The sequence below is a fragment of the Lissotriton vulgaris genome, chromosome 3_1 (assembly GCF_964263255.1).
Source record: "Lissotriton vulgaris chromosome 3_1, aLisVul1.2, whole genome shotgun sequence".
Taxonomy (NCBI): Eukaryota; Metazoa; Chordata; class Amphibia; order Caudata; family Salamandridae; genus Lissotriton; species Lissotriton vulgaris.
Window position 1 is genome coordinate 798,028,844 of NC_141689.1, and position 288,358 is coordinate 798,317,201.

A 288,358-nucleotide genomic window follows, 5' to 3' on the forward strand; every position below is an offset into this window, starting at 1 on the left:
GGAGCGATCCGGCCTATGCCTTGGAGAGGCATCTGATGGACCCAGACACGTTACATACCATACTCTACTCAGCGCCTCGGCGACGAAACCTCCCAATGGTCACACAGACGGTATATCGTATTTGGCGTGACGCCCTTCGCCGTATGGGGTGGTGGAACAAACTCACAAGGGAGACTCCTCTTTGGCGAAATGGGCTCTTGCCCTCATTGGCATCCCTCCCGGGGTTTAGGGATTGGGATGCAATTGGAATATCGGCCCTGGGGCACGTCGTCAGAGGCACTGCCCTGAAGTCATTCCAGGAACTGCGTGAAGAATATAATATGCCCCAGACCCAGTTTTTTAGATATCTGCAACTTAAGCACGCCATCACACCCACCCTGAGAGGCTTGGACTCCTTGCCTGAGTTCAGCCCCCTGGAGGCCAAGGTATTCATGGGAGAGCTAGACAGTAAAAAAATATCCACTATATATCAGACACTGGTGACGCATTGCTCGACCTCCCTCGATAGCTTACGTGATAAATGGGAAAGGGATGTTGGTCCTCTGGAGGAGGAAGACTGGAGGGAAGCACTGGAGGCCCCGAGAGGAGCAGCCATAGCGGTACGATTGCGGTTCATTCAGTTTAAGTACCTCCACAGGGCTTACTACACGAGGGAAAGATTGTGGAAGGCGGGCCTGATAGGATCCCCGGATTGCTTGAGATGTGGCAATGAAGTAGGCACCTTCCTTCATACTGTATGGGCGTGTGCTGGATTGCAGAGGTTTTGGTCTGGTGTGTGGGACTGCCTGTCTGAGGTTCTAGGTTGGGAGCTCCCCCGCTCGTCCCCACTGGGTCTTCTTCATGTTATGGAACAGATAGGGGGAAACATTTATAAAAGGCATCTGCTATTACTGGGTCTTATTGTGGCCAAGAGAGACATTGCCCGTGCCTGGAAGGACCCTAGGGCCCCTCTGGTAGGAGTGTGGAAAAGGGGGCTGGACTTCTACATGGGCCTGGAACGCCCGATCTTCGCAGCTAGGGGCTGTCCCAGGAAACATTATAAAATCTGGAAGCGATGGGCGGATTATCGTGGACTGTGGCTGGAGCCGCCGCCGCCTGATCGGCCTGTGGAGGAACTCTTGGAGGCTGGGCCCGGGCCATAGGGTGCACACACTAAACGCTTCTTCTTGCCATTGTACATGAATGTTGTTTCGACGCTGTGCCAGGGGAGGGGGGTTGGGTTCTGGGCTGGGGTCGTGGGAAGGCGGAGGACGGGGGGAGTTGGTTGCATTTCTTTATGTTGAACTGTTGACCGTATTGCTTTCCTGTGATTGCCATTATGATGCTCACAGCTCCTCCGATATCCGGGGTGCTGTGCTTGTTATGCAATTTGTCAACACCAAAATAAAAATCTGTTCTGAAAAAAAAAAATGGAACTAAAGAAGCTGACATACGCTTTACGCAGCCCTTGGCCTTGAATATGATTGTATTTTCTGTATTCGACAACGTCATTCAGATTTACCACGTTTGGCAGATTTTGTTTGACTCCCTTCAAAATGTTGTACAATGGACATTGTTCAGATTCAGGATTTCCCAAGCCACCATATATACGGTATGAAATACTTTTTAGGTGTTTTTCCAAGCGACTCTTTACCTTGCGAAATAGGGTCCAAAAGATCCCACGTACTCGACTTTAACACAAATCCACACTACATGGAAAGAACTCACTGAGCAACCCTGTTTTTAGATAAAGACATGGTTACAGTGTTTGACGGCACAGCATTGTTCCCCGAGCATAGCATCTATACAAAACAAAACCTGTATTCAATTCCGTAAAAAAAAGCTGCTGTGAGGGTGGAGTATAACAAAATACAAGTACAGGATTCACTCACCGTCACATGTGGGGAGCATTGAATATATTTCATTAGTAAAATGTCCAAGCGTATGATGTTTAGAAATGTTTTAAATATATATTCTAACGACCTAGTTAGTTATGACCATATTGTTATGAAATATGTAAAAGAAAACTCTAGGTTTAATCAATCATTGGTCAAACAGAATATGCATTTTGTCAAAAGTGTAAGGTCATGTAACTTCTCTTATGTGTAATGATGGATGTCAAAAATAAAAAAAAACTTGAATACAGACTCCTCATCTTTATTCTGACACAAGAGTGCCATTTAAACTTTCTAATAGATGACAGAAACCTGATGAAAACGGAAAAAGTTTATTTTTCATAGTACATGCGACACATTGATAAACTTTACTAAAGAAATAAAAGAAGAAAAACATCAAAATGTTAGCTGTGGCAAAACTATACAAACGCCCACATATGCAATGATTCAAAAGTCAGATGAAACATTAAAGAGGTAAGTACGTGTTTGTTTTAGAAAGTGCCTTCTTAGGTTCCAGAGGCAGAGCTGCTGTGCTGCATGAGGGGGATAGCTGAGGAAAGAACAGGGATGTTGGCATCTTAGGGCAGGGGTTAAAAACAACAGGTGTTGGAGTACTTTAAGGCTGTAAGTCAGATCTTTCAAACCTTCAAGCAGCCGCCAGTGTTCAGTATTACCGGCAAATGTCGAAAAAATGTTGAGTTCAGTAGAGGCTTGCAGAAACTGTTCCCAACTCTAGGCGCTTTCTGGAGCAATAATGTTGGGGGGGGGGGGGGGTGTAAGACCTTTGACCAGGTCGTACATGTAGTAGCCAACAAGTGGCTGACCTTTGAAGAGGAATTCACCTTTCTCATTCCATGAGACCAGGTCTTTAAAAGCTGACATTTTACTTAGCAACATTTTAATTAGCATCATTGCGAGGGCTCTCTGTAACTTTGACATATTTAAGTTCTTCAACAATGATGTCTGGGGATGGTGGTGGTTCTTGAGGTGTTGAAGGGGGGGATTGCGGCTGTTCAAAGAAAGGGGCATATAGAGTCAGAATGGTTCTTTCATCAGTCCCCTTCCTATAAAATGTTTAATAGTTATGAAGAGCACTGGAAGTAAAGACCTGTTTTGACTTAAGGCTGAAATCAATACAGTTCAAAATGTCTTTAATCTCGGCATCCAGGGGATGCATCCCATTTTTCTAGATATCCCATATGTCGCCCATAGATGTCCCCGACTGTTCCAGCTGTTGTCGTGGTACTAAGTATATCTTTTGGGCATACTCCATCAGTTCCCACTTAGGAGGCTGGTAATTAGCAGTGAAGCTATGCCCCACAAAGAACCTATAAAACCTCCCAAATGCTTTACCAGTTTAATTTTAGAAATGAGGAAAGCCTGTTTATTTCTGAGCTTTTGATAAGGTGGCATTTCATCTTCAAAACAGTGAATTGGCGATCTGATATAGGGACATTACCTTTTAGGATATTTAGGGTGATTTCTAAAATTGCAGCCACAAAATCATCCAAAGCCGCACACAGGATGGCATTTCTTTGTTGGGGGCTAGCTGTGACTAGCATTTTTAGGAGGACTATCTTACAGTGTTGCCACGACAACATGGGGAATAGCTTGTATTATAAGATCTAGAGTGTAAATGATACGGGAGTCTCTTTAATAATTCTTGTTATAGGCTTTGGGCTAGGTTTTAAGTGTGTAAGCACTGGGGAGATTGAGTGAGAAAATACCAGCACTTAGTCTGTAGTCTTCTAAAGTATTGGGTTTTAAGTCTACAAGTAAGTAGCCAAGGGGGTCCTTAGGAGTGTCGTTGAAAGGTTTTAAGAAAAGCTGTATTTTTCCAGGGCACATCTGTTTAGCTATAACATATATCTGTTATTTGTCATAGGGACTTTTAAATAAAACCAGGTATGAGGCATTGAGAGCTATAGGACAACTGCTCTTACCCTTGCAGACAAACAAAGGTCTGCACATGTAACAACACATGCTTAGATTGTGAAGGTGTGAATATTGAGTAAAAGCTTGGTATACCGCCTATACTCCTATAGATTTGATGTACGGGAACCTTAGGGATAGTACTGTATAAAGATCTTGCCAGCAAGAATAAAGCCAAACAAACTTGCTAGGCATTTGGGATAAACCACTAGGAGAATGTTCTAATAGTTTCTTTATAAAATAGCTTTCACCACAATTTGAGAGGCCTGCTAAATAGCAGGAGAACGGGTGTTGCAAGCTGGTGTCCATAGTTGGGGTGGCGAGACTCTAATGCACCTTCATTAACCATATCGTAGGGTTTTGTAGTCTTCAGTAACAACTCTTTATTCAACTACTACGCACAAGGTTCATTGCAATGGACTGGACTATGCTAGGTTGTTTTGCAATTACTGTTTTTAATGACCGTTTTATCATTTTCACAGTCGCTCGAGATAGAGTATTCCTTCACCAGATCCTTTAGAATGTCAACATTAATTCTGACTGTGTTGATAACATTAAAAGTGATGCAGTTGGCTTTTATAAATACTGAATTGTTGGAAGTTCAGTAAGAATGGGTCTTGGGACTGACTGCAGTAACTCAACTATGTCCTCCTCATGTTCTAGCTTGCTGGTAAAATCGCCTAAATAATCATTGAGCTGAGGATCTTCATCACTTACTTTGCTCACAAAAATAACAGAGGCAGGACTGTGATACAGACACTGATCCTGAAGTTTATCCATCACATTGTAAAGCTCTAAACAAGCATGAGCGGTTGTGAAACAGTCTATGAAGATTTTATTATATTGTTACACGTTGTGGGGAACTCTTTTGGGTATTTCCAAAACAGCACTGCAGTTTTATCATCGATAAACTCGGAACTGGGCACCTCTTAACACGGCTCAAAATGATATTTAAACAGTTCATCAGGATCTGTGTTGATGGTTGAGTGTGACAAGTTTGTACTCTGTGCGAATTCTCCCCATAAGGAATTAAGGAATAAGGAATTGAGGCTGAAATTAGCTAACTGCTGTCTGGCAGGAATGACTTTGATGAATTCGGGTCTCAAGCATATACCCTCAGGAGTGTAGTAATTATTTATGATTTGCTTTGAGGCCTTGTTTATACAGCATTCTGGAAACCCCAAAGCCTCTTGCTTATCTCTGAGAAATATGTTAATATACTCAGAAAAGATTTGGGTCGTAGTCCTCTCAAAGTGCCAAATGTTGTGTTTTTTTCCCAAGTCTGTAACCTTTCTCCAGGGCAGCCTACACCTCAATGCTACACTAAGTCTCAGTGATCATCCTTTGCTCATCAGTGTGTCTGCACTCACTCACAAGTCTCTTTACCTTCAGCGCATATTCGAGATAGGGGAAACATTAGATTACCATCAATTCTTTACAGTGGTACGGGAAAATAAAGCCTCCGGGGTGGATAGACTCGACATTTAACGAAATATTAATCAGTGGCTTTTAAGTCCCTATATATGATGTCATGGGACCCTCAGTGGTATAATTTCATCTTGTTCTCAAACTGATACAGACTCGTGAAATCGTAGCAATGTATTTTCTCATCCTCTCCCATGGTCCTGTACCATTGTATAGCGTTTTTGCGACCCCCAAATAAAGTGTTGCATCTCTCCAACGGTTTAGGTTACTCATTGCTCTTAATGGAGGAGCAAAGTTCCGCATCTGAGGTTAACATACCTAGCCACTCGTGCTCTCAAAGGGATATCAGAACAAAACCACAGGTTTCAACATATTACACCTCTAACAGTGTATGCCTGTGCACGTGTTCAAATTGGGACGCCAACAGCTTATTAAAGTCCTAGGATTTGTAGCTGTGGAGACAACTGCAGTAAAAGCAACTGTTATATTTAAAGCCATTGGCATGCCATTATTTAAATCGTACCCATCTAAGAAACAGAGGCCCACACAGTATTTACCACCCTGCAAGGTGTGTTGGATGAAGATGTTTTCCTTGTCAGAGACCTTCATGAGTCATTGAATTGAGGGGATTAAAGAGGTCGGGTGGTTTTAGAGCTCTGCTTGCAGGGAGTAAAACCATGTGCTTTTAGATAGACATACACATGGAAGCCAGCGAGACGTGTTGAAAAGGTTTGATATATTATAAGGCGTTTGTCATCTTGGGCGTCAGAACCTTTTCTTGTTTTGTCATCTCTATAGCAACGTCCCCGCAGAGATTCCAAGCTTTTCTCAAGATGATTTTATCTGCCAGACAGTAAGCTTTCAACCTGGTTTGAAAATTAAACGTCTTTTTTGCGGTTTTCACCATACCATTTTAGACAACTCTCTTTCGCCTCAGACATCATATAGTCAACCCCATTGCTGTTGGGTGAATGCATGGACCCTTATAATTCTGATTTACCCACATGTTAAAAAAAGTGGGGGAAATAACCTTTACAACGTGGAAAACTAAAGATTTTTGGCAATTGTTAGAAACGGGATCTCTGGCTGGCCAAGGCTTGCGCCAACGTCAGTCAGAGACCACTACTTCCACGTCAGGGCAAGGGAGTCACACACCAAGATAACCCCAGCTCACCCTCTAGGTAACGTGGCGTGAGCAGCAATGCTAAACTTGGAGGCTATGTAGGTTAAGTGTTTGCGCGCTGCACCCAGCAACAACACCCAAGGCCCACCACAAAGGAAACTCCACACAAGGTTATATAAAAATAGCCTTTGTATTATATCAAAACACATTAGATAAGAACACCCATTTTACAATGTGCCAACAGGCACGGGCAGAATTTACAGGGGGGATATTTACAAGACAGGGCCACCTGGACCACTGTCAGAAATCATCACTTTTTAGGAATAGTAATTGGCACATAGAATACTTTTAGAACCAAATAGAACATGTAGCACAAATTAGCACACAACCAGTAATTACTGGTAAAGCATAAGAACCTCCTACGCAACCCTAACCACCTTAGGAAAATATTGCGCAGGGAACCAAGACCTCACTAGCAACACCTGTACTAGGAGAAAAGCAACCACCTAAGAATCACCAACATCTAGGGGTATAAGCATAGGAACATTACACATGATGCATTAACATTCAGCGGTGTAGGGAAAGAAAACAAATGATGTATCAAAACACATTCAGAGGTGTATGCCAAGAAAACACATGATGCAGAACCTACATTCAGCGGTGTATGCAAGGAAAAACACATGATGCTTCAAAACACATTCAGAGGTGCAAGCACAAGCAATTGCGCAAAACTCACATGAGCCACAACCTGTGGCAGTCCCTAGGCCAACTGGCCTTTCTAGGGCTAGGACGCCCTGTGTCCCAAAGTCAGGGGCCTAAACGTGGCAGTTGCCCACAAAGTGCTGGGCAACTGGTGATAAGGATGGGGCCAACGCTGGAGCCTCGCAGGCTCTCAAAACAAATACAATGCCCCCTGAGAGTCTCTCAGGACTCTAACCAAATATGGCGCTCTGAGCCTCTCGGGGCTCTGGGAAGGCTGGGTGGGAACCTGCCAGGGGAAAAAATACTCAAAAATAAGCGAGGTGGCACTCGCTTAGGCGGACAATGCCGGGTGGGCACCGGCCTCTGCAGACAAAGCGCTCCCAGCGCTAGAGGGGTGACCACAGCGCTCCCAGGCGCTAGGCAAGTGAATACAGCGCTCCCAGCGCTATAAATCAGGAAAGGGTCCAGGGAAAGCGCTCCCCAGCACTAGTTGACCCAAAAGTCCAGCAAAAGGTCCTCAGGGTAGGCAGGGGGGCAAGGCTGGGCCCAGAGCCAGCACACTGGGTCTCCAGGCAGGGAGACACTCCAAGTGGCGGTCCTCTGGCCCAGCGACAGCAGCAGCAGCCCCCTCAGGATCCTGGAAGAGAACAGTTTCAGTGGGGACACAGCCCCATTTTTATACACCAAATCCTTTGTTCTGGCACAGGGTGGGGGCAGACCCAGTCGCAGCTGGTCCTTGAGTACCCTTGATGGCCCAACCACCCCTTTCTTTCACTGGCAGGGCTAGGGTCATCAGTCACACCACAGGGGGGCGGAGCCAGCATTGTGTGGGGAAAACCCAGCCCATCCAGGACACAGGTACACTCCTCCCACACATCACTCATGCTAATCTCACACTCACCACCGGGCAGACCCACCCAGCCTTCCTGGAGCCTGGCATGCCAGCCAGCTCCAGCCAATCACGCTCCAGCAGCCTCACTGCACACATATCTCAATGTCCAGAAGTAGCACTTCCCTTCTAGACACATACATGCCGCATAAACCATCTCGCAGCATTCACTCTCACGAGTTTACACATACTAAGTTCGAGCCTGCACTCCCCACGCATCAGGAACTACCAGGGACACACACATTCCCTATGCATTCCTATGGGAGGGCAGGCCAGCCATACTACATGCACACACTTTACTCTGGGACCCAGGGAAAAAAGTGCGCCAAGCCAGAAATCATGAACGCCAGGTCGCCATCAAAAGCAAAAAGTTCAGGGGTGAACCAGCCATAAAGGCCCGGGTCCAACAGCAATGTAGTAAATTTCATGGGCAGAAAGTTCATGTATCTATGAACTTTATATTTAAAGTACCAGCCAGGCTTTTGGAGATTAATAGCAAAAGGAAATAGGACAGACAGGGACAGGCAGGGACACTAAGGATCTTTTTCTCAATGCCAATACCTGGGTTTTACTCGTCTGTATGCAGTAGCTGAAATTAAGCAGTCCTACACTATTGATGACTTGGCTCTTAATCTAAAGACTACTAATTTACACTTTAGTTTGAAGGAAAAAATCATGGCAATTGAAGCAGTTAAACCAGGGAAGGCTCCCAGCCCTAATAAAATCTTAGGAGACTTGTTAAAAGACAACATTAGTGTCTTGGGACCATATATAAACTGCTTATGCAATGCAATAGCCTCGGGCAAATCAATACCCGATTCACGGAAAGGGGCAGAAATCATAACGATTTTTTAAAAGGGCAACCGCTACGACCCCGTAAACTATCGTCCAACTAGTTTAATAGATATTTTACAAAAGATTTTTGCTAGGCATATTTTAAATACATTAAATGATTGGATAAAGGAGAATAATGTGCTTTCAAAATTCCAGGCAGGATTCAGAATTAAAACCAGCACAATCAATCAGGTCTTTATATTTATATGCCTATGTTGGAAATATATAAACTTAAGAAAGGGCCACATGTACATTGCCTTTGTAGACCTAAAAGCCGCATTCGACTCAATACTTTGAAATTTACTCTGGTATTCGTTAAAATGTCAAGGGGTGCCCGGCGCATTGCTCATGCAAATAATGAGATTGCATGAGGATAATTTCGCAAAAGTAAGAGGGGGCCCACGGGGTAAACTCATCAAGTAAATCCCTGTGAGAAGCGGCGTACGCCAGGGGTGTGTATGGGCGACCACTTTATTTTCTCTATATGGAAACGATATCCCAAAGTTTGCATGGATGCCCAAATGATGCTCCTGAGTTGGGGGGAGATTTAGTGCCAGCATTATTATTTCCTGATGACACTATATTAATATCACAAACCCCCAAAGGACTACAATGCCTAATGGACTCTTTTTTATACATATTGTACTATGAGGCCTTGAAATAAACTCCAGCAAAACTCAGTATATGACGATAAACCCACATAGATCTTTTAAAAAGAACTTAGTATTAAAGAATCAAAAATTAGAGTATGTTCAGAGTTTTAATTACTTGGGTATAACCCTAGACACAAAACTGTCTTGGAAGCCACAACTAGAAAAAAATAAGATAATTCTGCTTCAAAACTCATTGCTGATAACTAAAAAACACGGGAGTAGTGTCTCAAAAGCGGTTTCTCCCGCTTTGAAGGTATTTAAACATAAAGCACAATCAACATCTCTCTATGGGGCCGGAATCTTGGGGCCCCACTGCAAAAATAACTTTGAACTGGGGGAAAATAAATTCTTTAGAAAACTATTAAACTTCCCAATACAAACACCCCTAATTCCGATTATTATGGATCTGAATGTCAAACGCACTGATAATCATGCTCTACTAAGACCCCTCTTATTCTGGGTAAGACTTTGGACAACCACAGAATTAAAACATTATAGGGAAGGCCTAGAGGAGATTTTGAGGAATGATCAGAGCAGGTACATTCTATGGCTTAAGCATGTTTCTTCTTGGTTTATGAAGGGGAACATCCATTACAACGCTGATTTTAGACCGCAGTGCCATTACAACACGGGATTTACAACGCAAGTTGTTACCACGACTTGCGCTGGAGGGCGCTCTAGACTAAGGAATAGTAGATTTACTATTCCAACACCTTCCCTACTGTACGTAGGCTGGTGTTGGAATAGTAAATGTTACTATTCCTAAGTCCAGCACCCTACAGTGCAAGTCGTGGTAACGACTTGCATTGTAAAACTTGCGTTGTGATGTACCGCGATCTAAAAGAATGCGTTGTAACATCATGCAACCGTTTATGAAGCTGGGTCTACCTCATTTTTGGGAAGACCCGAACCAGCTGGTAGCACCTTCAAGGAAACTGCTAAAACCAACTTTTTGGGCTTATACCCAAAATAGCGTGTTACATAGCTCCGCTATAGGGACATTAACAACTAGGTTCATTCTTTTTAAAGATTTTGCTAATTTTTTGCCTATCATGGACGAGGTGAGCCCACAACTAACTAAATCTCTATATATGAAGTTTACATATGGTGTCCTACAAACAAACGCCAATAAAACTAGATGGAGTAGTAATGACGGAAGGGAAAAAAATTAATTGTGTGTATTATGTCAAAGTGAGACTAAAGAAAATGATTTGCATGTACTATTTTTCTGCCCACTGTATGATAAACCTAGGAAGAAATGGATTATAACCATCTGTAAAAATATGAATACTAACGGTGGGCGGCCAGCTACGCTCCGTCTGCGGAGTGTGCGGAGTGCCGCCTACTCCGCATTTTGCGGAGCTGGCGGAGCCAGGCGGCACTACGCACGCTCCGCAGACGGAGCGTAGCTGGCCGCCACCCGCCTCCCTCCCGCCCTCCCTAAATACTTTGAAATAAAGGAATGAAATAATTTAAAAAGCACTTACCTTGCCGCCGCTGCCCGCCGCGTCCCCGGGGCTCACTATCTTCCGTCTTCCGTCCGCTTTACTAATGCGCATGCGCGGGCGGCCGCGCATGTGCATTTTCATGAGAAAATGCGCATGCACGGCCGCCCGCGCATGCGCATTAGTATAGAAGACGGAAGACGGAAGATAGCGAGCCCCGGGGACGCGGCGGGTAGCGGCGGCAAGGTAAGTGCTTTTTAAATTATTTGATTCTTTTATTTCAAAGTATTTAGGGAGGGCGGGAGGGAGGCGGGTGGCGGGGCTGGCGGCCAGTGGTGTTTGCGGAGTGGGGCTACGCGGAGTGCGGAGGTGGGCGTAGTTTCTCGCCCACTTCGCGTAGCTCCGCGAAGCCCCACTCCGCGAACTCCGCCCAGGGTTAATGAATACCAGGTTCAGCAAAGAGGCAGAAAGAATTCTGAAAACAGACACATCGCAACCAATTGTCTTTAGCGTAAGCAGATATTTATTCAATGTAAGCCTTATAAGAGATAAAGTTGGGCTAAAGCTTTGATAGCTGATACTATGGTCATCAAAGATTCAACCCCAACCAAATTTGCACACACACTTTTTGACCCTCCACACAGCACTTTCTGATTTTGCACATAGCGTTCTGAGGCTCATACATGTACACTATGATTAAATGTGGAACACGGGAACTGCGATTTTAAACCTGTATTGATGAAATTTGTAGTATCCTGAAGTCATATAGGGATCCCATGAGGAAGTATAAATAACGGAAAAAGGGCCGTTGGATTGGACACAAATTATTTTATAATTATTTGATTACCTATATTTTATGTATTTATTGGATAGTATATGGTTTTAATAGCAATAGCGGGGGTATGTTGCTTCATTGTCATTCTTTCCTAAAATGTCCGTACCATGATGTGTAGCAATTGTAATTGCCAATAACTGTATTTGAATAATTGAAAAGTGATTTTACATGTATCTTTTATTATTCTAATTGAATCGAAATAAATAATTTTTGATTTGATTTGATTTGAACAGCCATTAGTAGCATCAGTTTGGAGCCCTTGGTGATGAGTTCTACAAGCACCTTTTCATGAATCATATTTTGCAAAATAAAGAACGAGTCATATTCTTTTGAGTTATGAGCCATCAGGGTATACTCTTTGAATTTTGCCTGCATGAATGTGGTAAGGAATTTGTTTACACAAGAAGGGCCTTCAAACTCCCTGTTTTAATCAAAGATTAGGTAGTGCATGAAAATATAGTTAGGCTGGTGCACTCTGGTCTCTTAGGTACACTCTATATCGAAAACTATGTAGTCTTCTGTTTTGGTCTGGGGCTAGAATTTAGTCTTGTAACATATGGGTTCTATTTCCAGAGAAAAAGACGTCTTACACCAGGGGCATTTCATACTTTTGCAGTCATGATTGGCAGCTGTGTAGCACCTGCATCCCCCACTATCTGCTTTAGGAATGCACTAAATAACCCCCCTGCGTATGCTCAAGCAACGGAATAGATTAGATCTAGGACATTTTACCAGCTGATCATCGAATATGATGCACCAATCCCTTCGACCCATTTTACAATGTATTTCACACTGATGAGATGTCTGAATGTTATAGATGTGATAGCAATAGGTGCACACATATTTGGCTCCTACAAAACCCTTCAGGTTCAAGATACTGTAAAAGTGTTTTTCATAATGGAGAATGTAAACAGTCTTGCTTTTCACAGGCTCCAAAGATGTTATGTTATGTTATGTTATGTTATTTATTCTTTTGTATAGCGCAACGGTTACTCAAAAAGAGTGTCCCGGCGCTTTAGGTAAGGAGAACAGATTTCAGAATAACACAACACAGTTAAAAGAGGTTAAAAGGCAAACAGAACAAAAAAGAGGAACTACTAGCAAACCTATTGGGAAAACAGCCAGGTTTTGAGACCTCTTCTAAAATCAAGGAGCGTAGTCGCCCCCCGCAATGGGAGCGGTAATGAATTCCACATCTGTGGGGCCAACAGACTGAAAGAGCGGCCCCCGAGGCGAGCCCTCTTCACACGCGGAACAGCCGCCAAAAGTAGAGATTCCGACCTCAGCGAGCGAGCCGGGTGGTAAAAGGTCAGTCTCTTTTGGAGATGTTTTGCTCCCACAGCATGGAGCGCCTTGTAGGCCAAAGTCAGAGCCTTAAAGGCGATCCGTTTGCGGATGGGTAGCCAGTGTAGCGTCACCAACAACCCAGAGACGCTGGTGCGTCTACTTAGACCAAAGATGGCCCTGGCCGCTGCGTTCTGTGCAACTTGAAGCCTCTGCAGCAGGTACTCTGGCAGGCCCAGGTAAAGAATGTTGGCATAATCCAACCTGGAGCCTATCAGAGCCTGCACAGTCAGCCTCCTGTGCTCCTCGGACAAGAGGGGCAGAAACCTCCGCAACATTTTTAAAAGGCCGAAGCAGGTGCCGGTCACCCCCAGGATCTGGGCTTTCATCGTCAGCCCCTTGTCCATCTTAACCCCCAAGTTTTTAGCCATGGGAGAAGAGCCGGACGGAGGGAACATGTCGATGGGCCACCAGGCCTGCCAGCTAGGCTCCGTATCGCACCCGAAGAAGAGTACCTCAGATTTGTCAGAATTGCACTTGAGGCTGTTCAGTTGGAACCATGAGAACACAGCCCCAAGGCAATTCTGGATACTCTCCCCGTCAAAGTCAGCCCCTCTCTCGCAAGAGAAGAGGAGCTGGGTGTCGTCGGCATACGACACAATCCGGGCACCAAATGACTCCGCCACCGCCGCCAAAGGGGTCATAAAGATGTTAAAAAGGGTCGGGCTCAGTATAGAGCCCTGAGGGACCCCGACTCCCAAAGGCGGCATTACAGCGGTGTCAGATGATGTCCAGATCGTTTGCCGGCGGCCGGCTAAAAAAGATGAAAACCATCTGAGCACCGTCCCCCGCAGACCAATCTCAAAGATATGAAGCACTTTCATGATCGGCTGTAGTAAAGTTCTTTATCCATGCTGGCAAAATAGTTCTAAAAAATGCCTAATTCCCCAAAGTCTACCAGTCTGTCAAAAGGTGTTTTAAGTGCAGTATGGACTTCAGGCACTCTCGACAGGACGACCGTGTAGTGCTGCGATCCCTTAGTAACCCAGCGATACTAGCTGGCAGACACATGTTGGTCGCGCTGGTGTAAAAGTTGAGCAACCACTGTTGTTTTTTTTCAATGACTTTGCTGTAAAAGATACTGTTTAAAAGTCTGGCAACACCCCCCCTCATGACCCCGAACACTGGGGGTGACTATTCTGAAGGCCCCAAATGCTGCAATGTCTGCTTTACTCTATAAAAGTTTAGAGAGGTTTTCAAACAATTCCACAGCGGCAAACACATTGAGCAGCAAGCCTCTAGTGAAGAAAGGACTGTCAATACACTGCCCGTGGAAGAGAAGCTGAAAGAAATTATTCGGACCCACGTCACGTAACAAGCGCTCCATGAGCATTTGTAAGGCCTGGTGCACTGCTAAAAACCCATGATGAGATTGATCAGATAAGTGTATGTGCAGTGGCATAGCAAGCACTTTGGCCGGCCGTGGCGTTCCCCGTGTTTGCTGCCCCGCTGCGCCGCATAAAAGAGCGGGAGATTGTGCTGGTGGAATCTTTTTCTATTTGCCGCCCCTCGGCGGCCCATTGAAGAGTGGGAGGGGGGACCAATGACGCCCGAGATCGGCAGATAAGAATGGGGGAGGCTACCATCCCCAAAACTTGTGTCGCCCTGGGTGGACCGCCCCCCTTAGATACGCCACTGTTTATGCTTTCTAAGTTAACAAACCTAACTTCTTTGTAGTTCTCTACAGTGTTAACATTTTGCCGGAACCTTCTGATGCTCTCTAAAAATACCATCTCTGAATCCTCAGCTTGGGAGTTTGTGGTGGATGTGGAGATCTCAGGTGATTCAATTTGAAGAGGCTGAATGATTCTGAGGCAGCGTATTTTTAAACCTCCATGTAGCAAACATTCTGGCTTTCTTTAATTTACTGAATAAAAGCCTCCACTGCTTGGTGCTATTAGTCAACTTTTGTTTCTTGCCGGCCCACCCGTTTTGAGACTGACCCCCCAGAGTTGGTTTGTACGGTCTCAGGAGTATTTTGCTGAAGACTTCCCCGGTTCCCAGGATACTACCTTCACTTTGAGACCATCCTGGAGCACCTGCGGTCCTCGCTTAAATTTATGTTTGGGGATCTAATGAGTGCCATTTTAGGATGCACTGTCAATGAAACATGTAGGTACTGTCTAACTTTTTTTGGGCTAAGAGGACTCAGAAGAACCATCGTGCTTTAGTAATGATGTCTTGTACCTTCTTTTTATATTTGGAACTTAGGACTGGGTTATTAAAAAAGCTGGAATCCCCATGCTTTAGGGAACGCCACAGACTGGGTGAAGATGAAATATCCTCTATGTCTGCAACAGCAGATTTGCAAGATTGTAGCACCTCACTTCTGCTCCTTTATACCCTCTGGATTATCACCCTCTGTACATCCCTTGAAGAATGGTTCTTGGCTTCTGTCTTCGTTTATAGATTGGATTTTAGTTTTCTGCCAACCTAATGCATGTCTTTCAAATATGACCCTAGCTAAAAACCCAGCTCCCGGGTCCTCAGACGACTCCAGTGTCTTCCGGCTCCACACTCTCCATTTCTTAGGCGTACCCGCCTCGACACCTGCATACTCCTCGTGGACTTCAACGTTACTCCAGCACCCGGGCCCTCTACTGTCCTTCGCTACCCGGCGCTACACCCGGCCGTTCCTCCAGACACTGGAGTCAAAACCTTTATACTTTTGTTGCCCTGAAGAGTCACAGGACTATTCCTGTTCCTGACGAAACACGTGTCAACTGGTTGTTTGGCCCAACACAGTTGTTGTTTCGCGATAGAAAACATTTCAAACTTGTGTCAACCGCTGCATTTGTATAAAAATTGAAATTTACAGCAATCTTGCGAGATCCCCACCATGTGTGCCCTGGACTGTGCTCACATGGCATTGCCTGTAGCACGATTGAAAACCTGAGCCTCACGCAGCATTGCAAGTGTAGTTCTGGTAATGTTTGTGAATGGTAAAAAACGAAAAAAGTACATTCAGACAGAGATGTAAGTTTCTGAATGTAGTTTTCATTTTTATGTTTCTTGCCCAGAATGTTGATGTTGTTGAAAAGTGCTTGGTGTTGAATTAGATCCCCGAAGTGGGCTTTGATGCTCCACCATATAGATCTGTGCTAGAGAAATGCAATTAATAAATAAATAATATAAGTCAGTCAAATTAATAGGCCTTTGTTGCAAATGGAGGATCAAACAGTTAAAACAAACACTTATTTAATAAACGTCCCATGCTGGCCCTCCTATCATATCACGATTAATTTAGATCTATGATTTGGCAGCCCTTTCAGCCCACTTGTTCGAGGAGAGGATGGAAAAATACATTCCGATATTTATATTCTGTTTCGCTCAATAAGTCTTGGTGCAGGTGAATACTATATGCTCATTGTTCTGTTAGTTGCCTTGAATTATCAATGCAAGAAGGTATTTAATAAAGGTAGGTGAACGTGAGAAGAACAGGCATTAGCAAAGCCAATAGGCCTCACATTTTGGTTGTCAATGCATAATTGCTTGCCAGTGCTTTTTGCCGACACTGCGCAGCATCAGCATAAAAAAAACATGATGACGAGGCACCCATGCTCGCATAAATGCAATAATGCTGCGGCAGCACAGTCTGCTGCACACTTACGCGTGGGTAGAGCATACCCCAGCTATCACTTTGTTTTTGTGTTCCAAGACGGCAGATGCCAATTTTGGAGCAGTAAATAAAATAAATATTAAAATGTGAAGTATGTTTTGAAATCCAAAATGTTGTTGATGAAGCACTTTTGTTAAAAAAGAATGTGAGCACTGATACGGAAGTGGTGGCTGAGCAAGAGAGGAGCTGGTGAGTGGAGAAGTGAACACAGGGGGGAGTGAGGAAAGGGAGCGGGAGAGCGACAGAGGAGCTTCAGGTAGGGAGGGAGGAGAACAAATATGAAGCTTAAAAAGGAAAGGCAAGGAGGGGTGCGGGAAATAATGGACACACTGGGGAGTGGTAGGAGGGACAAACGCCGAGGATGCGGGGACATTATTTGAGAGAAAAGCAGCATATGTGCGCGAGAACAAGATAACACCCTTTTGAAGGGCTGAAAGAAAAAGAAAAAAGCCGTTCCCTTAATGCAAGCAGTGAAGGACTCAAGTCATCCACTCAGAAGACAGTAGGAAAGGAATGCACCAAAGATGGACAAACAAAAATAGGTAGGAAATGTAGGAAAGCCATTGAATAAGAAACAGGGACACGAGAGAGACAGGAAAGCCATGCAATTGAGAGCAAGCAGCTGACCCAAAGCCCGCAATATGCATATATTCGAATGTCTTAGTGACAATAGTTTTTCAAAACATTCAGCTAAAGGTTGCAGTGGGTGTGGCCTAAAACGAAATGTTATTTGGCTTTGAAACTAGGTCACTCATACACATCCGGGACACAGTCATTAAATGCTGAATGTCCTCTTTTTATAGCACTGCCACTGTTGGCAAACGGAAAAGTACTGTCAATTGTGGCCGCTTGGATGCCATTGTATTTGAGATAATTAAATACAGCTCTGCAGGTAACCACGGAATATATCCCGCCTAGTCTAATTTCATGGGTTATACGAGGTGAAAAAAGAATGTTGTATAATGAATGGAGACGGAAGTGGCTGATCTAACATGTTTTTGACCCCGTGGCCCATGAAACACACAAAAAGTCATGTACTCTGTACAGAACACCAGGCTTCAATTTCCTGGGGAGGGGGCGCTGTTTTAAGTAATCCTGTCAACAGAGTTCTATAAGGTGGGAATATATGTTTAGCATTGTTTCACACGCGTGTAACAATACAATCTACATCTTAACTATACCTCCTAAGAGCATGCTGCCGGGAGAGTTGTTTTTCAGACGTTCACGAAAACAATCCAAAGAATGCCTCGTTTAGGCGTGTACTCCATTTACTCGAGGTGTGACAGGTACAGCTCGGTACTGCCTTGTTGCAACACATCGCGTGCAAACATGTATCGAAGTTTGCATACTTGCAATATATTTCAAAACATTTTTGTGATGGAACATTAGCCATTCATGCAGTAATGCCTAATGCTCCACCTAATGAATAACTAAGCATGCAGTTAGTCTGCAGTGCAAACTCTTCCAACGTGAAAAGGTTTCCCCTTACCAACCTCTTTACCAATCGTGCAGTAAAAGGTACTGACTGGCAGCTTCAGTGCTTCTTGTAAGGCTTAGCTGTCTTCCTTCAAGCATACTTCAAACCACCAGAGACCTTTTCTCCCGCAAACCTCTAGTTGAAACATATCCCAAAATACTATTACAGCTGCCCAGCCTTGGTTAAAAGGACAGCCTTACGGGTAGAAGGCATTGGAGCCAGGTGGCATTTGGCAATGCTAGACTACTAGTGGGAAAACTGGTTTATTACGCCTTTTTACCAATGTCATTGTGGCTATCGCTAGTATCCCTAAGGAGTCTGCTTACCACAAGAGAACTCTTCCTTGGTTGACAGGGGATTTAGTGTGAGGGGCCCTGGGACCCTGTGAGGTCAGAGCAGGTTCCGGAAGGCCATTCAGTGTGCGGCAATGAAACACACACATTTGAGGCGAGGATTCATGCCAGTAAAGGGCAGGGATGGTCCACAAAGCACTGCTCTGCTCAGGGCTCACATATACCCCGATGGTGGCTGAAAACCTTACTACCAAGTATAGACCTTGTACAGAATGGACTTAATGTACGGTGTTCAAGTCGTCCTGAGCGATATGTACTTGACTTGTAGCGTTGTATTATGAATTGTCCACAAGGAAAGCCCTATCACCCCTCTGGTAATGTTTGACTATTTTGCAGATCACATAGGGGATGCAGAATTGCAAATGCTGTGCTAGATCTGCGTTTTGATCTGTTTTTGTCTCCTTTTTAGATGAACACATTATAAGGGATAAAGTACCCCCTGTCATACATTATAAGGATTTTGCAAGGCAACAAGGAATCTCATAACCATATAGGGGAACCAGGCCGAAAATGAGTTCCTTTCCAAGGGTATGGAAGTCTAAGGTGACTTTCAATATCCTTATAGTGTACACCAGGGGTTACTTAAACCATACATGTTCACACCATCACCTTTTGTAAAAACCACTTAAAACCTTGGTGTGTAGCTCTTTCATATGAAAGAGCAAGCATGTTTGCAAACATGAAGAATAAAAATAAAACCTATAGTGCAAAATTAAGTGCATCAAAAACCTGGTAGATATTTGTTGCAAACAGAAATTAGAAACAGTTCAATATAAGTTTTTAAAAAGAAAAAAAGCTGCAGTAGCTAAGATTGTGTAGAAACATGCAGAAAGGTTCTAGCTTTCTCAATCAATGGTGTGCAAAAATAAACATATTCTCTCTGCTTGTAATTGTAAGCCATTAAAATAGAGCCAAATCAGAAAGGCAACCTTGTTTTTCATGTCTTTAAACAGCTGCTAATTATGTTCCCTGGCTTGCCCTACCTTTCACCTCGGCTGTTGACTCCGGAAGCAGGTACTGTGACGTCAGAACGAGACAGTAATAACTTATAATCGGCAGGTGGGGGCGTCACAAGTCACCGATTATAACTAAATTAGAGACTGACGTTCATACAGCGATCACAGATTCCCATGTATTATAAAACAGTTTTACTGAGTACCTTTATGTTCTTGTTTGTCACTGGTAAGGACATGAAAAGGTTTGTGACCTGTGGGCTGCTAGGCTTATGAAATTGCACAAGAAAATTTGTAACATTCAAAAGGATATGACTTTTTCCAATCTGGAAATTTTACCTGCAAAATCTGCACTTTTATGGTACTAAAATAAGCATGCTATCATAGTCTGCTGCAGAATATGACGTTTCACAGACCTCAGTTTTATTCCTAGCTAAACATCCATATGTTCCCCCTAAAAGTATATTTGTTATAAATAATATAGTTTTTTGCTGTGATTAAAACTAATCATATAGAAGTGCCAACATTTTACTTCACAGACAGTCCACTACTTCCACTTCACCTCTGGCATAGCCAAAGTTGACACAACAGGGAAAGCAGCTGTAAGGCAATCTGGAAAGCAACCTCCCTTCCGCAGTTCAGTATCGTACCAGCATCTGGCAAAACAGACATGTTCTTGTAATGGACAATATTTTTCTGAAAACAGAGTAGAGCTTGATTTTTAACAAAATGGGGATGTTGTTATTGTTTTGCATTGTATTGTATTATACTGTAGCATTTATATAGCACTTACTACCACTATGTGGAGTAATAAAGTGCTTACCCACAGGACTAGCAAGGGCCACAATGTAGGGTGTGTGGTTGGAACGGTGTTGTTTTTGTTGTGAGCTTATATGGGAAGTGTTTTCCTGCTCTGCATGATGACCATCAGGTTGTGGTTATTGTGCTATGGGATGCAGTGCCTAGGGGTGTGATAGGAAAGGTATGTGAGAAATAGACATGCAAATTACAGTTCCAATACAAACTAGCCAGCTTATTCTGTGAAGGCAGCGGGATGCGTTGTGCTCATACAACAAACGAGCATTTACAATGCAACGGTCGCGCCTTTGCAAAAGTTAAAACTATTGGCATTGTAAATGACATACTTTTTATTTATGTGTTGGTTTTGAAAACAGATAAATAAATGGCATTGTCATTTACAATGCCAATAGCTTAATCATTCTCAATTGTGAGATCTATTTCATTTGCAATGCAATAGGTCTCGTATTTACGCGAGTTTGAGCTATTGACATTGCAAATAATAATGCGTTTTATTTCTGTTTCAAAAACCAAAACATAAATAAAAGGTCTCACACACTGCTGTCACTCACACTGATGTTGCTCTCACACTGCTGTCTCTCTCACACTGATGGCTCTCTCACACTGCTGTCTCTCACACACTGCTGTCTCTCACACACCATGCTCTCCATAGAACACACACATTGCTGTCTCTCACACTGCTGTCTCTCTCACACACACTGCTGTCTCTCTCACACACACTGCTGTTTCTCACACACTAATGTCTTTCTTACACACAATGCTGTCTCACAGTGCTGTCTCTCATACACACTGCTGTCTCTCACACTGCAGGTGTGGGTTGTGGGTTTCCAGCGAGTACAAATTATTTTACTGCACATCCCCTTTTCCCACCCAGAAAAAAAGGTGTACTCCTGTCAAAATATCCAACCTTTTCCAATGTGGAAGGAGAACACCGTGGAGCTATCAAATACCATTAAACATGCAGTTGTACATATTAACAGATTCACAGTGCGTTCCAACCCTGAAAATATTGCTTTCCAACCTCTGTACGTAGATTTCTGGAAAGATGGTGAAACTAGCTAACATCTAACCCAGAGATCTTCAAACTTTTTGATGCTGAGACCCACTTGTCAATCTTTTTTAGGAGTAAGGACCCTCTCCTGATAAAAGTTTCTAGAACCTGGTACTCCTCATCATCGACAACCGTAAACGCCATCAATTCCCACACAAAATAATGTTTACAGTGGGGAAATATTATTAAACCGTGTTTGGCAAACCAAAGGTCAGGGAGCATGGGTGCGTGGTCAAAGGTGTCGCTAAAAACAAAGGGCCTCATTTATAAGGAGTTGGGGTCTGGCGGCGCTGCAAGTCCACTTGCTGTGGTGCCCTATGTCAATATGAAAAGGCAGGAATGCACCATATTTATAAAATATGGTGAATTCCTGTCCTTTCCCCTTGTGTTGGTGCACAAATTGCTGTCTAGCACCAATATAGGCAGTATTGTTTTTGTGCAGGAAGGGCACCATCCTTCACAAAAATAACCCCAAAAGAAGTTTCCCCTTTCTATGTGAGGTGCAGAAGGCAGCACACATGGAAAGAGGAAAACACGAGGAGAAATGTTTTCACTGGGGAGACGTACGTTTTTGGCGCTGCCCCAGGTTTAAGTGATTTTAATAATATGGGGCAGCATCAAAATCCATGGGTGTTGCGTGGGAACACCAATGCAGCGCACATGGGACACCTCCTTGACGCAGAGTTAGGCAAGACAGCAACTTGCCCTGCTTATTCTTATTCCATAACTATGAGGCCATGCAAAGCCATGCAGGGTGACTTTGCGCATAGGTATGGTTAAGACGCTCACGCCCCCAGAGCATAAAAAAAAACTTGTGCTCTAGTGGCGCAAGCCTCTCATAAATAAGCCCCAAAATATTCTGTATGCTTTTTTAGGTCTTTCACCATCAGGTACCTACATAAACAATACTGGGCAGTGTAAATTAAAAATAAATGTAAACATGTGTTGTTCAGTGGGAAAAGCACTGCAGTACATTATAAAAACTCTATTAGTTAAAGCACTGCATAGATCTGTGTGTAACCAGAGAGACACATAATTAAATCTTGGTTGGTGCAAAGGAGACTAGTGTATTTTTAGTGCGACGTGATCACAGCCTGTGACAGAAAGCACTGTGAGTATATAAGTTGTTATTTTATACTTGCATTGCATTACACACAGTAAAATATAGACTGATACAAAATGTATAAATAGTTTTAAATAAAATGGTTCTTCCAAAATTTTGATTTTAGGATTCCCAGGACTTATAAAATGCAATTTCTTTTTTAAATAACTGTCCGTTCAACACCTCCTAAGGGGTACCAAGGGCAGTGTAAGTACAGTTATGATTAAAAGCAAACACTTCACAGCCCAGTTGTTTACTCCTTGCACTACCACTTAAAAAACAACTCTTTGTCATCACAAATGTAAATGTAAATGTAGAGTATTTATATAGCGCACTTCTACCCGGAGGCCTCGTAGCGCTATATTCATACCGCTGTGGAACCCATCCTGGCTTTCTTGTGAAATGTCCACTCCTGGGCACCCCCAAGGTGAAGCCAGGCATCCACAGCGCTCCTGGGGCCGTTGTGGAGATTAAGCAAGCTATTGCCCAGAGTGGGACCCATGATTAGACTAGGCACCGAGGCGAGAATTATCAGGTCCGAGGAAATTGAGTCCAAGAACAAAGGTTCAAATGATTCACCGGTCTCAAGCACCCTTTACAGTTCCAGATTATAATGGGGCATCCGGGCCGGCTTTAGCACTGGTGTCGCCCTGTGCGACAATGTTAGTTGGCGCCCCCCCTCAAAGACCACCTCTGCCATGGATTCCCTCACTACCATTATTTGACAACTCCCCCAAGTCTCCATAACCATTGTCTCTTAGATTTTAGCTTTATAGCGCCACTCATACCTGTTTAAAGTGTCAGAACACTTTACATCACACATACAGTGAATGGAGACAGCCATATTTGTGTAAATCAGTGTACAGGAAATGGTACATAAGACAGAGGACAGCAAGGTGTAGGAGTCACATGTCATCCATACAGGTATGTAGTATAGTGTAAGGGTCTTTGTTCTGGAAAAGGATACATTCAGAATTTAAAATGTAACACCATTGTTTAATATTAAGAATTGATTTCTTCCCAAATGTTTTTGCAATATCAAAATAAGAAAAGACTAGGCAAAACAAAACGTAGCTTTAATAGTTTCCTTGCAGTTTGCATGTGGCACTTTGATGACAGTAAATAGCTTACTGCTCTGTATTAGGATTTTAGTTAATAAACTGGAAGCAACAAAAGAATCTCTCTCACAAAAACGATAACCTATTGACCTATTTAAAGTATATGCACGTTGTGATCTGAATGCAACACTTTGGTGCAGTAGGCTTATTACAATGAGTCAAAACTTCTACTACCAGACAAAGCTCTCTGCAGGAAGAACATTAATCACTTTGACATTTTTATTGATGCTTCGAAATTGCTGGGACAAGGAAGGTGATCTCGGGTGCTTTTTAAACAATTAACATGGCGCCTCCATCCCAAGTCAGCGCCTGGTGCAGTTGCACCGATTGCACCGACCTAGAGCCGGCCCTGTGGGGCATATTTGCATTTCTTTCAGGTGGCCAGGCACACTGACACAAAAGCCTTTCACGGAACAGGAGATTCAGCATTCTTAGCAGAAGCATTTCAAACGATCGAAATTAGCTGCCCCAGGACCGCTCCCCGTTTCCAAAACCAAAGAAAATGTTATGGAAATTAGGCAAAGTGAGGTGGGGAAATGCGCGACCCCAGTCCCAGGGCTCCCCAGCCCCCCTGGGGGTCGTGACCCACAGTTTGAAGACGTCTGATCTAACCCCTGATACAATGATCCCTAGTGTAATCCAAGAGGTATTATCAGAGCTCCGATACAAATATGAACGCCGCCGTAATTGTCACCTCGGTAGATTGTATGAAAGGTATAAGTGGATTTCTTTTATAAGAACACAGAGTTCTGAAGCATTGTGACCCTTTAACTAGCAGATATTTTATAAAATTCCACACCATTGGTTTGGGTACGGTTTGCTTGCCATGCAGTGTTGATGGAGGTTTTACCGGGCTCGATCGGCTAGCGGGGGCTGTTTGTGGAGAGTTGGGAGGGATGTAGAGGTTTCAGCAAGCAGGTTTGGGGCTCCAATTTGGATGAGTGAGGGAAGTGGGGAGGGTTGCATGGCTCTGGAGCAGGGGCAGGCGCCTGGAAGGGGGAATTGTGTCCCGGCGGCAGGAGTTTCAATGGCAGTATAGGAAGGCTGGCGGGGGGGCGTTCGGGAGCACGTAGGGTGGGGGTGGATGGTGGAACTATTAAGGCAGTAAATAAAGAGGTACATGCAAACAGATCTATCAAGTCTGAGGCCCGGGCTCTTTAAGTTATTTCACGGACTCGAGTTAAAAATTACGTTTTACTTCACTCTGTCATCATTCATAGCGCTAGATAGACCTGAAGGTTTCGGAGCGCTCTACAAGACAGGAGTGTTTGAAACTCTCCAGTCAGACCTCGAACAGCCGTGAGCTTTTACAGTGCCTCCTCAAATGAAATAAACACGTCTCCTACATATAAATCACTCAGTTCCCAGTATATTATTGCAATCCACTCTGCTGTCTTTGCCAGTTTTTTCAGGTTTTGTAAGCCTGTGCAGTTTCATATTCCCAAGTGAGGCATAAAGGGGAGTCCCTACACTACATGCATAGCGTCAGACGGCAAACAAGGCAGCGGGTGGGGGCAGGCGGCTTCCTTGCATTAATGCACTGAGTGTTTACCAAGAACCGAGAACAACACGTCAGACGGCAAACAAGGCAGCGGCTGGAGCGGGTGGCGTCCACGCATTAATGCAGTGAATGTTCAACAAGAAAGGAGAACAACACGTCAGACAGCAAACAAGGCAGCAGTGGGGGGCGGGCGGTGTCCTCACATTAATGCAGTGAGTGTTTAACAAGAACGGAGAACAACACAAGTATTTACGTCGCAGACGCCATGACGTACACTTTTCTCTATTTAATTCCTGCTGGCGTAAAAGGTTTTTTATCTTCTTTATGGGGCCATCCGTTTCGCTCCATAAAGTAGATAAGAAACCTTTTACGCCACCAGTAAGTCAAGGAAGCCAGTCTGAAAAGGACGGGGCTTAAAGAGAAAGAAGTACGCCACTGGGACCTCTTCTCCAATGGCTGGCCACTGTTTAGCATGAACGGTGACCCTAGCCAATGGAAAAGAGGGGCGGGGCTTAACCTCACCAGTGAAAATACCGCTATCTCATTATATCTCGCCAGCTCGACTGCGCATGTCTGCACAGCCATCGCAGGCCGAGACCTAAAAAGGGGTAATCAGAGAAGGCCCAGTTGTCCATATGATGACATGTGCCAGACTACGATGCTATTTAAGGAGTGAAACACTACCAAAAGGTCAAGAATGGGATTTGGTGACATAAGCAGTAGCCATACATCATTAGATATTAGTTTTTATTTATTTATTTCACAATGTATTTACTTATTTATTTATTTTTGAAAGGCGGGATGCTGCTTACTGCTGAATAAAAACGCCTCATGAAAGAGTTGGAAGGACAATCAAAGCTTGCAACCTTAGAAGAAAATACAAAAACTTTAAAAGGCCCAAATTCCACTTACTCCTTGTAAGACCTGGCATCCTTGACGTGGTTTCCTCCTTACTCGATGATGACGCAGCACCTGCAGTTCACTGGATCTCATGGTTACGTGAGGACCCGCTTTGCGGGGCTCGAGGATGACGCATCAGGCTCTCGATGTCAGCACTTGCTTCAGTCTATTTTTAAGGATTCATGATAGTCTGCTAACACCATGTTGACTCCCCCCATCTGCCCGATAGTAGGAGCAATAAACTCCTTAGATTTTATGCCACTGTCTCCTAAGAAGTTGTGTAGGATTATTTGCGGGTTGGATACGTGAGTAGAAGTGATCCGAAATCCAATCAAAGAATGGTCTGTCCAAGGTAGAGGGCAAGGGTGCAACGCAGATATAGGGGGAGAGTTAGTGAAGATCAAATCCAGTGTCTGGCCCGCAGTGTGTGTGGGGCTTATGCTAATCTGATTGAGGCCTAGCGAAGCAAATTGAGTGAGGATTTGTATTGCTGCCCACTTTTTGGGGTCCTCACTGTGTATAGTGAAGTTGCCCAGTAAAATAAAAAAATGTTTTGATGAATGGATATAAGTGGCAATCAGTTCCAACAGTTTAAGACTAAAGTATCATGTGGGTCCAGGGGGAGGATATACAAGGTCTCCTTTCCAGCAGTCCTGGGGAGAGAATTGTACCCTAAAGACACATATATCTATCGAATCCTCAGAAAGGGTTTCAATTAGAGAGACTTTCAAGGCGTCTTTTAAAACAATGGCAATTCCTGCCTCCATTCTACCTTCCCTGTCGGTTCTGAGTAGGCGACAATTCTCAGGAAGTGCCAAAGCGATGGAAGGCGTAGAGGTCAGTTTAAGTCACGTTTCTGTAAAGAGTCCTAGATCAGGTGATTTAGAAGTCAGCAAGTCCCAGACTTCAATTTCATGCTTGGGCAGTGATCTACTTATGCGTAATAAGCTCTTCCAAGCCTGTGAGAGTTTAGGGGAAGGGTTATTAGTAGAGTGGATAGGAACTTTATTATCCGGGGTAGGGGACTCCCTGGGGAGGTCTGGAGGGTGTTCTTCCTCCTGGTTCAGCGTACGGCTTTGAAATTGACAGTGCATACAAGTAAATGGACCGATGGGGTTAAAAGGGAAACTTTGCTTGCTACATAATTTATTTGGGATTAAAGCCTTGCTTTGGTTTCCTATATTTGTAAGTTCTTCCGCCGAGTACATGAATTTAGATACACATCTATATTCTAAGAAAAAAGGGGCTGGGGTACTGGCTTCTGGTGACGGTCGGGTGTGGACAGGTGCAGACGGGCTTGCCTCTGGCGTGCCTTCGGTGCACCAGCGGTGTGACGTCAGTGGTGAAATATGCCTGAAGTAGAAGACTGGGAGTGAAGCTAGACAACTGACTTCCGTAGCGCTCAGCCGGAAATAGGAAATGTGAAGGTTGCTCACTCTCTCCACACAAACGGGAGACTCGGCGTTGGAACGGAGATCGGGTGAGCCCTTGAAGTAGTCCCACAAAAGTGCAGAGTGCAAGCTAACTTTTAAAGTAAATATTTAAAACAATAAAACATTAGTCGCATAAGGGGAAGGTAAAATGAGTGGGAGCGAGTGAGGGTGCTGCTACTTACCTGGGGTGCAGCCGCTTCTTACTGGCTGTAAGAAGGGGTGAACACACAACAAAAGCCTCTCTGTCTATGGTTGGAAGAATAAGCCCCCCCCCCCCCGAAATATTTCAGTCCCCCCACCCCCCGAAATTTGGCTCTAGTTGCCCGTCTGCCTGTAGCCCATAGCTGGAAGCAGGGAATGCGGGCCCACAAAAGTGCAGAGTGCAAGCTAAAAATCGTATTAAGGGAGGTTAAAAACAGTGGGACTGGAGCGAGTGAGGTTGCTGCTACTTGCCGGTGACACAATTGCAGGCAATGTAGCCTCTGCTGGCCTTGTGCCTAGGAAATGGAACCCACATGCTATGTACCATCCAAAACACACATGCAACTCAGCACACACATGCAAGCATCACATGTTGTTCCAGAACAGACACACAAGTATCATGTATCAAGCCATGCAGTCCAAGGGTGAGTGAAGCACACAGCTACAGAATTTTATATGAGTGGGGCAGTAGGCCCACAGCTGTGACACAGGTAAAAAGCCCTGTTTATATTACTCATTCTACTGAGCACAGAAAGTGGTATGCTGTTACTTGCTCGTGTCATTAAACTCAAGGTAACCACAGTAGCCCCCTAGCTTCAAGCTTAGTGCACCCTGCCGTGTCTAAACTGACTGCATTACCATGAGCCAGACCTAGGTAATGTTGCACACGCATACTCCATGTTCTCTTATGAGCACACAAATCAGTACCAGGGATCCAGATTCCATTGCAGCCGGGGCACTCAGGGTAGGTGTGCACATCTGTCACCATGCAGGGGACTTTTCTGTACCAACAGACACCAAATATGTATATACAAAAAACGAATTTCCTTTTTTTATTTTTTTATTTACTAGTCTAGAGGTAGCTAGGAGCACTCACAAAGGGCAATGAAAGCGAGCTCAATGTGTACGGGCAAATAGATGGTATGATAAAATATAGGCTGTCTGAAAATGCACGTTTGAACAGCCTGTGACACATTTTGGTTTTATGTATGTTTTAAGGAAATTCTGCAAAACCATTGGGTGACCGTTTCCTCAAACTATCTATGTAGGGGTGTACCTGCAAAACAGTGGAACTATTTTTAGTGTTCCTTCTTTGAGGAAATCAAATCCCTTCCATGGTTTAATTCAGAGGAACGTTATTCAAAGATTACAAGCTACAACTGCATGATATTTTCACAGTGGGTAAGTGGATGAGTCATGATTAGATGCAATAATAAGGCAGGCTAGAAACCTAACCACTAAAGTTTGATTTCATCATCGCTATTAGCATCAGAGAGGCTATGGCTCACTTTAAGAAAGATACTAACAAATATCCCAGCTAACATATCATCGCTCCTGAAATGACACCTGCTTATGTATTCCTGGCTGTGCTTATGCGACTTTGAGACATACATTATTTAGGATGATTCCAACTGATATGAATATCAGAGCTCAGAATACATCACTGACCAGGAAGCCCGTGGTATCTCTGCTATTGCTGAATATTTAGCTTAGGAATCTATTGCATTATTTAGCAACAAGCTCTGAGAGAGGCAGTCAAAGGTGGAAGAAGGTTGGTAAGACATTGGACTGTTTCTTAACTGCCTACCTTGGGAGATGGGGAGGAGTCAGAAATTTAGCTTTCACCAACCCCTGGGGCATATGTACAAGGAGTTAACTCCACCGTAGTGTCAAGTTACGGTGGCTTTTTTGAATCGCCGTATGCACAAGTTGCCACGAACCGCACTTAGCTGCAGTTTTCCGCCACTTCTGCTAGCGGGACTTAATGAAACTTAGGACGCAAGGTGGGCGTTTCCGTGCATAAACTGCAGCTAACCCCACTTCATGATATTTACAAGGAATTCCTTGTATGGTGCAAAACCAAAACACCTGCCTCTAACTCCAGTTATAAGCAGTTTTTTTTCTATGACCAGAAAATAGCTGGTCTTAAAAATGGTGCAAACACTTGGGGCCTCATTTTAGAAGGGTCTGGAGCCTGACAGCGCTACAAGGAATGTTGCTGCACTGCCCTATGACAAAACTACAGGGCAGGAATGCGCACCATCGATAAGATAGTGCACATTCCTGGTCCTCATTCATGAAAAGTGTTACATTCCTGTGACAAAACAGCGTTGCAACACTTTTCACTATTCCCTTCTTGTGACATCATGGATGCGCTGTATCTGCTGTACATCGCTCCATGTCGCAATTAATGACAGATACATTTGGAATCCTAACGTATCTGTCAGCGTTAAAGTCACGCATTGCTGCAGTTGTGTCACAAGCATGATGCAACTCCAGCAATGCATGGGGCCAGCCTATCCCTGTGGCACTGTGTCACCCTTACGCCTGCCATGAGGCATGCATAAGGTGCAGACGCAGTGGTGTCCTATAATTGTTGAAGTGAAATCTGATGGATTTCACTACGCCACTCCTATGAGGCTTTGTTGCGTGGGAACACCCACCCTGCATTCATCAGCCCTGATGCCGGTATAAAGTGGCACAGGGCTTCTCAAGGTCACGCATATGCTTAGATGCGTCACTTTGCAAATACTGTGCAACGTGGTGCAAGAATCACACTGCAAGTGCTTTAAGAAAATGACACACCCGCTGGGTGAAACTGTCAGAAGGGGCTCATGAATAATCTCCCCTGTCTTTTTCCCCTATGTTGGCGCACAATGGCTGCCTTGTGCCAACGTAGGCACCCTTGCGCCATGGTGCATGAGGGACTGTATTGCAGAGTTGATTGATGTTATGGCTCCATCTCTTCTCGAGATGTCTACAGATGGGCCTGGACTAGGTTGCCTGCTGCGGTGTTGGCGTCTGTAAGTGTTGGCGAAGTGGTGGAGCTTTGGGAGTTTGGCTCTGGATCTGGAAGTGGAGGTGTTCCATGGTCACCGTCAGGTCATTAGAGTGCGTGGTCAGTCAAAGTGTGCTTTTGTAGACAATGGCAGTGCCTTCTCCTGGGCATTCCGGCTGGTTCGCATTGGTGAATTTGTAGCCGTCCTACATGGTGATGGCAATGTCCGGTACCGAGCAGAGGTTAGTCCAGGTTTCAGTGAAGAAGGCGATGTCTGAGGAGGTGGCCTAGAGGGGGTCCCAGATTTCTGCTGCATGTTTGTGGAGGGACCGCACGTTGAGGAGGATGCAGTTGAGCTGGTTGTCTGCACTGTTGGTCGGCTGAGGTGCAGGAGGCACTGGTGTGCGGGTGTGGCAGAAGGTCTGTTCGCAGTTTCAACAAGCGCAGGGTGCAAGAGAATTCTACAGTGTTGCAGGGGGTGTGGCAGCCAAGGTTGATGGCGAGGAGGTGATGGTGTCGTAGTGGTGGAGTGTCTGAGAGGAAGGGTCCTTAGTGCTGGGTGTGGTCAAGGGGCAGGCGTACGCAGAGGGGCTTGCCTTTGGCGCACCAGTGGTACACCTGCTGCACATGGCAACACAGCGGCTGCCATTAAGTAGTGCTGCAGGGGACTGGACAGCTGGGAGGTGGAAAACATGGGAAAGGACACTTGAGGGGGCGGTTAAGCAGGGGATGAGGGGTTGTAAATATATTTTTAAATAATTCTTACCCTGAGGCCAGAACCCGCATCTTCTGTGCTCCTGCTCTCCCGTGTCTGTCCAGGAACAGGAAGCAGACAGTCAGGCTCCCTCCCCTAATCCAATCACAATGCGGCAATGCGACGTTGTGATTGTTCTTGAGCACCGTGACAAGGCGTTCAGCCAGGGACAGGAGGGGTGGGCATGTATCCATGCAGGCTGTAATGCAACCTGCATTGCAAACAGGGAAGTGTGCATGATTGCTTGGGCGCGGCCTGAGAGGGCTGACCAAACAGTCATTGTGCACTTTAGTGGGCATACCACTCCGCCCCTGCCCGGCTCCGTGAGTAGAGCAGCCCCACCCACCATGCTGCCCGCAAAGGAAACATAGCATGAGTAAATCAGAAAGTTATCATTATGTTATGTTTCCTCTTCTTGCACTGCTTGAAAGCAGTGGGGCAACACTCTTCCGCCATGTCACACCCAGGCCTCCTCTATGCATCCCACCTTCTCCTCACCTGGTCATTGACACTGTGATGCAATCTGCTGCACTTTCTTCAAATCTGTGACTCAGCCAGCAGGAGCCTCAGCCAGTATGGATTTCACATGCCTGAGTGCAGCAGTTGCCTCCAAGTCTGCTGGGAAACCTCCCGGTTCAGGTTATGCAACAGGGCCCCATTACGTGAGAAGTTGCAGCACTCCCACCACACAAGTTCCGCACAGATCAGGGGCCTCACACTCCAGAGCATCTGCCCAGCGCAACATCCTCTGGCCTGTGATGCTCCCTGGTGTAGTGGTGGTGTGCGGTATGCGAGGCAGACCTCCCTATGCTGGTGTGCAGGAGCGCCTCTACAATTTGCAGCTCCTAGAGGCATCAGGCGGTCTTCTCACACAGGTCAGTAATGTGTCTCCATACGAACTGGCAGACTTCACCACCAGGTAAGGGCGATCACCGATGCCTCAATGTCTACCACCACAGCCCAGCAACTCCACAGCACCTCCGCATCCCACTCCAGGTACCAGACGTAGTCCCAGCGAGGCCTCTGGGCTCTGGGGACTGTCAGCGCTTTTAAGGTTTTGGATACCATGGTGTTGCAAGGAGTGCACAATGATAAGTGATGCATCACTGATTTTATTCAGCAATGGGTCTCTTTTAGTGATTGTAGCCGTGAATTTCCTCTTCCCCTGGGACTCTGGCTGGTCTCCCTGGCTGTTGGGGGGGCTTGGGGGAGTTGTCGGTCTATGCTGCACTTGGCTGTTGATGCTCCATTCTGCATTCCATTGGTTTTGTTACCTATTTTTCAATGGAGGTGGACTTATAGGCTATTTTTGCGTTAGTTAGCTTCAGTTCTTGAACATATACCCCCAGTTTTTACTTCTCTAATATAAGAACAGCAAACAAATGGTTTTTGAAAGAAGAATTTGCAGGCAATGATGTCAAATTACTGAGATACAGTTGCGAGTCTGTAGTTAAGACTGACACCACTTCCTCAGAAATGCAATATTTGTATCCTTAATAACTGCCTACCCTTGACCAATCTTCTCCAAACTTACAAATTGCAGGAGGATATCTTATACTCTGCCAAATGTTGTGCAGATTGGTGTAATGTGGGTGTCTATATTAGACATTTTTGTGCAAATGTAACTCTGAAACCACTAAACGGATGGTTACTAGACATTTATGACAAGTCGACCTGTCGACTTGTGATGGCTTTTCTTCATTTAATAAACCTTTTTCATGTGTTTTTTCGAGATATAAGTCAAGATGTGAGTGTCCAGTAGACATATCAAAGTATGAATATTTTTCAAACAGTTTACAAACATCTGATAAGGAATGTGCAAACACGAGGACCCCAGTGTGAACGCACAACACTCTGCATGCAAACTGGCCCCTCACAAACATTGAGAGGAAAACACAAGAAAACCACTTAGTGAGGAGCAGATAGTGCATGATATAAAAGTGGGCTGAGAAGCCCACACATATACAGAAGTCTCTCTCAGGTTTGACTGACAAGCCAGAGTGAAATAAAAATTAAAAGGCCTTTTTTCAGGACCAGGAAGTTAATCGCGCTCTGCCCCTTTCTTGCCCTAGGATGTGGGGAGTTCATGAATTCACTCCCTGGCCTTGCACAAGGTATGGGGGAGGGATGACATGGCCCCTTCCTTGCCCAAAGCTGCCCTGGCATGTGTCTCTCTCCCATTGCTTTGGCAAGTGATGAAGTATAGAGGGTCATGTCGTTCAATACCCTCACCTTGCTCAAGCGTTAAGGGGGAGAATTTGCCCTCAATACTGTCTACGTGTGGGGGAGGGCACATTACTTCAACCTCCTTCACCTTGCACAATAATGAGGGGCAGGATCCCCTGACACTGCGTATGTGTTCGAGAAGGGGACTACAGCTTGAACTCCTACTTATCTTGCCCAAATGATAACCGTGCCTGGTCCTCTTTTCCGTACCCGACGGCAAGGAGCGGGTCTAAAAAAACAGACGTTTCAGGGAACAGCAGTTGACCTGCTCTTCAGATAAGTATAGTGCTGCTGATGGGGAAGGGCTGGTTCAGATTTCACCCACTCCTGTGTCTGATTTCTGACTGTGAAAAGAATGCAGGAGTGGGTGACATCTGGCCAACTCCTCTATACCCCACAGCACTGTGCAGGCTACAGAAGAGCGGTTCAACTGTGGCCTGATTTACCTCTCGTTAGCTAGTGGTGAATATGAATACAGGCAGTTGACACACATTGTACCGGAGAAAGAGGAAGGGCGAATTTCTCCCTTTTGTTTTGAAAAGGCAAGAGGGACACTAAAGTATCTCTACCCTGCCTGAGCTTGGATCCTTATTGTGACACACGAGGTTATAAGCAATGTAAAAACTTGTCTGCAGGGAATGAGGCTTAATGACTATATGTAATATTAGAAGTGATTCCTCAGGGTAATATGCCAATAATGAAACCTTCCTCTCAGTTTTAGGATAAATGGACCCATTCAGGAAGAACTGTGATTGCTCCTTAGAGTTAATAAGCATCAACTGGGCTAGTCTGTAAGAAAATGTAATAGCTTAAAACAATAATGAGCATGGGTGACTCCAGGGCGTAATATACAGTTATAACCACTTGAAATAATAAACAACAGTGGGCGTAGACAACATTCATAGAGAGCAATGCACGATAATGTCTTGTGGCAGTAATAAGCTTCAATAAGCATCAGCATTGGCCACTAGGCAGTAATGAAAACCAATGCTTTTATGATGTAGAAAGACTTAATAGATATAGCCAGTAAGAAGAGTCATTGGTCCAAGTCATTAAAGAGCTTTAATGGTTCTGTGCATTAATGAACATTCACGGTGCCAAGCAGTAATGAGGCTCAAAGGCAGCAACTTTAAGGAGCTGAAATGCGCCAGCATTAATGGGCTTAGTCCCTTTTCCCACATTGCTTTAAGGTAAGGGATGGCTGGTTGGTATTCAGGCAAAATATATAATTTAAACTATTGAGATGCAAAAATTTTAAGTTTGAAATATTGTGATGCAAAAATATTGCACGCAAGAATATTGACAAGCATGTTGATTTTAAGGTAAGTAATATTGATGTTAAAAATATCTGAGTTGTTAATATCAATGTCAAAAATATCTATGTTTTTAATTACGTTTACAAAATTGTTGTTGTGAATAATATCGTTTTTCAAATATTTGTATGTATTTTAAGTGTATATTTTAATTGTATATATTATATGTTGTTTGTATAATTATTGTTAAAGTGTTTTTAATATAGTTTGTACATTTTTAGTTGTTTTAAAATTTTATTTATTAGTTTATTTTTATTTTGTGGGGGTTATAGGGCGGTTACATCTCACTTAGAGAGAAGAATAAAGACACACTATGTAATGGTGGATTGAAAAGAGTCTGTTTTGGGAGTCCGTCTTTACTCACCATACTTTGCCTGGCCAATGGGAACTGAGGACGGGTTGTTTAAATTGTGGATAAAGTGAATTGGATTATGACTGGCATTGATAAAGTATGTTAAGCTGAAACTCGTCTGCCAAATAAAATAGAATCCAGACACAACTGGGTGCTTCCCAGTTTTTGGTGTGAGAGATGTTGAATGGCTGCCACAGCCATAATGAAGGCACCAGCCCGCAAGAGTTTGGCAGTACATAGTGTCACTTTGGTGAACATATACTGTAATTCATTATACCTGGGCATCCCGAATGCCACCACAAGAAAACTTCAGGCGGTGCAGAACTGCGCAGCTAGGCTGCTACACAATATCTGCAGAAAACAATCGGCTAAACTAGCACTGAAGGCACTGCATAGGCTACCCATCACAGAACGCATATTGTTCAAATCACTTTGCATTGCGCACAAGACGCTTTGGGGTAAAGATCCAAAAATTAACTGCGCTTTGATGTCCTTTCACTGGCCCTCTCGCAGCATGACTTCAGCCCACCTATTCCAAGCGAAGGTTCCTAAAATCTTGAGAGTACGATCGGGTGGGCGTATGTTCTAATACAATGCATCCATTCTATGGAACATGCTTCTGATCCAGCTTAGATCAATGACTCATCACTTTGCATTCAGGAAGCAATTAAAAACGTGGCTCTTCCAGAAACTGCTGTGAGGCTGGACACTTCTAGTGGTTGCATCTAGCGCTGGGATGCCTATTGGTAGCCATGCGCTTTATCAAGAATGAATTATTAATAATAATTATATATATATGTGATCAAGGCTGCTGCCCTGCAGCCGAAACGCGTCATGCTGGCTAAACTGAAATAAAAGATCATACACTAAAATATTCTTCGGTTGGAGCACTTTCTTTGGAGGTCTGTACCTGAGTTTTTGGAGAAGGATTTCCTAGTTTCAGGATTCTGCCATATATATATGCATTATCGTTTGGTCCCACCCTCCTTCTTTCTTCGAGTCTGTGCCTGTCTTTGATACCTACTCCGTGTGAGTTTCCCCGCACAGCATCTCCTTCCCTGGGTGCACCATACAGAGGCATTCTGGGTTGTGTAGTCTTTGTCCATTGGGACTACAATGGGAGAGCACAACAACATCAGGGGGCGGAGCAAGATGGACTACTCCAGCATCGAGACAGGTCTGCCTACCCCACAGCACAGCAAGCAGTAGGAGAGGAGCGCTGACAAAGGCACACATGCCGAAATGCATTTGCCCGGGACTCTGCTGCTAATAAAGTGCTTCCTTGAACCCCCTGCCTGGGTCACTTTCTCTTTTTTCGGAGGAGAATTACTGCTATATATATATATATATATATATATATATATATATATTACCTACTGGCGGTCGCCAGTAGGTAGTTATAGTTAGGATAATTTTCAATGTTAAATCTCAACATTCTATTTTGAATAACTTTGGCGCCGGTTGACGAATCTGCCTGAAATTTTCAGGAAAATGGTCTCATGGCGGTCCGGTCCTTCCCTGAAAGTTTGGGGGGGATTCGTCAAGCGGGGGCCGAGATAAAAGGGGGGTCCCAAAACGCGTTTTCCCCATGTTAATTTCCATAGGGCGGTCGATTTCACTTTTAGCCCGAACGGCTGAATGGATTTCCACCAAACTTGGCAAAATTGTAGGGACTGGTAGCCCGATGTGCCTTTGCTATGTCTCAAGATATGTGCTCCAGTGGATTTTGAGTAATTTAGGTTCAAAAAAATATATATATCTATAGCCGCGCTCCCGTGCGCGCACGGGAGTGCGCTCCAGGCGCGACACGCGACTTGCGCGCAGGAAGCTGATTGGATCTCAGTTGTCTGTAAACATTCTAAACAGTGCGGAGCGGCCGCCATCTTGTGTCTCGGTAAAATCGAGACACAAGGGGTTTGAAAAAAAAAGGGGCAAATGACCATAAGGGGGAAGAGTAGACCCCCTCTGACCCCCTAGGTTTGATGTAGGGACTAAAATAGGGTCCTGCAGGGCATTAAAAAATTTTTTTCGTTTTGCGCGGGGATATGCGCTCTCCCGTGCGCGCACGGGAGTGCGCTCCAGGCGCGACACGCGAATTGCGCGCAGGAAGCTGATTGGATCATAAGGGGGAAGAGTAGACCCCCTGTGACCCCCTAAATCCAGGACTATATTTATGAAGGCCTTGCGCTGTTAGTTTTGCGCTTCCTGTGCGTCAATTTTTGTGACGCACCAGCGGTGTAAAAAAATGCGCATTGTTATGCAATATTTAAAAAGTGACGCATCTATCTAGATGCGTCACTTTTTAAATATAGTGCAACGAGGTACATTTTATTACACTGCTGGTGTTATGCGTCACTTTTCTGTGCGCACTCCTTATGACGTTCCAGATGTGTCATATTTAATGTATGACGAATCATGTTGCAGATACAATATGGCGCAGAGTTTTAAAAAGTGACCCATGTACCTAGATGCGTCACTTTTTAAAAATAGCGTCAGGTATAATGTATGCAGAGGGGGTGTTCTTCCGCAAAAAGCTTTGTAATAGCGACGCAGTGAAATCTTTGAGATTTCACTGCGTCAGTTTTAGGATGCTGTTGCGTCAAAATCTTGTGCCTGCTTTACAGCAGGTGTTAGACTGAGGCAAGACCTTTCATATGCTGCTTTCCCCATTTGAAAGGACACATTACTGGAGTTGCGTCACTTTTGTGACGCACTCCAGCAATGCGTTACTTGGAATGTCATAAGGAGTGCGCACAGAAAAGTGACGCATTGCACCAGTAGTGTAAAAAAATGTGTTGCGTTGCGTTATATTTAAAAAGTGAGGTATCTAGGTAGATGGGTCACTTTTTAAAATCAAGCGCCACATTATATCTGCGTGAGGTATAATGCATGCAGAGGGGGTGTTCCCCCACAAAAAGCTTTGTAATAGCGACGCAGTGAAATGTTTGAGATTTCACTGCGTCACTTTTAGGATGCTGTTGCATCCTTTAAATATAGTGCAACGAGGCACATTTTATTACACTGCTGGTGTGATGCGTCACTTTTCTGTACACAGTCCTTATGACATTCCAGATGTGTCATATTTAATGTATGACGAATCATGTTGCAAGGAGTTACAGATACGTCAGTATTTCTGACATATGTGTAAACATAAAAGTGATGCGAGGCCGGCGCAAAATTTTGACGCAATAGCATCCTAAAAGTGACGCAGGGAAATCTCATAGATTTCAGTACGTTGTTATTACCAAGCTTTTTGCGACGGATTGCCCCCTCTGCATACATTATACCTGATGCAGATACAATATGGCGCAGAGTTTTAAAAAGTGACCCATGTACCTAGATGCGTCACTTTTTAAAAAATAGTGTCAGGTATAATGCATGCAGAGGGGGTGTTCCTTGCAAAAAGCTTGGTAATAATGACGCAGTGCGTCACTTTTAGGATGCAGTTGCGCCAAAATCTTGCGCCTGCTTCACAGCAAACCTTTCACATGGTGCTTTTTCCATGTGAAAGGACACATTACTGGAGTTGCGTCACTTTTGTGACGCACTCCTGCAATGCGTTACTTTTGTGTTTAGAGATATGTCAGAAATACTGACATATCTGTAACTCCTTGCGAATTGATTAGTCATATATTAAATATGACATATGTGGAATGTCATAAGGAGTGCGTCCAGATAAGTGACGCATCGCTATTTTCACGTAGCGATGCGTCACTTTTCAGAAATGAGGCCTCCAGTTTATTCACTGTGTCATAAATTTCTTTTCTAACACTCACCTTCTTTCAGTCCTCCTACTTCACTTCCTTTCACCTCTCATACCTTTCTGTTCTTTCTTACTCATTCTCCTTTCAATTATCAATGCACTATATTTCACTTACTCTTCATTTTTTAAGATTATAGCTCTTTGATGAGAATTGGAGGTAGTTCTGAAAAGAACTTTTGGTTTTCTTCTTTTAACTGAAGAGGAACAAAAACAGGGAATAGAAACTGCTCAACAGGAGCAAAAAGAAAAGAAAAAAATTAGGGGTGGGAAGGGCAGTGATGGTTCTCTAATGCCCGAACCATGAGCAGGACACTTTGCTCCCCATAGGTGAGGAGTTGATTGCAGTATCTGCATCTGACGACCCCATGGTTGAATGCAGGTTGGATGTTTGCTACCTGCCCCTGAGATTGTTCTCTTCCAGAAGAAGTTGCTCCTCCTGTTGATGTAGAGGCCCCACCTCTGGGAACCTCCTGTGCCAGAGCCCTGACACTTTCTCGGGCAAAATTCTGGGGGTGCCTGGTCTCCACATGGCGAATCATAGTGAAGTTGCCAAAAGAGTATTTTTTTTGGGGGTTACCCCGTGACAGGACCTTTTTGCAGATCCTGCACTCTACTTTTGGTGCATTCACCTTCTTCTGGTCTGCTGGGAATTTAAAGAATTTCCAAATGAAATGTCCCTTCACCTTTGGGGTAGGTGGCTCTTCATCAATGAAGTCATCTTCACTGCTGGATGATCTGGCAGCCATGATGAATCCAGGAATATGGAGCAGCAAAAAAGGCAGGTCTTTCAGTCACAAAAGTGAAAGAAGAAGTGAAGGAAATGGGTGGGGATTTCATTCATTGTAAAAAAAAACTGTTAGCAACCAATGAAAAGTGTTATTTTAGGGTCACATGACCTGACGCGCTTACGATGCGCGCTCGGGTGCACTTCCGGGTGCGTTTACGCAGCGCGATCGTAGGCGCTTCCGGGGCGCACACGTGGCGCGATCGTAGGCGCTTTTGCGTGCGTTTAGGCGCCGCGCACGTATGCGCTTCCGAGGGCACGTACGTTGCGCGCCGAAGTGACGTCATCAATCTTTAATAGAAATGCATAATCATTTTCCATATTAAAAAAAACAAATTTTATTTGTATGGTACGAAATGTTTTGCATTATTATTAACTTTTCATTCATATTTTTTTTTCACGAACGACAGTTGCGCTCTGGGTGCGCTTTCAGATGAGCGCACGGAGAAGCTTACAGGAGAGCTTAGCTGAAAGCTTCCCCGAGCGCGCACCCAGAGCGCAAAAAAAAAAAATTATAAAAAAAATGAATACTTAAAAAAAACAGCAAATTGTAAAAAAAAAAAAGGTTAGAAACTCGATATACAAAGGAATTAGCATTTAAAAAACCTATGAAATACACTGAAAAAACCATAGGTTTCACACCAGTTATAGTTAGGAATTAGCATTTAAAAAACCTTTGAAATTCACTGAAAAAACCATAGGTTTCACACCAGTTATAGTTAGGAATTAGCATTTAAAAAACCTATTAAATTCACTGAAAAAACCATAGGTTTCACACCAGTTATAGTTAGCTGGAAATTTTACTGATATAAAACCATTGAAATTCCCACGTTATAGTTAGTCGGACTCACTATAACTTGCGCGTGCAATGCACTGCTGATGACGTCACATATTACATCACTCATGACATGGTCAGTGACATCACTCATGACATCACTGATGACACCATCCTTGTGACATAGTGACAGACCTCCTCTCAGTGTAAAGTAACCCTTGAGACACATATTCAAAAATAGAAACTGAAATTTTTAAAAAATGGACATACCTATATCAGTTACAACAAGCAATTCTGTACTTCCACTATCTATATACTCATCCACTCATTCACCAACAGTTCTATATAGTCACTCATACATATACTCACTCATCATATGAAGAGATACACCTATACATTCTGTTACACACCGACATTCATCCAAAAGTTACTCACACACATATTCACACGTGCAAATAAACTATTGAACAACCATTTATTTGAAAATAGAGTTATACACACACTTCCACCTTACTTCTATTGAAAATTACACATATTTATTCTCTTAAACAATCACTTATAGAAACACATACTTATTTAAACAGGAAATCTTACAATCTCTTACTCTCACATATACTCAGTTATATACATCAATATTCATATATACTAGATTAAAACATATGTAGTTACTGATAAAGACACTAGTGAGACAGTCATTCACTCACTAACAAACACATATAGACACTCATCCACCCATACAGTCCTGTACATATGCTGTCTTCAAAACACATACAAACAAAGAGTCAGTCACTCATGCATCTATGTGCTAAGTAATACCTCCACCAAACCATATAGACACTCATACTAATACTAATAAAAATATCAAATAACCCATATACATACGCATGTAGCTACTTATCAACACATGTAGCCACTTATACACAAAGTGAAACACTAATATATGTATTTAAATATTTAAACATAACTCACTAATATTTATTTTTCAGAAAGACACATATTCACTGGATGGTGTCATCAGTGATGTCATGAGTGATGTCACTGACCATGTCATGAGTGATGTAATATGTGACGTCATCAGCAGTGCATTGCACGCGCAAGTTATAGTGAGTCCGACTAACTATAACGTGGGAATTTCAATGGTTTTATATCAGTAAAATTTCCAGCTAACTATAACTGGTGTGAAACCTATGGTTTTTTCAGTGAATTTAATAGGTTTTTTAAATGCTAATTCCTAACTATAACTGGTGTGAAACCTATGGTTTTTTCAGTGAATATATATATATATATATATATATATATATATATATATATATATATATATATATATATATATATATATATATATATGCAAACAAAGTCCTGCGAGAGTGGCTCCCCACACGTTCTTCAGGTACAGATCTCTCGACACCAAAGATGAATTTTAAAGTGGTTTTATTTTTCCCTCTCCACCGGCATGACGCGTTTCGGCCGTCAAAAACAGCCTTGATATATATGAAAGAAAAGGTTACCCTCGATATGAGAAGCACCCACAGGAGGCACAGTAGTTCAGGGAAGGCTCTGCAAACACTGCGTCGATTGACGCATTTCGGTCAAGTGCCCTTCCTCAAAGGCATGTTGTGCGCAGCTCACCAAACAAACAACTTCAAGTATTTCCCCTCTTTTATTTCCATGAAACAGCACAGCACAGGTGAGTTCATCGATGGCATTTTGGGACTTGAAGTTCATTTAGACCCTTGTGGGCTGCTCATGAGGCACGGTTTCACAGTTCTTAAAACACAGTGATTGGCAAAATAAAGTTTTTTCCCCCTCCTCCTGCTCCGTATGCCTGCATCGTTTCAAATGTAGCGGAGCCATCAGAGATGGCGGTGCTCCTCCCGACCTGGGTCTGGCCGCAATTAATGAAAGAAAAGGTTACCCTCGATATGAGAAGCACCCACAGGAGGCACAGTAATTCAGGAAAGGCTCTGCAAACACCTCGTCGCCTGACGCATTTCGGGCAACCGCCCTTCCTCAAAGGCATGTTGTGCGCGGCTCACCAAACAAACAACTTCAAGTATTTCCCCTCTTTTATTTCCATGAAACAGCACAGGTGAGTTCATCGATGGCATTATGGGACTTGAAGTTCATTTCGACCCTTGTGGGCTGCTCTTGAGGCACGGTTTCACAGTTCTTAAAACACAGTGATTGGCAAAATAAAGTTTTTTCCCCCTCCTCCTGCTCCGTATGCCTGCATCGTTTCAAATGTAGCGGAGCCATCAGAGATGGCGGTGCTCCTCCCGACCTGGGTCTGGCCGCAATTAATGAAAGAAAAGGTTACCCTCGATATGAGAAGCACCCACAGGAGGCACAGTAGTTCAGGAAAGGCTCTGCAAACACCGCGTCGCCTGACGCGTTTCGGGCAAGCGCCGTTCCTCAAAGGCATGTTGTGCGAGGCTCACCAAACAAACAACTTCAAGTATTTCCCCTCTTTTATTTCCATGAAACAGCACAGCACAGGTGAGTTCATCGATGGCATTATGGGACTTGAAGTTCATTTCGACCCTTGTGGGCTGCTCGTGAGGCATGGTTTCACAGTTCTTAAAACACGGTGCTTGGTAAAATAAAGTTTTTTCCCCTCCTCCTGCTCCGTATGCCTGCATCGTTTCAAATGTAGCGGAGCCATCAGAGATGGCGGTGCTCCTCCTGACCTGGGACTGGCCGCAATTAATGAAAGAAAAGGTTACCCTCGATATGAGAAGCACCCACAGGAGGCACAGTAGTTCAGGAAAGGCTCTGCAAACACCACGTCGCATGACACGTTTCGGGCAAGCGCCCTTCCTCAAAGGCATGTTGTGCGCGGCTCACCAAACAAACAACTTCAAGTATTTCCCCTCTTTTATTGCCATGAAACAGCACAGCATAGGTGAGTTCATCGATGGCATTTTGGGACTTGAAGTTCATTTCGACCCTTGTGGGCTGCTCGTGAGGCACGGTTTCACAGTTCTTAAAACACGGTGATTGGCAAAATAAAGTTTTTTCCCCTCCTCCTGCTCCGTATGCCTGCATCGTTTCAAATGTAGCGGAGCCATCAGAGATGGCGGTGCTCCTCCCGACCTGGGCCTGGCCGCAATTAATGAAAGAAAAGGTTACCCTCGATATGAGAAGCACCCACAGGAGGCACAGTAGTTCAGGAAAGGCTCTGCAAACACCGCGTCGCCTGACGCGTTTCGGGCAAGCGCCCTTCCTCAAAGGCATGTTTTTAACAATAGGATTTACCTATAAAAACAAGAGACTGCTATGGGGACATATTTTGCCACTACATACGCTAACTTAATATGGGGTGGTGGGAAAAAAGGTAGCATGGTCTGAAGAACATACTAATAATATGGAGAAAATAGTACTATGCATGTGTTTCATTGATGATTTCTTTTTGATCTGGGATGGAGAGGAATCAATGTTAGTATATTGAGAAACTGAACAATAATGAAGTGAATAGATTTTCTCGATATATCTCTATATGTGGAGTGACAAACTATAGTTACTCACGGATCTTTTGCAAGGAGACTGCGAGAAACTCAATATTACAAAGGAACAGTGGGCATCCCAAGGTCTTGAAGTAAAATATCTTGTATAGCCAATTATTAAGAGCTCAAAGGATCTTCTCTTCTGATGAAAAATGTGATAGTGAGGAAGATACAATAAGTGATTTCTTTTTAAAGAGGGGTACCCCAAGAAAATCTCCATTGAAGCTTACCAATGGATGCATTCATAAAAGAGGGACAACCTGTTATATAGAACGAGCCACAGGGAACCTCCAGAAACATGAATGAGAAAGGATTTAGTCAGTAAAAAGCCTCAAATCAGGTTCTTTATAGAATATAATAAGGAACACCAACAGATATAATCAATTTTAGAAAAGAATTGTCTTATCCTCTAATATGATGAACATCTAAAGGACAAATTAAGCCCACACCCCAAGATCACATATAAAAGGGCCAGGTCACTGAGCAATATTCACACAAGTAGCATGTTAACATCTGAAGAAAAGGGAAGGCATCTGGTAAATAAAAACAATGGATTTTGGAAATGTGGCAAATGCATAGCATGAATCTATGGAAAGAACAAAAAGGAATATGAGACATTTGAAGGCAATACTAGAGACATTACAGAAAAGATTACGAGCAGTAACGTTTGCGGTCTATATATTGGAGTGTGGATGTCAGATGAAATATGTTGTAAGTACCATCAACAAAGTGAAAATTTGGATTCTACTGCATATAAAAAACTCAAGATAGGAATTCCCCTATGGCAAAACACTTTTGGGACGTCCACAAAAAAGATGTTACTGGTTTAACCCCTTCCATGCTGATGACGGCCCCCATCCGTCATGCATTACAGTGCTCGTGTGCTGATGACGGCTGGGGGCCGTCATAAAGCCATTGATTCTTTAAAAGCCTAGCACACGAGGAAAATCGGCCCAGCATGGAAGGGGTTAAGATACTATAGGGTGAATTATATTTAACTAAACACACAGGGCGAGAATTGTGAATTGAAGATGATTTTATTATTAAACTCAGAGAAACCTGGTCATAATTTGGATGTGAAAGTCCAAACTACATGTGTAATGACATTATTGACATCAAAATCTAGATTTGTGAACTATGTATTAACTATATGGAGTATATAATCTGAAGAATTGACTCATACTCAGATTTAGCATGTTTACAAAAATTGAAGTGAGCAACAAGAGTTGTCTGAAATGAAGTCATGTCTTCCTCTCCCCTATCTGTGATGATGCTTCTGTGATATGATGAAATTCTCTTTGATTCATTATTTATAGAAAAATGTATAATTAATGTTTTAATTATTGAACATGATGCAAGGAGGATACAAGTAATTGCACTTTATGCGTAAATGTGGAGTAAATGTGATATTAAGATGCTGCTAGCTTTTAGAGAAAATTATTCTGTAATGGGGCACTTTAAATGAGATTTCTTTAGACTTATACAAGTGCCACCTTTAAAAAATTAACATTGAAAATGCAGAACAAAAATGGTGGTAGAGAGAGGAATGAAAACATGTCTGTCTTGCCAATGATTGCATCCCTTGTTGATACTCTACTGAGACATGATTTAAGAAATGCAGAATCATGAAAAGTCTGAATATGTGTAATAATAGAGATTGCAGGGGTCAGAATGGTGGAGGTGAAAAGATAGACAAATGATATTAGGTTAGTGGTCTAGTTGTTAAAGTTAGAATTGAGGTAGGACTGAATAAAAGCATCTTGTGTTGTAGGCGGGTTGGCCAGGTAGAGGACGTTTGCCGAAACGCATTGGCTATTTGTCATATGAGGTGCATAAAATAAACAAGGATATATGATAGTCTAATATATTGATGCCTCTGGAATGGTGATTGAATGTCGCGCATACATGGTGCAGCTGTTCTTCTGGATATATCCAATCCCACGTTCACTTTAGAAACAGGTTAGGGGTGCGTGGAATTTGCATAGTCGCGCTACGCAAAGCTCAGAGAAATGGTAAAAAATCTCCACAAGCACGCAAAAGTTCTACAAACATGCAGAATTGCTTGTTCTGCCCATTCGCGATGCTTTTTTTCTGTTTGCGAACGCTGTTTGCGTGCTCGGGGGCAAATATCTCGCAAACACGCATTTTGAAAGCACAAACAAGCAAAAAATTCAGCAAAGTCGCGGATCACAGAATTTTTACCAATTCTGCGTTCTTCGCAGAACAGGCAACTATCCAAGTTCCGCAAATCCTGCGAGCAGAACGGAATTTCCTGCCCAGGCCTAAAACAGGTACTGACACACTGGATGAAGTTTTAGAATATATTGAAGAGAAAAGGCTCCTGGCGCATTTCGGTGGTTTCAACCACTTTGTTCACATAGCTCGGCGCCATTAAGAAAGTTGCATATATTGCCATGGCAACCATATCACAGTCATGAAAAACAAAGAAATATCAACCAATGATTGTTTCAAGCACACATTAGTGAGATTATAAATTAGGATATATTAGTAACTTCAATGGATCTCAGCCTCATAATGCATATGGAAATTAGATAAATAACGTTCAAAAGGTTTACACCATTATTTATCCAAAAATCCTTGCTGTGAATATCGTGATAACTTATGGTCCCAGTGAAGGACCCACTCTAAGAGTACTGCCCCAGTGTGCTATATTCAAGAGTTCTCAGTGACTAGGGTAGACATTTAATCTCATTTACATATTTTAACCAATGCACTTATATGGCATTGTGAGTTACTCAGTTCCAGCAAGGTGTAGGGGCAAAATAATATCTAGACACAGTGTCTAATCTAAGATTCGCACCCATCCTAATGTAAGTTGTACCTTAAATTTAGTTGAAAACACTGAAACAAAATCCATTGTATTTTACAACAACAAAAATGATCTACTTAGAATTACACAAAAGTATAGCAAATGTGGTTGCTAATGAGCATTGGAAAACTTATAAATGTACAAATAAAGCTTCGTCTGAGTTCAATCCATGCTGAATATTGCTATTTAACATAAGTGTGTAATGCAATTCCAGTATCCTGAGTTGTAACTCCCTATTTACACCCCCAGAGTTTTGAGGGATAGCATCTATCACATAGTGGACTAATTAATTGGCATTACCCTGATGATGCTCGTGGATATGTCTTGCCACAGGATAGTTATTGTTAGTCTTAGTTATGGCCCTGAGGTATTATAATATCCTTGCATGGACCATAACATACTTACATTCTTTAATAATTTTATTCAGAAGCATAAAAGACATCCAAAAAAGCATGTGCATAAAAAAATGCATCAATATTAATTTCATGACATAAAAATGTGCATAAGAAAAACAATAGTATAGACACAAGCTACAATTGTTAAGACATATAGCTACCAATTTTCAGAGAACCTTTTCTTAACTACCTTTTCTACCCATGTGTTTTCATACCACCCGCCATATACAGCACTTTTCTTATCATTCAGGGTTCAGAATGTATAAAAATTTGTTACAGGTATTAAAGTGTGATAGTGCAATGTATTATGCATACAATGCCAAGTTCTCTTAGTCCCTTAATTTATACTGGCTGGACTCATCGGATTTACGATAACATACATTTTTGGACATGTGCACAGTAGAACATAGACTACATAGTCACTCCTACTGTTAAACACCCCTCGGAAAATAATACGTGTTCTGCTAAGGGATGTCTGAATAATCTTAGTGTTGCATCCATAGTGACACCCACAGCCTCTTATTCAATCTACGCCTTCTAAAGTATATTAAAGGAGTGCGAGGTAAGTCTTGTCCTATTACCGGATCACTTTTAATCAGCTTCCAATTTTTGTGCAGAATGCTACATAGTTTCTTATGATAGGCTGAGAAGCCTGTGATCAAACGAAGAGGGCTGATCTCTTGTGCTTGTGGCTTCTCTTTGCGTGCGTTATATAAGAGCTCCTCTCTCTTTTTGATTTTCACCTTCTCTTTGGCTGACTCTAAGACTTTCTCCCTATATCCACGTGCACAGAGTCTCTTGAGCAGATCATTCTGTACCTCTTCTAATGTGTCTGTACTACTGCAGTTGCGTTTCATGAGCAGATTTTTTGCATATGGAATACTGATATTTATGAGGTCAGGTGAAAGCTACTGGCATGAAGTATAGAGTTGCCAGATGTAGGTTATCTATATGTTTTAGTATGTATTCTATTTTCTTTCACATATACAATGAGATCCCAAATATTTACTTCCTCCTTACTGAGGGCATGTGTAAATGAAAGGTTTAAGTTAGCATTGAGTTTCTCTGCAAAATGCTGTAGCAGACTCTGATGACCCCTTCCATAAAATAAATAGCTTGTCAATATACCTGATCCAGAGGACAATATTTTCTGACCACTCTCTTGCATAGTCACCTTGAGGACCTGCTCCTCCCACCAGGCCATATGCAAATTCGCACAGCTGGGGGAGAAACAGGTACCCATGGCCATTGAAGATGTATAGGCCTAGTATCTAGATTAAGTTTTAGGGCTCTAATACCATTTGAATGTCTGATACTGGTATGCACTGCCATAACATCCATTGTCATAAGGACATATGAGTCATCCCACTCAAAATGATGTAATATGTGAAATCATCACCAGTGGATTGCTGGCGCGAGAGTTACAGTTAGAACATCTAACTAAAACGGCGGAATTTCAATGGTTTTGTATGAGTGAAATGTCCAGCTAACTATAACACCCCTGAAACCTATGGTTTTTTCAATGAATTTCTAAGGTTTTTTAAAGGATAATTCCTAACTACAACCTGCTTGAAACCTATGTTTTTTTCAGTGAATTTCAAAGGTTTTTTAAATGATAATTCCTAACTTTAACACCTTAGATGCTTGAGATATCCCTCTGCTGTGCTGGGCCATAATGTTAATGGGTGTGGTCATGACGAGCTCAGCTCGTCATGAGCACCCTAGAGGTATACCTCATGACGAGCTGAGCTCATCATGAGCATCGAAGGGATTAACCTGCCTGAACCTATATTTTTTTAAGTGAATTTCAAAGGTTTTTTAAATGACAATTCCAAATTTTAATGTTCACCACTTCCACATATTTTCAACAAGATGCCAAATCTGCAATGCTACCTAAAAAAAAGGCAAAAGTTCCACTTACCACTAACAAATTAACATCAACTTTTAACTAGTGTAAGGACGCCGACTATGTAATGCGTGAATTACATCTAACTCACACCCATATTTTAAGAGGAATATGTGATAGAGGTACTAATTACACACTTCCGACACCCAACAAAGTCACAATACCCAGCGCCACCACCAGTAAAACCACCCCTCCTGAACCCTCCCCCTCTATTACCTCAGAGGCAGCGCAAAACAGGACAAGGGACCTTCCCAAAATAATATATCCCCTCAACTGCACACTAGCTCAATTTTCAGAGATATGGCAACCAACTATGTATAATGGAAGGAACTCGTACATCAACAATAACGTACTCAATGCTAACACTACCGGTGATATGCTATACACAACTCACTACACAAACTAAAAACTTTTCCATGAGTAGATATACTATTGATATGTGTAGTGCACTGCACAGTGGACGCAACCATATTATCTCAGACACTGGGGAATATTTCGGTCATGTAGCTGTGGTGTAGGCTGGTCCAATGCATGCAACATCAGCCTATAAATAATTAGCCTATGCCTTGGCCGTGTTTTACTTCTGCATAGAAAAGAGACTCCGCCACAGCGAAGGTCCTTACCTTGCCACGTAGCTGCCGCCATGACCACGTGCCTCCTCGATACAGGCCCATTGCGAACTCAGCCCCCCAGCACCACAGACTTATGTCTGTATCGACTACTACCTTCGATCTACACTGCAGACAGCAGGGTTCACAACTTGAATTCAGATTTGGATCTACACTATGGACAGCATTGAAAATAGCCATGATTTATGTAAGGCAGAGACAATTCAACTCTATGTCCTCAGACTTTGTTAAAATAAGTGATAAAAATTCTTCATCAATATCTGTGCTGACTACTGCCTTCGATCTACAGTGCGGTCAATAGAGCTTAACACTTGATACCAGTGGCGCATCAGCATTACAGACAACATTGAATTCAATCTCGATTTATTTAAGGCAGAGACAATTGTACAATGTCCTCAGATTTTGTGAACGTATGTCACAAAAAGCATTCCTCAATGTCTGTGTCAACTACTGCCTTCAATCTACACTACGGACTCAGGTTTCACAACTTGAATTCAGCTTTGGATCTACACTACGGACAGCATTGATTCAAGCCTTGCTTTATTGAAGGTAAAGCCAATCGTACTCTATGTCTTCCAATTTTGTAAAAAGATGTGACAAAAAGCATTTGTCTATAACTGTGCTGACTACTGCCTTCCATCTACACTGCGGACAGCAGGGTTCACAACTTAAATTCAGGTTTGCATCTACACTACGGTCAACATTGAATTAAGCCTTTATTTAATGCAGAAACAATTGTACCATATGTCTTCAGATTTTGTTAAAGGATGTGACAAGAAAAGCTTTCCTCGATGTCTGTGTCAATTACTGCCTTCGATCTACACTGCAGGCAGCAGATTTCATAGCTTGAATTCAGCTTTCCATCTACACTACAGACAGCATTCAAGTTAGCCTTGATTTTTGTAAGGCAGATACAATTTTGTTAAAGGATGCCACAAAAAACATTCCTCAATAGCTATAATGACTACTGCCTTCAAATGTACACTGCGATCAACAGAGCTTACCACTTGATACCAGTGGTGAATCAGCACTACAGACAACATTGAATTCAGTCACCATTTATTTAAGGCAGAGACAATTGTACTATGTCCTCAGATTTTGTTAAAGTATGTCACAAAAAAGCATTCCTCGATGTCTGTGTCAACTACTGCCTTCGATCTACTCTGCGGACAGCAGGGTTCACAACTTGAATTCAGTTTTGGATCTAAACTATAGACAGCATTGATTCAAGCCTTGCTTTATTCAAGGTAGAGACAATTGTACTCTATGTCTTCCGATTTTGTAAAAGGATGTGACAAAAAGCATTTGTCTATAACTGTGCTGACTACTGCCTTCCATCTACACTGCGGACAGCAGGGTTCACGACTTGAATTCAGCTTTGCATCTACACTACGGACAGCATTGAATTAAGCCTTTCTTTATTTAATGCAGAGACAATTGTACTATATGTCTTCAGATTTTGTTAAAGGATGTGACAAAAAGCATTCCTCGATGTCTGTGTCAACTACTGCCTTCGATCTACACTGCAGGCAGCAGGGTTGACAACTTGAATTCAGCTTTCCATCTACACTACGGACAGCATTCAAGTTAGCCTTGATTTTCGTAAGGCAGAGACAATTTTGTTAAAGGATGCCACAAAAAACATTCCTCAGTAGCTATACTGACTACTGCCTTCGAATGTACACTGCAATAAACAGAGCTTACCACGCAATACCAGTGGCGCATCAGCACTAAGACAACATTGAATTCAGTCTCAATTTATTTAAGGCAGAGACAATTGTACTGTGTCCTCAGATTTTGTTAAAGTATGTCACAAAAAAAGCATTCCTCGATGTCTGTGTCAACTACTACCTTCGATCTACACTGCGGACAGCAGGGTTCACAACTTGAATTCAGCTTTGGATCTACAGTACGGACAGCATTGATTCAAGCCTTGCTGTTTTTAAGGTAGAGCCAATTGTACTCTATGTCTTCCGATTTTGTAAGAGGATATGACAAAAAAGAACTTGTCTATAACTGTGCTGACTACTGTCTTCCATCTACACTGCGGACAGCAGGGTTCACAACTTGAATTCAGCTTTGCATCTACACTACGGACAACATTGAATTAAGCCTTTCTTTATTTAATGCAGAGACAATTGTACTATATGTCTTCAATTTTGTTAAATGATGTCACAAAAAGCATTCCTCGATATCTGTGTCCACTACTGCCTTCGATCTACACTGCAGGCATCAGGGTTCACAACTTGAATTCAGCTTTCCATCTACACTACGGACAGTATTCAAGTTAGCCTTGATCTTTGTAAGGCAGAGACAATTTTGTAAAAGGATGCCACAAAAAACATTCCTCAATAGCTATACTGACTACTACTTTCAAATGTACACTGCCATCAACAGAGCTTACCACTTGATACCAGTGGCACATCAGCACTACAGACAACATTGAATTCAGTCTCGATTTATTTAAGGCAGAGACAATTGTACTGTGTCCTCAGATTTTGTTAAAGTATGTGACAAAAAAGCATCCCTCGATGTCTGTGTTAACTACTGCCTTCGATCTACACTGCAGACAACAGGGTTTTGCAACTTGAATTCAGCTTTGCATGTACATTACAGACAGCAGGAAATTCAGCATTGATTTATTTAAGGCAGACACAATTGTACTGTATGTATTTAAATTGTGTTAAAGTAAGTGACAATAATCATTTGACGAAATCTGTGCTGACTACTGCTTTCCATCTACAGTGCAGACAGCAGGGTTCAAAACTTGAATTCAGCATTGCCAGTACACTGCGCACAGTAGGGAATTCAACCTTGATGTATTTAATGCAGAGACAATTGTACTGTATGTGTTCTGATTTTGTTAAAATAAGTGCCAAAAAACATTTGTCGATATCTCTGCTGACTACTGCCTTCAATCTACAGTGTGGACAGCAGGGTTCACAACTTGAATTTATCTTTGAATCTATACTACGAACAGCATGAAATTTAGCCTTGATTTTTTTAAGGTAGAGATAATTGCACTTTATGTCCTCAGAATTTGTTAAAAGATACGACTAAAAGAATTTCTTGATGTCAGTGTTGACTACTGCCTTCGATCTACATTGTGAGGGCTCACGATTCAGGTGGAATGGTGATTGTACATGACGCATTCCAGTAGACAAGAGACATTATACCACTGCGACCCCCCCCAAACCACAAATCATTCCAGGGTGCGCAAATGCCGAGTTATTTCGGTACCACTAAATCACTGCACCAGAAGTCATCTCTCCATAGCCTTATTAAGGCAGACTTCACTAGGCAAAAAACATTGCCCCCAGTGCAGCTCCCCTGCACTACGCATTATCGCAGGATGCGTAAAAGCTCAGCGCCAAAGATACTACTAACTCAGTGCACCATAAATCATTGCAAAGAGGAGTGAACAGTTTTATGACACAGTGAGACATACTGTCCCTTTTAAATGGAATTCATGCAGAATCCAATCGACAAAACATAGTAATCCAATAACTGTGCCCACCCCGACCACGCATCTTCGCAGGATAAGTACACGCTAAGCGCCAAAGCTACTAATAACTCAGTGCATGAAAAATCATTGTCATGTGGTGTTACTAAGACTGAATTCAAAAGACAAAAAACATTACTATCAGTACAGCCTACCCAGAACCCAGAACACGCATCATTGCAGGCTCCACAGAACCTTGTTGTTTCAGGTACCACTATCTCAGTGCAAACCAAACTAAGTATAACACCTATCAAACCTATACAATATCACTTTAGTATGCTTCCTTCAAAAACTTCTTTTATATCACTTATAGATTTAGTTGAATAATAAAATTCACGCTCCAAGTGCAAAGAAACACTTAATGTCAGTCTACACTGTGGACAGCACAGGTCACAATTTGAACTATAATGTCCCTGAAACATACATATTTCGACAATGTATTCCATACATGTTCTATCATTCATTTCAATCATGATTACAGATGATGCAGTCTACACTGCGGACAGCAGAGTTTACAACTTGAATTCAGCTTTGCATCTACACTATAGACAGTAGGGAATTCAGTCTTAATTTACTTAACGCAGAGACAATTATACAGTATGTATTCAGATTTTGTTAAAAAAAGCATTCTTCTATAACTGTGCTCACTAGTGGCTTTGATGTACACTGCGGACAGTAGGGTTCACAACTTGAACTCAGCTTTGTATCTACACTACAGACAGTAGGGGATTTATCCTTGATTTATTTAAGGCACAGACATAAAATACTCTCGTGACACTGCTAGTATGCACAAGCACCTTTAATCCCTGCATCCTATGAACTATGTTCACAAAGAATGTAGAACCTAGTGCCAAAATGTACCTCAACCACCGGCAACACCAAGTACCTCTGGGGCATCACCTTCAACATCGCCACCAGACATACGTCCCCATTTTGAGAAAGTTAGAATGCACTGTGTGAAATGCAATCTTTTAATTTGTTATGGGGAGCAATAAGTAGCCCTAGCTTGCACAGCAATTGATAACCATTGATGGTAGTTTTTTTTCCCCCTCAAAGTTCATGCCGTCCAGTATGCAACAGTAAATGTATGGAGTACAGACTGCTCGAACCACGCATCATTGTAGAGTGACCACACGCGGAGCACCATACGTACCACTAACTCAGTGCATCATAAATAATCACTACGTGGCCTTATTAAGGCAAAATTCAGTTGCCGAAAGACATTCTTACCAGTGCACTCTGCCTGAACCACGCATCATTGCAGGCTCCACACAAACCGATCCTACCTTAGTACACCACAACTCCTGAACCCTTTACAATAAAATCTGTGTATTATTTCACAGACAGTGCTCCTACCTTTGTACAGCAGGAGTCATAAACCGTTTATGCTTGACTATTTGTGTATGATATCTTGATTACTATTCTACTTGTTACCAACAGCAACGTAATAAAATGGAGTCGAGCACACATGCCCGTACCCACTTCAACTATCTATCTGTGTCTGTGTACTTATTATGTTTGAAAAATGCTGCTCCTGCGCCCTACCACATTATATTCTGCTGTAAATAGTGTAGCAATCATCTTACCTCTGCCAATAACAAAAACTTTGATTATATAACTTTCGCTCATTCTACAAATACGAATGTACAAAGCGGATCATTACAATACTGCAAAGAAACTGTATAGTCAATTTATAAGTGTGTGCTATTTCTTATTTGTTTTTGCATATTTATATAGCGCAAATCGACCCAAAACTATATTAACAATTTAAATGAGCACCATATTTACAGTGCATTTTCAGGCACGCGTAGATTGCATCATTACTCTACAGGATGTGGACTCGACTCAGAGTCTCGAACACTGAACCACGGCCATAGCTCCAGAGTCATCATTCACAGCCTCGCACAGCACTGGCACACGTCAGTCCAGCGCACTTCGCTTACGATACTAGGAAAACAAAAGAACACTACATGGTCTAGATTTCCATTGTAGTGATTTCTTACTTCCAGGTCTAGTTGTCAGAACAGCACACACACACACTCCCTCATGGCTGGTATACACCCACACCACACCCATCCAGCACATATGTCACTACACACATGAGCTGACCAATAAAAAAAACGGGGCGCACGTGCCCTTTGCCATTTTAGAGTTGCTCCCATCGCAAGTGCTGTAATGGCCCATCCTAGTGGTTCGGGCGCCTCGTGTAGGCCCAAAGCACTGAACAGGGGGGCTCACCACTATGTGTGTGGCCTCTTTACTCACTGAGATATTGGTATTGCAAGGACTCAGCGGGTGAGCAACCTGATATGATGATGGTAGAACAAGTATGTCTTTTGCCATAGTGATATAAAGACTCAGCACCATATGTGAGACTTCTTGGTGGCAGAGCGGGACTGCATGATGAAGAAGGTGCCCTGTCCACGAAAAGGTGAGCAGTGTGGCCAGGGTGCGCAGCAGAGGGAGTAGATGGGGTGCAGCAGACTGCATACAAAAAGGCGAAGCAGCGATTTAGGCGTACACAGTCCTACATACCGTATCATATTGTATTTTTTTCCAATAGCAGAAAAGTTTTTATAATCGGTCAAATGTTCGTTGCTCGTGATGATTGAAACCACGTGTATCACTGTGCATCACTTGCTTTCACAACCGGATAAAAACATTACTACTATACTAATTGTACAAAAAACAAAGCCTATTAAACAAGTTGGAACTGTACAAATAGTTGTTTTTTAAATACGGGAGGGAAAGAGTGTGAAAGGATGATGTAATTTTTCTCCACATTAAGATAGTAACAATTACCAATTAAAACATCTTTCTTTTACCCTATTTTAGATGTAGAGCTTCAGGGTGCATTATGTCTAGGCACTTGGTGAAAAACACACCGGCGACAGAAAGGTGAGCTGCGAATATTCTTTTCAGTCACTCTATCACTTCCTCTTTCCTTTGATAAAGAAGTGACACATAATGTTATCTTCCTTTTTATCTAATAGGTTGTGTTTCACAAATTGACGTTCCCCCCAACCCCTCCAAAGCTCAACGTTCAAGGATTCTGCGATGATGTGTGCCCATCGTAGCAACGTCTGAGAAGGCTACTTCGACACGTGGTGCACCCTCTGTGAATCACGCTAATGGCACAAGGTGAGCAAAGAAGCTTGTTTCCGAAGCAACGAGAAGTCACCTGTAGGCGGAGAGAGTGGGTAGTGTGCAGCAGCTTGACTGCATAGGAATGTACAATTACCTCCGGGAAGTGAGAATGGATAGGTTGATACAATCTGAGGGGCAGATTTACAAGCCCCTTGCGCTACTTTTGCGTCACTTTTAACATGGGAAAAGTGACGCAAAACTGGCGTAAGGAGCTTGTAAATCTGCCCCTAAGTGCACAAGAAAAGGCACTCACCTCCGGACTCTGGGAGTTAATGGGGTGCAACAGTCTGGGTAGGCAGTAATGAGAACTCACCGCTATGCAGTGAGAGTGCATGGGGTATAGTACTCTGGGAGAAAAAGAGCGCACAGAAACCTCCTTGCAGTGGAAGTTGATGTAATACAGTATCCTAAGCGTGCAAAGACATAAAGCAGAAATATACTTGTGCAGTTGTATGTACTCTGCTATTACTAACTCTGTACTATCTTTCAGATCACTAAACTTGAGGGTGCATATGAACCGGCATGTGCTTTGACACACAACGGAGGCAAAAAGGTGAGCTACAAAGATTTTCCCCAGTATTGACACTATTTCTCCTGCTCCATCTATTACTTTCTCTCTCTCACACTTTTAATGTCATTTTTTCTCTGTTTCTCTCAATCTCTCTCACATTGCTTCTCTTTCTCTTTTAAAGTTATGGATGCTGCTGTCTACTCAGCTGATAAAAAACATCAAGGCTGAATTTAATACAGTCTGCAGTGTAGAACCAAAGCAGGCTTCAAGTTGTGAACTCTGTTTGTCACAGTGTTTACACAAGGTAAGCAGAGCGGCCTAGATACACAATGCCTCCAATTAAATGAGTTCGAAATAAACGATATTGTCCTGCATAAGGATGTGTTCTTTCACCTAATTCTGTCTCATCTCTGAATCAGTTTAAAGACCTGTTGGTCCATACTGTAAATCTGACCCAGTAGGCACTTCCCTACCGACACCTCTTCAACGCGGGCCTATAAGAGAGGTGGAATGTATCAGGCACACTGCAAACGTGCAAATAACCAAATATTGCCAATGGTTACCTTAATTTGTGATCTTTGGCCTCATTCAGTCACATCGATCTAATTTTAAACACATACTTTCATTTTTGTTTTGCAGGTTACCTACCCTCCTTCCATTGGAGTCCATCCCACATCTTGTTTATTATATTGTAATGTTAAAATTATGTTTCTAGTTATTTATTATATTGTTATCTTAAAGCTACATTTCTAGTTATTTATTTTTGTTTTAAGAAAAGTTAATTTTTAAAAAGTATATACGTCTTCTTTTTCTGACATTTCACTATTATTTAGTGGGATAATCATATGCTTAGAAAACACTAAACAATTAAAAATAGAAATGATGTTTATAACTAAAAGTATAATGCTGAAGCTAAGTCTTTACCAGCTCTTTACCAGAATCTGTAGCTGCGATTAACGGTTCCTATAGAAAATTTTAAAAACTCCAGCACAGTAACTGCTTGGATTAGCAACATTGTGTGGTGAACTTGTAACCTGTGTGCTCCCTTAAGTGTTCCATGAACTGTTACTATTGTAACAGGCACTAAGCAGTTTGGGGGTAGGGTTGAAAGGTACTGGCTGTACAGAAACTGTTATATATACCCAGGATCCTCTACATGACAGAGAGGAAAGCAAACTAAGACAGATCACTGTGTAGCAGATTTACAAGCCCCTTGCGCCACTTTTGCGTCACTTTTCCCATGTTAAAAGTGATGCAATACTGGCGCAAGGGACTTGTAAATCTGTCCCTATGTACATTACGAGCAAAAGAAGTACACAACTCTTCGAATTCTTTATCGATCACAATTAGACAGTATTTCTGCACGATTCACAATGCACTTCACTAAATACTTTGTGCCTATTTAAACGGGAGATGGGATTGTCGACAACACAAAACTTAGGGCCATATTTACAAGGATGGCATTAAACATGCTTAAGTCTACTTCAGAACAAATGTTAGGATCCAATATAAACCGCAATTAGCGAGAGTTTTGCTATCGGTCCTCAAATCCAGGGCCGCCTTGTAAATACAATGCTATTGTCATACCTCCCTCTTCCTTTTTATATTCTCATAGAAACACCTACCTTGCCACTGAGAACACCTACATTGCAACTAACTGGCGATACGAGGCGAGCCCTTAGCAAACCGGCTGCTAATATGCCTTAATGCATCTTGCGTCATCTAGTAAATAGGGCAATATAATTTTCACTGCATTTTTGGCTTTTTTTAAAAAATTCAAGCGAAATGGCACTTGTTAAAATGCCTTCAAGCTTGCTATGACACAGAGGGAACTTCGACTCCTGCCCTGCCATAGCAAACAGCATTGACCCGGGGGTAGACACCCCGAGACACAGCAGGAGCCGCTCCTGGGGAGTGGTGTTCCCCAAGGCTTTTGACTACTCCAGAATGGAGACCCCTCTCAAAATATAAAAAGCCCCGGAGGGTGGTAATCCCCAGGGCTTAGACAGACCTTTGAGCTCCCTCACCCATTTATTTCGTAGCACCGAGGAATGGCGGTCCCCGGGCTACAATGCCCCTCTGGACCCCATGAAATGTAATATTTTAAACACCAGGATTTGGCCCTGCCAGGTAGCTAATTTTCAAACAAGCACAGGAGCTCCTGCTTCGTTTTTATTTTTGTTACGGCGAATCCATGCACCCAACGCACATTTCTCTGTTTTTTCCCCCAAAACAATTGTTTAGACCCTAGGGGTCTTTGTGGGACCCCCTTAGCAGATCTAGATGATCAAAATATTTCTTACATGCCCCCTTTATACGTTTTGAACACTTGTCCCACTATTTTCTAGATCCTCGCTTTTACCGAGGCCCAAAATGGCTGCCAACACTTCCTGATTTTGAATGTTGACAACCACTTGACAGTCAATTAGCGAGTGATCGGGACAGTGCACTTAGAGTGAGCGCAAGATGGTTGGATCCACCGAGGCCACAGATATATATGAACTTTTAATTGTAATTTTCTCAGGAACTGCTGAACGGATTTACACCAACTAAGCAAATGGCACGAGTCTGAACTAAAGACTGCTACTTTGCCAAATTTGGTGCAATTCTGTTCAGCCATTCGGGCTGTAGCCGCGATAAACGGTTTCTATGGAAAATTGCATGGGGAAAACACCATTTGGGACCCCCATTTATTCTGTGCCCCCGCTTCAAATGCAATATTTTAGACCCTGTGATTTCTCCTTCCCACGTAGTTAATTTTTAAACAAGCACAGGAGCATGCGCTTAGTTTTTATTTATTTTTAACGGCAGATCCATGCACCCAGTGCACATTTCTCTGTTTTTTTAACAACAAAAAAATCTTTTTTTGGCACTAGGGGTCCTTGTGGGACCATCTAAGCAGGTCTAGAGGGTCAAAATATTTCTTACCTGTCCACTTTATACGTTTTGAACACTTGTTCCACTAATTTCTAGATCATCGCTTCTACCGAGGCACAAAATGTCTGCAAACACTTCCTGGTTTTGAATGTTGACAACCACTTGACAGCCAATCAGCATTCTGCGCGTGATCGGGATGGTGCGCTTATAATCCGCGAAAGATGCGCGGATCTACCGAGGCAATAGGTATATATGTACTTTTAATTGTAATTCTCTCAAGACCTAATGAACAGATTTACACCATATAAGCAAAAGGCACGAGTCTGAACCAAGGACTACAACTTTGCCAAATTTGGTGTAATTCCGTTCAGCCCTTCGGGCTGTAGCTGCGATGAATGGTACCTACGGAAAATTGCATGGGGAAAACATGTTTTGGGACCCCCTTTTTTCCCAGCCCCCGCTTCACGAATCACCCCAAGACTTTCAGGATAGGAGCGGACCGGAGCTCCCCACCAGTTTTGAAAATGTCACAGACATTCGTCAACCGGCACCAAAGTTATTCCAAATAGAATGTTGCGGATTTCCTATGGAAGATAGGTCCTAACTATATGTCAAGTCAAGTCAAAGAATTTATATAGCGCTCTACATACCCAGAGGGTCTCAAGGCGCTTGAGGAGGGGAGGGGAATTACTTGTCAAATATCCAGGTTTTAAGTTGTTTTCTGAATGCTAGGTGATTCTGAGTAAGGCGAAGGTGAGTGGGAAGGGAGTTCCAGGTTTTAGCTGGCAGGTAGGAGAAGGATCTACCTCCCATGGTGGCTTTGTTGATGCGAGGTACAGTGGCAAGGGCTTGGTTTGATGATCGTAGCTGGCGGGAGGGGGAGTAGAAGGACAGTCGTGTGTTGAGGCATTCTGGTCCGATTTCGTAGAGTGCTTTGTGTGCGTGGGTTAGGAGCCGGAAGGTGATCCTCTTATTGACGGGAAGCCAGTGGAGGTTTTTCAGGTGACCAGAGATATGTTCTTTACGCGGGATGTCTAATATGAGCCTGGCTGAGGCGTTTTGGATTCGCTGGAGTTTTTTCTGGAGTTTAGCGGTAGTACTGGCGTAGAGGGTGTTTCCATAGTCCAGTCGGCTCGTGATCAGGGCGTGGGTGACCGTTTTCCTAGTATATATATTGAGCAACACTGTGATCAAGACCTGCGGTCGAAACACGTAGGTGAATGGGGCTTCTTGAGTCTCTTGAATAAAAACCCAACTTTAGCAATTGGACGAGTGCAGACATTATTTTCTATTTGATGAAGGATTATTTGTGGGGACACGTTCATCCCTGCTGTCTGGCACCGACCGATAAAAGTGTAGACCTTCTTAGGAACGAATTGGTGGCTAATAGATATATATATATATATATATATATATTCAATGAAAAAACCATAGGTTATAGACCATATATAGTTAGGAATTAGCATTTACAAAACCTTGAAAATTCACTGAAAAAACCATAGGTTATAGACCATATATAGTTAGGAATTTGCATTTAAAAAACCTTATTTTACTCACACAAAACCATTGAAATTCCATATATAGTTAGTTGCACTAACTATATATCGCGCACCCGCAATCCACTGCTGATGATGTCACATATTACATCATTCATGACATGGTCAGTGACATCACTGATGACATCCCTGATGACATCTCAAATGACATCACTGATGACATCACTGATGGCAACATCCAGTGACTGTATGTTTCTGTAAAGTTAAAATATGTCTTACATATTGAAGAATGAGTGGATGTATAAGTGTCTGGATGAAGGATTTAGTAGGTGCATGACTGACTGTATGAGTGAGTGATTAAATGTGTCTCACTGAGTGCATGGGTTAGTGACTAAACTGTCTGAATTTGTGCATCATTATGTCTGTTGTTCTGTAAACTGCTGCATGTGTTGATCAGTAGCTATATGAGTAACTATATGGGTTATTGATTGGTTGGCCAAGTATTTGTGTGGGAGACTGAGTGTGTGTGTGGGTGGCTGGGAGGTGTATGACTCTGTGCATAGATGTGTGAGCAGTTGATTCACTAGATGTATGGGTTCAAAAGTGCATGTGGAAACAGCTGTATGGGCAGTTGACTGTGTGCATGAGTGTATTGGTGAGTGAATGGATATCTCAGTGCTACATGTCAAAGTAAGTACATATGTAAAACACAGTACATGTGAGAGTTGACATATATAAATAACTGTGCATAAGAGCCAGTGAATGTGTGAGTGGCTATATGGATCATTGTGAACTTGTATCAGGGATTGTATAGGAGAGTAAATATGTGTTAGTATATGTTTGAATAAGTAAAGTTTGTATAACTGTATAGTTGAGGAAATGGAGGTGTGATTGATTCTTTGCATGACTGACTAGGTGTGAGAGTAACTCCATGGATGAGTGGCAGTCTGTGAGTGTCTGTTTACACTGATTGTATCTAAGGTTAAATTAGAGTCTGAAGAGGTTCATTGTATTATCACATGAATGATATCATCAGTGATGTGATCAGTAATGTCAAATGAGATGTCATCAGTGATGTCATCACTGATGTCATTTGAGATGTCATCAGTGATGTCATCAGTGATGTCACTGACCATGTCATGAATGATGTAATATGTGACATCATCAGCAGTGGATTGCGGGTGCGCGATATATAGTTAGTGCAACTAACTATATATTGAATTTCAATGGTTTTGTGTGAGTAAAATAAGGTTTTTTAAATGCAAATTCCTAACTATATATGGTCTATAACCTATGGTTTTTTCAGTGAATTTTCAAGGTTTTGTAAATGCTATTTCCTAACTATATATGGTCTATAACCTATGGTTTTTTCATTGAATTTCAATGGTTTTTTAAATGCTAATATCTGTAGCTGTAAAATGTATTCTTCTTTAAATCTTAAAATATATTTTACATGTTTTTTATACAATTTTTTTTAAAATTGTTTATGTTTCGCTCCCAGTCCGCGAACCGGTCAGCTTCCCGTTAGCTCAATTTAAAGCCGTGGCTCGGTCCGCGAACCGGTAAACGTTCCTTTAGCGTAACTGTTACGTTAGCATGACGTTTTGCGTTGTCGCGTAATACGTCATTGGACGCGCCAAGTTAGCGGACCCGGAAGCGGACCGGAAAGCGGAGCAAAGCGCGAAACGTAAACACAGCAGGTCATGTGACTCGATAATAACACTTTTCATTGGTTCATTTCACTTTTGGTTTCCTAATGATGTAATACTAGGTCATGTGATCTAAAATTAACACTTTTCATTGGTTTAGAACTTTTGCTTTTCCCAAATGATGAAAACCCCTCCTTCTTTCCTCACTCTGACTTTCATCTTGGTGAGAGAAAGACCCTTTTTCATTGTTCACAAATGGCTTCAGTAGTTGCTTCAGCTAGTGTACCCCCACCACCACCTCCACCTCCTAATGGGAAGAGAGGACCACTTGCTCAAGTTTTCATAGAAGAAGAGGAAGATCAAGAAGAGGAGGAAGAGCAGGAAGAGCCTGCATATTTGCCAGAGGAGCCCAGGAGGTACAATAGAAAAGAAAACTATATCTGGCAATTTTTCAAATTTCCTGAAGGACAAAAAAAAGTCAATGCCAGATATGTGTATTGCCGTATTTGCGGCGATCGACTTTCAAGGGGGACTGACAAGAAATACTCCTTCGGAAATTACACGATGCACAGGCATATGAGTAGGTGGCACCCAAACAATTATAGTGCTGCCCAGCTTCGCGATGAACAGCAAAATCCCCCGGCAATGGCGAGAAGATCTGTTGTCCAAGAAGTATCGGGACCAGAGGCGAGGGAGGTGATCCCGAACATTCAAATGGACTTTGGGGAAGTAAAGCAAGTGTGCGTGCGGTGCAACCAATTAATTTGCTATAGGGAAAGTAGCATTACTCTTATAGTGAAAGCTATCCAAAATCATGTTTGCCCGAAACGCCCCAAAAAATAAATTCTTCTTTTTTTCGTTGCTCCTGTTGAGCCCTTTTCAATGAATCATTTTTGTTTCCCCCCTCCCCCCCAAAAAACAAAAAAATTACAATATGTTCAAAAAAATACAAAAAAAATATAAAAAATGTTCAGAAAAATAATAAAAAAAATTTAAAACAACAAAAACCAAAAAAAAGTTCTTTTCAGAACTACCTCCCCATTATAAAAAAAATTGGTAGAATTTTTGAAACTCTGCCAACCTCTATTTCTTTTAGTTCGCTCCCAGTTCGCACTCCGGTACGCGAACCGGGAGCGACCCAAAAGAAATTTTTTAAAAAAAGAACAGTAAGTATAAGGGATGGAAACAGACAGTTATGTTACAAAAAAGACAGCTATAGGGAGTAAAGAAAAGATACTGTTACCCGCAATCCACTTCTGATCATGTCACATATTACATCATTCTTGACATGGTCAGTGACATCATCAGCAGTGGATTGCGAGTAACAGTATCTTTTGTTTACTTCCTATAGCTTTCTTTCTTGTAACATAACTGTCTGTTTCCTACCCTTATACTTACTGTTCTTGTTTTAAAAATTTTTTTGAGATCATTCAGAAACAGTAACATTAATAGACACAGAATGAGTGAATAAGAATGAAGAAGTATGAGAAGAGAGGGACTGAGAAATATACTGGAAGGAGTAGAATTATTAAGTAATAGAGAAAGGAATAAGGGAAGTAGCAAACACAGGAAAGTAAGGATTAAAGAAATGAAACAGTAGAACTAATAGATGTTAAATGTGATAGATTAAATGATTGATTCAGGATGACGATAAGGTGTGTCCTCTCCAAAAGTTTGTTTAAGGTGAGGCCTACTCAGGGTTGCATATCAAATTTATGCTTGTTGAAGAATACAGAGGAGATAATACATGTGAAGGCCTACCATTGAAGTAAAACATGTCCACTTCACTCTTGAACAACGGCTAGACCTCTTCTGTGTCCATAGACAGACCTAAACTTCATCTGCACAATGTCATTCGTAAACTTAGAAAACACAAGTAATGTAATTGAAAATCGTGGAGTTTCTTTTGCTCATTTCACAATCACATCACCTGTGTTGCCTTTGCTTAGGTATCTCATAGTGCAGATGTAGTCCAGCATATGAAACACAACGCAGAAGTGCAGCAGTGTATGCATTAATACATGTGAAGGCCTACCAATGAAGTAAGTCATGTCAAATTATTACATCATTCATGACATAGTCAGTGACCTCATCAGCAGTGGATTGCGGGTAAAAAGAGTAGAAAACATTTACCTTATAATTCTTGTTAACTTTTTCAAATATTTTTTCATACTTTCAATATGTAAAAGAGAGAACAAACATTTCAAAAATATTAAAACATGTATTTAAAAATTTGAAAAGACAAGGGAAAAGGTTGAAGAAGAAACAGTTTTTCAACAACTTTGACATTTACAGAAGCCTCTGCTGCTCTACGTCCCCTACACAATCCTAAAGATATATATTTTAAACAAACAGTATCTTGATGCTGATGAAGTGAGGCCTATTTTGGAACATGGTGCATCTTTTGCACTGCTGATGTCTCACAATAGTGATGCAATAGCAGCGCAAAAAAAATGTAAAGCCATCATAAAATTGTGTCTAACATTTTAAATGATTGTTTCAGGATGCAAATAAGATGTGTCCTTTCAAGTGGTTTCTTTAAGGTGAGGCCTATTCAGTTTTAAAAAAAAAACAGTACCCAGAAGTGCAGCACTGTAAGCATTAACTTTGACACTTACAGAAGCCTCAGTTTCTCCATATCTACCTCACATTTCTAAATGTATATCATAAGTACAAAAAGTAGAACATTAATTATACATGTTAAATGGTTTATTTTTGCTGTTCTCAGAATGTATCAAATTTCACTTAAATCAGTGACTTGAAGGTATTCATCATGTAACAGCGGGGAAAAAAAAACAACCAAAATGATTGTGTTTAAAAAACCCATACAACCTAAGAAATCTGAATTCAAAACTCCTTAAAATTAACTTACTTTCCATAACGTCGAAGGATGTCCTATGAACAGCGTACACTCTGTTGTGCTATAAATATTTTCAGCCCGCCACTTTCTGAAAGAAAACCTCCATCGTTTTGAAAAATATGTTACATACAATAAAAGACTTCTCACTTTTTGCCACATGTTTCCCCTTGGCCAAATCATGTTGCAGCGTTTTTCAACTCTTGTAATTCTTATAATGAAATCCCGTCATTTTCTATTTTCGCAACTTTCAAAAAGAAAACATTTAAGATTACTTTCACAATCCTGGACTACTAATATCTTACCCTTCTTTCTCACTCATGTTCTCCTTTTCCTATGACACTGATTCAGCTTACTATGAAGCAGACTTACTTGCATCAGGTTTATATAGTTGTATTTTTAAATTGACATTATAATTAAAAGTTTTGGACCAATAATCTAGACAGCATTGCAGACTTACATTCCCTCTACTTCATGAACCTTTTGCAATTCCTCAGAGGAAATCCCGAGATTCTTTCCTTAAAATTTTGGTTTTAAAAACACCAGGTAAGAATTTTTAAGGTCAAACGGCAATTTTTTTTGGAAAGTTACAACAGAATCGTTGCAGAATGACCAGCCGTTTCTAGACTTTAAATAAGCTGTGTAATGTCCTGATGTTGTTGAAGGACCATCGTGATAGATAATTGCTACAGTTACAAAAGTCCTTCCTGATATTGACAGCTGAGAAGCAACAATTTTTTTTATTAAAGTTGACAATTTTGATCCATCAGGCCTACATCGTTGGATCATTAAAATGACATACTGGCCATATCTTCGTATAAATAATGTTGACATCATTTCAGATTTACATTGGCTACACTCCATGTTGTGATCAGCTGCATTTACTAGCTTATTAAAGGAGACTGATTTACTGTCTGGCAAAGTTAAATATATAAATCTTTCTGAGTCTACACTAGTAGTACTTGATACCATACAGTTCTCGCAGTCATGCTGCCATTGATAAGAAAGCCCAAACAGGTGATCTACATCTACACCCTCATCTTGCAATACATCAAGCCTATACATTAAAAACTCCTGACAATCCTGCTGATTATTTTCAGAGAAGTCTGTTTGACCTGAACATTCATCTAACAGATAACGAACTTCAGACACACTTTCTACTTTTGTTCGATCAGTGCTACATTTCTCGAACACAGAATTCAACAAACAGCATAAACTTTGTTCTGAATTGAACACAATCTGTTCTTTTAAAGTCTCTAGTGAAAAGAGAACATTAACCACTACATTTGCATAGCAGTTGACACCAGAACTGTTTTCAAATTGAAAACCGACAACATCTTCAACAGAATCCACTTTCTTTCTGCTTACAATTTTCGGTTCATCGACTTTTGGGCTTTTTGCTACAACCTCCCTACTATTACTGATATTTCTTCGTTTCCGGCCTACCACACGTTTCTCAAACAAAGGATATTGAGGCAAATGTGGCGCATACTCTTTTCTTAACCTATTGTATTCCTTAACACAATCTAGATCCGCACAAATGTTTGTGACATCACAGTCAATCAAGTACAATCCCGATAAAGTTCTAACTCGTGACAATGCCACATATGCCATACCCTCCTTGAACACAGAACTGCCAATATTCACCAATGCACTATCTACACTTAAACCTTGAGATTTATGGATTGTCACCGCATATGCCAAGCAAACAGGAAACTGTTTACGGCGAACATATAAGTCTTTAACAAGCAAAAACCTAGCAGAACAACGACCAATTAGCTGTACTTCCTCAATACCATCAAATTTAATTTTTAAAAATTCAATTCCATCTCTATTTCGGTATTTCTCAAAATCAACAACATTACCCATTGATCCATTTACCAGACCTCTTTCAACATGTAAATTCCTTCTCAAAATGATTCGGCAATTTAAACACACATTCAAAGTCTTTTCAAAACCCGCTGTTTCAGATATAGTCTTCTCTAATGAATCCAATTTTGATTTCAAATTCTCAGACAAAATAATTGTTGATCCCATATGCTCTATTCTGTCAATAGCTTCAAGTTTCACAATCTCTTGCTTTTCTAAATTCAACATTTTGTTGTTGAAGATGGCACATTCTGCAAGAGTTGGCATCAAACATATTCCGGATTTCTTCTCAGTAATTTTCTGAAAAATATTCTCAGGCACAATGTCTTGTTCGGGATATAAATTTGAAAGTAATCGTGCATTTAAAGCTTCTTTCCCATGCTCAGTCACTTTTCCAATTCTAATATCTTGTAGAATATTCTTGTAATCTTTATCCTTCGCCTGACGCATATTTTCATGCAGTTCAGCATAATTGAAGTTTAACCATATATTGACGTTGCCAATGCTCCCTAGGCACTTCCTGGTATCTTCATGCGTGAGTATTTTGAACACAGGCTGTCCTTTTACTGGTGTTAGCTGCAGAAGATCTCCGAAAACAATGATGTGTTTGCCACCAAATAACACATCATACTCAGTTTTAAGAACTTCTTGCATTCTCAAATGCACAAAGGCAAGCATGACATTGGAAACCATGCTTACTTCATCAATGATAAGAAGTTTCATTTTCCTCAAGACTCTTGAAACTTCACAACAAGCATCCCCAGATAACTTGTGGTATTGTAATTTGTTGTCATGCTCCACTGGCAGCATCAGTAGACGATGCAAAGTAATACCTTTAATGTTATGTGCTGCCAGTCCAGTAGGAGCAGTAACAACACAAGACAACGATGTCTCAGTCCTTTCCTGCAAATAACAAGAAATTGCTTTAATAAGGAAACTTTTTCCAGTTCCCGCTTCTCCACTCACGTACAGTCGGACAGGCTTCAACAATGTACATGAGCACTCTTTCTTCTCATGACTTAATCCATGCTCAATTTGCTTGGTAACTTCATCATATATTTTCCTCTGCTCAACGTTGAGTTGTTTTTCCAAGTCTTCTAAGTTAACTGCATCCTCCTGAGCATGTGCCATGGCTCTTTCCACTTCATTCATAGCAGTGGCAGCTTCATTTTCGATAATAGGTCCTCCTAGTGGATCCTGACTCAATGAAACAGAACTCTGACTGTCCTGAGAACTGTCTCTGGCAATTTCGGCTGCAATTGTTGCTTCCTGCTCAATTTCCAAAGTCAACATTTCTTGATATTTGGGAAAAGCAGGACATTCTATGGTCTCCTTAGCAGCAGTGAAAGAGTCTTCGTAACAGAGGAAATCTCCAAGCAGTTCCTCTTCTGCACACCAAGGCTTGAAAAGTTGCAAAAGTGCTAAATAGAAAAACTCCTTTTTTTCTGGAGATTCGCCACTCAATTTTCGATGGTTTACTAATTGGCATTTTCTTTGCTTGACCAGACATCCCTCACTTCCAATTACAGCATACACTCCTTTCTCAATATCTTCTTTGATGTTCCTCTTGAATATATAATTTTGGAGAACCTCATATAGACAAACATTCTCAAGGTGACTGCTTCGATTTGGATAATATGTATCCAACATGTTGGTCTTCAAAATGTCGGTACTGTTTGGTTCCTTTTCTGCCAAATACTCAATTTCCCGGACAGGTTTTAGAACTCGATTTCGCGTTGCAGCAAGACCAAGACTCGCCCAAACGATACTCCTGGATTTGGCATAGAGACTTGCTGAAGACAACCGGTCAGAACATTCGTAAGCTCCGATTTCTCGATGCGACAACATCTTCAGACTGAAACTGTACAACTTCTTGCTGAGGCTCTTTTCATGGGAAATGTCCTCCCACATATCCTTCAATTCTGTCTTTTCTTTTTTGGTGATGTAAGATGTCACATACCGAGCCACAGCCATACAGTTGTCAGCCACAAACTGTATATCCATGTTAGCATTCCACATGGACAAAATCACTGGGTTGTAGTCGTTGATGTACTTGGACTCTTCGTTCCTTTTCAAATTGCATGTATTTTTGGGTGATTTCCTCGTCACATTATGTCGCAGCGAAGACATCAAACTGTTCACTCTTCCTTTAGAAATCACCGGTCGTGGAAAGTTGAAACGACATTTGGTGTAGAACTTGTCCTTGTTTCTGAATTTACGACGACAGTACTTTCCACAACGATGGCTTTGGAAACGTAGAACTTGTTCTCTTAGGCTTTTCTTCTCCGTTGCGTTTGGAACAGCACACGTAGAATACTGTTCTATGAAGTTCATCACTAAGTCATCCGGATCTGTTCCAAATTTAGGTGCATCCTTGATCCACAGCAACATATGTATATGAGGAGCACCTCTTGCTTGGTACTCCTTTCTCCAGAAGAAATCCAACACCTCTCCAAGAGGTGGATTCTTCTTATTTGTGATGAAAGACATCATAGCTTCAAATCTATGATTGAAGTACCTGCATACATTCACTGGATCCAAAGAACACAGTTCTCCAGGTGTCTTGAATTCAATGTTTTCAATATTTCCATTTGCCTCTCGTAGAAATTCTAGTAAGTCTTCCCAGCCATACTCGGCACAGCTCAGAGTAAGGAACCATGTTGGAGTTCCTAAGTTCCTCAGCATACATTTTAAATCACCATGACGACGGTACCAGTACTCATTAGTACCACGCTGACACGCCATGAGATTAATTAGGTGAGAATCCAAAATACTGTCTTGGACATTGACTTTATGCATAAAGTCACTTGCCGAGATGTTTCGCATCTGTATTCCACTTTTTAAGATGTGGTTCACTGCATATGACAGTCCAGACAGATCGCTTTCAAACAGGAGATGAAACAAATAGGGAATGCATTGACGAAACCTAGGATCTTCTGCATACAATCGTAAAGTCCGGTATTCAGACGCAGGAATATGATGAGGTCGCTCATCATATCTTCCTCCTTGACCTGTTGGAAATAGCTGTGGGAAACACCGAGCTTCTAAACTTTCCTCCCAAACACTAATGGGACTCCCTTTGGCTTGTTTCATTTGAAACAACTCAATTGCATTCCCCATGACTTCCTTGGAATGCAAAGGATGAACACTATATTGTTCATATATTTCTTCACTTTTAGAGGCCTCTACTTTCTCAATTTGGCCAGCACACAAATCGCTATCCTCTTCATCACTTACTTCCTCTTCTGCAACATATACATTTACATAGTACTTATTATTTTTCTTCAAATACAATGTTGCCTTTTTGACTTTCCTAACATCCACTAAATCTTGCCATATTTTCTTATTCTTTGTCGGAACCCCATTAACCAAGATAACCAGAGGTTCCTCTTCCACTTTTTCTACTCCAATTGTGTTAATGTTTTTGTTCAAATCTAGAGGCAAATAAACAACTCTTCCCTTTAATCCTCTCTGTAAATCTGATGGAGGCAACTTCCCTGTCTTTGGCTCCATTCTTACAATAGCCTGAAAGGGATGGATACTTTGAATCAAAATAGATTCATAAGTATTTAAATCCTTCAATTCAGAAGGAACCTCAACCAATTCCAGATTATTATGAACCGCCCTAGCAGGCATCTGGTTTTGGTTTAATTTGTTACAACAATAAGTACATACACGTTGATCCGATCCCAAATCAAAATAATTTTCTACCATCAAGTATGTGGCAAAATCCTTCCATTCACTATTATTTTCCCTTTCACTTTTTGCATATAAATCCACTAACTTAGTCTGATTCTTATAATAAGTGCGTCGACAACACACACAAGTGAAATTAGGCCTCTCACTTGATTTCATCTGAAACGTGGCAATTTCCTTCTGAAATTTATCTGTACTAGAAACCTGTACATTTTCTTCAACATTACCCTCTACTTCTGGGGCAATTTGAACATTCTCATCTTTACTACCAAAGTAACAAAACTCAATTTCTTCACAAATATTCTTGACATCTATTTCAGAACCATGCAAAAGAGCAGCACATAATTGTTTAAGCATAATTGCTGGACTCTTAGCATAATACAACATTCTCACTAAGTTTCTCACTTTATTATGATGCACTGCTAGCATCCTGAAATCCTGAAGTTCAGCATAATTGAAGTTTAACCATATATTGACGTTGCCAATGCTCCCTAGGCACTTCCTGGTATCTTCATGCGTGAGTATTTTGAACACAGGTTGTCCTTTTACTGGTGTTAGCTGCAGAAGATCTCCGAAAACAATGATGTGTTTGCCACCAAATAACACATCATACTCAGTTTTAAGAACTTCTTGCATTCTCAAATGCACAAAGGCAAGCATGACATTGGAAACCATGCTTACTTCGTCAATGATAAGAAGTTTCATTTTCCTCAAGACTCTTGAAACTTCACAACAAGCATCCCCAGATAACTTGTGGTATTGTAATTTGTTGTCATGCTCCACTGGCAGCATCAGTAGACGATGCAAAGTAATACCTTTAATGTTATGTGCTGCCAGTCCAGTAGGAGCAGTAACAACACAAGACAACGATGTCTCAGTCCTTTCCTGCAAATAACAAGAAATTGCTTTAATAAGGAAACTTTTTCCAGTTCCCGCTTCTCCACTCACGTACAGTCGGACAGGCTTCAACAATGTACATGAGCACTCTTTCTTCTCATGACTTAATCCATGCTCAATTTGCTTGGTAACTTCATCATATATTTTCCTCTGCTCAACGTTGAGTTGTTTTTCCAAGTCTTCTAAGTTAACTGCATCCTCCTGAGCATGTGCCATGGCTCTTTCCACTTCATTCATAGCAGTGGCAGCTTCATTTTCGATAATAGGTCCTCCTAGTGGATCCTGACTCAATGAAACAGAACTCTGACTGTCCTGAGAACTGTCTCTGGCAATTTCGGCTGCAATTGTTGCTTCCTGCTCAATTTCCAAAGTCAACATTTCTTGATATTTGGGAAAAGCAGGGCATTCTATGGTCTCCTTAGCAGCAGTGAAAGAGTCTTCGTAACAGAGGAAATCTCCAAGCAGTTCCTCTTCTGCACACCAAGGCTTGAAAAGTTGCAAAAGTGCTAAATAGAAAAACTCCTTTTTTTCTGGAGATTCGCCACTCAATTTTCGATGGTTTACTAATTGGCATTTTCTTTGCTTGACCAGACATCCCTCACTTCCAATTACAGCATACACTCCTTTCTCAATATCTTCTTTGATGTTCCTCTTGAATATATAATTTTGGAGAACCTCATATAGACAAACATTCTCAAGGTGACTGCTTCGATTTGGATAATATGTATCCAACATGTTGGTCTTCAAAATGTCGGTACTGTTTGGTTCCTTTTCTGCCAAATACTCAATTTCCCGGACAGGTTTTAGAACTCGATTTCGCGTTGCAGCAAGACCAAGACTCGCCCAAACGATACTCCTGGATTTGGCATAGAGACTTGCTGAAGACAACCGGTCAGAACATTCGTAAGCTCCGATTTCTCGATGCGACAACATCTTCAGACTGAAACTGTACAACTTCTTGCTGAGGCTCTTTTCATGGGAAATGTCCTCCCACATATCCTTCAATTCTGTCTTTTCTTTTTTGGTGATGTAAGATGTCACATACCGAGCCACAGCCATACAGTTGTCAGCCACAAACTGTATATCCATGTTAGCATTCCACATGGACAAAATCACTGGGTTGTAGTCGTTGATGTACTTGGACTCTTCGTTCCTTTTCAAATTGCATGTATTTTTGGGTGATTTCCTCGTCACATTATGTCGCAGCGAAGACATCAAACTGTTCACTCTTCCTTTAGAAATCACCGGTCGTGGAAAGTTGAAACGACATTTGGTGTAGAACTTGTCCTTGTTTCTGAATTTACGACGACAGTACTTTCCACAATGATGGCTTTGGAAACGTAGAACTTGTTCTCTTAGGCTTTTCTTCTCCGTTGCATTTGGAACAGCACACGTAGAATACTGTTCTATGAAGTTCATCACTAAGTCATCCGGATCTGTTCCAAATTTAGGTGCATCCTTGATCCACAGCAACATATGTATATGAGGAGCACCTCTTGCTTGGTACTCCTTTCTCCAGAAGAAATCCAACACCTCTCCAAGAGGTGGATTCTTCTTATTTGTGATGAAAGACATCATAGCTTCAAATCTATGATTGAAGTACCTGCATACATTCACTGGATCCAAAGAACACAGTTCTCCAGGTGTCTTGAATTCAATGTTTTCAATATTTCCATTTGCCTCTCGTAGAAATTCTAGTAAGTCTTCCCAGCCATACTCGGCACAGCTCAGAGTAAGGAACCATGTTGGAGTTCCTAAGTTCCTCAGCATACATTTTAAATCACCATGACGACGGTACCAGTACTCATTAGTACCACGCTGACACGCCATGAGATTAATTAGGTGAGAATCCAAAATACTGTCTTGGACATTGACTTTATGCATAAAGTCACTTGCCGAGATGTTTCGCATCTGTATTCCACTTTTTAAGATGTGGTTCACTGCATATGACAGTCCAGACAGATCGCTTTCAAACAGGAGATGAAACAAATAGGGAATGCATTGACGAAACCTAGGATCTTCTGCATACAATCGTAAAGTCCGGTATTCAGACGCAGGAATTTGATGAGGTCGCTCATCATATCTTCCTCCTTGACCTGTTGGAAATAGCTGTGGGAAACACCGAGCTTCTAAACTTTCCTCCCAAACACTAATGGGACTCCCTTTGGCTTGTTTCATTTGAAACAACTCAATTGCATTCCCCATGACTTCCTTGGAATGCAAAGGATGAACACTATAATGTTCATATATTTCTTCACTTTTAGAGGCCTCTACTTTCTCAATTTGGCCAGCACACAAATCGCTATCCTCTTCATCACTTACTTCCTCTTCTGCAACATATACATTTATATAGTACTTATTATTTTTCTTCAAATACAATGTTGCCTTTTTGACTTTCCTAACATCCACTAAATCTTGCCATATTTTCTTATTCTTTGTCGGAACCCCATTAACCAAGATAACCAGAGGTTCCTCTTCCACTTTTTCTACTCCAATTGTGTTAATGTTTTTGTTCAAATCTAGAGGCAAATAAACAACTCTTCCCTTTAATCCTCTCTGTAAATCTGATGGAGGCAACTTCCCTGTCTTTGGCTCCATTCTTACAATAGCCTGAAAGGGATGGATACTTTGAATCAAAATAGATTCATAAGTATTTAAATCCTTCAATTCAGAAGGAACCTCAACCAATTCCAGATTATTATGAACCGCCCTAGCAGGCATCTGGTTTTAGTTTAATTTGTTACAACAATAAGTACATACACGTTGATCCGATCCCAAATCAAAATAATTTTCTACCATCAAGTATGTGGCAAAATCCTTCCATTCACTATTATTTTCCCTTTCACTTTTTGCATATAAATCCACTAACTTAGTCTGATTCTTATAATAAGTGCGTCGACAACACACACAAGTGAAATTAGGCCTCTCACTTGATTTCATCTGAAACATGGCAATTTCCTTCTGAAATTTATCTGTACTAGAAACCTGTACATTTTTTTCAACATTACCCTCTACTTCTGGGTCAATTTGAACATTCTCATCTTTACTACCAAAGTAACAAAACTCAATTTCTTCACAAATATTCTTGACATCTATTTCAGAACCATGCAAAAGAGCAGCACATAATTGTTTAAGCATAATTGCTGGACTCTTAGCATAATACAACATTCTCACTAATTTTCTCACTTTATTATGATGCACTGCTAGCATCCTGAAATGATGAAAAACACTCTGGCATACTCTCCTGGAAAGACAAGCCAGTGAATGACCACGCAAACCTGTCATTTGTCTCACTCTGCAAGGATCTAAATCTTGCAACAACTTCATTTTCTGCTTCAAACTTTTCTTATTAAATGTCCGTATAAAATCACAAAGCAAATTGATGGAAACCTGTCGCACACTGCAAATAGAACTACACTTCCAAATGTACACAGGACCCTTAGGACATCTTCCTAAAACCTCATTACCTAACACCTCGTCTGTCTCTGTTGTCACAAGTTTTTCTTTTTCAACTGGACAACCATCCTTCACTTCAAAAGCTCGACCACTGGTGTCAACTGCAAACACCAAATCATTATCCTGAAAATAACTCTCCTCATTAAAAAAGCCTCACAACTTGAACTATGCATCCATTCTCCGGAAAAAACTTCACAAAAGCTACTACGATTTACTACTCTCTTCCATCTACTATTTGATTTGAAATCAGAAATTACCTTGTTTAGTTTCCTAATTCTATTGATTACCAAAATAAACAACTTTCGCTTAATTTCAAAAGCATGATCAATAATTTTCTCTACATTTTTCTTCTTCTTATAAAATGCCACTTTCTGTTGGCCTTTCTTAATATTTTTTAATAAATTAACTATTATCCTGTTGCGGAACATTCGTTTTCGAATGTCCCTAAACTGTTGTTTCCTTCTACTATCATGCACAGAGTTATCTCTTGCTCTACCAGTAACATTTTTGATGGGTCTTTCCTTTCCATTTAAATTGCTTTTCTTTTTCTGGACTGAAACATTTTTTGGAGAAATACTTTTTTTACTACAAATATTTCTTATGAATGATTTCGTGCTCTTACCCGGAGCTTTCTTGGTGATTTCACGAGTATTTTGGGTAGAGGACTTCTGCAATAATAGATGATCTTGCTGTCTTTGACGTTTTCTAGCCTTTCTTATTCGATTCTTAGTTGGCATTTTTTAAATTTTGAAATGATGTGCAGTTGAATCTGTGGAAAAATATAATAAAAAATGTTATTAACCACTATTACCAAACAGTAAATGAATAACAGTCATCAAAAACTTAACACCCTACTTATTATTTAACATAGCAAATCTTTTGCACCAGCACTGCGTCACAAAAATGACACACAGTGGTACAAAACAGGCATACAACAATCATAAATCTCTCCCTAACATTTTAAATGATTTATTCAGGTTGACGATAAGGTGTGGCCTATCTAGATGTTTGTTTGGGCCCAGATCTTTGGACTGGGGTGAATGGGTGTCATTGATCCACATTCAGTCCATCGCCTGTTTTGTTTGTTTGAGGTGAGGCCAACACATGGTTGCAGATGAGATTTTCACTTGTTTAAGAAAACAAAGGAGATAATACATGTGAAGGCCTAGCAATGAAGTAAGTCATGTCCACTTCACTCTTGAACAAAGGGCAGACCTCTTTTGAATCTGTGGTCACACCTAAACTTCATCTGCACAATGTCATTCATAAACTTAGGAAACAGTAGTGATGTAATTGAAAAATGTGAAGTTTCTTTTCCTCATTTTAGAATTACATCACCTGTGTTTCCTCATTGACTTAAAATGTCCTTAATGCACATGAAAGCGTTTTTTAGATTGCCCTTGCACCATTTTTGGGTAATTTTGAACATGGCTATGTTACTCCCATAATCAAAATCTAAATTTGCCAAGCACAGGTGGGAGCGTATTTACAAGAAACTTGCCCCATGAAGAACGCTTTCCATTTAAAAAGGGAAAAATAACATCATAGACACTCAAATGCCTTATAAATATGACCCAAAACAACCTATGAAGCTCTAGCAGTACATATCCAGAAATGTCATTGATTTAAAAAAATCGTTTTTAAACATAGCATATAAATCAATTGTATACCTACATTCAAGAGGAAATGACTGAAAATGTCCTTGAGACACATGAAAGCGTTTTTTTAAATGCCCTTGCACCATTTTTGGGACATTATTAACATGGCTATGTAACTCCCATAATCAAAATCTAAATTTGCCAAGCACAGGTGGGAGCGTATTTACAAGAAACTTGCCCCATGAAGAACGCTTTCTATTTAAAAAGGGAAAAATAACATCATAGACACTCAAATGCCTTATAAATATGACCCAAACAACCTATGAAGCTCTAGCAGTACATATCCAGAAATGTAATTGATTTCAAAAAATCGTTTTTAAACACAGCATATAAATCAATTGTATACCTACATTCAAGAGGAAATGACTGAAAATGTCCTTGAGACACATGAAAGCGTTTTTTTGAATGCCCTGGCACCATTTTTGGGACATTATTAACATGGCTATGTAACTCCCATAATCAAAATCTAAATTTGCCAAGCACAGGTGGGAGCGTATTTACAAGAATCTTGCCCCATGAAGAACGCTTTCCATTTAAAAAGGGAAAAATAACATAATAGACACTCAAATGCCTTATAAATATGACCCAAACAACCTATGAAGCTCTAGCAGTACATATCCAGAAATGTAATTGTTTTCAAAAATCGTTTTTAAAAACAACATATCTGTTTCAGCTTACATGAAAGACCATGGAATGGGCTCCATGTACAACAATAACTTGTGTTACTGCATGCCAGAATGCTAAACCGAATATGCAATTACAATTTCTCAAAGAAACAAAATCTATTTGTATATCACTTGAGACAAAGCCACATTTTAAAAACACAGCTTTCTTCATCATTTTCTCCTTAAATCATACTATTCTCTATCTAAATTAAATAAATCTTTTCTAACCTTAGCAAATACTTTTTGAGTTTCAAAACAGTCTCAAAAATACACCAAATTGTCTTCAGCAGAACAAAGAGGATGCACTCCAGAGGCTGCAGCTATTGAAAGCACAGAAATACAGATATTCATTACACATATCTCTCATATTAGCCAATCATAACTCTTCCCTCACTTTTTTCAAATCAAAACCCTTCCCCCCTCTGCCCTCTCTGCCTTTTTTGCTTAGCAACCACCTCCTGAAAGACCTCTCATGTTTGCAAGTTCACACAACAATGTTTCAATTGAACTCTGAACTCTCAGTGCACCTGCGTATCCAGTGCAATCTTTCATTAAATGTTTCTTCCTTGACCATTCAAATTACATCTTTCAAAGAACACATCCATGCACCCTAACTTTCTGTTTTCAGAAATGGAAATGCACCAATCACTGCTAATGAATCATTAGGACTGGAAATCCACAGTTTATTTTCTTTACAAACTCCTACTGTTTAAACTGCCCTTTCATTACCACACTTCATCTGACTGCAGCCCAACCTTCTCTCACCATGTTTAATGTCTGGATTGTTGGACATAGTTACATCTACTGGGCTCAAAGGTATGCTGAGAACAGAAATTTTCCTAACCTCAATTTACAAGATGTGGAAATTAAGTGGTTGGGCCAAAGAGGATTAAAATGTCACCAATTGATACCATTGGTGAAAACCTTTATGCATTTGCCAAAACCTGACCTGTTAATAGTGCACTGTGGAGGTAATGATTTGGGCACTTTGACTGGGGTAGGTCTGGAAATGCTTTTAAAGGACACCTTTGAGCAATTAATGGCACTTTTTCCTCAAACTGCCTTGGTATATTCCAATATATGCCAAAGACAGAAATGGAGGTGGTCCAACCAATTTTGTCCACAAATTGAGAAAGCGAGGAAGCATGTAAACAAATCTGTTTCAGCTTACATGAGAGACCATGGAATGGGCTCCTTGTACAACAATAACTTGCGTTACTACATGCAAGATATCTACAGAGGAGATGGAGTTCACTTCTCAGATGAGGGCAACAGAATTTTCATTTTGAATTTAAGACTGTGCATTGGCACCTACTTATAAGTACCAAAATGTACCATAAACCCAAAAGCTCTTCTCAGAGCTACCCTACATCTGATCACTCACAATTATTATTTTTCTCTAACTTTTTTCTGTAATTTTCAACAAACTACGCTCAAAGAGCGCTACCCGGTACGCGAACTGGAAGCTAACCGCGCAAAATTTTTTAAAAAAATGTTTTTTCCCCGCACATATGGTCCTCCTCAGCCACCCTCAGAAAACCTAGGGGGTCAAAATACTTGTACCTTGCCCCCTTCTACCCATTCTGAACATTATTTGCCCTCCATTTTATATCTTAATTCGACCGAAACACAAAATGGTAGACTCCCGTTACGCTCCTAGTTCGCGGACCGGACCGCTTCCCGGGAAGCGGTCCAAAAAAAAGGTGGGAAAGTAATTCACAGAAAAACGACTGGAGACACTGTCACCAAATATAGATTAGCTCATACTACATAACAATCCCTTTCATTTTCACAAATTTGATTGAAATTCCATTTAGCCATTAAGCCTGTAGACCTCTTTAAATACCGTGAGGTAAATTACTTCACAAAACACATCTGAAGTGTTGGAATTGACAACCAATGAAAATGCTACTTTCATTTTCTACTTATATTACCTGACATTTGATTGGTTATATACCTGAATATATATAATGGAAGTGAAGAAAACACAGCCATTTTGACTGCTACTTCTTGTTGTACATTACATTTGAATCGCTAATAAAAACATCAACTTGTTTGTGAAGGTAAGTTGTTTTTTTAAAAACTGAAGTATATTGTGCACTATAACTTAATATGGTAGACTTTTTCTGATAGATATATACTATACCTCTGTAGTAGTTATGGATTAAGATAGACTTCTCTGTTATAGTTATGAATGGAGTTAGGCTTGTCTTGGTTAAATCACATACACTTTTTTATAGTCCTATTTCCACTCTGATACTATACACTGCCAAAAGATAAATTGACTGATAAAAACTGCCTATCTAAAATTAATCCCAACAGTGCCCTATCTCTACTAATATAAATTTTTTAATCCAAATTTCAGGCAAAATGGAAGGCGAGCAGCAAGTTCAATTTGAAATTGTACTGGAAGAGAGCAGCCAAGGAAAGATTGATGAATTTATGGATCAAAGTAGAGACCAGGAACTACTACAGTGTGTTGAAGCAGTGGATAACCTGCTTAAAAATGAGGACATGTTACACCCTCATAGAATACAAAATATATTCAATGACAATTTTGAAATTTCTGACAATGAAATGTTAGAAAGTTTAATGAATTATGAAACACAATCAAAATAAAAAAAAAATACTTTAAAAATAAAGAAAACAAAAAGAAATCAACAAAAACAACAAACAATTAACATACAGTATTAGAAAAGTCTATCATTCTTTTATCCTTATAGTACGCTGCCCAGAACGCTTTCCGGTTCGCGTACTAGGCGCTCACCACGCTGGGCCCTTTTAAAACCTCCACATAAAACCTAGGGGGTCAAGGAGGATCTACTATGCCCCCTTATGGTAATTTCCCCCTTTGTTTTGGCCTCCTCTTGTCTCTTGATCCTACCGAGAGACAAGATGGCGGCCGCTCCGGACTGTTTAGAATGTTGACAGACACCAGAGAGCCAATCAGCTTCGCATCGCAAAGTTCCGTTACGCGAAAAGTACGCGAACCGGAGCGCTACCCGGAGCGCTGTTACAGATATATATCTTATTTTGAACGTTAATTTCTCAAAATCCACTGGAGCACATATATTGAGACCTAGCAAAGGCACATCGGGCTACAATTTTGCCAAGTTTCGTGCAAATCCATTCAGCCGTTCGGGCTAAAAGTGAGGCCAACCGCCCTATGGAAATTAACATGGGAAAAACGCGTTTTGGGACCCCCCTTTTTTCTCGGCCCCCCCTTGCCGAACCCCCCCCCAAATTTTTAGGGGCTGCTCAGAAACAAAATGTGCCATTTCCTGAAAATTTCAGCCAATTCCGTCCACAAACGCCAAAGTTATTAGGCATAGAATTTTCAGAAATCCCATAGGGAAAAAATCCTAACTATATATACCTACTGGCGACCGCCAGTAGGTTATATATATATATATATATATATATATATATATATATATATATATATATATATATATATATATATATATATATATATATATATATATATATATATATATATATATATATATGCATCAAATTCCTGGCGTAGTCCTCTTATGCAAAAACACCAGGCCCAAATCGATTTTACAGTGCTCAGGTTTATTGGCAAAAACAACCCCTACGCGTTTCGAGGTAAGCCTACCTCTTGCTCACGGGTGGAGTACATGTTACATCGCCATTCTTTTAAAGTGAAGCGGGTACATTGCATCATGTACCACGTGGTGCATAAACATAAAATACACACAATTAAGGCAACAGTGTTGCAGTTCACTCGTAATGTTTACAATAAAGTTTCCATTGAGAAAAACTTCCTTTTGCATTAAATAGCATGCATATATAAGTAAATGCAGTAAGACTCCTTGTAAACAAAAAACATTGCAAATTTATCGCGAGTAATGCCCAAGTGGGCTCACGATTTTAAATGTCCCGCAATGTTCTTCATGCCGCGCGACATTAACGCAATTCAAGCTGTCGGTTCAACAGACTCCAGAACAAAAGTACCGCCCCAGTGGGCTTGCAGTGTCTTATATAATGTTCACAATGTAGAACAATAATCACAATTACGCCCCAGTGGGCATAGAGTCCAATACCTGCAAAGAGAGAACAGTGTAATTTCAGCCTGTGTGTCCGTATAAAAGTTACATGTGCAAATTAAAATCAACAATTTCTTTAAAAGAAAGCAGTATTCAATAAAGAGACGGCAGTGAACCGCTGATTTTAAAATCTATATAGACAAAATACCAACAATTGAAGTTACTCTTGTAGATGAACTGCTAGTTCTTCCCCTAGGTTATGACCAACTGGTTGAATCGTATTATATTTGATTATGTATTTGGACTCCAATTTTCTCAGATCCAACCAACGATTGCCACCCCTTTCCTTGATATCAACACTGTCCAGAACAGTAAATTTCAGCAAGTTTGAATTTTGGTTATGTTCTGTGGCAAAATGTCTAGCCACAGGGTACTGGTGATTGAGATTTTTTATAGCCCTAAGGTGTTTGTGGTTCTGTAATTCTCAAACCTGACTCCATTTTAGTCTTGCCCTCACGTAGGCCTGTGAAGTAGGCCCAACGAACAAGTGGTCTGGCCTTCTGAGTTCGTGCATATATTAACTTGGGTTTGTCTGACTCTGAATGAACTGCAGAGAGAGTGACCCTTTTCACCTGAAACTGACCTTTTGCAAAACCAGTTTCACTAGCTGATCGTTGTCTGAGTTTTTCAATTACTGTTCAGGACCTCGTTAACCTTTAGTTTCCTTGCACATATCTTATCCTAATCAATATCTAAATTGTTTCTTTCCTTACGACTTTCTTTTCTAAACATGGCTTTTTGCCATGCGTCGTGACTGCAATCTGGTGTTGCCTTTTACGTAGGCCTCAGAAGTTAGTCTGCGAGCAAAGCAGTCTGACCTTTTGTGGGTCATATATACATTAACTAAGGTTTTCTTCGTGCGCTGGAGTTAATTTCAGAAGCTGGCCTTTCACCTGGAATTGACCCTGCCAAGCCAATTTCCCTGCAAGAATGTTATCCACTTTCCCAATCACCATTCAAGACATTTGTTAACTTTTAAGTTTCTTTACGTTTCTGTTATCTTGCACATTATCTGAATCTACTTTTCTTTACTGTTTCTTCATTTCATGGGTTACGCTTTCAATTAAGGGTTTGTCCGGGCCTTCAAGATTAATATTTAGATATGCCTAAATATTAACTTGTGGGTTGGGACACTGTAAAATCAGCTTTACTATATGATGCTGTGTGATGTCATGTATTTTCTATTGGTTGAATTTTGGTGCAGGGGCGTGCATTTTAAATGTACCTTTTTGTGTATAAATAGGGATGTCTCGCCTTAGTAAAATTGAGCAGTTTCTTGAGTTGTACACAGTGTTGTATTGCTGGGATTTCTGCTACTAGCTGCAGCTAATAAATTTGATCTCTGACGTCACCTAGAAGTATTCCGTGTCTCTGTATACCAAGGCAAGGGAACCCAGAGGACTTTGGGCATGTCCCTGGCGCCGCTGGGTATTTGATATCCCAGTTCTTCATGCTCCAAGACTCTGAGTTTGGCTTGTTTGGTTGTGCAACCAATATAACATTTGTAGCAAGTACACTGTAACGCATATATGGCATATTCAGTGGTACAACTTAAATGTTTGGTAATCTTAAGGGCCTCCTGATCCTTTGAAATTTTCAATGATTTACAGTTTTTACTAAATTTACATGCCTTACATTTTTTACACTGGAGAAATCCCTGTATAGCATTGGGCTTAGGACATTCTTTAATCAGTGTAGTACTTAAAGTGTCTCTGAGTGACTTTGCCTTTCTGAATATGAGTGAAGGGGTATCATGTATGACTTCACGCAGGTCTTTATCCAATCTGAGAACATCCCAGAATTTATAAAGACTACGTCTGATTTCCCATGACTGACTGTCATAATTTGTTACAAAACAAGTTACATAAGCTTTCTGGTGATCTCTTGGGATCAGGAGATCCCCCCTGACCATCTGGGCTACTCTGGTCTCAGCCTGCTTAATAATTTTCTTGGAGTATCCCCTTTCAGAAAACCTTGTCATCATTATCTGTTTCTCCTGCTCGTAGCTCTCAACTGTGCTGCAGTTCCGTTTGGCCCTGATTAACTCGCCCAACGGTATACTGCGTATGAGTGTGGCAGGGTGGCAACTTTCCACATGCAGGAGACTATTTCCAGCAGTTGTTTTGCGGAATAAGGAGCTTGTAAGAGCCCCATCCTTGACTACCAAACTAACATCAAGAAATTCAAGTTGTGTTTGACTCATTTGACTAGTGAATTGCAAGTTGAGACAATTGTTATTGATTATTGTCTCAAATTCTTTTGCTTGATCGAGTGTGCCACTCCAGATGCAGAAAATGTCATCTATATAACGTATCCAGAGGACGGCATGGGTACTGAAGAGGGAGATGTTGTTCACCACTAGCTCCTCCCACCAGCCCAAGTATAACCCCGCGAAACTGGGGGCGAAGCAAGTACCCATCGCCATCCCCCTGGTCTGTCTGTACATATGTTTGTTGAATATGAAAAAGTTATTGGTAAGGCAGATCCACATCATCTTAAGTAACATATTGGTATGTACCAAATGGGAGATAGACCGATTTTTGAGAAAATATTTACATGCGTCAATTCCTAAGTCCTGAGGTATGCTTGTGTACAAGCTAGTTACGTTAAAACTGATTAACCAGTATTCAGGTTTCCATGTAAAATTATCAATTATTCTCAAAAAATCAGATGTATCCCTTACGTAAGAGGGTAAGGCATGTACTAAAGGCTGCAGGAAGTAATCGTTGTATCTAGAAGTGTTTTCTAATAGACTTCCTACCGAAGAAACAATTGGTCTCCCTGGCGGTGTGTCTATATTTTTGTGCAACTTGGGCAGCAAATATAATGCCAGTATAAGTGGGTATCTACATCAGAGATACTTGTACTCCTCATCTTCTATTGTGCCTTTTGCTTTCCAGTCCAACAGTTTGTCAAAATACAATTGTTTCATAGTGTTGTAATCTTGTTTAGTAGCTGTTACATAGTTCCCAGGATCACTTAACTGCCTATATCCTTCCTTTAAATACATGTCAATTGGCCAAATGACCACATTTCCCCCTTTGTCGCTATTTTTGATGACCACATCTGACCAACTCTCAATATCTTTCAAGGCTAGAAATTGTTTCTTACTGAGATTCATGTTAAGTTTAGGTCTTTTTCTGTCAATTTTACGCATTTCATCAAATATACCCTGTTCAAAACTGTCGATATAGCAATAAACAATATTTGGTACAAACACTGATTTGGGTTTAAAACCACTCGTGCTACTCATATCAACAAGTTCTGTTTCAACCATGTTAAGTAAAGGGTCATCATTTACATTATCACAGCCAGCTAGTTAATGAAAAGCATGTAACACTTCTGCATCATTTACAGTCAACATGCTAGGTTTATCACGGGTATGATCTTTTTTCAAGTGGTAAACCACTTTCTTAACTTGAGCTTACGGGTAAACCGAAATAAGTCAATGCGCGAATTTGTGAAATTGAATCTCGCTGTAGGACAGAATGATAGACCTCGTGATAACACTTCCAATTGTTCAGGCGTTAAAATACGTTTAGATAAATTTACCACAGTTTTTGTCTTCATTTCTTCGCTGATTTGCCCCTTGTACGCATTCCCGCCAGGCTTGTTGCATTCTTTGCAGTTCCTCTTTCTCTTGCTTTTCCGCCTCCTCTGCCGCCTCTTCCACGATTTATTGGAGGCGTGCCCATTTGACGTCCTTTTACCATTAAGGCGAATTTGTTTAAAATTCGGTCTTTTGCTGGGACCGACTCCACCAACTCAGAGATATCACTTTCACCAGAATCACTGTCAGTTTGTACTGGTGCAATTTCATCCTCTGTTTCTGCAGTTGCATCAGATACTGTTGTATTTTTAGTCATCTGTTAAGTTTTGCTGTTTTTCTTGGCGGAGTCTCTTAGGGCATCAAATCTTTTCACAAAGGTCAGAATTTGGCCTTTTTTATAATCGACCTCATCCCGGTGAAACTTTTTTTGTTTCTTGTCTTTTATTTCTTGCTCAATTTTTTCTAGACGTTTATTAAGTTTGATGAAAAATCAAGGTAGGGAGGAGGAATAAGTGTCCACTTGCTTCCCCTGGGTAAGTATGAAGGTTATCAGAAATGAAATGGACACTTGTAACAAATCTCAACTTTTGGATAGATTTATGGTATTCTCAAAAACACAATGTTTTAGTGGAATAAGCGGTATATATCTTTCCTCCGCCCCTACATTGTAGTTGTGGCAGTTATCATTGAATACCATAAGACGTGCTGGGTGCCTGCCTCATCCAGATGGTACTTTAATTAGACCGTGTAACAGACAAACAAACATAAAATGATTACTTACACAATTTTTATATTAATTGCCTGATGCTTAACAAGTACCTATTTTCTCTAAGTCTCAGTCCTACATTGCCACACATTGTTCCTTCCTATAACTCCACAACAGAATTACTTTCAATACTCTAATCAGAGATTAATACGTACTTTGGTGCCTTAAATATATATGATTGGATGACATTAAATGCACTATTCTTTATTTGTCTCTTAGATTTAAAAAGAGTTGGAATGGCCACTGAAAAACTTTTCCAGTAAGCCATCTAAGTATACTGCACAAATTGTGTAAGTAATCATTTTATGTTTGTTTGTCTATTCAGTCCTGACGAAAGCCCCGTAGACTCCGTTGAGCCATAGGGGGCTGAAACATGTCGACACATCCTTAATGCTATACTTTTAGACCCAGTTACACGGTCTAATTAAAGTACCATAATTTTTAATCATTGGTTCCACACCTCCAATAAAAAACTGGGTGTTGACCTAATTTTTAATCTTTACTTTTTCATTCCTTTTTTTTGGGGTCCCTATAACTGTTACCCACACTCCAATTCATCTCTGGACACTGCAAATCGAAACCAAAGGAGCCTCTGGATGAGGCAGGCACCCAGCACGTCTTATGGTATTCAATGATAACTGCCACAACTACAATGTAGGGGCGGAGGAAAGATATATACCGCTTATTCCACTAAAACATTGTGTTTTTGAGAATACCATAAATCTATCCAAAAGTTGAGATTTGTTACAAGTGTCCATTTCATTTCCCTTTATTAAGTTTGGCCATTTCAATGGAAAAATCGCTTTCAGAATATTCTCCTTTAGTTTGATTATTAGTGCCTCACTTTCCTCATTCAATCTGGCAGACTCTTTCTCAGCATGTTTAATCAGTATTTTTAACATGTTTGTTGAACATGTGTTATTATTCTCCATCCACTCGTTTATAGGTTCTCGATCCGGTTTCTGGAAGGTGGGTATAATAAATATTCGTAAACCCCGTGGTATCCGATTGCACTCCAGATATTTAGTGAGAGCCGCCGCTTCCCACCATTTGGACTTTTCACGTTTTAACACATTCCATAGTGTATCCCATAATCGTATCAGTTCATCCACTGTTTTAACTGGTGGTACATTCTCGCTTTCATTGCTCTCATTGCTGGTCCCAGCATGAGTAAACAGTTTGTCTGCCGCCTCCTTTCTCCTGCTGTTTCTAACGTCAGCCATTATATCCTATGCAGCGAGCCCACCGGCGTACCGCTGTTAGCACTGCAAATTACTCTGTCTCGCCCAACACAATGCCGCAGATTCAAACTCTCGGCAGGTGAGGTATTTAAAAGAATCACGTTTATTCAAATGTTGAGTCCCAGAGTCAAATGTAAATCTTTAGCCCCAGATCAGATTATCCACAGAATACGGCTGTTCGATTTCTTGCCGCTTTTTGATTCGATGAAAAACGTACCTCTGGTTTTCTGGCAATTTCGTTTAAGGCTGGCAGAAGCGTTTAAAGTTAAATCCAAAACACACAGTAAACCTACCGATCGTAACACCATGTTGCACTTTGAAAGCCACCACCCTGCAACTCAAAAAAATAACATACCCTTCGGACAATTCCTAAGGGTGAGAAGAAATTGTACCGATAGAGAGGAATTTGAAAAACATGCTCAAACCCTAACCAATAAGTTCCTAGAAAGGGGATATCCGAAAAAGATGATTAAAAATGCATACAAAAGAGCAAAATACTTTAATAGGGAGAGTCTGTTTCAACCCAAATCCCAACCCCAAATCCCAAAGATCAGAAATTGGTTTGTGTGACCAATTTCTCAAACATCAGCAACAAAGTGAAGAACCTCATAAATAGGAATTGGAACCTACTTCAAAATACAGGATCCATACCCATTCCAAAACCGATATTTGCATATCGACGAAACAGAACAATTAAAAATTGTTTAGTACATACATATCCTGTCGAGATGAAAAGGAACAGGATAGAAACCATAGACGGAAAAGTGCCGGCTGGCAATTTCCCCTGTGGTGCCTGTAAAAATTGCAGTTTGATAATTAAAGGTCCCAAAATAGATTACAATGGAATCACCCATTATCAAAAAGATCTAGTAAATTGTAGAACCCAAAACGTGGTCTACATGATACAATGTCCTTGTCAAAAGGCGTATATAGGAGAGACTGCGAGAGAGATGAGACTCAGGCTAAATGAGCATAAATCTTCAATTAGAACAAAACGAGTCAATGCACCTCTAGTTGAACATTGGGAACAATCTAAACACAATGTTGAGGACCTAAAATGGTGGATTGTTGAAGTTGTCAAACTGAATAACAGGGGTGGAGATTTGGACAGCAAAAGAAAAAAGAGAGAGCAGTATTACATGTCCAAATTCAACACATTTAGAAATGGACTAAATAGTAGGGAGGAATGGGACAGAATAATTTAAACGCTCATTCCAACAGTGGAACCATCTTATAATACAGTAACAATGAGTGGGATGTAAATTTCCTTTCCTTACTTAGCTTCAAAACCATCAAACTCTTTGAAAAACCAAGAGTTTGAATGATCTAAGTTGCGGGTTGCAGAAAATACTAACTAAGTATAATAAATAATGCCAAGACTGATACAGAAATGTCGCCCCAAATGGGTTCGAAATTCTTAAAGTTGCAGCCCAATAATGAATGACGCCCCAAACGGGTTTAACATTCACAATGTTGCTGCCTAATAAGGCAAAAGCAGTTTAAATCGATTAAATAAATTAATGGGATTCCGGAAGAACAGTGGAACATTATAAGAAGAATGTGCGCACATAGAAACACTGAGAGCAGTAACGCCCTACAATATGGCTGCCAGGTTAACCAGCCGAATGAAGGCACGGAAACAAGTCACGTGATTGGAACCCGATCGGCCAAATATAAATGTAATCCAATCGGCCTGAAATAATCTAATCCAGTAAGAATTAGTATCAAAAAGGTTGCAATATATGGAGGAAACGATTTCTAAAACACCTGAAATCAAGGCAGCCAAAACATATAACGTTTAGGCAAACCGGAACATCCCCTTAATGAAAAGGCAGCAACTAAAAGATGGCCGCCGCCGTTGTGGTTCACACGAACGCAACCGCGGAAAACATGCAGGTGAACAACATTATCCATATTCAATTTAGCAATTAACAAAAGTATATAAACAGTTAAAATTAGAACCGAGCCATTCCAGCCCGGAAGGACGGTCGTTGCAGGTGCCCACCCGAGACGCAAGTACAACCGCTCGAAAAAGTAAGTACGGAAAATCCCTGACAAACCGCTTTAAAGAGCAGAGGACCTGGTCCTTATACTCTACTGCCTTAAGCAACTTAGAGTAGAGACTAAAATTTTGTTTCTTTTCCATTTTCAAATCCTGGTACTAAAAGCCCAAGAGTGTTCAAAGTTTTAAGAAAAAGCCGCCCTCCAAATAAACAGTGCGTGCATACAGATAAAGACAACAAACATATACAAGGTAAGACAGCGAAAATATTAAAAGGAGTTTCTCTTACAGATTTAGAGAAATCTGCAGAGTTGCCATATATCCTTACAATATAAAAATATCTTTCAGGGTATCTCACAACGAAACGGCTGGGTAAGAAGTTATAACGACCGTCTACTCTAGGATCGCAATTGAATGATCCAGGTAAATAAGTCCCCACCAAAAGTAACCCGCCATGAGGATAATATAGGATCTGAAAGTGCAAATTAGAGATGCCAGGGAAGAGTAGATATATAAGGGACTAACGTCTAGAGGTGGAACCCAGAACTTAATAAAATTCAGTCAGTCTTACTTAAACTGTTTGTGTAAAGAACTGAAAACGAACGAAAATAAATGGGCAATTTTAAAACAGTAATGTTTATGAAATATCTTTTTTCAATATAGAGAATATGACTTGTTGATTCAAAGAACTCGAAGGGGTACAATAAGTGAATACGTCACCCCGGTTGTAAGATATAGCAACAAAGTAGCTATTAACAACGATCAATTGATTAATTAAATTTTGTTAAAAAACTTGAATAAGTACATGACACTCATGTTTTAATTGCAGAATCAGAATTTAATTTAAAGAATTACGGATATCGCCCATTGACAAAAGCGATTTGCTGAACTACCAAGTAGGTAGGTATAATAACATAAAGTTCCAAGTAATGGAAGAACCTTTTATAATCTCAGGGAAGATGCAGTGTCCATAGATAGACACACTGGACAGAGTACTCCTCCCAGTCAGCATTATCGACCAAGCTCTGAAAAGCCAACCCAATTAATATGGGGGTTTTTTCTTGTCTCTAAAAGACAACCTCCATAGGTGTCAAGGATGCATGAATGGTTGTGTTGCAGAGGGATACCACACAAGGTCACACCGTAACAGGTTGCAAGATTCACAAATACTTTAGATACTGATTAATGTCTTTGATGAAGGTATTTCGCCCCTTAGAATGTATGTGTTTCCCAGACCACTAAATTAATGTTTTTTATAAAACCAACAACTTTTTTTGAGAAACATTTGATTTTAAAATGCATATGTGGAATAAACTTATAGATCATATGTGATTGACACAGATTGACACAGGGAATGCCGTACCATGTTTTTCGGAAATGTTTTTTAAACATGTTTTTAATATACTCCTGTTGTATTGGAAATATAAAGTAACTGTAAATTTTGTATTTTTTAATTCTATAGTGATTTTAAATTTGAAATCTTGTCCTGAAGAAGGTGACAACCCACATCACCGAAACGCCGCGTCGACACATTTCATGTTTTTGTATTTTTAAGTTTTAGTTGTGATGATTGAATAAATGTGAAGGACTTTGTTTTTAAATTTATATGGTCGGTAACATTATCAAATAAAGAAATTCTTTTTTCTTAAAAAACTCTCCTGTGTACATGCATATTATCACTAGTTCAGTGCTGTGTAAAAAACCATGAATGCACTCTTTCATATTGCTTGGGTCTGAGGTGACATAGATAGATTACTTTTTAAAAAAAAATGTTTGATTTGTAAATTTGTCAATCTTGATGCAACTCTGGTTACAACATACGGTTCATCCTTGATATTGGTGGTTAAAAATCCCTGAGAGGGGCCTATACCCCTACAAAATTTAAGAAAAGGGAACTGTTGTTTTTCTTAGAGTGCCTAATAACCCTATCCCTTTTCTCTGAAAGGGTTTCTCCTTAAAATTTCTCCACAGTTATCATTGAATACCATAAGACGTGCTGGGTGCCTGCCTCATCCAGATGGTACTTTAATTAGACCGTGTAACAGACAAACAAACATAAAATGATTACTTACACAATTTTTATATTAATTGCCTGATGCTTAACAAGTACCTATTTTCTCTACGTCTCAGTCCTACATTGCCACACATTGTTCCTTCCTATAACTCCACAACAGAATTACTTTCAATACTCTAATCAGAGATTAATACGCACTTTGGTGCCTTAAATATATATGATTGGATGACATTAAATGCACTATTCTTTATTTGTCTCTTAGATTTAAAAAGAGTTGGAATGGCCTCTGAAAAACTTTTCCAGTATGGCTGAGATACCCGCCACCCCCTCTCAACACAATCCCCAAGGATGGGAAACCGGAAACAGTTCTGAAGTTTTTGGAGACGGGAGGGAGTGACCCTCCCGGGCCGTATTTATTAAAATATGAAACAAAATTAAAACATTAAAATAAACAGTTTCATATTATGTACAATTTCATTACCACATTGCGATGTTTGGCTAACCTTAACATATCCTCTAGTACAAAGGTTCTCCTAGCCGAACTAACATCCTACCAACATTTACTTAACTTTTGAAATTGTACATCCTAACGTTTAAGGGCCAACGGCAAGGTCGTAACCGGTGTCAAGATCCCTAACCCAGACATATCCCCCTCACTTGTGAGGGGCGGCACGGAGGCTTACCTCAAGTGCAACTACCAATTTCCCTTGACTTGACGGGGGCCCCAATAAAACTCGACGCCACTTAAAGGTCGTACGAGGACTCGTGTGAGGTATCTAGAAGGTAGCGTAGACCCCCCCCAAACCCCACACAACTTACCACATCTGCCGTCGCAGACGTACTGGCCCCGGGAAATTCCCCAGGAGGGGGCTGTAACCCCTCCTACCCATGAAGGGGCCTTGACCGCCTTCCCTTTCCTTTCGGCGACCCATCCTTAGAAGGGACCGCCTCCCCGTTGAGGGGCCAATGGCCACCTCCCCCGAGCGCCCCCATCCGTAATGGGTGACGCCCACTCATAGGGATCTTCCAATTAGTGCTCACCGATCATGACCTTACCGCCCGACCAAAATAAATACGACAATGATAACTAAAGAACTAGCGACTAAATATAACAGACAGTAGCAACAACAACTTTATTCAAAGCATGCCTACTGATGAACACTAGAGCAGAATTACTTTATTTGCAAAACATAACACAAAACGATCGTTCTTTATTGCATACTCAAAATCTTCACGATAATACCGCAACCTGTAAACGAAAATCAGAATCATCAATCAAACTTTATTTAAAACCACTCGCTGTCTTCAGGGGCTGGTGGGTGGGTCAAAAATGGCTCTTCGTTCCGTCTCGAGCTCACGTGCAGCGAGGAGGTGCAGCTTCAGAGCACAGGAACAAGAGGATGCTTTCCGGTCTTGTTCCTCCTTTTATCCGTCTTCAGGGCGGGCGTAAACCCGCCCCTGCCTGCCCCAAGGGCGTGGCCAGCCGCGTCAGTGTCTAGGCCAACCCACTCTAGGGCGGGAAAAGGCGCGCCCCGGCTACGCCGCTTCGGGCATACCAGCCGAGACTCGCCTCCCGCCCAAGATGGCTTCCCGGGGGGATCGTGGTACTCTGCCATACGTTCGGGGGGACCGATTGGTCGCCCCTTGCCATATGGCTGAGATACCCGCCACCCCCTCTCAACACAATCCCCAAGGATGGGAAACCGGAAACAGTTCTGAAGTTTTTGGAGACGGGAGGGAGTGACCCTCCCGGGCCGTATTTATTAAAATATGAAACAAAATTAAAACATTAAAATAAACAGTTTCATATTATGTACAATTTCATTACCACATTGCGATGTTTGGCTAACCTTAACATATCCTCTAGTACAAAGGTTCTCCTAGCCGAACTAACATCCTACCAACATTTACTTAACTTTTGAAATTGTACATCCTAACGTTTAAGGGCCAACGGCAAGGTCGTAACCGGTGTCAAGATCCCTAACCCAGACATATCCCCCTCACTTGTGAGGGGCGGCACGGAGGCTTACCTCAAGTGCAACTACCAATTTCCCTTGACTTGACGGGGGCCCCAATAAAACTCGACGCCACTTAAAGGTCGTACGAGGACTCGTGTGAGGTATCTAGAAGGTAGCGTAGACCCCCCCCCAAACCCCACACAACTTACCACATCTGCCGTCGCAGACGTACTGGCCCCGGGAAATTCCCCAGGAGGGGGCTGTAACCCCTCCTACCCATGAAGGGGCCTTGACCGCCTTCCCTTTCCTTTCGGCGACCCATCCTTAGAAGGGACCGCCTCCCCGTTGAGGGGCCAATGGCCACCTCCCCCGAGCGCCCCCATCCGTAATGGGTGACGCCCACTCATAGGGATCTTCCAATTAGTGCTCACCGATCATGACCTTACCGCCACAGGTCCGGATAGTTGACCGGCTATCCGGACCCCCCACCACACTCCTACCTAAAGGTCATGTTTAACGTCTTCAGCCAAGCTATGAAGTCTCCTATGAGTAACTCATTCCCCATCCGAGACAAATGAACACCATCCCCCAGGTACATACTGTCATCATTAATACATCCATGCGCGATAGAATGCAGTGCATTGGAACGGAACAACCTACTTACTTTGTTATTAATTTTTCTCACAGAGTGATTTAAAGCAGAAACCGAAAAAGCCCCCCGCCACACCTTCCGTGGGATCATATGGGACCATGCAATCGTGCACCCTGGAACTCTCCTCGCTAAGCAACTTACAGTGGAAAGCATCGCTTCCAGGAGAAGTCGTCTACCAGTGGTGACCAAATCATTGCCCCCAAGATGTACTATGACTACAGACGGCGGTGACCTCGTCCGCCCTAGCAAACCCTCGAAAAAAGATTGGAACTGGTCAATACAGAGACCGCCCTTTCCGTAGAAGGACACCCTGTACCCGTATTCCCCAGCCACGTGCACCATGTCACCTGCCTTGAATACGTCCGCGGCACGCCTCACGTATGAGTGGCCCACGACCCACACCTCCTTTTTAACAGCCGGTGATGTCTGACCGCTGGCCCGGTGTTGGGTCGACTGCATAGTCCGCCCCGCCTCGTAGGCTTGCGTAACTGAAAACCAAACAAAAACAAGAAGCGTGAGTACATCATTACGGCTTCACAACATGTGCAAACGCACATACCTTTTATAACAATTGGAGGACCAACGCCCCACACGTTTAACTTGTTCCACATTCAGACCCCTGGCTGTAGCCTCTGTAGCAGCCCCTATCCGAAAGGAATGGGTCCCAAATTCACCCGGGTTCAAGCCCGCAGCTGTAATTGACATCGCAAGCACCCGCTGAAACTGAAACCTTGTCAGTGGGGTGGCGTCCGCGTGTCTCAACAAGGTCCCCCCCCATGATGCCCCCCTTTGTGTTAAATAATCCTCTAAACACTTCACTGGGCACATGGACGACCCGGGAATCCTGCGTACAATTATGCATTCACCCATCCCACTCTGGTCGGTTTTGGACCTCACAAACGAGACAGTCATCGTCTCCCCTCTGATCTGAACGTGCTCTGCGCACAGTCCTCCCGTCACATCCTGCTTGCTCCTTGCCACTAATTCGCTTACCCGCATAGCCCCATGAAATGCCAGCGTAAAAGCGGCTCGGAATAACACTGTCTCAAACTGAGACGAACAAGTTGTAGGGAGTCTGGATAATAACTGGGCCAACCTATCCAAACCTATCGGGCGCCTCTCATCTACTCTGCGACCCTCAAGGCGTTGCCACCCGCGTAGCGCTTTTTGCACAACGAAAGACGCTGTCGGGTCCTGGATCCCATGAGCCCTAGCAACAAAGGAAATGGCAGCCCGATGCCTCTGGGCCGTGGCCACCGTTTTCCCTGCCAGGTGTAATGACATCAGAAAGTTCACAACCCCTTCCTCCTGGCCCCAAAGCTCCTCCCTAGCAGTCCCCAAAAAGGCTAAATAGGACCGGAACGCCCCTTCATATGCCTTCCTCGTCCTGGGTGCTAAACTCTCTCCCACGAGGTTACGAAGTTCGGGGCACCGAGAGACCAAAGAGCTTCGGGAAAGGGTGCCGGCTCCGGGTCCGCTGTGGGCAGAAAACCCCAGAAGGCCTGCATACGAAAACGAGAAAGGGCATCAGCCGCCTGGTTCATTACCCCAGGGACATGTCTTGCTTTGAACAACACATTCAGTTGCATACACAGTAATACGATTTCCTTGAGCAGCCTCAAAACCCATTTGCATCGTGCTGCCTGACTATTGATACACTCAACCACGGCCATATTGTCAGACCAAAATACCACAGAGTGATCTCTGAAACCTTCGGGCCACGTTCTCAGGGCCACGAAAATGGGGAAAAGTTCCAGGAAGGCAATGTTACTTGTCAGTCCACTGTTATGCCACCATGCCGGCCATTTTTGTGCAGACCATCGAGCACCGAAAATGGCACCAAAACCTACACTCCCAGCCGAATCTGTCCACAGCCCCAGCTCCTCAGAGGACACGGCTGGTTTATTCCAGACGACCCGACCATTGAAATCCGCCAGAAATGCCAACCAAATGCGCATGTCCTGGCGGACCTCGGCCGAGAGCCTCGTGCGATGATGGCCCTCCTTCAATCCGACCATGGCTTGAGCGATCGAACGGGAAAAGGGGCGGGCCATAGGTATAACTCTCAGGGCAAAATTCAACTGGCCCACTAACTGCTGTAACTGATGCAGCCTAACCTTAGCTTCACTCAAACACATTTGCAGGGATGCCCTGAACTTTAACACTTTATCACTTGGTAAACGGAAACAACCTTCTCCGGAGTCTAACTCGATCCCCAGAAACTCGAGGCAAGTCGAAGGACCCACCGTCTTACCTGGTGCCAATGGCACGCCAAACTGATTCATTAAAACACAAAATGCAGCCAAAGCTTGCCCACATTCCGGATCCCCGGCTGCCCCCAGGAACAAAAAATCATCGAGATAATGCATCACATGTTGAAAACCCATCTTCTTTGTGAAGACCCATTGTAGAAAACTACTGAATTTCTCGAAATAGGCACAAGAAATTGAGCATCCCATCGGCATACATCTATCCATATAATACTGACCCTGAAACATGAAACCCAGTAGACGCTGATCGTCTGGATGTACCGGGAGCAACCGGAACGCTGACTCGATATCAGATTTTGCCATCAGCGCCCCGGGCCCCAGGCGATTCAAAATGGCCACGGCCTCATCGAAAGATGCGTACCGCACCGAACACATTTCCGGGTCTATCGCTTCGTTTACGGAAAGACCACGTGGGGCTGACAAATTATGTATCAGCCGAAACTCACCCGGGTCCTACTTGGGGACCACTCCTAAAGGCGAACAGACAAAGTTAGCCACCGGGGGTACACTAAACGGACCGGCGACTCGACCTCGAGTAACCTCCTTCCGGATCTTTTCCTGTACCACGGTCGTATGCTGCAAGACCAATATCTGATTTTTGCATTTTTCCACACCCTGAAAGTCCCCCACTGGGATGCGGAAACCATATGAAAACCCGTTCCGCAACACCCCAGCGGAAGCACGATCCGGGTATTCACTGAGCCAGGGAATCATTGCCAAGGTATCAATCGGGGTAGGTAAAGGCGCCCCTCGGACTATGTTAGACCTGTTTGGCACCTCCTCTACCCCCGTTATCACCCGTTTTGGCTCTTCACGTGGACTCAGGATGGGATGATTGCCCACACCCACTACATTCGTGTTTAAATTTGCACGATCCCTGGGGCCTAGTACATTTACTCCTGTTAAAATTCCAACAAACCCCTTTTTTACCTGTATTACCGGTAGGCCTCGAGTGATTGTCGGTACCCGTACCTGATCGAAAAGGCGTCCCCGCATACTGACGGGAGGATTCGCCCACATTACTCCCTACTAATGGCACTTTCAACATACCAGTCTCCTTCATTTTGGACCAAGACACAGAATCATAACAATCCCAAGTTAAGTTTTTATCATGTTCTTTTGCTTTTCTGAAAAGATTATCATAGCAAAACCAATGATTACCCTCGTGTGATACCGAGTACCCCATGATCCTTGACTGATAACTCGGCAACTCGGGTAGCAATTCGGGCCTCCGTTCTCCCAAGATCGATGTGAAAATTCCCCATGCCTTGCCCCAATTGCCAACGTTTTCATTAACCTTAAAGGCGGCCATCTTTGCGCGCCAAACACTCGGATGCATGAGATCCTTCTGACCTTTAACATGCTCCATCTCATAATGATCAGTAAGCAACGAGAAGATGTTTACATATTCCCCTGCCCATATCTTTTCTTTAATAGCTAAAGGAACATGCTGACCCAACCTCTCCCTTCGAGAGGGAGCCGACTCTTCCCTCGCAATCGGCAATGGCCGCTTACCTGAACTGGACGCTGTCTCTGCGACTAAAACCGTCCCCTGTGGCTTCTCTACGGCCGCAGCCGGCGTGGATACCTTCGCTGCTTCACGAGTTTCCCGCAGTTGCTTCATTAACACCTGCGCGTCGACAGCCGTGGCGCCCTTGCTACTTTTACCCAACCACGCTGCTACTTGTGCTGCCAGCTCGGGCGGCATGTCTTCCCCGGACACGGGGGTGACCACCACGGGAATCGGATTCCCTTCTTCCGGCACAGGAGTGGGTGCTTCGAGCGGGGCACTGGGACCCGGGGTATCTCCCCCAGCTGTTCCTCTCCTGGGCCTCTTGCCTTTTCCTCCCGGGGCCGTTCCCTCCAAAGGACGTTTCGGGCCCCCTTCCTCATTTTTATTCATCCGCCTCTTTAGGTCGGTCATCTCCTTCATGAGAACACGCAGCATCTGTTCGGTAGTCATTCGCTTTCCCGCCTTCTTCGGCATTCTCCGACAGAGTATCTGTAAAACAAACGAGAAAGATTACAACGCTCAAAAATGGCTCTTCGTTCCGTCTCGAGCTCACGTGCAGCGAGGAGGTGCAGCTTCAGAGCACAGGAACAAGAGGATGCTTTCCGGTCTTGTTCCTCCTTTTATCCGTCTTCAGGGCGGGTGTAAACCCGCCCCTGCCTGCCCCAAGGGCGTGGCCAGCCGCGTCAGTGTCTAGGCCAACCCACTCTAGGGCGGGAAAAGGCGCTCCCCGGCTACGCCGCTTCGGGCATACCAGCCGAGACTCGCCTCCCGCCCAAGATGGCTTCCCGGGGGGATCGTGGTACTCTGCCATACGTTCGGGGGGACCGATTGGTCGCCCCTTGCCATAAGCCATCTAAGTATACTGCACAAATTGTGTAAGTAATCATTTTATGTTTGTTTGTCTGTTCAGTCCTGACGAAAGCCCCGTAGACTCCGTTGAGCCATAGGGGGCTGAAACATGTCGACACATCCTTAATGCTATACTTTTAGACCCAGTTACACGGTCTAATTAAAGTACCATAATTTTTAATCATTGGTTCCACACCTCCAATAAAAAACTGGGTGTTGACCTAATTTTTAATCTTTACTTTTTCATTCCTTTTTTTGGGGTCCCTATAACTGTTACCCACACTCCAATTCATCTCTGGACACTGCAAATCGAAACCAGAGGAGCCTCTGGATGAGGCAGGCACCCAGCACGTCTTATGGTATTCAATGATAACTGCCACAACTACAATGTAGGGGCGGAGGAAAGATATATACCGCTTATTCCACTAAAACATTGTGTTTTTGAGAATACCATAAATCTATCCAAAAGTTGAGATTTGTTACAAGTGTCCATTTCATTTCCCTTTATTAAGTTTGGCCATTTCAATGGAAAAATCGCTTTCAGAATATTTCTCCTTTAGTTTGATTATTAGTGCCTCACTTTCCTCATTCAATCTGGCAGACTCTTTCTCAGCATGTTTAATCAGTATTTTTAACATGTTTGTTGAACATGTGTTATTATTCTCCATCCACTCGTTTATAGGTTCTCGATCCGGTTTCTGGAAGGTGGGTATAATAAATATTCGTAAACCCCGTGGTATCCGATTGCACTCCAGATATTTAGTGAGAGCCGCCGCTTCCCACCATTTGGACTTTTCACGTTTTAACACATTCCATAGTGTATCCCATAATCGTATCAGTTCATCCACTGTTTTAACTGGTGGTACATTCTCGCTTTCATTGCTCTCATTGCTGGTCCCAGCATGAGTAAACAGTTTGTATGCCGCCTCCTTTCTCCTGCTGTTTCTAACGTCAGCCATTATATCCTATGCAGCGAGCCCACCGGCGTACCGCTGTTAGCACTGCAAATTACTCTGTCTCGCCCAACACAATGCCGCCGATTCAAACTCTCGGCAGGTGAGGTATTTAAAAGAATCACGTTTATTCAAATGTTGAGTCCCAGAGTCAAATGTAAATCTTTAGCCCCAGATCAGATTATCCACAGAATACGGCTGTTCGATTTCTTGCCGCTTTTTGATTCGATGAAAAACGTACCTCTGGTTTTCTGGCAATTTCGTTTAAGGCTGGCAGAAGCGTTTAAAGTTAAATCCAAAACACACAGGTGGCGTGCTTCTGCAAGCGGCAGAAGCACGCCACCTGTGTGTTTTGGATATATATATATATATATATATATACAAGTTTCACAGTTGCCCCCAAGGCGAAGTGCACTCTCTGTTGGGCATGCTACCGGTTCAAAAAGCAAGGCACACTCGGCATCAGCAGTGCCTGACGCGTTTCAGGTCTACCGCCCTTCATCATAGGCTCTCTGCTCCCAAATGACTGCCAGCATACAGACCTTCCAGTCTTCATCCCAAATTTATTAACATCCTAAACAATCACAGGTGAGTACCTTTTATCCAGATGCATTGTGGGGCTGGAAGTCCGCAAATAAAACCCCAGTGGGCTGATAGCAGTACATGAGGGAAAATATCAATGTCGCGGGTGTGCCTTTTGAGTCTTTCCGCAATACACCATATGCCAAATTGTCCCGCTGTGCCGAACAGCAGTCCAGAAGCGGGAGCATGCCTAACACGGCTACAGCTTGAACCGCTGAAAGGAATTACACCAAACTTGTCAAAATGGTAGTGTCTGGTACGCAGATCACGCTTTTGGTTAAATAGTGTAAATCCCTCCAGTGGTTCCTGAGAAAATTGAAAGAGAAATAAATTATATATCTATAAGCACGCACCGTGCGCGCTCCCCGTGATTTTTCGGGAAAAAAAATTGGGGGGGACCTTGGGAGGTTTCTCTATTTTATTTCAATGTGTTTATTTTAATTTCGAGGGTGCCCACCCCTCGTTTTACCCACGATATCACCGCCGCGGCCCGAACCGCCTCAAGATGGCCGCTGCCTGGTTGTGGGCGGGGCCAGGAGGACGTGGTTTCTGCTTCCCCCTGCCTGGGGGAAGCCTTCGATGTGCCCGCCCGGTCTCCCGTGCCGTGGGGGAGACCGGGTGATGCTGCCGGCCCGAGGGAGAAGTGTGGGCTGGTGCGGGGCTCCCGTGTGCTGAGGGAGCCCCGGGAAAAGAGGAGACGCCGCTTAATGAGAGCAAGGTGAGAGACGTCAGGTGCCTGCTTGAATATTTGTCCATGAGCATCTAATCCCAGCAATGCTGAGCCGAATGTGGTCGAGAAAGTGTGGGCTAAAGCGCCGCGAGGCTGAGCGGTGTATTTGCTGGTGCGGTATGTTTACAACACATTTACAGATTTTGACAGGGAGTGCTGAACCCTGTCCATTCATTTAGCGCTCTGCTGCACTGCACACTGCCCCTCCTTGCCCCCGACCCCTCCTGCGGAGCAGTTAAAGGCTTCGATCTGGACCATTCAAGGCGCTATAGGCTGCCAGCAATCGTGCTCCCGTAGCCAGATCCCCTGCGGTATTGAGTCTGGCTGAGCCACCTGCGGGCCGCCTCAAGAGCATTTCACATTGTAGGAAAAGACAGGCGAAAGTTTAAATTTAGTGCTAATGTTATATTATTATATTTATATACCGGACTCTGTCGGGAGTTGTGAAACGCGTCATTATCTGGCCTATCCCAGCAATGCTGAGCCGAATGTGGACGAGAAAGTGTGGGCTAAAACGCTGTGAAGCTGAGCGGTGTATTTGCTGGTGCGGTATGTTTACAACACATTTACAGATTTTGACAGGGAGTGCTGAACCCTGTCCATTCATTTAGCGCTCTGCTGCACTGCACACTGCCCCTCCTTGCCCCCGACCCCTCCTCCGGAGAAGTTAAAGGCTTCGATCTGGACCATTCAAGGCGCTATAGGCTGCCAGCAATCGTGCTCCCGTAGCCAGATCCCCTGCGGTATTGAGTCTGGCTGAGCCACCTGCGGGCTGCCTCAAGAGCACTTCACATTGTAGGAAAAGACAGGCGAAAGTTTAAATTCAGTGCTGATGCTGATGTTATATTATTATATTTATATACCGGAATCTGTCGGGAGTTGTGAAATGCGTCATTATCTGGCCTCAAAGACCCCCTACCGAACTGCACACCATCTGTAATCACAACAAACGGAGGGGAAACTGCTGCACCTGCGCTCGACGTAAACAACTTAAAGCACACATAGACGTCTTTCACACAAGGGAGGGCGGAAGAGCGGAGCTGTTAGGAAATATCGACAGACTCGATGACTTCACGGGAGGAACCCGGCTGTGGGGAACAGGAACAAGGGAGGCTTCCCTCCGAGGCGGGTCAGAGTCTGCGGCCCTCGGGCTCAGCTCGGGCTCTGGGTGGGATCCGAGCTCACGTGGCAGTGGGTCAGCGGCCACCCGGGGGCTGAGATGATTCCCGCCATTAACCTGAGTAATATGAAATCAATATCTGCGCCGGGACAGGCAACCGAACAGAGCACGTGTGCTTTCAGACTGGCGCTGGCCTGCGTTTCTCTCCTTCGCTGCTTGTGTGTGTGTATATATATATATTATGGTCATGGCCCCACACTCAAAGAAAAAAAAAAATATATATATATATATATATATATTTATTTTTTTTGTGTTGGGTCTGAAAACGCAAGTGGCAAATAACACCGTTATTAGAGATTAGAGTAATAATAATAAACACACAGTCTCATTTATTTAGAATGCACCTCTAAAGTCATTGTTAACAACTGTTGCATATTTCTCACCTTCGTAAAAACATGATATATTATCATGTTTAACAAAAATGCAGTTATCGAACTGGCAAATGAAGATAGATCTTCTATATTGCTCTGAGATGGTCTGCCCGAGCCTGTAATGTGTCTTCGTATTTGTTTGTGGACATAACATATTTCATCAATTTAAGGGACCCAGCCAATAGAGCTGTATAGTAGAATGAAATGAGGAGAGATAATAAGTTTCTATGGAAAATCAACATTGTCATGAAACTAATTTATTCCACAGTATATGAAGACCCATTATTTCTACTGTAATACTCCATTGCTTATTGTGCTAGTTTTACTACTGACAGCTTTACCTGCCTTGCACAGAAAGCCTTTAGAACAATGTTTTATCTTATTCATAGTGAGGACTTGGAATCTGCCCCAAGATCACGATTCTGTGTCTTTTTTTACTCAACCTCCGTGATTTTGGTTCAATGACTTTCCTCTTTTTGTTTTCCTTTGTTTGTCTTGTCTCCTGGAGTAGTTTGTTTTTACTATGCTTTTGTTGGAAGCAGTGCATCCTTCCACTGCTGACGTTATGCAACTAATTTTCCTTCTGTATGTTTCAATTACATTTTCCATTGAGCACGCTGTGGGACTGCAAGCACCTTCCATCTTTCCCTCTTCAAATAAACTGCTTCCCTTTCCTCCATTTTGCCCTATCAGCCCTTCCTTAGGGTTCCCCGCCTCCATGGTCCTCGTCTAGCCTTCTGCCTCCATTGTCCTTGGTACCGCCTCCTGCCTCAATGGTCGTCCTTCTCCCTCCCAATTGACTTTAAAGGGCTCGCCTCCCACATGCGGAATGACTGCATCACCATTTATGGGACTCAATTCTGGAGCAGATGCGCAGCTGCTTTTCACTGACAAGTGCCATACAAGCTGTACTTGCATTGAGACCCTTTAATAAGACAGATTTGCATTGCCAATTCTTGTATAATTAGTACCCAGGCCTGTGACGATAGTTTACAAGTTTGGCAAGTGCTAGACTAAATGCAGAGTATCATCTCAGATTAGTTTGGGCCAACAACATGACTATAACTGTAACCTCCCAATCAGCATGAAACACACAATTAGACACAAACTACGGAAAATATTGCATTGATTCCGCTGCTTTTGCCTTCTGTGGAAAATCTTACACCTACTTGCCTTAAATCAGAGGATCAATCTGGTACTGTCAGTTATCACTTTTGGACTGTACTACTTTCATGCTATTTGGTCAGGCCTCCTGGATGAAACCACCTACAAATTATAAACGGCCAACACGTTTGCATCATCATACCCTTTCACTGGATCCTAAGGCAAAAAAGGACACAGCTCAAAGCTATATCCATTTTCCATAACATTCTGTATGGGGAGCAATATTTACAGTTTCATGTGTTACAGTCTCATGTACAATGTACTGTTTTAAATATGGCCTCTAGATTAATGCTTCGTTTGCTCGATCAATATGTGGCTACATTTTCACTGTCAATGCTCATTACATTAACATGTTCGAGTTATAGGGCATATATACTCTTAATCGAATTGTATGCTCAAGTCATGCAAAAAAAATATATATGTGTGTATCTCACTATCTCACAACTTCTCTCTCTCAAAACATCACTACCTCACTCTCTCACTACCTCATTCTCTAGCTCACAACTTCACTCTCTCTCTCTCTCTCTCTAACTCACTACCTCAATCACTCTCTATCTCACTACCTCACTCTTTCTATCTCACTAACTCACTTTCACTCTTTCACTACCTCTCTCTATCTCACTACATCACATCACTCTATGCTTATATCTCACTACCTCACAACATCCCTCTCCCTCACTACCTCTCTCTTTCACTACCTCACTCTCTATCTCACTACCTCACTTTCTATCTACCTCACTTTTTCTCACTACCTCACTCTATCTCTATTTCAATACCTCACTCTCTCTCTGCTAATGCAATAGGTATCACATATGCAAAAAAAGCTAATGTCAATAGGAATGACAATGCCATTTATTTAGGGATACAAAAAAGATTAAAAAAAATAATGAGCAATACCAATAGCTCTACCTATAATATTGCCGAGACCATTGCATTGCAAATGCTTGTTTTAAGTTACTTTAAAGTTTTAATTTCTGTAGCATATGATAGAAGTAAAACAATTGCACAGTTGCCAAGGCATAATTTATTTGACAACACTTTGATTTGCAGGAGAAAAGAATCAGTCTGTGACTGTAATTTCACATTTTGAAGCACAATCCTTTATTATAAGTAATGTAGCCGAAATTTTCGCAAGCAGAACCAAATTACTTCTAGTTATACAACGACCCATTCACGCACATATGTATACACGTGCAAGGTTGTTCTTTCTGTAAATTAGATTTTCATGATGTTCCTTATACACATTTACCAAATTACTGTTCCCGCTGCTTTCGGCCCCACAGTACCGTAGAGTGACAGATGATCATAATGTGTGCCAATATTGATTGTGCACCGAGAGCCCATCCTTGCAAATGGCCACGGAATATTAAAACCTTTAAAATGTGGCACAATCAGAGAGCATCTTGCTCCGGTCCAAAAATGGGATCCCTAGGGCTGCTCAGGTGGTCCCACAAGGATATTAACATATTTAACCACATGGCTGCTGTGGGGATTTTTGCGCTGTGCTGGATTTTGCCATTTTGCTGGCACCATGACGAGCTCAGCTCGTCATCAGCACACGACACCCGTGGGTGATGACGAGCTGAGCTCGTCATCAGCATCGAAAGGGTTAAACGTTATCCGCTAATAGAATTATCATTTTCAAAACCTTGCAAATTCACTGAAAAAAACATAGGTTTCAGGCCTTATATAGTTAGGAATTAGCATTTAAAAAACCTTTGAAATTCACTGAAAAAACCATAGGTTTTAGGCCTTAGATAGTTAGGAATTAGCATTTAAAAAACCTTTTAAATTCACTGAAAAAACCATAGGTTTTAGGCCTTATATAGTTAGGAATTACCATTTAAAAAAACCTTGAAAATTCACTGAAAAAACAATAGGTTTCAGGTCTTATATAGTTAGGAATTAACATATAAAAAAACATTGAAATTCCTCCTATATAGTTAGTTGGACTAACTATATATGGCGCACCCGCAATCCACTGCTGATGATGTCACATATTACATCATTCATGACATGGTCAGTGACATCACTGATGACATCACTGATGACATCTCAAATGATATATATATCTAACAACAACCCCTCAGGTAAGCGAGAAGTGAAAGGCCACACACGGGGATTTGTATCGTTGAAGTCTTTAATATGTTTCAGGCATGATGCATTTCTGCTAATGTCCGCCTTCCTCAGATGCCGTAGTGAAACTGCTGCCATACCACCCCAACCTAAATCTCTCCTGCAGCTCGTCCATTGGTTGGTGAGCTCCTCCCCAATCTGCTCGTGATTCATGCCAGCTGCAGCATGATGTATACACTGCATGTCCCACAATCCACCATAGTGGTGGCAGGCAGCGCATGGCGGAAATGAAGGTGGAAATCCTGATTTTGAGGGAGGGTGAGTTCCGATGGCATGCCAACATGATTTGCTGTCCCCAGACTTTGTCGGGCCCCCGCTTACGCTCCGAGCGGGCCATGAGTCAGGATGCAATGATATATATATATATATATATATATATATATATATATATATATATATATATATATATATATATATATATATATATATATATTTTACCTACTGGCGGTCGCCAGTAGGTAGTTATAGTTAGGATTTTTTTCAATGTTAAATCTCAAAATTCTATTTGGAATAACTTTGGCGCCGGTTGACGAATCTGCCTGAAAATTTCCTCAAAATGGCCTCGCCGCGTTCCGGTCCTTCCCTGAAAGTTTGGGGCGGATGCGTCAAGCGGGGCGGAGAAAAAAGGGGGTCCCAAAACGCGTTTTCCCCATGTTAATTTCAATAGGGCGGTCGATTTCACTTTTAGCCCGAACCGCTGAATGGATTTACACCAAACTTGGCAATATTGTAGGGACTGGTAGCCCGAAGTGCCTTTGCTATGTCTCAAGATATGTGCTCCAGTGGATTTTGAGTAATTTAGATTCTAAAAAATATATATATCTATAAGCGCGCCCCGGTACGCAAAACCGGGGAGCGCACCAGGCGCGCCACGCGACTTTCGCACGGAAAGCTAATTGGCTCTCAGGTGTCTGTAAACATTCCAAACAGTCTGGAGCGGCCGCCATCTTGTGTCTCGGTAGGATCGAGACACGAGAGGTGGCCAAAACAAAGGGGGAAATGATCATAAGGGGGCAGAGTAGACCCCCCTGACCCCCTAGGTTTCATGTGGGGGCTATAAAAGGGTCCCGCGGGGCAAAAAAAATATTTTTTTTTTTCAATTTGCGCGGGGGAGCGCCCGGTACGCTGTCCGGGGAGCGCACCGGGCAGAAAAGAGAATGGCAGAGTTAAAAAAGTTAAGTCATTTTATATAAATGGGAGGTAGTTCTGAAAAGAACTGTTTTTTTTTCTTTTTGTTGTTTTATTTCTTTTTTTGTTTTTTTGAACATTTTTTACTTTTGATGGCTTTTCTGAACAGTTTTATATATTTTTTGTATTTTCTTGGGGGAGCAACAAAAAACAGGGAATTGTAAATGGCTCAACTGGAGCAAAACAAATTGTGCAAAAAATTAGGGTTTTTTCGGGCACTTATGGTTCTCCCCAGCACAGATGATAAGTTTAACACTTTGCTCACCATAGCAAATTAACTTACCACAATATTTGCACATGATTTTAAAATCGTTAAATTTGGGTTGTATGATAGGCTTTGTCTCTGTTGCCTCTGAACCCGATGGAGTTGGTTCTTTTGATGTTGAGGGTCTAGATGATGATGGGGGTAGCTTACTGCAGAGGTCCCTTACCTCTGCAGCAGAATAGTTGATTGGGTGCCAACGGATTATGTGCCGAATCATGGTATGATTCCCGAAGGAATATTTTTTGTTAGGGTTCCCCCTGGACAGCTCAGTATCACAAATCAAACAAGTCACCTTCGCAGCGTTGACTTTTTTGAAACCCCTTGGGACTTTGTAGAACTGCCATACGAAGTGCTCTTTTGGTTTGTAGGGCTGATGAACTTCTTGCAGGAACTGCCTTGAGCGTTCCTCCTCTTCCTCCTCCTCCTCCTCTTATTCTTGACCACCAATGTGATCTTCTGGTGGTCTTTTTGATGGTGGTGGTGGTGGTGGGGCAGATGCTCCAGCTGCTGCTGCTACTGTAGCCATTTTTAAGTAGAATATATTAGAGACAGATCTCCAAACAGGTCTTCCTCAGTCAAAGGGCAAAGTCAGAATAAAGAAAAAAGGAGGGGGCTTTCATCATTTGGAAAAATAAACTGTTCTGGACCAATGAGAAGTGTTATTTTCTAGTCACATGACCAGGGCTTTCATCATTTGGAAACCAAAAGTGTTGTGAACCAATGAAAAGTGTTATTTTCAGGTCACATGACCCGGCGCGCTTACGCTACGGGGCGCGTAGCGTAAGCGCGTCAGAACGTTTTGCAATCGTATGCGCATGTGTGCTTCCGGGTGCGCATACGCTGTGCGTCATATGACGCATCACGCGGCTACGCGATACGTCACGATCATGTTTTCGTTTGCGATATTGGCGCTTACGGGACACTCCCCGGTGCGCGCCACCGGGCGCTTCAAACGAGTACGCTCTCCGGGGCACTCACCGGGGCGCGCTCCGGGAGCGCTCCAAGGCAAAAAAAAAATAAAAAAAATAATAATTTTTTTTTAAAATGGGAAAAATTGTAGGGACTGGTAACCCGATGTGCCTTTGCTATACTCAAGTGGTTTTTACGAAAATTACCTTTAAAAAAATATATATTGCTACATTGGGCTATATATATGTTACAGCCCAAATGTAGCCCAAATGTAGCCCAATGTAGCCCAATGTAGCCCAAAGATGGCCACCAGAGACAAAAAAATACTAATGTCGGCCAAATATATAAAAGGTCCATCGACCTTTACATATACATATATAAAACATATTTATTTTTCAGAAAGGCACTCATTCACTGGATGGTGTCATCAGTGATGTCATGAGTGATGTCACTGACCATGTCATGAGTGATGTAATATGTGACGTCATCAGCAGTGCATTACACGCACAAGTTATAGTGAGTCCAACTAACTATAACGTGGAATTTCAATGGCTTTATGTCAGTAAAATTTCCAGCTAACTATAACTGGTGTGAAATCTATGTTTTTTTCAGTGAATTTAATAGTTTTTTTAAAGGCTAATTCCTAACTATAACGGGTGTGAAACCTATGGTCTTTTCTGTGAATTTCATAGGTTTTTTAAATGCTAATTCCTAACTATAAGTCTCACTTTATAAGTAAGACTGTTAACGCTCTAGTTGTTCTTGAGAACACTCTGGCACATTCTATCATTGGGCTATAGTTGGGCTAGATATGGCTGATATTTGGGCTACAGTACTTAACAGCTAGCAAATGCTTGAAATCGCCGTGCCTTCCAGTTCAGGAATCCATTGCCTCTGATGAAGTGACAGTTCACGAAACGCTTCAGGCAGCTTGGACACGATTGCTGTGTTGGCGATTTGTTATCCTTGCGGTTCCCTCCAAGTAAAGAATTTTGGCAAATCCTTCACCTGTTGTGGGTTTTCTCTACACCAGGCACTTTCGTTTTGCTATATATATATATATATATATATACAAATAAAAAATCAAATCAAAACTTCATCCAGTTTATAAACCATGACCATGCAAACATAATAAAATACAAAAATAGAAGAACAAAATCAATAAAAAACCACAATGTAAATGTATTGGCATTTATATAGCGCACTACTTACCCGTAGGGTCCCAAGGCGCTTCGACCGCTGCGAAACCCTTCCTGGCTTCCCTGAGAGATGGTCCCTTAATGGGTATCTCCAGGGTGAGACCAGGCATCCCCGGCGGTCTGGTGGGGCCGTTAGTGAAGATGAGGCAAGCTAATGCCCAGAGTTGCCGAGTGTGATCGCTGATCAGAGTGGGCACCGAGGCGAGAGAATTATCGAGTCCGCTGACCCTGGTCCAGAAACCTGCCGCGCCGGGAATCGAACCCTGGTCCCGGGCCGTCCTCTGCACTCGGGTCTGCCGCCTCTAACCAGTGAGCCACACTACTTCACTAATACGTCTAAATCCAAAAGAAGAAAACATACGAAAACACATTTAATTAAACTTCTAAGGTCTACATGTGCAACGGTTAGGAACCAAAAGTCCTAATTGCGATTCCCTGCGAAATACAGTTAGGAAATCGCCATTCCTAATGTATTAAACTCTTTTGAGTTTCATTTGTGGGTCATGGTGGGTCGCACATAGACCTATCTCATGAATATTAGGGAGGTAGATCGCAATTTGCGACCCATTAGTAATCATAGCCTTCACATGGATTTTGCCCTGCTGAGCTCAGCAGACCACGATGTGTGATGGCTTTTAAATAAAGCAGTCTTTTTTTTTTAAATGCAGCATGTTTTCCCTAAAGGAAAATGGGATGCATTTAAAAAGAAGAATAAAAATGAAACGTGGAAGTTTTCTTTTTTTCATGAGTAGTCAGTGGTCCGTGGGACCACTGCCTGCTGTTAGGAAATATTTTTCCAACCATTCTCAATGGGGATGGCGCCCCTTGGGGACCCTTCCCCTTTGTGAATGGTTTACTATCAACTTTTAATGGGCAGTAGATTGCAAATGTTGTGTGCCCACGTTTCAGTCGCAAAACATTTGCACATACCATTCCAATTGGGTATTAGGAAGGGATGCCCTCAACATGCCACTTCCTAATACCGAATTGCAAAACCCAAATTGTGACTCAATAACAATTTACTGAATCTCAATTTGGGCTTTGTATATCTCAAAAAGCATTTTTGAGGCATAAGAAATGCTACATACATTTAGCTCAATGGGCCAGATGTACTAACCGATTTCCTAATTGTGATTAACTCTGAATCGTAAATATGAAAGCAGTATTCCTAAAGTGTGAAATGCTTTATTCTGAAATAGCAATTCCTAGAGGTCACAAATTGACCTACCTCATGAATATGAATGAGGTAGATCGTAATTCACTTTTTAATAAAGCAATTTTTTTTATTTTTCAAATGCAGCCCGTTTTCCTTAAAGGTAATAGGATGCGTTTATAGAGAAAAGAATACAACTTTAAATTTCTTTTTTTTAAAGTAGGCAGTGGTCAATGGGACCATTGCCTGCTCTTAAAAACATATTTTATCAACATTCTCAAAGAAGATGGGATCCCAAAAGGACTCCTCCCAATTTGAAAATGGTGGAAAAGTATCACTGTTTTGGTTGGGAATGGAATTCGTTTGCAAAATAGTACTACATACCTACTGATTCGATATTTGGAACGGATTCCCAATATACACCCTTTCCAAATCCTGAATCGTGAATTGAAATTGCGATTCGGTAATAAGTTACCAAATTGCATTTTGTATTTTTTACATTTTCTACATTTGATAATTCATTTTTCTGGTCACAGACAGCATAAGTCTGCAAATCCGTCAATTTGCAACCGCTAAAATGCTTTGTTTTGAGCCTAAGGATAGAAAGAAAATCCTCCCTTACTTAACACCGTTGTTAGAGCCATTCCTCACTCAAATATGTTTAAAGTAACAATTGCCATCCTACCGCAGTCTTGTGTCACCCTGACTTTGAACTGTCCCCATGTATATGTTTCCTAAAAAAGACCTGGCATCCTACACCCACCTCACCACGTTTGGTAAATCCCCCCTTCCCTCCCAATATGTAAACCTCTACCTAGCATTTTGCCAGTCTCCTACACCACGCTAAATAAGATCTTCATCCTGCCAACATTAAAAAACATATCTGTCACCCTCAAACCCTGCACACCAATCTTTGGACAGACCTTCCTCCACCACACTTGAAGCTATGCTCTCCTCTTGTTATGAGAGTGCAGGGACAACCAGAACTACCAAGCACTCCAATTTACTGTAAGCACCGGTCTGCAGACACCTGTGGCTGACAGGACTACTGGTAATTGGTGCCACAGAGCCCCTTGCTTTCTCCCAACTCCCTCGGGTCTGCAAAGAAACAAGAGAGGCAGGAGAAGGCTGGTGAGACAGATACTATTCGACTGCTTTACTCGGGTCGCTAGACACATAGGCACAGTGAGTGAACGTGGAGGGAAGCAAGCAATTCCCAATGGGTATACCAACAGGGAAAAAACCGTTTTGTTTTTCACTGCTGTAATTGTCATTGTATTCATATAGAGCTTACTACCCCTGAAGAGCCACACTTTACAGCAAGTAGCACACTACTCAGAAACCCAAGGTTAGTTGTTAATCGAATCGTTGTTGGTAGTAATTGCAAATAAGTCATGTGCTCTCAAGAAAAAAACTGCATGCATTTACTCAAGTTACTTTGGGGCATATTATCAAGGGATTTATCTCCGCTTTTTTGGCTTTAAAAGCCAAGAAAGCGGAGATAAAATGATCTCCCTATCAGCAACATGGTGCTAACACGCAAATTTGCATGTTAGCACCCTTTTTCTCTACGCTTCCCCTTGCACCTCTAATGAGATGCAAAAGGGGCGTTCCAGAGAAAAATAATAGGAGAAATATTGTTAAGCGACATTTCTCCTATTATCAAGGATTTCGCTAACCCTGTTAGTGATAAAAAAAAGCAGAGCTAACCGTGGTTAGCACTGCTTTTTTTACACCTAGGGGCATATTACCAAGCAATAGCGATAATTATCGCTATTGCTTGGTTAGCGATTTTTATCGCAGATAAACCTTGGCATTACCAAGGTTTATCGCAAATGCGATAAAAATCGGCCGCAGTGCATGAATATCGCTGAAAAGTCAGCGATATTCATGCATTACCAAGCTAATGCTCTTAGCCATGTTATCCACCTCCCATTGGATAACATGGCTAAGAACTGCTCAGGGCAGGTGTTAGCTTTTGGAGATATTCGCGCTTAGCGCGAATATCTCCAAAAGTTGGTAATAGGAGATAGCGATGTTAGCGACTATTTCCAGTCGCTAACATCTTGGCACGCCCACTTTGCATGTCATTAGTGATAAATATCACTGACATGCAAAGTGGGGCCCAAGATGGTCGCTATCTCCTACTAGCTGTCGCTAACTGGTGTTAGCCACAGCTAGGTAATAGGGAGATAATTTTATCTCCGCTTTCTTGGCTTTTAAAGCCAAAAAAGCGGAGATAAACCCCCTTGATAATATGCCCCCTAGTATTTTCCTGACTTAGCCATGATATCCTATGGAAGGTGGATATCATGGCTAAGTTTGTGAGCCCCTATCATCAAGCTAACGCCAAACTTTTACAGATTATCATTGGTTTTCCAGTGATAATCTCTCAATTGGCAGTTAGCGTGAGAATTTTTATCACTTCCGAGATAAACCTTGCTAATAGCAAGTTATCTCTGCAATAATTTCCGGTGATGCTTAGCGTTAAAAAATTTGTTGCTAAGCATCGTTAGCGATAAATATCGCTACTCGTTGGTAATATGCCCCTTTGTTTTTTTTTTTGGTTTTTTTCCAGATTCATTTTTTTTTTTTTTTAATTCAATACATTTGAGAAACTTACGTTATGGCAAAACAGAGCATTACAACAACTGTAAATTAAGCAAAACATGGCAAATGTAATAGAGATTAAGAGATGGACAAAAGGAAAAAGCCTATCATAAGACAGATCAGCGTAAAAAGCAGAAAGAGAAAAAAGGGTTAAACTATGGGTGAAACATAGGAAACTAATTGAGAAAAGAATATAAAGCAAACCAGATAAAAAAACAGGCTTAGCCTATTCAAGCGGTTAAAGGGGACCATATTTTACGCCCCATTTCCTGTCGTTTTCGCCCTTTTAATCTATAGACTGCTGTTTCCATATTATAAATTGCTAGCAATCGGGATCTCCAGTTGATAAAAGTAGGGGGATCAGTACTGATTCATTGGGCAGTAATCGCCGATCTGTATATAGACATAGCTAAGAATAAGAAACATATTTCTGGTTTGCTACGCCCTCCCAGGTTGTGTAGTTGTTCAACCCCCAAGATAACTAAACTAGGTGTTAACCTAACAACCTTCCCAGAGACCTGAGTGAGAAAGATTTCTATATCTTGTATGTAGTTTGAGAGCCTAGGACAAGAGAAAACATGTGTAAATTGTCAGCAGCCTGGAGACCACATCTGCTACATGAGTTCCCCCGAGAATTAGACCATTTGGCGACTTTGCCAGGAGTGTAATATAGGTCGAAGGCTGAGATGTGATGTTGGGCCCTCAAGCTACCAGTAATCAGAATTTGATTGGCCAATTCAAGAGAGGCCGAAAGGTCAATACCTTCCTGCCCGAGCTTTCTGTCCCATTTTTCACTTTGGACAATCAGGTCGTCTGGCTGATTAGATATTATATTTTATATATTATCCCAATCCTTGTCCTTTTCTCTATAGTTCCCACTAAGGAGATTTTCTGAAACATTTCAGGGCCTTCTTGCATAACTTTAGATAAATAGCTCCTGACTTGTAGGTATTTAAAAAAGTGACTAGTTGGGACACCATACCTTCCTTGGATATCAGAAAAAGAGATAAGATGGCCATCCAAAAAAAGATCACCCATACTTCTAATTCCTAAATTAGCCCATCGAAGAGCAGTAGGAGCCTGAAATATTGAAGGCAGAAGGCCATGAGCTGAGAGAGGGGTATGTGCATTGATGTTTGGGATCCCAAATTGGCGCCGAATTTTCCGCCAGACTGAATAGGCTGATTGAATGATTTTAAATTTGGTTTTCTTGTAATAAGCTGGTCCGAAGATGCTTACCAAGCATTTATGGGCAGCTTTTCCAAGTAATATCTCGTAAATCGTAGGTCTGGCAAATTCAGGTACTGTACAGATATCCCCTGAGATTAGCACTCCCATATGCTGCAACAATGCAGTCCAATGATAGAGCATTAAAAAAGGCAAACCCAGACCACCCTTTGATCTGGGCAGTATCAGCCACTTAGATGCCCTTCTGGGTTTATGGTACCCCCAGAGAAATCTCAAGCATGCCCTTTCTGCACAAAGGATGCACTTTGTTGGGAATTCAATGGGGATGGTCCTGAATAAGTATAAAAATGTAGGGAATATTGACATTTTAAGTACATTGGAGCGGCTGTGGAGAGATAGATGTAAATGATCCAGTCTTTCCAGTATTTGGTTTACCTTTTTAGTAATTGGCAAAATATTAATTTCTGGAATTTTCTCTACTGCCGTGGTAATCTTAACACCCAGATAGGTGGCAATTGGAGTTATTGGAAGCCCTATAGGTTTAAAAAAATCAGAATGTACAACTTGAGTTTTATCGGTGTTAAGACGATAACCAGAAACTTGCTCAAACAGTTGAGCAGAATCATAAACTGCCGGAAGAGCCGAACCTACGTCCTTCGTGAAAATAGCATAAGCAAATGATTTATAGGACACATTATTGACCATAATCGCTTGTATCCTTGGATTGCCATCCAGTTTTCTCGATAAGGGATCAATATGAATAGAAAATAAAAGTGGACAGCAGGGGCAACCCTGCCGGGTTCCTCTATTGATGGGAAAGGGACGGGACTCCTGTCCGGAAATCCGAACTACACCTTTAGGAGAGATATATAAAGCTTGTATAGCGCTGATAAATTCTTGCGGAAAACCCTTAAATCTCAGTAGTTGCCAGAGGAAATCCGAAGAGACCCTGTCGAACGCCTACTCTGCATCCAACAGGATCATCGCCAAAGGTTGTTTACAGGCAAGGGCCCAGTCAAATAGGGCAATCACCCGCCTAATATGATCAGAGGTGTCGCTACTAGGTATGAAGCCGTTCTGGCGAATAGAAACTAGGGGAGTAATAACCCTCCCCAATCTAGAAGCTATAATCTTAGCATAGATTTTGCTATCGGCACATATTAAGGAGATTGGTCGATAGGATGAGGGAATAAGCTCAGATTTGTCCTTTTTCTTAAAAACTACAATAGTAGTTTGATGCCACGACTCTGGTGTCTGGCCCCCCTGAGCAGATAAGAACAGGGATTCAAACTCCCCGTACAGGATACTACTGAAAGTTTGATAAAACTCCAAGGGTGACAAGTCTGGGCCGGTAGCCACCCCCCAAAGCTAATGAGGTAATTGCTGATTCTATCTCTTCTTTTGATATTGGAGAAGACAGTATCTCCAACTGCTGCAATGGAACTCTTGTTGTAACTTAGACTTCCAGGTAGCCCTCCCCTGAAGTAACTTCAACATCCTTATCTGGAGAATATAGTGCTTCATAAAAGTCTTGAAATACCTCGAGCACTTTCCCTGGTTGATTCTGTATGACACCGTTTTTATCATTAATACGACTGATCCGGTTAAACACCTCCTTACATTGTAATCTCGTGGCCAGCAATCTACCGGTATTTTCCCCATACTCATAGATTTCAGTTCTATACAGAGTATACTTAGCAGCAAGTACTTCACCAAAGTGCTGCTGTATTCTATTCTTACTGGATGCTATTTGTCGTTGACACTCCTCTCTTCTCCCCTGATCATTATTTACTATTATAAGTTCTTCTTCAAATTTACAGAGCTGGTCTATCCAGCCATTTACCCTCTCTTTAATAACCTTCTGATGGTGAAGGGAAAAACTAAGAGTCTCTTCCTAACAGCGGCCTTGAACGTGTCCCACACCACTAAGTCTGACGCTGTCCCTTTATTGATCTGAAAAAAGTCAGTTATCCAGGTATTCATGTGATCACGATACTCTGTATTCAGAAGTAAACTCCGCTCAAATGTCCATGTTGCCATTGCAGGTCTTGAACCACCAGAGGGGAGTTGCAGAATTACCGGATTATGATCAGAGATGACTCTGGGATGCAGTTCACATGAGGCCTTGCCAAGAATTGATTCTGAAATAAAAAAATAATCTAAGCGAACACATTTGTAGTGGGGAGCTGAAAAAAACGTATAGCCAGGCTCGGTTGACCGCAGCCTCTGCCAAACGTCGACCGAAGGCATGCTGTCGGCTGAGACCCCGGACTGCTTTAAACGTCCTAGTTTTTCTACCCAGATAGGGAGCATCACTATTCAAATCAAAGTTTGAATTGAAGTGGAAATTAAAATCTCCACACAGGATTACAGGAGATGGCCACAATGCAAATTCTATACTTAGCATATCAAACACAATGGGATCGTCAAGATTAGAACCATTACTTCTGCAGATACCCAACGTCCGAAATTGTCGGCCTTTACCCGGTTAGACACATAAGTACCCCGCCTGGCCATTATAGCCACCCCTCTAACTGTTGAGGTTTGCCTTGAGCAAGCAATAAGATCAAGACCCATTTCTAATAGACAAGCCTGGTTATTCCAAGAGATATGCGTCTCTTGCAAGCAAAACACGTCAACGTCTAAATGTCTAATAAATAAGTTGGGCTAGGACTCCCCTTTTCTTCTGATCATTAAACCCACAACAGTTTAAGGAACAGACCCGAATCAATGCATGCCTCCCCATCATCTAGGAATTTTCACCTGAACCGCCCATCTGAGAACCCGACCTGCAACGATCATACCCATGCTAGCAGTTAGTGTCACTGTAATGCAATAGATAAAAAGAGAAAAATGTAAACCTATGCCACTAAAAAAGAATATTCCTACTGTCTGCCATAACAGTTTAGCGAAGAAGCTATTAGTGCCCCAAACCCACCACCCCAACCCCAACCGCACCCTCCAACCCCCTCCCCTCTTCCTTCCCCCCATCAAACACAGGGCATGGGGACTAAAAGTCCCTGGTGATGTGGAGCTGGACCCCCCCATCTCTCCCCACTGCACACAAAAAAATAGCAAGAGAGATATGTGAATAAAGGCTTTGAAGAGCTATAATTGCGAGAGAAGACATATGCAGCGATTATATATTGTTCTAAATCCCCAAAGAAAAAAAAATGACCATTCCTGTCAACTAGCCCCTGGATTTAGTTACCCAATCAGAGAGATAGCCCTCAGTCTTAACAGGCTTTTAGGGAAAGAAAGAATATTTTTTAAGACAAAAAGCAAAGACAAAAAAATGTTTCACTCGCAATTAGTTCTTCGATGAGCGTAATCAAACTTTATCGCCTGCCACCATAGAGGACAGATACTCCTTGGCCTGGATTTCAGACTGAAAAAAGTGGGTCTGTCCTTTATAAATCACTTTTAGTTTGGCAGGATTTAAAAGAAACACCTGGGCACCCTTCTGCTGAAATTCTGGAATCAACTATCTCAAAAGCCAGCGTAACTCTACTGTCCTCTGGCAAAAGTCAGGGCGCACAAAAACTGCATCCTTTCCCATCTCTTTTACGATCGGGCCTGGCCAAGTCATACAAAGCTTTCCTGGCCAAGAAATTGTTCAAAGAAATCAAAATTGTACGGGGACGATTATCCTGTTGGCCACCACCATTACGCCGATTGAAAGGAAAGCGATGTGCCCTTTGAATTTTGGTCTTCCAATCCCATTGAGGGAGATCCGGAAAAGCCTCCTCGAAAAGTTCAACCACGAACTGACGGACGTTAGTATTTTCTTTGCCCTCCGGAACCCCCAAAATTCTAAGATTATTGCGCCTTGCCCGATTTTCAAGATCAGTCAATTTGAGCAAAGTGTCATCTTTAATCAGCTAAATATTCTCAACCTTTGATCTTTGCGAAGCCATGTCATCTTCTAGTTGTGAAATTCTAGTTTCCGCCTCTGATATTCTTGTAGAAAAGTCCAAGCAGGATTTTGCCATCCTGCGAATGGAATTCTGAAGTTTCCTGCAGGCTCCTTGTGTACGGGAGCTCTCCGCCCTAGCCTCCTCCCTATGAGCCATCATCACTTTGTAAATAGTTTAGAGCGTAATTTCCCCTGGACAATTTATGGTTACATTCAGCCCACTAGGAGCTCCCCCATCTGTTGTTAAATTATTTGGGACCCCGAATCCAGATGAGTAAGAATAATCCCAGGACATCCCACCAGAAGTCTCTTCAGTCAGAGTGGGGCCAGCCGCCTTTGTTTTTAATTGTTTAACAGTATCAGGGCTTAGCGGAGAGCATTCAGCACCACCCTCCCAGTGTAAGTTACTTGAATCACTGCCATTCCCGGCCTAATTTCTATCTGGAGCATCTTCTTCCCCAGACGAGTTAGATACATCAGACAATGAAAAAAAGTGTTGATTGTGTCATCGTCCCTATTAGAATTCAGCTCATCTTTAGAGAGCCCCATCTGAGGCGTAGCCAGTACATCCAAATTATGTATTCCAGAAGACGGGACTTCATTTACCAGCATGCACCTCTGTTGGTTAAAACCAGCTGTAACTGCATCAGTATTAATTTAGACTGGGGAGCAATTATGGTAGAGTCTTGAGCTGCACTTTCACCCTCCCCCCATTCACGTCGGTAAGTGATGAGGATATTGCAGATTTTACCTGTTGAGGGTGTTCGCTCACTGATGCAAGCACGATGACAGGAGGAACTGCCGAGATGTCTCTGGAGGCGGCTCGCTTAGAACAGAGTCAGTAACTTTCACTGCACTGAACCCGCTGACCGCACTAGAGACAGTCTTTGTTTTCGTTGTCTGCACCTTGAACAACCCAGGAACTGTGAGCTTTCCCCGGCCGGCAGCAGAGCACTTCTTAGGCTCCATCGTCATGGTCCCGGTTGAGACTGCAGGCAAAACATCAGAGCTCTCTGAAGCCCCATCCACTAAGTTAACTCGAGGAATCTTTGAAGCGCCAGCCGTATTGCTGCGACCCCTACTTCCCTTGGTGACAGTTTTAGGTGCCATGATTTTGAACGGGAGCCGCGTCCCATCAGCTGCTGCAGAAACAGTCAGTGAAGATAAGCAGCTCCCCCGGCGTCGGAACACCAAAAAGCAAAGAGATGGAGTGCCCCCGGGCCAAGAGCGACAGCACCGGATAATGCAGAAAGGTAAGATGATTTCAGACAGTGATTGATAACAACATTCAAAACCTGCATGATATTGCTCATTTCCTCATGACAGCGCTAGCAGAAAAGCTCTTCATAGCCCAACAATTGCATCAGCGGTGGTGAGTAGGGGAGAAGCACCTCACTCGGCCATCGTGAAGGCCACAATCTTGCCCTACATCTACTCAAGTTACTTTGCGATAGATTATATTATTAACTGTTAGGTGTGCTCATTATTGTTACGTGGTTTCAGGTGAATGGTTGTTGAGATAGATAGGCTGTCAGAGATTAGGTGGTGCTGGGCTGTAAGGAAAGGGTTTTAAAGAGGAAAAGTTGTGATCTATGCAATGAATTGTTAGCTGATTGCCTAATTACAATAAGAGGGCTTAAGATGGACAGGCATAGGACTGAGAGGAGGCTATACTCTGTAATAGAAGGCATGTGGAGGATGGAAGGTAAGAAAAGGCTCACTCTGAAGAAAGGAGAGAAAGCACGTGGGAGTAAGTCAAGGCCAATTTTTCATGCAGGGCTTTAGAAGCATGCTTCATATCCAGGGCAGATAGCATAGGATCCAGGTAAAAGTGTACACATAATTTAAACATTAACATCCCAAGCCTGCTGTGTGCCAAGCCTAAGGCAGCCCTTTAAAACATTGTCTGGAGTGTCTCAACCTTGCTAAAGGGTTTGTATGCTGCACAAGGGAAGTTAGCGAAGACAAAATCGAAAATGTCTCATTTAAAGATCCTCTGTATCAAAGTTTTTTCACTGACTACAAATGAATTATTTGACACTGACTGAGAGTGTGTCGCCAAAGTGCATTTAGATTGGTAACTATTACCATCCTAGGCTGTGACAGAATAGCAGAGGCTAACCAGATTTGGAATCAAACATTCATGCTATTGTTGTTTTAAAGAAGCCATACCAGCTAAAGTATTTCTGGGATGCTGTGAAAAGTGAACAATTCAATGGTTAGATGATGTCCTGTCAGGCCTTGTCTGCATGTTGAGGGATAACATTATTGCCTAGTGGTATGCTGCATATACTTTCCTGATGCCTAGCATAGTGTTTCAAATTGTTAGCATCATTAGTTCTTCAGTGGTAGTTGTGGTGGAATAGTGAGGCATTGTTTAGGAGGTGGTAAGAGGTAAAATTCCAGGAAGAGAACAACATCTGTATTAACAGACTGTAAAGTGGAATGACAGTGTATTCTTTTTAAATAAATATGTGTTATTCAGTTGGAAAAGTAAGTCAGATTGCTCACTTTGCCACTGGATTCAAGCTAGCCTGGCTGATGATGACTGAATAGCCAGAAACCGGTCCCAGGATGCGTGTTTCCGGTCCAGGGAAGACATGGTGTGGCAGTTTGGGCTAGACTGTTCCCATGAGGCACAGGGTCAGACCTATTTGCCTATGGCCATGTCTGAACTGGGGTTGTGGAGTGAGCTAAAGAATGATGATGGATTAAACCCAGATCAGTTGACTGAGGGTAAGTATTTGATTTGCTCAAACGCTCCGTTCTTCATCACTTTTGGTATCTCCTAGATACAAAAAAGAAGCAAGGCACAAAACTAGAACTTAGTAGCATATGGAAGAGCTCCGATATGACTGTAGACATGATTAAAGTGTATACAAAGTTAAGCTTCAATTTCCTAATCATTCCTAAGGCTGTGATTGTCTACAGGGTCCTCCGAAGAAACTTGACCTGGCCAAGAAAGTAAATACCTCTGGTGGTCAGTCATAGTGCTAAATAAGAAGCAAAAATATCTTCAGAACATCTCTGCTAAAGAGGATTAATTGCTTTAGAAACAAATAATACATGTGTATATTAATATACACTTCTTTACCACAAAGCTTCCATACACATTTTTAGTTATAAAAACTTTGCTTCTTAATGGTAAATTTCAAATTGCAACCCCAAACAACCGTCCAACTAACCTTAGACTCACAGGTAAACAGTAAGCACAGTAATATTCCCTTCTTGCTCGGCCATGTCCACTTGTAAAAAAAAGCCTCAAAATGGAAGCAGAATGTTGCTTTTCTAAAGTATAGCATAAAGGTTTTGTTATCCTTTTTAGGTTGAAGCCTACCAGATATCACAGCTGTCTGGTTTGTTAAAGACAGCTTGGGGACATTTGCTAAGCATCCCTGGGAATGCTTTCGGCCCATTGCTTACCATTGACTTTTTGGTTCATAACTCACATTTGCTTGCTTTCCATTTTCTGGTTTTATTTGTTTTAGGCAGACCAGCTTGAGTTTATCCTCTCTGTGGAGCATAGCCTGTTTACAAGGGCCCCTTCAATGTTTCCACCAGTGCTCCTCTCTGTAAATAAAGCAAACACAAGGAGATGATGGACGGAGTGCTGAAACTTTTCAGACACTCACCCCGTCACAGATCTGTGTTGAATCAATCATCATTCTTTAGCTCACTTCGCCACCCTAGTTCAGACCCAGCCATATGCAAATCAATCTTGACCCTGTGCCTCATGGGAACAATCAGCCTGAAGTGCCAAGCCAGGTCTTCCCTGGACCGGAAACAGGCATCCTGGGACCGGATTCAGGGTAACACCCCTCATCACACAGGCTAGCTTGAATCCAGTGGCAAAGGGAGCAAGGAACCCTGCCAACCTAGGGCGAACAAAACAAACACATGGAGATGATGGTAGGGGCACAGACACTTTTCTGACACTCCCTCCCCCAGTCACAAATCTGGGTTTAATCCATCATCGTTCTTTAGCTCACTTCGCCACCCCAGTTCAGACCTAGCCATATGCAAATCAGTCTTGACAATGTGCCTCATGGGAACTGTCCAGCCCGAACTGCAAAGCCAGGTCTTCCGTGGACTGGAAACAAGTACCTTAGAACCGCTTTCGGGGTAACACCCCTCTTCAGCCAGGCAAGCTTGAATCCAGTGGCAAAGTGAGCAAGGGACCCATGTCTGGGCATACCCTGCCAACTTAAATCTTGTTCTTATCTTGTCACATTTGCTGTAAATTCAGAGACAGAGGTCAAATGTCAGGCTCTGTCTTCAGAGGGAGTTTGGTGTTTTTTTCTGTGACTTCAAAGTGAGTAGATTTATGTGACAATCATGCTAGGGGTGTGCGCTAGTGGAAGCTGTGTGATGTTATTTTATTTTGGCAAACACAGAATTTAAATATCTGTGAATGAACTGTGCAGATATTTCAGAATATATCCTAATTGGGAAAGCACAAATTAAGCACATTTATTGGTAATTTATTGGTAATTCTGAAGTGCGGTGGAAACAAATATTTTAGCATGATCATGAACATAACGAATCAATACACTAGGTGGTGACATTTCCACACATTATTATTTATGCGCTGTATAGCTTTATTAGAAAAAATGTATGACTGTGCAAATGTAATGTTGATTGCAGTTGAAAATGTGTTGTCTTTAATGGCAGTGCGCTACCACACAATGCATACTCAACTTTACACCACTCCACTCTGCAGTACTCCACTGTACACCACTCTCCTCTGCAACACTGCATTCTATGCACTGCACTCCACACAAATTCACTCCACCATAGGCCACTGCACACTACTCTGAAAAAATCAATGCTACACCACAGCACTCTATGACACTTGACTCCATGACTTCAAATTAGAAGGAGAACCCCTTTTTCTGAAAAGGGAAGGGTATTGTAAAAGCAAGAGTAAGGATTCCCTTTTCTTGTATTAAAAGAAAAGACTTAAGTCTCTGGGGGGTTCGAATCAAGGACACAGGGTGAGCCAACTGTCATATCTAAAGTTGCATAAAGATTGACAAATTCACAGGCAGTTGTAACTAGCCTTAATTGCTATAATCTTAAATATCAGTACAATAGTAAATGATGAGGATGTATACACTAGATGTGATTTTACTTAGAAAAATATTTTTATTTTTAGATATTGTTATCTGTTCTTACCAACTTTGAATATTAAGAGTGTGCTACTTCACTCTGCCCCACTCTGCATGACTCTACTCTATGCTACTGCACTCTGTGGCACTCTACGTCACATCACTCTACACCACTGCATTCTACACTAATGCATTTTATACTGCTTTACTAAAAACCTCTTCACGCTATGCCAGTCTACTCTACATCACTGCTCTTATGCCTCTATACTCTACTCCGAAACTCTCTGTGCTATTGCACCCTATACCACTTGACTCTAGGCCACTCTACTCCACTTTACAATACCCAACTCTATGACATTACACTCCACGATACTCCACTCTGACATGCTTCTCCATTAACTCTACTGCACACTCTCGTGTTCTAGTCCACTCCACTCTATGCCCTTCCACTTTATGCCCCTCCACTCTATACCTCTCTCACTCTACTCTAAACTATGCTACTCCGCTACACTCCACTCCACACAACTCACTCTGACACTTTAATCCACTCTGTGCCTCTCTATGACACTTTATGTCACTCTACACCCCTCCACTCTCTGCCACTCCACAACACTCTACTCTACTATATGTCGCTCTACAACACTCTACTCCACCCTACAATACTCTACAAAACTCTGTGGATGCCACTCCATGCCACTCTGCTCCACTCTAAGCCATTCCACCCCACTCTATGCCAATCCAGGCCACTCCACTCTATGACACTCTATCCCCCACCACTCTATGACACTCTACATATACCATTCTATGACACTCTACAACACTGTATCCCACTCTCTGACATTCAACTTTACTACACTACACCATGCTATTACCACTCCACTCTACGACAATCCACTCTGATCTACAGCACTCTACTATATGACACTCTATTCCACTCTAAGCAACTCCCTCTATGCCACTCCACACAATTTTACTCCACTCTATGTCACCCCACTGTGCTCTATTCCAGTCCACTCTGCGACACTCTATGTTTCTCCACTCTATGATGTTCTAATCAATTCTGTGATAATCTTCTTCACTCTATGCCTTTCACTTTAAGACACGGTACTTCCTCCACGATACTCCACAACACTCTATGCTACTTCATCCTACGCCACTCTATGGCACTCCACTTCACTCCACTCCACACCAATCCATCCTACTCTACGCCACTCCACAATACTCTACAATACTCCACTGTACTCAACAAAACTCTCCTTTAAGCCACTAACCTTTCCCTGTATGCCATCAGCATGGATACCACGTTGCTGTAATGCATGGCTTAAAACACAGCCAAAAGCTGTTGCATAGGCGAGACCTATTGGCTTTGCCAATGCTTTATAAATGTTGCTTTAATTTCAATTATGAGGGGGACTTTAAGTTTTGTTCCCTTGTAAAGTCATTATTTATGGGATTCTTTAAAGGTTGTTATTAAACTGATACCTTCTGCTGAGGCTCACACCATTCTTACCAGACATAATGACGTACTGAATGATGACGAGGATTTCTAGCCCATGTTGTGAAGCTTAGAGAAGGGGTACTTTCTAGGCAACTCTTTAATTCCAGTGTTTCTGTTAATCGGAAAGGATCAGTCACAAAAAAGGAATACTGCATATGAAAGGTCACTCACTTATTCCTGTGGAAGTGACATAAACAGAGGCACGTCAGAGATAAATTAAAATGATAAAATGCTGAGATATAAAACCTCTCATCGAAAGGTGGACTTAAGGCAGATTTCATATATGAGTATGTCCTAGTAGTGGTATGGAGCTTCTTGTACGGGTTCTCCCTCTTTACCTTGAAAATTACATCAGTGACAACTTCAAGAGTTAATTGAGAAAGATACGCAAATGAAATGCTGGGAGATAGAGTTTCAGATCGTTCTGTGAAAGTAGATGCAGGTAAGCAGATTGCAAAGCTCTGAAAGTTCTCCAGTCTGCAGGACGCCTAGGCACAGGACCAGAGTTTTGATAAAATACTCTGGGGCGTATTATAAAGTACCGGTGTTAAAATTATCCCTGTTTTATCGGCAGGAAACTGCAGATCAAATGGCGATAATCTGCTTGATAATACGCCCTTGATAATTCCCATAGAAGCCCATGTTCTGATGTTAACATGGGCTTCTATGGAATTAACAAGGGCATATTATCAAGCCCATTATCGCCGTTTTATCGGCAGTTTCCTGCCGATAAAACAGCGATAATTTTAACACCGGTCCTTGATAATATGCCCCTCTGTCCTCCACTTGGGAAGTGCATCAGTAGAGATGAGTAGGGAGAGGTAGAGCTAGAGAGAGAGGTGACACCAGTGAGAGAGGTATGTAATTCCTAGAATGTGTTACTAAACAGAATGTTCACTTTATATAAGGGAATTAAGAGGCAACAGGGGTGTAAAGTGTTTTAAGGGTTCAGAAAGAGTTAAGGGTATGGGGTGGGTAGGGGCTTTTAGAATTCAGCGATTCCTTGGCAGGGGCGGCTCCTCTGTTTTTGCAGAACAGCGTCACCCCATCCCTCGCCAGCCTCAAAATGCGAAAAAAAAACAATAATACAATGTGTTTATTATTGTTTTATTTTTCTTCCATTGAATGAGGCTTGGGGGCAGGGCCATTGCTTGACAAGGCAGGAGGGAGAGTTATTAGCACTGTGATTCACTGCGCACGGCGGTTTGGCTGGCCATCTCAGACCGGCCAAAGCTTCATGCACAATGAAGCTGTTTCCAACCCCAGCTGCATCGCTGGGTTGGAGACAGCAGTCGCAGGCTCCCAGTCTCCCTGGGATAGCAAATCGAGGGTGCTCAGGCTAATTCTGATACTGCTATTATGCATGAGAGCAACATCAGGATTGGCCGCAGGTGAAGCTGGGAGCCTATGATGCAGGAGGAAGAAACAGAAGGGAGGTGTTTCAGCAGGCGTAATGCAGCGGGTAAGTTCTTTATTTTTTTATATTATTTTATTTTAGTGTTATCCTCGTCTTTCGTCCCCCTTCCTCCCCACCCCTCCACTCCGAAGGCACACAAGCCGCTACTGTTCCATGGGTTGTGCATGGACGTTCCCATACAACCATCTTTGGTTTTGACGCAGATCTCTACTCTACTAACAAAAGTAGACAGAGTTTTGCGCCAAAAAATCAAACCACTTGCAAGTAAGTGGTAAAAATCTAGACATGCTTTTATTTCTCCAAACACATCTCACTTTGCATGAGTGTAACGTACAGCACATATTTAAAGTGTTAAACGTTTTCAAGTTTGACTAGGCCAGATGTAGTCAAATTTTTAAGTGTGCTCCCACCAGGAGTCTGTGGCTGCATTCCCAAGAGGGTGCAAATGTCTCTATAAATACTTGTACGTTAGGATTGCCTGAAAGCGCACCTTGTTTATTTGGTGCATTTCCAAGCTGTCTTACTTTGAATGCAGCCATTAAAGTTCAAGCATGGGAACTGCGATCATAAATAACATGAGGGTGGGAATCAATCAGTATGGTGGAAGGGTCAGTGACCTGCATAAAACAAGTGAAATATTCAGTTGGTTAATGGGATCACTGCTGATGTCTCAGTGTGTGGCTAGAGAGTCCCAGAATTGAACCTTAGTTGGTGCAGTAAGGAATAGTAACTTTTTTATTTCTAATGCTACAAGGTCCCAGTCTGTGACAAAAAGCACTGTGAATATGTTATTTTAAAATTGCATTACACATGGCACAGGATAGGTTGCAGCATAATGACTTAGACCCAGATTTACGAAGTCTTTGCATCAGGTGTGTGTTAGTTTTTTAACGCAAATCCAAAGCAAATTGATGTGTTGGTATTTACACTCCACTGCAAAATCTCAGTTTATGTTGGATTGTAACCAAACACAGCTCAAGACTGTGCAGTGCTGTTCTAGAGCACAGATGTATTAATGCTTGTGCTAGATGGATCTCTAGGCCCCTCTCCAAACATCACTACAGACCTCGCAGGCTTCATCCTCAGCTGTTGGAGGAAGACACCCACACGCTTATAGTCTCATATAGTAGTTTGAGGTCTGTCGCCTCCTCTAACTACATCAGTAACATACCCGCCATTTCTCCTGACCCTGACAGGGAACCTAAGCTGAACTCCAGATCGGTTAATAAGGAACATTTACTCCAAATAACTACGGCTCATACTGAAGAGATTAACACCACTCCACACATTAATGCTATGTTGCTCAATTGTAGATGTGCTGTGAAACATGCTGCTGACATTTTGGCACTCATCCTAGCAAAAGATCTGGACCTACTGATTCTCACCGAAACATGTCTCAACTATACTTCCACCCCGGTTCTGGACATTTTAGTACCACCTGACTATATCATTATCCGAAGTGATTGCCGAGGACAAATGTTGGTGGGCATTGCTTGCATTCATCGCTCCAGCCTAAGCGTAAAGCAATCTCAGAAGGCCCATCCATCTTCCTGTGAACTACTCAAGACAGAAATTTCGAATAAGGGCAAGATTGTATGTGTGCTCCACAGGATCTACCATCCACCTGGTGACAATTTGATCTTCATAGAGCAAATCATGGAGCTCATTAGCTCATGCTTTGATCAACCATACCATATCTTCCTTGAAGACTTTAACCTCCACTGGAATGACACCAATAATCTTTCAGTCAGCTCCTTTAAGACATTCCTCTCTGATCTCAACTTCTCTCAGATCTGTAAAGGACCCACTCACAACAAAGACGCCACCCTGGACCTCATTATTGCTAGAGACAATCTCATTCAACTTAAGGACATCCTACCATGCGACTGGTCGGACCATAACCAAATTGCCTTCCACATACTGGAAAAGTCGACGAGCAGAAAGGGTCAACCTCTTAAAGCGAAACAATGGACTCACAACAGTGAGAGGTGTAAACATCAAGCTCTTACTTCCATCACCACAAATAGTCTTCAGCCTCCATCTAACATGACTAACCTGGATGATCTTTCTGATCATTACATTAGCACTATGACCAGTTTCTTTGACTCTATGGCGCCCAAACAACTTAAAAGGATTCCCCTTAAACAAACCAAACCTTGGTTTAATGGTTCCCTAAATGACGAATGTCGCAAACTTAGGCTTTTAGAGAGGTCTTGTAGAAAAGAACCTTCCATCACCAATCTCTTTAAGCTAAGGAAAATGAGAAGTGCATACAATAAAAAAAAACCTGCAGTGCTAAATCTGACCATTTCAGAGCGCAACTGGACGGTGCAACAAACAGACCCAAGATGCTTTTTGAAATCTAAAACAACAAGCAAACCACACTTCCAACCCAAACCTGTCCTCCACGACTCCACTTCCCAACGGGGAGGCATCACAATGCACTACTCATAAAAACACTAGGAAAATAGAACAGGAGCTCCAACCTTGCATGCCCATGATGCCGCCCCTAATCTCCACCACTTCTCCAGAGGAACTGATGGGCCCCTCTCCTTTTCTCGCAGAGGTTGTCTCAAAAATGGAGCTTCCTGGAATTCCTTTATCCTACCAGATCACACAGACTTACTCCACGAGATGACAACTCTAAAACCGGCCAACAACTTCAATGATCCACTTCCAGCTAAACTCTTTAAAGATCTCAACATGGCCATTCTACCTCTTTGGTCATGGATTATTCATGAATACCTTCTGCAGGGGAGCATCCAGGATTGTCCTAAAATTGGTCACATCACTCCCATCCCCAGGAAGCCCAACTCGGATTTATCTGATCCCAACAACTTGAGACCTATCACTAACATCACGATGTTAGCCAAACTTCTCGAGAAATGTGTCCACAAACAGCTCTGCAACCATATTGAGAAATGTCCACTGCTAGACCTCTATCAATCCGGTTTCAGAGCAGGACATAGTACAGAAACAGCACTAACGCACATTGTGGGTGATGCACTGAATTCCCTTGATCAGAATGTCCCTTGTCTTCTGATCCTTCTAGACCTATTTTTCAACACCATAAACCACGAAACCTTGATTAATCTCCTACAACAGAGGATGGGCCTAGCGGGACCGGTCCTAAAGTGGTTTACCTCCTTCTTACACAACTGCGCGCAAAGGATTAAAATCAACCAGTTCCTTGCTTCCAGTACCCAGGTCAGGATTGGAGTGCTGCAAGAATCTGCACTCTCGCCAATGCTCTTCAACCTATTTATGGAACCTCTCACGGTCATTCTGAACCAGCCTAACATTCTTTACCACATGTATGTGGATGACACACAATTTTACTTGAATATCTCCTCTCTAGATGACATTAAAATTCTAAATGAAGCTCTTTCGCAAACTCAACAATGGTTAGCCTAGAACCATCTGTTGTTGAACACACGCAAAACTGAATTCCTGCTTACTGCCCCCCACAAGCACTCTACGCCTACCTTGGACTGGCTAAAGCAACTCACAGCCCTTAACTGCACCCTTCTCATGGTTGATTCCACTAAATCATTAGGCATTACCTTAGACAAACTACTCAACATGCAATCGCACATCAGTGCCACTGTTAGGGGTGCCAACTTTTATCTCAACACCCTCAAGAAAATCAAACCTTTCCTACCGACCCAAGACTTACAACCTGCAGTACAATCCCTGGTAATCTCACTTCTTGAATATGGTTTGGTGACCCTTGCGGGGCTTCCTAAAGCGATCTTGGCCCCTCTCAGAGCCACTCTCAATGCAGCAGCCAGGCTCATCATAGGATCCAAAAAACATGATCATATAACACCTGACCTTGAGCATCTTAACTGGTTGTCTATTGAAGCGAGGATTCGCTTCAAAACAGCTTGCCTCACGCATAAAGCCTTGTATTACAACACTCTGGCTTATCTAGATAACAAGCTTGTTCCTTCTAGCTCCAATCGGAACTTAAGAAGCACTGCCACACTTCTCTTTAAACCACCAAAATTCAAGAAGAAAAGTACGTACAAACATGCTTTCTCCGGTCTGGCACCCTGAATTTGGAACGTTCTTCCTTCGGAGTTGAGCTTCAATCCCTCCATGGCCTATTTCAAGAAACAGGTCAAATCGCTTTACCTGAGTGCCCATTAACGGCATCATAATGTTCTTTTTACGTGTTCCCTTGCTGACAAATATCTTTCCCAACTTATATTGTTCTCCATTTATTTTTAGGTCAGGTTGTTAATGTTTATCTTTTCCAAGGGCCCTCATCCATCAGGGTTGTTAATTATTGTACTATGTTGAGTCAAATTCACTTTTGCCTGCTTTGCTAGATGTTACAGGTTTTATTTTACACCCCAGGAGAGATTGGTCTAATTTGGCCCACTACCAGGTACCTGATCTTGGCTGTGTACTCCTTGTGTTGTCACTCTACCGACTTTTATTGTGTAAAGTTCTATTCATGTCTTCAGGATTTGCATTGGATAGTATCCCAAAGTAAATCAAAGTTGTGCTATGTAAATGTATAGGCATTTATATAGCGCACTACTTACCCGTAGGGTCCCAAGGCGCTTCGACCGCTGCGAAACCCTTCCTGGCTTCCCTGAGAGATGGTCCCTTAATGGGTATCTCCAGGGTGAGACCAGGCATCCCCGGCGGTCTGGTGGGGCCGTTAGTGAAGATGAGGCAAGCTAATGCCCAGAGTTGCCGAGTGTGATCGCTGATCAGAGTGGGCACCGAGGCGAGAGAATTATCGAGTCCGCTGACCCTGGTCCAGAAACCTGCCGCGCCGGGAATCGAACCCTGGTCCCGGGCCGTCCTCTGCTCTCGGGTCTGCCGCCTCTAACCAGTGAGCCACACTACTTCACTGTAGTATGTGCTGTCTTGCATTACTTACCATTAGAGGAATTCCATGGGTACTGCATGGACGTTCCCATGCAACCACCATGGGTTTTGATGGAAATCCATGTCTCCAAACAATTGTAGATGGGGATTTGCTCTAAAATCCCGAGCCTCCTAGAGGCAGGTGTAACAAGGAGAGATGTTTTTATTTCACCTTGTTTTTCCCTCTTTGCTGGTGTGCTGCATTGTACAACATAGACACAAGGAGGAAAAGGCCTCAAAGCATTGCTTTTTGTACAGGAAGTGACCTCTTCCTGTACAAAAACTATGCTGACCACAGCACACAGATCCTTACACAAATGTTTAAGGGTGTCCGGGTTGGCACCTGGCAGCATAAAGTGCACCAGCGCAGGGAGAAAGCAGAAGTGCTCCACCTTTTAGTGGGTGTGGCACTGTTCTGCTTCCTGCTGTTCAACTTACTTGTTGCGCTGCATTGTGCTGCGTAATTTCTTAGTAAATCTTGTTTAACCCTTTCGATGCTCGTCATGTAATGCGGTATTTTTTATTTTTTATTTCTGTAATTATTTATTGAGTAAAAAAAATATATATTTACATGGAGCATGGGATATACATGAGTGGAAGATCAGAGAAAGAAGAAAGAAGGAGAAAAAGGAAAGAAAGGGGCGCCGGAGAGGGGGGGGGTAATAGTTCGATTGTCCATGTTCTGTTGGTCGTTGTTTTATGCCTCCTCCTTTGCGACGCTTCGTTGTTCGTTGGTGTTTCTTTCCCCAGCCCCGGGCAATAGTGAGGAAGAGGGAGGATAGAGGTTGAGAGAGAGAGAGAGAGTGCTCGGTACGCAGTAAAGTGTGTATCTTCTATTGTTGTCTGGATTCTGCGCCTATGGGGGTTTGTGTGATGTTAGGTAATGGTCTAGGGGTCCCTACATGTTCGCCTGCCTATGGGTTTTCGGTGAGTGTTTCGCTGTGATGTTATCTGCCCCCCTTAAGAACGTGACCCAGTTGAGCCATGCTTGGGGCGCGGCTTTTGAGGTGTCCTTCCAATTACTTAGGACCGTTTTGACTGCCGCCGTTAGCAGTAGGTTAATGAGGTCGCGATCTTCTGTCGTTGTGATTGACGGAGACGTAAAGCCTAGGACTAGGTTTGGGAAGTCTATGTGTATGTCTATTCCTGTGATCTCATTGATGAGTGTTCCAATTCTGTTCCAGAATCCCCTGACCTTAGGGCAGCTGAGCAGAAGGTGTTCTAGGTCTCCCTTCCCTTTGTGGCAATTCCAGCATGTATCGCTGTCCCGGATCCCCAGAGCGGCAAGGCGGGCCGGTGTCCAGTATGCCTTGTGCACTAGCCAAAATTTGGTCTGGTTGAGCGCTGCCATTATTTTCTTCCTACTGGAGGATCTCCACATCTCTGTTTTTTCTGCTTCGCTTAGCTCCCTTCCTGCTACCGCCCCCCCAAAATTTGTGACCTTATCGTTTAGTTTGGAGTTTTTGGGGCGGAGGACTTTGTATAGGTGTGCTACTTGGTGTCCTAGTGTGTTGAGACTGGCTGCGAGTTGTATGAGCGGAGGTGTACGGTTATTGAGGTTTGCCTTCCTGATGGCTGCTTTGATTTTTAGGAAGTTGTAGAGCTCTATGCTTTGTAGGTTGTGTGCTTCTTTGATGGTGTCGAAAGTTGTGTATGCGCCCTGTTTCTGAAGGTCTTAGGCCGTGGAGATGCCATGTCTATACCATTCGTGCATGTCTAGGACCTTATCTCTGTATTTCAATGTCGGGTTGTGCCATATGGATTCAAGTTGGCTGCCTCCTATGCTTGATGTCAATAGTTTGTCGACACTCAGGAGAGCTGTTTTCGTGTTCTTCAGGACGGGGTTCTCCTTGATTGCTGGGTGTCGGGTGGCTGTGAGGAGGGTGATGGGGTTCATACCTTTTAATAGTCCACGCTCTAGTGTTAGCCATGCTGGGGTATATTCTTTCCTTGGGTCTAACCAGTGTGGTCCCTGTCTGGCTATGCATGCTACCTGGAATCTTTTGAAGTTTGTTATGTTCAGACCGCCCTGCTCTTTTGTGAGCCTAAGCTTGTGTAGGCTTATTCTAGGTTTTTTCTCTTTCCACAGGAAGTTGTTCAGTATCTTGTCTAGTTTCTTGTGGAAATCTTCTGTGTTCGTCAATGTGAGCATGGTTAGCATGTAGGTGACCACAGGTGTTAGCATCATTTTTATCGCTTCTGCCCTTCCCCACCATGTTGTGAATTTGGGCGACCACCCTTCCACTTTCTTAATTTTTCGGATTGTCGCCTGTTCGTTGTGCTCCAGTGTTGTTCTTAGGTCTCTCTCAAAAAGGATGCCTAAGTATTTTATGGGCTTCTGTTGCCATGTTAATCCGGAGGTCCCTAGTACCTCTCTTGTTGTGTGGATGTTTAGGGGTTTGCATTCCGACTTATCTTTGTTGAGCTTGTACCCCGAGACTTGGGCGTATTTGTCAATACTGTCAGTCAATGCTCTAATGGATCTTTCGGTATTTTTAAAAATGCCGCACACAGCGGGAAAAGCCGCCGCAGCGATGCGGTTAAGATAAAACATGTGCTTTCAAAGTATATATTTCAGAATACAGCTATTAACACTTGTGTTTACATTTGATGATTAATACATTTTACACATTTACATTTCTTTCAGGTAGCAGGCCCCCTGGCGAGAAGGCGTCTTTCCTATTTAACCCACTGCCTCTCTTTTGGCTTCCAGCACAGGAGCCCCCCTCCCCCACTCACAGTTCGCTTTCAGTAACAGACACCTCAAGACCGACATTAACCACTCAGTGACGATATGGTTGTCTTTTAACATAATGTATGGAAACTGTTTGGTAAAGTTAAAAAAATACATGTGCCCATGGGTCCTATTAGATCCTACCTGCTTCCACTTCTGTTCACATGCTGTTTTTCCTTGCCAGCATTAAGGCCCATGCCACCCTAACTGCGCAGTACCCAAACAAAATAGTGGAGTGAGCGATATGGGGCTTTTTTACCATCTTTTTTACAAGGTGGCAGACATCCTTCTTTGGGCCTTAAGCCCAGGTGTGATGGCCCAGTGGTATGATCAGAGGTCAGAGGAGATAACCTTTAGGTTTATTGGTGATGCTGTTGCGTTATCACCAGAGCCCAGGGGTGTGAAAGGACAACTAAACCCAAATTATTACTTTTTTACTATTGTTCTTTGCTTACATTAGAGTCCATTGGACCCTCTTTGTGCCACTGTTTCTTTGGGCCATGGAAAATGGCCCAAGGGGGATGGGGGGTGTATTTTGCTGCAAAGGAGAAACCTTACTTGGGCCTCAAAGAAATAGCAGGGTGGGGATAGGGCAAAACAAGTTGCCATGTTTTTAACAGATGGTACTAAAGGGGGTGGTGATGGACGGAGCATCTGAATCAATCAAACACTCACACCCAGTCAAAAGATCTGGGTTTAATCCATCACCGTTCTTTAGCCCACTCTGCCACCCCAGTTCAGACATGGCTATATGCAAATCAGTCTAACCCTGTGCCTCATGGGTGGGAACAGTCCAGCCCGAACTGCCAAGCCACACTTATGGCGTGTTTGATTGATTCAGATGCTCGGTCCATCACCACCCCCTTTTGTACCGCTTTTGACCGCCATAAGTGTGGCAGGGTATGCTCAGACGTGAGTCCCTTGTTCACTTTGCCACTGGATTCAAGCAAGCCGGGCTGAAGACGGCTGCAATGCCAGAAATTAGTCCTCGGAAGCTTGTTTCCGGTCCAGGGAAGACATGGCTTGACAGTTCGGGCTGGACTGTTCCCATGAGGCACAGGATCAGACTGATTTGCATATAGCCATGTCTGAACTGGGGTGGCAGAGTGGGCTAAAGAACGGTGATGGGTCTAACCCAGATCTTTTGACTGGGGGTGAGTGTTTGATTGATTCAGATGCTCGGTCCATCACCACCCACTTTTGTACCCCTTTTGGCCGCCATAAGTGTGGCAGGGTATGCTCAGACGTGAGTCCCTTGCTCACTTTGCCACTGGATTCAAGCAAGCCGGGCTGAAGACGGTTGGAATGCCAGAAACCGGTCCTCTGAAGCTTGTTTCCGGTCCAGGGAAGACATGGCTTGACAGTTCGGGCTGGACTGTTCCCATGAGGCACAGGCTCAGACTGATTTGCATATAGGCATGTCTGAACTGGGGTGGCAGAGTGGGCTAAAGAACTGTGATGATCTAACCCAGATCTTTTGACTGGGTGTGAGTGTTTGATTGATTCAGATGCTTGGTCCATCACCACCCCCTTTTGTACTGCATGTTTTTAACAGATGGCATATAAAACAGCCCACTTGCAAGGAAGTAACTAGTAGCTGTCATTAGTGAAGCAGGTGCAGAGGCACTGGGGCCCAAGAAATCCAGGGGCCCACTGCATCACAATTATGATTGTCTTACATTACAAAAGGGGCGTCTGGGCTCCGATTCTTTGCTAGCATTAAAACTGAGGGCTCGCACTAGCGGGCCCGACTAAACACACTGTCATGTTGTTGGTGCAGCGCAGGCACACCTAGGGTGGAAGGGGGTTATAACCAGACTTACACCCCTGTGGGATACGAAACAGCTAGGGACCCTCAGAAACAGCAAGGGATTCGAACACAGGGATAGCATAGGTATCGCCACAGTTGTGACATATGGGACAAAGGGACGGTCGTCCCATTCGACCAGCTTAGACAACAATATGAACTTGCACCAACTGAGACATACTGTTACATGCAAATTAGACATGCACTCCTAACAGCTCTTCCACAGACCGAGAATTTGCCGGAGGCGTCCCCATTAAAAGATAGGCTCCTCACAGACTTTATGCCTAAACGAGCCACTTACTTCACCTATCGCAAACTAATAAACAATATGTCAGACCCCACAGCAACACTAAAAGAGAAATGGTCAACAGACATTGATGTTATGGATGAGACAGAATGGCAGACGGCACTCGCCTCTCCTAGGGAGGTGGGAATCTCAGCCAGGCTCCGACTGGTACAATTTAAAATTTTACATAGCGCTTATCTCACTAGATCCACACTTCATAGAATAGGTAGGGCGGAACATCCATATTGCCTACGAGGCTGTGGAAACGAGGGTACCTTTTTTCACAAAATTTGGGACTGTCCTCGATTAGCGGAATACTAGAGCCAGATCCCCACCACCACGCAGTAGACACAAGCGAGGAGAGGCGATACAGGCCACAAACACCCCTGCCAGGCAAGCGGAGCAACGGCCGGATAAGGTTCACATTGTACGCACAACAGACGTCCTGCACGATCAGTGAAGGGAGAGAGACACATTGACGGATAAGCTGCGGGTAACTCCCTGGAGCACAAAACGGACACTGTGTGCTAGATACCCCTGCCGACAAAAGCCAAGGTGACAGAGGGGGTAACGCAACAAGACGCACAAGGATGCTGGGACCATGCCGAGGCGCTACTCCCAGGCCCACAAAGTGGACGTGAAAATACTAGCAGTGCAGTGACGACAGTGCTGGCCGGAACTGGGACCAGTATCTACAGGCTTCGGGCTATGGCGGGCAAGGGACCCAGGAGTGGGACAACACAAGCCAGACTGGATAAATTTGCCGAATGCCAGCATGGACAATCGCAAATAAATGGGCACAATTCCATGGGCTCTAGTCAAGACACGGACGGGGCCAAAAAAGTGACGCTGGAGGACATTATGAAGACCCTCTCTGAAGTGCAAACGACAGTGGGCTCCATTTCCTCCGAAGTTACTCTACTGCGAGCAGATTTTCAAAAAATAATCGAAAGGGTGTCACAGGTAGAGGTGGTTAGGAAATCTCTCGTAGAGGACACTTCAGAACGACAAATAGCTATGGAACGTATGGAGAAAGTCACCAGGCTACTGCAAGACAAGCTGGACGACCAAGAAGGGCGTTACCGAAGAAATAATATACGCATCCTTGGTCTTCCGGAGACAGAAGGGAAAGGAGCAATGAACCTCTACGTCGAAGATCTCATCAAAACTAAATTGCAACCTAAAGGGCTATCGCACTTCTTCTCAGTAGAAAGGGCACATAGAGTGCCTGGCGGAGCACCTAAACCAGGGGCAGCACCACGGCCCGTGTTGGCTAGACTGTTCAACTTTAGAGACAGGGATGCTAGAGTGTCACCACCCGTTAAGATCCAAAACTCAACATTAGCATTTTTCCCGGACTACACAGCGGAAGTGGCCAGACGCCGGAAATCATTTAATGAGGTGAAAAAGGCACTGAGAGAAAAAGAACTGCTATGCTCGATGCTATTCCCTGCCAAATTGCGGATAGTAGCCGATGGGAAGACGTCTTTCTTTGACAAGCCGGAAGTGGCACAAGACTGGCTTGACGGCTGGAGACAAGTGGGACAGCCTCGCCGTTCGCACATGGGTCGGCTTAACCATCATAATGGCAAACACACGGATAAGCAGACCGGAAACTCGACATGTCAAGGTGGAATATCGGAAGCAGAATCCGACGTTGATCAGAATCCACCTGACACTGGGCAACCGGCCCCTGTCTGACGACAGAAAGACTATGGGACAGACCGAATGCGATACACTGGAACTTAGACCTGGTGAAGCGGAGTAGGGTGGGCAGAGCCGGCGCCGGTAGGGGACTCACTGACCCCACGAGCAAGTAAGATAGTTGGGGATGGGTCAAAGCACTCGGCAAAGTTGGGGAAGTGGGCAGGGGTAAGTCTGTGGAGCAGGGGAGCAGGGAGGGGGGTTGGAGGGGGAGTTTTACAGTTGATGTTAATGTTAATAGTCATCACCCACGCCACATGGTACACGAACGCATCGAGTAACGAGCTATTCCTCCGCATCACAACAGAACGCTACATATACACTGATGCCAGTAGCATGGCAGCCAGAACACTACCCAAACAATCCAATGGCCCAACAGTTACACATTGCACCCACTGAGGGCGCCCCTACAACGATTGAAGTACCCCCCCCTGCGCTTGCTTACGTGGAACGTCAGAGGATTGGGCGATAAAAGTTTCTGCAGGCAATTAAACGCCAGGGCCCCGACCTAGTTCTACTCCAAGAGACACACCTCACGGGGACAACATGTAAGGCGCTTGATAGACGCGGATATGTGATGGCAGTACATGCCGAATTCACGATAGGCTCCCGAGGGGCAGGGATACTTATGAAAAAGACATCGCCCTTTATGGTAGAACACCGCAAGATGGATGATCAGGGTTGTTTCGCAGCACTACATGGCCAATGGGAAGGGAAGCCCCTCAACGTGGTTTCCGTATACATCCCCCCGGCGCTCCACTCTGTTGCTTTACCTGCCCTAGGTAAATTCCTTCTAGACCTCCCGGAGGGCGACACGATCATAGGAGGGGACCTCAATGCAATAGTAGACCCAACGCTGGACACATTTCCCATTAGAGAATGCCCTCGGGGAACTGCAACACTCCCTGGATGTCTAGAGGCAATGGGCATTACGGACGTATGGCGACAGTTACACCCCGCAGCGGCACAATACACATAATATTCCGCTGCACACAATAGCCTGTCACGTATAGACTATTTCTTGTTCCTAGGGGTTGGACTTGGGAAAATAGACAAAATAGACATCATGCTCAGAGGCATATCTGATCATTCACCAATATCTCTATCACTCACCACCAAAGAAAAGAAATGCGCTAGAATTTATCCAATATACCCGAACTACTTAAAAATCCCTAAGATCAGGAAGAAACTTAAATTAGCGACCACACACTATTTTGAGGAAAACGCGGGAACAGTGTCCTCTCCCTCGGTCTTGTGGGAAGCATACAAAACGGTCCTGAGGGGCGAAGCAATAGCAGCAATAACAGGGCACAAAAGAGAGTCCAGGCGAGACCTCACAGAGTTCGAGCTGACACTCCACAACGCGAACACTACTCACATGGCGGATCCCACACCGGAAACAGCGTACCTATTACGATTACGGCAGCAGCAATACCAGGCCCACCTTAAAACGAAAGTCCAAGGCTAAATCACAAGCACAGCACATAGACTATACGATGTAGGCGACAAAGCTGGGAAAATGCTGGCGTGGTTAGATAAGAGATGGGGAAGTAATAGAGGTATACAGAGGCTACACACACATGACAGACAGTTGCAGACGCATCCGGAAGAAATAGTGTGCACCTTGGCACGCCACTTCCAAGAGATATATACCCCAGAGCAAGACGTCACTGCCCAAGCAGCGTCAATCTCGCTTGAAAACATTGACATCCCCAGGCTCACACAGGAGGCAACGCAAGAGCTAGAGGTCGACCCGACAGAAGAAGAAATTCAATTGGCGATTCAGGCACTGCAGTCAGGGAAAGCGTTGCGACCCAATGGAATACCCATAGAATGGTACAAATCGATGGCTGGCACACTCAGTAAACCGCTACTGGAAATGTACATGGAAAGCCTGGAAAAGGCGGAACTACCGCTGGACCAGTGCACAGCCACGATTGTAGCCATACCAAAGCCGGGCAAACCTCCGTCTGAATGCTCCTCATACCGCCCCATTTCCCTGCTTAACGTGGAGGCCAAAGTTCTGGCAAAACTACTGGCTAACCGTCTGGTACAGCACCTGCAAACACTGATCCACCCTGATCAGTCAGGCTTTATGCCTCACAGGAGTACAGCACTGAATCTCAGGCGGGTTCATGGGGTAATGGCACGAGCACACCTTCTCTCAGAAAAAGCAATGGCGCCAGACTCCTTTAAATATTTGGGCATTATCATTACGAATAGTGCCACAGACTTCTTTGACAAAAACTTGAAGCCGCCTATGAAACGCCTTCGTGCAGACGTTAAACACTGGGCGACCTTGCCGCTGACCCTCCTCGGGCGTGCGGCTCTTTATAAAATGATGGCACTTCCCAGATTCCTCTATGTGCTGGAAAACACCCCATATCTCGTCGCACCGAGATATTTCAAACAAGTTGCGGCACTGGTCTCAAACCTACTATGGAATAATGTCCCGGCGCGTATAGCATATGATAAGTAGATAAAAAGTTGGTATGAGGGAGGTATAGCACTACCTAACATACAGCTGTACTACTGGACAGCCCATCTTAAAATAATAAACCAATGGATACATACTCCGAGAGATGACCCAGCATATAGAGCGGACTGGTCACAGCTGGGGGCAGACTGCATGCTCTCAGTATTATATAATAAATCACACGTCAAGAGACTGTTAGGACCGACGCAACACACAGCGGCCCTGTGGCACATAGCACAAACGCTGTTAGGTTGGAAAGGAAAACTCACCAAACTGACACCGCTATGGGACACAAAATCATTGGGGAACCTAAGATCTTGTAAGGGATTTACGCAGTGGGACTGCATAGGAATCTCCACAGTTGGGGACCTATGGGACAAGGGCACGGTGATCGCGTTTCCGCAGCTCCAACAGCAATACGGCCTGAGCCCAACCTTTCTCTCTTCCCTACCCTCCCTTCCTTCTTTGTCCCTTCCCCCATTTTCTTTCATCATACTTTTTATAATGTCCTCAGTTAATATCCATGCTACTCCTGTTGTTTTCTCTTTGTATATTTTGCTGCCATTATTTGGTTATCCTAATAAACTTTTCTTTGAGCTAAAAGATACGTGCAAATTAGACACGCGCTGCTCCAGGCGATCCCAGCAGGCACGGATATACCAGAGTCCTCACCACTGGAGGATAGGCTGCTAACAGACTTTATGCAACAAAGCGCAACTTCCCTCACATATAAAAAACTGATCAACAACCTAGGGGACCCTACAATGAAACTACAAGAAAAATGGGTGGGAGAAATAGGTGAGGTTACTGAGTCAGAATGGAACGAAGCACTAGCCTCCCCGAAAGAAGTAGGCATTTAAGCATAATTCAGATTAGTACAACTTAAAATCTTACATCACATCTACTACACTAGGACGTTGCTTCACAAAATACACAGGGCACCACATCCCTTTTGCCTTCGAGGATGCGGGGAGGAAGGGACACTGTTCCATACAATCTGGGATTGCCCGCAGATACAGGAATTCTGGAAGCAGGTTATGCGCACTGTTTCACAAATGCTTAAGATCTCCGTTTTACCTGAACCTCGCAAATGCTTATTGAACATTTGGGACCCCAATGATCTGGATAGATATGGACTAATATGGGCTGCCCTGGCCATGACGGTGGCTAAACGAGACATTGCGCAAAAATGGGGAGTACCAGAACTGCCTACAGCGAATAGGTGGAGTAAAAATATGGACAGAAAGAACGGTGTATGTGCTCAGAGCTTGCCCCCGCAAATGGAACAAGGTATGGTCTGCATGGAATATTTATAGAGGAGAAATTTGTGAACCCTTACTGGAAGAAGATGACTTAGACTCTGAAAGGGAGGATGAGTAGATAGCTGGGTGATGATTTGCTAAAGTTGCTGGATCAGGTAATGTGTCGTTCAAATACAGATTTACTGAGCGGCATAACATGAGGCATGAGGGGTGGCTGATGGGTCGGTGTGAACGTGGAATGACTACCTAATTGTGATGACTCTTTTTAGTTTTAAGAATTCATGTTAAGATGGGTAATATAATATACAGTACACAACGGAAAGCCTTTAGAATGTGCTTCAAGAATTGCTATATGAATACATGGTTGAGAAACTACGCATTATTGTTTGGAGCAGGCTTGCCGTATGTACGATTAAACAGTGGATACTATGATCTTAAGATACATGGGTATACGATTAAGAGATAAAAATTCAAATGTAACCTTGTACATGCAACTTATGCCTTGATGTCAATAAAGATTAAAAAAAAAAACTGAGGGCACGTTTTTTGCAGAGGGGGGCAACGTAACGTATGGGAGCTAATTTGGTTCTGAAAGGGACAGAGAGCCAGTTTCCAAATTGGAGTAATGGACAGACATTGTGGGGAAGGGATGAAAGAGGCAAAGGAGACAGTCTGCCACCCAGCACTGCAGGTGTCATTGTGCAGCACATGCTGTTGCATTGGTGTCCAGGAGTGACAACACCCTCAAATATAGGGAGCAGTGTTTGTTGATCTAGTTCTGTTTTTTTATGCGGTTACTGTTTTATTTCTCACATTTAGTGTGGATTATGAAGTTCAGAAAAATTCCCCTGAACTTATTTCACAAGCCCAGCCACCTATTCTCAGCCCTCTCGCTGCAATCTTTGCCACAAATTTTTGGAAGGGGTCCAGATTTAAAAACATTTATGTTGAGGGTGTGGGGGGAGGGGGGCTCAGAGTCAATAAGTTTGAAGACCTCTAGTCTAGGCATTGTATTTTGTACTGGAAGCTCTCCCTTCCAGGAAAAAAATTATGTTAGACTCACGCAGACACCTTTGCACTATGCCGCAAAGGGGTGTGCATGGCGATTGGCAGCCTAATTGGTGTAGAGAGCCATCCGGCCTCTCACCAACAATGTATCAAGGCACCTACACGCACGCCTTCACCCTCGGGACGGGCACGCCCCGAGGTATATATTAAAAAGCGCGGAAGACCGCTCGGGGTCTTTCCGGCATACCCTCCATACTGTGTGCATGTGTCTTTCATTATTGTACTTGCTCACCGAGCGAGGCCCAGACCTCGCGCACTACACTGGCGACGAGGCCGGCTCTGGTCCCATGCGTGCCTGGCCGTCTGCTGGAGTCCCGCGCTCCGTTGCCTGCTGTCATCCGCCGGCCTGCTGCCTCTGCCTCAGTCGGCTCCCCGCCCACGCGCCTCCGAGGTTGGAGCGTGTTCAGCTGGCGGGAGCCGCCCGGTGAGTGGTTCACCCCCGCGCTGTGCGTGCTGTCGCCTGGGGGCCTGCCCTGCTGCGCGCACAGCGCTAGCGCGCTCCCTACAGTGTGCTGCCCTAGGGGGTGGGGCGAAGAGGGGAGACGCTGCACGTCAGCCCCAGGGCCCCGTGCTGCGGTGCCTCACACGCCTGCCCTGCGTTCCGCCTGCTTTCCGCCCCGGACACACTGTCTACTCTGGCCCTGGTGCTGCTTTCCGTGCAGTCTACATAAAGCACTGGCAAAAGCAATCATTCAGGCACTGGCTGCCTCGAACACTGCCTATTCCCCACACTGCTGCAACTGCCTGCTCAGGCCCCAAAGCCAGGGGGGGAGCGTGGTGCTGCACTGGGACGTGTCGCTATAGTGGCACACAAGCACAAGGCTCTCCAACCTTTGCCCCCCCCCGTGGAAACTACTTGTCTGGAGGCTGGACTGTCCACACTCACTGCCCCGACCCCGCTCCTCGCGGCGCGACCCGTGCCTGAGGGGTGTGATCCAAGGGGGAGATCATCATTATGTCTGTGCAGGACGCCACCACAGGAGGCACGTCCACAGCACCGGCCGCGCAGGCCGCTACGCCGCGCCCACCTCCACGACGCGGAGCCGACACTCACGTAGTCAGCCATGCCCACACGGGTGTGGCCCCGCTTCCACCGTTCAGCGAGATTGCAGACCCAGCTACTGCGGCGCCGCGATGGAAGGCGTGGCTAGGACGTTTGAACCTCTACTTTAGGGGCACCCGGGAAACGGATAACACCGTGAAGAGGTCACTCCTGATCCTGTATGGCGGCCCAGAAATCTACGACCTGTTCGAATCTCTCCCGAACACCGGCGAGGACGATGACTACGACGCGGCGGTGACCGCACTGAACACCCACTTTGACCCCCAGGTCAACACTGACTATGAGAAGTTCAAGTTCAAACGGGCGTGGCAAACTGAAGCGGAATCAGTGGACATGTACTATGCGAGGCTGCGCCGGCTAGCCAGCAGCTGCCCGTTTGCAGAACCACGTGAGGAAATCAGAGACCAGATCATCGTGGGATGCAAGTCGAAACTGCTCCGGAAGCTCATCCTCAGACAGCCCGGCATCTCGCTGGACGCCATTCTTGTCCTTGCCCGCTCCCACGAGTTGTCGGATTCCAGAGCAGACGAAATGGAACTGGCGCTCCGGTCCCCCATAGCTCCGCAGGTCACACCCAAAATGGCGCCTGTCAAGGAAGAAACCGTCGACGCGATACAGAGGAGACCGGCGGGTGGAAGACCGCGACAGTGGCAAGCTCGGGATACTCTGTGTGCCTACTGTGGGGGAGACCATGCCGCGACCGCCGTGTGCAACGCGAAAGGAAAGACGTGCTCGAAGTGCGGCAGACTCAACCATTTTGCCGCGGTATGCCAAGGAGGACGATATAGGCCCAACGCACAAAGGTCGCGGGGAGGACATAGTTCGCGATCAATGACATCCAGAGTGAGACAACTGTCACTAGAGCAAGAACATCCTCCGCCAGACACGCTGGCCCAAGGCCGGAAGCCGTACTATGAGGATGAAGAGGATGATGAAGTGTATGTAATATCACATGTCAGCAGGGTTGCCACCCGGAAGAGACCGCCGCCCATGTGCACGATCTCCGTGGAAGGATCAGAAATCAGAGCACTGATCGACACCGGAGCCTCCGTGAATGTCATGGACTCTGACCAATACGAACAGATGTCGCCTAAACCCACACTGGCCCCGACGAACGCTCGGATATACACCTATGGGGGCACCGAGCCCATGCCGCTACGTGGCGTCATCAGCACTACCATTCGAAATGGAGAGTACACAACGGAGGCCCGGTTCCACGTAACTGAAGGGAAGAAGGGCACCCTGCTCAGCTGCAACACTGCGGAGGACCTAGGGCTGGTCTTCTTCGCCAACCAAGTCCACCAGTCGCACGCCGATACCATGCTAGCCGAATTTCCTGCACTCTTCAGTGGCCTTGGAAAGCTCAAAGGCAAGAAAATCAAACTGCATATAGACACCTCCATCCGTCCTGTCGCCTTGCGACACAGAAGAGTGCCTTTCAACCTCCGTCCTCAGGTTGAAGAGGAGCTGAAGAAGCTCGAAGACCTCGACGTAATCGAGAAAGTGTCAGGACCGACCCCGTGGGTATCCCCACTGGTGGTTGCCCCCAAACCCAAACAGCCTGGGGCCATCAGGCTGTGCGTCGATATGAGACTACCAAATACAGCTGTGAAACGGGAGCGCCACATTACGCCCACCATGGACGACATTGTCGCCGACCTCAATGGGGCGAAGTGGTTCTCTAAACTCGATCTCAACGCGGGATACCACCAGTTGGAGCTTGATCAGAACAGCCGGTACATCACGACCTTCTCCACCCACGTTGGGCTCCGGCGATACAAGAGGCTGAGCTTCGGAGTGTCGTCAGCAGCCGAAGTGTTTCAGAATGCGATAAAAGAGGTTCTGTCCGGGCTGTGTGGGGTCATCAATTTGAGCGACGACATTCTGATCTACTCAAACACGCTGGAGGAACACCATACACATCTTAGGGCCACCCTACGAAGACTACAGGAACATGGACTAACCCTCCACAGAGAGAAATGCTCATTCTACCAAGAAGCAGTGGACTTCTTCGGGTACCGATTCACACGCGAAGGGCTCCGGGTTGACCCGAAGAAGGCAGAAGCCATCCAGAATGCCAGCACGCCCAGAAACCCCACCGAGGTGAGAAGCTTCCTCGGGATGGCCACATACTGTGGCCGATTCATACCTAACCTGGCCGACCTCGCCGAGCCCCTTCGGACTCTCACTAGACAAGACCATGAGTGGGAATGGACGGGCGCAGCGAACCAAGCATTCCAGGAAATCAAGGCGAGCCTCCTGGACAAGGCCACGATGGCCTACTTCCAGCCACGTAGGAAGACAGAATTGGTCGTGGATGCCAGCCCCGTGGGCCTCGGCGCAGTTTTACTGCAAGAATATGGCCAAAATGACTGGAAACCCGTCGCATATGCAAGCAAGGCCCTCACGGACACCGAGACACGTTATGCTCAAATCGAGCGAGAGGCGCTGGCCATCAAGTGGGCCTGCCATCATTTCCACTTGTATCTCTGCGGCCAACCCTTCACCATTGTGACCGACCACAAGCCACTCCTGCCCCTGTTCACCGGCTCCTCCAGGCTCGCCCCACCGCGGATTGAACGATGGGCCGTCCAGCTACAAGGCTACAACTTCACCCTAGTCTTCCGGCCCGGCGCCCATAACCCAGCAGATTATCTGTCCAGGCACCCCGATGTAACCAGAAAAGCAACCCTGCTGGCGGATGGTCCATTGGTGGAGGAATTCGTCCACATGGTATCGGTGGCTGCCTGCCCGGAGACCCTCACCCTGCAGGAGATCGGAAAAGCCACCACTGAAGACGAGACTCTGACCCGGGTCAAGAACGCCCTGGACACTGGAAGCTGGACGAGGTTTCTGGAAGGAGCACAAGGACTTCGTCCGGAGATAAGCCATGCCCGACAACAGTTATGGCAGAACCGCCATGAACTGAGCGTTGGCGATGAAGGCATTGTACTGCGAGGTCATCTCATTGTGATACCGGCGAGCCTCCAACAGCAGACCCTTGCGATCGCCCACACAGGCCACCAAGGAACAGCCAAGACGAAAGCGAGGCTACGCAACAAGGTATGGTTCCCGGCCATGGATCGCATGGTGGATGAGATGGTGCGCTCCTGTCATGCCTGCACCATCACGGGGTCAGACCCTGCCCCAGCCCCAGTCATCACTGAAGAAGCGGCGACAACACCCTGGACTCAGCTGAGCATAGACTTTGGGAGTTTCCCAGACGGCCGACACACGCTGGTGGTCGTGGACTCTTTCTCGAAATTCCCCGTTGTGGAGCTGCTCTCGTCCACAGCATTTGGACCAGTCAAGAAGGCGCTGGACCACATCTTTGCCACTATGGGACTCCCAGAGGAGGTGAAATCGGACAACGGGCCCCCTTTTCAAGGGCGAGAGTTCCAAGCATACCTAGACGGCCTGGGGATAAAACACCGCAAGATCACACCGTTGTGGCCGCAAGCAAACGGCGAAGTGGAGAGGCTCATGCGGACTCTCAACAGGGCGCTCCGCATCGCTGTCAACGATGGCAAAGACCCAGAAGCTGCGCTGGACCAATTCCTGAGCGCATACAGACAGACCCCTCATAGCACCACCCATTGTGCACCGGCGCACGTCCTGTTCAAAAGGGCACCCAGAGGCCACATCCCCGTGTCCTCCGCATGGACCCCGGAAGAGAGAGATGATGATGCCATCCAGGCTCGGAGAACCATCACGAACAAAAAAGCAAGTGAAAGGAGACGTGCAAGGCACCCAGGGTTGCAAGAAGGAGACTTTGTCGTGGTACAAGATCGGCACCCTGGGTGGAAATTTAGAACCACGTTTGAACCTGAGCGATGGATCGTGGAGAAAGTCCGAGGAACAATGGTGACTGCCCGCCTCGGCCAACAGACCGTCACACGAAACGTATCCTGCTTCAAAAGAATAGGGAGGTCGGATGGCATTCCCCAGGAGGCTGACGACACCATCGAAGATGGTCCAGATGGTCAGGACGATGTAAGAACGGGGGCCCAAAACTCCGTGCCCCTCCAAAGCCAGGACCAGTCAGGAGAAGACAGACGCCACCTTGTCGGGCTCCGAAATGAAGCAACTGGATACACTCCTTCCTCCCGAGACGAAGCAACAGCCCCGGCTGGGGCTGTTGAATCTCCTGTCCGGTCCAACCACCGATACCACCTGCGGCCCAACCCTGGGCCGAGTCAAAGACTCCGAGACTTTATGTGCACGTCCCCTTAGCCATCGGGCTTGGACAATTGTACATGTAAACTAAATTGAAGGAGGGATGTAGAGAGCCATCCGGCCTCTCACCAACAATGTATCAAGGCACCTACACGCACGCCTTCACCCTCGGGACGGGCACGCCCCGAGGTATATATTAAAAAGCGCGGAAGACCGCTCGGGGTCTTTCCGGCATACCCTCCATACTGTGTGCATGTGTCTTTCATTATTGTACTTGCTCACCGAGCGAGGCCCAGACCTCGCGCACTACAATTGGCACCAAGGCTAGGGAGACAGTGGGTGATCGCCATACTTGACATATGCATGGTGCATTTCAGTTCTCACTCTCTGTGTAACACAGTGCAGCAGTTTTGGATGCTTGCCGCGATGTGAAAGTAAAAGATTTGTTAATCTGGGCCATGTTTTTGATGTTTAACCATTGATAACAACAGTAGGACTGGGAAATATCCTCCAATTCCTTAGATTAATCTTGGGACAGGCAGGGAGAGTTTTAAAATCAGTGCGGGTATTTCTATGTTTATGAGGACCATACCAAAGGAGCTGGTTAGAAATCAACTGAAAAAATACAAAGATATTTCAAGCCTTGAGAAATTAAGCATGAGTAATTTCGAAAAGAAATTAATTCAACAAGGGGGGCGTGGCTTGCGCGCCGCTGTAGCATGGCGTGTCGCGCTTGAGCTCCGGGGAGAGTTGGTCCCGTAGAGCGTTTCTTTCCGCTTCTTCGTGCCCTTTCGACCTGCAATTGCACTCACCAGCGGCGGAACATGCAGTGACCTTCACGACACTGTTTTTACCGCGTTCGCAGCCACCGAGGAGATGTTTCCTGAATTATCCCTCACAGGCGCTCGCATTCCTGAAGTGCGACCGCCATTTTGTCGCGCATGACGTTCCTGTCATCGGACTTCTGAGGCGCCGCCGCGGATACAAACTTGCGGTATTCAGCGCTCGGCTGAGGGTTTCTACACGCGACGGCTGAAATGGTAACATTTATGCTTTTCCTTTAATGTTACTTTCTTGCTTCTTGGCTGGTTTTTTGAGCTGCTCGCTTCTATTTTTTCTCTCACATTCTTCATGGAGATGTCCGCTTCGTTTTATTACTTTACAGCTACTCTTCCTTTGCGTGTTTTGAGAGTAAACTGCCACTGTTTGACACTGAGTCTACATATTTTGCGCACCTGTGGTGTTCCAGCCTATTCCAGTGTTTTCTCTTAGGCTCTTACTACGTCACCTGTCAGTATGAGTCGCTCATTGAACAACAAAGACTCCAAGGACCTGGGCGCATCTCTAAAAAGACTTAAGTCAGTCTCTCCGACGCCTGAATCTCCTCAGGCAGACAATGCTTCCACATTGGACACCATTTTGGCGCGCCTGAATGAAGTTCATGACATTGCGCAGTCAACAAAAACTAACACTGACTTATTGCAAGTTGAAGTATCTGCTATCCGAAATGACTTTAAAGCCCTTTCTCTTCGTGTGTCAGCGACAGAAACACGAATAAGTTCTGCAGAGGATGGGATGCAAAAGCAATCTAGGTCCCTCTCTCAACTGGAGCGTTCTATGGTGGCGTTGCGCAGAGACCTCACGGAGCAGGAAGACCGTAACAGGAGATCCAATCTTCGTATTTTTGGCCTGCCGGAGGATTCAGAGAAATCTTCCTCCTCTATGATTGAGTTTCTGTCTCATTGGATTCCGGATACACTCCAGCTATCTTTTCACAGAGACTTTGAGATTGAAAGAGCACACCGTGTTCCAACGTTTCGTTCCAAGGCAGCCACCCAGCCAAGAGCAATCATTTTTAAGCCCTTACGACATCAACACACTGAGCTGATTCTGTCTCATATGCGCAAGATTAAACAACTCATCTGGGAGGGTCATCGCATTTCCATTTCTCAAGACTTTGCCAGAGACACAGTCATAAGACGGAAGGGCTTCTTGAACCTTCGGAAACGTCTCACCGAGTTGGGCATTCCTTTTTCCTTTTCAGGTCCATCCAAGTTTCGCATCACCTATAAAGGACGTCCCAGGATCTTCGATGAACCGGCAGACTTGACAACGTTCTTAGACAACCAGGAGGAGATAGAGATGGAGATTCAAAGAGCAACGACACAGGCTCCGGGGGCCTCAGGGACATGATTTGTTTATCTCTCTACTTGTGGTTGTGCTGTTTTTCAAGATGAATTCCTCTTCTTTCTTTCTAGTGGTGTTTACACGCTAACTTACTCCTCTGCTATTGTATGTTCTTTCTTTTCTTTCTCTTCTTCATACTACTCTTGATTCTCTTCTTCCTTCTCAATTTCGTCCTCTCAGCCTCTTTTTCTGGTCTATCCTTTACATGGTACTTGCCTTGTTATAGTTCTTGGGTACAGATTTCTTGGTTTAATTAATATACTATTTCTTTTTTCACTGGCACTTTTCTTTTTCTCATCTTCACCTTATGCTAGATATCGTTCTAGTTTGGCGGTGTAGAATTCTCCTTACGGTTTCTGCTCCTTTTCCTCTTCCATCTCTGTCTCTGCCTTATCTCTACATGCTCCTCTCTGACATTTATCTTTTTTCCTTCTACGATTCCACTTTATAGTATAGTTATGTAATTGTTGTTATTATTGATATGTGTTTTCGCTGCATATTCGTTACTATATTTACAAATGTTACATATTGTTTAGGCTCTTTATTGCATAATTAAGTTTCTTTTTTGCATTTTTTATTCAATTGTTCTTCACTATATGATCTTGTTCATGTTATGATAATGCTAATCTGCCCTGAAGTGTATTATTCCTCTTATAGCGTCTCAGCTCCTCATTTTCAAATGATATGTGTACTGAGTTCTGCTGTTTCTCATATTGTATTATTTATTTTCATGAGATTTTTTCTTTTCTAATATTGGGCTGTTTCTCCTTCCCAATTTTTGCTCTAATACGGGCCCCCTACTCGCCCTTTCCACGTTCTCCCTTGCATGATATGGGTCTCTTTTAGACCTCCCCCTCTGCCTCCTCTCTTTTTCTCTTCTTGTCTTTTTTCTCTTCTACCCTTTCTTCTTTCCTGGTCTTCCCACATGGTCGCTCCCGTAACATCGATTTTGCTTAATAACTGGTCCACTGTTTGTGTGTACTCCGTTCTTTCTCTGTCTTCAATGCTGTCTCAGTTTGTATCCCCCTTTGTTCCATGCCAGGTTTAAATGTATTATCCCTTAATGTTAAGGGATTAAATCATCCAGTGAAACGATCTAAAATCCTGGATTACTGTAAGTCGCTCTCGGCAGATTTAGTCCTCTTTCAAGAATCTAAAATTACCAGTAGAGAAGCCTTATTTTTAAAGAAAGAATGGGTGTCGGATGTGTCTTGTTCTGATGCTTCTGGTAAACGCAATGGTGTGCTTATGTTAGTTTCGAGGAATTCAGGATTATCAATCATTTCTTCTGAGCATGATTCTGAGGGTCGCTGGCTTCTATCTAAATTGTCAGATGGACAACATGACTTGTTTGTTATGAATATATATGCCCCGAATGTTGATAATCCAGCCTTTTGGAAATCCATTTCCAAAAAATTGCATGACACCCCTCATGCTGGCAATCTCATTGTTGGTGGAGATTTTAACTTACCAATGGATCCTTTATTAGATAGGAACTCTGCATTCCAGTTTCGTCCGCCTAAAGCACATAAACAGATGATTAACATGTGTTCCACTGCTCAATTGCATGATATTTGGCGTCTCCATAATCCCACTGGCAGTGACTTTTCTTTCTTTTCTTCCCCTCATTCCTCATTCTCTCGTATTGATTATCTCCTGGTTCACTCCTCTCTTGTCTCTGCTTCTGCCTCTCCGCTGATTCATCCCATTGTCATTTCTGATCATGCCGCGGTCACTTTTACGCTTACGTCCTTTGCGCCGAAACCGAGTGGTCGTTCCTGGAGACTTAATACGGAAGTGTTACATGACTCTGCCCAGGTGGATAAATTCTCCACGGAAATAAACAATTTTTTCCGTGAAAATGAGGACTCTGTATCTTCTCCAATAACTTTATGGGACTCTTTTAAGTGTACTTTTCGGGGCCAAGTTATAGCGTGCATGTCCAAACGTAACTTGGCGATTAAGGGGGAACTTACTGACTTATCTTCTACCATCAAAACTCTGGAGGCCTCCTTTAGACATACCAAAGATCCGACTATTCTACAACAAATTAAGCTCCTAAAATACAAATATAACACTATCGTCACTAAAAGAGCTCATATTGGTTTCCAGGCGCAAAAGTCCAAGAAGTTACTTTTAAAGAATCGCGCTGGGAAACTCTTGGCTGCCACATTAAAATTCCAAGATTCTTCCTATAAGTCCTCCCAGATCTCTTCTATCAAAGATCACACTGGTTCTACTAAATTCCAAACTGAGGAAATTCTTGAAGTCTTTCGCGATTTCTATAACAAATTATACACCCCCTCTAACCAGGCTTCTTTTGACAAGTGCCAAGACTTTTTAAAATCAATTCCGATTCATTCAATCTCAGAAGGAGATCGATCTACTCTGAATGCTCCTATCTCACCGGAGGAAATAGCGGCTGCTATCAAGGCCACCCGCTCAGGGAAAGCTCCTGGTCCAGACGGATACCCGATCTTATTTTATAAAACCTTTCTTCCGCTACTTGTTCCTAAGCTACAAGCTGTCTTTGACACCTTTGTTCGGAATGGTTCTGTTTCTGGTACAGCTGCCGATGCCACGATAGTAGTGATCCCGAAAGAAGGTAAGGATCATTCAGATCCTAAGAACTTCCGCCCTATTTCGCTTCTTAATATGGAAGCGAAGATTTTTGCTAAAATCTTGGCTAAACGTCTAGAATCTTTTATTCCTAATCTAGTCCATCCCTCCCAAACTGGATTTGTTAAGGGTAGACTGGCAAGAGACAATATCCGCACTTTCTGTCATATCATTGGAGCGGCTAAGCGATCCCAACTACCTGCCGCGGCCTTGGCCCTCGATGCGGAAAAGGCCTTCGATAAGGTATCTTGGCCTTTCCTTCGAGCTGTCTTATGTGCACATAACCTCGGAGACTCTTTTATTAACATGGTAATGTCTTTATACTCCCAACCTAAAGCTAATATTAGGGTTAATGGTGCTACATCCTCTTCCTTTAATCTCTGCCAGGGTACGAGGCAAGGGTGTCCCTTATCCCCTCTCTTGTTTTTGCTATCTATTGATCCTCTCCTTCGGCTGATTGATTTGCATCCTGATATCAAAGGATTTTCTTTTGGTACTCATTGTCTTAAAACCGCCGCCTACGCTGACGATGTTCTCATCTTCTCTGACGATATAGCGTTGGCCATCCCTGCTATCTCTGACACCATTTCTTTGTTCTCTAAAGTATCCGGATACACTCTAAACAGAGATAAAACAGAAATGTTCCCTTTAAATGCCTACTGTTTTCCTGCTCATATGGGTTCGGCTGGCTTTAAGTGGCAATCTACCCATCTCAAATATCTAGGCATCTATTTCTGTTCCACGCTACATACCACGGTTGCCTACAATGAATCTCAAACTCTTACTAAGGTTCGTCGTCTTCTGGATACATGGTCTCCGAAACATATTTCGTGGTGGGGTCGACTACAAACCCTAAAAATGATGATCACGCCGATTATTAATTTTGTCTCATCTATGATTCCAATGAAATTATCCGACTCTTTCTTTCGGGAAATCGATGGTATCACCGCCAAATTTCTTTGGAATGGCAAACGCGCTCGATTAGCATATAAATATTTACGTAGACCATGTGATATGGGAGGTTGTAATTTCCCAGACTGGGAAAAATACCAGACGGCTTTCTTGGCCTCTCAGGGGGCCTTATGGTTTTCTCCCCCATCCCATCATATTCCTTTATGGCTACTCATAGAACAGGACTTAGCTGCACCTCTACCACTCGCCTCTCTCTGTACTACTTCCACTTTGCAGATTCTGTTTTCCCGCTCTATAATTATTGATACAATTACCGCAATTAAGAAAGTGGACAGGAAGCTAGCATTTCCTCTGCACAAAACTAGATGGTCTTCCATTTGGCGTAATTCCAAAATCAAAATTAATATCACTCCCACCCTCATGTCATATTGGGCTACGAAAGGTGTCTCTCTTGTACAACATCTGTATAGTGACTCTGGGGAACCCCTACCTTTTTCTACCCTAGCGCTCAAACACTCTCTAACTAATCTAGACTTCTATACCTTTCTTAAAATCAAGGTTGCCATCTCAAAAACTCGTCTTCACCCCTCCTCCCCTACCATTTCGCTATTTTGTATTTGGCTCAAAGCTGGTCATGTTGCCTCCCACATATATAAGTTTCTATCTTCTACTTCGCTTCCTGACCAGACAGTTGCACAACAAAAATGGATGCGTCATTTCGATCACAATATCACGGATCATTTATCATCTGAAGCTTGGCAATCCATCAGCAAATTTGCGCTTCGTAACAAAATAGCTCCTTCCCTAATACAGTCCAAGTTTTTCTCGATTAACTTACTCCACTGGACACCTGTACGTCTTCATTCTCTCAACCTTAAAGAAGATGATCTCTGTTGGAGTTGTGGCATGGAGGCGGGGGATTTCCCTCATATGTTCTATAATTGTTCCTTACTTAAACCTTTCTGGGCCCTTATTCAACAACATTTATCTCTTATTTTTGATATTCAGCTCCAGCTCTCTTTCCCTCTAGTTCTATTAGGTCCCTGGGCTGCCCCTGCGCCCCTTCCCCTTGATTTGTTGCAATTACAGCTGTTAGATCTTCTTTTATCTATTGCGGTCAAGGTTATCCTTATGGATTGGAAATCTTTCTCGTCAGTCTCTTACCATACGTGGTGGGCATGGGTTTCCTTCTTACGTAGTGCTCACACCTCAGTAGATCTAGCACACCTATCGCCCTCCATTTCGAGTGGGGTTTGGGAATCCCTGGATAAATACATGGAACTCTCCTCGCAAGGTGTAGTCCCTCGTTTTCCTGTTGGTTTGTCTACGTAATGTTTGGTCTGCTAGTTACGTTGCATTGGGCTATTCATGTGGGATTCCTTCTCTCTTTCTCCCTCTTTCCTGTCCTCTCGTCCCGCTTCTTTCTTTCTACGGCTATTTTTTCCTTTCTTTACTTCCTTCCTCCTTTTGCTCTTGTTTCTTCCCCTGCCCCTACCCTCATCTCAGTGGCTGATATGTTCCATGTTCTACACGATATACCCATTATCGACTTATATTGGTAACTCCGCATTGATTCCCCTCTTTCTAATTTTATTTACATATAATTGAGTTGCTGATCGAATGATATCCATGTTTGTTTTTTCACGTTCTACTCATATTGGAATGTATCACCTCTTTGTATTTTGACTGCTATTATTTGGATCCTTATTTCTTTTAATAAAATCTTGTTGAACTAAAAAAAAAAAGAAATTAATTCAACAAGACGGATAGTAATTCAAAATAAATAGTGACTTTAGTATTTACCTCGAGGACATGGCACCATTTATAACAGCGAGCGATGAATATTTCATTTCAGTGCTGTGGACTTTCTACCGTTCTGTCTGGCTCAGCATATTGTGGATAGAGCAGCTCCCAGCGCGGGCTCTTTCTAGGCAGAAACCTCGGATGATTCCTGCAAAAATCACTTCTATTGAAAACAACTAATTGACTGTCATTTTAGTGATAAAAGTAAACGGATACAATTCAGCAAAATATCCCGGAATGATTTGGGAAAATCAATATTTGGGTTTCACAGTGTAATAATTTTTCATAGTCAGAGGAGAAAAAGATGTCTCAGCTTGCTCCCGCTCTTTGTTCAATTAGCATGCGATTTATGGCGCCACGGTAGAGCGGGTTCCATTGTAATGTTGAGCACTGCTGATGGGAAAACTTCTATTGAGGCCTCTTTAGGGTAACACAGTCGATAATGTAATCATACGCGCAGAACGAGGCGGGGTTTTAGCACTCAGTCAGTGACACACATACTAAGAACTGAAGACCCCCTGAACTACACAGCTAATTTTTTTTTTACGCTTCCAATGACGTGCGTCTTTAGAGATGAAAACTGCACGTTCCGTGGCTGCGCTGCAGGATAATCATTCTTTAATGTACTGCTTTCTGCTCCTCTCCTGTCACGTCATTTCTGAGAGCGCGGCCTTGGGAGGTGAGTATGAGGGTGGCTGTGGTATCTAGAAGCTCTCGCGCGTCTTTCTTTTTAAGTGAGAAGACATTGCGTTGTTTTGATTATTTGACGTTGGCACTGGCTCAGTGTATATGGAGAATGGAACGTTCTCTTACAGTTATTGCCACACCGGATGCTGTAGTGACTGGCTGGTCACTGTTTTAGTGTTCTTGATTGTTGGTTTGTACTAGCCACTCCCCGAGTGCAGGCTTGCACTACCACCCCACACCCATCCATCACAGGTGTCACAGGACATGCAACCCTGTCAATAAAAAGGGCTAACAGGGCCAGTTCTAGATACCATACTGGTATGCCTGTGTGCTACTTATTACCGTTTGGGGGCCTAGGGCCCCAACACTTTACATTGGGGACGAGCGAGTGGACCCGCGTGTGTAGTTGCCTTGATAGTTGAAGAGGGGGAGAGAGTAGCCGGTGTGGTGGTCAACCCCTCCCACCAGTCGTAGGCAGCACCTGATGAGCCCACAAGGTGAATGAGTGTTACGGAGCTGTGGTGGTCCCCGGCGACATAAATGGTTGAGTGACAGATCCGGTTCACAGACCATGAACAAGGAGCCGAGCGGGAGCCCACCCCGCATCAGAAGTGGCCGTCGAGTTTTTGGGTGTAAGGTGAGCCCGTGTGATGGTAGCGTGAGGATGCGAACAAGGCGAGAGGGGGCAACTCTGCTAGGTAGAGGCAGTGCCTGTGGAAGCATGTGCATAGAGGACACCTAAAGTAGTGAGGGACCGGTGAACGGTCATGCTGTGATGCCTATAAGTAACCCTGCCAGCCGACATCAGCCCGGTGAAGTGCGGCTGTAAGTGCTGGGACCATGGCTTGGAGGTGAGGGGAAATGCGGTGACAGTTAAAAGAAGTACCCTCCCCTGCCCTGCGAGACATCCTGACATGTAGTGACCCCAGGATAGTGAAAAAATAACTTAACTTCGAGATGGAGGAGGTGCCTCTGCCCTGCGATGAGGTATCCTGCCGTGTGCAGGCAAGGGCAGCCTTGGGCAATGGTGCCCCGCTCGCAGGTGAAGTGAGCACAGGGAGGCCAGCAGAAGTGAGGGGGCTGCTGCAAAGTTACCGGTGTAGCACAGACATGGTTGTTCAAGCACCGGTGAGGCAAGGCCGGTTGCTAACCTCCCACGCTCTGGAAGGTGTACCTCACTGGAGAATATATTTGATGCTGTGAAGTACGTGTCCAGGAGTTGTTCCGCTTCACTTAATAAGGCCCTAAATTATGTGTCTAAATGATGCCCTAAATTATGTGTCTGCGCCTCTTAAAACAAAATACAGAGGAGCGAGGAGGCATCCGGGTGTATAAAAATACATGAAAGTGTGCCGCACTGTGGCCTTACCTGTCGGCCAGAGTCCCTGAAGTAAGTAGGTGGGGATGCTGCAAAGCATGGTGCAGCGTGAGGGCCCCACCCATAAAGAAAGAAATTGCTGCCGGGCAGCATCTGGAGTCTGCAACCCCACGAGGCCGGCACTCCAAGGATGGAATGTGGCAGGTTGAAGGAGGCTGGCTGTCTAGATGTCTTCGGTTACATCAAGCAAACCTGAAGACTGCGAAAAAGAGGCAGCTGGACCATTTGTACTATCTAACTTTGGGGTCAACAGGAGACTGGATTGTGGTCCTGCTCGGATGTCCTGAGTGAGCACTGTCGTGGGGTCTAGAAGAGGTTCCGACCAATCCACACAAAATATTGGCAATCCAGGGGCATGGGCCTCATGGATCACTGGTGAGAGCGGAATCCCGACACGAGAGATGCATCTGCAGCAGCTCTTCGGCAGGTCCCAGGAAGTACAAAGATCTCTTGTGGTTAGCTGGTTACCCCAAAGACTGTCCTGTCAATACCAGTGCGCCAGGGTCAGGATGGAAGGAGTAAGCCAATCTGGAAACAACTACCCTCAAGGGGGATCAAGTAAATTGGAGGTGGGACTCGTAGCGATTCCTCCAGGTGCCTACAGTATGGCGTTGGAGCAACACAGCGAAGTCCACGTAGTCCAGTGGAAGCCTGGTGAAGAGGACCTCAGGGGACTCCCGTGAGAGGGGAATCCTGGCGTTGAGCGGAGAATCCGAGTGAGAGAAAGATGTCAGAAACTGCTCCACCATAAGGCAGCTTGAAGCACTGTGGCATCTGAGGAAGACTCCTTAACAGTGACCAGGATGTCTTCAGTCTTAGGAGGTTTGGTACACAAATTGTATTAGGCATTTGCAGTACATATATCAATATGGCATAATCTTTGGTACGAGCATGTGAATCAATACAAATCCACTGTTAACAGGTATGTCACTTATCATCGCTGGATAGTTCTTCAAAGTCAGTCAATAGTTTTCAGGAGGTTCACTTATACCCAAGGTCACAGCTCACAGTAACACTTACTGCAGTTAACTGGAAATAATCCCCCAAAGCTGCTGAAGTAATCTTTGGCGAAAAGCAGCGCTTTGAGCTGAAAGACCGCAAATAGATTTTTTTAAAAGAAACTCATAGTATTTAATCGTTAGGCTAAATAGTACTATTGCACAACTGCTCTTACTGGCACGGTGTGGGAATTGTGGGGGGAACTTTTGCCCGCATTTTGTGCCGCGATCTTGCAAGTCAGCGCTCTAGTCGCTGAACTCACAGGGCTATATTAAGCCCGATGACGCAACCGTGCAGCGTGTAAGAAGCTGCTGAAGTTATCTTTGGCGAAAAGCAGCGCATTGAGCTGAAAGACCGCAAATAGGATTAAAAAAAATTCAACACATCGTTTTTAATTGTTAGGCTAAATTGTACTATTGTACAACTGCTCTTACTCGCACTGTGTGAGAATTGAGGGGGGAACATTTGCCCGCATTTTTTGCCGCCATCTTGCAAGTCAGCGCTGAACTCACCAGGGCAATATTAAGCCCGATGACGCGACCGCGCAGCAGACGCGCACTGAGTGCGCACAGCTGGCGCGCCAAAGGCAAGCCCGTTTGCGCTCGTCCCCTCCCATCCGGGACCAGGGGCCAGAACCCCTGCTTGCCTTCCACGAGAAAAACTTAGGTATAGTAAAAACCAACTTAAACTCCTGGATTCTGCCCCAGATCCTGTCTGCCTTCATTCTATTGCTCCTGATTGTTGGAATCATAAATGTAACCATTGTCCTTACAACTTCCAGCATCTCAGCCCCATTGACCCACATGCAGCTTTACCGCATCAAGTTTTTAAATTTCTTTTATTAAAATGTCGTTCCTTACCAAAACACGCTGAGGAAGTATCCCTGCTCCTCATGGAGGAAAGCCCTGATGTTTTGTTTCTTACGGAAACTTGGCTAAACACAACCGGGGATCCCGATATAGTACAAGCCCTCCCTTCGGGTTATATAATGCAGAGATTAGACCGAACTAATAGTAAAGGTGGGGTTATTGCCATCATTTTAAAGAATCATCTTATTTGAAGAATACTTGGGAGCCCTCTCTTAAACTGTGAAAATCTTTACTTCGCAATAGGATTCACACCTACCTTAACTTTATCAGGGATCTTGATTTACCGCCTCCCCCAGTATCCATAGGTCAATTCTCTAATTCACTTGCAGACACGGTTCCCAAACTAGCAAGTTCCACTACCAATTTCATTATTCTTGGAGATTTTAATATCCATTTTGATGATTTAACTTCCAAAATATCAACGGAGTTGATTTCAGATCTTGCTTATTCAAAAAGTACCATTAGTAACACACATAAAAGGACACCTCCTAGACCCCATTTTCTCGGGGTTGAAGGAGCTATCCTGTCAAGTCCAAAGACGTATCCCCTGGTCAGATCACTTTCTTATCCCCTTTCCTAGCCATTCCCCCAACCTAGCCATTCCCCCAACCCGACTTGTACAAACTAAATCCCGATGTTGGTCAAAACTCCCATTAGACACCTGGATATCAACCTTGGAGAGATCTAGGCCTTCTCTTGACTCTGATCCAACAGTGGCCAATGAGAAATTTGGCAACTGGATCAATAAATCATTAGATTCAGTTCTTCCTAAAATAACAATCTAGCTGCATAAAGGACCTAATAAAGCGGCTTGGTATACTCCAAATCTCCGAGAACTGAAACAAGTCTGTAAAAAGACAGAGAGAGGCTGCAGAAGGAATTTCTCCCTGGATAAGAAGCAGGAATATAAGAACACTATTAAAATGTATAAAATTGAAATTAGAAATACTCAAGCTTGCTATTATGAGAAGAATATAGCCTCCTCTGCCAACTCCTTCTGTGACACTTTTCAAATAGTTAAGAAACTAACGTATGTTCCCTCTCTTCCTGACCCCCCCTCGCTACTTCAGGATTACGCTGTAATGAAATGGCGGAAATTTTTCACAATAAAATTGAGAACATCTATAAATCCTTCTCTTCCACCAAAGATCCTAATCTTATCCACTATGATAAGCCCCATACAGAGGCAAAGAAATGTGCCTAGCAGCTTTCCCTATAGTGTTCTATAATTGCCTGTCGGCCACTGCCGATTAAAAAGTGGTTCACCCAATGACCCTGCTCCACTTAAGATTCTTAAACAAGCAACAGAGACAATTGGCCCGGTCATTTTAGATCTGATTATTGTATCCATTCTGTCCGGAGTAGTCCCCCCCATGGTAAAAAGCTATGGTCAGAGCTTTACTAAAGAAATCCACCTTAGACCCTGACTGTTTGGTCAACTATCGTCCAATTTCCCTCTGTCCACACTTTATCCTCTAAGGGCTCCCCCATATCCTCCTCTCACTTCTGTTGCAGCCCTTGAAGATGCAGGAGTGTCGTCCTCCTCAGTCTGCTGTATAAACAGGTAACCGCTTTAAATGTCCCTGCCGCCTACACCACATATTGACACCCTTCGTTTTAAAGAGGTTCAGTGAGACCGCTTCCCTAATGTTTACGGATTGCGGATGTCAGGCCCGAATGAAGCAAAAAGTCACCCGCAGGTATCTCGTTTTTCTCACTACATGTATCAAATGGTACCAACATACTGTTCTCATATAGCTGTCCCAGTGGGTATTCCAACTTGCTTCCACATCTCCAGCCTCCACAAATCAGCCCCATGCAGTAGTTTCCTGCAATATTTCAAAAGGATCTCCGGCGCAAACGGATGCCTTGTTTTAGCCCTCTGTAAGCTGCGAACCCAACACTTAGGAGCTACACGCAGTTCTGCTCACATATCCCTTTCTGGTGCAGGTAATCGCAGCACTATTCTAACCAGGAGATCTGGTGCAGGGTACCTCTCACCCTGCTGTGCTGTACCCCGAAGCTGGCCAACCACCCCTGTGTTAACCATTGCAATTGAGCTGCAATAAAGTAATATTCAAATTCTGGCACAGCTATCTCCCCGTCGGCTCTGGGGTGTAATAAAGTCTTTAGGGCCCCTCGCCTCAGGCCAGTCTCCCACAGGAACTCTGTCACCAGAATCCAAAGCTGCTGAAACTTTTCCGCAGGGATCCACACCGGTATTACCCCAAAAACATACAAGAGCCTCAGGAGTGTCACCATCTTTAGTAGGGAAGCCCTGAGTAATAAGGTGCCCCAAAAGTCAAAGCTGGTCTTTGTCCCCCATATGACCTTTCCCACATTTCCCTCTAAGAGATCTGCTATGTCATGGTCCTTAGATACGGTGTACATCTCTCTTCCCATTCAATACCGTCCACTGTTTGCAGCATCGCAAACAGCAAGGGCGACAGTGGGCACCCCTGTCTCGTTCCCCTTTCTACCACATACCTGTTTGAAATAAGGTTTCCTGTCTGGACCCCAGCTGTGGAGTCCCTATACAACAGAGCAGTCCATGCTACAAATTCCTGTCCTAATCCAAAGGCTCACATCACCCTGAATAAATATTGCCATTCAAGGCTATTGAAATTATTTTAGGATAGCAGCCTCTGCTTTGCAATAGGAGTTCGCTCCCATCACTTGTAGCAGTTTTCGTATATTCTTTGCGGTATTGCGCGACAGTATGAAGCCAGCTTGATCCCAATGTATGAGACCTGTCCTATGTGGCAATAGAGGAGTGTCCAATATCCTACTCAGGATTTTATAATTTATCTTGCCCCATGCCTGCTTACTTGGTTTTAAGGCCTTCCTAGTAGTTCCCTGAAGCTTCCCTTCTTGTTTTGCAGGATTGTATAAGGCTACTAATCGGGGCCCCAGCAAGTCTATGTATGTTGCATAGAATTCAATAGGGAACCCGTCGTGCCCGGCATCTTGTTCCTGGCCATAGTCTTAACAGCGCTTCTAACCTCACTAAGCTCAATCTCCCTTCCCAAGGCCTCCGCATCCATAGAATCAAGTGATGGTGATTCAACATCCTCAATAAAGTTGGCATGGTCTGCAGCTGTTGAGGATGCCTTGCTCTTATAGAGATCGGAATAGTAGTCACAGAGATTCTGGTTAATATCTTGCTGGCGTTACCATACTTCCCCCCAGTTCATCCTCATTCCCAGAATGACGGATCCCCTCCTAGCTGATTGGCCAGCCAGGTCAGTAGGGCTCCAGGTTATCTGTTTTGGAATGCGCCCATGCCATGTAATTCATATAATCAAAACAGCACAGCATTTCCACCTGTCTCGCTACCTTCTCCCTGGCTTCCAGTAGCTCCTTCAGCGCTGCTACATTCTCTGGTCGTGTTCACTGCGGCGTAGCTTTTGCTCTGCCTGTAGTGTGTCTTGCAACAGAGTCTTCCTTACCCCCACTGCTGCTGTGATGCATCTACCCCTGAGCACCACTTTTAAAGCTTCCCACTCCACCGTGAGTGTTGAGGACGTCCCTGCGCTTTCTGCTAAATATTGTTAGATAGCTGTTCGAGTTTCGGCCTGGTACACCTGGTCCTCCAAATTCTCCGGCCTAAGGCGCTAAGTGGGAATCCCTGTTCTAGTCCTAGATCAACTAAAACTGGCCAGCAAGGGGTTATGGTCCAATATCGTATGTGCCAAATATTTGCTGTTTCTGACATTTTCATGAACATTTGGGCATGCATAAAACTGCATCTAATCGGACATGCAGCTCATTCATGGGAGAGAAGAAGGAATAATCCCGCTCTCCTGGATGTTGTGCCCTCCAGGAATCTACCAATCCCTATTGTTGTTGCCAGTCACTACGCGCCCTGGCCGCTCTGTGAGCAGGGGAGTCAGGAAGCGGGGGATGTGATCTGCCAAGACCCACATCTTCAATACTATTGTAGTCCCCCCTAGGAGTACCACCCACGTCCGTACCTGCACCAGCGATCTGGAAAGGTCCGCTAAAAATGAAGTCTGATCTGTGCATAGATACTGCCAATTGTGACGTATTTCCTGTCTAATTTACTCACCACCACATCATACCTCCCTTCTGGATCAATAAATTCCCTGGTGCATTGGAAGGGGACTCCAGCTCTCACCCACACCAGCACCCCTCTAGCAAAAGGTGAATAGCTTGTGTAAAACAGCTGCCCTCACCGTCGCCATTTCAGAGCAGCCCCCTCTCTTGCATTAATATGGGTCTCTTGCAATAATGTGATTTGTGCTCCTCTATGCACCAAGAGTGCATGCATCTTGTGCCTCTTCATCATGGAGTGCCTCCCATGGACATTCCAGGAGAAACATTTATAATCTATGTTGGATCCCATGGGAATGGAATTGAGCCAAATCTATCAGATGTTTCCTCCGGCCAAGCCTGGTCCCATTTGAAAATTCTCACAACAAACAAACTACCCAACTCCCCTTCCCCAGGGCAGGTAGAAGTGACCCGCTGCCATTCAAACTTTGCAACAAAATATATACATGGGTGTAGTGGCTGTCGCCCAACCCCAAAACCCCTCCCCTCCCGGACTCCCTCCACACCATAGTTATTGGACTCCCCTAGCACCCCCAACTCTTGATTTCCACCAAGACCTCCCCCCTTCTTCGATATGACCCCACTGTGTAACTTCCTAATAAAGGATATATTTCGCTAACAGGTTTAGGCTCTGAACTGCAGAGCAACAGAATCAGCCTGGTTCATCTGAAGTGGAGGTGTCACAACAGGCACCTCCATTTCCGACTCCTCCGCAGCATGTAGTAATGGAGAGCTCCCAGATCTTCCATCCTCCGGGTCACTCCTCGTTGAACTAGGACTGAGCTTGACTAAACACCACTACTGCTTTGGTGACCAAGCTGCGCTCGAACCATGCCTCTGTCGGGGTTGGGGCTCTTATCGGACTACATTTCTCTCCCCCATCTCCTGTAGTCGATTTCACTGAGTTGCCCCCGATCTCCATTTCTGTGTAGCATCCAGCCAATCCTAGGCTTCTTGTGGTGACTGGAAGAATACTGTTCCCTTGGGTAACATGACCCACAGCCTGGCCGGCAACAACGTGGCATAGGGGAGCTTAAGTTGGCGCAGTTTCCTCTTGACTGCTAGGAACATAGACCTTTGCCGCTGCACCTCCCTTGTAAAGTGCAGGAATATCATTACCCTACCATTCCCAATTTGCAGGTCTGGTAGCTGTCGAGTCTTCTGAAGGATATGGTCCCTGTCCCTGAAATGTAGTAAGCGAACAATAAGCGATCTCGGCGGTGCTCCGGGTTTGGGAGGCCTGGCTGGCACTCTATGCGCTCTTTCAATGGCATAAAATCAAAACAGCCCTGCAGGTGCTACCTCTTTCTGGATCCAGTCCTCCAGAAACTGTACTTTGTCGTCTCCTTCTTCACTTTCAGGCAGTCCAATTATGCTCAAGTTGTTGCAGCGTGATCTCCCTTCGCTGTCTTCTGCGAGGGCTTCTAATATCTTAACTTTTGTTGCCACCTCTGTGAGAGATTCCCTTCATTCCGTAACCTCAGAGGGAATGTCTGCGATCATTTTCTTCGTGCAAGTGACCCGTTCTGCTAGGCGGCGTTGATCGTCCTTCAGGAGTCCAAGGTGAGTGCCAATAGAGTCTAGTTTAGTCTCAAGTGCCTCTCGGGACACTGTAATGGTCTCCATTATATCAGCTAGTGTGGGCTTCATAGCGAATCCTTCTTTTGCAGGGTCCATGGGATCCTCCTCTTCATCAGTGTGGGTGCCCTCTACTCCTGCAGTCACAATGGCCTGGCCCCTTCGTTTGGAAACTTTCCTCATGGTCGTCTTCCTCCTGTGGCGCCTGCAGCTCGCTGGCCTTCTCAGCTTGTTCACAGTTTGCCTCTTTTGTAGTCACCTCCCTGTGCCAATTGCTTGGTGGTTTCGAGTGATTGGTGCAATGATGTCCTTCACCTGCACCCACAATGAGGGACCCCACAATTGAGCCCTAGTCGCTCGCTTAGACGCAGCAGGCAACACATGCCTCGAATGGTCGCTCACAGTGCTCCGCTCCACCACACGTCTCCTGTGGGGCTGTTGGGGCCTTGCTACTCTACCTGGTATCTTGTCCAGGTGGCCCTAGTCCTCGTGAACCCCACCCAGCGTGCCACTGATGCCAGACCCCACCCTGGCTCTTTATTCATAAGGGCCCTAGTGCACTTCACCTGGTCAGACCAGGTGCCGCACTAGCATCAGTTCTCAGCTATTTTCCCCTCTCATTCGAGCCTGATCCCAATAGTCTCGGGGCCACTGCACACACTCTGCCTGGGCTGCTGCGCGGGGAGTTCCTCCACTGTCAGATCTGATGCAGCCCTCTTCAGAGGAGGGTCTGGAGTCCTCTCAGCCACTCGGTGCCCTTTAGTTCACACTTCATGCCTCAGTCACTTAGCCATGGGCCCCTGTATCCTGAAGGCTAATACTCCTTCCATCAGTCTTAGGAGGTTAGCTGTTAATGAAGCACAGATGCCATTTAAAAATGTATCGTCCAGAGACTTCACTATTGCTCCCCATGCACCCTCTCAGCAAGCAGTGTATATAGAGGTTATATATAGATTCCCACGCATTAAGTGCAGGTAGGACAGGATCCACAGTGCACCGCTGGACTGTCCAATTTTAACTGGTGAGCACAGTTGCAATTGTACACTCATCCTGTCCGGAAAGCAGCTAAATAGACTCTGTGGAGTTTTCTGTTGTTGTTTTGTTCTTTCCCACAGTTTGGACTTGCTGTTCCATTTTAATAAAGTTCGGGAAGGATGTAGTACCCGGCTGGTCACCTTTTTTGTGTTCCTAATTGTTGGTTTATACCAGTCAATCCCTGAGGGCTGTCTTACACTACCACCCCTCTACCCATCCATCACAGGTGTCATAGGACATGTGACCCTGCCATTAAAAGGGGCCGGGCTCACATGCCCTCGGCCAGTTCTAGATACCATACTAGTGTGGCTGTGTGCGACGTATTACCGTATGGGGGCCTAGGGCCCAAACTGTTTACAGATGGCACCAGCAGTCCAGGCAGGATGTGGCTACAGGCCCATTTTGGAACCTTGCACCTATCCCAGCACACCACTGTGAGAGCCACTGTGCCAAGATGCTCCCTGTCATGTGACATAAATCAGCCTTTTGTGTCTGCAGGCATTGTTCTGCTTATAAAGGATGGTATATACTCCTATGCCTTACTCGCCCAACAGGTTTTGCTAATTCCATTGAGGAGTCCTCTAGCAGTCCTGGAAAGTAGCCTGGACAAACATCGGTGTTTCTTTTGTGTTTTTTGGAACCTGTTCTGAGCTGTGTTTGTTCTCCAGTTTTTGCTCATCCACCTCCTCCCCAGTGCAGTCTCCAAGTTGTTCCCTTTCCCTTAAAGGATTATTTTCATTTAATGTCTGTCTTAATCCTCAAGCCAACAAATGTGACACAAGCCTTTGTTTGAGCTCTGTTGAGAAGTGTCCTCATTTCTGCCTGCAGTGCTACCCAAACAAAATACCCCAATGCAGGAACAAGCAGGTGGTGTACCTTTTCTCTTATCAAACCATGTGCAGGCATGTTTCAGAGGGAGGTAGGTCCTAGAACGTCCATGTGTCTGACCTGTGAAAAATGTCACTCTTTTGCTGGTGGCTCACTGAGAACCACACTGCAGAAAGCAGTGTCAGTGAAAATGGTTTACTATGTAGCCTTCCCCTTAGGCTGCTGTCATATGCAGTCACCAGACTGCAATGCATTGGAAATTGCGAAGAACACTCAGTTGCACCCTCCAACCCTGACACACTATCCAACACTGACTCGAGTCGATGAGTTCCTGTCCTTTAAGAGGACTGACCACAAAAAAACAACAAATGCACCCTAGAGGTACGTGAATGCTGGTTTGATTGCCATATGCTAACACAAACAAGAGCGATCACATCCACCAGCAAGGCTCTCAACTTTCATCTTTGTGTGACATGATCAACAATACAGGAGGACATTCCCAGGACATGCTAAAGGTGAAGGAAATTCATTCATAATGTGGAGTGACCAACACGTCAACTCTTTCAACATTCACCTCTTAACGAGAAAAGCAGCAGCAGATATGACCCAGAGTGACCAAAGTTACTGACATTGGTATAAACTAAACCCCCCTGCACCTCATTCATAACTTCCCAAGACCTAACCCAACACATAAATGGCAAAGCGTGTTAACTGGTTTACTGATAATGTGGGCAAACAAATACCATTAAGGACAGCCACTGTCCTTACAAGCAGAAGAATGACCTCCAGGACCAGTAAAAAGATAAGAAAACTGAATGGGAACTTTTAAAAGCAAATTGAGAAAATCTAAAGACAAGACTGACAAAATCCTCGTTCTTTCCATAACAGGTCAAGCAAATTGGCAATCAAAGTTTTAAAGAAACCCCACTTCTCTTCATGCATCACCAATGAAGAATGCCCAGAAATTAACCATATACATATAAGATTCACTCAAGATTTTGCAACCCAGAACATATCACTGTTAAGATTAGGTATCTGCAAACTTTCTGCAATACAATCACCCATAGGCTTTCCTCCAAAACAAAGACTACCTCAGGAACAAAACTTTACATGCAAAAACTGAAATAGTTTAACAAAAGACCTAAACAGCCTTAACTCCCTTCAAACATCTATCTGACATTGAATTTGGGGATTTGGCCAAAGCAAGAAGGCTACCTAGACCACCACCACTACCAATATTTTTCAAAAGTATCCTTCTCACCAAATGATGGATCTGTAACAAGGAACATGCAAAACAACTCTCTTCACACTGAACTCTTCCCTTCTGTTCTTAAGACCTCCTACATTAGTTCACTCATAAAAACAAACTTGACTCATTCACTTCAACCCCATGTTATGGCCCGCATAGGAGAACACCACATGGCTCAATCATTTCACCACTTCTTTTTAGCCCTTAGGTCACACCCTTACCAGACCTGATCAGCTCATGCAAACTTACATGATACAACAATAAAGATGACAAGATGATTGTCTTAAAACTGTAAACACTTAAGTAGTTTGAAACATCTAGGTTGAAAAATGGTCTCCATATCAATGATGCCTGTATGATGATCAACCACTTAAGCTCAACTCCATTAAAACCGGCCTACAACAATGTGCCTGAAAGAACCAGACTTAACCAGATGTATTATAGAAGGTGAAAAATCTTGGGGTGACCACGGACTCCAACATATTTCTGATTCCACGTGTTAATGAAGTTACAAGGAATGCATTCTAAACAATGTTGTCACTGCCGCACATCTTCCCTTTCCTGCACCCAGAAATTACAGACCACTGTCTACACCTACGGGACATCACACACACAGAATATGCCAAAGCATGTACTTCGAAACACCTTAGCAAACTGCAAAAGATCAAGAACTCTGCAGCAAGGAAGTTAATACACCTCCTTCCACGAGGACACGTGGCACCGATGTTTCTTGCACAACAGTGGCAACAGATAACCAGACACATGACTTTTAAGGCAATTGCTTCGTTCACAGATTATTCCAAGGGAAATGTGCGCAGTTCCTACAAGTGAAATTCCAACAGTACTACCGGAACAGGACACTATGCTCGAAGCTAGCATCTTGTCTTCTCAGTTTACCCTATGAGATAATGACTATTGGTGGAACTGAATTCTCGCTACAGGTGGCAAAAGCTGGAAATTGTCATTAGACAAGATACAAAGTATAAATGATCATCTGAAGTTGAAGAAGTGTGTATATAACTGGTTCATCCCAAGAAAAGAATGCAGAACCAACCTACCACACTGGTACCAGAAACTCGCACATGTAAGGCATTAAAAAAAGCAATCCTCTCGTGTGTAACCAAACACTCAAGGAACCAGGTCGAGCTGTAGAGCGGTGCAACCAGTGCAGCTGCACCAGGTGCTGACCTCAAGGGCACCATGTTTAGAAATATTATTTGAGTTTAAAATACACCTGCTTCAGAGTTTGTTGTATATCCAGCAGTTTTCAGGCAATAATAAAAATGTTGAGATAACTCTGGTGATTTATGTTCCTGCCAGAGAGACAGGAGTTTTGTCTAGCGCCAGTTTTGACTCATCAAAAAGCATCAGCTGGGTTTTAATATGCCCGCTGAAAAGAATGTGTACCACATTATCCCAGAAATGAATGTCATAATTTCATATGGATCACTCAGTGAGTTACTGCTTTCGTCACAGAGATCCTTTTGTTACTTGCAGTTTATAAGTTACAACCCTAATAAAGCACAATGAGTTATGAACTGTTATTAAAGATCTGCATGCAAACTGCATGGTATGGGTTAGAATGTTATGTTGTTTTGCACAGCCTTTCATTGCCCTAATGTTGCTAAAAAGGGTTTGCTTTCATGGAAATACCGTCTTATTACTATAGCCAATCCCAAACCGCTGCACTACATTTTAAATACTGAATTTAGGCTTCTTTAGACAAAACAGTCGTAAAATATAATGCCTACTAGTATGGATGACATGTGACTCCTATACCTTGTAATCTTCACTGGCTTACGTAGCATTTCCCATAGACTGATTTACACGTGTATGGTTCCTTGCCTCTGTATAATGTGTGTGTGATGTAAAGTCCTCCGACACCATATGCACTATAAAACAAATGAAATGCATGTGAGAGCGAGGCTATGGAGAGATGAGTGGCACTGGTGGTGCGTAGAAGTGAGGGAATTCGTGGAAAAGGAGGTCATGGGGGCAGGGGCGCCAAAAACGACTGACACACTGGATGTCACCTGTGCTAAAACCGGCCCTGCAATAAACTATCACAATTGCCCACTACCAAAGCAGCTGACCGTAATCAGAGCTGGCCCTGGACTACATTATTCCTGTCTTGGTTGTTCGTAAAACATTCAGCCCCAGCTGCCTGTAACCAGAGCAGATTGGAGCTTGCTTCACTAACCAGGGCAAGGAGCCGTGGAACAACGTGCCGGATGAGTCTGCAATTAGAACCCTTTGGACACACCTGAGTGTTATGTATTTATGTTTTAAAGACAACTGTCGAAACATTAATACAACTTGAACTTGAACACACCTGCACTTGCAGGCAGCCACCATCAATACGCCTAAATCAAACCACTCAATACTAATAATTACATGTGAACAAACCACAAAGAGATCTGGAAAACAACAGCTGGCAATTTAGATAACTTCAATGCAGCACATCCCTAAAGGTCCTGCGCTAGTTACTCGCCAGCTTCAAAACTGGCCAGTGTAAGGCATGACAAATAAATACATTCTTCTGTTCAACAATAGCCTGCAGAAGGGATCACTGTAATGCAGGCCATTCGGGTGCATCGCTATCTCTATCATCTCAAGATCCTACAAAATGAACAGAGTGTATTTAAATTACTGCATCTATCATAGGGCGTGGACTGATAGTTAGTGACTGCATATGGAGCATTAAGAGTATCTGATAGCAGTCGACTAATGTCAAACGTGCATGTTTTACCTGTAATTCCTCTTCCTTCCATCACAGTGCTGAGTGCCCGTAGCCAACCATGCATACCACAAGAATACCACCCACATGTGTCTCATTGAAAGTGCAACACATTCCAATCGGTAGTGAGAAGCACTGCTGCCACCGGCTGCTTTAGCACCGCGGCCGCTTTTGTTACAGAGGGTCGACATTGCAGCACTCCTGCAAAACCGACCTCCAGTAACTAAACCGACCCCCACCACTCTAAAACCGGACCCCACCCTTTCGGCCCACCGGGAAAATGCCCGGTGCCCGCTATGGCAGGTCCGACCCTGGCCCTGAACCAGGACAAAAACCAGTGTCTCACCGACCTCAAAACTTTAATGGAGCTGCCCGGCCTCTCCTTCATTACAGAGATTGAGTTCATGGCCAGTCCACCCCTGCAGGAGTGCTTCACAGAGGTACTGCACCTGTGCTTTGCCATTTTTGTACATTGAAAGCCCTGCGCACAGGCTGTCCTGTACATAAGCAGCCAAGACCTAGAGCTACCTGTATCATGAACATGGGCTGTGCAGAAGTGTGGGTTGATTGACCACTCATTCCTGCCCATGTGAGACTCTTTGAGAGAAACTGCACTGTGTGGTGGTTGTCATATACAGCTCATCCGTTACAATATTTTTGCCTGTAGTCCTGCTAATAAAACGTTACTATTGATGCAGAGGGAGAGGGAAGATGATCCCATGCAGTGCTGCAGCTGTGGGTGGTCAGAGGAACCAGACCTGTAGACATAGGACTGTCTGGCCAAGTTACACACAGGCACACAACAAGTATTCCAAGAAATTACCCAGGAAGAGTCTACATTTAGCCACAGTGGAACGTCTACTGGTCAGATCCACCAGGCAATTAAGGTGGATATTCACTACAGTGATTTCTACATCCTACACTAATTGTTTCTTCATAAAATGTTATTTCTAAAATGTTGTGCATTCAAAATCTGCAGTAAGTAAGAAGAGATGGTGAAAACACGTTACAATACTAATCGATTGATCCTTAATCCATGCATTGTGTGGACTAGCTGTTATATAAACTCATTTTCAGTAGGTATTATTTTAAACCCCAAATATGGATCTAGTGCAGGAAAACTTCACATATATCATTGGAATCAGGGCAGAAAGCGTAAGGCGCCATCAAGTGGAATTGACCATTTTAGCTGTCTCGCCAATCGCCATTAATAAAGACAGCACCTTTGTTATAAATATGTTGGAGCACGAGGGGTCACTCCAAAAATACTGGGCTTTGGGAAAGAATGCCCCCTCTGCTCCACTCCATCTTCTGATGGCCAGCAGCCTTTAGCAATAGTATATCTGTACAGCACAAAAAGCTCCTTGTTCGGTGTAATTTTGAGAGGTCACAACAATCAGTTTTGCTATCGTTCAATTGTTGTTAGGTCGAGCCTAGCATTGCAGCGTGCATGAGCTGCTCGCTCTGTGAGACATGCAGTAATAGAGTATGGTGTTTAAGCCTCGCCTTCTCTCCGCCCATATTTTTCATTGACTGGTATGGTTGTCCATGGTAAATGCTGGCTTCCTACTGATAATGAGGCTTGTTTTCCCCTTCTTGTTACCGCCCTGTCGCCATTTGCTACATCCCATGAGGACTAGATTTTTTACTTGTGGAGTTATGCGGTCTCCTTTATTAGTCGGCAAGCTCTATTTTTTTTCAGTTGTCTTTGGCAATGGCGGCCGCCTGTTTATTTTTGCATCGCACTTTAACTTTAACAATAGCTGCAGACCAGATTGCTGTGTGGGGCGACAGCTATTGTTAAAGTGAAAGCGCAATGCAAATATAAACAAGCGGCTGCCTTTGCGCAATGGCGACATCTTATTTTTATTATTATTTTGTTTCTGAATGGCTTGTGGAGAAAAGTGGCATTGGCGTACAGTGTGGCGATAAAGCAGCAAGGCTAAACCCACCAAGCTGCAGTCGTTGGACCACACGCAGCCCCAAAGGGCCAGCCACTTAGTTAAAGAGCTGCCAACTTTGTAGCTGGTAAACGGTTTACTATTGAAAAATAAAGGTTTTCATGGCACTGTGATAGCACTTGCCTACGTCCAGTGAGACTGTTGGTATTTTCTGGGTGTCAGATGCCTACCTGCTTCTGTGTCTGGAATGTGGAGGCGTCCTTTCATATTTTCCGCCGTCCTTTACTGAGTGCACACCTCTGCCTCACAGACACATCTCCAGGACACAGATGACCCCACTGAGTGCACAGATGTTTTTAACATCACATGCGTGTTTGTGGTTGCTTTCCCAAGCAGTAATGTTCAGGCCTGCTAGAAACATTGCCTTAAGTTTTGTACCCCAAGACCTTCACACTTGCGCTTCTGGTCCGATCTCTTGGTGCAGTCTTCGCTATTCAAATGCTTTGCTCTGAAGCTTCCCTCAAAGCGCTTTTTTACATATCTGCCCCTCGCCCTCTTTCACAGGTGACAGATTCTCTTACCCAGCTCCACCGGTTCACTATACACTATACACTATATTTAAAAGCTATTCCCATTAGACCCTCTTGTACTGCATTTTTTAATTGGAATGTCTACAAGCTATGCTAATTCCACTGTCTTCAGGTGGATTCCCTACAATAATAAGCTGTTTAAAGGTCTGAGTTGGCAGTGGAGCTGTCTTGGACTTAATGTTTTCAGCTCTTTAAAATACAGCTTTTTCACCCCAAGTTATTGGCTACTTGGTGCATCATACCGCCTACTAGTGCTTCCATTGGAATGCACGAGGGACTACTTTACATCAGAAAAGGGCACTCCATCATCACACTGTCACGTTCATTAGTTTACCTCCTATATGCATTCTATGCAGAAAGTAATCCGTTTTTATTACCTTTTAAACCAGCACCGACAAAACCAGTACAGCAATCTTTACTGTGATGTGGGGCACATAACTTTATCTGTATTTTCCCTGCATTGGCTCGTTCAAGCAAGACTTTCTGGCTTTGCCATTATTTTTACTACTGCTCCATGTAATTTGTTAATATAATGCTATCCAGTCTACCGACCTTCCTGAAGATTGAAGGCTGAGCCTGTGACCTTGATGTAATCCTTGGTTTGGTAGAGAGTCCAATCAAGTGGGCCACCCTGCTGCCGCCATCATTAGATGCACTACCCCATATTGGCACTGTATTTAGATGCTGACCAAAAAACGACCAGTAGGCACCGTGTACACAATCCACAAGCGCCATGCTGCATCTTTATTTACATGCTTGGTTGGCACGCCTCCTACGGTCACTGCATTTAGATGCCCTCTCCACTTAGCTTCTTGTAGGTGCTGCTTTGAGATGCTCTTCTCGCGGGTCTCAGAGCTGGAATTTGTTTAGATGCTTTGCTCACAAGTACGTGGTGACCCTGTCTGTGTCGCGTGCATGCTTCAGCAATACAGAAAATAACTGTTAGTAAGTACACATGGCCTCAAAGGTGTATTACAACGAGGAGGAGCTACGCGGGCATCCAAGATGGTCGCGTGAGCAGAGAGCTCCCGAGACCCGCGCCGTCCTTCTTTATTTATCCTTCACCTATCCTGGTCATTTTGACGGGCTATTGCAGCGCTATTTTCACTGATGCTAACGATCCTTTTTTGGTCGAAAACGGACCCCGGGGACCATTTCTCTGACATCTGCAACTTTTTGGCCTGCCCACGGGCGCGACCGGGGACTCGGCTACCCACTGTAGCCGACCTGAAGTTGAACAACAACGGCTGACTGGCATCTGGCCCACCGGAGGTGTACTGCTTTCACTTTCGGTTTCCATCTCTTTGTTCTTGTCTCCTCCTACTCTCCCTTCGCCTGTTGCCCTCACAGCCTGCACTTCCCTCCGTAGGACTGGCACGGAGGTTGCGATACTCCCATTTTACTGGCACGTCGGAGTTTCGAGACTTTTCCTCCTTCTCGCTCCTTCTCCTGGCTATCCGGCCAACATTGACCGTGAGATGGCAACCAAAGCGGAGGCCGAAAAACGTCGGAAGGCTGCGACCCGGGGGGGATCGGTCCAGTCCAACATGATCGAACGCTACACCCAGCCGCGAGGCTCCCCCGGGGCCACAAGCGTTGGTGCTGAAGGACTTCAGACGGACATGCCATCTTCGTCGGAGGTATCGCTTCAAGATCTTCTGGCTGCCATTACTGGACTTAAGGCCGATATGAGTCAGCAATTCGAAGCCGTAGTGTCCAAAATAGACACTGTGGCGGTGGATGTAACTCTTATTCGGGCCGACTTAGCCAAAACGAATGAGCGGGTGAAGGCTCTGGATCTTAAAGCATCGAGTCTGGTGACGGACATGGCTGAGGCGCAATCTGAGATTGGTAATCTGCGTGCCTCGCACGATCTACTGCTCAAGCGGATGGAGGACTATGACAACAGGGACAGGCGGAATAACATACGCCTGGTCGGAGTGCCGGAATGTGATGGTGCTGTATCGACCGACCTGTTGGTCGAGGAACTAATTGTTGCTCAACTGGCTCCGGCGGGACTCAGTAAGTTCTTTGCCGTGGAGCGCGCCTATCGTTTTCCGGGAGGGCAAGTGAAGCCAGGGAACCCACCGAGGCCTATTATTGCGAGGCTTTTTCACTACCGGGACAGAGACGCTATCCTCCAGGCCGCCCGTAAGCACGGCCCTTTGAAATATGACAACAACTGTTTCCATATATCCCGATTTCACTCCCCAAGTGCAGCGACAAAGATCGGGTTTCCTTGGAGTGAAGCGTCGCTTGAGAGATCGGGGACTGAAATACGCCATGCTGTTTCCGGCCCGGCTACGGATCGAATTTCGAGAACGTGCCTACTTTTTCGATCAGCCTGAACGTGCTGCTGACTGGTTGGACTCGTTGCCGGCAGATGACTTTGGATGCGGAGGCCCTGGTGGTGCGGAAGGTGGTGCAACGGCCCAGGAGTAATTGGGGCCCCAGAGGTTCTGATTGAGACTATGCAACGTACTGTGTAAATTGACTTTGTGCTTTATGTTACTGCCCGTGACGGTGCGGGAACGGGTGATTTCTCCCTTCCTCCTCGGGGGGTTCTTTGTGTAGATAATATGGGGCGACAGGCACACTGCAGTTGGGGGTGGCTTTTTAGTCAGCAGGGGTGCAGGGAGGGGGGTGTTGTAACGGGTTTTGGTTTTGGGGTTGGTTTCTGGGGACTTGGTTGTGTTTCGTTTAGTATGTTTTGTCTTGGTTTTCATGGTATTTCACATTTTGCAATGACTTTCATCTGTGGGCTCTGCTGGTGGGTGGGGGTGGAATGTCTTGGCCACAATGGGGGGGGGTGAAATGCGGGTTCTTTCTTGGAACGTAAACGGGTTGGGTGATAGGATTAAGCGGGGCATTGTACTGCAATTCTTGAGGCGCCACACCCCAGATGTTGTATTCCTTCAGGAGACCCACTTGATTGGAAATGCTTGCAAGGCCTTAGACCGCCGGGGTTATCGCCTGGTTGCACACGCTGGTTTCACTTCAGGTTCTCGGGGTGTGGGTATCATGGTGAAGTCTTCCCTTGCTCTTGCCATTGACGAGGTTATCCTTGATGACCGTGGGCGGTATGCTGCTGTTTCTGGGAGGTGGGAGGGTAAACAGATCGTGTTTGTTGTTGTCTATATTCCCCCGGGACTGCAGGCTACCACCTATGCTGATCTTGGCAGAACTCTCCTTGGGCTCCCGGACGGCTTGTTGATCTTGGGTGGGGACTTTAATTCTGTGATGTCCAGTGAATGTGATCGGTTTCCCCCTAGGGTATTGTTGCAGTCCCAGTTGTGGCTCAGTGAGATGGCTGATACTTTTGGCTTGGTAGATGTCTGGCGCTCACTACACCCCACACTCCAGCAATACACCTTTCACTCTGGTGCACATGGTAGCCTCTCCCGTATCGACTATTTTCTTATGTTAGCCTCCACTCTGTCCACTGTTCGGGAGATACGACATCTTCCCCGGGGTATCTCTGACCACTCCCCCTTGCTGATTACGATTTCTGTGGGCGGTCTACTTGGCAACAGGGTCCCCCCGATTCCTCCCTGGCATTTTCGAAACCCCCGGCTCCGCTCGGATTTGGTTAAGGCAATAGATTGCTACTTTTCTGAGAATGTGGGCTCGGTCACTTCCCCCACTGTTCTTTGGGAGGCCTTCAAGACGGTTATTAGGGGTTCCGCCCTATCATTCATTGCCACAGAGCGTAGGGTCAAGAGGGAGGCTGTTGTGGCTCTTGAAACCGAAATTACAGCGCTTGAAAGTGAGCTGGGTGGGAATGACACGCCTGCACTGTTACACACTTTAGAATTGAAGCAGGCAGATTATAAAGCCTGTGTCACGGATGCTGCTAAATTGATGCGGGCGAATCAACTAGGCCGACTGTATGACGTGGGTGACAAGGCTAGCAAGCTTCTTGCGTGGCTGGATAAGACTGAACGTGCGAGTCGTGTTGTTCCTGCCATTGTTCGTGAATCTGGTGTGAGTGTTACTGATCCGGGTGAAATTGTTGAATGCTTTGTGGACCACTTCCGAACGGTTTACGCGCCTGTTAGCGATCGTGATGAGGCCGATTCCAGGCTACTGCTTCGCGACATCGCCCTGCCCACTGTGTCGGATGAGGACTGCCTTGCCCTGGAGGCCCCTTTTACTGTTGACGAGATTGCCCTCGCAATCCGATCCCTTCGCTCGGGAAAGGCGATGGGCCCTAATGGACTCCCTATTGAACTTTACAAACTTTGTCCCGACAAGATGGCCGCCCACTTGCGTCTCATGCTTCTCGAGGCGGTTGAGGCTGGATGCCTCCCCCTTGAGCAGCGCCTCGCTACCATAGTCGTCATTTATAAGGACGGCAAACCTCGTGACCACTGCGCCTCGTACCGCCCCATTTCCCTCCTCAACGCGGAACCCAAAATCCTCGCTAAGGTACTGGCCAATCGGTTGATTAAGGTTATTTGCGACCTGATTCATCCAGATCAATCCGGTTTTATCCCCCATAGGAACACTGCCCTCAATCTGCGTAGACTCCACAGCGTTCTCGCGAGAGCTCCAATCCTCGCCGAGCCGGCAGTGGTCGCTTCCCTGGACGCCACAATGGCGTTTGACACTATCGAATGGCCCTACCTATGGGCGGTCCTTGCTAAATTCGGCTTTGGCCCTAATTTCATCGCATGGGTCAAGCTTCTTTACGAACGGCCGCTTGCTCAGGTCGCGGTGAATGATAGGTGTTCGGACCCCTTCCCCTTAGGCCGTGGCACGCGTCAGGGCTGTCCGCTATCCCCGCTCCTATTCGCATTGGCGCTCGAACCCCTTGCCGCATGGCTCAGGTGGGAACCTTCTATCAAAGGGATCCGATGGTCCCCAGACCTCGAGGATCGTGTCTCCTTGTACGCGGATGATATCCTCCTTTATCTCACTTCCCCTCAGAAGTCGCTCAACGTTCTTTTCGACGTTCTCACGTCCTTCGGTAAGAACTCGGGACTTGTCATTAACTGGACCAAGTCCTGTGTCTACGTCATAGCTGGTACGTTGCCGCCTCTCCCCCGCAGGTTTCCCATTCTGGTAGCGGCCGACGGTTTTAAGTATTTGGGGATCTATGTATCCATGACCTCCTCTGTCCGCTACGAGCGAAATTTGTACGCACCGCTCCGTAGACTGAAACAAGATGTTCGACGTTGGCGCGATTTGCCTCTATCTCCATTGGGCCGGGCGGCACTCTTTAAAATGATGTCGCTCCCCCGATTTCTCTACGCCCTGCAAAATTTCTTTGACCCTGTTCCGGCTCGCTATTTCCGTGAAGTCGAGAGTTTACAGCGACAACTTATTTGGGATGGCCGTGCTCGCATTTCCTTATCCAAGCTTACGCTCTCCTGGTATGACGGGGGTATCACTTTGCCGGATATTAGACGGTACTACTGGGCCTCACACCTGAGCGCCATCAACCATGCGACCTATGCTCCGGAGCCCGCTCCCGCCTTCGCCTTGGATAAACTACTTTTGCCTGGTGGCAATTTTAATAGGGCTCTGTATTCAAAGGCACCCTTTCGACTCCTTACGGGCCCGACGAAATGTGCAGTGCGGGCATGGAGAGATGCTACCGTGGCCACGGGCTGGGGTGGTAGGCTGACACGTAAGACGCCACTGTATGATTCGGAACGGTTAGGCAACCTGTGGAAGACGAAAGGGTTTGAGAAATGGGACATGATTGGGATCAGCACGGTGGAGGACCTGTGGGCAAGGGGCGCAGTTAAGTCCTTTGAGTCCTTGAAACTGGAATACCGGCTCGATGATAGAGAGCACTTCCGGTACATGCAGGTGAGACACGCCTTGTCTTCCGTCTTTCCACCTGGTTCCGATATACCGCAGTCCTCCCCCCTGGAGGATCGAGTCCTAGACGGCCACGTCCCGGATAGTACCATCTCCTTAATCTACAAAAAGCTTATTAACAACAGGGCTGACCAGCTTGAGAAGCTCCGGGCTGCCTGGACGGCTGACGGACTCGAATTAGACGACGAAGACTGGCAGTCATCTGTGTCCTCCCCTAAGGAGGTGGCTATCCCGGCACGGCTTCGCTTCGTCCAGTTGAAGATCCTCCACCGTGTGTATCTGACTGGGGTGCGTCTGGTGCGGATGGGTTTGGTTTCGGATGGACGATGCAGGCGTGGGTGTGGGATGGATGGTACCTTCCTTCATATTCTGTGGGAATGCCCGATGATTGCAGCGTACTGGTCCAGAGTGCATGATGTTATGAGTCGTGTCACGGGAATCCCACTACTTCCCGAAGCACGCCGTTGTCTGTTGAATGTGTGGGAACCGTCTGATTGTAATGCTGCTCAGACACTTTGGGTTACCCTGGGCAACATTGTAGCAAAGAGAGATATCGCACAGCTCTGGGGCTCCCCTAGATCACCATTGCTAAGCACCTGGAAAGAGAACATGGACTGGTCCATGTTCCGAGAGAAGACTGTGTATGAGGCACGAGGGCGTCCAGGGAAGTGGTCCAGAGTTTGGGCTCAGTGGAATACTTACCGCGGAGATATCTGTGCCCCTCCGCTTGACTATGAGGTCCCTTTCCCCTCCTCTCCATGATTTACGTTCCTTCTCTACTTCCACTGCATGCTCTGCTTTTCCGCACGTGTTCACCCCCCCCTTGCCAGTATCCCTTCTCCTACATCACTTCTCCCCCCCCACCTCCAGCAACCCATGCCACTACGATACCATGTGTTTGTGTGTTGGTGTTCTTTCGACAAAAACATAAAATTAAACCTCTCTTATCCTACTTGTATGATACTATGCTCTCGCTGACAATGTGGACTTGATGGATTGCTTCAGCAACGTACTGTCTCAGAATCTACTTTTCACTCAGCCTGCTTATGTCATAGCGGCCGGCCCTGCGGGGTTGTAGGCAGACGCTGTGTATTATGCATTCGTAAATAAAGGTTTTAAAAAAAAAAAAAAAAAAAGGTGTATTACAAGAGTGCCCCAGTAAAAGAGGAGCATGCACCCAATAGGATGGGTGGAGTTAGAGTGATGGGCCAGACTTTTCTGTCATACAACTTAGAACGGCGATACTTGGTCAAACTATGTGTTTCCATAAATTACAGAAATTGATAAATTGAAGCAGGAGTTGAGACCTAAAATGGCTTCCGTGGTTAGTGAGGGGCTTCCCTGCTGAGTAGCATGAAGGGTTGGGGGCCTCATATATAAATCCCAGGCTCGTTCTGCTTATTCTCGACTTGGTTATTTCCTTACATAGTAAACACTGGGCACTGTTTTGCTTATAAACCCAATGAGGTGGGAGGGAGCAGACGGTGTCCCTGGCATGACTGACTCGTGAGTTAACTCAAAACATGAAGGGTAATGAGAAAGGGGAGTGTAAAGATTCTCACACATGGTTTGTGGACCATTGACCACTTTGCGAGGGATTGCTTTGCGTCTCTTTGTCATTGTCAAGGATAAGGTGTGCGAATAACATTTGGAGAGGGGCTCCGAGTGAGGGGGCAACCTGTAATTCTAGATTTGGGAAGTGGTGAGAAGGGCAGACTCGCAGGGTAGAAGAGCGCTGCATTAGGCTCTTCACGCAGAACTCTTCAACCAGTCACTACTCATGGGCATGTTTCTCGGCTGCTGTAAGGGAGCTGCTATTACTTCCACACCCTCCCATTAATTCCATGTCTCCTTACCAATAATTCATTGATTCCTTCTCATTAGTGAACAATCTCCCTTTAATCTGTGCTTCTCAAATACCTAAGCAATTTGTGTTCAATAAGCGTTCTCTCCACTTACAACTTCCTTAAATCTTTCCAGTCTGGATTAGGCTGTCTCCGTTCCACAGGAATGTTTCTAACTTGAGTTTCAACCTACATCTACTTTGCTATCCATGCCCTGTCATTCTCTTTCCTTCTACAACTTTGACACAGATAACCAAACTGCGCCCCTGGCCTTCCTGTACATCTCAGACCCTGCTCTAGCACAGCTTCCTATGTCCCATCTGGACAGTCCTTAAGCGCCAATTGGCACTCCCCACCAGGCACTCTTCTGGCAGTAGGAGTACTTCATAGCTTGGACCTCTGCGCTGTTCCGTTCTCTAGACCATGTCTTTCGATTTCTTGACCTTGTTATTTCATTCAGATCACCTGTTTTCATATGACACCCAAACCTCTTGCTCCATTCCCAACTTCACTCTTCCTCGACACTTCCAGGCCAAAAATCAAGTTACTTCACATACATCTGAACTGGATGTCCCTTCGCTCTCCAAACTAATCTATCCGGATATACAACCCACATCTCTGCCTATCTGCTACTGTCTCAGTGTTCCTTCCCTACGACCCACATGTCTTGAAACCTGGGAATGCACTTCAACTTTCAGCAAACCGAAACCCTTATAAACTCCAAAGCCCTATTGAATCTGGACTATGTCTATAGCCTCTGCTTTGTCTCCCCAACTTAAGCCCCCTCGGCAAGCCCATCACTTTCACCCACATGCATGCCATTTTTCCTCCGTTGGTCAACCTTCTCTCCCAATGTAAGGCAGGCAGGTTCTTTGCTGAAAACAGTCTCGCTGTTCACAGCATATCACCTCCTTAATAGTATGGCAGTATTTACATCTTTTTCCCAACCCTTACCCTTGCCTCTACCACCCATCACATGTTTGTGACCCACAAACTTCCATATGTAGTGTCGATGGCTCAGCCTTCTCCATTAAAGTTTTCAACACTGAATTCCCCACCTCTCTCCTCCATCATCCAAGAAGGACTACAGACTCACTTCTTGGCAATGGAAATCCATGCACATGGCCTCTTCAGAAATTCTAGGGACACTTGGAATATATTTTGAGGTCAGATCCGATACTACTGAAGTTTGAAAGCCTCAACACAATCCTAACACAAGATCCCCGGTGAGGATGCAATTCTGATGCAGCAAACTTGTGTAATACCATAGCATCAATGTTCTGTTATGAAGGATTTGTTTCTGCCACATCGAAATAGACCTGTACTACACTATGAACAACTCTGACCCCATAATAAGCCAATTATGCTCATTACCAGATCTTTTTGACAATCATTGAATGTATGGTGTGTCAAAATAGGAAAGAGGTAGCATGTTGGTACAAAATAAAACGTTAAAAAAATGTGTTCTATCTCCACTTTTTCTTCCTCTATTCCATGAATTTGGTTTATGTATCCAGTGATGGAGTACATGGCACATATGCAGTATAGTATTTTGTAGAGCCTACTATCTTAAGTGGGATGCTAAAGCACTTGTCCATTCAATTGCCATGCTACATCATATGGCTATGTGGTTGGAAATGTGTTGTTCTTGCTTTGAGCCCTTGTGGGAAATGTTTCCTTGTTATGCCTGATTATCACTGAGGTGCACAGTGCTTAGCCGTGTGATTCAAGTGTGAGAGATCGGTGCACATTTTAAAAATGTGTGTTATGCTGGTAGCTTCAATGTGCTCAGCAGGTCTCTTGAGTCCCTTTCTTGTGTTGGCAGTTTATAGTTTGTATACTCCATCCAAACACTTTTGCTGGCTTTGGCAGGCAGTCGTACTCTCAGTGATCATATGGGTAAAACGGTAAGGGGGGATTAGAGAACCCCGTCCCACTCGGGGTGACAAATGCAAAAACAACAGTTGATGGACAGAATGCGGAATAATGTCATACATTCACCCCAGTACAGAGATCTGGGCCTAAATCCATCATTTTTTTGTTCACCAAGCCACCCCAGTTCAGACATGGCCTTATGCAAATCAGCCTTGACCCTGTGCCTCATGGGAACAGTCCAGCCCGAACTGCCAAGCCATGTCTTCCCTGGACCAAAATCAAGCATCCTAGGACTGGTTTCTGGCTATCAGCCAGGATAGCTTGACTCCAGTGGCGTGGAGAACACGGGACTCACGTCTGAGCATACCTGTCTCACGCATCTTGTGTGTTTTGCTGTTCACCCTATGTGGGAAGGGTATGCCCAGACGTGGGTCCCGTGCTCACTACGCCACTGGAGTCAAGCTATCCTGGCTGATGAAGGCTGATAGCCAGAAACCGGTCCTAGGATGCTTGATTCCAGTCCAGGGAAGACATGGCATGGCAGTTCGGTCTGGACTGTTGCCATGAGGCACAGGGTCAAGACTGATTTGCATATGGCTATGTCTGAACTGGGGTGGCTTGGTGAGCAAAATAACAATGGATTAAACCCAGATCTGTGACTGGGGGGGAATGTTTTGTCATTGCGTAACATTCCGTCCATCATCTTGTGTGTTTTGCTGTTCACCCTATGTGGGAAGAGTATGCCCAGATGTGGGTCCCGTGCTCACTACGCCACTGGAGACAAGCTCTCCTGGCTTATGAAGGCTGATAAGCCAGAAACCGGTCCTAGGTTGCTTGATTCTGGTCCAGGGAAGACCTTGCTTGGCAGTTCGGTCTGGACTGTTCCCATGAGGCACAGGGTCAAAACTGATTTGCATATGGCCATGTCTGAACCGGGGTGGCTTGGTGAGCAAAATAAAAATGTATTAAACCCAGATCTGTGACTGGGGGTGAAGGTTTTGCCATTGTGCAACATTCCATCCATCATCTTGTGTGTTTTGCTGTTCACCCTATGTGGGAAGGGTATGCCCAGATGTGGGTCCCTTGCTCACTACACCACTGGAGTCGAGCTATCCTGGCTGATGAAGGCTGATATCCAGAAACCGTTCCTAGGATGCTTGATTCCGGTCCAGGGAAGACATGGCTTGGCAGTTCAGTCTGGAGTGTTCCCATGAGGCACAGGGTCAATACTGATTTGCACATGGCGGTGCACGGACAAAATATTGAGATTTAAATTTCGATATACAATTATATCGAAGTATAAATATCGAAGGGACATAATATAGAAGGTAAGTAATATCGACACTCAATATCGATATTAGTAATATCGAAGTTTTAAATATCGATGTCAGTAATATCGAAGTATATAATTTCCATGTTACTAATATCGATTTTTAAATACATTTTGTGTATATTATATAGTATTTATTATGTTTTATATTTTTTTTTAATGTAATTTAATTAAATGTTGTATTTTAGTACTTTAGCCGGTTATGGGTTTATAGGGGAACAGGGTGGGAAGTAATTTAATTATGTTGAATTAATTATTAATTAGTAGGAATTGTACATTAATTCTAATTAATTGGTAATTACATTTAATTAATTTGGTAACAAATATTAATTAATTGATTAATTGATAAATATGTTCTGTAGCAGGTTGTGGGTTTATAGGGGAATAGGGTGGGAAGTAATTAAATTATGTTGAAATAATTATTAATTAGTAGGAATTATTAATTAATTTAATTAATTGGTAACTATTTTTAATTAATTTTAATTAATTGATGAATTGATAAATATGTTCTGTAGCGGGTATTGGGTTTATAGGGGAATAGGGTGGGAAGTAATTAAATTATGTTGAATTAATTATTAATTAGTAGGAATTATTAATTAATTTAATTAATTGGTAACTATTTTTAATTAATTTTAATTAATTGATGAATTGATAAATATGTTCTGTAGCGGGTATTGGGTTTATAGGGGAATAGGGTGGGAAGTAATATAATTATGTAGAATTAATTATTAATTAGTAGGAATCATACATTAATTTTAATTAATTGGTAATTAATTTTAAATAATTCATTAATTAATAAATGTGTTCTGATGTGGGTTGTGTGTTTATAGGGGAATATGGTGGGAAGTAATTTAAATGTAATTAAGTAATAATGATTTTAAATTGATTGTTAAGTTAATTAAATAATTGTTAATTATTTATTAATTGGTAATTAAAGATTTATATTTATTTAATAGTTCATATTTTTAATATTTAAAAAAAAGCTTTTTTTATATGTATGTCATTTTAACCCCTATGCTATCCAACACTTTCCCTACTGTTGCACTCTCTGGAGTGGGAATAGTAATTGTTACCCCTGCGCTATCCAACACTTTCCCTACTGTTGCACTCTCTGGAGTGGGAATAGTAATTGTTACCCCTACGCTATCCAACACTTTCCCTACTGTTGCACTCTCTGGAGTGGGAATAGTAATTGTTACCCCCTACGCTATCCAACACTTTCCCTACTGTTGCACTCTCTGGAGTGGGAATAGTAATTGTTACCCCTACGCTATCCAACACTTTCCCTACTGTTGCACTCTATGGAGTTGGAATAGTAATTTTTACCCCTAAGCTATCCAACACTTTCCCTACTGTTGCACTCTCTGGAGTGGGAATAGTAATTGTTACCACTACGCTATCCAACACTTTCCCTACTGTTGCACTCTCTGGAGTTCGAATAGTAATTGTTACCCCTATGCTATCCAACACTTTCCCTACTGTTGCACTCTCTGGAGTTGGAATTGTAATTTTTACCCCTACGCTATCCAACACTTTCCCTACTCTTGCACTCTCTGGAGTGGGAATAGTAATTTCAGCCCCTAAGCTATCCAACACTTTCCCTACTGTTTCACTCTCTGGAGTTGGAATAGTAATTGTTACCCCTACGCTATCCAACACTTTCCCTACTGTTGCACTCTCTGGAGTGGGAATAGTAATTTTTACCCCTACGCTATCCAACACTTTCCCTACTGTTGTACTCTCTGGAGTGCCAATAGTAATTTTTACCCCTATGCTATCCAAGACTTTCCCTACTGTTGCACTCTCTGGAGTGGAAATAGTAATTTTTACCCCTACGCTATCCAACACTTTCCCAACTGTTGCACTCTCTGGAGTTGGAATAGTAATTGTTACCCCTACGCTATCCAACACTTTCCCTACTGTTGCACTCTCTGGAGTTGGAATAGTAATTGTTACCCCTACGCTATCCAACACTTTCCCTACTGTTGCACTCTCTGGAGTTGGAATAGTAATTTTTACCCCTACGCTATCCAACACTTTCCCTACTGTTGCACTCTCTGGAGTGGGAATAGTAATTTTTACCCCTACACTATCCAACACTTTCCCTACTGTTGCACTCTCTGAGGTGGGAATAGTAATTTTTACTCATACGCTATCTAAAATGTATTTAGCTTTTTTATTAGTTTTATGTTGTTATTAATTGGTATTTTTTTTTTTTTTTATGTATATAAATGTATTAGTAATTTATTATATTTTTATTTATTTATAAGTTATGAAAGTAATTAATTTAGAGTCATTATTTATGAAACATATATTATGTATTATATATTTATTATTATTAATTTGTATTACATTATGTATTAATTTTAAATATTATAGTATATTTTTAAATATGTTTATTACATTTATAAGTATTATTTTGTTAATATTACATTTTTATTTAATTAAAATAAAACGATATTTTACAAAAAATGATATTTTTGATATTCTATATATATTTTTTCGATATATTTGTACTTACCTTGTTAGGGATAATTTTGTATCTCGATATTTGTGACTTCGATATTTTGTCATAGATTCGCACATGGCCATGTCATAACTGGGGTGGCTTGATGAGCAAAATAACGGTGGATTAAACCCAGATCTGTGACTGGGGGTGAATGTTTTGCCATTGTGCAACATTCCGTCCATCATCTTGTGTGTTTTGCTGTTCACCCAATGTGGGAAGGGTATGCCCAGACGTGGGTCCCATGCTCACTACACCACTGGAGTCAACCTACCTTGGCTGATTAAGGCTGATAGCCATAAACCGGTGCTAGGATGCTTGATTCCGGTCCAGGGAAGACTTGGCTCGGCAGTTCGGTCTGGACTGTTCCCATGAGGCACAGGGTCAAGACTGATTTGCCTATGATCATGTCTGAACTGGGGTGGCTTGGTGAGCAAAATAACGATGGATTAAACCCAGATCTGTGACTGGGGGTGAATGTTTTGCCATTGTGCAATATTCCGTCCATCTTGTGTGTTTTGCTGTTCACCCTATGTGGAAGGGTATGCACAGACGTGGGTCCCGTGCTCACTACGCCACTGGAGTCAAGCTATCCTGGCTGATGAAGGCTGATAGACAGAAACCGGTCCTAGGATGCTTGATTCCGGTTCAGGGAAGATATGGCTTGGCAGTTCGGTCTGGACTGTTCCCATGAGGCACAGGGTCAAGACTGATTTGCATATTGCCATGTCTGAACTGGGGTGGCTTGGTGAGCAAAATAACGATGGATTAAACCGAGATCTGTGACTGAGGGTGAATGTTTTGCCATTGTGAAACATTCCGTTCATCATCTTGTGTGTTTTTGCTGTTCACCCTATGTGGGAAGGGTTAGCCCAGATGTGGGTCCCGTGCTCACTACGTCACTGGAGTCAAGCCATCCTGGCTGACAGCCAGAAACCGGTCCTAGGATGCTTGATTCTGCCCAGGGAAGACATGGCTTGGCAGTTCGGTCTGGACTGTTCCCATGAGGCACAGGTCAAGACTGATTTCATATGCCCTGTCTGAACTGGGGTGGCTTGGTGAGCAAAATAACAATGGATTAAACCCAGATCTGTGACTGGGGGTGAATGTTTTGCCATTGTGCAACATTCCGTCCATCATGTTGTGTGTTTTGCTGTATCAAGTGTATGTGCATACATCTCTGCCCACTTCCAGCCCACATTTTTAATTGGCTCCTGTTTCTGTCCTTTGTAAATGGTGGCTTTTTATTGGTCAATAGGCTTAGCAGTCCCTCCTTAGTACTGCCTTGCCTGCTCTTGTTACCTCCCATGAGGACACCCCCTGCTATGTGTTACTCCCTAGGTTTTAATTCGAGCCTCAGCACACTGTTTCCTTACAGGGCTTCAGGCAGGACAAATGCTTGATCCTAAACGAGGCTTGCAGTGGTTACTTTACTCAATAGCACATCTAACATTTATGTGAGACCTTTTAGAAAATTCTCTTAATCAGCTCAACACAGAGTACAACCTAATCCGAAATTAATATAATATTTCTTTTTTCACATTTCAATGCTAATAATTGTATATATGCACATAGCTGTTTGAATGTACTTGTGGTACTCTCTTGCATGCATTGCATTATGGGTTGGGTGGATTTACCATATCTTCTGCAAGGTGCAGTAGCATATGTGACCAAAAGAGGTCCTATGGGGCCCTCTTTGGCTACATATGGCACTGCGCCCCACAACATGGCTAGATAAAAAACATTGGCATTTATAATGCCAATAACTCCAACTCTAACAAAGGCGAGACCGATTGCATTTCCAATGCAATAGGTCTTGCATTTGTTTAGTTAGAGCTATGGACAATGTTTTCTACTTTCCCTTTTTTACACCATTGGCAAATAATAACTCCAGTGCAACTAAAAAAACAAAAGTAAAAACATTGTAATTTTCAACATAACAAATCTAACTTTAGTAAATGTGAAACCTATTGCATTGCAAATGCTTGTTTAAATATTGTATACAAGCTGTGTGTCTGCACCAGTTTGTGTTTGCTTTCCCCACTTTTAAACTGGTGTTTCACTTGCATGTTTCACCTGCTTTGAGCAAGTAAAGCCTCCAAGTGAACAACAGTGATCTTTTTATGTTTCCATGCATCATTTAAATCACGACGCGCCTGTAACTCTTGTTACCGACTACATCAGGAGGTAAGGGTCACTCATAATGAGGCCTTAAGTGGTCTATTTATAAGCTTCATGGCAGAAACTGAAGTCTACAAAGTGCCTTCCGGTTTGTTTATCTGTGCCAACCTGTCTCTCTGTGCACTCTCTCACTTCCCTGTTCCGCCCTGAGATCTCCATTTGGCAGACGTTATACAAAGACAATGGTCTCAGACTAATATTTTACTGAAACAGAATAAATCAGTTAACTATTCAAAGTTTCTCCTGTTAAATGGGCATATATAACACATTTTCCACGATGCAATCAATGTACATATTTTACAAAAAACAAGGCAAAAAACCAGCAACAGCAATAATTCAAAAGATATGGGGCAATTTTAATTCAAATTCATTGCACTTATGGCTATCTCATTATAAATAATTAAACAACAGGGGGTGGTGATGGACAGAGTTTCTGAATTAGGCAGAATACTCTCACCCAGTCAAGAGATCAGGGCTTAATCCAACACCGTTTTTTAGCTCACTGCACCATCCCAGCTCAGAACCTGGCTATATGCAAATTAGTCTGTCCCTGGCCCAGTGTATCATGGGAACAGGGCAAACCAAACTACCAAGCCAATTCTTTCACTGGGAAGAAAACAAGCTACCGGGGACCGGTTTCTGGCATTTCAGCCGTCTTCGGCCCGGCTTGCTTGAATCCTGATGGTGCAATGAGCTAGGGACTCACGTCTGAGTATACCCGTTCCACGCCTATGGTGGACAAAATAATTAAACAACAGGGGGTGGTGATGGACAGAGTTTCTGAATTAAGCAGAATACTCTCACCCAGTCAAGAGATTAGGGCTTAATCCAACACCGTTTTTTAGCTCACTGCACCATCCCAGCTCAGAACCTGGCTATATGCAAATTAGTCTGTCCCTGGCCCAGTGTATCATGGGAACAGGGCAAACCAAACTACCAAGCCAATTCTTGCAGAAATGCCAGAAACCGGTCCCCGGAAGCTTGTTTCTTTCCCAGGGAAAGAATTGGCTTGGTAGTTTGGTTTGCCCTGTTCCCATGATGCACTGGGCCAGGGACAGACTAATTTGCATATAGCCAGGTTCTGAGCTGGGATGGTGCAGTGAGCTAAAAAACGGTGTTGGATTAAGCCCTGATCTCTTGACTGGGTGAGAGTATTCTGCTTAATTCAGAAACTCTGTCCATCACCGCCCCCTGTTGTTTAATTATTTTGTCCACCATAAGCGTGGAAGGGTATACTCAGACGTGTGTCCCTTGCTCATTGCACCATCAGGATTCAAGCAAGCCGGGCCGAAGACGGCTGAAATGCCAGAAACCGGTCCCCGGAAGCTTGTTTCCTTCCCAGTGAAAGAATTGGCTTGGTAGTTTGGTTTGCCCTGTTCCCATGATGCACTGGGCCAGGGACAGACTAATTTGCATATAGCCAGGTTCTGAGCTGGGATGGTGCAGTGAGCTAAAAAACGGTGTTGGATTAAGCCCTGATCTCTTGACTGGGTGAGAGTATTCTGCTTAATTCAGAAACTCTGTCCATCACCACCCCCTGTTGTTTAATTATTTTGTCCACCATAAGCGTGGAAGGGTATACTCAGACGTGAGTCCCTTGCTCATTGCACCATCAGGATTCAAGCAAGCCGGGCCGAAGACGGCTGAAATGCCAGAAACCGGTCCCCGGAAGCTTGTTTCCTTCCCAGTGAAAGAATTGGCTTGGTAGTTTGGTTTGCCCTGTTCCCATGATGCACTGGGCCAGGGACAGACTAATTTGCATATAGCCAGGTTCTGAGCTGGGATGGTGCAGTGAGCTAAAAAACGGTGTTGGATTAAGCCCTGATCTCTTGACTGGGTGAGAGTATTCTGCTTAATTCAGAAACTCTGTCCATCACCACCCCCTGTTGTTTAATTATTTTGTCCACCATAAGCGTGGAAGGGTATACTCAGACGTGAGTCCCTTGCTCATTGCACCATCAGGATTCAAGCAAGCCGGGCCGAAGACGGCTGAAATGCTAGAAACCGGTCCCCGGAAGCTTGTTTCCTTCCCAGTGAAAGAATTGGCTTGGTAGTTTGGTTTGCCCTGTTCCCATGATGCACTGGGCCAGGGACAGACTAATTTGCATTTAGCCAGGTTCTGAGCTGGGATGGTGCAGTGAGCTAAAAAACCGTGTTGGATTAAGCCCTGATCTCTTGACTGGGTGAGAGTATTCTGCTTAATTCAGAAACTCTGTCCATCACCACCCCCTGTTGTTTAATTATCTCATTATAAAGGCGTTTGAAGTTGCCCAAAGAAAATGTGCAAAAAGATAGAGATGTAGGGTGCTTGATAGAAAAGATTGAGAAAGAGAACATAGAGTATTACAATATTTACAAATTTATATATACAACATATGAATTTGTACAAATCAATTCCACAGAATCCTGGTGTGTATTGCAAAATCTAAACACAATTCATCTTAAATGGAGACAATACTTCCAAGATTTGTATTGCACTAAGTAGTGTATAATACCATCCAGGATAAACTAAAGCGTCGACGTTTCGACTCGTCTTGGGGCCATAAAGATAATTTTAGACCGTGGCCATGCGAGTCTTCATCAGGACTGTGAATTTGGGCAACCAAGGGAGTAGCACAAGCCCTGAAACATAATGAATATATATATCATGCTGTTGCTTTGTAAGGATGCGATCATACATGTCTCGCAAATCCCCATGGTAAGGAATTAAACTTACCCAATGCTGAATAAAAGAGCCTTTTTATTCGTGGCTCTTATTCTCCTGGCAGATTAGTTACCTAGAGACATAACGGAACGGTCATTAGACCTATCCTCTAACAGTTTACAAGTCAATGCTCCCACCAAAGATATATGTGTATCTCAATTACCTTTTGGGTAAGGCGGGGCTGAGGTGATAAATCTTCCAATTTTAATGCTTGACTTCGGGTTTACAATGGACCCTGTTATGTTAAAACATGGGCAGAAAAAGGAAAGGGACGTTTTGATTATAAAAACAAGAATCAATACATGGTTTCTCATCCTAAAGTGCACCATGTCAAAAGTGGATCTTACCAGTGATATGAAGGAAGTAGTTGCCTACATACTCGGTTGGATTGTGTTGGTTTCAATCCTGTCAAGTTCGGGGATGTGGTGCTTCCTATGGGTTGAATGGGAATTCGTAACTACCCATAACATAGTTGATATGCAGAAGCAGAAATAATTAAATTACAAAAAGAAAAATAGGGTTGAACTCACCGAATCAATCGGTGTAGTTTGCGCCCACTTCGTGTCAACAGCGCGTGACTACCTGCAATATAAAGCGGGATAGAAGTCACTAATTCCTGTGTGTTGGACAGAGGGTGCACGAGGGATTATATCAACCGTTCCACCCACCTCGCTAGTCAGTAACAACACCCAAGTGATCGGCGTTGGCTCTGCACGGCGTCCAATTGCTCAGTCCACCAAAGCACTCAATAGAGAGAAGGGACTGCCGGCTGATAGAAACACCCAGTGTCCGTCAATAGAAATAAAAGACGGCTTTCAACATGACACTGTTGGAGATAAATAAGTGTTGGCCTTTTTGAATTGGGGATACGATCAAAGTACTGGTATAGACGTCTGGTACCTGTTTTGACAATCCTTAAGGGTATCGCTGAAGCTCGATATTTAAAAAAAAAAAAAACTGGTGATGCAAAACATTTGAAACATTGTCAACATGTAAACTGATAGAAGCACGTGGTTCCCAGCACAAAAAGGGGGAATTCATTATTATAACGTCGGGCCAGTGCAATACCTCTTTCAACATTCATTGGCCTCCAACACAACAGCAATGATTGTGTTTGTGAATACATAACCAGACATTCCCAATAAGCTATGTATACCAGGGCATCCTAAGACATCCATTGTTAAACACCAATTTAGTAACATCATTTGGCAGACAGCAGAAATCTGAAATCCTCAGTGTTCACGAATAAAAGGCATCTGCAGGATTTATCCCCTATCCTCAGCCAAGCCAGATTGAAACCTGCTAGGAAGAGAAACTCTTGATTTGAGATACCAAGCAAACGACAGACTAAATTAAAGCAGTAAAAGCAGGAGGCTAGGGGAAATAGCTTATATTACTTTGAGAGCCTCATATGTGGAAACATTAAAGCAAGGGAACCAAGGATGTGGTAGACACTGTAACATCAATAATCGATCTGATTGACTTTTGAGCTTCTGTATAACAATCCACATTAGAAAGGCTTAAGTTAAAGGGAGGTATCAGTGTTAACAATAAGGGTTGTTGTTCTTATGAAGCAGATCATAGAGTAAAACTGTACAAATGTTTTGAACTAACTCCTTCCTACTTTGCTGAGTCTGTAACACAAAATACTTTTAAAATCTATTTCACACTGGTTCTCTATTGTTTCTAAAATATGGATGAGTTTATATATGAAAGCAAAGAAAGATGTGTATCTGTTGGTTTGCTATGGGCAACATGTCTTTCCTAATGTCACTCCCAGAATTCCATGTAGATACCCAATTGTATGGCTTCATTGAGTGTTTGTTTTGAGGTTTGTTTACAAGCAGTTTTAAGAGGTCAGGAGACCCTACCCCACCGATTCCTTTAAAAAATGTACAATAAAAAGTACAAAGCAAGAGAGTGGGCTTTGCTCCCTTCAGCCACTGGCTGTCATATGTATTTCATGGTTTGCCATTGCTTGGAAAGGCAGTCTATTAAGGCCATGGCATTTTGCAGATGTTTTCATTGTCTCATTTGTGTTGCGATTAATGTTTGGTGATGGGGTACAAGTATGCCTTTTATTAAATTGTAGATGTAACTTGAAGTGTAGCTTTTAATGCAGAGGCAGTGTGTATTCTTAGATTACTTTACTGTCACATTGCTAGCTTAGCACTATATTGTTTAGGCGGCGCCTGCTGTTTCTACTCATGGCAGACTCATGCATCCAAAGGGCTATTCATGAATCACCCTTGTAAATTGTTATGATAGCATGTTGTTGGATTTACAGCTTTTTTTTAACACAAAGTAAAGACTTGCAAAAATACCCTTTTTTCTAAGTTATCCACTGTCTAGTATTTTGCTCATCTTGTCTTTTAAGGTCACCACTTATAACACAAACCTCATCCTCTGACTCAATCAATCAATCAAAAAAACTTTATTTGGTTTAAAAGATAGAAAACCATAAAAGATTACAGATCTCATAAAAGACACAGGGCGTTTCTAAATCCTAGACATTCTAAGCGACAATCCCATTGTATACATATAACATTTTTAACTGCCGTTTATAAAAATTATTAAAAGACACAGTGTTATTATTACAATGTGGATAGACCATCCAATTAATAAAAGAAGATACCAGCATTTCAGATGAATTAATTAACCGGTTAAAAAGACCGTATGGCCACAGCACTGTATTACATAGAAAGACAAAGCAGGCGACATTTAAAAGTTAATCATCTTCTGACTCCTTTCATAGCACTCTAATTTGAGTGTACAGCATAACTCTGGTAATGCAGTCTCTACAGAATGACCATACTCCCGTATTCCATATTTTATAGAGAATGTTGCTTCATTATGTGTTTTTCTTCTTAGCGCAATTTGTTACTCAACTAGTACCCAACGCTTCCCTAATAAAACGCTAACTCTATTGGGTTTGCCATTGCTTGTTTTTTATTTCCTTCACCCTTCCTATCTTTAAGGTTCACCTTGCAGTACTAACATAACCACTATTTGAGCTTTACATCAGACACCCAAAAAGTGATGGGAGGAATGTTTGCAAGTAGAATAAACCAGGTCTGGATTGACTTTTTCCATGGACAGCAAGGTCAGTATTGTGATGTGCATAAGGTGGGCCACTCTCTAGAAAGAAATAGTGGGTGAAAAGCAATGGTTTAGAATAATTTCATGCAGTTCTTCCATTACCTTTTGAATGTTTGGCCCTTTGAGGTTTCCAACCTGTGTGCACATTTTAATCTATGTTGGTTTAAAAATTACTACAGTGTTAACCACTACAACACAGCATGCTACAGCGCAAGTACAACAATGCATAACAGAGAGGGCGTGGCTTGGACGCCGTAACAAGATGGCGGTCCCGATTTAGCTCCGCTCGATCGCAGAGCATTTTCTTTTAAAAAGTGCCTCTATTCTGCACCAAAATGGACCTTTGTCTCCTGTCCCGCTGGGATGAAGTGGCTGTGAGTACATAACGCTACTCAACGATCTTCCAATGTTTTCTTGGAACCCAGGAGCTGTGGCAGTCATAATCATCACAAAAAATCGCAAACGGCCGCCATTTTGTATCGCAGCGTTCGTGCGCCATTTTTCTCTTTCTGGTTGCGCTCCGATGAAGTTTCCAGCTCTTTCTGTAATGACGTCCTCATAGTTCTTACACAAACTTTTTGTTTATGTTCTACTATAAGCGTCATGTGTGTTATAGTAGAACAAAAACATTTTTGTGGACTTCCATACTCTTCGTTTTGAATTCTTTCAAGTACTAGCATTCATAATAACAGACACTCTCTTTTTAGTGCTTTCTGCTACAGTAATTTTGTCATATTCATATTTTGAATAAGATAACCTGCTAAGTACGATGCTGACCATTTAACATATTTTTTTGGTCACCAGACCACGCTGAAATGTCTATCTCAGTGACTGCTTGTACTTCATGGTGTACAATACAGCCCTTGGTTTTGTGAATTTCCTTGTATATGCTGGCTGGGAAAGTATACTCTTTGAGGTAACATCTCTGCTTTTCAGTGGGATATATATATATGTATGCAGCTCTCCAGTGATTTATACACTTCCTTCTTTTGGTTACCACATCAAACTGAACTCAGATAAAACAGAAGTCCTCATCTTAGGTACATCCCCCTCTGCATGGGACGACTCTTGGTGGCCGGAAGCCCTTGGAAAAGTTATCCTGGATTCTTCACACTCAATTAACAGACAAGTCAGCGCCGTATCCTCATCCTGCTTCAACATTCTTCGCATGCTCAAAAAAACTTTTCGCTGGATCCCCACCGAAACTAGAAAAACAGTCACCCACGCTCTGGTCACGAGCCGACTGGACTACGGAAACACCCTCTACACAGGTACTACCACTAAACTCCAGAAGAAACTCCAACGAATCCAAAACGCCTCAGCCAGGATCATATTAGACATCCCGCGTAACGAACACATCTCTGGTCACCTGAAAGACCTCCACTGGCTACCCGTAAATAAGAGGATCACTTTCCGACTGCTAACCCACGCACACAAATCACTCTACGACATCGGACCAGAATGCCTCAACTCTCGACTGTCCTTCTACACCCCCTCCCGCCAACTACGTTCTTCCAGCCAAGCCCTCGCCACTGTACCTCGCATCAACAAGACAACCATGGGAGGCAGATCCTTCTCATACCTGGCTGCTAAAACATGGAACTCACTCCCCACTTACCTTCGCCTTACCCAGAACCACCTAGCATTCAGAAAGCAACTTAAAACGTGGATTTTTGACAAGTAATCCTCTTCCCCTCCCTAAGCTCCTTGAGACCCTCTGGGTATGTAGTGCGCTATATAAATTCTTTGACTTGACTTGACTTGACTTACTAGTGTATGGGCCGAATCCACCCTGCCCTATTTACAATGCATCGACTTATGCAACAGCCTAAAATGGCCACTGATCATCCTAAAGCAGCCTCAACAGGTGCAAAACCAAAAAGACACAAAAAAGACCCACCTTCTCCTATTCTATCCTCACAAAATCCCGTTCTAGACTCTATTTTAGATGACGTTCTTGGTCTTCAACCTTTTATGTCCACTGCCAATGAAAAATGTAAACAAATAGAGGACCGTTGGATTATTATGGAGAGAAAGGTGTTGGAACTTGAGCAACGTGTGGGAGACCTTCAGGATATCTCTGTTAAAATTGCTTTATTAGAGCAAGAGATCCCCAAGTTGAAACTCCACAAGGAAGACCTAGAAAATCAAAATCGAAGGTATAACCTACGTCTTTATGGACTTCCGGAAAATATTGAAGGACCAGACATGGTATCTTTTCTGCTGAAATTCCTTCCAGAATTTTTAGGTCTTCAATCCTCTTCACCTCTAAATATACAGCGTGCGCATTGTCTGGATCGCGTCCACTCCTGGGCACCCCCAAGGAGTGGACGCCGCACAAGGAAAGCCGGACCTGATAATTCTCGCCTCGGTGCCAGGCATCCTTAGCATTGTGGGGGCTGTTGTGGAGATTAAGCAAGCTATTGCCCAGAGTTGCAGAGTGGGACTCCATGATTGGAATAGGCACCAAGGCGAGAATTATCAGGTCTGTGGAATTTTTGAGCCCAAGACCCGCCGAGGCAGGGAATTGAACCCTGGTCCCGAGCTAGACCTCTGCATCAGCCCCTGCCACTCTAATCATTGAGCCACACTTCTCCACCTCATTGAGCCACACTTCTCCACTTCTGATTCCTTCCAATCCTACTATGAATCCTAAATACAGAGGATACTAATCCTTCTGAAAAAAGATCTTTGAACATTTTTTCAAGAGATCTCCAAACCTCACTCTCTTCCTGATACTATTTTATCCCTTGAAAATGATCTCTCCCTTCAAGAAAAAACTAATGCTCTTAAATCTTTAAAAAAGGCCAAAGCTCCAGGACCAGATGGTTTTTCAATTGAGCTAATCCTAGCTTTCTCCACAATTTTTCCTCCAATATTGTTACATTTAGTTAACTCATTCCTATCAAACTCTAAAGCATGTGGTTGTTTTTTTATAAGCCCTTATTATTGTCATTCCAAAACCAGCTAAGGATTCCTCCTTTTGTAAAAATGTTCGACCGATTTCCCTCATTATTATGATTGTAAAAAAATTTGCAAAAATGTTAGCTTCACTATTAGAAAACATTATTCCACTTCTTATTAAACCAGACCAGTCTGGCTTTGTTAAAGGCAGACTTGCCTCTGACAATGCTAGAATGTTCTCCAATACTCCAGCCCTTGGTAGGAAGTACCCCTCTCCTTTAGCAGCCCTATCCCTTAATGCTGAAAAGACCTTTGACTGAATAAATCGGCAATTTATCCTTTATACCCTTAAATGGTTTTACTTTGGTCAAAGATTTATTTTCTATATTAAATTATTATATACAGATCCACATGCCTGTGTTTTTGTTAATGGTTTTTTTCTCCCCTTAATTTCACTTGCAACTTGGTACTCGACGGAGTTGTCCACTCTCCCTATTACTGTTTCTCATTTGATTGGAACCCTTTCTTGAACGTATTAGAAATAATCCTAATATTACTGGTTTCACTCTTAATTCCCAGCAAATTTAATTATCTTACGCAGATGATATTCTTATTTATATGTCCAACCCCAGTGAATCTCTTCCACTTTTTTTTTTACAAGAGATTGCGTTATTTACTAATGTTTCAGGATACAATCCTAATTTTTCTAAAACTGGGATTTGACCTTTAAATCCAACATGGTATCAATATATGTTTGATACCACCAACTTTACTTGGTGTCTCCAAAAGATTAAATATTTAGGAACATGGTTTTCCTCAAATATTTAGGATACTTTAACCCATAATTTTTCAGCATTACAACTCAAGATTGCTAATTTGCTTTCTTCCTGGTCCCCAATATGTTTATCCTGGCTAGGCCATTTAGATACGAATAAAATGATTATTGTTCCCCAAATACTTTTTTTTACTCTCAATGTTACCTTTTAAAATTCCTAAGTATTATTTTTCTCAGATCAATTCTATTTGCACCAAATTTTTGTGGAATAATAAATGAGCCCGTATTGCTCTTTCTAGAATAATTTTTCCTAAATCAGAGGGTGGTGTTCGATTTCCTGATTTTAAAATGTACCACAATGCCTTTTTAATAGTCAATCTAATGCTATGTCCAAAGAATATATAGATTTACCAATTCCAACTTAGGTTATTGTTGAACGCTCCTTGTTACATTACTTTTCTTTTCGAGATATTGTGTTTATGTCCAATTGTACTTTCATTTCCAAGTATCCTATTTTAAAATACTCTCACCACCTATTACACACACTATTTTTCAAAGATTTTGACCTCTATCAATCTTTTCTTTATCATCCACATGGTTTAAATTTCATCACAAATCTTTTTACTACAAACATTGGAAAGAAAAGGGCATTTTTTTTGTACACCAATTGCTAAATAATAATTCGATAATGCCTTTCCTCCAACTCCAAGAGAAATTCAATCTTCCTGACTCTTGTATTCAACAATACAATAAATTATCTCCTATTATTCAAACCTGTTTACAAGGATTTACCTCTTTCCCTATCCTTATTTTGGTTACTCCCAACACACCCTTATTTCATGTTCCTCATTATCCAATTCCCAGTGCTTCCCTAATATATAAAACCCTATCCTCACACTACAATTATCGCAGTAAATAATCATATTGAATTATCTTGGGAACTGGACCTATCTCAATCATTGACTATTCATGAATGGGACCGTTTTTGGCAAAAGATTTTCAAAACATCGAAAGCTGCCAACATTACACAATCATTATATTTTATTTTCAATAGAGTTGTAATTACTCCCCTTTTTCTCCATAAAATTGACCATTCTATTTCACCGTTATGTTGGTCATTTCTTTCCTCTGAGGGCTCACTAATACATTTTCTTTATTATTGTCCTAAGGTCTTTAACTTTTGGAAAGCTATTTGGTCAAAATGATGTATGATTTTTTCATATGATGCTCCTTTTGCTATACATAAAATCTTTTTAGGTACTATGTCTCCCGATTTTGACCAATTTCCATCTAAAACTATCTTATTTGACCTTTTTGTTGCAGTTGCTTTTAAAGTTATATTAACAAGTTGGAAAGACAACTCTAAAATATGTTACATGCTTTGGTGGAATCTAATATGTGATGAACACAGAATTGCATCAGTCTCCCATTGTTCTATTCTCCAAAAGATTAAGCTTACCTTTTACAACATTCTTGTCCTCACACTCATCTTTCTCATAATGTTCACTCTTCTTCCTTTTTAGGTTTTCTCCTTATCTAATTCTTTCTTCTCCGCTCTTCTCTTCTTCTTTCCTGTTCTTTTTCTTTTTTTTCTCCCTCTATATCACAAAATATACAGACTTTATAACTTTTTATCCTATGGAACACACTTTTTATTAAGATAATATAATGTTATACTATTCTTATTCTTCCCTTCATTTAATTATAATCTTTTATTATAATAGTTGTAAACGTGAATATGCTGTTAGCAATATGTGCTTATTCCTTTTTTGCATTTTCGTCCTATTTATGGAATGTTTTACCTGTTGTGTTCATTCTTTCAACAAAAAGTATTTAACAAAAAAACCAAAAAAAAAACAATGCATAACAAACAACACATTTTTAAAATTATTATGGCATGTATGCAAGCCATAACAAGACATTGAAATGCAATGTAATGTATACATTTATACATGGTAAAGAAGTCCACAAATCAATATGTTGCATAGATCACTATTCTTTTTTAGAAAGTTGAAAGAAAACAACTAGACCAGTAATCTGGAATTTCTGAATATGATCATTCCAAAGACCACTCCATCATGACTACCAAAAATTTGGTGCACAAATCCTTGCATTTAAAAGAAAACGTAAAAATATGTCCTCAAAAACTTATTGCAAAACAAAGAATAAAAATATATGATACAATTTAAAAGTAAAAAAGCAAACCCCTTACGTGCATATACAAGTCAATTCTCCTTGGGGCATTCGGATATCCTGAAAGAGACCTGGAACCTGAGAGGATGACCTGAGGGACAGAACTTGCATGACACCCAACTAAACCCTCTGCAAAACTTAGATCAAGGTAAGATGAACACATTTTTAATTAGAAAAATCAGTCCTGTGGTGGAGGAACAACATATGTAACTTTGAAAAAATATTTACTGCAGAATTGTATGAGGAAATAAAGTATGGAAATCACGGAGCAGGATACCCAACTGAAAGTGGACATTGCCAACTTAATATATGAAAAACCACCAAAAATAAAATAAAGGAATATTTTTTCAGAAACACACTTAATAACATTTTTTTATTCTTATACTAAAAAATAAAATATGATTTTGGCCTTCATGCTGAAATAAAGAATTGCACAGACAATTAAAAAAATGTAAACTGAAAGAGTAGTTTTATTAGCTAGAGGATCTGCTTATTAAACAAGAGGCAAATAATTGTTCTTGTAAGTTCCCAATGTAAATGCATACAGTACCATTTAACTTATAAAAAAATAATATTTAGAAAAGAAATACATATTCCATGTATTTCTTTAGAAAAAACTGGGACATGTTAAAAAAGGAACATACATACAACCTTGAAAGGGCAACAGATTTCTGTTTATGTAAAGTGATGCATACACTGCAAGAAATTAATTTATACTTACAATCAAAGCAATCACCACCTACTCTAATAAGCCTTCAGGAGCAATTCTGAAGGAATAGGGTTAGAACATAGTTCAGCAAACAGAAGGTAAACTCCAATTCATAATTTAAAACAAACATTCAACAGGAACAATGTGTCCATTTAAAGATTACCTTGCAGAACGATTAACATTCTTAGACATACTAAATCCTGACACTCTAAAAACTCACTCCTGCTAGAAAAATATTCCTACTGTACCACAGTAAAAAGAGTCTGGGTGATCAATGATACCAATAAGACTTTTCCACCTACCTTCAGCCAAATCTATACTAATGATGGAATAATACAAGCTGACAATGCACTACTAATATATGCTTTGCTACCAGTCAAGAGTAATGCATCAATTATTTACCAGTAATTCAATTACTCTGAGTCCTACTCCCTCGCTTCTATTCATTACACACATGAGGCATTTCTGCCTCTCCAGACACCCTTACCACGTGATCAAATCTGTAACAAACCTCCTCACCCCCTCAAACTTCCTGTAATACCACATAATCCGAAACCATACCAAAATGTTGGCCTGGACTACCAGGGAGGGAGGGATGCAATGAATAGAAGAGAGGGAGTAGGACTCAGAGTAATGCAATTACAGGAAAATAATTGATGCATTACCTCCTCATTCCTACCTCCCTTCCCTTCATTCCACACATGAGAAGTACAAAGCCAAACAGGACAACTAAATTGTATATGCACAAAAACATGTTTAATACAAAAATACAGACAACAAGGAAGCACCGCTATTCTGGCACCAAAGCGGAAAGAACACTGGAACCAAAAACCTCAGACTGCTCAACCTCCTGGCCATCCGGTAATGAGAGGCAAAAGGAAAAGGCGAAGCCCAGGTGGCTGCCTGACAGATCTCAGATATGGAAGCGCCCTGTATCTCAGCACAAGAGATCACCATACACCAAGTGGAATGACCCTAAACCCCCAAGAGAGAAACCCGCACAGCAGACTTGTAATCTAGAGAAATCTGAACCCACCAACTGAAGGAAGAAGTGGAAGTATGCAGCCCCTATTTACTGACCCAAATTTCACAAAAAGGCCATCGGAAAGACTAATAGAAGCTACACACTCCATATAGAATAGGATGACCGTCCTGACAATTAATGAGTGCAGCAGCACCTCAGATTCCGAAGAAGGAGACTCAAACAAGGAAGGCAGAATCGATTCCTGGTCCTGATGGAACTGGGAATCAACCTTAGCATGAAAGGAAAGGACAGGTCACAAAATGATCCTGTCATCAAAAACCCTACAAAAGGGATGCTTGAAAGACAAAGCGCTCAGTTCACTCAAACAGCGAGGAGATGAAATTACCACCAAAAAGAAAGTCTTAAAGGGCAACAAATGCAAATCTGCAGACACCAGAGGCTCAAACGGGGGAGACATTAAGGCCTCCAAAACCAAAGACATATCCCATGAAGGGAAGTGCTTCCGAGGGCAAGGAAGAATATTACGCAACCCCTTGTAAAGACGCCCAATTAAACGCTCAGGATCAGATAGATTGTCTCAAGAACTCCGGAGAGCCCTAATTGCGGCCTACTTAAGCCAAAGGGAGGCAAACTTCAACCCCAAAGAAGCCCCATCCTAGAGAAACAATATCACCTCAAACAAGGAGGAAAAAGCAGGATCCAAACCCTTGCTTGACACACCTACTGAAAAACACCAGTGCCCTAAATAAGACTTGTTGGTAGATGAGCGCCTTGCCGACTGCAGAGTCAAGGTCAAACCTGCCAGAACCTCCTCATGGAATGGAATGGAATGGAAAGACGATTTATAGAGCCCGATAGTTACCCTGAGGCGTCCTAGCACTGACAGACACTGTGAGCGAAAGAGGTGGACCAGAAACTTAGTTGGGTTGTGAAAAGAGAAGGGTCTTTAGTAGTTTACGGAAGGCCAGTAGGTTGGGTTCTGCACGCAGGTAGAGGGAGAGGGAGTTCCAGAGCCTGGATGGATTATACGAGAAGGCACGACCTCCGCATCTAGCCTTCTTGATCTTGGGGACCGTCAGTAAAAATGAGGTCGATGATCTGAGCTGCCTAGCGGGAAAATATGGGGTCGCCAGGGAGCGATTGATGGGCGGGCCAGTTTCCCATATTACTCTGTGGATGGTGCATAGAGATTTGAATTTGATTCTTCGTCGGATTGGTAGCCAATGTAGGCTCCTTAATCCATCCCTAGCTGATGTTCGGCGGGGAATTTGGAGTAATGTGCGGGCCGCACAGTTCTGCACAATCTACAGTGTATTCAGGGTAGACTGGGGGGCACCCAAATACAGGGAGTTTCCTAAGTCCAGTCTGGACAGGATAAGTCCCTGGATCATGATCTTCCTGGCCTCAGGTGGTAACACAGGAAGAATCTTCCGTAGGACTCTGACTAGGCCAAAGCAAGTTGCTGAAAGATTTGAGGCTTGGGCGTTGAAATTGAGAGCTTTATCGAGCCAGATGCCCAGGCTCTTGATTTCATCTTTGGGCGGCGGGGGGAACCTAATGAGGAGGGCCAGTGAATGTATGATATCTTGTGTGTTTTGCTGTTCGCTCTTTATGGGAAGGGTATGCCCAGACGTGGGTCCCGTGCTCACCACGCCCCTGGAGTCAAGCTATCCTGGCTGATGACGGCTGATAGCCAGAAACCGGTCCTAGGATGTTTGATTCCGGTCCAGAGAAGACTTAGCTTGGCAGTTCGGGCTGGACTGTTCCCATGAGGCACAGGGTCAAGACTGATTTGCATATGGCCATGTCTGAACTGGGGTGGCGTGGTGAGCAAAATAACAATGGATTAAACCCAGATCTGTGACTGGGGGTGAATGTTTTGCCAATGTGCATCATTCCGTCCATCATCTTGTGTGTTTTGCTGTTCGCCCTATGTGGGAAGGGTATGCCCAGACATGGGTTCCGTGCTCACTACGCCACTGGTGTCAAGCAAACCTGGCTGATGACGGCTGATAGCCAGAAACCGGTCCTAAGATGCTTGATTCTGGTCCAGGGAAGACGTGGCTTGGAAGTTCGGGCTGCACTGTTCCCATGAGGGACAGGGTAAAGACTGATTTGCATATGGCCATGTCTGAATTGAGGTGGCGTGGTGAGCAAAATAATGATGGATTAAACCCAGATCTCTGACTTGGGGTGAATGTTTTGCAATATGCAACATTCCATCCATCATCTAGTATATTTTGCTGTTCGCTGTATGTGGGAAGGGTATGCCCAGATGTGGGTCCCGTGCTCACTACACTACTGGAGTCAAGCTATCCTGGCTGATGAGGGCTGATAGCCAGAAACCGGTCCTAGGATGCTTGATTCCAGTCCAGGGAAGACGTGGCTTGGCAGTTCGGGCTGGCCTGTTCCCATGAGGCGAAGGGTCAAGACTGATTTGTATATGGCCATGTCTGAACTGGGGTGGCGTGGTGAGCAAAATAATGATGGATTAAACCCAGATCTGTGACTAGGGGTTAATGTTTTGCCAATGTGCAACATTCCATCTGTCATCTTGTGTGTTTTGCTGTTCGCCCTATGTGGGAAGGGTATGCCTAGACGTTGGTCCGGTGCTCACTATGCCACTGGAGTTAAACTATCCTGGCTGATGAGGGCTGATAGCCAGAAACCGGTCCAAGGATGCTTGATTCCAGTCCAGGAGAGACGTGGCTTGGTAGTTCGGGCTGGACTGTTCCCATGAGGCACAGGGTCAAGACTGATTTGCAAATGGCCATGTCCGAAATGGGGTGGCGTGGTAAGCAAAATAACGCTGGATCAAACCCAGATCTGTGACCTGGGGTGAATGTTTTACCAATGTGCAACATTCCTTCCATCATCTTGTGTGTTTTGCTGTTCGCCCTGTGTGGGAAGGGTATGACCAGAAGTGGGTCCCGTGCTCACTACGCCACTGGAGTCAAGCTATCCTGGCTGATGACGACTGATAGCCAGAAACCAGTCCTAGGATGCTTGATTCCGGTCCAGGTAAGACGTGGTTTGGCAGTTCGGGTTGGACTGTTCCCATGAGGCGCAGGGTCAAGACTGATTTGTATATGGCCATGTCTGAACTGGGGTGGCGCAGTGAGCAAAATAACAATGGATTAAACCCATATCTGTGACTGGGGGTGAAAGTTTTGGCAATGTACAACATTTCTTCCATCATCTTGTGTGTTTTGCTGTTCGCCCTATGTGGGAAGGGTTTGCCCAGACGTGGGTCCCGTGCTCCCCACGCCACTGGAGTCAAGCTATCCTGGCTAATGATGGCTGATAGCCAGAAACCGGTCCTAGGATGCTTGATTCCGGTCTAGGGAAGAAGTTGCTTGGCAGTTCGGGCTAGACTGTTCCCATGAGGCACAGGGTCAAGACTGATTTGCATATGGCCATGTCTGAACTTGGGTGGCGTGGTAAGCAAAATAACAATGGATTAAACCCAGATCTGTGACTGGGGGTGAATGTTTTGCCAATGTGCAACATTCCGTCCATCATATTGTGTGTTTTGCTGTTCGCCCTATGTGGGAAGGGTATGCCAAGACATGGGTCCCGTGCTCACTACGCCACTGGAGTCAAGCTACCCTGGCTGATGACGGCTGATAGCCAAAAAACGGTTCTAGGATACTTGATTCCATTCCAGGGAAGATGTGGCTGGGCAGTTCAGGCTGGACTGTTACCATGAGGCACAGGGTCAAGACTGATTTGCATGTGGCCATGTCTGAACTGGGGTGGCGTGGAAAGCAAAATAACGATGGATTAAACCCAGATCTGTGACTGGGGTGAATGTTTTGCCAATGTGCAACATTCCGCCCATGTTTTGCAATATCAGGGTAGACTGCCCAGAAATTATTGTATCTCTTTAGAATATGAAAGTAAATACTACTAACATTACTTAAAAGTAAATACTTTATAGTTACTGACAGTAGCTTCACTTGGAAAATTCTTCTGGGTCCATGAGATAAGCTTGCGACGGCCGTTGGCCGACAGAAGCAGCGAAGGGGTTAAAAACCCATAAACATGCAACCTTAAACTCCCATAACAGTGCTGCACCCTACATAAAACTCCATAAAAATTAAAAGAAAAAAACAAAAAGAAGCCCTAAAATATCAAAGTCTCCTTCTTAGTACCCTGCTCATCTATCAGTACCCTGAGCCTTAAAAACCTATCACCATGTACTTTAAAAGCCAATAACAGCCATGGATCCTAAAATATGCCAAAGAACTGAAAAAAATGAAATCTAAATTCTTCTGCTCTATAACGTGAACACCCATCACTGCCCTGAGCCCTGAAAAAAGATAACTATGTACCTAAACTCCCAAAATAGGCCTGGACCTTAATACACGCCTTAAAATTGGAAAACACACAAAAAAACAGAGCCCTAAAGCCCATTACAATGTACCCTGAGCTCCAATATCAGCTCTGGACCCTAAAGTACACACAAAGCCTAAAACAAGACAAAATCAAGCCACAAAACTTTAAACTCCCCCTCTCTATAGTGAATATCGAAGTTTTGATACTGGCCAGCACTTATACTGGTTAACAATACTGATTACCAACATTTCATCTGGGTAGGTAAATGTGCGGTCAGGAATAGTAGATATATACTTCCCTATATATACATACTTATCTTGATGATATATTGAGTTGATGTATGCAGAGGTCATTAATATTGGCCTTGATATTTTTGCATTCAACTTTCTGAAGTTAGACAGGTCACTACTAAATGTGTACATTCTCACTTCTCACCCTCGTTTTGGACATCTGTGGTTGTGACCTTTGACTTTAGGATCTCTTTAATACGTGTTGAGCTGCTTTCATTTTAAATATTAGCAGGTGAGCCAAATTCACTTTCTGCCAATCTAAAATTCCAGACTCAAACAACCTGACCAATGTTGAGAAATGGCAGTTACCACAGATTTGGACGCTCATTTCAGATCATTTGAACTGGTTATGGTAAGGATACATAGGCTTGACCAAAATAATAATTTTAGATGGATAGGAACTAGAATGTATATACAATCTGACATCGAATACTTTCTCTGGCAATGGCATAAGAAGATGTCAACAATTTTCCATCCTTGTGAATTGTAGAGATTTTGCCTTGTCCTTTTTTATTTTGTAGTAGTTTGGGCTGACTTACAAAGGCATGTGTGAGTACATGATTGCATGAAGTTGCATTGCAGGAGTACTACTTCACATACCTATAAATGCATTTGTGAAATAGGTCCATCATATCCAACTCCCCTTTAGCAAAAGCAAAGAGGGCTCATCCTTTCTTTTTGTGCTGACTTTATATGAATATTCCCAGGAGATTCCCATTTTAGACTCATTTTGGCTGATTTGCTGCCAATTCACAAAAGCATTTAAATGTATGTGAAGTAGTATTATATGAGTATTTCTTAACATACACATGAATACCTTTGTGATTTTGCCCCATTACCCCTATCCTTTGATTGAACGAAATGAGCTTTTTCATTGCAAAGTGAATATTTATTTTTCTTACTTAAGGGGTGGCACTCCAGTCAATTGCCCAGAATGCTTAATCCCATAATTATTAGGTGTGGGAACTCCTTGCCAGTTTTATCTGGTATAAGTCCGCACCCAGTAAATGCTTGTGGATAGAGGGCAAAGGCTCAGGTTGGCAACAACCCGGCACCATGCTAAAGCTCGCTCCTCTTTAGGAGTCCTGAATGTGTCTTCCCCAAGCAGCCTTCATAACACCCAATCCTCTCACTGAGACCACCACAGACACCCAACTTCCACTTACCACCTAAAAAGAACTGGTAGTAAATGGGAGCAGAAAAGTTCCCATAACCGTAGGTACCCAAGGACCGGGAAGTCCTGGATCTGCATGGTTATTCCCCATTCTGAGGACTAAAACTAGTCAATGTGAGGTGCAGAAGCAGAATCACCAACTGTAATCAGTGATTCTGTCCCTCAGCATTTGAGGATCCTGCACTGTGCATCTGATAATCAGCACCTCAGAATAGTGTTAAACTAGGGATGCACTTCCAGTTAATTCCTTAGTGATGTTTTATTGACAGCGGAAATAATAAAAGGGGTTTTCATTATCATGTATCTTAGGCAGTATTTGAAAGATCATAATGTGCTAAAAACGTTTCCCCCAGTGTTTTATAAGACGCCATTAAAAGGTTTGCAATATCATGGAACTGAAAAATGGGAGTTGAATACATTTTTGACTACGGACAGAAAACAACGCACCCAGGGCTCTGGAAAAATACTTTATGTACCTAAATTTAAAAAATTGCGGTAGCAAAGGGGTAGATTCGCAGAATATGACCCTTTGCGACCGCAATTTTTGCATTTGAAAGGCATCATCCCAAATGCAAAAATTGCTATTTAAGTAATCGCAAAATTTGTGATTACTTAAATGGCGATTGCTTTTAGGGAATTGAAAATTCCCTAAATGCAATGTAACAAAAAATAAATTGTGATTTCGCTTTTAAGAAATGCAAATTACCATCAATTTAAAGTTGATGGTAATTTGTGAAAACTTTGAAAAATGATCAAAAGTGCTTTTTCAAATTTCTATGCTTCACACACACATGTCCTTTTGGCACCCTTGAAATTGCATGTGCAATTTGCGAGTATCTATTTGGAACTCGCAAATTGCGCATGCAATGCCTATTGATTCCTATGGGCCTCCAGGGCCATAGGACTGAACGGGAAACCATTCCTTATTTGCGATTAAGGAATGTGTAGGAATCACAAATTTTTGCGATTCCTACATGCATTAGGAAATGCAATTCCTAAATTGTGATTTCTTAAAAATCGCAATTTAGGAATCGCAAATCCTAAGTTTGCTGCATGTGGCCCTAGATGCATTCTCTTTCAAATGATGGAAAGCTGATTTTAGGGGCACAAAGGTATATTTAGCAGACAATGGAGTTATTTCCCAAACTTTTCAAAATGATATTTGAGGTAGAAAATACATGTATTTACTTCTCAAAACAAGGTAGTATTTCATGATGAAATTTAGTAATTGTAGAAAACAAGTTAAAGTTTCTGGGCAAAATCAGTGTATTCTTCATCTGTATTTAACACAAGTGCTAATTAATGCTCTATTGAGGACACTTGCTGATATTGAGGCATCAGCTTCTGGGCGCAGGAACGCCTCCTAAATGTGGCTGAGTGAAATATACAAGATTTCACTGAGTCACTTTGGGGCCCATGCTGCGTCAAAACCCTGCGCCTGCTTGAAGCAGGCATAAGGATTGATGCAGCATCAACAAGATAGAGCCCCCCAGAGCTTAGCTGGAGCTGCGTCGCTACTCCAGCAATGTGCTGCTTTTACGGCACAGATGCGTCACGCATCTGTGCCGTTTTTGCCCATTGGTGCACCCCATTGTAAATGTGGCGCATCAATGGTGGCGGAGGCATGGCGCACAATAAGTGGCGCATCCCTGCTGATATGCAGGGATGCACCACTTATTGTAAATCTGCCCCAAAGTGTTTAAAACACATATTTCTGCCATTTTTTCACCCCCGTCAGTGATGACACCCGGAGCGGCCCGCACCCACCGCACCCCTACGCCCCTGGGTTTAGAAATGTATTATACAACAAGAGCACCCCTTATGTGAACAGGGGTATCAAGTAATCCTTGAAGCATGCGTTCACATGGAACTCATGTTAGGCACTGGCTGCTTTATCTGTTTTTGTTTTAAAGTGTTTAATTTCAACATCATTTGAGGTTGAGTCTGTACAGTAATATCTGCGATAATCATAATTGTGCTTCAGAATGAGCTCCATGTGAACGCACTTGCGGTGGTGGACGTCCTCGCCATTGCTGCGTGCCTCGTATGCTAATTTTGAAGCTGACGTTTACCTACTGCCGATTACTGGTCACCCGCCCCCAGCAGACCAGCCCGCACGGGAGCCGAAGCCACTGTCATAATGACATCTTGACAGTCTCGGGCGACGCATATTTAATCAGATCTGCAGCCGGGAGGCAGGGACATGGGGAAATACACTTGCCTATAATAGAACACTATACACGGAGTCCGCTATTATTAGCTCATGTGCGTTTCCGTGTGTGTTGCCATACCAAGGTTTGTCTCTTCAGAATCGCATCTATTGGAATAAATCAGCATTGGAGGGTGAATGTGTTATTTTAAAACACCTATTTGTCTGCCTTATCGCTTTCTTTCCAAGTTTTTCTACAGATATATCGGTGCAGGGCATTTAATGTTTGTGAACTTTCTTTTAGGGTGCTTCGTTGTCTTGCCTAATGAGGTTCTTGTAGAAAAGTTTGAGCGGAATAAGTAAATTACTTCTGTTTAACCAGGAGACCTAGAATGCAGGAATGCACTGGAGCTGGCCAAGAGGGTTACAAATGCCTGCTGCTTGTACATCCAAAGCTCTCTTTTAATCAAGAAAAAAAGTCAGCCATTTTATACATGAAATTAAAATTGACATTTTAATCATAAAACTGTCAATCGTTAAGGAAAGCTAAAAAGGAAAGCTAAATGGATTTCAAGCGATGATGGCTTTTTTTTTATTTTTATAAATGATCAACATCATGCAGGTAACATGCTAGGTAACATGCTAGTATAAGCTGACTGATATAACACGACCTGAATTGTCAGGTGTTGTGCGTCATTCCTTGAACTGCAACTTCAGCTTTCATTGTAATGTCCTGACTACTGGGGTTCCAAGGCCTCCTGCTAACAAGACAGCTCCAGCCACCATACAACCTGCTTGCCGGCATTCCGAGGGCAATTTAGGAGTTTATGTAAGGCAAAACCTGCCCTCAAAATACAGAGCAGAGATTCCCAGTGGAACTCTTCTGATATTTCTATTTGCTCCTCAGGAAAGTACTGGATTTCAAGGAAATAAAAGAGCTTTTTCAAAGCAGCTCTTCAGAGTATGTGAATGGGAAGCATGAAAGAATGTACTGTTGTGACTAAAGTCATATTTACAAGCTAACAAAGCACAGAAAATTATGAATACAATCTGTTCATTCAATTCAAATGACAACAATACTTCTTATCTGAGATGAGGGATAAAATATTCCCTGCTGTACATTAAAGGGATATTGCTGAGTCACTGAGGAGTTCTGTGACCAAATAGAGGAACAAGGCAGAAGGATGATTTCCTTTTTAGTTGATGGAGTTCGTAAGTGACTTGCAATATCCTTTTAATTCATGTCAGAGTATATTTTATTCCATAGAATACCTAGTAACACAATTACCCTTCCCTATAAACTGCTTACATCCATGTTGTCCTGCGCTTTCATGTTCATTCCACCTAGCAGACAAATGAAGAATCTGTACTGTGAAATTAAACACATGAAAAAGCAGTTAGTCCGTTTTAGAAAAAATATTAGAATCTGTTTAATGTAAAGTAGGTTGAACAATTCTGCTGTTTGGATTGTGTAGAAACATGCAGATATTTAATTTTTCCTGTTATAACCTATAGCATGAAAAAAAAAAGATGTTGCCATAAGTATCTCCATTCTGCTGATCACTTTTTCTTTTTATAAAAACTGATCTGAAGAAGGAAAAGCTGGTTCCAGTTTTCTTTGTTTAAACTGCAGCTGTAATTCTGCTCTGTGACCTTAATTTCACCTTGGCTGCTGGCTCTGGAAGCATTTGCTGTGATGTCAGAACTCAACTGAAATTACTTATTACAGTTGAGCAGTGTTGGACTATTCCATTTCTGCAGGGTCATCCCAAACCGTTTGCCTTCACCCTCTTGATTTATGAACCCATTTTCATTGGCTTTTAGGACTCTGCACACCTCTTCACTGCTAACCAGTGCTAAGATGCTCTCTCCCTAAAACATGGTGAAATTAGCTTACACCCAATTGGCACATTTAATTTACTTGAAAGTCCCTAGTAAAGTGGTATCACAGGTACCCGGGGTCTGTAAATGTAATGCTACTAAATTATGGCACCCACATAAGTAGTCTTTTAAACATGTCTCAGACCTACAATTCCAGCCTGTGTCTGCAGTTATACACTGCCATTTGATCTAGCAAAAGAAACCTTTTACAGGCCTAAAGCTCCCTTTTTAATAAAAAGGAATAACCCCTAGGGTAGGTCCTACACAGCCGATAGGGCAGGGTCTAGTGTATTGAAAAAGTTGGCTTGTACTTTTAACTTTATCATGTCTTGGTAGTGAAATTCTCAACAATTTGTTTTTCAGTACTGCAAGGCCTACAACGCACATATGATAATATTGGTTTACCTTATTACGCTTAATGCATGATAACTTTGATTAAGGAGTAAGTAGGAATATCGAGTTTGGTGTCTTAAGAGTAGTAGTTTAAAACCGTCTGTATTGGTAATGCTAAAGTTGGATTTTAAGTCACAATTCTGAAAATGTCACTTCTAGAATGTTGGCATTTTCTTGTCTTAACCATTTGGTGGCTGCAGCCTGTTTCCTGGATCACATGACTAGGTGTAGCTGGTAGGTGGTCTTTGTGTATTGCTCCCCGACAGTGAGACAAAGGGGATAGGTGTTGGCAGTATGGTCCATCTATGATTTGATGAGGAGAAAGAGGTGTCAGAAAAAATACAGGAGATATAAAGTCAGAATATGTGTTGCACTAAGACTAAGAGCTAAACCGAGTCATGGAAAAGACCAAAGATTACATGTGGCTGAAAAACTCCCATCAGACCACCATTATGGCGGAGCATCGTCACGTGGGATACGGATGGTGAATCCAAATCTTACCCAACCCATCAGGTGATGGTGTAGAGATGGATTATAGGTGACCTTCTAGCCACAATGTATCTTTAGGTGGTGATGGTGTGCTAAGTGAAAAGAGTGTATTGTAAAATTAACTACTGTAATAGAAAATATGTTTAATGGGCACTATTACAGTGTCAACGTTAAAATGACGCCCCATAGTGTGACAATATGACTATGAGAAGGCGTAGTGCAGAGTGGTCAACATGTTTCAGCTTGGCGGACAAATTATATCCAGCTTTCTTCAGGACCGTGATGTATTATACACTGCAAATGTCAGTGAACAACTAGTGTGAAGTGTAACAACAAAGACAAGTATTAAGTCATAAATGATCCTACCAGAAACTTGGATCCCCAATGTAGTCTGGAGAAAAAATGAATAATTTATCCTTTCCTGTGGAAGGAATTGTATACAGAATACGTGATATCAAACTGTAATTTCCAAAACATCAATAAAGCAAAAAGACAAGGTAAAAACAACACATATAGTGAAGACAAGCCTACGGTCTACTTCACTAAACAGAGGCAATAGTCCTCCTGCTTTTGTATACCATTTTTAAGTTTACAATTACATACTCACCCAGCTTTATGTGGGAAGTGGCCTCACCTCACCCGGCACCCGCTCGGGAAAATGAGGCCCGCTCTGTTTAAAAGAATGGAAGAGGTAGTGGAACAAATTGCATTATAGGAATAGTACAATTGCAATAGATTTCCAAAAAGGCTTCCAAAAGGTTTTTAAACAAGCTCCAGTTGCTCTAACAAAAGACACCCCAGACCAATGACTGAGACCATTCTGGTCCAGATCAGAGACAAAGAAAAAAGATCTCGTTTTTTTGAAATAGAGTCAGATGTCCGACTCTAAAGAACCCCAAATAGATAAGTTCAAGGTTTTAAATTTAAGAAATGCAGTTGCTAAGCAAACGGCAATAGAATGGACTATGCTCAATGCAGCCCCTGTGCTCACCTCTCTGTCGGTACCTCTCGCCTGCTTCCAAGTGGGAGTGGAGGTACCGTACGGGAGGAAAGCGCGCCTTTATATCCCAGAGCTAGTTAATTTCGATGTATCCCACCTGTGGGAAATAAGGACCGCTGCTCAATTCCAAGATCAGACCGCGCAGGGTCAGAGGCACAGAGACTGATCGGGAACCTCGAGTGCATGAGCAATCCCGAAACAAGTGTTTCTCGCGCATGCGCAAAAGAGAACAGAGGTATTGCGCATTCGCCAGGGAGTAGCGAAAGTAGCTGATGCAGCGCTTAGCTATTCTTTTATGTACTGACCAACTTCTGCAGGGAACAAAGTAAACGATCAAGGCACTGATCGAAAACTCGTAAACAGACCGGAAATACGGGCGAAAACATCAGCCCTATTTAATGCCTGGCGTAAATAGATATACGGATATGCTCAGACATAAATTAGAAAAACAATTATCAATAGATACACGGGTCATGTGATCATAAACCGGTATGTTAGTACAAGTACACAAACATTTCGCGCCATCAATGTTAAAGTCCTGGCTTAGGTAAGAGAAAGTGCTTAGCCATAAAGTTGAAACGGCAATTGTCAATATATTATACAGGCGGTGGAGCCTGATATTATCGATGTATTAGACTAGACCTTTAGATCAGGGATAACAAAAGAGGGACAAAAAGGGGGGCAACGTACAAAGTACATTACATTGTTGTACTCCATATATACCACACAGATGTCCGATATATAGGTGTTTCATGTAGTGAGAGTTTATAGGGTGCCCATAATTGTCTCCTATGTTATGGGAAACTGGTCGTGTGCTCTCAAACAGGGTGTCTTTTGTTAGAGCAACTGGAGCTTGTTTAAAAACCTTTTGGAAGCCTTTTTGGAAATCTATTGCAATTGTACTATTCCTATAAATGCAATTTGTTCCACTACCTCTTCCATTCTTTTAAACAGAGCGGGGCCTCATTTTCCCGAGCGGGTGCCGGGTGAGGTGAGGCAACTTCCCACATAAAGCTGGGTGAGTATGTAATTGTAAACTTAAAAATGGTATACAAAAGCAGGAGGACTATTGCCTCTGTTAAGTGAAGTAGACCTTAGGCTTGTCTTCACTATATGTATTGTTTTTACCTTGTCTTTTTGCTTTATTGATGTTTTGGAAAACACAGTTTGATATCACGTATTCTGTATACAATTCCTTCCACAGGAAAGATAAATTATTCATTTTTCCTCCAGACTACATTGGGGATCCAAGATTCTGGTAGGATCATTTATGACTTAATACTTGTCTTTGTTTTTACACTTCACACTAGTTGTTCACTGACATTTGCAGTGTATAATACATCACGGTCCTGAAGAAAGCTGGATATAATTTGTCCGCCAAGCTGAAACATGTTGACCACTCTGCACTACGCCTTCTCATAGTCATATTTTCACACTATGGGGCGTCATTTTAACCTTGACACTGTAATAGTGCCCATTAAACATATTTTATATTACAGTAGTTAATTTTACAATACACTCTTTTCACTTAGAACACCATCACTCACCACCTAAAGATACATTGTGGCTAGAAGGTCACCTATAATCCATCTCTACACCATCACCTGATGGGTTGGGTAAGATTTGGATTCACCATCCATATCCCACGTGACGATACTCCGCCATAATGGTGGTCTGATGGGAGTTTTTCAGCCACATGTAATCTTTGGTCTTTTCCATGACTCGGTTTAGCTCTTAGTCTTAGTGCAACACATATTCTGACTTTATATCTCCTGTATTTTTTCTGATTTTGATAGGGTTAGAGATATTTAGGTCAATAAACCAACCCACAGACCCCCCTCCACTTTCTTTTTTCAGAGAAAGAGCTGTCACCTAACACACTTTCACATCACAAAGGCTCTGCCTGAGCACACTCACAAAGGGGTTGACACTAGTCCTTTGTGATCCCAGACAAGCTGCGGCCAGGGCAGGAAGGCAGGAAATTCCAAGCACCTCCAGAGGTGAAATCCTCTAGAAACGTTACATACTTCAAAACAGGCCCAGGTATAAATAATGGATTTTCAGACCCAAATTCAGTACATCACTGGACCTGTGGATGACTCAGAAGGGCTGCTGTGAGACTCTGCATGAAGTACTGCTACTCTGCTGCCCTGTTGACTGAGTGAGAAGGACTGGACCTGCATCTTTAACCTAGGACCACCAAAGTGACTCTAAGGGCTAGTTGGCTGGCCTTCTGATCAGAGACACAGGGACAGAAAAGGCTCCAAACACCTTAAACCCAACATCTGGATACTGCTTACTGGAAGTCCGACACCCTAAGTGGTGACACCACAGTTCTTGACTCTTGGAAGTGGTCCTGAAGGTGCTCTGCCAGCCCAGCTGTGGTCCTGTGAGTAGAGCTGATGCTGCACGATGTATCCCTGGTGCAGCACCTCACATCGTAGCCCACAGCTTTCTTGAAAATGCCATATGCTCCTTCCTCTGAACTGCCGATGTGAGATGCATTCTCGAAGCAGGTTCTTGCAGCGCTCCATAAACCAGTATTTAAAGTACTTTGTTCAGTGGCCTAAATTGGCCCCTGTATCCGGCCCTTGCTCCATCACAGTCAGCCTGAACTTGTGACTTTGTCCCGGTCTGGCGCAACCAGATAACCGCAGTTGGCACTTTGTGCTTCTAGCCATTATTTTTACTTACAATTTCAAAAATACTTTTCTCTGGTTCTACCAATTGATTTTTTTTGGTTTTTGGTATCAAATAATTTATGTGGTGTGGGATTTGTCTTGTTTTGTTTTCCTTTTATCACTGGTTAATGTACCCTATAAATACTTTACACATTGCTTCTAAGTTACTCCTGACTGCTTTAATGCCAAGCTACCAGAGAGTTAAGCACAGGTTGCTTTGCAGTCGCTCGTGTTTCTTCTTAACAGAGATTGTGGGAATTGCTTGAGTAGGGCTTCATCCTCCTCTATCAGTAACCCGATTTCCTACTAGCGGCTATATCATTTCTTTATTACAGGTGAATAGAGAAGCCACAGCTCAACATTAACCTCAACACTGGGACAGGTTTTTATAGACAGATTGCAGGCTCCAATGTATTATATTTACCATCCTTCCCATCTGGGAGGCTGGTAAGCTGGGCCAGACTGTGAACGCAAACCAGCCCTGGCAATTAAGTAGGACTCACCGTGGGGGTTGCGGGAAGAGGAGGCAGGGGGTTGGGGGGTTTGGGGGGTTGCTGGTGGGATACACAGCTGCTGCTTGTGGTATAGGTGGGCCAATATTGCAGCACTGCTGCAAAACCACCCCCCCCCTATACCAAAAATAGCTCCTACAGGTCCCAAACGGCCGCCCTACCCTTCCAGCTCACCAGGAAAATACCCATTGCCTGCAACGGACGGTCTGACCCAGCTGGTAAGCTGAATGCTAATGGGGTTCCATATTATCCCCTTCCATGCTAATGACAAGGTCAACTCGTCATGGGCTTTACCTGCCCTGTGCTTATGACGAGTTGACCTTGTCACGATCCTATACGATTCAAGGTTCTTCAGCACCCAGGGGGAAAACGCCTAGCAGCCAAGGTGTTAAATAACCAAATCATCTCATCCCTTAAGGCATTTTTATGAAGTCAGGGATACTTAGAAGTGATGCATATGCATTGCGGAGACTATTATATCCAGATCCCTGAGATCTGGGAGTGGCCTTGTCCTGAATAAGCTTGTGACTTAACGTTACTAGGTGTTTGACTTGTATTACAAATCACAGACTCCTATAGCATACATTGTTTGAAGAACTTGCCCTCTTTTGAGTGCTTCTCATATACTGTTAGCAATTGTGGTCCTGCAAGAAAACACATTTCTTGCAGAACATATGAGACAGCTCTAGTGTGTCTTTACTTTTTGTAATGGCGTTCAAGAGAGCTGATGAACTCATAGATACTTTGGCCTCAGCCACGTTTCTGAGTACATTTGACCAGACAGGTGGCTACTGCCAAATCAGACTAGCTGAGGATGCCAATCCAAAAGCAGCATTCTCAACCCCTAGTGTGCATTATCAATTTATTGTGATGCCCTTTGATCTGAAGAATACACCAGCCACATTTCGGAGGCAGATGAACACAGTCTTAACAGGTCTGGAAGCCTATAGTGCAGCCTATCTAGATGATATAGCTGTCTTTAGCTCCACCTGGAAAGATCACCTGGTCCACCTCAGAAATGTTATGGAGGCCCTGCAAAAGGCAGGCCTCACTATCAAGGTCGCTAAGTGCCAGATAGGGCAGAGTAAGGTTGTGTACTTGGGCTACCTGGTAGGTGGAGGCCAGATTCAACCACAGGAGAGTAAAATCGAGCCCATTGTGGACTGTGTTGCTCCCACTACCCAGACTCAGGTCAGAGCTTTCCTGTGTGTAACTGGGTATTACAGAAGATTTGTAAAGGGATATGGGTCCATTGTGACTCCCCTGAAGGACCTTACATCAAAAAGAATGCCCAAGAAAGTTCAGTGGACAGTAAGCTGTCAAAGGCGTATGATGACCTAAAGCAGGCCATGTGCACTGCTCCCATCCTGCAGAGTCTTGACTACTCTAAAACATTTATTGTCCAGACAGATGCATGTGAGATAGGGTTAGGGGCTGTGTTATCACAACTTAATGCAGAGGGCCAGGATCAACCAGTAGATTTTATCAGCAGATGTTTGACCACCAGGGAGAAACATTGGTCAGCCATTGGGAGGGAAGCCTTTGCTGTGATTTGGGACTTGAAGAAGCTGAAGCCACGCCTGTGTGGCACCCACTTCATTGTTCAGGCAGACTATAAGCCCCACTTATAGCTTAAACAGATGAAGGGGGAAAACCCCAAACTTTTGAGGTGGTCCATTTCCCTACAGAGGATGGACTATACAATAGCACATAGACATTGGAGTAACCATGCCATTGTAGATGGACTCTCCTGATATTTGCACTTAGAAAATGAAGACTCAACTGGGCAATGTTAGTCTCATCACCGTATGTTGGGGGGTTGTGTAGGTAAGTAGGATCTGCTTTTATGGTTACCCCCACTTTTTGCCTGGTGCTATGCTGTTTCTGACTAGTCTTACTGGATTCCTGCTAATCAGGACCCCAGTCTCCCTGCTTTGTCCCCTAAATTGTTATGGTAAGTACTTAGGTACTGGGGTACCCCTGTAAGTCCCTAGTACCATATAGTACTAAGGTACCCAGGGCATAGGTACCCCAGGGGTCCCCCGTAGTCTGAAGCATGTATTATGTCACCTATGAGAGACTATTCAAACTGTCACTACAGTCCTGCCATTGAGGCCTGTGTAAGCTGGTGCTAACACCACTTACGAAAGATATAGGTTCCCTATATCTAGAGTCACTGCACTTAAAACCTATAAGTCACCCCTACAGCAGGCCTTTTCAATTCTGAAGACAGGGTGCTCGGTTCTAAGTGTCATAAGCAGGACACCCCTGCAGCCTTCGGATTCCATTCTCTTGGGTTGTAAGTGAGACAGCCATATAATATATAGAGGGGCATTGCGTCATTACGCAATGACAATCTCAAAACTGGTTGTAACGAACTCTGTCATGTTTGGTATCAAACATGTTGGAATCATACCTCCACAGCGTAAACGGTGTGAGAGGTATCATTCCAAGCACAGTAGAGGCCCTCCGTTAGGCCCTCAGTGGTCCCAGTACCAGTCTTCTACCCAGACAGCACAACATGGCTGCTGCCGACCAGGGACACAATTCTGCCCTCCTGCTGCTGAGCCAAGCTCAAGCAGGGGAAAGAAGAACAATAGTAATCCTGTCACAGGGAGGTGTGACCACCTCCCACACAGGGTTTAGTGCATTGGGGCCCGGTGGGAGCGCTTGCCAGCATCTTTGGTGCCCTTCCTGCATAATCCAGTTCAAACCAGCTCAGGGAGCCATTGGCTCCCCCTCTGAGGTGAAACTGGACAAAGGACATGGGATTATCTTCCCCACTGTCCAACCCCTCCCCTGGGAGTTAACCCTGAATGGTCCCAACCCTTTCCTTAGGGTAATTAATGGTTTACGTGAGGGTGGGTCCCTAGATTCGCCGTGGGACACGATTCATTTCAGACACCACTTGAACTTCGACCGTCTGGGCATTCTGGACTTCGCTGGACTTTGCTCTGGGCATCAATGCTGCAACAGGGAAGACTCCTGTTGCTCCTGATCGCTTGGCCCTGCTCGTCTGCTGCAACATCCATGCCTGTGCTCCATACAGGAAAACTTCTAAGGCCTGTGGCCATCCAAGACACATTAAGGAATCTCCCTTGAAGTGAAGGAGTCACTTCCCTGCATCTGCAGGCACTGCAACTAAGCTGACCCGTCTGCTGATACTGGGCTCCCACAGACTCTGAAAGGCTCAGTAACACAGGTGGTGGACACGCTTTTCTTTATCTACTTATCAGTTAAAACTGACTCTAAAATTGGCCTCATGGAACCTAAGTTTTGATTTAGATAAAGAGGCCCTTACTGCAAAAAGGATTGCACCATTAGGATTCAAGCAAACCGGGCCGAAGACGGCTGTAATGCCAGAAACCGGTCCCCGGGAGCTTGTTTCCTTCCTAGTGTAAGAATTGGCTTTTGTAGTTTGGTTTGCTCTGTTCCCATCATGCACTGGGACAGGAACAGACTAATTTGCATACAGCCAGGTTCTGAAACTGGGATGGTGCAGTGAGCTAAAAAACGGTGTTGGATCTAGCCCTGATCTCTTGACTGGGTGAGAGCTTTCTGCTTAATTCAGAGACTCTGTCCCTCACCACCCCTTGTTGTAAATATTTTTGTCCACCCTAAGCGTGGAAGGGTATTCTCAGATGTGAGACCCTTGCTCATTGCACCATCAGGATTCAAGCAAACCGGGCCGAAGACGGCTGTAATGCCAGAAACCGGTCCCCGGGAGCTTGTTTCCTTCCCAGTGTAAGAATTGGCTTTTGTAGTTTGGTTTGCCCTGTTCCCATCATGCACTGGGACAGGAACAGACTAATTTGCATACAGCCAGGTTCTGAAACTGGGATGGTGCAGTGAGCTAAAAAACGGTGTTGGATCTAGCCCTGATCTCTTGACTGGGTGAGAGCTTTCTGCTTAATTCAGAGACTCTGTCCCTCACCACCCCTTGTTGTAAATATTTTTGTCCACCCTAAGCGTGGAAGGGTATTCTCAGATGTGAGACCCTTGCTCATTGCACCATCAGGATTCAAGCAAACCGGGCCGAAGACGGCTGTAATGCCAGAAACCGGTCCCCGGGAGCTTGTTTCCTTCCCAGTGTAAGAATTGGCTTTTGTAGTTTGGTTTGCCCTGTTCCCATCATGCACTGGGACAGGAACAGACTAATTTGCATACAGCCAGGTTCTGAAACTGGGATGGTGCAGTGAGCTAAAAAACGGTGTTGGATCTAGCCCTGATCTCTTGACTGGGTGAGAGCTTTCTGCTTAATTCAGAGACTCTGTCCCTCACCACCCCTTGTTGTAAATATTTTTGTCCACCCTAAGCGTGGAAGGGTATTCTCAAATGTGAGACCCTTGCTCATTGCACCATCAGGATTCAAGCAAACCGGGCCGAAGACGGCTGTAATGCCAGAAACCGGTCCCCGGGAGCTTGTTTCCTTCCCAGTGTAAGAATTGGCTTTTGTAGTTTGGTTTGCCCTGTTCCCATCATGCACTGGGACAGGAACAGACTAATTTGCATACAGCCAGGTTCTGAAACTGGGATGGTGCAGTGAGCTAAAAAACGGTGTTGGATCTAGCCCTGATCTCTTGACTGGGTGAGAGCTTTCTGCTTAATTCAGAGACTCTGTCCCTCACCACCCCTTGTTGTAAATATTTTTGTCCACCCTAAGCGTGGAAGGGTATTCTCAGATGTGAGACCCTTGCTCATTGCACCATCAGGATTCAAGCAAACCGGGCCGAAGATGGCTGTAATGCCAGAACCCGGTCCCCGGGAGCTTGTTTCCTTCCCAGTGTAAGAATTGGCTTTTGTAGTTTGGTTTGCCCTGTTCCCATCATGCACTGGGACAGGAACAGACTAATTTGCATACAGCCAGGTTCTGAAACTGGGATGGTGCAGTGAGCTAAAAAACGGTGTTGGATCTAACCCTGATCTCTTGACTGGGTGAGAGCTTTCTGCTTAATTCAGAGACTCTGTCCCTCACCACCCCTTGTTGTAAATATACTTACTGCAAAAAGGGGCCCGCTACCAGCCATTAATCTTTACCAAATTAGGATTTCTCAACCTTATGTTTCCTGGAATCTCCCCCATGGGGTGCGCCGATTTCTGTTCCTCCTGAGGCAAGACTTACTCCCGTTAAATAATTTGTTATCAAAATGGTATGGCTCATCAGTGATGTGTAATTTTTGCAACAAAAACAAACAATATGTTAAACATGTGTTATTCGTTTGTTCGGCTTTAAAACAACATCGCCTCAAATGGTTGAGACCTATCTGTCTAAGACTAAATATTTTTTCCGCTTCTGCTCTTCTCGATGCTATCTGTAATCCGCCAAATGAGAGGTTTTGTTGTATAATTTTTAACTTTTTTAAATGTTTCTTGGATATATATTAGATTTGTTTTTTGTAAATTGTTGATAATGCTTCAAATGTCAATGTTGGATGATTTTATGTGGACCTCTGTAAAGAGTTCCAAAACATAAATAAAATAAACTTGAAACTTGGTGGTTCTTCACATCCCTCGAGGCCAGCCCTGTCCTCTCACCTATCCCTTGTTGGAGCCGCAGGAACCGAACCCCTGTGCACCGTGTTGACTTGCTGTTGCAAAGGTTTTTTGGCTTCCTTCCATCAAGATGTTTGGGCTCCAAGTAGCCCCTACCTCAAGCATCTCCAGTGATCAAGATCTTTGGCCGCACCGCACCACTTGCACCATGAGCCTGCTTCTTTGGTGAGCTGCTCGAAGACCTCTTGCGACTCCAGTGCCTCCAGCTTGTGGGTTCTGTTGGGAGTCACCTTTGAATTCTTTGGGCTCCCCTGATTTCTTGGGGCCTGCCCTGAGTCCCCTGCTTGTGGTGAGCCACCTGGACTTTGCTGGTCCCTACACTGCACCTTCTTCACTTTCCAAGTTGTTTGCAGTTGCCAAGGCTTGTAGGTGCACCTTATGGACACCGACCCCTCATCTCTTGACATTCGACATGGGACAGCTCATAAATGGCTTCTGGTCTGCCACAGAATTGCCTGGTCCTCACAGCTGCAGCTCCAAGGTCACCATCATCTTTCCTGCAACACCAGACATTGGTGGGCACTGGTCTTCCGTGCCTCCTGGTCACTCCTGGGTGGCCTATAGTCTGTCCCCTCTGATTTCAGGTACACTTTACCTCGAATCCACCTTTGAGTTCCACTGGACACTTTCACCTTCTCCAGCAGCTGCACCTTCCTGAAGTTGCCCATTGAGTTTGACGACGGTCTCTGATGCCACTTCACACCTATGCACCTGCTTCCCTGGTGCAGGTAACCTGGTTCCAAGGGAATCTACAGGTGGTGTGGCTATCCAATCTCCTGTCTTTCATGGGGTTTCTTCAGGGTCCACTGGTAAGGGTCCTCTTTCTTAAAATTGCAACCTCAACTTATACGTTGATTGGTACAGAGAACATGGTTGTGTCCCCACACTGCACACAACCTCTGTGGGGCTCCTAGATACTCATCTTGGGAGTTTCCTTGAGTCCCCAACACTTCTACGCCCTTTGGGTATATTCTTGACTCGAGCCGTGGTTCGCATACCCCTATTTTAGTATGTGGTTTGGTCTCCCCCTGTGTGACCATAGTGTATTTTGTGCTACTTACCTATTTCTATTGCAATGTATTTTGTGTATTGTGTATATCTCTGGGTAGTAGATATCTGTAGTGTTAGTGAGTGTCTTATAATAGATACCTATTTATATAAATACAGTGTGTGGGTCTTTTTCATTTAATCTGTACCTAGAAAATAACATTCTGGTAAAACAAGCTGCTTTACAGTCCTTCTGGAGAGGCTGCTTTCAACAGCTACCACTTAGAGAGCTTTCCAAGGTTGTCTAAGACCACTAAAATTACCATAACGGTTGTCTGGATTGGTGCAGGTTGCCTACTTACATAAGTGTGCATCATATGCCAAGCCAGCCTCTCATATCCATCACAAGTAATAAAATCTCCAGCTGTTTGGTCCGGGCAAAGGTTTCAATAATTAAAACCTGAGCTCAACCTCTGGTAGCTATGGCTCAGAGCAGATAGGCTTAACTTACAGAAAGTGTGAAAACATTCAGGCATACCAAACAGTCAACTAGTCAAAAATTCAACATAATGAAAAATGTAATTTATAAAAATACTGTAAAATGTAACAAAATCACACCAAAATGATAAAATCCAGTAAGGAGACCCGTAGATATGGGTGTTGAAGATTTAAGGCAAAACCACCAAGAAAAGGAACATGCCACTCAGTAATCACTGTTTGCAGTTAACGGGGAACTAGGCGCTATTTCAGGTCAACCTCAGGTCAGATACACCAAGCATGTTTCTCCTGGTCAAAGATTTTACCTTCTGACTCAGTAACTTCGGAACAGATAGGCATTGAGGAAAGACCCACAAAAGTCATTGGGTTTGTGGTGAAAAGCTCTAATTGGGAAATGTCAAATTTCACAGTCAGAAAAGTCCTCTTGCCAGTCAGTTCTTGTGTCACTCTCTCTAAATCAAGATTTCAACCTTCAGACTTCGGGCCTGATTTAAGGTTTGGCGGATGGGTTGCTATTGTCAGCTATCAAATCCACTGTATTACAAGTTCATTACATCCTATGACTTGTATTATGGCGGACGGACTATCCGCCTCATTTGCGACGGAGTAACCCATCTGCCAAACTCAAAATCAGACCTTTAGGGGCCCGATGTAGGTAAATCTTTTTTACCACTTCATAAATACCGATTCATACCGAATCGGTATTTAAGAAGTGGTAAAAAAGAGAAGGGCAGATGAAGGTAATTTTATTTTAAAAATTACCGAATCGGAAGGAATCGGTATTTACCGATTCGGTAAATACCGAATCGGTAATGCCCATTGATTCCTATGGGCATTGAAGCCCATAGGAATCACTGGGCATTACCGAATCGGTATTTACCGATTCGGTAATTACCGATTTCTGCAAGGGTGCAGGGGGTGTCACTTTGACACCCTCTAGCACCCCCAATACTGGCTTGTGTGCCATGTGGCACACAGACATGCCCTAAGGGCATGTCTGTCTGTCACATGGCATAGGTGTGCATGCACACATGTGCATGCACACCTGGATTCGGTATTTTAACACCCAATAGGATTGGGTGTTAAAATACCGAATCTGAAAGGCCTGTGGGACTCAGAAGAGTCCCACCTACATCTGGAAGATACCGAATCGGTAAAAATACCGATTCGGTATTTTACAGATTCTGTTAATTTACCGATTCGGTAAATATGCCGAATAGGTAAATACTGGCCCCCTACATCTCAAAGTGCCAAAAACCGGTCGGAAACGGACGATTTTGGCCGTTTCCGACCGGTATTTGCCACCTACATCGGGCCCTTAGTCTCTTATTTTGTGTTTGGATTACTCCATTGGGGCAAGTCAGCAGGCTGTATCATGGAAGGATTTATCGACGTCTGATAGGCTTGCTGCGAGTGTTCACTGAGCAGGATTTTTCAGGCAGCAAAATTTTCCGACCGGGACCGCCTGATTTTCTTGCTACCAGGGTCATGGCTGGGGTGGATTGATTTGGGTGGGTGGTCCTGGTCCTCTCGATTTTTGTCAGTCCAAACTTTTTCTAAGTCCACATTTTTTAGAGATTTCAGAATAAGTACTTGACCCCACTAAGACTCCCAGGACCTCAGGGACAGAACTTATGGGTCAGGACTCAAACCGGCAGACACCTGTCCTCTTCTAGTTGCCACAGGTTTCTGATCACTCCAGAAAAAAAGACATATTGCAAAGTTTGATGTCTCTTTAGCCACAAAGGAGGTCAACCAACTGACACTTGGAGTCCGCTTCCTTGTCATGAGTAGCCGTGGGTGCAGATTCAGCCCTTCAGGTCTCCTCGTTGGTCCTAAGTATGGGTGGAAAATTCGTTCCGCTCGCGTATTTTGCGAATTTTGGGTAATTTCGCAATCCACAAATCGCGCAAAATTGCCTAAAAATCCGCAATTCGCGAGTTGGCGGAATTTTTTTTCTTGTTCGCGCTTCAAAAATACAATCTCATGCGTGCGGCATTGACTTACCATGATTCTGCGTTCGCTGATGAGTTTTCCTCCCTGTTCGCGTGCGCTGCGAGATTTTGGTAGCTGGCCGAGCGATGCCGCGATCGCGATCACGTCATTGCGACCCGAAACAGGAAATTGCGAACACGTCATTATGACCCGAAACAGCAAATTGCGAACGTGAACACGTCATTGCGACCCGAAACAGGAAAAAGGCATCGCGAGCAGGCTGGTTAAGTGGAAACAACATGTTTGCGACCGTTGTGACCGCATGCACAAGTTGTCGTTCCCGAACTGGTGAAAAAATCTCGCGAACTCGCAAAAAAAGATTCGCAAGCTCGCGGAATTTGGTGGATTTTTGCGAATCGCGATTACAGATTCGCGCGACTTCGCGTATCGCGAATTTGCAAATTCCGCCCATGCTTAGTTGGTTTCAGACTCCAGGTTCAGGCTTCTTCTGCTCTTATGCATGTCCAGAAAGTGTTCTGTGGAGCTGACGGTGAGATCCATTTTTTACAGTTCAGTAGCCAGTGGGTGGTTGGTGCGACTGTTAAACACTCCCTTATCAATGAGGTAAAGGTTCCCAGGGGCAACACTCCCCAATATTGGAGCACATCCTGTTTGCCTTACTGCAAATTATCCCAGAGCACACTATTCTAAGGGAACTCCAAGGTGGCAAAAGCCTTCTAACCTTGGAGTGAGCTTGTCTGCCAATCGGGTATGGTTGGGGATATGAGTAGTACCATCCTATTAAGCTACACCTAGGTGCTTCTGAGACCAGCTTCCTTTCCCACAGAGATAGAGCAAGGTTGACTGCTATGTCTAGGATCAAAGAGTTTGACCCTCCCAGATTTCTGCCGGCATTAAACTATGCATGAGTAGGGCTCACTTCCAATACTTTCAAGTTAATGAAGTTCCTGAATCCTCATCAGCAGCCCTTCCTGAACTGATACGGATCATCTGCCCCCATCCTAGCAATTCCTGTCACCAGATCTAAGCTGTTACCCTGCTATGAGAGCAGATTTCACACCTCATTAAGGTCAAGCACGGACAGGATAGCTGCTTGGAAGTTAATACAAATTAGCCTCCAGGAGCTACAGACCGGAAAATGGTAACATTCTAAAAGTTTCTATTAATACATATTTATTAGAAATCGAACTTTGTCATTGAACTGGATTTTTAATGAGTATTAAAAGTAGTGGTTGAGCCATTTCTCTAGTTTGTCTCACATCTGAGCCATCAGAATTGATATGTTAATCTGTACTCTAATTTTCATCATAGGACAATGTAAAAATTAGTTTTGGAACCTTGGCATTGTAGGGACTAACAGCCTGATTCATGAAAGGTAATTGAGCTCGCAAAGGGCCAGATTCTGAGAATCTGGCCCTTTCCGAGTGCAATTTTTGCATTTGGGATTCATCATCCCAAATGCAAAATTCGCTATTTCAGAACTCGCATATTTGCGAGGAATAGCATTTAAGGAATCTCTATTAGAGATTCCTTAAATGCTATTCTTGAAACATTTAAAAATAGCGATTTCGCAATTTTGGGCCGCTATTTACCGCGAGGTCAAACCTCGTGGTAAATAGCGAAAACTTAGAAAAATGCATTTAAAAGCATTTTTCTAAGTTGCATGTTACACACACACATGTCTTTTGGACATGTGTGTGTGTAACATCTCTGTAATTAGACATTTCAGGGGTGTTACAGGTGTCCTTTGGACACCCCTGCACCCTTGAAATCGCAATCTCATTTGCGATTAGCTAATTGCTAATCGCAAATAAGGAATGACTCCCGACGCATTCCTAGGCCCATAGGAATGAATGGGGAGTTATTCCTTATTTGCGATTAGCAATTAGCTAATCGCAAATAAGGAATCTGTAGGAATCACAAAAAATATTGCTATTCCTACATGAATCCCGTTTTGCGAGTCTGGAATAGCGATTCCTTATGAATCGCTATTTCAGACTCGCAAAACTTCCCAATGATGAATCAGGCTGATAGTAACATAACATTTCTACATGCCCCACTTTTAAATACAATGCATCCCACCTATATAGCATGACATATGAATATTTAAAAGGGAGGTTTTTTCAAGTCAATAATGTTTATTTTGACAGGTCGGACTACATGTTTAAAATGCAGCTGTCAGGCTACCTTGGTAGGCCTGGATCCATGTTTTCCTTATTACATTAGTGGCTGGCACAATAAGGGTTACAGTCCACTAGTGAAATGTAAATCTCCATTCCGTGGAGGTGGGGGAGGGGGCTACACCATATACTATGGCCGAAAGGGAGAGTTAAATATGTCACTCAGGGATTAGCCAATTTCTACGTTTTAGGAGTGAGGACCCAGAATCTAAAAATGAGGAATAAAATTCTACCAAAACTGAAGTTGACAAAAGTGGGTGGTCTGCACACCGATATTCAAAATGTTATCATCGTTCTTTCACCTTGTGCTTTTAGCGTGCAGCCTAGGTAGTGCTTGCCCTAATGCACTCATTTAAATACATCATTATGGGGAGCATAAACATTATGCTCCACTCCCAGACGCAACAGCATAACAGGATATTATATCCACAGTTTTTTTACTCCTTCCTATTTATCAACTTTAGTCCATATTTTTACTCAATATTCGCTCTTCTTCGTAATTTCCACATCATATCCCATTTGCCTCTGTGGAAGCTTCACATATTTTCACGTGTCCATCCAGACGTTCATCAAAAATACGCTCCAAGTGCAACAAAAAGTTCCGAGCAGCATGATTTTATTAAAAGCCCAATGCATTTCGGGCTGCATCACCAGCCCTTCGTCAGGGGTCGCTACAAGATAACCAATTAAAAACAACTATCAGTTATGGGTACTACATCAAATTCATATCAGCATTCATTTCGTGCGCATTAGCATACAATTGGAGATAACAATACAAACAATTGAGTTGAAGTTCAGTGCAAAAATTATGTGAGTTAATTTCCTCTTTACACACCAGTTCTTACCCATGATTAACAGATCCCTTCTATCAAACAAATCACGCTGACTTTTCTTTAAACATCTCTCTGCTTAATTACGTTAGTATCTCTAAGCTCTCACCACCCTCCCAGATAACATCATCGTTTAACCAGGTTGTTACATGCTATCAAAACGTTACAAAATATATCCGTGCTCTCAGCCTTCTAAGTAACCGGAAAGATCTACCTCGTTATTACAAACTGACAGGTATCTAGAAATGCTCCTGTTTAACCTCTAAGGTTCAATTTTTATCGTACCTGCTCATTGTGTTTTCTGTGTGCCGCGCGGCTGCCGCCGTCAACGGCCGAAGTGATCTCGTGTGTCAAGGCCCTTTCTATCAACCCTCATTTAAAACTAGCGTGCTCCGCCCCCTGGTGCGTCCTATTCACTCTTCTCAATTACTTGTCTATGCACTGCAATTCCCAGCATTCAATTGTAAATACCATAACTTTCAACATTTCGCAACTTTCTGATGTTTTATCATAAAATCTTTTTAACATGCGATGTTATCCACGCTGAAGCGTTGTTCGGAACTGAAAATGTGGAGTATATTACTCGATTCATTGTACAATTATTTGTTTGTCCAGGGTGCAAGAACTGAAGTTGAGGCATTTTCTTAATATACTCATTAGGTAGGTCATTCTGTGACCCCTCCCCCCCCTTGTGAATGGTGATTTTAGCGACATGACCTATGAGTCCATTTGGAAATACTTGGTGCACAATTGTCAAGCACTTTTTTTCTGAACAGACCATTAGTACAGCTGGATCTTGTTTCTGTAAGGTTGCCTTTGAAACCCCACAAACGTGTGGTTATCTGTCTACTGAATTGTAAGCAAGCCATCACATGCCTTTGTTCTCATTTACTCCTACTTTTATTGTACCGTTCAGGCTAGTATTTTGTTCAATCATTCACTTCCTCTCTTATCACTAACAACTATTCTGTGTTAATAATTTTAATCTCTTTAATTGGAATAGAACAGGCATCAACTTTTTTATGTTGAACAATTTATAAACAATTGGATTTCAGATTCTTGCATTCCTTTCCTATTGAATCGTATAATATCTAAGGGCTTGGCGATTATGTGGCTTCTTCAATTTGAATGTGACACTGATGTAGATTTTGAAATTCCCCCAAACAATTTATGTGTTCTTAACAGATGCCTTATTTCGCCTCAAAACAAAATGTTCATCATTTCATAAAGTCCTTTTGCCATGTGTACATTGTTATTACCTATTGCGTAAGGCCTCTCTCACCTCTGACTTGTGGCCCAATATCTGACATACAACCTCTGCTTCAGCATAATGTCATGCTATCTCAATGTTATTCTTATGTTTTAGCATTATAATATATTTATGATACATGTCTGTGTTTATGTATAAAACTGTGTTTTAATATTATTTACTTCTGATGTACGGTAGTGTATCTTTACATGGCGTAAGAGACAAATACAGGTGGCTAGTAAGCGGTATAGGGGAGTATGGTACTTCCATGAGGTCTCATGATACAGTTCTCACCACACGCCATGACATTCTCAAGTACCATGTGAGGACCACCACAAAAGAATACCCTGTCTTGTACAATGCTCAGAGAAATCTGGGGGCATATTATCAAGGGGGTTTATCTCCGCTTTTTTGGCTTTAAAAGCCAAGAAAGCGGAGATAAAATTATCTCCCTATTACCTAGCTGTCGCTAACACCAGTTAGCAACAGCTAGTAGGAGATAGCGACCATCTTGGGCCCCACTTTGCATGTCAGTGATATTTATCACTAATGACATGCAAAGTGGGCATGCCAAGATGTTAGCGACTGGAAACAGTCGCTAACATCGCAATCTCCTATTACCAACTTTTGGAGATATTTGCGCTAAGCGCGAATATCTCCAAAAGCTAACACCTGCCCTGAGCAGTTCTTAGCCATGTTATCCAATGGGAGGTGGATAACATGGCTAAGAGCATTAGCTCGGTAATGCATGAATATCGCTGACTTTTCAGCGATATTCATGCATTGCGGCCGATTTTTATCACATTTGCGATAGACCTTGGTAATACCAAGATTTATCTGCAATAAAAATCGCCGCAGCTCAGCAGTAAATTTTTGTCTCTAACCAAGCAATAGCGATAATTATCGCTATTGCTTGGTAATATGCCCCCTGGTCTTTTCAGGGATCATCTCCTCCAAAAACATTTGGCAACTTCCCTAGACTCAGCCGGTATGGTCTATGGACTGCCATCTTGGACTGTGTTCAGCCTTAGTGTTAGGCATGCAGATTCTGGATCTCATCCCTAAAAATGGCACATTAGCACCTACTGGAAATTATGGCTAGCTCATATAGGGAATATACACAGATTAATATGATCCTCGTTTTTTTGTCATTTTTTTGTTCACTATTGTCAATATATTTATGATTTATGTTACCGTTTTGCTACATATATTCAGTGGTAGGTTGGGATATAGCAAAGTTTTTAGTATACAAATCTATGTCTTTGTACGTGCAGATCTGTAGGTTTAAGAGAGACCGCCATTAACATGCCGAGTCTTTGGCAGGACTGATTGCACCAATACGGGTCCTTTGGCTGGTTAGGACCACCGGTCCATTTTCTCCCTTCTGCACCGCTGTCAGGTACAGATTTGTATCCTGGTGGCTAAGACAAATCTACTGGATGTTAGCAAAGCGTTACTCTCTCCTACACATTTGAACCTTGAATACTAATTTCCTCTATTATTTCTTCATTAAAAAAACTACAGCTCAATATATTTGGTTGCATAGTCTTCACTATCTGTGTGTGAGACGCTGTTTTTTGCGTGCTACCCCTTTAGGGTTCATGTATAATCGAGCTGCTAGGGCCAACTTGGCATTCTTTGAACTACTTGGTCAACATTTATATTTGCCTGGAGAAAGCTGTAGGATTCCCGTTACAGAGAGGTATATGCTAGCTAAGGTTGTATGTGAGAACATCGTTGTCAGAAATATCTTCTGTTCTAAATATCGCTTACAAAAAATCGTCCCATTGGGTGTAGATTTTCTGTTATTAACTGATATTTGTGTATGCCAGATAATGTTTGGAAAATGTTATACTGGTACCATAATGCTCGGTGACGATTTATGTCAACGTTCAGCTCTGTGTTTTTCATATAAATTAATTTTGAGGCACTTCTAAGCGCATACTGCAACGATGTAGACATTACAATCTGTTCATTACTTTTTTATTTCTATTTTATTTCACATGCTGATATACACACGGACAAAGGTCAATAATGTTTTTTTTAAATAAACAAAAACATTTCCCAACAGGTTTCAATTTAAGACAGTTATGTAATGTATGCAGTCTGCATTACAAGAACAGGAGACAAGGAGGCTCATATGATTTAAAAGCTTGTTATTCACCAAAGTAAAGGGGGGGTGTTACACATGGTAATACAGTTAAACAGCACTGTACAGAGGAAATCATGTGACAACCTGAGGGCATTTGGTGAGTGAAGAATATATACACTTAGTGAAAAGTGAAGACACAAGTGCTAAAAGGTGAACAGCGTGAACGGCGCAAGGTGACAAGAAAATAATACAGTGATGGCTCCGCAGGGTTAGGTTAAATTCACTTAAATCGTGGAATAAACAGTTTTACAGGAGCACAACACGTAAATGGGCGCCCTAAAGTTGCGCTGTGATGTCGACGGCGTTTCAATCCCCGTGAGTCGGGATCGTCATCAGGACAGGGTTGTCGATGTCAGGCAGTGCTGGGGGGAAAAAGGATTGAATCAGGGGAAGGAAGGGGATGGAAAAAGGCGTGCAGGCGAAGGAGTGACGCACTTTAACGGGGCAAGTACGTGGGGGGCAGGTAGGGTGTGAGGTATTGTGAGGAGTGCACAGTGCAGGTGAGTGGTCCCGGTCGGCGTGTAAACGGATCATCAAACGGGCCAGGTGACAGGTGGGTAAGCGGATCACTGCGTTCCTCTTTTAGCACTTGTGTCTTCACTTTTCACTAAGTGTATATATTCTTCACTCACCAAGTGCCCTCATTTTGTCACATGATTTCCTCTGTACAGTGCTGTTTAACTGTATTACCATGTGTAACACCCCCCCCTTTACTTTGGTGAATAACAAGCTTTTAAATCATATGAGCCTCCTTGTCTCCTGTTCTTGTAATGCAGACTGCATACATTACATAACTGTCTTAAATTGAAAACTGTTGGGAAATGTTATTGTTCTAAACTTCACACCCATCCCGACGTGGTCTATGGGTTTACTCCTGTCGTTCTTACACATTTTTTAAATAAACAGCATAAACAGTTACAAAAATATTATCAAAGAAAATCATGTCCTTGAGCGCAAAAAAATGATTATTAATATATCAAATGTAAGGGAGCTGGAAATGTCTAACAAAAAAGACAATTTGTGTAACAAAAAAGACATAATTTATATAATTGATAGGTCAGATATAGCTTATAAACACATCAACAATACACAGAGGGGGCTCTGGCTTACGTTTGTTCAGCCTCTGTCCAGTTTGAGCAGCCCACTTCAGTCATGTCTTTGACATTCTGGATCAGCCCAAAGCAGTATTGTGCAGGTTTTGTTTTTGCATTGGTGATTAGAAACTGAGCCCGTTAGAAATAGGCACTACATGAGCCCAAAGCCTGTAAATTAAATGTTACTGGTGGGCCTGCAGCACTGATTATGCCCCCCACGGTTGTGTGACGGAATCATGCATGCCTTTCCCACGCATGCCTTTATAACACAGGAACTACAATGAAGGCGTTGCTACCACTCGTTCCTTTAGACAACTTGCCTTAGGGAAGAGCTGGACTTTGGAATAGTATAATTTACTATTCCAACTCCAGTCAGTATAGCAGTAGGAAAGGTATTGGACTTAAAGGAACACATGGTAATGATGCATTCGCTGTAATGCCTGTGTCGAAAGGTACTTCGTGGGTTAGACTGCGTGATAAAGGTTGTTAGTCCCCCCCCACTTAAGAAGCCCTTTAAACATGTCTCAGGCCTTTCATTGCAGAGTCTATGTGTGCGGTTCAAAGCAGAAGTGAAACTCACACTATGTGTGGTCAAAAAAAGAAGAAAAGAAGTGACTGGGGAGCACTATTGTGTTAAGATGAGAACCCTCACTCATCCTAAGGTGACATGCTTCATCATTGGGTCCCCTCTTCACACTGGGACTGCAGGGTATCCAGTGTGGGCTACTAGTCTCCCGCAGGAGAGGACCAGGTTGTCAAATTCACTGCAAGTGCTATTTCTTGTGTGGGGAGGAAGGAGCAGAGTGCAAAAAGGATATGTGAAATGAAACTAACTCTTGGTGGGTAAAACAATTTTTATTCGGGTACCCCCAATGAGCAGGATTAAAACCAAACTCAGGGAGATAGTGATATGGATGTTCCCTATTCTATGGTCTGCTCAACATGTTGCTGCCGTAATTGACCAAAAGGTTCATGACATTCCTCAGAACCAAAGATATAGGTAATTCTGCTAATATAATCAAATTTAAAAAGCAAAAAACCAAAAGACCATACTTTTACAGAATTGATCAACCTCGTGGCACCATTCTCTGGTGAGGTCCACAAGATTCTGAAAAATAAAACACAACAATGATAAACAGTCATTATTTCTATAAAACACCAGTGCCCCTCACAAACACTGCAAACCAACTGTGATGTAACTATGTGCCCATGAGAAGACTACATAGGTCCTTACCATCTGCTGTATATTAGAAATAGTTTACATATATGGATATCAAGCCTCTTATACGGATGCAAGGGCTGAATAAATGGTTGATTCATATATATATATATATATATATATATATATATATATATATATATATATATATATATATATATATATATATCTATACATATATATATATATATATACATATATATATATATATATATATATATATATATCACGTTCACACTGCTGCTTGAACGACCCTCGACCTGCCAACGCTGATGCCGTCGGTAGTAGCAGCCGCTACCTCACTGTCTGCAGGTACTGGATCCCACCAATTAGAAGGAAACAGAGACGGCACACCAGGAATTCTTGCACAAACCCTTTATTGTGCACTCGTTAACCAAAGACGACGCGTTTCGGCGTAAGCCTTTATCAAGTAACCACCATTTTGTATTTTGCCATACTTATAGTCCCACAACTGTTTCAATACACAATAGACATAAAGAAAATACAATTACTCAATCGTTCTAAGAGTGCTAATTTTTGCCTTAATGTGGGCTCTCCGCTACTTGGTGCTTTACTGCTTGATACGCTGATAGGCGTAGTATCTTGCTCCTCACTGAACAGGGACAGGGCTTCCGCTTGCCTCGCTGTCTCCCATTCACTCATCATTCAGCTCTAGATTTCCTCGCGCCACTGTTGTTACGAGTGGCAGCCACGTTTGCCTCCGTGTTCGGATTTGGAATTGATGCGCGTATTATTTCAGCGCTGTGGCAGAGGCACGATACTGCAAGTGGGAGGAGATAACAGGTCGGCAATCTCCTTCGAAACTCCCTCCCCAGTCCCGTTCCGCAGTATCTATCCAAACTACAACTCCCAAGATACCTAGCGGTCGCCCGTCAGTCCTCGGCTGGTGATTGGCTAATGCCGGCACCACGTCACGATGGTATTTACATTCACTTTGACGGGCTATTGTGATTGATGCGGGATATATATCGCATGAGAATTCATACTGGAAATCTCTTCCCTGGGGAGGCTCACTGTCAATCATACATGACGATCATTGACATTTTTTGTCAGCGGGGTTACCGAACACAGCCTACTGTCTATACCACACGTACTCACCAAATTGTGAAGCACTGTATATATTGAATGTCGAAATGCTGACATAGTGCAATAGAATTTTTGAAGCGAATTAAGTTCTTCATTAACTATGTTTGTTATTGAGTATTTTCTTTATGTCTATTGTGTATTGAAACAGTTGTGGGACTATAAGTATGGCAAAATACAAAATGGTGGTTACTTGATAAAGGCTTACGCCGAAACGCGTCGTCTTTGGTTAACGAGTGCACAATAAAGGGTTTGTGCAAGAATTCCTGGTGTGCCGTCTCTGTTTCCTTCTAATTGGTGGGATCCAGTACCTGCACGTTCCAGCTCCTACCGGGAAATCCGCCCTTAGTCTAGAGGCGCGCAGGGGGCGGTAGAGCCACAGCCGGCAGTTTGTATTCCATGATGAAAATAAATAACAGCGCGCTCTCGGTTGTAAGTTCTAGCAGGTCTTTATTCCAATGTAGTTTACGCGTTTTGAGAGACAGAGCTCTCTTGATCACACACTGGGCGCTCGTGAAAGGGAGCAATACATAGTCACCATGAATATGCATAGAAAGAGGACTTTACAATTTGTTTTTAGTCGCCATCTAGGACTGTGTCTTTGAAGCATTTAGTCATGCAGTGCTTTACGTATTAATTCATACATAAAAAAACACAGTTCTCAACACTTAGATTGTGCACACTGTAATGCAGATATACATCACTATAATAACATCATTACATTCAAAATGTTACTCGACTGAACGGATAATGTGCCTGCCCTCATGGTATTGAAATGTGGGATGGACCAGATGGTCTCTGAGTGCCTCACTGCCAATGCATGCATTTTACACTGTGATATGCTATATACAATTTCAGTCATAGGTTACACGCAATTGCATAGGTACAAATATTATCAATACCAGCACTAAGTGGCAGATTGAGTATTATTGTCTTCAATGCTAGCGCCAAGTGGCATGTGAGGTAGGCCTTGCAGGTATAAGATGACGATTCAACTACTATTCAACATGTCACTCAATATATGTCCATGGCAGACAAATAACGTGAATTAAGGTGCAATAGGTGAAAAAGTACGAAGTGAAAAGGTCTAATATCTATTTCTTCCTTGGTGCTTTCCAAGTAGTGTTGAAAAAAAGGGTAGGTTGACCGTGATGTGTTCGTGATTTAAAGAAGATGGGCACCTTCCTTCTCTCTTGTGGGAAAAATAGAAAAGAGAGTAGGATTAAAAAAAAGAGTTACTGGTACACTAGTACAGAATTAAAAACATCTATTATACATTTTCAAATAGCATTTACATATACATCATGAGAAGAGAGCATGCGTTAGAGTCATTCTTCAATTAGGTGTGTTGCCAACTCCTCATCCTGGTTGTGTCCTTTTGGCTGCTTGGTTTCGAGGTCTAGAATCCATTGGATTCTTTTCTCCTGAGGGCTAGTTCACAGTTCCCTCCCCTGTGGCTCACGTGTACCTGTTCTATGGCAAAATACCTAAGTAAACTGCAGTTGGAGAGGTGAAATTCAGCAAGGTCATGTGCCACCGGGTATTGGGGGTTTTATCGGTGATGGCTCTAAGGTGTTACATAACTCTCTTCTTTGCATCAGGGTAGTGCTCCTCACATACCTTTTGTTGCAGGGGCATTCCAAAATGTAGATAACATAGGGTGTGCTACACGTAAGGAACTGAGTTATTTCCTTCTTCTCTTATCTATAGGGAATGCTAAATTCTTTTACCATCCTGCTATTCTTGCAGGCTTTGCAGTGGCTGCACCAATAAAATCCTTTCAGGTTATGTCTCCTCTGGTCACTACGTTCAGTTATGTCGCTTTGCATGAGTATGTCTCTAAGACTTCTACTCTTGCGATACGTGATCTTAGGTCTAACACTGATTTGAGGACCTATGACTGAATCACTCTTAAGAATCTTCCAGTTTTCATTGAGTATCTTCTGGATTTTTTTTAGATTCCCTGTTATATGTGAGCACTACTCTGGGGCTAGCAGATTCATCTGAATTTCCCCTTACGTTTTCTTCCAATGTGTTTCCTCTTGTTATATTTTCCATTTTGGACATTGCTCTATTGAGAACCCATTCTGGGTATCCTCTCTCCCTGAACCTTCGTATCATGGTTTTGGCTTCTCTTTGATACCCACCAGTGTCGCTACAGTTTCTTCTTGCTCTCAACAGCTCACCGTATGGAATACTCCATTTAAGTGAATCTGGGTGGCTGCTGAGAGCATGAAGGATGCTGTTGCCTGCTGTGGCTTTCCTGAAGAGTTCAGTTTGTAAGGAATTAGCAGTGGCTGTTACCTTAACATCTAGAGATTCGATTTCAGCTCTGCTTGTGTTATGGGTTAGTTCTATATTGTATTCATTCTGATTTAACAGTTTAATGAAGTCTTCTGCGTCCTTTTCACTTCCCTGCCATGTTATAAAGAGGTCATCGATATAGCGTAGCCACTTGACTACTTTGGTGAAGTGGGCGGTGTACTTAGGGTCATTTTGTATTTCTTCTTCCCAGAAGCCCAGGAAAAGATTTGCGAAGCTTGTCGCGAAGCTTGTACCCTTGGAAGTACCTGTTGTTTGTTTAAAGAGGTCACCATTGAACATGAATATGTTATTCGGGAGGCATAGGTCCATCATAACAGTTAGCATTTTAGTATGTTCAAGGTACATTATGTTCCTCCCTGCAAGGTAATGAGTGCATGCTTGTATCCCTTGTTTGTGCTTAATAATAGTGTACAGTGAGCATACATCTAAGGTTAAAAACATATACCCTTCTTTCCATACAATACTCTCAATTTGGCGTAGAAAATCTTTGGTATCCTTCACATAGGAAGGTGGTTGTATTACATATTCCTTCAAAAAGTGATCGACATATTTGGAGATATTTTCAAAAACAGTGCCAATAGATGATACGATAGGCCTCCCCGGTGGTGCTTGTGAGTTCTTGTGTACCTTAGGGAGAAAGTATATTATGGGCAGTTTAGGATAGTCCTTTTTGAGGAAGAGACATTCCTCTCATGCGATTATTCCTTGTTTTTGCCATTCAGATAGAGTACTCCAAGTATCCACAATGCTTTCATTATAGGACTTGGTGTCACTTTTGCAGTAAAAGATTTCATTGTTCAGTTGCCTCATAGCTTCTTTAATGTACATTTCTCTGTCCTGTATCACTACATTTCCCCCTTTTTCTGCAGGACGGATTATGATATTTTTGTCACTAGCAAGGGAAGATATGATATTTTTCTGTTTCAAGGTAAGGTTAAACCCCATATGTTTTCCTTTATACTGCTGGTGTTTGCAGTCTAGTAGTGAGTTTGCAACTACCTCTTGGAAAGTATCCAAATTGTTGTGCGGGAGGACCGGGTAAAACACTGATTTGGGTCTAAATTTAGTGTGTACAGCTTTATCGGTGATTATGTCCCAAGTTTCCATGTCATCATTTATGCCTGTAACTTCAACAAAATCTGCATTGCTCGTTAAATTCTGCATGGTTTGCAACATGTTAGCATCACCCATTGTGAGGGTAGGTTGACTTGGGGTTTCACTCACAGTAATATCCTGTCCTCTATTGCTGTTCTTCAAACTGTGCCATTTGGTGAGTTTAAGTTTCCTGGTAAATTCAAACATGTCAATACGTGTTTTAGAGTAGTTACAAATGTCTGTGGGGCAGAAGGATAGGCCTAGGCACCGGGTTTTCTTTTCATAAAAAGTAAGTTGTCGGCTAGATAGGTTAACTATAGTTTTGTTTACCATTTTGGTTTCATTCATTGTTGTTGTCATCACCAGTAGTCCCCACGTCTGGTTCCCATTGGCTCTGTTTCTTTTTCTTTTCTTATGCCTTTGTTTCTGTCTTTTCCCTCGTTGTTGGCTGCATCCTTTCCTCTTCCTCTGCCTCTTCCACTTCCTCGATTACCTCTCCTCTTCTGAGAGGGTGCCAGTGGGGGTGAGACTCTTGCCGATTGCCGCCCCCTCTTCAGCACTCGGAATTCGTCTAAAAAAGTGGCGCGCTTCGTGATGACCTCCACTTACGATGATGTGCTTGTGCTGTTCACTGAGGTATCTGTATCTGAATCACTTGTCATTCTGGGTGGTACACTGATCATTTGTGTGTTGGTCTCTTGTTGCAGGGTGATTTCAGGCGTTTGGATATTGTACATGTGGTCATATTTTCTATTATAGATTAGTATACGGCCTGTTTCGTAGTCGGTGCAGTCATGGTGCAGCTTTCTTTGTTTTCTGAGTTTGATGTCTTCTTCATGCAATGAAAGTCTAGTTTTAAGATCTTCTTTAAATTTCTTTATTATGGTCTGATCGCTATGGGCTTTGAGTTCATCTTCAATTGCTGTTATTTCCTTCATTATTGAGTACCTGTCTTCCCATGCATATTTCACTAATATGCATAGCAGGGTTCTGGAACTGTTGGCGGAATTTTCAGTATGAAAGTTTAAGGAGACACCCTTATTTTCGAAAAGGGAATGGGTATAAGGTCAGTTGAAAAAAGAAAAATTTCCCTTTTCCTGGTTATGGAGGATAGATCAGACTGTAGGAAAACTCCTACTACCGTAAAACCTACTTGAGGTATAGTTTAATATGAGGCACCCCTCATGGTAACAAATTTACAAATTGGACTAGAAGATGTAAATAAATGATATAAATATCACAGTATTTCCACAGAATTTCAACAAAATTTTGTATCAAAAAAGCAAGAGGTCAAATAATCATATACTAGAATTACAGTTGATTAAAATTATCACATTTATTGTAATTATATTAACAGTAGATTCATACATTCATTAACATTTGATAAAAACCTCAAGTAGGTTTTACGGTAGTAGGACTGTTCCTACAGTCTGATCTATCCTCCATAACCAGGAAAAGGGAAATGTTTCTTTTTTCAACTGGCGGAATTTTCAGACCATTCTTCCAACATACGCGGATTTGGTGATTCATAAGAGGGTGTTGTGTATATCCTCAGTCCCCACGGTACCATATTTTTATCAAAGTAGTCTTGGAGGGAGATGGCCTCCCACCACTTCGATGTTTCTGATTTTTAAAATTTTTCATATTTTCTGAGTTTCCCCATAAGTGTAGTGTCAGTGTCTTGTCTGGTTGTGAAAGGTTGCCCTTTACCAGGAGCGCAAGCCAGTAATGTTTGTGCGGCCATCCTATGCTGTGCTTCTTCGTCCATGTTGATGTGAAAAAGCTTATTGAACAGAGATAGGCACGCTCTTCATGTAAAATGTCACAATATTTGAAGACATGTGTGCCTATTATGGGTTTTGGCACCCTTTAATGTCAATAGTATGCGCACTCGTTTGTACCTGCTGACGAACTCCAACCCCTCCAGAGTGTGGGGGTTCCAGATGCCTCCTATTTGAGATAAAGTCGAGGTCCTCAGGAGTGGCCTCAAGGACTCCTCAGATCTCAGAGAATGAAAGTAACACAGTCAGTGCTTGGTACTGTAAGCGATTCTCTCGGTTTCAGTCCCAGCTGCTTGTTACAGGTGCCCGACTTCAGCCCACAACCCTCCAGCGACTGGGTTGTGTATATATACATGTGTGTGTGTGTATATACAGACCCTCCAGGATTTCGCGATTTGGCGGTTTGCCGCGAAATCAGCACTTTTGTAAAAATGCAGCGATTTTTACAAAAGTGCCTGCGAATCAGCACTTTTGTAAAAATGCCGCGATTTTTACAAAAGTGCCCGCGAAATCGGCACTTTTGTAATAATTCGGCGATTTTTACAAAAGTGCCAACCTTAGTATTGTTCATTCTCTTAAGTCTAGTGAGAAGGTGTTTGAAAGAAAACTAATTTTAGATTTCTACAATGGAAAATAAGCTTGTTCAAAAATATGTATATTTTTTAATTACATAGAAAAGCTATATTTAAATAAAAGGGATCAGTGATGGTGAAAAGTGGCAGAGCAAGGATTAGTAGTAACATTTATAAAGTTAATGTTATGGTTTAGAGTTGTCAGGATTAGAGTACAGGTTAGGTTTAGAGCTAAAATTATTGTAGTGTTAGGATTCAGTTAAACATACATTTAGAGTCAAGGTTAGCATTTGAGTAAGTGCAATAATTAGTTTTAGGGTTGTTTCTAGTCTCCATTAGGGTTTCGGTCAATCAGTGTTAAGATTATTTGGAAATTGAAAAATTGTGTTTTCACTATAAATGATTTTATTTCATAGCACTTTCTTTGTTTTCATGAGTCTTTCTAATGTTAACTAAAAACCTTTGGTTCAGGTTTCTATGCACAAGTATTCCTGCAAAGGCATTTCACTGGAAAGTTAGTTTTTAACAACATATAATATTATGCATCCCCTTAAAGCACCATACCTCCGTTTTGCAACCACCACTAGGGTTCCTGCCACAAGATTCCAAACAAAACGTAAAATGGCCAAACACTTTTTCATGACTGTCATTACATGTGTACAATTTATCTCAGTGACGTGGCCCTTCATACCAGAGTGGGAATCTGACTAATGGTTACTGATGCTCTGGTAATTGAAGTGTGTGAAGCTGTTTGACAGCAATAGGCTACATGTAGTTCAGTATTATGTGAATTTCAACTTTTTCTACAGTGTGCAGTTACCAAAGAATGCCCTAGCCCAATGGAATAAAATTAATTGGCAAATGTATTATGCAAAAGGCCATGTTTTGAGGGGCCTCCTAAAATCGTTAAGTTATAATCATGAGAGAAAGGTTTCTACAAATAAAATGGGTTTCGTATTTTCACAATTTCTTTTCTTTTTTTTCACAATGAAATTAAAGTTGAACACATTCCTTATCAACATACTATTATTATATAGAAAATCAAATGACATCATGCTTTGTAAGAATTTAAATTATGGCTTTTTGCAAAACAAAACTTAGTGTACTTGGTACTCAGTTTTCAATCTAATTGCTACTTGACACAGGGCAGACATTGACTAGCCACATAGTGGAAGTAAGTCTCTGAACAGTTTGTTTAGTCTCAATGACATTTATCTCTGGATCTACTTACAAAAAGGCTGTTCATGAGTTTGTGATCTGCATTTATTTCAGTTGTTGCTCTCACTTCTTTAAGGACAATAGTTATGATCATTTCTGTTGATACCCTAATTTATCTGATTGACACTGTCCAGACAAGAATGCTTGTCCCTAGCAACAGAGACCTTGCTTATGATTAGTCACAGGGCAATTTGCCACCTTGCCTCGGTCCTTTCTTCGCCTGGTCCATCTGCTCTACTCCAAGTCGAAATCCGGGGTGAAGACAGGCTCTTTCATTTCAGGCCCAATCTCAATATGTAAGGGTACCCATCAAGGTTGCTCACTATCCCTGCTGCTCTTTTCTTATCTATAGAGCCCTAGCGGCTGCCATTCGAGCGCATGGCATTAGCTGGGACATTCCACTGGGAGATGAAACACACTCAATCTTTTTATATGCAGTCAACTTTCTACTGTATATCCGAGACATGCGTTTGAACCCACACACACTAGCTCAGATGCTTGATGACTTTGCTGCTCTTTTTGGATTTCAAAGTCTTAACGTAAGGAAAGTCAAATAGATACCCACTTACTTGCTGATTTGTACAGAGTGAAACCAGAAAATCTGGATAAAATTGTGGCTTCCATGCTGAAATTGTGTGATCTTAGGCAAATATTTAATTTTACTAAGGTAAGTTCTGGAATGCCATTTCCTATGGGATGCTACCAGGCAATCTTTGATGGGCGTCTCAGAACGTATACTATAGCAAATGGAGGATTACATTTCCAAGGGATAACAGCCTTCACCTGTGGGGGCTGCTTCCTCTGTTCCATATCAAAGGTTGCCTATTTCAAAGCGGAACACTCTGCTAAAACAGTTTCCTTTGATTTAAGGCTGAAAATGAATGATTATGAGTAAAATAAAGTACCGTAAAAATGCAGCTAAATTTCCATATGTGTGCCGCTAAATTTCCATATTTGTGCCGCTAAATTTGCTAATCCATGCCGCTATATCCTGGGGGGGTCTCTCTCTCTCTCTCTCTCTCCATATATATATATATATATATATATATATATATATATATATATATATATATATATATATATATATATATATATATATATGAGGTACGTGTAGTCCCCAGCTCAGCGCAGCGTGATCAGCCACACCGCCAGTCAGGAACAGGCAAGACCCAAACGTGGTGCAAAATAGATTTTATTTAAATTTCAGCCCAGCACCAATCCGCCATGACGCGTTTCGGCTAGAGATAGCCTTGATCACAAATATATACATATTACCTACTGGCGATAGCCAGTAGGTATATATAGTTAGGATTTTTTCTCTATGGAACTTTTGAAAATTCTATGCCTAATAACTTTGGCGTTTGTGGACGGAATTGGCTGAAATTTTCAGGAAAATGGCACATTTTGTTTCTGAGCAGCTCCTGGAAATTTGGGGGGGTTCGTCAAGGGGGGGCCGAGAAAAAAGGGGGGTCCCAAAATGTGTTTTTCCCATGTTAATTTCCATAGGGCGGTTGGCCTCACTTTTAGCCCGAACGGCTGAATGGATTTCCACGAAACTTGGCAAAATTGTAGGGACTGTTAGCCCGATGTGCCTTTGCTAGGTCTCAATATATATGCTTCAGTGAATTTTGAGAAATTAACGTTTAAAACAAGATATATATCTGTAACAGCGCTCCGGGCAGCGCTCCGGTTCGCGAACTTTTCGCGTATCGGAACTTTGCGAAGCGAAGCTGATTGGCTCTCCGGTGTCTGTCAACATTCTAAACAGTCCGGAGCGGCCGCCATCTTGTCTCTCGGTAGGATCGAGAGACAAGAGGAGGCCAAAACAAAGGGGGAAATGAAGGAAAGGGGGCAAGGTAGACCCCTTCTGACCCCCTAGGATTGATGAGGGGGATATTATAGAGCCACGCCGGCCCCAAAAAAAAAAATCCGATTTTTTCGCCGTAGAGACGCGTCTTGGTACGCAAACCGGGCAGCTAACCGGGCAGCTAACCGGGCAGCTAACCGGGAAGCTAACCGGCAGTGTAACGGGAGTCTGAGGAGTAGCTGATTCGCTGTCAACATTGTAAACAGTCCGGAGCGGCCGCCATCTTGTCTCTCGGTAGGATCGAGAGACAAGAGGAGGCCAAAACAAAGGGGGAAATGAAGGAAAGAGGGCAAGGTAGACCCCTTCTGACCCCCTAGGATTGATGAGGGGGATAGTATAAAGCCACGCGGGGCCAAAAAAAAAAAAAAAAATCAGATTTTTTCGCCGTAGAGACGCGTCTTGGTACGCGAACCGGGCAGCTAACCGGGCAGCTAACCGGGAAGCTAACCGGCAGTGTAACGGGAGTCTGAGGAGAAGCTGATTGGCTGTTATCATTGTAAACAGTCTGGAGCGGCCGCCATCTTGTCTCTCTGTGGGATCGAGAGACAAGAGGTGGAAAAAAAAAAGGTGTAAATGAATGAAAGGGGTAAGGCAGACCCCTCCTGAACCCCTAGGATTGATGAGGGGGCTATTAAAGTTCCCTGGGGGGTGAAAAAAAAAATTGCGATTTTTCGCGGTAAAGGTGCTTCCTGGTACGTTAACCGGGCAGCTAACCGGCAGCGTAACGGGAGTCCGACATATTGTGTTTTTTGAACGTTTGTGATATGTGCACGTGTGGATTTTGTCTAATTAAGGTTAAAAAAATATATATATATCTTTAAGCGTGTTCTGGCGCGCTTACGTTTTGGGTTTGGTTTGCGCTGCAGAGACGATACGTCACGGTTATGCGATGCATCATGAGGCGTCTCACGGGCTACGTGATACATCACTTAATAAAGAATATATTTTACAGCTATTGATATTAGCTTTTAAAAAACCAATGAAATTCACAGAAAAAACCATAGGTTAGAGACCATATATAGTTAGGAATTTGCATTTACAAAACCTTGAAAATTCACTGAAAAAACCATAGGTTATAGACCATATATAGTTAGGGATTAGCATTTAAAAAACCTTATTTTATTTGCACAAAACCATTGAAATTCCATATATAGTTAGTTGCACTAACTATATATCGCGGACCCGCAATCCACTGCTAATGATGTCACATATTACATCATTCATGACATGGTCAGTGACATCACTGATGACATCACTGATGACATCTCAAATGACATCACTGATGACATCACTGATGGCATCTCAAATGACATCACTGATGACATCACTGACATCTCATTTGACATTACTGATTACATCACTGATGATATCATTTATGTGATAATACATCTTCAGACTCTAATATAACCTTACATACACTCAGTGTAAACAGGCACTCACAGACTGTCACACATCCATGGAGTTACTCACACACCTAGTCAGTCATGCAAAGAATCAATCACACCTCCATTTCCTCAACTATACAGTTATACACACCTTACTTATTCAAACATATACTAACACATATTTACTCTCTTATACAATCCTTGATACAAGTTCACAATGATTCATACAGCCACTCTCACATTCACTGGCTCTTATGTTCAGTTATTTATATATGTCAACTCTCACATGGAGTGTGTTTTACGTATGTACTTACTTTAACATGTAGAACTGAGATATCCATTCACTCACCAATATACTCATGCACACAGTCAACTGTCCATACAGCTGTTTCTACATGCACTTTTGAACCCATACACCTAGGGAATCAACTGCTCACACATCTATGCACAGAGTTATACACCTCCCAGCCACCCACACAAATACTCAGTCTCCCATACAAATACTTGGGCAACCATTCAATAACCCATATAGTTACTGATATAGCTACTGATTTAAACATGCAGCAGTTTACAGAAGAACATAAATAAGGATTGCCAAATTAAGACACTTTAATCACTAACCCATGCACTCAGTGAGACACATTTAATCATTCTCTCATACAGTCAGTCATGCACCTACTAAATCCTTCATCCAGACACTTATACATCCACTCATTCTTCAATATGTAAGACATATTTTAACTTTACAGAAACATACAGTCACTGGGTGTTGTCATCAGTGATGTCATCAGTGATGTCATTTGAGATGTCATCAGTGATGTCATCAGTGATGTCACTGACCATGTCATGAATGATGTAATATGTGACATCATTAGCAGTGGATTGCGGGTCCGCGATATGTAGTTAGTGCAACTAACTATATATGGAATTTCAATGGTTTTGGGCAAATAAAATAAGGTTTTTTAAATGCTAATCCCTAACTATATATGGTCTATAACCTATGGTTTTTTCAGTGAATTTTCAAGGTTTTGTAAATGCAAATTCCTAACTATATATGGTCTATAACCTATGGTTTTTTCTGTGAATATATATATATATATGTTATAGTGTATTCATACATCACTGTACAAAAGATCAAAATATCTAGTAAGAAAAAGTGAAATTATAGTGCAGATGACGAAGCTCTAACATAAAAAAGGAATACAAACAATATACAACAATAACAAATGGTACATTCACCCATGGGTATATCACTGTAATAAATCAGTTGGGTAGCCTGTATAATAGGCTAATTCCTCATGTCAAAGTAAGTTCTTACACATATGGGTGAATACTGTCGACATTTTGACCTCAAACTACTAATGGGGTCTCCTCAGGATGCAATTGTCCACCTATTGCACCTAAGATATCAAACAAACATAGATTAAATCCAAAGGCAGCACCATCTAGAGATAAAAATTCTCAAGGAGTCTCAAAGTACTCCAATCAAGACAAACCTCTTGCCAGGCCCAAACCTTCCTTTTTAATACATATGTCACCCCCAGGGTTGGCCCTGGAAAGCACAGAGGGCAAGACACTGTGTATTAAAAAAACCCGGACATGCACTTTTCACTTTTACATGTCCTGGTTGTGAAAAACTCTTAAATCCGTTTTTCAGCACTGCAAGGGCTATGTCTCCCATAGGATAACATAGGAATTACCTTATTACATTTTATAAGTGTAATTTCCAAATGGGAAGATATAACTAGTTCATTCTTCCTGTCTCTGGAATCCTAATTAAAAGTCCTAACTAATGGAGTCGTTCCACAACAATGTCCTCTGTTTTAAACAGGAAAAGAAAAGGATACTTAGCAAAGAAGAACCTTCTTGGCAAAGAGTTGCTTAAGGCACAGTGGGCCAGATGTACGACCAATTAGTTAGCGACCCATTTGCGCATGCTAAAATTGGAATGGCCATGTAAATAGCGACTCGCGATTCGCAAAAAAGTGTTTCGAGACTCGCGATTTGGAAGGTTCATTCCCTTCCAAATACCAAATCACTAACCCATGTACAAATGTTTTGGACCACAATTTCGGTTGCAAAACACTGGCAAATTACCACCCTCTTCCAGAGAGTGATAATGGAGTCGCAAATGAGAAGGGGTGCCCAGGGGACCCCTTCCTTTTTGTGATAGGCTCTGAAAATATTTGTAAGGGCAGGCAGTGGTTCCATGGACCACTACCTGCACTTAAAAAATGAAACTAAAACTTTTCATTTCTTTTTTTATTAAATGCATCCCGTTTTCCTTTAAAAAAAACTGCTTTATTTAAAAACTGTCCCAGACATGGTGGTCTGCTGAGCCCAGCAGGCCACCATACCTGGGAGGGCATGCCAATCCCAATGGGCTCGCAAATTGCAAGAGGCTAATTTGTATTCTTGAGCCTTGCAATTTACAACTCCATTGGGAATTGCAAACAGTTTTAAACACACTGTTGTACATCCAGTTTTGCGACTCTCAAATTGCAAGACACATTTGCGAAGCAATTTGCGAGTCGCAAAATTACTGGTGGTACATCTGCCCCAGTGCCAAGTCATTTCTAAGAACCAATAACACATACCATAACTGTTAGAGTGTTTACGCATGATTGTTCTTAAAAATACAGAAGGTACACTCAGTGCCACATTAACAACTGTCTATATTCTAATCCCCATGGGATAATTCATTCAGCCTGGATAAATGAAACAAAAAGCAAATATGCACATGTATGTGTTGAATCCACACCCAATGATCTACCAAGCTCAAAAGCAGAGTCAGTTATTATTCCAATGTTTCGTTCCACTTTCAACAAAGGACTTTTTCAATGTGGTGTTATTTGCTCATATTTCTCTTGTATCCAGAGGGGGCAGTGGTGTTAGTTTTAAATGGGTATGCCTTTGGGAAGATTAGTAAGGGCATGAGGTACTGCATCCAGCACAACAAGGACTCAAGAGGGACATTTAATGGCATAGGGTCCAGCACCTTTGTGGAAGCATATTTAAATATTTAACCATGACCTGTGTAATTTACTGAATTCAAAACGCTACTCTCTAAAAAAGAAGACTAGAATTGAAAAACTGCTCTTCAAACATGTTGTTTGCAGAAACCATTATAATTCAAGAGAGAAGCACTGTTGCGGGAAAGGAACGAGTAAACCCTTTGCTTAATTTGAATTACACAGGAACATTTATATTGAAGCCACTGTTACCAGATGATATATAAAGACACAAGAATTCAAGATGCCATAGGTAAAGGAGGCATACAAATTTAAAAAAAGATTTGTTACATTGCTGTAAAGTCGTTTGAAAGACACTTTATGCGAAATGAGTGTTGAATCTGAACTGTAAAGCATTTATCCAATAATGTCCTTTCAAGTCAAGTCAAGTCAAATAATTTATATAGCGCGCTACATACCCAGAGGGTCTCAAGGCGCTTGAAGAAGGGTGGGGAATCACTTGTCGAATATCCAAGTTTTAAGTTGCTTTCTGAATGCTAGGTGGTTCTAAAATGTATCTTCCCAAATGGGATACTAAAAAAAGACCAGATTTGTCCCAACAAATTCTTAAACTTGCCCGTAACCGAAATCATCCATCTTTTTATGCAGGAACCAGAACTTGCATTTGAAAGTTGCCAAACAATGTGAACCTTACACTATACAAATCCTCAACAGAAGGTCTCTTTGCAGTTAGGAGGGAGGTTACGCCATCCCTCAAAAGAAAGACCTCAATGAAATTGACCCTTGCCTGCCCTGATGAATGTGGGAATGGGTGCAACTTAAACGTCCATTCAAATTATTTGACATTCATGTTCACTGTTCCAGCGATTGTTGTTTTGCCTTTCTTCCGTTAATGAGATCAGCCTGCTTTATTTACATTTTGATATTTGTCTAATTATATGATGGCACCACATCTGCTTAACATTTTGCACTGTGACGTGATACTTAAATTAATCTTTCTTATTTATTGGATTTTTATAACGTATAAGAATCAACAGAAAAGAAACTGGGTGGCTGTCAACAAAGCCAATCAAAACAATACTCTTGGCAAAGGGTTTTTGGGAAATGAATCTGATCCACCAAAGTTTTATCAGAGCACTTCTGGGGTCACACTACACACAGTGCTCAGCAGTGCAACAGGAATGTGCACCTGCTTTCTGCGCCCCGGGGCACTTTGTTATTACAGAAGGGGCCAACAACGCTTGCACACTTGAGGTCTGAAATTCAAATGCATGTATCAGTAACAACTTCAGATAGGGAGACACGGCCCATTACCCCTGTCTACTCCAATCTTCCTACCAGTAAACATATTCAAAACACTTGTAGCTGACTGGCTTGCATAACACATGCCCCTCACTGCACATCTGCTTTCTCCAGATGTTCTCAAGTCAGTATTTAGTATTAGCTACTTTGAGGCATCGTTTCTGTTCATTGTAAAATTCAGGGTTTTGTCCCTTAATGTTTACTCTTTACACAAAATAAAATGTCTGCAATGTGTAATTTTGTTAGCACTCACAATATCGAATGAGCAAATTAGTAAAGGATGCTAAAATGTTTCTTACTGTGTTTCTTTTATGCTTGGTCTATTTTCTGAATGAATGTACCCGGACGGATTCCATCTAACTACTCTACACCCCCATCAGTTTTAATGTTTTTTCCTATTTAATATTTTTTTCTGGTAGTCATCATTTAACTGCTCTTCTCCCTGCACCTGTTAGTTTAATTTTGACTTTGTGTTCATTTCACTGCTCTTGACTTTCTGCCGAACAATCTGATTTTAGAGTGTAATATATTACAGGTGAAAATTAGGCATGTGTGAAGTTTTAATTACACCTGCCAAATTCCCGAGTTTGGTATTATATGAAATTAATTACACTTCCCAAAATGTGTGTAATTTTTTCTCCTCGCGAACTAGTTCATGCAGAAGTTTCTCAATGAGAATATTTTCTGCTCAAAACATTTTGGGGCAGATTTATGAGTTCTGGCGCATCTCTGCAAATCAGCAGGGATGCGCCAGAACTGATGCGTCACGCAATTCCCTCCTTGCAGCACCACAGATACGCCGCATTTACAATGCGGCGCACCATGGTGCAAGGAAGGGCAGATGCGTGACGCATCTTGTGGTGTACGGGCGGCGCATTGCTGGAGTAGCGTCGCAAGTGCGACGCAACTCCTGCAATGTACAGAGGCCACCCATACATAACGTGTGTGTCACTCCTTACGCCTGCTTCAAGCAGGCGTAAGTATTTGACGCAGCAGCCTTGTAAAACTGACTCAGTGAAATCTTGTAGATTTCACTGCGTCAGTTTTACGGGGCTTTCCTACGAGGGAACGCCCACCCTGCGAAAGAACGCCCACATGAAACCAGACGCAGGTTTCATGTGGCGCAGGGCTTTACAACGTGACGCATCTGCCTAGATGCGTCACGTTGTAAATAGGTCGCAGGGATGCGCCACGTTTCCGCACCGTTGCGTCACGCAACGGCGGTGTAAACGTGGCGCAAGTCCGTCATAAATTTGCCCCTTTCTTTCTTGTATCTCAGAAGATGTTTCTATCTGATTTACGCTCTTGCATAAAAAGACGAGATAATCACAAATGTCATTTTGCTCTGAAAGCTTAATTTCATTAAATGTAATGAAACTTCCCTAAAATTGTGTGAATTTTTTAAAAAAATACATGCTGTTTCACATACGCCTAATGAAAAATGATCAAATATTTGTATTTTACTTGCAATACGTTGAGTGTAATGTGATCGTTCTGTGCTGTTGTCTTTGGAACAAGGCGCCAAAATAACTCTTTCAAGAGTTTAGTAAACCTTCCCTAATATACACAGGTGGAAAAAATACATTCTAGAAGACGCTCGTTTAATTCAGTGGTGTATTTGAGTGGGATGCCTTTAGACGCTCTATAAAGCTTGTAATATTTTATAATTACATGCTAAAATATATAAATATATACCTTCCCACATTCTTCATATTTAACTGCATTCAGTGGCGTAGTGTAAAATTATAGGGCCCCTCTGCGAAATGTAATGAGGGGACCCTGAGTCTCCCATATCGCACATACATTCGTTGACCTTGCACTGAATGGGAGCCTCTTGGAGGGTTGCGGCCCCTGAGGTGCAGGGGCCGCGTTACACACCTGAATCCATTTTGTTTTCAGTTTTTGATGATCTGGCCCATATGATCTTGTCTACGATCCGTACACTAGGTAAATGCCTCTTTCCAATAGTGTTAACACATTCACGCACACCCATAACCCCAAAAGGTTGATTTGTTAAACGAACAGATATGTTGATGCATTTCATGTAGTTGCCCTTTACAGCATTTTGTTTTTTTTGCAGAGTTTTATAAAGGGCACAAGTCCTATAAAAAGAAGTGGGGGACTGACAATAAGCAAATGACCTCATGACGTCACATGCTGAACGTTTCCCGGCATATTTCTGTGGGGCCCAGCTTTTTGGCAGGGGGGACGGTGTGTACCTGCGTGTACCCCCGACTCGACCCCTGGTGCGAACTTGACCCCAATCGGGTATCAGAGCGCTTTACATAGGACCAGTTGCGTTACATGAGGACACATTTGTTTTTTGTTAGGCTCAGGGAGATTAACAGCCAGATTCATCAATGTCAAATTCTGCGATTTCTAAATTGCGAGAAAAAGCGAATCGCAATTTAGAAATCGCAGAATGGCATTCATGATCATTTGCGAGAAAAAAAGCGAAACGCAATTGGCCGTAATCGCTGATTGCGAGGCCCCAAAAATCAGAAAAAATTCGCAGAATCGGCCGATGCCCGTGTTGAAATTGCGATCTCGCAATTACCGAAATCACAAATTGCGATCTCGCTAATTGCGAGATCGCAAAAACGGGAAGTCAATCAATTAATCAATCAAGCATTTATATAGCGCACTACTCACCCAGAGGGTTTCAAGGCGCTGGGGGAGGGGGGTCCGCTACTGCTCGAACAGCCAGGTCTTGAGTTGCTTCCTGAAGGCGAGGTGGTCCTGGGTCAGGCGGAGGTGGGTCGGGAGGGAGTTCCATCTCTTGGCGGCGAGGTAGGAGAAGGACCGTCCCCCTGTGGTGGCTCTTCGGATGTGGGGGACGGCGGCAAGGGCATGGCCGGTCGATCGAAGCTGGCGTTTGGGAGTGTAGAAGTTGAGGCGGCTGTTGAGGTATCCTGGGCCTTGGTTGTGTAGGGCTTTGTGTGCGTGGGTGAGGAGTCGGAAGCTGATTCTCTTGTTGACCGGGAGCCAGTGCAGGTCTCTAAGGTGTCCGGAGATGTGGCTGCGACGGGGGATGTCCAGGATGAGTCGTGCTGAGGCGTTCTGGATCCGCTGGAGTCTCTTCTGGAGTTTGGCGGTGGTTCCGGCATAGAGGGAGTTGCCGTAGTCCAGACGGCTGGTGACGAGGGCCTGGGTGACCGTCTTCCTGGTCTCGGTGGGGATCCACCGGAAGATCTTACGTAGCATGCGCAGGATGTTGAAGCACGACGAGGAGACGGCGCTGACTTGTCTGGTCATGGAGAGGGAGGAGTCCAGGATGAAGCCCAGGTTGCGTGCGTGGTCTGTAGGTTTGGGTGCGCTGCCTAGGGCGGGGGGCCAACAGGAGTCATCCCAGGCGGAGGGTGAGGGTCCCAGGATGAGGACTTCCGTCTTGTCCGAGTTCAGTTTCAGGCGGCTGTTCTTCATCCATTCGGCTACCTCTTTCATCCCTTCGTGGAGGTTGGCTCTGGCGGGGTCGTTGGTGAGGGAGAGAATCAGCTGGGTGTCGTCGGCGTAGGAGATGATGTTGAGGTTGTGCTGGCGTGCGATGTCTGCGAGGGGGCTCATGTAGACGTTGAAGAGGGTTGGACTGAGCGAGGAGCCTTGAGGAACGCCGCAGATGACTTCGGTGGCTTCAGATCTAAACGGGGGGAGGCGGACTCTCTGTGTCCTTCCGGCGAGGAAGGAGATGATCCACTCCAGTGCCTTCTCCTGGATTCCGACGTTGCTAAGTCGCTGCACTAGTGTACGGTGGCAGACAGTGTCGAAGGCCGCGGAGAGGTCTAGGAGGATGAGGGCTGCTGTTTCTCCGTTGTCAAGCAGTGCTCGGATGTCATCGGTGGCTGCGATCAGGGCGGTCTCGGTGCTGTGGTTGGCCCGGAAGCCGGACTGCGAGAGGTCGAGGGATCCGTTCGTCTCGAGGAAGGCGGCCAGCTGCTTGTTGATGGTGTTCTCGAAGACTTTAGCAGGAAACGGGAGCAGCGAGATGGGGCGGTGATGACATCAGAACCAGGAAGTAGGCAGGTTCCACCCTCATTCAGCGGTGAGAGCCTGAAGTGGAAGCAGCATTGCCAGAGCTCCCCTCCAGAGTGCTAACAGGAGAAAACCAGGAGACACCCCAGTGCACAGCATGTCACAGGAAGCTGCAGGTGAAACTTCCACTGGAAGAAAAAGGAGAATTAAATTTTCCGAGCAAGAGCTCAAATATTTGATAGAGGGAGTCTGCAAGGACCACAATCGCCTCTTTGGTAAAGACTCCAGAAGGGTGCCTGAGGCCGATAAGAGGATGATTTGGGTGCGCATCCGCGCAAAAGTGAACTCTGTGGGGGTGACCCAGTGCTCGGTGGATGAACTGAAAAAACGTTGGTACGACCTCAGAGGGTGGGCAAAGGAGAAGATCGCAGAGAGGCTGGGGGAGCATGTTGCGACAGGTGGAGGGGAGCCCACTGTCCCACCAAACACACCACTCGAGGACCGAGTAGAGGACACCATTAATCTGCAGGCATGTGTGGGGGTAATCCAGCTGGACTCCTCCCGACCCACCCAAGATACACAAGGTAAGTGCCATGCGACTGCGACCCCCTGTCCCCTAACAATGTCCATGACTGCAGATCATCCCATTTCAAACCCCAGTCATGCAGCCAAAGAACACCACAAAAGCGCTATTGCATTGTGGGACATGTAGTCTGACAACAATTACCATCTAGCCCCATGAAGCCAGACCTGTTTAGTGAGAGTCAATCCTGCAGCGAGTCAGGGAATGGTAGCCTGCATGCATGTAGGAAGCTTAAATGTGGAAGAAACATGTCACTAATCAACATCCACTTTACATCACAGGTGGCGCAGAAGTCCCCAGTACAGACAGCGATGCCCTGCAAATTGAGGATATCACAGAGGACACTGAGGGAGACTTACATCAATCCCCACAGCCAGGACCATCAGGGCAAGCTGCCGCACCAGCAGTCATTCCATCACCTGCCCCTGTGGACAGTGCCACCTCTGTGCCAACAGGCGCAGCAGTACCACAGCGCGTGACTCAACCACCAGTGGGGCTGACAACACCAGCAGCATCACGCCGACAAACCCGCCGCCCTGCGGCTGTGAGGAGCCAGTCAAGCGGACTGGTGAGGGAGCAGCGCAATAACACTTCCCGAGCTGGCAGGGGACAAAACGTGCGGCCAGGTGGGCTCTCTATTGAGCGCCGTATGCTCCATGTCCATCAGACACAAGCCCGTCATCTCGCAGCTATACACCTCCAGCTAAACAAGACCGCCAGGAATGTCGGTCAGATGTCAGACCGCATGGAGAGGATGACAGCTGCTATGGAGGCCAACACCCAGGCCATGTACAGCCAGCTGGACCTCGACCGGCGCAGACACCAGCAGCTGCTGACCCGCCTGTCAGCATACACGCGGTCCAATTACATTATTGGCAACGCGACATCCCAGCTCTCGCGACGCTCCTTGGCCATGCAGGTCCAAATGGTCCAGTGCTGTCAGGACGTCGCTAGAGCTCTGGAGCAGGTGACAACAGCAGTACAGGGCATGAAGGCAACTGGCCATGGCCAGGCGGGGGGGGGGGGGGGGTGACGACACTAGTGAGGCTACTTCCAGCCAAAGTAGCCAATCCGTGCCACCGGTGGTAGCACCCCGCCGCAGCAGCAGGCCCTCTGCTGCCTCACGGCCGAATCAGGAGGCGGATGTGGAAAGGAGGTTGGGAGCATCTGCCCGGAGGCGGCATTGAACATTTAAACATTACCATGAGGGGCCATGCTGCTGCTACAAGCATGCCCTCCTCAAGAACATGGGACATATGAAGCAATATGTCAATCATGTAACAGTTTGGGGAATCCCCACTTTATTGTGCTGTAACAATAACAAATATTCAGTCTAACTCAATCTGACTCATTTCATTATTACTATTGTCATGCATGAGTGAAGTAATGGGTGTGGGGAGTGGGTGCACTAGAAATAGTTCATGCTGATTTGGTTACGGCGCCTGTGTCCTTCTGCAGGATTATCCCCGCGTGCGTGACGCACATGTGCAGGTGGTCGGTTGTCCCCTTCCGACTCACTGCCAGAGATGTCTACAGGTATCCTGCGCTTGGTAGCAATGTTGTGGAGGATTGCACACACGGCCACGCTGCGGCAGCAGACCTCTGGCTCGTATTTGATGGCCCCGCCAGTCTTGTGCAGTATGCGGAATCTGCTCTTCAAAAGGCCAAATGTCCTTTCAATGCAATTTCTTGTGCGTATGTGTGCAGCATTGTAACACCGTTGCTGTGGTGTTGCAGGGTTGAGGTATGGGGTGAGGAGGTACTCACGGAGAGCGTAGCCGCTGTCACCTGAATGATAGGAGCAGAGGTTGAGTGCCTGTTCTGCGCAGCTACATTATCACAGTGTACTATTGTGGGGCATGTGTACTTACCTAGTAGGTGTCCTTCGCCAAAGTCTCCCCTGGCCAGTCGTGTGTGAATGCCGCTGTGCCGGAATATGAAGGAGTCATGTGTGCTCCCCGGGTACTGTGCCACTACGTCCGTGATGATTGTCTTAGCATTGCACACCATCTGGATATTGAGAGAGTGGTAGGACTTGCGGTTGCGATACATGTATTCCGTTTGTGCTGGTGGGCAGATGTGGATGTGGGTACAGTCAATGCATCCTATTACATGTGGAAATTGTGCTATGTTGTAAAATTGTAGCTTGGTGTCAGTCAAGTCCTGTTGGCTGGTGGGGAATGAGATGTAGTGGTGTAGCCGGGTCAGCATAGCCTCCAGGAAACTCCTTAGGCAGCAGGACATGGTGGGCTGGGATATCCCCCCTGCAACAGCGACTATCCGCTGGAAGCTTCCGAAGGCCAGAAGATGCAGGCTGCACAATACCTGGACATGTGTGGGCCCGGCATTGGTCCTCCTTGTTGGGTGCTGCATCAGGGGGTCTAGGTCCCGGATCAGCTTGATGATCATTGCCCCATTCAGGCGGTACTCAGCATAAATTTGCTCCCTGGTTTGGCCCAGAAGTGTGACCCGCAGGGGGAATATCTGCTCCTGGATCCTACGTCTGTTCCGTGCTGCTCGCTGTAGCCTTCGCCGCCTGACCACCATGTAGAGTCCTGGCATTGTGAGAGTCCTCATGCTCCAGCTGCATATCCTTAAGTGCGTTTGGTCAGGCCTGCACCTGTTGGTGGTTTGTAAACGTTTTTTTGAAAAGTTTTTTTTTTCCTTACTGGTTACCACCTGGTTTGGGTTCTCCTTAAATTGCGCGTCGCAAAATGCAATTTTCGGGATTTTCGCATTCTGCGATTTTTCATGAATAGCGATTGCGATTGTTTTGTGATTTTGCAGATTAATTCGCAGATTCCATGGTTTCTCGCTATTTCAGAATCGCAAATGGGCTTCTTCCAGGATTCTGCGAATTTATTTGCGAAATCACAATTTTTCTTTCGCGAATTCGCATTTTTAGGGATTACACTGTCATAAATTCCTTTTAATCAAATTGCGATCGCAATTGCTTATTCGCAGCTATTGCGATCGCAATTTGGCTTCATGAATCTAGCTGTAAGTGATTTGCCCAGAATCACAGGATGTTCAGCGCCATTGCTGAGAACACACCTTACCCACACAGCAGCAGAGCATGCATGAATAAATAACTACACAAAATACACCTATTTTATTAACTTTGCCAGAAAATACGGTTTGTACTGGGTAGATTAGAGTGTTTATTCTTTTACAAGATGAAATGTTTGTATCTGTACATGCTGTTAAAGTATTATGTTGCTGCCTGGGAAGTGAGCTCTGTAGCATGCGATGGTGATAGATTTATCACTGATTCGAATGCTCTGTGTGGAACATTCTGTATTTAAAATTAACTTCCCAATCTATTAAAAGTGCAGCTGAATACTTGCTATTTGTAGGCTGCAATTTTCACAGTGCCGTCCATTATGCTGCACCTTTATTTTTAGCATCACGCTGTACTTTTCACAACATTGTAAAAAGATTTCCCCTTATACGGTGCACTCACAACCAGCAAGTCGCTGCCCCCACTGAAACCGTATCCCAGGGAGAGAGATAACTTCGGTTCTGGTGGTTCCACCAAGACGTAGCCATTATTCACACAGTTCCATCAAGAATTTGAACCTTTAGGTAAGTAGAAATTGGTTATTAGGAGACAGGATGCAAGATTGGCAACCAGTGCAAAAATAGTACAGCAAAAAAAAAACAATTGTCTTTGTCTTTTCTATTGCAGTGCAACCTCTCCAGAATACATGTAACATTGTGCTAGGAAGGCCCTTTTCCTAATACATCTCTCAAGCCCTCCCCAAGGGCATAAGAGAGATTACTGGCAAAGCATATATTAATGACAACTTCCTCAATGTCTCCCAGAGGGATGGGCAATATCAGCAGTTTCACACCAACACAGAACACCGGGGCACAGTATAGCGCTCCGTCCCTGCCGGGGTACCTGTCACCAGGCGAAGCCCCCTAAAATAGGCATCTCTAGGCATCTCAGGGTAGGGCAGAAAGGTCCAGGACCACAAGCAGATCTGTCTCCCCTCCTGTCAGTCCAGTGCCCACAGAAATCAACACCCCACTAAAGGGTCAGTCCAGGAAATCATTCCAAATTTTTGGGGTAGCCCCCTTTTTCTCTTGCTAGAAATTCCACATCAGGGCAAAGAGTTCATTGGCAACTCACCCTACCTCTGCCGGATTGCTTCAGTAATGGCCCCTAAGACTGTGAATTAAATACTCGTGGCCCCTGGATGGCAAATGCTCCCCATCCCTATGGTACAGCTCTTTATCTCCAAGACACCACACTATGGGTGCTTAAAGAGGTAACTCTGCACTAGTATTATAGACTGCCCCGGTGAGCTACAGCTCCTGATTCTGAGCATTCCATGGGAACGGGTGTAGCCATGACGAGCTGAGCTCGTCATGAGCACCGGAGCGCCGTGACTCATGACGAGCTAAGGTGCTCATGACGCCCCGGGGTGCTGTGCGCGCCCACCCCCGCTCCCCAGCACAGCAGTGAAGGCGTTAAAAAACAGTTCAAGGAACAATACCTCTTGATAGCAGAGCATCGTGGCTATGCTGATAGCAGTCCCCCACTACACCCCTCAGGCTACCGCACTCAACGTAGATACTTCTACCTGAAGCGTGACGACAAAAGTCTGTGTCACAAACAGTGGATTTCAATGCTGACCTTTTAAATGCAGGATGCAGGTGCGCGATGCAGAAAGAAGAGGTCAAACCCTCACCTCCCCGTCCTGGGCGCTCCCTGCTGACATCACAACCTTGATGGCTGAGACACAAACAATATACTCTTTCCCCTGGCTCCTGCCTGTGGCGCGACTAATGGTAAAATATTAGCTCTACTTTCAAATACACAATGAAGCAAAATATTTGACTACGCTAAATTAAATATGTCATGAATTTAGATCTAAAAAGAAGAAATAGAAACAGTTTTCCATCCATTTAACGACATTAATTTATTTTCAATTTTCAATCGTTTTAAATTGTCATGTATCTAAGTATGAAGACCAATGGTCAAATCTATTGAAATGAAATGTATTGACATACCAGAGAATAAGAATGCATATTATTCCCAGAAAAACAGGAATACTGTGAGTGCTACTGAAGGGACCCAGGATTGCAGCCATTCTACTCTCTAAAGTGTCCTGTCCTTGAATTGAACAGTGGCCTTGCAACTGGGGTGTGTGGAATACTGTAATTCTTGTGAAGTGTGGGAGTTATTATACATGCACAGGAGTGTTAAGAAGACGCTATGACCAGTGTATCTGTCTTAATTGTCTAAGATTGTTTAGCAATCTTCAGTACTCTGATTCCTTGCCTTTCTCATCAAAGTCTTAATATACCCTCCCAGACCATGCAGACCCCGACCACAGACTGGGCTTGGACACGCCCAGTAAGGGGAAATGAGTCATGACTGCAATGAAGGTAGCATGAGGGAAGATCCATCCATGGGGGCGGGGCCAACGAGGAGGGAATATGTTCATTTTGGAATTGATTAGAACCAGGCTGTGCCTCACCTCCTTAAAACCGTGACAAGTAAAATGGGTTACGTGGTAATATATATTCTCCCCTTCCTTCCTTCGTCAGCTGTACGCACTTGAAGCCCCTATCCAAGAGCAGATTAACAGGTGTCCTGTCTTTGTAACAATGATAAAACTACCTTTGTAATGTAACTTAACCTTGTTTTTTTACATAACATTGATTAGTTTTGCAGTTATATTCATACAGCGTGTATCTCACATATATTCTCTATCAGGTGGAAGTATTTTAAATTCGATAACGCCTAACAAATGGTGAGCAGAGCTATATTGAATGAATACAGAATTGAAACGTAAGCATCACAGCTAATGGCTTACGCGAATGTGTCATAGGAGCATGATTTTATTTCTTGTACTTGCATTCAGTGCATCATACACATGATTTAATTATATTTACAAGATTTGCCCTTTGTTAATGTTTCTGTAGGTCTGATACACTAATTCACTCCACAGTATTTGCTTTTTGAAACAGAGTATCTCAGTAATTGCTCTGGCCTGGTCCTATATAGATGTACTTTATATTTTTTCAAATGCATAGGATTTGTAATGCTTTCAGTTTGTACATTATGGGGAGGTGTTAATTATCAAATTTTCTCACGAACGCAGGATGGCAAAACATGAGGATGTGTCCTCTGATGTAATTGTGCATTATGATTTCCAGAAGTTAAGGGTTTAGGGGTCTTCCAACATACGCTTCAATTAGACCTCTAAAATGGAGAGGGTATCCGAAGTGCAAACATATCCACTTTAATCTGCATACAAATATGGCATGTTGTACAGACTGAATGTGTTGCCTAATTAAAATAAAATAAATATATCAAAATATATGAACAACAGTTGTATTAGAAAGGATCATTGTAACATTGCTCCTTTACCTCACCAGTGTTTCCCTTCACCGTGCCCTCTATGCATCCTTTAGCGCTCTCGTTTGTTTTACACGTGCAAACCACCATTACCTCGTTACCCCAGTGCACACCTGAGCCATTCAGTGGTGTCCTTATAATGTTGTTTCAAAGAGCACTGTGGGTCAGTAGGGTGGGGGCGTGATAGGCTACTAGTGCAACTGGAAATGTAGTGTTAACACAAAAACCCCGTCACGAGAGACAGACAAATGTGAGTGCAAATTGCACACCTGCTATTTTGCATAAGCATGGGGTGCACACATTTACAGGTGTGCAATGTGCACCTGGGGTCCTATTACACATTGGGCACGTTTTTCCGGTTTGCACCCCAGCACACCTTTACATTGGTGCGCTGTGCACAAACAGGGAGAGTGCACCCTATTGCAGTTAATGCTCTGCCCCCAGGGCAGCCACAAGTTTGTGCTACTCTGAGGACAGCACATTCAAGTGAAATATGGAGCAACTGCTTCAAAGCTGCTCCGTCTTTAACTGTGCAGGCAGCAACCCGCCTGCACTTTAAAGAGGGATTAGACATCCCACTGCAGGAGGGTGGTGAGTGACTAAACCCACCTACACGGGGATGTCAGAGGGGTCCATAAGATCCCCTGTGCCCCTTTCAGAAGGCTGCCATCAGAGGGCACATTTTGTGGCACACTTTCAGTGCGCCTTTTGGCAGCTTTATTGTCTTTGCGCCCGTATCAATAATGCAGCCGGGCGCAGAGGTAAAAAGATTCCCTCATTTGCATGGGTTCACATAGGACCGGACTGGGAACCAAAACCGGCCCTGGAAAAGTGCTTGAACGGCCCCCCTCCCCTTCCAGGGGTTGTGGGTGCCGTCGAGCTCTTTGCCAGGACCCATTTTGTTACAGGGCCGATGCTGCAAAAACAGTCCTGTAACAAAATCGGCCCCCAGGGTCCCCAAACCAGCCCCCCACCCGTGCGGCACACCGGGGATTGCACGGTGCCCTCTACGGCCAGTCCGGACCTGGGTTCACACCCCATGCAAATGAGGGAATCCCCTCTTGAGATAGCCCTCGCGCTGCATGTATGCAGTGCTCTCTGTATCACAGAAGGGGCTGCACAAGTGTCTGAGGCCTGTCTGCAATACCAAAGTACCACAAGGGCATACAAAGAGAGACAGCTTGCCAGTTGCACCCCTGGGCACTTTCTACAATATGACCTCAGGTTCCAGTTTGACTTCTCAGGTTTACTAATGATTTGCCCCATACTACAGTCACCCCTATATCACAATTGGGAGTTTGTACCAAAAACGGGATTCGTCACCATATTGTGAAAAGAGCCAAACTCTTTTTCTTGTAAAACCGTTGCTTGGAGAAACACAATTGATGATTTTCTGGCTGTTTGGCGACATATAGGGTGACCACTTGACTTTCGGCAGTATTATGAATGCGATGCTCTTTCCTTGTTTACACAATGGCACATCTTTCAAATGGCGCACTGCCCCCAGGGAAGTGTATTCAGGTAATATATGGAACAGCAGTTCAAAAACTACTCTGTGTTTCACAGTGTAGGTGGCAACCCAATTGCACTTTGAAGGGGGATTAGAGATCGCCTTACAGACGTGTGGAGTATGCGTCTACTGGATGTCTGTAGAATCCATGAGACCCTCTTTATCCCTCCCCAGAGATCTGCCCATAGGCGGCGCACTTTCAGTTTGCCACCTTTTTGTTGCACACTTACAGTGTGCCTCCTAAAGGCATGTTTGCCTCTGTGCCAATGTCAGTAATACAGCACGGGTGCAGAGCAAAGTGATTCCCTTCGTTTGCATGGGACCTTACACCATGCTAAGGAGGGAATGCTCTCTCATGGTAGCGCTGGTGCTAAATGTGCGCCAATGCTATCAGTATTACAGAAGGGGATGCAAAAGCATCTGTGGCACCTTCTGTAATACATTGTGAGCCAGGGGCACACCAAGTGGGCACACATGCCAGTTGCACCCCTGGGGCAAAATGTACAATACGACCCAAGTAGTTACGGTCACGGTTCCCTTCTGAACTTTTCCACTGCAAATCATTGATTTGAGGTGTGTTATTGTAGTTAGTTCAATGAAAGTTAATCAAGGTGAAATAGTTCCTGCAATTACCTGGAGAAAGGTGGTCACCCTAGTGCCATAAGTGTAGTGTTGGCTGTGTGGCTGTACCAGCACCAACATCTCACTATAGCCTCCCTTTACTTAACTCCGAAGACGGGAATCATCGGTCTTATCTTTTTTCACAGTGGTACCCAAGCACAGCAGTTGGGGTGTACTAAGCATGAATTGAACAACTCCAGAGGAAGTATCTGGACCCACCACAAATCTTTCAATTGCCAAAAGAGTGTTTCTATTGCAATGCATGATACATTTATTAGTTACAGTAGAAGGTGCAATGTTTCTGTTTATGCAAAGGGTATTCACCACCCTGTATTGGTAGCTGGAGTACTATATCACATAGGAAATTTGGCTGTGATTTGGCCGAAAGTGATTCTACGAGCAGTGCAAGTGTTAGCCATGGGGAGAGGTGAACAGTGCAGATTTGCATCACACTGTCTCTGATTCAACCTGATTCAGTTTCTTGGCTGCATGGTTCAATTGCACAAACGTGTTGGCAGCAATACTTACATTGCACAAGCTTGTTGGAAGCACTGTTCAAAATGCTCAAAAGTAGGCTTTGTGTATAACTTCTAACAGAAAGTTTTTTGTGAACCAGATTGCGCTTTAATATTTTTGAACAATTGATTATTCAGGCATTAAAAAAATATTTTCATTTAATTGCTCTTCAAGTTGATTTCCTGCCAATAGGTTTCATTATTTAAAAATGTTTAATTAGGCTTGTGAGGCGTGCAATCCTTCCAGATTCACACATGACCTTGTCAAAAGGTCACAAATCTGTGTCTGTAGGTCTACTAACATTAGGAGCATATTCCATCTGTTAGAAATTGAGTTTCTGCTTGAAGGAGGTGACCCCTGCCTCAAACAGCAAGCACAATCCTAGTCAGGGTGAAGTCACAAGCAAACCCCAAATTAACCTGTGCTCAACCCTCTGGTAGCTTGGAACAGAGCAGTCAGGCTTAACTTCGAGGAAATGGATACATTATTTATACAGCACTTCAAACCGTAATAAAGTCAAAACAAAACACAAGAAAATCCCACACCAAGTTAGAAAACTAAAGTAGATTTTAATGAAGAGATCAAAGCAAAACAACAAAAATCCAATCAATAAAACCGGAGATATGCAAGTTTAAAAATTTCAGTGAAAATAACACCAAAAAGATCCAACCGCGGTTATTTGGTCGCTCTAGACCAAGACAAAGTTATTAGTGCATGATGTAGTGCAGGTCAGCTATCGTGAAGCACTTAGGTCTGCTGAAAACAGAACCCAAATTCTGGTTGTGAAGAGATGCAAAGTCCTGTGTTGAGTATCTGGCGCACAGCAGAGGCATTCAATGCAATGTTGGGCAAGGAGATGCATTGCGCAGCAGTGGTTTAAGGAAGCTGTGGAGTGCGATGGCCTTGCATGGAGATGCATCATGCAGAGGCAGGGCTGCTATGACATTGCAAATTCCTTGCATCTAGGAAGTCCGTGCAGCAGAGGCAATACGTCAGTTCTGAGGCCGATGCATTGAGCAGGATGGGTGAAGTGCCGGTTCCGAAGAAGAAGCCCTTTGTTGCAGAGATGTGTCAGTTCTGCTGAATCCACAGATGGGCTGGCAGAGCTCCTTCAGCGCCACTTCCAAGGGTCCAGGACTACGGTGGGACCACTTGGGAGGGCAGGAGTCCAATTGCTGGGTACAAGGTTGTTGGAAGCCTGTTCTGTCCCCAGGCCTTTGAGTAAGTGGTCCAACCAAATAGCCCTTGGAGTTACTCTGGGGTCCTGGGTTTAGAGATGCAGGCCCAGTTCTTCTCACCCAGGCAAGAGGGCAGCAGGGCAGCCCAGCAGGGGCAGCAGTTCTTCTGAGCATCTGTCCAGCAGAGTGGTAGTCCTTTATACAGCTCAGCAGGCCTTCTTTATGGCAGAATACACAGGTCCAGAAATGTACTGAGGAGTTGGGGTAGGAGGTCTAATATTTTTGTTAGGGGGCCACTTTGAGGTAGAGGAAACTTCTAAAGGTATCCACTCCCTAAGGTGTCAGGCATCCTTTTCTTCCGGGTCATGGCCCTAGCTTGTCTGGGGTCGGAAAAGACCAATGCCAAAACCTTCGTGAGGATTCTCAAGCAGATCTTTGTGATGTGCAAGTGTGCTGGGCGACAGCTTTCCCCCCTCGTTAACTCAGAATGGCCCATCCTGCCAATACCTATCTTCCCTTTGACTCACTGTCTGGGAGTAATACACAACCCTAATCATGTTACACTGTGTAGGGCTGCAGGCACTAAATGGTTAGAACCAAAAATGAGAACTTTTTAAAAGTGGCATTTTCCGAATTGTGATTAGAAATCCAACTTTAACATTTAAGTACAATTTGTTAGTCAACATCCCTAAGCTGTCTACCTGCTCCCAATTGGGAGTTATACCTTATTAAATGTAATAAGGTAACCTAATGTTATCCTATTGCAGAGGGAGGCCTTGCAGTAGTGAAAAACAAATGCATTAATGTTTCACTACCAGGACTTTTTTTATACAAAGCACTCTGCCCTATGGGTGGCTCAGGGCCTACCATAGGGGCGACTTATCTGTATAAAAAAGGAAGATTTAGGCCTCACAAAAGATTTATTTTGCCAGCACAAAATGACAGTTTCTAACCGCATACACAGGCTGCAGTAGCAGGCCAGAGACAGGTTTAAAAGGCTACTTACGTTCAGTACTGCAGGCCCACTAGTAGCATTTAATTTACAGGCCATGGGAACATATAGTACAACTTTACTAGGGACTTACAAGTAAATTACATTTTCCAATTGAGTGTAAGCCAGTTCTACTACATTTAAAGGAGAGAGTACGATGACTTTAGAACTGATTATCAGTTGCAAACTGTGCAAAGTCCTAAAATCCAACAAAGAAAATAGTAGGGTGATGGCCAAAGGTTTGGGGATAAACCTGCAAAAAGGGCCAAGTTCAATACCACCATACTTTACTGTAAATTGCATGCCGTTTTAATTTAAGGACAGTCCACATTACTTTAAATCCAATCATTGATAAATTACTAAAGTTAGGTATCAAAGTAGCTTTCTGGTGTAAATTTAAATGTTTGATAAATCAACATGACTGTCACAAATGCTAACATTACACTTTGGAGCTATTTCATCATAGCACAGAAACCTAGGGGCATATTATCAAGAACGGCGATAAAATTAGGAAACTGCTGCTAAAGCGGCGATATTGGGCTTGATAATATGCCCTTGTGAATTCCCATAGCATCCCAGGTTAACACCAGAACCTGAGCTGCTATTGGAATTCACAAGTGTATATTATCAAGCCCATTATCACAGCTTTAGCTGCAGTTTCCTGCCGCTAAAGAGGCAATAATTTTATCGCCGTTCTTGATAATATGCTCCATAGTTTTTTGTTTTTTTTCCATTATGAGGCTTCATGAAAGTGTTTTAATGCACCTAATAAACAAGATTTATTGATGCTGCTAATACAGAGTCACATAGCACAATGCAAACCTATGTGTCTGTTTATTATCAAACACAAAACAGCAAATGAAATATAAACATAAATGTAATCTTCAACATTCCTAGACAAATTCTTGCTTTGCTGGACGAAAGCCACAAAGGGCAAAACTAACAAAAGAAGCCTGCATTATCATATGACACAAATAGTCCATGTGTAATCCAGCATCATAATAGAAATGTTACTCTCCTTCCTCTCATTACACAGTCAGTGTAAAGGTTGGGGTTAAAAGGACAAGGGGACTGACAGGGTGTGTGGCGGTGTGGTATGGTAGAATCATCTACAAACAAGGTGGGCTACCAAGATGTTCACAGAGGTAATGATAAGGACAGTGACAAATTGACACTTATACACCATATATATCAACCTATGCTTATTCAATAACAATTGTGAAAAGGCATGGTTTCTTCAAGTGCATGACTAAATGGGTCTGTTTGAAAGAAACAAGCAACAGAGAAATAAAACATGATCAGTCAAGATACATTGGATGATATTAATCAATATGACCCAGCACTCTGTCTTGTCACAATAGGTATGGCCCCACACAACGTATTCAATAAATAGTAATGTCCAATTTTGTATAATATAAACTTATCCCCTCTAAGTACTGTCTCTGATGATGTTATGATGGTACATGATTTAGGCAGACACATAATCTTATATTGATGATTTAATTGACCAACCATAATTATGCTTGTAGCCAGAGCCATCATGTTTCGTTCACAGGGAACATCTTCAGGGCTACAATAATATTCACATGCAGTATAAAGTGAGAAACTGAAAGAGGATATAATGGCATTAGAAAAGGAAATTAAAGATATGAATATACAAGAGGCCACAGCAAAAAACGTTGAAATCTTAAAAAAAGAGATAGCTGGTTAACAAGCTTATTCAAAGGATAAAAAGTTGAAGAAAATTTGAAGAGATGAACATGACTATGAGAAATGAATGAAATGAAATGAAAATAGCTCTTTTATAGCGCATGGCTACCCGGAGGCATCCCAGCGCTTGAAGCTGCACTAAAGAGGGACTGAAGGTGAAACAGGGATCAGTTATTCGTTAGATTCCAGGGAAGAGCCAAGTTTTTATTTTTTTACGAAATGAAAGATGATTGGGCTCCTGACGGAGTGGGGGGGGCAGAGAGTTCCATAACTTTGAAGTGTTATAGGAGAAGAGACGGCCACCTGTACGAGCCTTGTTGATTCTGTTGACTTGTGCCAGGTTAAGATCGTTGGAGCGGAGGTTTCTGGCCATTTTGTATGGTTTGATCAGATTGGTAAGGATCAGGGGGCCTTTGCCTTGCAGATTTTTATGGGCAATACAGAGGGCTTTGAAGTGTACACGTTCCTTTATCGGTAGCCAATGGAGTGATCTTAGCGCTGGCTTAGCTGAGGAGCGATGGTTAGTGCTCGTCAGCAAGCTAGCTGCTGAATTTTGGACTACCTGGAGTTTCTGGATCACTGAGACCGGGGCTCCCAGATAGAGCGCGTTACCGTAGTCCAGCCTCGATAAAATCATGGCTTGGACCAGAATTTTTTTTGCTCTATCGGGAAGTTGAGGAAGGATTTTACGTATGGATTTTAGCAAGCCAAAGCAAGTGGCCGCAGTTTTCCTAGCTTGTACTTTAAATGAAAGATCATCATCTAACCAGAATCCTAAACTCTTAATCACGCTTCTTGGGGTAGGAGCAGCACCCATAGAAGGAGGCCATAGCGTGGGGGAGTTGAATGATGCCTTCTTGCTCAATAACATCAGTTCAGTCTTCTGGTTATTAAGTTTGAGCTGAGACTGGCCCATCCAATTTGATACCTCCTCGAGGCAGTCACTCAAACTCGTGTGGGCCAAATCAGCCTGATTCAGTGAGACCACGAGCTGAGTATCATCAACATAGCTGATTAATTAAATTCCATAAGGGGCCACTATCTTGGCTAAGGGGGACATATACATATTAAAAAGTGTGGGGCTAAGGGAGGAGCCCTGTGGAACCCCACACTGCAAGGGTAACGGCGATGAGTGGCAGTCTCCTGCAAATACCTTAAAATACCTCTCACAAAGAAAGGATTCAAGCCAAGAAAGGGCTTTTCCCGAGACTCCGATTCTGTTTAGGCGGGCTAGAAGGATACGGTGGTTTACCGTATCAAAAGCGGCACTGAGGTCAAGGAGGATGATGGCCACATTGCCACCTGTGTCCAGGATCCTCCTAGACTCTTCCACCACCTTAAGAATGGGAATCATTTTAACACTTTCCCACAAAAACAATAACATCAATATTAGAAATGAAACAGAGGGCATTGGTAAACAGAATGACCCAAGTTTCTAATTATCAGAGGGATGGGTGGAAATATGGCTTTAGAGGCTTCTCAGTTTTATGAATGATGAGTTTTATTAAAGACAGAAACCAGAAGAAAATGTGCGTACTTTCGGAGGGAGGGGGGTTTTGTTAGAAAGGAAAATGTTAGTTTTCTCTGGGTTTCCAACTTTTATCTCCCTTGTTTTCATCCTTTTCTTTCACTAGGTCTCTTCATGGTGGATTGCACTGACACGAGGAAGCAGGAAAATGCAGTGGTAAGCAAACAGGTAGGTTTGTTATCTTCCTAGCTTCTCAGCTATCCCCTCAGGATAGATAGGAGATCTGTCACCAAACACAAGTGAGTAAAAATAAGGGGAGGTTCCATAGACAACTTTTATATCTTCAGGCACTTATTTTCTGTCCCTGGTCTGAAGATTAGTATTACAATAGCAGATACCCCTACATGACCTTAAGCGGTAAACCAGAGAGTCTGTGGTCAACTCCCTGTATATAGTTTCTTTGATAGGCAATATCCCTTCCATGCTTAGTTCGCACAGTGTCTTCTACCCTTAGACAATCAACACAAACCATGAATTTCAAATTAAAAAAAGACTCAAATGAATTTGGTGCAATGGAGAAAAAAAAAGAAATAGAGAATGATGAGAAATAAACTCCATAATCACTAACTCCCAGCGCAATATAGCAGTGAGACATGCCCTCAGATCATGCACCTGATTGGCCACAACTCTCTTGAGTTGTGGCGGGCTAAGATGCGAATGCTAGAGGAGTCCACCAGTCTTCGCTCCACTCCTCTGTCTCCTCACTCGATTCTCCCTCCTTATCCGGGGGTCTCTCGCTCGTTCTTGTTTGGTCCTCTCCCTGGGCCGGATTCGCCTCTGTTTTGCTCTGGGTCTTTAGGCTACTCTATACCTCCCACTTTTTTCTGACTTTGGCGTTCTTCACAAGTATCAGCCCTGCCACTTTTTGTCATTCCTCTGGTTCAGCACACACTTGTCCAGTCATTAAATACATATAACACTTTGTTTTATTTCATTTTGTACAAATAAAGAGAAGTGGAAACTTCTCAATGGACAACAAATGTAAGCGTTGTTCCTTCTCCCAAAATGTCTTTATTATTTATTCATGAGTTTTTTCTTTAAAATCACAGCACGAGATTGGTAGCCAACACGTTTCATCCACCTGGGACTTCTTCAGGGCTTACCATGCGAGACACCTTCTCGCCTGTGCCCCATATTATGTCTCTAATGGAAGAGGATAATGTAAATTATATGGAGTATGATAGCTCCAAGGAGTCACTGAATTTCGTCCAGTTATAAAGCAAGAAATGCAGTATAGTTAGAGTGGGTAATGGGGCTCATAAATAAAGTTTGGGTCCTTAATAGTAAAATGAATGATGGTCCAGCTATAGGGTTGCCATGATCATTTTCTAATTACAGGCTCAATAATGCAATATGTACAACGTGATACAATACTGTCGTATATGAAGATATATATTTTCGCTTGTGATTTCAAGAGACTCAAGATATCATAAACTATGTTTTGTGATGGTGTTGGTTTGGGTAAAATGAGTTTCTGTAATTAACTAGTACTGACTGTAATGGGTAAAATTTGGTCTTGCAAACACAAATATTGAATGTCATGAAATTTACAGTGACCATTGTTCTTTCTTTTTGATCCACATTTGATGTGATTATGAAATTAACATATGAAGATAGATGAAAATTCCTTTTCAAAAACACATCTGGTGTGCGATGATGTACATTATTCATTCAGTGATATATGCAATATGATTTTGAAGGCTTATATATAGATGTTTTTTTATTATATGTTGAATGAATGTATATAAGAATTTTATTGTACCTCTGTGAACAAAATAATTGGCTCGGTCTACAAGCAAAATTATGTTTGGATAATGAATTCATCAATAAAGGATTATGTGTTTACTTAATTTGACAGTAAAATGGGATACGTTTATCCTATTAAAAATTGGACATTATTGAATATGCTGTATGAGACCATACCCGTTTGTGACAAGACAGTGTGTTGGGTCATAACCTTAACCCTGAATGGAACCCTCGCCTACCGACCACCAGGACTACTAGTCTCTGTTAGCAACCTCAACACCAAACTTTGTTGTTTCACTCACCATCAACTCAAGAGCCTACATTCCCCTTGGCGACCTCAAGTATCACCTGGAAGACCAAAACGACCCCTGCTCCACAGCACTCCTGAGCTTGAGCAACATTGAACTCAGCGATACAAAAGGGGATGATGGACGGAGCGTTTGAGCAAATCAAATACTCACCCCCAGTCAACTGATCTGGGTTTAATCCATCACCATTCTTTAGCTCACTCAGCCACCCCAGTTCAGACATGGCCATATGCAAATCAGTCTGACCCTGTGCCTCATGGGAACAGTCCAGCCCGAACTGCCAAGCCATGTCTTCCCTGGACCGGAAACAAGCATCCTGGGACCAGTTTCAGATTCATAATACTCATCAGCCAGGCTATCTTGAATCCAGTGGCCAAGTGAGCAAGGTACTCACGTCTGAGCATACCCTGCCAACTTAGGGCGAACAAAGCGATACAAAAGGGGATGATGGACGGAGCGTTCGAGCAAATCAAACACTCACCCCCAGTCAACTGATCTGGGTTTAATCCATCACCATTCTTTAGCTCACTCAACCACCCCAGTTCAGACATGGCCATATGCAAATCAGTCTGACCCTGTGCCTCATGGGAACAGTCCAACCCGAACTGCCAAGCCATGTCTTCCTGAACCGGAAACAAGCATCCTGGGACCGGTTTCGGATTCATAATCCTCATCAGCCAGGCTATCATGAATCCAGTGGTCAAGTGAGCAAGGGACTCACGTCTGAGCATACCCTGCCAACTTAGGGCAAACAAAGCGATACAAAAGGGGATGATGGACGGAGCGTTTGAGCAAATCAAACACTCACCCCCAGTCAACTGATCTGGGTTTAATCCATCACAATTCTGTAGCTCACTCATCCACCCCAGTTTAGACATGGCCATATGCAAATCAGTCTGACCCTGTGCCTCATGGGAACAGTCCAGTCCCAACTGCCAAGCCATGTCTTCCCTGGACCGGAAACAAGCATCCTGGGACCGGTTTCGTATTCATAATCCTCATCAGCCAGGCTATCTTGAATCCAGTGGCCAAGTGAGCAATGGACTAACGTCTGAGCATACCCTGCCAACTTAGGGTGAACAAAGCGATACAAAAGGGGATGATGGACAGAGCGTTTGAGCAAATCAAACACTCACCCCCAGTCAACTGATCTGGGTTTAATCCATCACCATTCTTTAGCTCACTCAGCCACCCCAGTTCAGACATGGGCATATGCAAATCATTCTGACCCTGTGCCTCATGGGAACAGTCCACCCGAACTGCCAAGCCACGTCTTCCCTGGACCGGAAACAAGCATCCTGGGACCAGTTTCGGATTCATAATCCTCATCAGCCAGGCTACCTTGAATCCAGTGGCCAAGTGAGCAAGGGACTCACGTCTGAGCATACCCTGCCAATTTAGGGCGAACAAAGTGATACAAAAGGGGGTGATGGACGGAGCGTTTGAGCAAATCAAACACTCACCTCCAGTCAACTGATCCGGGTTTAATCCATCACCATTCTTTAGCTCACTCAGCCACCCCAGTTGAGACATGGCCATATGCAAATCAGTCTGACCCTGTGCCTCATGGGAAAAGTCCAGCCCGAACTGCCAAGCCATGTCTTTCCTTGACCGGAAACAAGCATCCTGGGACCGGTTTCGGATTCATAATTGAACTCATCCAGCTCTTCCTAGAACCAACACCCCTGCAGGACACACACTAGACCACATCTTCACCACAAGCAACAGCATCAAATACAACTCCACCACTATAATTGTATTGCTGCAAGTGACACTAGTGGCCACCAGCCTGCAGACGCCATCAGGGGACTTAAATCCTCAGATGTCCAAGCATCGGGGAGGCGCCAATGCATTTCTTTCACGCCAGGAGGTGCTCAAAAGGGGGAGCCCATATTTGTATTGCAGCAAGTGCCGCCAGTGCCACCAGTGGGCACCAGCCTGCAGATGCCACCAGAGGACTTCAATCCCTAGAGTTATAAGCACCGGGGAGGCGCCAGCACATTTCTTTTGTGCAAGGAGGCGCTCAAAGGGGGGATTGGGCTCCTGCAGCACAGGAAACTGTATTTTTATTGCCGCAAGTGCAGCCAGTGCCGCCAGTAGCCACCAGCCAGCAGACGCCATCATGGGACCAGGGTACTTCAATCCCCAGAGTTCCAAGCACTTGGGAGGCGCCAACGCGTTTCTTTTGCACCAGGAGGTGCTCAAAAGGGGGGTTGCGATCCCGCGGCGAGAGAGCCCATATTTGTATTGACTCAAGTGCCGCCAGCGCCGCCAGTGGCCACGAGCCTGCAGATGCCATCAGGGGCCTTCAATCCCCAGAGTTCCAAGCGCTGGGAAGGCACTAATGTGTTTCTTTTGCAACAGGAGGCACTTAAAAGGGGGCTTGGGATCCTGCAGTGCGGGATGCGTGCAGACGTGCCTGGGCAAGGGCGGCCTGTCTCGCCCATCAAATCCTGGAGGAGGCTGGGCTAGGCCACCCCCCTGTCAAGTTTTAAGTGGAAACTGGGACTCAGCAAGAGTACGGGGTGAGTGTTGTTGTATTCACCCTCTGGAAAGCCCACAGGCTAGTCCGGTATTCCCCATTTTTGAAATTGAATTTTGAGCTGCCATAATAGGAAAGCGTACAACAATACCACCTGCATGCCCGATAAGTGATAGTATCAATAGCATGCTTGAGGGGGTGGTTAATATTGTCTCAGGTGAACTTTAACTTACGGAGTGGCGCATGTCATTAGGCATTGAGGGGAAAGCAGATATTGTCGAATTTAGAGGTGCTTCTAATATCTGTGCACAAGACTAACGATCGCCACAGCCTCAGGGATCTGGCTCCCACAAATGTTACATATCTTCTACCGTAAGTGGGAGCGTAAGTGGGCCAGAGTCTGTTGAGGCACAGGCACATGCACAGTCTGATTTAGATATTGTTACACCTGTGGTAATCCCAGCTGTTAAACGAAAGAGGAAGAGCGGGAAGCACATTTGCACTAAAAGGAAACAGCCCACTCACTGGTCCCTCTCGAATCTGCCTTCCTGTCTGGATACAGTCACCCCCAAGTACTGGCACCCCTGGAATCTCTGAACCCCTTGCGACAGCTCCTAACGCGAAGTTGAGTGGCTCAATTGGCACAAAGACTGATGTGAAATTGGATATTGAGAACCTTGGGGACGTTATTGTTAATGCTACTGCTGAGAGGGTGACTAAACAAATTAATGAACTTTCAGATATAAAATTTGCCCTACTACAGGACCGTTTAGAGAATTTGGTTTCCCTTTTAGGGGGTTCTGGTCAACCTTGTCAATCAACAGGGACAGCACAAATTGCAGTAGATGAAGGGGAAGGGAGAAGGGGATGGTCTCTTGCCACCACAGGTATTTTAACTAGTGACACCCTGTCCCCGACTGATAGAGTACCTGTAAGTAATTAGAGCACCAGTTGTGTGCAAACCAGGGGATGTCACCAACTGCCTCTTAACGGTCATGGTAATACATCTAATGTAGGCTTGGTCACCACCTCACAGCTCAATTCTATCTTGGGCAGTGTTAACAGACCCAATGGCCCAGACCAGAACCATTTGATGGTAAATTGAGAAGCACTGCTTTAGCCACTCAGAATAGGAATAGGATTCCATCGAGGGTTCCAATATTGATAACAGAGGTTGAGGAAGCCATATCTCCCTGAATAAAGTCCCTGGCCCCGGTGGGCTACCCATCGACCTCATTAAATACAAACCAGACTTTTGGGCCCCTTTGTTGTTAAATGTTTTTTATAATATAACCAATGCTTTATTACCAAAATCATGGACCACTAGTAGTATTGTCCCAATTTTTTAAAAGGGAGATCGTACCCAGCCTTGCAGCTATAGACCGATCTCCCTAATAGACAACACCCTCACAATTTTAGGAAGAGTTTCGTACTATAAAATTTTAACGTGGGCTGAGGACAACCAAATTTTAGAGTACTGTCAATTAGGTTTTAGAAGTAAAGAAGGTACAAATGAGCAGTGTTTGGATCTTAATCTGATCATTGGAAAATATAATGTAGCACAGCATTCGCCACTTTTTCTAACTTTTATGGACCTGACCTCCGCCTTCTATTTTGTTAATAGATCCTGCTTATGGCCCATCGTCCTAGCATACGACTTGGATGAGGCCCTTGTACATTTTTGGGCCTACTTGCATACGGACTTGAAGGCATGGGTCAGGATTGGCAGAGGGGGTGAGGTGTCCATTGACATCAATGTCGGTAGAGGGGTCAGGCAAGGGTGCATTTATCATTTATGATAATAATCTGTTTAAATCATTGATTGCACTTACAGACAATGTTCCCAGAATTAAAGGCAAAATCCTTCCGGTGCTTTGATACGCAGACAATGCGGTTTTAATTGGACGCACCCCAAATGCACTACGCACTTTAATAAGGGGATTTACAAATTTAATGACTGGCCTTGACCTATGTACTAATTTTAGGAAATCGTTTATGATGCCCTGTTGGCCAAAGAAATACACCCTAAGTTCCATTTCCATTGGCGATCAAAAACTAGTTTGCAATTCCATTTCCCATACTTGGGGATGGTCTTTGCTGCAAACGGTACGTGATCTGAACATATGGGGTTTTGCAAGAATACATTTTCAAAGGCCACCAATTCTATCATCAGCCTCCCCCGTCCAAAAAGATCAGGGGCAATCCCAGCGATCCTAAAGATTTATAAATCACAGTGTGTTCCTATAGCAACTTATGGTGCAGATGTTTGGGATATTGCTAAAAGCACCAGCACCCAACTAGAGGAAGATAGATTTTGCAGGATGCTTCTGGGCACACCAATTTCCACTGCTCAGTATATATATCAATGTGAATTAAAATTAAGATATATTGAAGATTTTATAAGGGCACGACCCGCATTGTTTTGACTAGCCATTATGAAAAACCCTGCAGCACTATTTACCAAGGAGATAATAGATGATAGTCTTGGCTGTGAGAAAGGGATGCATATCCCATGGCTCGCCGGGGTTAGAAAGAGCCTGGAAAGTGTCATCTTTGGAGGACTGTTTTTACACCCAGCCACAGCCTAGACTGTAGATAATAAAGTTCTCAGGTCAGCACTATATGCACTTTACAGCGTGGAAAGATCTGAGAGGGAACTAAAAAAAAAAACTATTGCAAATTTTGTACCCATTGAGCGAACTGGGCTCTCCTTGCCCAGCTATATCATATTACCAATGTCACATTGGGAGAGAGGACTTCTTTTCGTTTATGGGCTGGGGCTGTAATATATTTGCTCTGTTTTCCCCTCGGGTACAATGCTAAACTTGATTTCCTACCATGTCCATGTGATGGCCATAGTGGACAAACACTTTTTATTTTTCTGTACATAGTATACTAAATATTCACAATGGCTGTTAATCCCATTTTTTCAAAATGTCTCTCCTATTTTATTGGCGGATGTAGTTAGCAGTATACTTAAATTGGAAAACGAGGAATCGATTATGCGTGTTGGTACTTTCTTACACATAGCCACAAGGGCTCGCAAATCAATGTGCAACCCATGTCTATTTGCACTGTGGTTTTAATATTATGAACCTTTTATCATGCCCCTGTAATTGTTTTTATTGTGTACCTCCTTTGTTACTTGCTTCAAATACCATGAATTTGGCCTATGCTATTTAATTGCTTATTGTGATTTTAATTTTGTATGTGTTCTACTTTTATGGATACAGTGTTATCCAAATAAAGTCTTTTGGATTGGATTGGATTTGGACAACTCCACCACACCGCTCATATGGACCGACCACTCCATCATTCACTTCCAAATTAACCCACCTCAAGTCAACACCTATACCAGGTTCAGCATTCAAAGCCACATCTGGGGCAAAATCTCAGAAGCAGACTGACTTAGTGCCCTCAGCATGGATCAACCTAGGCCCCACAGACAACCTTGACAAGGACATCAACAACTTCAATTACTGGATAAAGAACTGGGTGGACTACCTTGCACCCATCAAACCCAACAAGCATAGAAGATCATACAAGCAGGCCAGCGGGTACACAGAAGACCTCTTAGACCCCAAACAACAGAGTAAACAGCTAGAAAGGAATTGGAGAGCTAGCCAGGACAACACCAACAGATCTACCTATAAGGCTACACTTAGACGCTATCACTAGCAACTAAGAGACACCAAGGAAAAAAGCACTAGTGGACCTCATCGAAGCAAGTTCCATCAGCTACAAGGAGATCTTCTTGATCATTAAGGATTTCACCTCGCCCTCAGCCACTGTCACCAGAGTCGCTGCCTCCCAGCAACTCTGTGATAACCTATCCAACATCTTCCATAACTAAATTGCAAACATCTGCAGCAACTTCACACAGCAGCCCAACCCCAGAGAACATGTTGCTAACCTGCCCACCACCAACCAAGACAGCCACCTGACCAAATGGGTAACCCTCACCAGAAACGACACAGCATCAATCATGTTGTCCATCCACTCAGGGGTCGCAACGGACCAATGCCCCCACCACAACTACAATCTCAGAACATCACCAATCAGCACCACATTGACCCACATCATTAACTCCTCCATCATGTCGCCACATTCCCTGATGAATGGAAACATGCAGAAAACAATGCACTCCTCAAGAAGCCCACAGCCGACCAAATCAACTGAGCAACTTCTGACTCTTTTGCTTGCTTTTCTATCCAGCCAAAGTGAATAAGAAGATCACAAACAAGCAACTCATAACCCACCTCGAACTTCACCATCTTCTAGACAACATTCTATCAGGATTCAGAAGTACCACACCACCAATACAGCGCTCATAGTTGCCACCAATGACATACAACACATCCTGGACTGATGAGAAACAGCGGCCCTCATCCTGCTCAACCTCTCTGCTGCCTTTGACACTCTGCCTCATCAGATGTATCCATGAAATTGGCATACAATCATCTGCTCTTAAATGGATCTATTCCTTCCTCACAGGAAGAACCCAAAAGGTCAAGCTGCCACCCCACAAATTAAAGACCAAGAAATTGATATATGGCGTCCCAAAGGGATTGGTCCTCAGCCCTAATCTTGTCAACATTTACATTACACAGCTTGCGAACATCATTCGATCACAAGACATCACCGTCATCTCCTACGCTGATGACATCCAATTTATCCTCTCCCTGACGGACAAAACAAACACCATTGGAACCAACTTCACCAATTGCATGACCATGGTAGCAGACTGGATGCGAACCAACTGCCTGCAGCTCAACTCCGACACGACAAAAGTACTTGTCTTCTGCAACAAGACCTCCCATTGAAACTCCACCTCGTGGCCATCGGAGCTAGGATCAACGCCCACACCAACAGAAATCTAGGGATCATTCTAGACGTCAAGCTGAGCATGACAGCTGAAGTCAAGGCAGTTTGCACCTCCTGCTTCTACATCCTATGCATGAGCTTCAAATGGTTGCCTCAGAAAACAAGACAGAGCTTCATGCAAGCACTCATGTCCAGTAGGCTGGACAACGGCAACACTCTCTATGCCAGAATCTCCAAATAACTCCTACACAGACTCAAGACCATCCAGAACACCACTGCATGACTCATACTCGTTGTCCCAGGCCACAAACACATCACCCCGCACCTCAGAGATCTTCAACGACTCCCATTCACAAGTGCACCAAATTCAAACTTCTCAGGCACACATACAAAGCCCTGCACACCACAGGACCAGAATACCTGAACAGCCACATACACTTTCACCAACCCACCAGATCAATCAATTGGGGATTTTTAAAGTGCACTACAAACCCGTGAGGGCCTCAAGGCGCTGGGGGGGGGAGGGGGAAGGTCGTGCAGCTCTGAGTTAGTCAAAGAGCCAGGTCTTGCGGCTTCTTCTGAAGGTGTGCAGAGTGGGGAAACGTCTGATGTTGAGCGGGAGTTTGTGCAATATGGCTTCTGTTCTGGGAAGGGCACAATCGAACAAGGCTTGAACTTAGCACTCTTAACTGCTAAAGACACTGAGGCTAAGAAGGAAAGCCTGTACTTAACATTCGTGGACTTGAGGTCCAAGTTCGATTGTGTTGACCATGCGATGCTATGGAGCATTCTATTTGACATGGGTGTGGACCAGCGGATTCTGACATTTATAAGGGAGTTGTACAGAGACGCAGGTGCTAGAGTATGCTATGGGGCGGGGGGATGTGCTCGGACAAATTTAACATCAAAAGAGGTGTGAGGCAAGGGTGCATCCTTGCACCCTTCCTCTTTACACTATATATCAACTCGGTGGGCCATCACCTTAGGAAGTTCCAGTTTGACTACCCGCTGTGGGGGGGAAGTCCATTCCCATCCTCCTCTATGCCGATGACGCTGCCTTAATGTCACGCACCGTTGTCGGATTACAGAGGGCAGTTACTGAATTTTCTGAATACATGGGTGCCCACGGCTTAATAGTAAATGTCGCAAAAACTTACTCTATGACTTGTAGTACTCTGAAGAAAACAAGTAGAGCCATCTATCTGGGAACCAAAAGGATTGAAAATACTAGTTGTTTCTCCTATTTAGGAGTTACATTTGATAGCAGAGGCTCCTGGAAAGAGGCTGTCTTCACAAGAAGATTGGCCCTTAGTAGGGCAAACGGCGCCTTGATTAACTTTTCAAGAAAATTAGGCGGGAGACCAGTGCGGGAGCTTATACAGATTTATAAAGCTAAGTGTGTTCCCTCTGGTACATATAGGGCTGGTCTATGGGGAATGGCCAAAACAGATCAGATCCAATATATTGGAAATAAAATTATTCGCTATTTACTGGCGGCACCAAACTCAATGTCCACCTATTTTTGCCATGGGGAATTGGGCCTAAATTACATAGAAGACATCATTAAATCGTCCCCACTTCTCCTATGGCACAAACTCTGGGTGACCACAGAAACATCGCTAAATAAAGATGTTGTGCGACACTGTCTTTCTCTAGACGGAGTAACAAAAATTAAATAGCTCAACTACATCAAGGATATGTCAGCTGAGTTGGGCCACAAAGAATACTTTGACAATCCACTCTGTTTAGAAAAAATCGCGAAAAAAACCCTTAAAAGATCTATTATAGAACACCTAGCTAAGAAAAGGTGGCATAAAGAAAAACAGTAGCAATCTGCTATGGCCTATCAGCTGCTGATCACCCATGTTGGGATACAACCCTATTTATTGTTAGAGCCTAGCCCATATTCGAGAATGTTGTTGACCAGGTTGCGTGTGGACACTTTCTTTCGCTTAGTGTCATTTCCTAAATGTAATGATTGGTCTCCTCACCTAGAGAAATGCCCCTGTGATGAATTTTCATCCAAGACTAACATTCATTGTATCTTCTTTTGTACATTTTATGTTATCCCCAGGAAAAAGTTCTTGATACCAATACTAAAGACCTGGTGCATTAGAGGGTGCATTGCTGCTTTCTCTAGATTGAAAACATTAGAATCACCTTTTGTGATGAAATCGGTCACCTCTTATCTAAGTATTGTCATTGCCTTGAGGAAAGCCTTGTCATATGGGTACATTTTGAATGTGGTTATTATATTTTTTCTTGGCATTTTCCTCTTACCTTTTGCACTAAAATGATCTCTCTATACATCTTGAAATGGGGGAGAGATCCTGCTTGTTGTGATATATGCTATGTTCTCCCTATACATGTTATGTAACATGAATTGTGATGGAAATTTTTAATTGTTTTTAATATTTTAATTGATTGCTTTTTATATGTGCTTTTATGATTTTATAACAAAAATCGAATAAAGCTGATTTATGACTATGACTACTTTCTGTATGAATTGTATTTTTTTCTCTGGCAATTGACACCAGTTATTTTTTTCTCTTATTAACTGTAAAATACTGTAGTGTAATTTCTCTGAATCAGATGATATGAAGCCCATTAGCCAAGCTATGAGCTACTAAGTTTATTGTCTTTCTTTCTATGTACATCTTTATGTATTATTAATAATCCTGAGGCGTTTCCAGTGTTTCTTCTCATGGATAACAATGGGTTTTACAATTAGAATGTTAAACAAAGCGATTGGTTTTGTCCTGGACCTATTAAGGATTGATTGGAACTTGTGAACAGATGTGCTGTGAGCACCACCGAGGCCTCCTCCGCCTCAGCACCTGGTACGGGTTCATATTATTTAAAGTAACATACCTCAAACTAGTTAGTCTTTAAGGAAGTGGCATTCTACCTGGAACTTCCTTGCCTTTATATTATAGAGATACTTGGCATCGTGCCATAAAATGGTCATGAAACTCCATGGTGACATGCAATATTTGTCTAATTTCAGTGGGAGGGTATTTTATCCCTTATATCATAATGTAAGGCTGAATTAACATGCTAACTTAAATTTAATGGTCATGGATCTAAACATATCACACTTGTCCGGCAAGTGGAGTCTAATGCCCTACCGGCGGCTCTCAGTTATGCAGATATTTCCCACGTTTTGCTCATCTTGTATGCTGAATGCCAAGCGCCTCACGTTACAAAACCAGCCTATTTACAGAGCAAAGGATCCCTAACAACTACAGCCAAACTGCTATCATCTACCTGAAATAAAACAATTACTGAATGTGAATATCAATATTTAGCAATGCCTATATTCTGCATTTAAAACCAAAGTTCCAAAGTACCATAACAAGCTACAGCCTGAAGGTCAAATGTGGACAAGAATTGAAATTAATTTCATATTTACTGTACTCTTGCATAAGTGATATACAGAGTAGCTTTGAAAAAAGTATTTTTTATTGCACACTTCCATCTGCACTTTAGGAGACATTACTGTCAGTGTGCTTTGGACACTGAGAACACGTTACTTTTAAACACGTTTACAAAAATTGTCAGGCATAAGTTGTAATCCGCATTATTAAATGTGACTGCTTAGGACCTGTATTTCGTTCCTAGTCTGTCCGAGGCCTTTGCCTTTCTTTGATCACTGTTTAAACATAACTTCTCCAAGTGGCGCATTCCTTCCTAGAACCAGTTGTTTTAAACCTGAAAGGTAACTCCTGGCTGCCGTTTTTACCGTATTCTGTGCTGACGTATACTTTTCTTTTAAAATGAAATGTTGATTGTGGTTTTAAGTTAAACTCATATATACCTCATAAAACTAACAATTAAATAAGCATTTGCAGTGCAATAGGTCTCGCATTAGGTTAAGTGTGAGCTATTGGCGTTGCAAATTAATGTTTGTTAGATTTATTTTTTGTTCAACCAGCAGTAGCATAAGTAAGAAAATAAATTCCACGAAGCGAGGAAAGGGTGTAGTATCACAGGCTGTTACTAGGTGACCCTGTGGAGTTGTAAAGGGACCTTTATTAGCCACATAAGTTACTGCACCCTTGCCTTGCTTCGTGGAATTTATTTTATTAGCTATGCTACTGCTGGAATATTTAAAAAGTAAATTAATCTAACAAACATTTTGATTGCAACACCAACAGCTAAAACTGTCACTAATATGTAAGACCTAATGAATCAATCAATCAATCAGATACACTTATAAAGCGCGCTACATACCCGTAGGGTCTCAAGGCGCTGGGGGGGGGGGGGGGGGGGGGTGTCGCTACTGCTCGAACAGCCAGGTCTTCAGCTTCTTCCTGAAGGAGAGGTGGTCTTGGGTCAGGCGCAGGTCGGACGGGAGGGAGTTCCAGGTCTTGGCGGCCAGGTAGGAGAAGGACCTTCCTCCTGTAGTCGCTCTTCGGATGCGGGGGACGGCGGCGAGGGCGTGGTTGGCTGATCGGAGGTGGCGTTTGGGAGCGTAGAAGTTGACTCGGCTGTTGAGGTAGCTCGGGCCTTGGTCGTGTAGGGCTTTGTGTGCGTGGGTGAGGAGCTTGCTTGTTTTTTCCTTCCTGTGAGCATGGCTTCCAGGGAGAATAGGGAGATAAATGGAGGAGAGTGGCCAGTCCCAGTGGCAGATAAAAGATAGGAATGTGTGGGGAGTGAACTTGGCGGCCGGGAAAGAGGGAGAAGAAGCGGAAGGAGGCATTCGATATTAACTGGGGCTGGGATAGGGAGCAGCACAAAGCAATGAATGTTAATCATTTATAGTGAGAGCAGTAGGGCTGGTGGGGAGCTTGGGGGCTGGGTTAGTTATGTAAGGCAGACAGGGCGCCTGTCAGTGGCTTGATTGATCAACACCCACTGTTGATTTTTCGAGTAAAGCCTGTTTGGGATACTTAGGTTAAGTGCTAGATTGGAGATAGATTAAGGCATTGTTTGGCTGTGGTGGCTGGTAGGTCCGTGGATTAGACTGGGAACGGGGATGCATGGTTGGCGAGATTAAGACACAGTTAGGTTGTAAAGGGAGTGTTGTTTCAAAAATGGGGCTGAATACTGTTCATAAATACCCGTACTTACTTAAATTGATGACATGGGGGAGTAATATTTATTTTTGGAAATAGCAACAAGGGAACAATGCTTGGGAAATGGGGTTATGGGTGGATAGTCAGCGGACCCTTGGTCTGGTGGCAAAGCATTGTTTTTAGAAGAATCTGCCTTTTGCCATTAACTCGACCATGCCGAGTAATTGAATGGGTGTAGGAAGAACATCAAAGTGTGCTTTGGGTAAATCTGCAGCAGCGGTTAGGCGCTAGACAGGAGTGTTTATATAAAGGCCTTAGGGTGCATTGCTTACATTGCGAAGGCAGGCAGGGACTGACCTTGTGATCTCTGCAGTTGCTGGCTGACAGAATAGGGGTCAGTTCTAGGCTAAGGGAGTTGTGTCTATATTTTTTCAACCAAAGCCAAAATGCAGCTGGACTCTCAGCTGCTGGCTGTGCAGACCTCTTGTGACTAGTGAACTGGAATTCTCACAAACATAGCTGTAAAGCTGAATGATAGATACCTCATGGAAATTTGGTGAAACTGTAATCGTGTCAAGTGAAAAATGAAGTAACAGCCCGTGTTGTCCTCCCACGCTTCGCGGGTGAAGGTGACTGGTGTTATAGTGGCATGCCCAGTACAGCAGCGAGAGTAAAGTCCAAGCGCGCACATCGCACTTCATTTACACTTCTAGGAAGGGAACATGCCAGTAGCTTAGCCAGTGTATCATAGGCCCTCCTGCAACAAAAGAACTACCCTCGGCTCATGTTTGAATGATAAATTACAGTAATCCTCAGATTTCGGCTGGCACTTCAAGCCTGTAGGCTCCGGTGCCACTCTACCTGCTTCACTAGTGGCAGATACGCCTCTGGAAATACCTGGATATCAGCCGACTCTAGTTGCAACTTTGCAATGCCGACACCTTGCAGCACGACCACACAACCTGCAATGAAAGTGAATTTCTGCGCTGACACTCACCTGGGGTTTGCAATGCTGTGATACTGCCAGTCCAGCATATACTGAATATACTATGTGGCTTAGTCCAAGATTTGGGCATGGGAAGCCTTCTCTCCTTGAAGGGAAGGGATAGAGTCACGTAAACTGTGAAAGCTGTCTTTAGTGTGGTCCCTGCGCTTGAGTTCCAGTGCATTGTAGTGTGCCCGTTTGTCGGCCTCGGAGTGGTAGGTCTGCAGCTCTTTGTCGCTCTCCACCTCAATGTCATCATTATCGCTCATGGTCTCATCTGCCCGAGACAGATACAGGTCCGGGGCTGGAGGAGGACAGATGGGGCCTTCGATCGCACAGGAGACCAGAGGAGAAGCAGCAGAGCACCAGAGCTCAGCAGCGAGCAATGGACACAGCAGACTAAATAAAAAAAAGGCTGCCATCTTCCAAAGGGGCCTTTAAAAAATATACATTTTACGGGGGGACTCCGCACGAGCCGCTAACATTAAAGTTAAGGAGTTGGGCGAGCTGGGCACAAGACACGCAGCCGCCATTATTTAATATTTAAAAAAAGTTTTGGACCAGCTACAGAGCCCGTCCCGCTAGTGGTGGGTGTGGCCCCATTGTAAAAGTGAAAGCGTGCATAGCACGCTGCAAATACAAAACAAGCTGTCGCCATTGCAAAGGCAACCTGCTTGTTTATATTTGCATTGCGCATTCACTTTAACAATAGCTGCCGCGCCACACAGCATTCGCAGGGAGGGGCGGCAGCTATTGTTAAAGTAAATGCGCTATGCAAACATATACACACGGCCACAATTTGCAAAGCCGGCTGAAAAAAATAGGTGCCTACCGACATTAATTAAAGGAAGCAAGCAAAAGATCCAGTCCGGATGAGCGGTCCCAGAAGGAGACAGGGCGGTAACAAGGGGGTACTAAGAAGACTCATTTACAATCAAAAGCCAGCGTTTACCATGAACGATGATGCAAGCCAATCAGAAAGAAGGGCCGGGCTTGCACCCTACTTTAAAAATCTACTCTACTACAATATGCCTCACAGAACGAGCAGCGCATGCACGCTGCAATGCTAGGCGAGACCTAAAAACACTAAAATATTGATTTGCTGATGTTATTGAATGAACGGGAACCTGCTCCAAGAGGCCACAGATGTGTGTACTGATTGGCGAACAGAAGATAAATTAATGAAAATATGCGAAAGGTTACTAGAGCGGCTGTAACATTTACACACCGAGAAACAGTACTAGTATTGTCTATGAAGGGAGGGATGGGAGAGTCAACTACTGGTGAAATGCCAGAGGGAAGCCTACTTTTCTAAACCTTTCTAGGTCTTCTATTTTGCTTGTAAACAAATATATCACAAAATAAGTTTTAAAAAGTTCATATTTATCGTATGAATGCAACTTTATGTACCTTTTCCGAAGATCATTATTTTTTTCATTCTCTCAAACCAATTTATGACATCCATTCGTACACATAAGCCCACGAGCTTCCTTTACTTATATGATTTTATAGATGACTATAAAATAAAGCAGAGTTGGTTGTTCCATTTGCTAACGTTTCCTGTGCAAATATATTTAGTTTACCTCCTCAAAATATTCATATCAGCCCTTTCTGACAGTCACTTTACAATAAACGTTATGCTTGTTATTGAATTTGCTTTCTATTTACTGTACATCCATGTGCCATACATTGAAAATACACATTCTTTGTCTAAGAGGATCATAAACACTGAAACACGTCCGGCTTCCATGGAAATATATCGAAATTAAATCTGTTTAGGTTTTTTTTTAGCTTAAAGACCTATTTTCAAGCTGAAGCTAAGCATTATTTTGTAGTTCTAACTATAAGTTTTTCTTGTGGAAGGAAAATATTTGATTATGCATCCACCTTAATGGTATACTATAACATTTTTTCTTATAGCTGCCATTTAAATTGCTGCAAACATGCACACGTAAAGTGCAAAAGAAATTCTAACTGCTGTATGTGATTCATGGCGACATTTTTGCCATGCTGCCTCGTGTGTGACAGGGTCTTGCTGATTAAGTAGATGAATGGATGGTTTGTGTTATATTTCGCACGTGCACCATATGTGCTGTTCCTCTTCAGATGTGAAATATAAACGTTCAGTCTAAACAGCTTTTTTCTACTGGGATGAAAATAGAGCTTAAAATATCAGTCAACATTCGCACACAGAAAATCAAGTCTGAGTGAGCTTCTAGAGTAATTCTTTAGTTCCCCGGGATACAGTGTCGCCATCTTCTGCCGTGCAAATGATGCAATGAACTTTTACAAAGTACAGTATACATGTTTATAAGAAAACCTATATTTTTAGTGTCTCGATGTAGGCGTCCATTGTCTCGGACTATGAGTTAATCAGAATTCCATGCGGAGATTCCCAGTAGCTGAAATTACCGTTAGTGCTGGTATCTCTGAATGGAATTCTGACTACTATAAGTTAAAGCCCTAGGAATAAGCAAAACATTGTGTGGACACAAAAAAACTGTGTAGGATTCTGCAAGGTATTTCCTTTCCAGAGGAGTTTCTGGCACATATTTACCACCTGCATTAAGCAGATGGTACTTGTTGGCTCAATGATTAGAGCGACAGACCCTTATGCAGAGGTCTAGCCCAGGACCAGGGTTCAATTCCCCGCCTCGGCGGGTCTTGGGCTCAAAATTCCATGGACCTGATAATTCTCGCCTCGGTGCCTATTCCAATCATGGAGTCCCACTCTGCAACTCTGGGCAATAGCTTGCTTAATCTCCACAACGGCCCCCACAACGCTAAGGATGCCTGGCCTCCACCTTGGGGGTGCCCAGGAGTGGACGCCTCACAGGGAAAGCCAGGATGGGTTCTACAGCGGTATTCGTACAAGCGACTTGAGACCCTTGCGGGTGAGTAGTGCGCTATACAAGTATCAATTTACATAACAGGGTCATTGGTGTCGGGCAGCGGTAGAGAGAAGAGGTAGGGAATGGAAGGGGAAGGATTGCTCTGGTGGTGGGATCATTGCATGTTACCCTTTGCCAGAGAAAATGGTCTTCAAGGACTTGAGGATTAAGCTTGGATGGTAATGCAACCAAAGCCTCATGCAATTTTACTGGCTGCAATAACGGGCCAGTAAAATCGGGTTCTGTGTTCCCATACCCAGGAAAACTGGATATGGATCACGGGCCCATTGTAATCAGGCATAGAGAAACTGAATAAGGTAAGTCTGCTCTGCCTGACTCATAATGAAGGCCAATGTGGGCAAAGTGCATTCAATTCCCATTCCTGCAGAAACAAAGTTTACGCAAAATTTGATTTTTGCATTGAGGATTTACCACATTTTAATGATGGAAAGTCCACATTTTATTAAATCAGGAAGTATTAATGTGCTTCATGTTTCTGCTTTATTCTCATAGCAGCATGTTCATTAGCTAAAAGAATAGTTAAGGACATTTTCAATAATCCTCTGCAACTGCCAGGAGACTCTGGGACAGAATTACATTATGATCTACAGGAGTTCCATTTAGAAGTTAAACAATGGCTGTTTGGTAATAGTTTTTCTTCCTTCTTGATGTTATAGAGTCAGCTTTGCTGAAAAATGTAAACAGTATTGCT